This window comes from Trachemys scripta, chromosome 10 (assembly GCF_013100865.1).
Source record: "Trachemys scripta elegans isolate TJP31775 chromosome 10, CAS_Tse_1.0, whole genome shotgun sequence".
In the NCBI taxonomy this organism is placed as follows: domain Eukaryota; kingdom Metazoa; phylum Chordata; order Testudines; family Emydidae; genus Trachemys; species Trachemys scripta.
Genome location: NC_048307.1, coordinates 59582360 through 59870717, shown reverse-complemented (window position 1 = coordinate 59870717; position 288358 = coordinate 59582360). Strand labels below are relative to the sequence as shown.

Sequence of the window (288358 nt, the reverse complement as noted above, 5' to 3'; positions counted from 1 at the left end):
CATTCAGGAAGGGCAACTGGTGGCAAAAACAGCTTTTCAGTCAGCCCTCGATGCCGCCAACACAGCTGCCAGGATCATCTCTAAGGCTGTGGGGATGAGATGGGTGTTGCAGCTCCACCTCTTGGGTTTTCTGAAGGAGGTGCAGATCACAGTGGAGGACCTCCCCTTTGAAGGGGTGAAGCTCTTTGCTGAGAAAACTGATGCCTCTCTCCACTCCTTGAAGGATTCCAGGGCCGAGACACTTTAGCCCTCAATAACAATAGGGGCCTTATTCATCCAAATTCCTATCACAACAGCACTATGGAAATGATGGCACCAGAGGAAAAAGGGAAATTTCAAAAAAAAAAAGCATTCTGGTTCCCAGTCCTCGACCCAACCACCTGCCCCTAAGCATCACTTTTGACGGGGAGGTCGAGGTGCTGTGAGACCACACCCCACTATATTACCTGTGACCACACACCCATTTGGTGGCCACCATTTGACAACGTTCTGCTGTGCCTGGGAGCGCATTACATCAAACAAATGAGTCCTAGAGATCGTGAGATCCGGCTATTCCATCCACTTCACCTCCCTACCCTCTCCACAACACCCTTCCCCCCCCCCCCCTTCAGAGACCCTTCTCACAAGAGTCTACTATGGCAGGAGTAGATCAACTCCTGCAGTTAGGAGCCATAGAACCAGTACCTCAGCATCTGTGAGGCAAGGGGTTCTACTCTCGTTACTTCTTAATATCCAAAAGAAAAGGATGTTGGAGACCCAACCTGGACCTCAGAGCTCTCAACAAGTTTGTCAAAGCTCAGAAGTTCAAGATGGTGACCCTATCAACAATCATTCCATCAATGGAACAGGGAGACTAGTTTCTGGCCCTTGACCTACAAGATGCCTACTTTCACATGTCAGCATTACCATCTCACAGACATTTCCTCAGGTTTACTCTGGAGCACAACCACTACCAATACAGGATCCTCTCCTTTGGACTTTCATCAGCTCCAAGAATATTTTCCAAAGTTCTCTCGATGGTGGCCACCCATCTATGATCTCAAGGGATAATGATCTACCCTTACCTGGACGATTGTCTCCTTAGAGCTCGATCACTTCAGGAGACTCATCAAGCCACCAAAGACCCGATATGCTTGTTTGTGGAGCTGGGCCTGCAGATCAATTCCCAGAAGTCAACCCTTACACCAGTGCAATGCCCAGAATTCATAGGGGCTGACCTAGATACACTACAGGCCAAAGCCTTCCTACCTCAGGACAGGTTTCTATCCCTGGTATCGCTTATAGATACTGCTCAATGCAGCCCTCACGTGCCAGCCAGAATCTGCCTCCAGCTCCTGGGGCATATGGCAGCTTGCTTGGCAGTGATTCCACATGCCAGACTTCGCATGTGATGCCTACAGCCGTGGTTCAGCTCAGTTTACAGAACAGGGACAGTCTGGACAAACCCCTGTCACTACCCACCAGAATCAAGAACTCCCTGGACTGGTGGAAGACACCGGCCAATGCATGCAAAGGGATCCCCTTCTTACAGGTGCCACCTTCAACACTCCTTACCACAGACACATCCCTTATAGGATGGGGGTGCACATTTAAACAGTCTCACAAAGCAAGGCAAATGGGCGCTTGCAGAGCTCTCCGTGCACATCAATCTCCTCAAGCTGAGAGCAGTCAGGAACACATGCACCAGTTTCCTCTTGCTGAAAACAGGGTCTCATATAATGGTCCTGACAAACAAAATAGCATATATTGTATCAACCACCAAGGAGGAGCCAGATCGCCCTCTCTATGCACAGAGGAATCTCTCACAACATCACCTTATCCACGACTCACCTCCCAGGCACTCGGAATGTGGTAGCGGAGAAGCTCAGTTGCACGTTCCTGCACGACCATGGGAGGGAGATGCACCCATCAGTACTTCACAACTTGTTTGCATGGTGGGGAACACCATCCACAGATCTGTTTGCTGCTTACCAGAACAAGAAGTGTCCACATTACTGTTCCAGGGCGGGGATATGACAACACTCTCTGGGCGATGCTCTCCTCCTCTCATGGGACAAGGGACTGTGGCCGAGACAGACCTGGTACCCTTACCAGATGCAGTTCACGATGTGCCCACCGATCTTCCTTCCGTCCACTCCATACCTTCTCTCTCAGGACAAAGGGAGTACCATACATCCAAACTTGGGGATCCTTTGACTCAAAGCATGGCTCCTACCTGGTTCCAGCACCTAGAAAGCTCATGCTTAAAGGAAGTGCAAGAGGTTTTACTAAACTGTAGAAAATCCTGCACGCGATGCACTTATCTGCAGAAATGGTCCAGGTATGAGATTTGGTGTATGGCCTAACAAATCTCTCCAGTGGCAGCAACTCTTCCACGTATTCTGAAATATGCCCTGACACCTACAAAATTGGGGTCCACCTAACAGCTATTACAGCATTTCACCAACCCGTAGAGGGGTCCTCAGTACTTTTGCACCCAACCACTAAAAGGTTTCTTAAGGGAATAACAAATCTCTTCCCTCAACTTCGACTTCCTGCCCCCTTGTGGGATCTAAACCTAGTGTTGAAAGGGCTGACTAGGCCTCCCTTTGAACCTGTGGCTACCTGTTCACTTGCATACCTATAGATGAAACAGATCTTTCTGGTTGCAGTTACCTTCCCTAGAATAGGGAAAATAGCAGCTCTGATGGCTCATCACCTATACACAGTATTCTTCCCTGATAGGGTTACACATTGACTGCATCCAAGGTTCATCCCTGAAGTGATTTCGTTTCACATGAATCAGTCTATTCACCTTGTACCCCAAGCCTCACTGAGACATTAGGGAGGTCATACTGCATACCCTAGATGTTAGGAGAGCCCTTGCATTCTACCTTGATAGGACAAAGGCCTTCAGGAAGTCCCCTGACTATTTCTCTCTATGGCGGAAAGATATAAGGGCTCAGCGATATCAGCCCAAAGACTATCCAAGTGGGTCTCAGATTGCATCAGACAGTGCTACCAAATTCATAACATGATCCCTCTGGACTTGATCCGTACACGTTCGATGAGATCAATCTCTCATCTGTCGCCCTCCTCAAGGACATTCCCATCTCAAAGATCTGCAGAGTGGCAAAGTGGGTGTCAGTCCACACCTTCAAAGAACATTATCCAATCACTGGGGACTCTGCCTCTGATGCCATCTTTGGCTCCACAGTACTATCATCTGTGACTAACCCGACTCCGAAGTCCCAGCCCTCTGGGGGGGGTACTACTCGGGAGTCATCCACGGTGGGGCACCCATAGGGGCACTACTCGAAGAAGAAGAAGTTATTCATCTTGTGCAATAACGATGATTCTTCTGTGTCCCTGTATGGGTGCTCCACTACCCGTTGTCCTCCCTTCTACTTCAGAGTTCTTGCTCTGACTCTGTAGTAGAGAAGGAACTGAGGATGGTTAGCCTTGTGGCGCAACACAAACAGAGACAGCGCATGTGCAGGCCTAACAGACATTACTACTGAAGTTCTCCGATCAGCAGTGCAAGGATGCAGACACACCTATAGTGGAGCACGCATAGGGGGACACATCTCAAAGAACAGTCGTTACTGCACAAGGTGAGTAACTTTTTCTTTTGATATTTTAGAAATAAAACATTTTGACTTCATTTCAAAATGACATTTTGTTTAGTAATTTAGGTAGATTTATTTAAAAAACGAGAGAGGCAAAAAATAAAAATTAAAACAAAAATTGTTTTGAGTAGAACAAAAAATTTAGCTTGACCTGACACAGAAATGTTTTGGGTATTTTTGGTTCAGTTACCAAACTGAAAAATTACTTCTTCACTCAGCTCTACTTTGTAAAAATAACTCTTCATGAAGAATTGCTAAGGAAATACTTGGAAAATTTGGAATTATGCTACTTGGCTTACTTATCGTGACATCATTCTTTGTTTGTTAAGGAAATTAGCTAAACAGTTTTCTGAAACACAGTCAATTTATTTTAAGTCAGGCTGAACTAGAGACGACCAGTGTACTGGAGGAATAATCATTTAGAGGATAACTATGAGAAATAACACAAACTCAAAGAAAACTTGCAATAAAAACTATTTTTCCATAGAAATACAAAATTAGTAGATGAACAGAATGCAGACAATATATAGATTTTTTTAATAAAACGTTAGATACATAGTGTATTTCATGATATATCATCCTCAAACTAGTTCAGGCTGGCTTGGTTTTATACATTGTCATAAAACTAAAAACTATTGAAAAACTGAGGAACAAGAGAACAATGAGAAACAAGAAATACTGTTTCAAACTGAGTTTTTTGTGGGGTTCTCCAGTGATTTATTAAGTCCAGTCTTAGTATTTTTTAAAGAACTGGAAGAAAGAGTAAGCAGTATGTTAATGAAATTTGGAGATAATATGAAAATTGGGAGGTGAGAACACAGAAATGGTTAGAAATATAGCCAGAAAATTCAATGAGATTTACTCACATAAATGGAAAATGCAAGATCATATGTTTGAGAAAACATTATCTGAAACATATATGCTTTATAAGTAGAAGAAATATGAGAAGCAGAAAAGGTGAAAGAGATGCAGGTGATTGTGGACAGCAAGTGAGATCTAATTTTTGCCATGTTGACTAGCAGCAAAGGTGATGCTTAAAATGAACTGAATGATAGGAGGGAAGAAAATTAGCAACACACCTCTGTTTACAATGTGCTTATGGACAATTTTATTGCCCTGATATAATTCAGTCTTCTCTAAACTTGTATGTGAACTTCTGAAAAAGTTGTTGTAGGCTATGTCTATACTACTACTTATGTTGGTATAATTTATGCCACTCAGGGATGCGAATAAGCCACACCTCTGAGTGACGTAAGTTGCATCGACCTAATGGCCACTGTGGACCGTGCTATGTCGGCGAGGGAGCATCTCCCGCCGTCATAGCTGACGCTGTTCATTGTGGGCGGTTTAATTAAGTCAGAGCTCTCTCCTGTCAGCTTAGAGCGACTACACTAGAGAGCTTACAACAGTGCAGCTTCGCCTCCGTAAGCTCTCTAGAGTAGCCATAGCCTTGGTCTGCATATGCACAGACATCATGTAACAGGGCAGAGGGGTTATAATCCTATATGGCTTTGGCACAGCTACACCTGGAATACTTTGTTCATTCTTGAGCAACTCGTTACATTGACATAAGAACTACAGTGCCAGAACACACTAGTGTTTGTCTGATCCAGTATTCTTTGACTAGAGCGGTGGTGGGCAATCTGCGGCCCGTGGCCCATCAAGGTAATCTGCTGACTGGCGGCCAGTTAGTGTGTTTACATTTGCACGGCCGCCCACAGCTCCCAGTGGCCGCGGTTCGCCGTTCACAGCCAATGGGAGCTGCGGGAAGCAGTGGCCAGCATTTCCCTGTGGCCTACGTGTACCTGGCTGACACCCACTAGGCAAGATGCTTCCAGTCTCAATAGCTGGTTGTGAAGGGCCCATTCAGGGAAATGAGCAATCAGGGAAAACAATAGGCCCTTGGAGAAGCTTATCCCCCACTTGGTAAACCTTCCTGTGGATGTTTCGGCCAGCCAGTAAGCAATGGCCGCTATGACTCTGCAAGGCCATGTGACCAGACCACATGTCTCTGGACTCCATTTTGACTACCTGTATTTTTCCACAAACTGGGCTGTGAACTGTTTTTGAATAAAGGTTTCCTGCCATATGGTAAAGCTATATAAGGCAGGGAGTGACATCGTCTGTTGTTCTTAACTCCCCCACAACTAAACACCTAAGAGAAACTCTGAAAGAAAAGGACTTGAAACGGGGGTGGGGAGCCCAAACTGCAAATGCAATGCAGTACAGTGTGCCTGTAAGTGAAATGTCTGGGGAAAAATCTCAGCTTGGTTTAACACAAGCATATTGTGCATATTCCTCTCCACATTGAGGGAGAGGCGAACTGGATAATAAATTCATACTGGTCAGGGCTTCGATCAGGGCAGGATGGTACAGCTCTCGGGTCCTATGTTGGGGGGCTTGGGGTTATTTTGGCTGTAGCCTCTCTATTGTTGGTTCATGCAATGGCTGGTCAGCCTGCATGTAACTGCAGCTGAGTATGTCCCTGCCTGTGTGAATACTGGTGGAAGTGTAGGACCGGAAGCAATCTATAGCTTGTCACTGCAACACAGTGCTGAGAGGGAACCCAGAATGGTGAGTCAGAGGGCTAAGTGGCACCCTGCGGGGAACTCATCACAAGTACCCAGTTTACCTTCTCTATAACATTGATTATTTTATGTACCTCTGTCATGTATTCCTTCTGAATTATTTTCTCTCTATACAGTTCAAAACTTTTCAGTCTCTCCTCATAAGGAATTCTATCCAGTCCTGTAATCCTTTACGTTGCCTGTCTCTGACCTCCTCCAATCTCTGCTGTGTCTTTATTAAGAGAGGTGACCAGAACGTCATTCCGGGTGAAAGGCATCCCATCAGTTCATATGGCATTATAGTATTATCAGAAAGATAAACTGTAATGAGTTGAGAGAAGGGCAACAAAAGCAAATAGTGGAGCTGAAAAGTGACTTAAAAAAGATTAAACCAATGGAAACAAATTTTAGTCAGTGTGCCAAACTGTTCCTTGGTCTTCCGTTTAAGATTAAGCATGCAGAAAATCATATGGAGCATACATTGAACCCGTCTCTGCCTGTTCAAAACAGGTGCTGTTAAGTCAGACAAATGTTGGCACTGTGATTCAGCATGTGCTAACTTAACCTATATGCTCTGGGAATGCTCCTGTACCCAGATACTTTGGGCAGAACTTAATTGCAGACTTAATTTTTTCCTAACAAATATAATTGTGTTACAAGCTAAACATATAATTTTAAACTTAATAGACATTAACTGAAAGCTAAATAAATCTGAAATTTTTTGGCAGAGCACTAATAATTGCTAAAAGACAAGCACTACAAAAATGGAAAACCAAAAAATGACCAACAATTGAAAACTGGCTCATAGACATGGTAAGGTTGGCCACCATGAAGGAATTGTATACTGTAACAGAAATACTCAAGAAAAATTCTCATACTTTGCTGGAAGTATCTGAACAATCCTATTAAATGCATTCTCCCATCTGCCCAGCTTCTATAGCCACTTCCTTCCCTCCCTGTCTCTATCTCCCTCCTCTGAATTTTGTTTCTATTATTTATCTTATTTTAATAATTTTACTTTAACTAGCTAGTTTTTTATAAACAAATTGTTTGTAAACTGTGTAATAAAATATAAATCAATTATTTGTATCCATTCATATTTTATGTAATTAAATATATAAAGTATAACTAAGGTTAAGTAGCAACTGGTTAATATATTCTGAGAAGCTTACGTATTATGAGAATTTTATGTATAGATTTGTGTGTGTGTGTGTGTAAGTAAAGTTACTGGGGGGTGGGAAATGCTACATACGTATAGCCCCTGCATCCTGATCCCACTCTCCGGCAGGAATGCTTGGGGATGGGGGCTGCAGGCGGAAGGGGTGGCCCCACTTGCTCTGTCCCAGGGCCCCACAAAACGGTAATCTGCCTCTGAATAGGGAGGGGTAGGAATTGTGTGAGGTGGTACAAAGGGGCATTCATATGAATACTGGGAAGAAATTAAGAGAAAAAACTCAGCACGTTCATCAGTCTATTAGACTGAATGACCTAAGTCAACCGGTCCTGCACATCTCTAATTTCTTAAGTAAATCCCAATACTAAGACCACCAATAACACAATGGGTTCTCTTAAGTAAAATCTAAATACACAATAAACAAACATGAGAAATATCTGAGATAAATTATAATATACACAGAGCAAAAATGAACAGGTATACACACCCTTTATATTATACACAGAAAATTAAAAAAAAATAGAATATGTACTTTAAAGGCTGCCTGACTTTTTTTTTTTTTTTTTTTTTTTATTTCAATTTTTTCAAGGTGAATTCAGTGCCAGAGAAAGATACTAATCTATGACAGCATTGGACACTGAAGTTCTTTATCCATAGGGAAGGTATTAGATAATCAGCAGTGTGGTCAGTTTCCCCACCCACCCTTGTTTCAGCAGTATGTCTTAACTTTGGATGAACCTCTTCTAAATGTTCCATGTTTTCTTTATTGATGATTTTGCTAACACTACAATCAGTGCTAGTTACAATGTTGTGTGTGTTATGTGGCAATAGGAATTTGACTGAGACCACAATATCGGTTTAAATTCAAGCCAATTTTGAGTAATAAAAGTACCCCCCCAAAAAAAGAACCCCCAAGAGTTGTACATTTGTGCATGTGTTTTTAAAAAAACACTAATATAACTTTAAAAACTGATAAATTTATTTTGTTTTGTAAATTTTTGCTTTTTAATCTTCTCTTGGCTGACACCTTTTATATCAGGTGTCAGGCCAAAGCAGTGTTACAGGTATGCTGTAAATCCCTGAAAAACGGGTTTTATAATGGAAAGTCTGACACAATATTAAGTGAAGCAGTGATTCTGGCTTCTGCCATATGATACTCCTTAATAAAGGTTTATGTATTTTAGGCCCTTCTGAATCTGGAAACCAAGTTTTAGTTTGCTTTATATTATGCACGCTGTAATCTTCTCTTGATTGTGACTTATTAGAGGATAATTCTTCTGCCAATAGCACAAAAATGGCTCTTGTTTTTCAGCTGAGATAAAGAGCCCATGCATAGGCATAACATTTAAGAAAGTAAAGATGTACTTGCTCAGAGGCAAGGCTTTTCTGAAGCAAGAGGTGACCACCTGAAGTTAATCAGGGAAGACATCCCTGAGAGGAGTGGGTAGCAGGTGTTATAAATTAGGCATAGTGGAAGGAGGACTGCTATTTATAAAAGGGGAGCACTTCTGTGAGAAATCATTTTGAATGTCTTAAGGAAAGAGGCAGGCAAAAAATAAATAACTTGTTTCTTTTCTCACCTTTTCTTTAGATGGGGTTGAAGCATTTGAAAGCTTTTCTGAATGCAGTATTGTCATCTTTGAATTTATGGCTGTGCTTAGTTGGAGATTGATTATGAATATTCCATAAGCAAATGTATGCTTGATGGTACGATAGATTACAGAGGGCTGTGTAAGGAAGTAAGAGCCCTGTCTGTTGGTGAGTGTAATAGGGAGAGCAGAACATAACCTTGTCTTGCCAAATAGTGTGAATAACAGTGCTATTTCACAAGCCTCACACAGCGCATCCCAGAACTTCTGGTTCCTGCATCTAGGCTGACCCCAGTTGTTCCCCTTTCACTTGGCTACCAACTGGGACCAGGAAGATCAGAATAATTACCCGGAACTCCCTCCCCTGGAATTCACTGAAGGATGCTTCAGTTACCATGCTTCCAACTTTTCTACCCTGCATAAGCCCCCATTTACCTGCCTCCCACACCCAAAAAATAAGTCTGGTTAAGAGGAGGTGCCACAACTCCACCCCGTATTTCTTTGAGGTGCAATTGGCTGGTTTGCTATTCTGAGATTTTTTTAAAAATTGCAAATAGTCCATTCTGATGACTACTGTTAGAGGATAAAGTTTGTGCAGACAACCCATTTCTTATAAAATGTCAACTCAACTGAGTTAGGGGAGAGTGCATCTCCAGACCAGTATCCTGGAAAAAGCTGAATGGAAGCAAAGGACTAGTTGGGTACTCTGATAATAGCAGTAGGGGAACCAAACCATGCAACTCATACTTGCTTGTGTAACCATCTTGGAAGATCTTTCAAGAGTGTGGGTTGTAGTTTGGGATGGGGAAGGGTGACAGACATTTTACTGAGCTATTCTAGACTGAGATAATGTTTGTACTAGGGAATCTGACCATAACCTGTATATTAGGACTGGGATGCAAATATAATTTTATTATTGGGCTTTTCACCTTTTGTCTAATATTTAGAATAGCCCAACAGCCTGCTGGAACACTATAAGGACTAAAAGGTGGATAGAAAGCTAGCTAGATTGTTGGGCTCAACGGGTAGTGATCAACAGCTCGATGTCTAGTTGGCAGCCGGTATCAAGTGGAGTGCCCCAGGGGTCAGTCCTGGGGCTGGTTTTGTTCAACATCTTAATTAATGATCTGGATGATGGGATTAATTGCACCCTCAGCAAGTTTGCAGATGACACTAAGCTGGGGGGAGAGGTAGATACGCTGGAGGGTAGGGATAGCGTCCAGAGTGACCTAAACAAGTTGGAGGATTAGGTCAAAAGAAATCTGATGAGGTTCATCAAGGACAAGTGAAGAGTTCTGCACTTAGGAAGGAAGAATCCCATGCACCGCTACAGGCTGGGGAATGACTGGCTAAGAAGCAGTTCTGCAGAAAAGGACCTGGGGATTACAGTGGATGAGAAGCTGGATATCAGTCAGCGGTGTGCCCTTGTGGCCAAGAAGATCAATGACCTATTGGGCTGTATTAGTAGGAGCATTGTCAGCAGCTCGAGGGAAGTGATTATTCCCCTCTATTCGGCACTGGTGAGGCCACACCTGGAGTATTGAGTCCAGTTTTGGTCCTCCCACTACAGAAGGGATGTGGACAAATTGGAGAGAGTCCAGCGGAGGGCAGTGAAAATGATTAGGGGGCACATGACTTACAAGGAGAGGCTGAGGGAACTGGGGTTATTTAGTCTACAGAAGAGAAGAGTGAGGGGGGATTTGATAGCAGCCTTCAGTTACCTGAAGGGGGGTTCCAAAGAGGATGGAGCTAGGCTGTTCTCAGTGGTGGCAGATGGCAGAAGAAGCAGCAGTGGTCTCAAGTTGCAGTAGGGGAGGCCTAGGTTGGATATTAGGAAACACTATTTCACTAGGAGGGTGGTGAAGCACTGGAATGGGTTACCTAGGAAGGTGGTAGAATCTCCAGCCTTAGAGGTTTTTAAGGCCTGGCTTGACAGAGCCTTGGCTGGGATGATTTAGTTGCTGTTGGTCCTGCTTTGAGCAGGGGATTGGACTAGATCAGTGGTTTCCAAACCTTTTTGATCGCACATCTATCAGTAAAAAATTTTTGAGCACACACCCTCTGCCGCACCAGCGCTACCATTTTTGCCAAAGGGCAAAAAAAAAACAAAAAAAAACCTGCCACTCGGACTCCCGCCTGACGAAGGAGGGGGGAAAAAAAAAAAAAACGCTCCTCCTGCCGCACACCCCCGAGGATCCTCTTGCGCACCCCACTTTGGAGACCACTGGACTAGATGACCTCCTGAGGTCTCTTCCAACCCTAATATTCTATGATTCTATGATAATACTGAACCTGGCATCAAAACACTTTAGAATAGTTGGTTATTCAGTGATATGTACAGCTTTATAAGTGAAAGCATACATGATTAGGCATTAAAAGGCTAACCGTTATTTGGTCCACTAATCAGATAAATTTCTGCTAATATAGTTACATTGTACCACTAGAGACATTCTTTGTTACATTAATAATGAATTATATGGGCTGGTGGCAAAATCTCTATGGTCTGTGCATGTGTGTGGGTTCTTATTTCATCACATATTGGTGGGGAAACCCAGCAGAGGACAGGAAGATCTAAATGTGACTTGTAAATTAACAGAGCCATTATGTGGACCTATTTTCAACTTGTAAAAAAGCATTTTAATAGATTTTTCTAAAATTAGTTGGTCATGTGTGCACAATAACAACTTTACATAACAGCTTTATCCGCAGAGATCAAAAGTCTTCATTTAATACAGCATTTCAGCATAGATCTCAGTTGCACAAAAATCAGGTAATTCATAGTTAGGGTTCACCTGGTGTGGGGTGTTGGGTTGACAATGGAATTGTAGCTTTAGCTAAGTCATCTTTATAGTTTTGTAACAGAAGACTTTTTAAATTTAGTATTTCACAAATTGGGATGAGCTGTCATTAATTTCAATTTCCTGCTTCTGAAACCTGAAAGACATGTATTTGAAAGACACTGTGCTTAGGAAAGTATATCAAAATAATTCAAACTAGGGCTGTCAAGTTATTAAAACATTTTATCTCAATTAATCTCACTGTTCAACAATAATAGAATACCATTTATTTAAATATTTTTGGATGTTTTCTACATTCTCAAATATATTTATTTAGGGTGACCAGATTTCCCGATTTTATAGGGACAGTCCCGATATTTGGGGCTTTGTCTTATATAGGCACCTATTACCCCCCACCCCTGTCCCGATTTTTCACACCTGCTGTCTGGTCACCCTATATTTATTTCACAAAATATAAAGCGTACAGTGCTCACTTTATATTTATTTTTATTACAAATATTTGCACTGTAAAAAACAAAAGAAATAGTATTTTTCAATTCACCTAATATAAGTACTGTAGTGCAATCGCTTTATCATGAAAGTTGAACTTAAAATGTAGAATTATGTACAAAAAATAACTGCATTCAAAAATAAAACAATGTAAAACTTTAGAGCCTACAAGTCCACTCAGTCCTATTTCTTGTTCAGCCAATCGCTCAGACAAACAAGTTTGTTTACATTTGCAGGAGATAATGCTGCCTGTTTCTTGTTCACAATGTCACCAGAAAGTGAGAACAGGAATTCGCATGGCACTGTTGCAGCCGGCATTGCAAGATATTTATATGCCAGATGTGCTAAGATTTATATGTCCCTTCATGCTTCATCCACCATTCCAGAGGACATGCGCCCATGCTGATGATAGGTTCTGCTCAATAACAATTCAAAGCAGTGCGGACCGATGCATGTTCATGTTCATCATCTGAGTCAGATGCCACCAGCAGAAGGTTGATTTTCTTTTTTGGTGGTTTGGGTTCTGTAGTTTCTGTATCGGAGTGTTGCTCTTTTAAGACTTCTGAAAGCATGGTCCACACCTCATCCCTCTCGGATTTTGGAAGGCACTTCAGATTCTTAAACCTTGGGTCGAGTGCAGTAGCAATCTTTAGAAATCTCACATTGGTACCTTTTTGGGGTTTTGTCAGATCTGCAGTAACCATGTTCTTAAAATTAACAACATGTGCTGATCATCATCCAACACTACTATATCATGAAATATATGGCAGAATGCAGGTAAAACCGAGCAGGAGACGTATAATGCTCCCCCCAAGGAGTTCAGTCACAAATTTAATTAACACATTATTTTTTTAATGAACATCATCAGCATGGAAGCATGTCCCCTGAAATGGTGGCCAGAGCATGAAGGGGCATACGAATGTTTAGCAATGCTGGCTACAAAAGTCCCATGCGAACGTGTGTGCTCACTTTCTGATGACCTTGTAAATAAGAAGATTGTTTAACAGTGCGATTAATCGCGATTAACTCAAAAAAATTAATCATGTGAGTTAACTGCGATTAATCAACAGCCATAGTGCAAACCTTTTTCTTTTCCTCCCTTCATCCCCATGTCTTTCAAAAAAACAGAACATCAATGATGTTAGAATCCACTCCTGGTGTGATTTGAACCATCGCTACTTTGAACCCAGTATGAGTGAACATTTGGAAGAGGTTGGGGATCTTCCTCTTAGTTGTTGTTGGGGAGAAGAAGAAGCACCTCAATTCTAAAAACATACAACATAGTGCAGTGGTCCTGTATTTTAAAATATGATTGTGCTAAAGATACAGAGAATGTAAGTTGATGCAAAGATAGAGCTTGAGATAGTGTCTTGGTATATTTCTACTCCGAGTTTTAAAACACTAAAACTCAGCTGGCAGAATGCTGTATTATAATTACAAAGTGAACTTCTCATGCCCACATCTCATAATCATAAAGAAAAGCAGGCTACCCAAAAATTAAAAAGTAGGATGAAGACCCCTTTAGCTGCTCCTCTCCTGCACTTCTCAGTACCATATAAAGCTGCCTCCTTTGTATAATCATGCAAAGGAAAAAGCTCAAATTATTCCTTTCATAATGTGGCAAAAAGATTCAAAGGGGGGGGGGGGACTGTAATCACAGTATTTAGTAATGAATTCCCAGAATTCAGTATGCAAAGCAAAAATACCTCGCCCTGGGGGATGAGCAAAAGACAAGCTGAGCCAGCAAAACCTCAGGGATCGGACACCAACATCAGCAGGGTTCTGCTTCTAGAAGCCTATAACAGCATTTGTAGTCTTACCACTTAGGGTACCAGTGCGGGAAACCAACCATCACAGTGGCGTGAGGGAGGTAGTTATTTAAAAATAACTCTATTGATTGGATGCTTTCAAGTAATTTAAATGCCGAATAAACACAAAAACATTATGCTTCCCTTCCCATATTTATTCCCCTTCCCCCCCTGAAAAAAGTCTTTTGATTTGGATTCTTCTAAAAGCTACTTACTGTGATATTTCCATCTTTCTTCCCCTTCCCTCCTCCCCCCACCCTTTCTTTGGAATAGAAATATCCACAATAGCATGTTCTGCTTGGGTTTACATATTGAGTAGGCAGCTGATGTAGTACTGAAAAAAGCTTTAGTATAAAGAGAGGAGGAGGAATATGTTGAGATCTCAGTATTTCTCAGTGTTAATGTTAATTAAGGAGAATAGCAAAACTAAATATCTGTTATTTTGTTTATGATGTTGTAGCACTTTAGTATTTAGTACCCTAGGTAGCTTCTTTTTACTCCAGTGAGCTAGATTAGCCTGATTACACTGGCAGGGTGCAATTGATGGATGACTGTCATTAACTTCTCAAACCTGCGTGACACTTTAGGTATAGAAGATGATAATTAAATTTTCAAGAGACTACACTGAGATGATAAGATTTGGGCATTTTTTAAAAAAATGACTGATGTTTTGCAATCCATGCTTTTATTTCAAATTGAGCAAGAAAAACAATATTCAAGACTTCATGTAACACATTTTTTTCTTTTGAGATGCTCTCACTCGCTCCCAATAAATATATATGGTCAAATGTATTGGTAATGACTTGAAACTGTACAGGTTAGCACAATACATTTAATGAAACCTTGTCTGAGACAAAACACTAGAGGATCATAATTAATGTCTCATTTTCTGCCAGTTGCTATTGATTACTCATTCAAGGTTCCTTTGTTCTCAAAATGGAAACAACTGTATTTCACATCACTATCTAATGAGATTCTCAGGATAGGATTCTTTAACAACATGCTGATAATTGCGAACATATCCCTAGAATTTAAATTTAAAAAGAATTTACATTATAATATAATTTCACAAAAGTCAGTGTTTTCCAAATTCAGAGTTTATTGTGGTCTGTTTGTATAAATTTGTCAAAAAACAGAAAACTGAATAGAGTTAAAAATACAACACTACATGTCTTAGTTGTTTACTTGGACTTGACTGTGATGAATGGCATGTGACTCGGGTAAGTTGCTGTCTTGTAGCCAGAAGGTCTATAAAGTAATAAAATCTCCCAAGGAAATTACTTTATTGCATTTTTAACTTTATACGAGCCTTTTCAGTCAAAAAGAAGTGGACATGTGTAACTTACCTAAAGAGGGCAAGCTTGAAAGCTTCTCTCTCTCACCAACAGAAATTGGTCTAATAAAGTATATTACTTCATCCTCCTTATGTCTCCTTGTTTAGTGGAGCTTGACTGTCCCCTTTATCACCACATTTTATTCAATTATACACAAAAATACTAAGGTGACTCAGAGTTAAGATTGCTTACTTAACACAAACCCACCAAAGCAATAAAATGAAAATTTAAAGTATCTAACAGCATGCGTCTTTGCTTCCTCCACCTCAAATGTCCTGCAGGAGGGCAGACAATACACCAAAAACTGAACTCTGCCTCAGTGAAAATCTCCCCCTCTCCTAGCATCACAAACATACCAAACTTCTCCTCTTTACGATCGGTTCTGCATATTTCTGGAAATCATTCACTCATGCTTAGGAAAGTGGATGCTGAACCAGCAACTCTTACTTCATAGAGAGTCCTGGTCTCTGTAAATCTTGTTCTCCATCAGTTAATCAAGGTACATAAGGATTCAGTTAAAACAACATTAACACATTCATTTTCTTTTTGTTAATTTACAAAATAATTATATAACCCCAAAAGTACCCACTGAATGCATATTACATTTTTTGACTTTCTACTTTGACTTTGTAGCTTTTCAGCTAGAGGGGCCTGAAAAGAGAGACTCAAAATGTGAACTGTTTGGGGAGGGGGGTTTTAATTGATTAAATTTCAGAAACTATTTAGCTAACTTTCTTGAAACTCCTCAGAAGATTCAAATAGTTGTGGATTGCATGCTGAAAATTTCAGTCATACTCTGTTTTTTTGTATTGACGGTTGAACTCCTGTTTCATGTGCAAACCAGAATACAACCTTAACTATGGTGTTGCAATGGCTTTGCCATAATGAAATATTTATAACAGGATAAACTCTGTCCTCCTTTTCATATAAGCGCCCCCTTGGTAGTTGGCTAATAGGTACAATTGCGCAAGCTCATTGTATTTGAGGGCAGAATTTTGCCTTATGTAGCCAAGACTAGAAAATTAAATTGTGCTTAAAAACATATTAGCTAACATACAACAATAAAAGGAATACAGTTAGGCAATGGAGGTACATAGCGCCGAGTGTCCATGATCACACTATATGACTTAGTTCCAGGAGTCTAAGAGCTCCATAGAATTATTACTGATCTCGTTTAGCCATGTTAATTGCGGGCAACTGCACGAGTGCCACCAGTCCATGACCGGGCCAAGTGCCCTTTTGACCTCAATTCTGATCTTCAGAGATTGATGTGCGGAGACTGTCTCTGAGGCAAGTAAGCCAGCAGTAGCCAGTGATGACTCTTGAAGCCAATTCCCAGTGATACGTGCCTAATACGGATAGTCAAAACATCTTATATTCAGTAGTGGCTTATGACAACACATATGGAAATGCCTCCAGCCTGCTGATGTCTTGTTTAAGCAACATAAGAGAATTGGCAGTGTGCAGGTTCGATGAATCTGTACTTTTGTATATAGTTTCACACTCTTTTGGTTCCAGACCATGTGCAGGTCCTTTAAAGCTGAGGCTGCTAAACCAGTTTTCCTTAGGATATCAGGTTGGCTGTGCCCATCTGATAATATTTTACAGCCTAGATAGAGGAAGTCATCCACTACTTCCACAGTTTATCCAGAAGCACAGATGGCGCAAAAATTGTGATACAAGACAATGTGGATTTTTGTGTTTGCCCAAGACACACTTAGCCCAAGGGCAGCTCCCTCATGATGGAAGCTCTCTAGTGCATCCTTGAGATCATTTGTGTCCTGACCAAATTGGTCAATGACATCCACATAATCCAGGTCAGTAGAGAGGTTGAACTGACAGTTATACTGATATTAGCATGTATGTATTCAAGGAGCCAATCCATTGCACAGCTGAACGGGACTAAGGCCAGGTCACATCACTTGTAGTGTTTTAGGTCAGAATGGCATCTACGGCTTCTCAAATGCCTGTGTTTATAGCTGTCCAGGCTAATTCTACATCATCCAGGAAAGCACCAAATACATCAGATTTGTTTTTCTTTGTGACAGAGTACTTGTGCTGGATTTTCACAGATGTGTTATGCCTTATGTAGCATACATGCTCACTTTTATGTTGAAATCAGGGAGTAAGTACCACTTCATCAACAAGGAGATGGGCTTCTGCACCTTGGTAAACCTTAATATATTGTGATTCAGGACCAATATACCTTCCTTGTCTGGCCATCGCTGGATATCAAAGCACCTGAATCAACTTTGAGTGATGGTAATGTTGTGAGAAGCGCAAAAGGAGAGTAATCTCTGAGTTGTCATTTACTGTTCCAGAGCAAAATGGCCCAAGAATAGTTTTCAAGCCATTTCTGGGACAACTAGATGTGGTGGTCATATCTCTGAGTAGAACAAGTTCATCATGTGGTGGAACAGACTGCATCACTGGTTCTTAACATGTTGCCTCCTTGGTGGGAGCATAGGCTACAATGATGGACAGCTTCCCATGCAATGCTTCAACTTAGCATACAGCAGTCCATCAGAAATAGTGTGCTACATTGTGAGTGTTTTATTAAATGTTTGTAGGACGAATGCCACCCTGTTTATATGACTGGTTCCTCCAGAGTACAGTAGACTTGTGTCCTCCACAAATTGTTAACCGTTATTGTTGAGTTTCGTTTCGGTTACTCTAGCAACTTGAATGTGATGTCTTTCCATCTCTGGGATTACCAAAAGATGATACCCAACTTTGTTTGGGGTTAGTACATTCCAGGTGGCAAATCTGGTGGATTTTCTCATCAGTCAAGAAAGTCATAGACATTATGGAGTTTGGCCTAAAGCATAGACCAGGTTTCGTAGGTAGTGGGTAGAGCGGCAGTATTTGCTGCACTACTTTTGGATGTGGTCACCTCTGCACCTGCCAATGCAAACCTTGGTTCCATCTGGTTCTGGCTGATAGTACCCGTTAAGGGCCCCTGCTAAGGGTGTTATCAGTGAAGCCCAACACTGGACGCAGGGGAGAAGGGCAAAATATTCTACAAATGACGGTGAAGTGAGATGAGCTATGACCTCAGATTGATCTGTTATGTGCGGAAGGGGGTTGGTGTCCCCAAACACAATCACCACTCTACATCTCCCCCTGTTTCAAGGAGATAAAGTGAATCAAGGGGCATCTGATGAAACATGGTTAGCTAACATATTTTAACTAAAATGTTTTTGAAACTAAGACAAACAGAATAGTACCCTCAAAAATGTATGTGGTGATCATGGTGAGCCCTTAGAGGAAAGCCTTGGGTCAGAGGCAACCAGCGAACCCATTTTTATACTAACATTTAAAGATGTTAATTTAAAAATGTTAGCTAACACATTTTTAAGCATTACCTGATTTCCTAGTCTAGAAATAACCCAAATCTTTGAGAGCCTTTGGAGAATATAATACAGAGAAATTTTAAAACATTTGTTAAACCAGATTTTCATTTTCATAAATTATGCTTTGAAAAATCGAAAAACTCCTTACCAGAGTGTTCGAATTATTTATTTGCATGCTACCAAAAACATCTTTATAGAAAGCAGAATGCTACTTCAGAATCAGATTGTGTCAACAGAATTTTGGAGGTCCATAGAAGTAAGAGAGAATGATCTTTTAAAAAATAGTAGGGGTAACTTTTTCCTTTCTTCCTTCCCAAAACCTGTGAAAGAATCCAGTTTTAAAACTATTTGAAAATACATGTTTGCTTCAAAAAGCAAACAAACAAAATATTTACTATTCACAAAATCATAATGGTTTAATTAGGCATAATCAGTAAATATGCAAGTTGAAGCTAACTAAATATATATATTGCAGTACATGTAAAAACTGTTATACAAATCTAACCTTTTGTATTCTGAAAGTAGACAGATTACACGTGTGTGTGTGTCATTCTTTTATGTATTTATTCCTTGTGTGTGAAGAGGTGATTCTTCTTTATTTCATCCTTCTGTGGCTTATTTTGCTGAATCACCCCTTCCCCTAGAATGCTTTTCCATCAGCTGGTGAGCGCTGTAGCACATTTACCTCTTGGGGCAGGTCACGTTGATTCCACTGAGGCCATCATCAAAGCTGTTTCCTGGATTAAATTGAAGGGTGGGTTCAGAAAAGTAGTGCAGCTGAGTGTACTCTCCCTGCCTCCATAACCAGTCATTTGCCTCTTTGGAATTAGGGCTGTTCTGTCACTTGGTTGACTGAAATAAAAACCTTTTCTTTTTTCTGGTTAGTATCTACTACAAATCATTAGAAAATTCCTTTATATTAATTGTCTTGTTTATTTACAACATGGGTATTTGTTTCATGTAATTCAGAGAGGCAGTTACTTAACAATGATGTCTGTTTATCTGTGATGACACTAATCCAGGCAGTGTTAGCCAGTGTTTCTGGAGGATAACTAGTCATTGATTATTCCTTAGTAATTGGATACATGTTTAGCAGATGAGGTTCTTGGTGACTGAGGGCTTGAACATTCTGTAGTAATGCTAAGAACTAAGCTGTGTATCATCTCAGTAAACTGATGCCTGTGAAGAGACTAGAAGCAGTTAGCCCAGAGTAGCCTTGTACTGATAATACAAAGCTTCCTTGTTAGTCATTGTATCCTCAGAGGTATTTGTGTATTCCTTTCTCCATCAGGTGCCCTTAGGACAGGATCAGTCCTAGTCAATATTGCTTTTCAATTGGTTCAGACAGGCAGAAAAGTCAATAAGATGAGCTAATGAGATCTATTTTTATTTTACTGTGGCAGACAGAGAAAAAACTATATTTAACCAGTTGTACTTACTATACCTCACTCAGTTGCAATAACGTCAGAAGAATATACTTGGAGAATAACTCTATAGCATAGCTTTACAAATTAACATGTGCTGCTATTAGATTTGTACACAATACGCTGTATGTTCTGAGACTTGCTGTATGCAAGTTCTGTGATTATTCCATTGATTGCTGTGTCCGACCAGCTCTAAACTCTGTGGCTAGACTCCTAGTTGCTGTATCATGTCAGTACTGGAGCAACTGACTAACATTTCTGCTTCACTGTAAAATAAATGCAATAACAAACCAAAAGAGTGGATTCTTTTAGTTATTATAATACAGTAATAATGAAGAGTTCTTGAATGTCTCAACACTTATTTCATGTCCTTACAGAAATAATCAGGTTATGGTAAAACTTAGGAGGTAAGCAAAGGAGACAGGGGCTTGTGTGTTTGACAACTCGAAAGATTGAGGGTTGCATTTTTCATAAATGGAGGCTGACAGCTGAGAAGTAGGAGTTGGGAGGGATGTGGGCATCTGTCTTTGGGGAATTACTTGGCAGAAGTGAATTGGTAGAAGAGAGCATTTCCACACTCGTTGTCCTTTCCTTCCTTCAAGTGTTTTCTCCTAAGATATCAGAAACCAAGTACCCACTTCTCCCTGTATAGGTAGAGAATGTCCATGTGGATAATTTCCAGCAGCATCTCCTGATGCCTGTGTGAAAGAGATGACCTTTTGAGGTTCCCCTTTTTAGGTACAGGGAAACCCCCAAAGGTGTCATGAAAGCTACTATCATTACATAAGGTCAGTTGCTGGAATGCTCCAATCTCTCTCTGACTGCTCTTATGACAGACAAGGTGGGTAAGGTAATATCTTTTGTTGGACCAACTTCTATAGGTCAGAAAGAGAAGCTTTTGACCTATGCAGAGTTTCCCAGACTTGAAGAGTTCTACATAGGTCGAAAGCTTGTCTCGCTCAGAAGTTGGTCTAATAAAAGAATATTACCTCACCCACCTTGTCTCACTAATATCCTGAAACCAACAAGGCTACAACAACGCTGCATGCTCTTATGAGTGACATTTTGAGACAGTTGAATACTGACTGGAATCTTTCCCCTGCTATATCTGCCAATCTCAGATGTTTTTACAAAGCAGGAGGGTAGTTTCTTCCAAAGCCACATATTCCTGGGCTGCAGGCAATTCTGCAGCCCTTTGAGCAACCTTGAAATAGGCACATTAATTATTGCTGACTGGTTTTCATTTGTTCCTTTAAATGATGTTAGGTGGAAGCACTGAGTTGCATACCCAAACTAAGTTCTCTGTATGGTGGTCACCTCTTAAAAACTTGCCAAATAGTTTAAGTAGCAGCTTTGATAATTCAGTAGCACTGCAGAACAATGAGGTATCTTTATGTATTTTTTAAAGGCAAAATTTACAGGTTTTTGAAGATGACCTGGGAAAGGAAATGAACTTGCTTCATTCCCTTTTTGCTGCTTTTTATTACGTGTACAGATAGCCTTAAAATTAAGAAAAAATCTTGTATGTGTTTTTAATTAATAATTCAGGCCTTGTCTACTTTGCTTTTCCTGGAAGATTCTCTAGACAGACTAGAGAACTAGTCAGATTATGGCATCATAGATATCAAGAATGTGAAATCTGATTCAGTGAGTAAGCTATTTTAATTCAGGATGCTTTAAAACTTTTTGCGTTTTGCTAACACCTACTTAACTCAAATGCCCTGTACACTGCTGGAAGAGAAGATATGTAAGAAACATCTAACATCTCTGCATCCTCCAACTAAAACAGGGAAATTCAGACTTGTTCTTCCCGAAGTTAATAAGGTTAAAACAAAGCACAGACTTGCCTCCCCTTGTCCCTTTTTATTTTTAAAGTTAAGTTTTCAGGCTTTATTTATTCATCATAAAGAAGCAAAAAAGACGGTACGCGGCAGCTGAGGGCGAGGGGTTGTAAAGGTGGTATGGTATTGAGCCTTGTATGCGCACAAAGTAACACAGAGTTGTTCCTTACACTATGCAATCCCTGGGCCACATTTTATTTTGACAGCTTTTCAGCACCAGAGCTATGCAGAACAAATGGAGAGGGGCTGAGGCACTAGGGAGGGGTAGCTCAGTGGTTTGAGCATTGGCCTGCTAAACCCAGGGTTGTGAGTTCAATCCTGGAGGGGGGGCATTTAGGGGTACAGGGCAAAAAGCTGTTGGATGATTTAGTTGGGGCTTCGTCCTGCTTTAAGCAGGGGGTTAGACTAGATGATCTCCTGAGGGCCCTTCCAACCCTGATAGGATCTCAACAGGACTAATCATAGAATATCAGTGACCTTGAGTAACCAGCAGCCTTGCAGAAGTCAAGACGGAAAAGATGAAGGTGTAGATGATAATGTGAACAGAAAGAAAAGGACAGATCTTGGACATTTTAAGAGGAAGAGATAGCAAGATTTGGATGTGGGACCCCTGAATCTGTGGACTAGTGAGAGGGCCGAGTTGAAGAGAGAACGCACAGGTTACAGGCCTGAGTGATGTAGAGGATTGTGGTGTGACATAGAAAAAGCTACCAATAGAGGGAGATTAGAGAGTGCTTAGTAGGAAAGAAAAGGCATTAATTCAGTCCTGGCACTGATAAATGTAAGTGCTGTACTTGTCATGGGTGCAGCATGGGGACAAAGGTGGCTGCAACTTGTGTGCTAAAGGGCCATTCTGGCTGCTGGGGATCACAAGAGAACAGTGCTGTAGCTACACCGCTTTTCTCCTAGTTATGATGGGATGCAAAGTAAGGTGACATAGACCCATTGTATTGGCACAAAATGACCGACAGCAGTTTCAGTGGAGCGGTGAGAGTAGAAGCCAGATTGGCTAGGGTCAAGGAAGGAATTAGAGGAAAGGAATTCACGGCAGCTGTGCAGTATCTAGCACACCTTTTGGTGAGATACAAATACTAAGCCACTAAATTTAAGTTGAGGATAATTTTGAATGTTAATGCCATCTATATACTGAATTGTTTACGCCATCTGATATGGAGGGTTGCTAAAAATCAAAGCTAACTTTTAGCCCCTGTAAAACACTCTGCTGCTTGGGAAATTCTGTTTGAAGGTGCATTTTTAAAAATGTTTAATAATAAATTATTTTCAACATTTCCTGTCACTTATTGTCCTGCAACTCAATTATCAGGTATTGTTAGCACAGTTTAAGCCTAGGCAAACAATATTAACTTGTCCTAATACCCAGCAGCATGCTTTTAGCAGCTCTTCTTTGTATCTGCATAATTATCTTTGAGGTTGATTTTATCACAAATTAGATTAGTATAATAAAAGTAAGGCTATAAAACATACAGTAAATTGGTTGGATCTGCACCAGGCTTCAGGTGATGATCCAGCATGAAGAAAAAGAGATCAAAGAACTTACATAAGAGATGCTAGTTGGCTCAGAGTTGCCATTAAGGTATATTACTGTAGATGCCAAATTGTTATGTAAGAAATGGCTCATGCATTGTGGACTGTTAGTGTATGAGGGAAAGCTGTGGGAGGTATTCAGTGTTACTGTTATAGAGAAAGGGGCTGCTTCTGTTCAGTAGCCATATATTTACTTTATAGAGAGCACCCTGAGTTTCACTACGAGTTTGGGGTTTGTTTCAACCTGTAACTGCAAAGCTAAGTATGGTTTCCACCTTTAATGGCAAAGGCACTCTGCAGCGACCAAATCTCAGCCCAAGATTTGGGTTAGTGATGAAACCCCAAACCAGGCAGGATCAACATTAAAATGATGCTTTAAACGATGACGCTCTCTCTCTCTCTCTCTCTCTCTCTCTGCATGTGTAAATACAGAATTGCTTATAACATTTTCACCATTATTGAATATTCCACACATTACATGTAATCAATGTATACTTTGTCTTTTGTGTTTTAAATAGCTGTTCAGGATAATTTCTCTGTGTTTATGAATTCACCAGTGTGTGCATACTAAACCTGAATAATATATTCTAATCTCACACTGTAAATATGGTATCTTTTAACAGTTTAATCCATTTTTATATTATATTACAAATTAAGCAAATAAATATCATTTTGTTTATAGTATGGTATGATGTATTAGTAGGTAGACCTTTTAAGTGGAATTAAGTCCTTTTCCCAGACTCTCAGCAAAATTCATTTTGGTCTTTAAAATTGGGCTGCAGGTCTCTCTGCTATTGCAAAGTACATTCTCTGAATAATAATAATAATAAACAATATCAACATTTCTTTAAACTTTAAGACCTTGATTAAAAATTGAATAACTGGCTAAAGCTGTCACAAGCAGCTAGCATAATTAATAATTCATTTACAACATAATTTGAAGTTTAGTAATTACAATAATTTGCTTTTCATTGTTTATTTTACAGTCCAGTCTCCTTCGATCAGATGTGGGACTTGGAAGCCCTGGTCAGTTGTCATCCTCAGGAAAACCTGGAACACCATATTACCCATTTTCTTCTGCAAATCCACGCAGAAGACCACTTCATGACTCATCAGCTCTTGGTCAGTAATGTGGACTATTGTTAGACCTTTAACACTGATGCGCTTTTCACATCCCACCTTATTTTGGATAATATCTTTTTTTATATGTTGCAAATTATCCTTTCAAGGGCAATGTCTGCTACTTAAGATAGCTAAATAAGGGATAATATAAAATTAACTGTAATTTTGTTTAATACATTGATTTGAGTTCAGCCCTGATCAGTATTGCATAAAAAAATTCTCAATTGTGTAAGCAGTAATGACAGATGGATAGCAGTTGATGACCAGCTGAAGTAGCTGAGTGCCCTTAACCCAGGCCATCATTAACTCCTGGAAATGCCTGACCTTGAGGTCATTACCATTATACACTATGAAAATGTAAAGGGAAGAATAATTATCCTTTTTTTTATGCCTGAACTTACTTTGTTCAGGATGATCTAGAGTTGCGTGTAGTTGGTTTAAGGATCCCAGTAATTTATATGTATCAGGTAAAGACAGTAATCAATGGGAAAATGAGACTTCTTATTCAGTGTATACCATCAGATGCATAACAGATTTGTTATGTTAGCAAAATATGCTTCAAGGGAGTTTTTTAAGATTGGTCACAATTAAATAATATTATGTACCTCATATTCTGGAGTTGCTCCGAGATAAGTGGACCTTACTGTACATATTACTGTTAGTCACTAACAGAACATCTGACTACTGCAAGTTGTAAGGTCTTCGTATCAACCATACAATCCAGTGCTTAGTCATTTATATTACTTTGATATAAATGCTCTTTAGTCTGAAACTATCCAAAATAATGTAAAGTCCAGGTTGAAAATATTTCATTTTGTATGCGTGCTCTAGTTTTTTAAATATTTTTTTTTAATCCCCCAATCTGATTTTCCATTTTAGAAAATTATCACAAACTGCAGTTTTCATTTTTAGGTCACTGAAATTGCTGTCGTTGTCTGCTTTATTTCTGCACATTTCTGGCTTCTCTTCCTGTGTGCTACTTTTACCTACATACATCAAATGAAGATTTATTTAGTCTACAAAGTATATGTAACTTGACTGTACTTAACTTTACAATTTAAACCATTGTTTATCCACAACAAAACTTCATGAAATGAGACCTCTTTTCTTGGAGTTTTAGCAGTTAATAGAAATTATCCATTTGTGTGACTATTGAAATAGTTACTGAATATGTCTGAAGTAATGTTTTTTTTTTAAATGTCTTAAATTAGAAATGGCAGACTTTTTAGAATGATCCTTTACAAAAATTATAACTAACTCCTGTTTGTCCATTTCTGACATTCAAACTCATTCACAAAGATAGTTGCCATTTAGTTTTGGGGAGTGCCTTTTTTTACACAGTCCTTTTTAACACATGCTTCTTAACACAGGTGAGAACTGCTAATAAAGAAACCTGAAAAGTTCTCCAGAATGTGGCTGAGAAAAAGAACATTTAAAGAAAATGTAGCCCTACTGGACACTCAGTAAAACACCTTGTGAGGAGGCTGGCCGGGTGCTAGAGCTAGGATGATGGTTATGTAGGAGACCGAGGGCTTGTCTACACTGCCCCACAGTTCAGACCAAAGTGTTGCACTGTAACTCCACCATGTGGACGCTGCAGGTGTGAACTAAAAGTATGCTAGTTCACATTTAATGTAATCCTCTTCAGATTACTACCTTCCCCTGAAAATCAAAGTTAATGTGAACATGGCACGATTTTAGGAAAGGGCACAAATGTGTAGACATAGCCACAATTTCAGTTGCTGGATCTGATCTTTACTCCTGTGCTGATTGAATCAGCTGTGACAGAATGCTGTAGAACATATGTTTGGGTGTTGAGTGGGACTGGTGCCTGGTAACTGCGTGTCTCTTCTGAACAGGTATGGAGCAACACTGAATGTGAAGTGAGACACTAGAGATATGTGAAACCTTCATAGTTGGACCTCCAACCATGTCAAACTAGTCTAGTTTTAGGTACTGTTACAAACCTAACATTTAGGATGAGAATTATGATTTTATGTGGAAACTATATAAAATTGGGTGGTGTCAAAGGTTTTTGATTTAAGATTAGGTCCAATTTGTTGTTTCCAGAGGAATTTCATGCTAGCTTATGGTGCTTGTTAGAAGGCAAAAATCAAGGGCCATAAACCTTTGCGGATCTGTAGTGGAGTCCTTGTTGTCCTTGCTGGAACTGAGTGGCTGGAACTCAAGACCTGAGAATTTGTGGCTGTAAAGTAGGGGTGCTCTCAACCAAAGGCCCACCCCCTTGAAAATGTATGCAATAATTTTAGGAAATAAGTGTAAACACTTCTGAACTGTAGTTTTTCTCTAACATAATATGTGGCACATACCATAGTAGAGGTATCCTGAGGAGAAGTGAGGGATAGAAAATAAACTTGTTGCTTTTATTATCTTTTTCTTCCTGAACCTTCTCACCTTTATTACATTATGGAGGAAGAAGATACTTTTCAGCTTGCTACAACCAAATGTTAAATTCACTATTGTAATTCTAAATCAAGATGAAAGAGTTTGTTTTGTATTATGGTTGAAAACTGGATGACTCCAAAGTACAAATGATGATGTCACCAGATCAATTATTTATTGGGGCAGACCCGTAATGCCAGGAAATCTAATTTGCACGTTGACTATAGTGGTTGAGTTAAACTTTATTTTGTGCCTTTTTTCCAGTTCTTAATGTATGCAGCCATAGACTTCCCTGGTAACATGGAAGTCAATTATTGGTGTAGAGAAGTGGGTGCCATATTTCCAACTTTCCAAATGTTCTGAAAGATGGTTTGGATTCTCTTAGTGACTTGTGAAGAGTGTTGACTAGTTGGTTAATCAGCTTCACTGTTGCTGGTAGCTGAGGTATTACAATAAACCCTGCATTTGAATGTTGTAATCCATTTAGATGAAATTACTGTATTAAAAAGCCACAGTTTACATTAATTTGGATTTTAATGTACCATAGAGGTGTTTGTAATTCTGATTTTACCAAGAACACAAGCAGGGGATTCATTTATGTCCACAGTCAATCCACCTTCCACCTTGTGCACTTTACAGGCCATTGTTTAGTGAATGCATTATGGTATTGATGTACTTAATAGTGTTTTTGTTGTCAGGGGTGACTGCCTTTCCACAAGGAGAATCCCCTGAGATCAAAGGTAATGTGAGCGAGGCAGGATTGTAGAAAAGGGCACAAATGTGTTAGTCATTGTAATCTTCTTGTAATGTGTGTAAGGCACCTTTCATTGGTACAGAGGAAAAGATGCATAAAGCTAGAAAATGGGGACTGTATTGTGGGGAAAATAAATAACCAGTTGTTTAGTGTGGCTGTTCGTTCTTGTTACTCCTTTGTAACACAGCATAGCTGATGAAATGTGTTGTTTTCTGTGTGCAGATCCTTTACAGACAAAGAAAGTAAGAAAGGTGCCCCCTGGTTTGCCTTCTTCTGTAAGTACTGAATTTTTAACTTCTAGTAAACAAATTGGGCTCAAAGCGCACTGTTTACTTGACATACAAATCTTTTAAGTTATCATTAGGAAGGCTTTATCTAGTGACCATAAACAGCCAAGCTATTTTGGATCAGTTCCTAAGGTCTAAATACACATTTGATGTGTAGTTTTTAGATTTCATAGCAATGGTTTGTACCTCACTCATATGCACTTACCCACTTGTCCCTGTCATTTGAATTCCCCTCTTGGGAAGAGAGCTGGGCCAGGAGCTGTCAAAGAAGATCTCCTGTACAGGTCTTTTGATGTTTAATTAGTCATTATGTTGCTGAACAGGAGGACAGACAGAGATTAATAGCTGAGAATCTTAGAAATTTACATTTGTAATAATCCCAATGGAGCTGAAGACATTAAGATTCGGAGGACATATACGGCTCAGCTTGCCTCAGTAGAACTGAGGTTATTAATATGCATAAATCACCAAGTCAGATGTTCATTGTGAAGCCCTGGTGGATTTTAAAGCCTTCATTAAGCTTTTCCTAACTTCAGCCTACCATCAGAAAGGCTTTCAAGCAACTAGTTTGTTGATCCCTCTTTGCTAGAAAATTTATCCTTTGAGAATAAAGGGCTTTGATGAAAAAGGTTGGAAGGGTTTTGGTTGAAAAATCATTAATGGCTGTGATAATCTAATGCTATAGGGGTGTTTTGTGGTATTAAATATACTTTATTCTTTAAAGGAAGAAAATTGTTTATAAATGAATCTGTATTTAAAAATCCACATGAAGTGAAAAATCCCCAGTGAAGTGAAGGAAGGATTTTTCCCCCCTGTTCACAATAAACAAGAGGGGAGGGAAGAGAAGCTCTACTGCCTTGCGGGGTACATCTCTTTGTTGTGTAAATGGATGTCGGGCTTTTATTTGGCAGTACTTAACACACGGGTGCAGGTGCAGTTGGATGAGTCATAACTCAAAGCCATATAGGCTGAATAGAATGCACTGCACAGGCAACAGTAATACAGTAGGAGCAAAAAGGGTCTGATCTTTTTATTTTATTTTATTTTATTTTTGTATTAAATCTGAAACCATAGATGGTGTCTTCTAGTCACTCTCCTTTCCTCCACTTCCCACCTTCACTGTGATATACAAAAACCTGAATCTGAAATCCCATTTTAACCATACTTCCAGATGGAACTGAGATAGTTTAGACAGCCTGGGGCAGCTGTGCTCTGAACCTGCAGCCTACCTGGAAGCCAGGATTGCAGCTGCAGGCACTCTTGAAAGCTTTTGCTTGCATAAGCACTTGGGCCCCACTAGAGGCTGAATAGCTGCTTGATAAACAAAATGAACACAATGCTTCAAATCATTATTCCCGAGGCCAGGAATATTTTTTTTTTCCGGCAGCAGCTAAAAATAGTTTGGCAATTTACATTTTAACAGTTGTGTGTTATGCAGGGGTGCCTTTCCAGTTAACAGATGATTTCTTCTAGATTAACAAAAATATATTAAAAATGACAGAGTAGCTAAAACATGTAACAGTACAATTTTCATTTATTTTATTACTATAATTCTAGGAGAGTCATAAAAGTTAAATTACATATTAATATTTAGTTGCACTGGCCAGGTAACGAGATCATATTAGTGAATGAAAAATTCATCTCATTTCTCTTACCCAACACTAATGTTAAGAAGCAGTATGTTTTTAATGTTTCTTATTTAATTTTTCATCTTCTAAATGAAGAAACAGGATAGCAAAAGACTGATTTTATTAAACACTGAACAAATCTCAGTGATGGAGAGAGAAAGCAGATACTGTGAGTCATCAATATGCTGGTGATATATTTTGTAAAGTCATTGTTTCTGTGTATTTTAATGGGTAGGGTCCTGATTGTAACCTCTAAGCAAGATGACGCGAAATTCAAACAAAACTCTGATTTTTTTTTTTAATGTAAGATGCATTGTCTTTGGTGGAAGATTGAACAAAATTAAATTTTACTGACTATTATAGAAATTTGTGATTTCTTGAAATTCTGAGGTGAGAATTAAGGAAAAGGGACACCCGCATAATTATTTGGAATGTGCTATGCTAACAAATCAGATTGTATTTTGGCGAAGGTAAAGAGTGAATCAGCATATTTAATCTCTGTACTGCTGATGTTCTACTCAGTATATGAAAATCATCATTAGATGGAAAATAACAAAGGGGGGAAAGAGGCTTTAATAATTATTTAAAATATTTTACAAGCCATAGGAAGACATTTCTAATTGAGTTTCTAAAAGATAGATTCTCTTTAATATTTATAATTAATTTAATGTAAACATAGATGCTTCTTCTTAGTACTTTAACTTTCTAGGTAATCTTCATTTAATTGGAAAACTAATGTTGCTCTTTTAGAAAGATAAGGATTTTTAAATAAATAATCTTCCTATGGTTTGTAAAAATACTTTTTCTCTTGACTTTTGCTTTGTGGTGGACATCCCATGTCAGATGTTTTCCAAAACTATTTGTTTTGAGATGAATTTTTCCACTTGTTCTTGATTGTGTCATAGTAGTGAAAAACAAGCTAGCTAGAAAATTACTGGATGAACATCTCCAACATTTTGGTGAGTGACAAATGAAACTTGTATCAGAATGAATCTAGCTTTGCTTGCATCTCTTTTGTGTTCGCTTTCTGCAGACATTAAAGCGTGTGATTTTTATTTGCAAGAATGTTTGCAGAAAGTGAATTTTAAGCTTTCATGCTCCAGAACAACACTGGAACTAGTATATTTTATATGGATGGGACCCAGTTTGATACAGTAGGGAGACAAGTGTTCCCAAAGCACACAGAGTACTTGTGTACGTGCTTTAAATCTATGTTTATCCATGCATACTGTGCAAAGAGGACAAGAAAAAAACAAACAAACTCTACACCTATCCAGGAAATCTTTACAGTAGCCTACTTTTCAAGAGTGTTGCCTCGCACAAGGCCTGTGTCACCTCGAAAGACATACGTTTACACTATTCTATAGTTTCTGCTTATCGGCTACTACCTTTCTCATAGAAATTCAAAAACACCAGCCATTTCTCCGAGTCTTCCTTCTGATTGTAGTGTTACCTTCATCCAGTCAGACTCAGGGAACAGAACTAGTGCCATGTGACTTGAGACCAACTGTAACTAATCAGTGCAGATCAGATTTTGAAGAGCATTTATTGAATGCTTGCAGTGAACTGGTCAGTCTGTAGAGGAAATAATTAAAAAATAAATCAAGTGCATTTGAATACCTGAGGAAAGTGCAAGCTAATTGTGGACATTCCATTAGCAGAGAAAGAGGGTAAATATTCAGTATGAAACATTTATTCAGCTCTAATTACTACCATAATCAGCATTTAATTTAGATTAATAATAGAACTGTATTAAATGTGAAAAATCAGAAGATTAATGCTGGAAATACCTTTAGATCCTTCTTTTGCCATTTCATCATCTTCAACCCAACTAAGATTGTGACCTTCAGTACACAGCTTACATTGATGCATATCTTAGAAAATCAGCTACTGCACAAACACATATGCAGTCATCTAATTTCTTGAGATCTACAACTCTTCTGTGTATGCAAGAGGATAATCAAGTCCTCTGTCTTTTTGCTAAGATAGTTTTCTGTTTACCAAGAGGAGTCTTGATTTTATCTGTGTACTAATTATTTAAGTTTAGCCCCCCCTCCCCCCAGGTTAATGTATTTACTGTCTATTTGCATGTTTTGCTAATCTTATGTACTTTGGTCAACATATTACCTAAATCTTTAGACCGTGCTTTAAAATTCTTATATAAAGTTTAAAATTCCACTTAACAGGAAATTAGCAAAGCCCTGTTTCTAGATTCAAGTCCACTGCAGTTTAGAATTATGTTCAGGGTAAAAGAATTCATAGAATGATTATAGGAGTCTTGACGTGTCACTAGTTGTAGGATGTATACCTCTTACATGTGCCAATTTATCATTTATTGTAAGAATTCCTCCATTAAAAACAGCTATATTGGAGCAGTGTCATAGCAAAAATGAGGAAAATGACCTATATTTGTTTCATGTGGGTGGGCTGGGAAAGAGACACAGAAGTAAGCAGAAAGGATATACCACAAAGGTCCAGTCAAACACATGGTAGTCATTGTGAGTCTGTACATTGACTTTGAGTGTTGGCTTGGATGAGAAATGGAAAAGATGCCTCACATTTGCTCTCAAAAGAATGGCTTTTCACCTCCCCAGCCCCCTAGGTATAAAGCTGGGGTGGTGCTCCATAAAGGCAAGAGACAGGAAGCTGGCCTGAAGGAAGGTAACAGCTCATTGGGCATCTTCCCCCATGAAGGCAACTTGTTACCTGTTTGAGATGGAAATTTGTAGGACTTAATGAGTTTATTCATAGTTTCAGATAAATTTCCAAACTTCTGTCTGCTTATCTGAACTCCAGAGTTTGAGGCTCTGATAATTTAGTCGAATTAAAAATAAAGTAAAATTCACCCTGGTGAGTGAATGTAGCAGCCTTCTAGCAGATGGGGAGTATAGGAGTGCCCTGGCTTTTTAGAGTATTATCCTTGATGCCAGAAAACTCTGAGGTATGCCCACATCTTGAATACTGCGTGCAGATATGGTCACCCCATCTCAAAAAAGATATATTGGAACAGGAAAAGGTACAGAAAAGGGCAACAAAAATGATTAGGGGTATAGAACGGCTTCCATAGGAGGAGAGATTAATAAAACTGGGATTTTTCAGCTCGTAAAAGAGCTGATTAAGGAGGGATATGAGATACCTCTATAAAATCCTGACTGGAGTGAAGAAAATAAATAAGGAAATGTTATTTACTCCTCCTCGTAACGCAAGAACTAGGGGTCACCAAATGAAATTAATAGGCAGCAGGTTTAAAACATACAAAAGGAAGTATTTTTTCACACAACGCACAGTCAACCTATGGAACTCCCGCCAGAGGATGTTGTGAAGGCCAAGACTATAACAGGGTTCAAAAAAGAACAGGATAAGTTCATGGAGGATAGGTCCATCAATGGCTATTAGCCAGGATGGGCGGGGTGGTATCCTTTGTTGGATCACTTGATGATTACCTGTTCTGTTCATTCCCTCTGGGGCACCTGGCATTGGCCACTGTCAGAAGACAGGATACTAGGCTAGATGGACTTCTGGTCTGACCTAGTATGGCCGTTCTTATGTTGAGGTTATTCTGAGGTCAATAGGTGATGTGGCCAGGTCTGATGCAAAATTCCCTGACTGGCAAACTGAGAGCATCCCATTGACTAACTCTACTGTGAGGGTATTTTTACATAGGGTTATTGCTGAGACTGTGCTCCTAGCTATAGTGCAATAAAGCACTTGGAGGACACAGGACCATGCTTATTGGGAATGGGATTAAAGTGACTTTCTGGATGAAAATACATGTTCTTGGAATTATTTTTCATTTGTTTCCTGATCTGATCCTTGGTCTGGACTCCATAATACAGTAACTTATAAATGATAAAACATTAAAACAGAGTCAATAAATTGTGTGGGTTAGAATACACACACTCGTGATTACTTATTGGGGTAACCTCCAGCCCCTGTCCTTCAACACTCCCACCACCACTTTTCATTGTTATGCCTTGTTTGTTATGTCTGAATCAAAGTGTAAGCTCCTCAGGGTAGGAACTTGCCTTTTTTTGGTTTGTAAAGAAGCAAATAAATAGTAAATATTTAAAGTGTCCAGGCCCCAAAATTCTGTAACATACCAAAAAAATTTTACTGTTGAGACCTACTCTTCTTAAGCAGTGAGGCACTGTTCCCTCTAAGCTGTGTGTGTGCGCACGCGCACAGAGATCTGAAACACCACGCACACGGCAAAACACTGTGCGCACAAAAATTTGCACAGAAGCACAAAAATTTGCACAGAAGAAATTTTTTGCGCACATGGCCTGTCAAAAATTAGAGGGAACAAGACTGTTTCCATCTCCATCCCTCCCTTTTTTCTGAGTCATGGATAGGGTGACCAGATGTCCCGATTTTATAGGGATATTTGGGGCTTTGTCTTATATAGGCGCCTATTACCCCCCGCCCTCTGTCCCGATTTTTCATACTTGCTGTTTGGTCAGCCTAGTCATGGACCTCATTAGGCCTTTTATGATTTCACCATCTCCAGGCTAGATTATTGTAATTCACTTCTACTTGAGCCTCCCTTGAAATTGATCTGGAAGCAGCAGTAGTCAGTCACATGTGGCTTCCTCTCTGCTTCTTGATTATGGGAGTGGAGGAAGCAGAGGTGTCCAGCTGTCAGTAAGTAGCAAACTGGGTTGTTGCAAGGTCTTGCTGACAGTCTGTAAAGCTCTCACTGATCTAGGCTGAGGGTTCTTAAGTGATCATCTCTCAACAATGTCCTTCCAAGGCAGTTGAAATCAGATGAATTATCCAGGCTGTCTGTCCTGATCCTCTGACTGCATTGGGCCAAAGCAGAGTCTGCTTTGATCAGGGATCATGTCTGTAGAATTCCCTGCCAGAAGGTCTCCTTAGCTGTCTTCAGGACTTGCTGTAAGGGCCTTCTGTTGACATTAGCTAATCTGTTTAAGTTTTCAGAGCATCCCAGATGCATGTATTTAAGTGCTATTAAATTATAATTGAGATCTGAATAGAAAGGTCTTAAATTTATATGTACCTTTAAAATGTTAATAAAACCCAACATGACTAGACTGCAGCTTGTGTAACTGTACAAAAAGGTTATATGTTATTGCTGTAACTACTGCTTTACATCAGACTATGTGCCAGTTCATCCCCATTATTGATGATGCTCTTTGTTACAACAACAATGGGGGGAGGGAAAGGTTTTATAAGGAAAAGATTATTTCTTATAGTTTGTCACTTGATGATGTTCACTGTGATTGTGGTGGGAAGGCTGTTTGAAAATTTGTGCAGTCTGTTAGAAGAGTAATAGGTGGTAATATCTATAAGACTTTTACCTGTGTCATGCTGTTAAATTGGTTGCTTGATCAATACAAATGCTAGACAGGCTGCTTTGGCTGTGATCTAACCATTAAATTATCAGAAATAGCTAGTAAAAAATGATTACTGTTGGAAAGAATTGCACTGAAATAAAAACTGTCTAAACCCCTGAATAAACTTCAGACGTAAATTTTCTAGACTACTGATTCGCTTGTCATCCTGACACAAAGATGCAGATGTTGGTTCTAGTCTGAGTATAAATTTAAAATTGAATTAAAATTGCCTAACATTTTAGTGCCATTGAGTTTCTTGTGATGTTGAGCTTTGGCACTTCAAGGCTATAAAGAAAACAGGTTGTACAATCCTGGAGATGTAATCACAAGACTTCATGACATTTTCTGTGGTAACTTGGGTAGCCTATTAAAAAAAAATTTTCCTTAAGGGAGTACTAACTAGATCCCTAACTATAGATGACAAAAGGATTGTCATTTGCTTTTGACAGATCATCCAGACAGCTTCGTTTGCTGAAGAATTTTGCCAGACAGCGAACCAGAGAACCAAAAAAAAAAAAAAAGTGGGGGGGGAGAACGTGCCTCTGAGCTTATGTTTCTGTACAGCTAGCTACCTGCACTTTGACATAAAGTTTCCTAAAGCTTTTCTGATGCTAATTTACTAAATAGATTAAAATACTGTTTTTCATATGGAGCAGGGTTTTGATTATAGAACCATCTACTGGAAAATTTTAAAACTGCATCAGAAGCTATGTTACTATATATCACTTTGGGGAGTACATGAGAAATGCTAAACATATTGCACTTGAGCAACAAATAAAGCAAAATGATACTGGAGTTGGACCAGCAGAGGGACCCCTTATCTCCCTTTAATTTCTCAAATACATTTGCTTGGTCATACTAAGTTCATGATGAAGAGATGTGTAACTTAACTTAATCTTTTATATCTTTTAATAACAGAAACGTGGAATCATTTACTTTGGAAGGTTTTTTAAATCTCTTATTTAATTCACATCTGATTTTTATAATGTGCCTGCATTTATTTATCATGTTGTGCAGTGGTGATTGGCCCAATAGGAAGTACTGTTGTTTGGTAACACCCCTTACTCATTTGTCAAGGATAACAAACAAATGTATACATACATTTTGTCATAAATGAAATTGTGTGTAACTAAGTGCTTCTCATAGGGAGCTATACCTGAGGACATTTCAAAGCCATCTATTAAACTGCTTGGGTTTTTTGTTTTTGTTTTTACAAAATATCTAAAATCTTCAGCACAGTTCTGAAGCTTTCCAAAGCTGGGAATAATGGTGCATATTGAATATGTTCCTTGCTTTGATATTTTAATATAAATCCATAAGAAAGTATCACTAATAAGGAATATTTGTACAATACCTGAATATGAGGAATTGATAGAAGTTGCTGCTGTTCATTAGCTCTTAGAATAATGCCCCTAATGAGAAGCATCTTTATTTCTATTTATAAATATATATAATAACTCGCATGCTGACAATGTATAGTACTTGAGAAGGAAAGCCATTCCCATCTGTTGTAACTCAATTTTTCTGACTAGATAATTTCTTATTTTTAAAATATTATTGTTTCCTGTTTTCACATGTAGCCATCATGGAATTGGTTTGGAAATCTGATATCAGTGTATAGTATAAGATTTATTTTCTGGAATGCTGTATACTGGCTTAATATGTAATCTTATTTTTATTTAATATCAGGTAATATTTTTCTTTGCAGAAATACAGATATTAAAATTAAAACCCAACCATTTGAACTGGAAAACAGTAAAACTTTTACTACTTAACTTTGACATAGATTTGAAAGTACACTAGTGTAAATTAATCGGACCCAATTAACTTAATGTTATGACTTTTGTGTCAATTTTGTTTTTATTATAATGGTTTTTATTCTTGGCTGTTTCTTCTTTTTTTAAAAAGCACTATTGTGGAGTTGCAAACTGCTGCATCTTTTCACTATACAGTACATGATTATAAATGGATAATTTCCCCTTGCCTAATAACATGATGGCATGCTTTCAGGATTTTTTAATTTACTAGATATTTAGATGTTTACATGAGTCGAGGTCTGTCTTCTAGACAATGCATATTTTTCTATTTTTCTCCACTAGAAGTAGCTACATGCAATTCTCAGACAGTTTAAAGTCTGAATCTGTTTTAATTGTCTGCTGACGATATAATTTATAGGTATTCATCTCGCCAGGCTTGATCTAGTTAATCATCATAAACGTTTTGTTTAGAAATAAATACATTTGGAGTTTGTTTTTTTTCATTGAGAATCTTAGAAGTGGTTTCTCAATCCTTGGGACAAAGATTTTGTGCATGAATATTGAAGAGCATTTTTCAACTAGTAACAAAGAAGTAAGAAAAAATGAGCTATTGGTATCCTACTTCAGGTTTTCCTTTGTAAGCTGATGTTTAAGTCCTTGGAAAAAACAGACTCTCCATCAGGAAGCTCATTATATTTTATCTGGTATTTGTTTTTGATGGTGGGCAAGTAACTTTTATTGGGGGGGGGAAGAGTACACAATTCAATGTAAAAGTTTTTAGTTCTTATAATATTTGAAATAATAAAACAAGCAATATAATGCAACATTTTATTTTAAACATTGATATGATGTTTGTCATATTTATGGACAGTTCTGAATAGAGGATATGCTCTGTAGTGTGGAGATGAGATCCTCTGCCTATCTCTGGTATATTATAAAGAGTAATTTCCAGTGATCTGTATGTCGTCAACTTAGTGGTAGTTTTAAACTTGTTAAAAAGGTGGATGATTCATTCTTGCTGTGTGTGTTTGGTTGTGTGTCTTTGAATTGGACAAAGATAAGAAAATAGACTAAATTCTACATTTGACAAAACAGCTGGACTTTAAAGAGCAAGTATCTCATTAAAATCAGACTGAAAAATGAATGAATCTTTTGAGAACATTCTTAAACAGGTAGTTTAATTTATTATTAGGTCAGCATTTCACTCTGCGTCAGAGATCATAATCTCTTTATATACTTACAGAAACACACAGGTTATTGTTTTTGACACAGTGCAGAGTCGTGAATGGAAACAGTTCAGGCTACAAAAGTGCATGTCCATTCGGTGCTCCTCTGCTGACGGCATGTCTGTCTGAAATCAAGTTTAAAAAATTGGCCCTGTCTCCAGCTGACTAGTTCTGTCAGACTGAGTCATAAGATTAACCCTTGATTTGTCACCAAGGGAAAATAGAATAAATATCTGTATTCACTATGATATCGTTGATCCAGATAGGATCCATTTCACCGTAACATGCTTTCCTTACGGGGGGGGGAATCAGTGCAGCTGCTGCTGAGAATAAATGTGAAATAAAAAATAAAACCCCGACATACACAAAGAGAACTTTTTTTGGTTGTTGGAACCATGTTGGAGTAGTTACAGTTTGAGCTTTCTATAGGTATATCCAGTGGTGTTTGCTGCAATTATAAAATATGTCCGTTTGTCATCATCTTTGTGCAATGTAAACTCTGAGGCCAGGTCTACACTACCCCCCTAATTCGAACTAAGGTACGCAACTTCAGCTACGTGAATAACGTAGCTGAAGTTCGAAGTACCTTAGTTCGAATTAGTTCGAACTTACCTTGGTCCACACGCGGCAGGCAGGCTCCCCCGTCGACTCCGCGGTACTCCTCTCGGCGAGCTGGAGTACCGCAGTCGACGGCGAGCACTTCCGGGTTCGACTTATCGCGTCCAGACTAGACGCGATAAGTCGAACCCAGAAGTTCGATTTCCAGCTGTCGAACTAGCGGGTAAGTGTAGCCAAGGCCTGAGATTAAAGAAAACTCATAACTATCTGATATGCTTGAAAGCAGAATAATTTGATCCCAAAACACGATACATAGAGTGACAATGTGATTTGAGCATTGGCCTGCTAAACCCAGGGTTGGGAGTTCAATCCTTGAGGGGGGCCATTTAGGGATCTGGGGCAAAAATCTGTGTGGGGATTGGTCCTGCTTTGAGCAGGGGATTGGACTAGATGACCTCCTGAGGTCCCTTCCAACCCTGATATTCTATGATTCTATGATTCTAATGTATTGGGGAAATAGTATTTTGGTGCTATAAACATACAGCACAGTGATAATTTTCAGTGCAGTGCATATAGGTGTACCTGTGCTGCTCCAGTAAAATAGCTAATTCCCCACACAGTCTGATGAAATTGTTACTTCTTTGGTTTGTCAGAGGTAAATCCTTTTAGTCAGAGTGGTATTGTTGGGAGTATTTGTCTTTATTCTATCTTTGCCCAGAGGCAGCATTTTGAATGAGACCTACTCTTTTGTGCTGTTTTTGACACTAGCTTACCTGTATGTTGATGAGCGTCAGCAATTTACTTGTTTAAACAGATGTTATTCAAGTTAGCAAACAATACGAATTAATATTGCCTTCACACTTTTAACTTCTGCTGTTTTTGTTTGCAAGTTTAGAAGATGAGCTGCAAGAAAGATGAAACATGTATGCCACATAGTAAAATACTGAGTTTTTAATCCCCGCAGTGTTTCAACAATAATCAAATTATTGCATGCACGCACCCAGTAGTTGATTTTACAAGATACACATTAATGTCCATCCTTGTTTTGGAGAACTGAATCTAACCACTGCTAAAACATTTTTGACCACTATAAAAGTTTCTTATGTGCTGGAACTATTTGATTAAAGAAGAAAATGCTTTTATTCTACCTCTTTTTTCCAAAATAAAATTGGACTTTTGTTGTATAGCTTTTTGTGTGTGTTTCCTGAATATAAAAAGATACATTGTTCTAAATAATTCATTTTAATCCTGGAGTACTGTGTACTTAGGGAAGCAGTATGTCTAAGAGATCTAAAGATCTTTTAGCATATCACGTCTATAGAAGCCTAAACATAGTGAGGAGGTTTAAGGAATGGCATTGTTAATTGTAAATCAAAGCTTCTTACAGAGTTCTCTGGGGACTGAAATGGGGCTTTGTGATCCCTGGGGGAAAGAGGAAGTTGCAAGTCACTCTGCAGGCTTGGCATTTTAATAGTCTGATGTACAGTGATGTTCTTTTTTGCAGCTGCTGCTTAGTCTTTTATATTGGTGAAGAGTTTGGTTGAAATTTGGTTCATTAGCTTTTAAAACGCTGCATACTTTTCTACCTCCCCCCCCACCGTGTATATATGTATTAAAAGCAACAATCTGATCAACATATAAAGCTAAACAGTAAAAATGCACATGCTTTTCGATTAATTTACATTTCAGGATAACCTCCTAATTCAAAACTGGAATAATCACAGTAGTTTAACTGTCATGCTTATATATCGTTTTGCTGGTGCATGTCACTGACTAAACTTCTATGTCTAATCTGCATATATTCTGTATACTTACAGATATTGCAGTGCTTATTTACTAAGGTGATGGACACTGTACAAAAACCTAATGGAAGTCTCACATGATCATAGTATTTCAGCTTACTGTGCTGTTTTCTTTGCTAAATTTAATTCTGTGGTTAGATGACTTCCCCATCATCAAAGGTGCTTGTTAAAGGTATCCTAATTTCTGCAGCTTGCTTTCTTTCCCTACACATGGATGAATTGAACGTTACCCCTTCTTTTCTTAATCTGCTGTATGTTCTCTGTTCTGGACAGAAGGGAAGCCAGGGCAAACTCACAGATTTGGTATTTGACACAGTTGAAGAGAGTGGGAAAGAGATTTTCTGCTGTCATTTTTTTCTGTCCTTTGACTTTTTTGTTTTTGTTTTTTAGAGGCTCACTGGATCCTGCGCATTCTTTAACAGCCAATTGTATTCATCTATAGAATATAAACATATTTATGTACAAACATATGGAGTTTCCTGATGTACTGAGTAACATACAAAAGGGGATTTGCTTTTAGTATTAATCCCCCACCCCCAACAGTGGCAATTTCATTCCTTGTGTATTGGCTTTCATATTATATGTTTAATTTATCAAGCAAACTGAGGGAATTTCATATCCTTCACCAAGAGGATGCAGTTCAGGGAAGAATAGACTATAAATGTGTGTGTATTGAGGGATTATATGTAATATATGTTCAATATTTTGTGCTATACATTTTTGTCAGATTAACACTAAAATTGTATGTTTCTGTCAATTCTCTTGTCCGTGTGTGTGTGTGTGTGTGTGTGTGTGTGTGTGTGTACATGTATAGAGAGGGGGAACAATGTTTTTTCACAAAAATGTATTTTATAGTCTAAAATGTTTAAAATTTGGCCAAACTTACTCATCTATTTTTCATGCTATGTAATTTGAATATGAAATTCGGATTTTGTAATATTAAAATATTTACCTTTATTTAGTTGTCTGTTTTAAACATATGTAATATATTTAACTAAACATGACATACTGTATTTTCTTTTGTTTGGCAGCTATACAGTACTTGTTTAAGAGGATATATGTTTCCCCCAGTTAGAAACAACCCATGGCCTAGTAGAGATACTTAATTAATTGGGACATAATACTTTTTGGCCCAGGAAGTGATTATGTAGAAGGCTTAACTGTCTAGTCCTTCTTGTTACATATGATTCAGTGTTTCCAGTTCATGATTGCTCTGTGATGTGTTTGTCAAAGTTGGAAGCAACTTTAGACAGAGCCAGATGGTAGTGTCACTGGAGGTGCATCAAGCTATGACTCTACTGCCACAAGTGCTCTAATTGAATTAAAACAAAAAACAGAAGATTAACTAGGATTTTTCCATTTGTTATTTCTTTGTAGTATTTTATTTGTATGTACAAAGCTAATAATTTCCCAGTGTATTGGTAGCTACAAACCTGTGTATCTTAACTGTTGTAAATAAACTGTTTTTGCAAGGGTTTTGCTGGTTGGAATTATGACTAAAAACGGGGGGTTGATACACTGTAATCTCTATAAAATTCTATGTCTCTCTCTCACACCCCCTCTTTCCCATATGAGATGGTTCAGTCCTGTTTTGCATAAGTTCCTTTTGAGTAGATCCATGTGTGTACACATAGTACTGAAGAATTACTCTGTTTGATCGGGTGGATGGATGTCTTGGAGAGAAGCAGTGCACTTTAACTGCAGACTGTAATTTTTAGAATCAGTATGTATTGTGCATACCCTGTACCTGGAATGGGCAGCAATTCTTTGATGTATTACTACAATGGGAAAACGGTAAGGCTGCTTTCTTTTGTTCATATAGTTTCAAAGTGGCTGACGTAGCTGAATAGGCACTTACTGAAACCCATGTGTTTTTAGATTAGTCTAACAAAGTACATTTAGATTGCTGGTGTAATTCACTTGCATATTTTAGAAGACTTGTAAGGCTGGCATTCTGTGATAAGATAGTTAAGTTCATAGTTGGTAATTTTTTAAACATTAACCTAACATTGAACTACATAACATTTCTAATGTATTTTCTTTTTAAAAGACCATCTGTGCAAATGGTGTTTGTAGTGGTAGTGGGGGATTCTGATAGTTAAAAAACAAAAAAACGACATTTAGGTTTATTGGCTGCTTTGTACAACAGGGAGAAAAGATGAAAGCCTTTGTGGTTATTTATAAAAATAACAAGTATGAATCTCTGGGAATGATTAGGGAAGCAGTCAGCCAGTAAGGCTTGCGTTTCCTGTTTGGAGTTTGAGGTTCAGAGACTAACTTTACTGTTATACCATCTGCTTCCAATCAAACTAGCATTTTGACCCTATACAGGAAAGTTAGTCTGATTCACCAACTTTAATCACTATTTACACTAAAACATTTTCAGTAGACGTTGTACATAATAGTGAGGTAGAAGGGGTTTTAATCCATTTTCTTCCAAAAGATTACAAAACATTACATTTTTGCTTATACTCGATAGACTTCTGTTTTAGTGACCGGCTTCATAGTTTTGGATTCTGGTCATTTTGTGCCATGCTGCCGAGAATGGTGGCATTTGAATCAAGTAGTACATCTCAAATTGTAAGCAAGCATTAAGCTCTTGTTCAAGATTTGATTTTTCCAAAATCATTTTAAGTAAAATGAAAAAATGTTACTGGAACTGTTGCAGATTACAAAATAAAATGGACATTCACCAGCTTTTGAAAAAATTAAAACTGAATCTTTGAATGCCTCTATTTTAATTTGCTATGTATTAAATGATATGCTTTTATTTCATAATTGATATTTAAATTTTTAAAATATCATTGTATGGCAGAATACAAAACATAAATCTGGTTTATGTGTTATGGGGTCTTTTATACAGTGTATGCACAATCATTTTGTTTAAACATTTTTATGTTCATATTACTTGTATATGATTTTGGCTTGCCCCTGGTCTTAAAAGGAATATATATATAGATCAGTAACATAGATCAGTTTCATTTGTTTTTCTTGTCCCATAAGCTTACATGAGTTTTGTCTTTATTTAGTAGTAAACTTTTTGCCAAGGTTTTCTGATTAATGATGATCAAACTAATGATTTTTAAACTCATTAAAAACTAGGTGTATGAGCTTCTTGGATGAGAGAAAAGATATTCGGGAGAGAGTGGGGAAATAAGTGAAACTGCATGATCTCTGTTTCATTTCCTTTCGTATCAATGCCAGCTGTCTTTCAAATGTGAAATGATTTTTCTTTCATGTCTGCTCCTAAGTTAAAACAGTCTTTTTGAAGTTTTATGTGAAGATATATATTAGACTTAAGTAAAATTAACTATACAATACCCCTGAAGCAAGAGGAGTGTGATTTGAATGGAGTTCTGATTTTTATTCTTTCTTGAGCACAGATCGCCTTATTACAACATTTCTCTTTGTTCTGTAGCAGGAAAAAAAGCTTTGATCTTATTAAGCATTTCCAGGCTTATAGTAGATGGAAGTGCTGGTGCTGTAGGGGAGCATGGCCTGACAATTGATAGCATGTGCCTGTTATAGGTCAGAGGTGATCTTTATGATCTTGAAGAGTTAGTAAATAGATGGCAAATCATATGACAATCCTATATCATGTTGCCTTAAGTTTTAGTTGTAATTTTTTTTAAAACTTATTACCAGCTTTCAGTATTTTATTTCCCCAAATAATTCTATAAATTAGAATAAAGAATGTAATTACTATTTCATTCAAATATATGTGAGCAGAGTGCGTATGTGTGTGTTGGTTTGGGTTGGTTTTTTTCCCCTTCATATTTTGCTTTCCATTAATGCTTTTAACCTTCAAAGGAAGAGAGAGATATTTTAATTTGATCTTCAGAATTGTGTATGAACTTCTCCACATTTAGAGAAGACTGCAAGACCACAGTTCATATTGAAGTGCTACTACTTTAATTTGTATCATTTGATCACTTAGCAGATAATGGCATCTGGCTCATGTTTTGAGATTTTATTTGAATAGTGATTTTGACTTTAGATATCAGCATATTGCCTGCTATCTACTAAACTGTATGAAATGCTGATTTTTATGCAAAAAATGCAAGTGGAAAATGGCATGCAGAAACCAGTATTAAACTTTCATCTGTAAATTATATTTTTGAAAGATATTTTTAACTTTAAAGTGGGGAAAGAGTTAGCAAAGTAAATAATACATAGGCAAAATAAGATTAAACTGAAAAAGATGCTTCCAAATACTGCTAGATAATACAGAGTGGGTGAACATAAGAGGTTTGAGATACATTTACATGGAAGTAGAGTAAAAGTTTACATATTAAATGTGATTTTTCGTGCTGTGTGAAGGGATTAATTTGGTAATTTAATGCATATTACAGAAGAGAAGTATGTAAGGAAAATTAGAATTTTAGTATAAATCCTCTACTAAGCAATAAAACACTACTAATATGTGGATTATATAATATGAAACAAGGAATGTTTTGAGTAGTGTGTCCCCTAAATTAAAAGCATATTCTCCGTGTTGGTTTATAGTAAACTAGAAAACTGCATGTTTTTTTCTTTTTTCTTCACCTGTTGATATCCAGAAATTATTTTCTTAGTGTCGGGGAAGAACATCCAACTATACATTGGGGGCTGGGAAGAAGGAAGGTTGAATTAAGTCAGAAAGAGTGTTCTTTCAAATTGTGAAAAAGCGTGATTAATTATTAAGCCATTTTGTCTATCAAGTTCCATCTCTCCTTTCATTTCTGCTAACTTAGTATCCTTTGGAAGTTAAAAATCAGATGTTTGAGGCAAAATTAATGTCATGTACTGACAGGCTTTTTTAATGGCAACAGGTAGTTGCTTTCTACCCTTTTTTTTTCCTTTTTTTCTTTTTTTTCTTTTTTAAGGGAACCTATTTTGTTGGTGCTTCTTTGTTCATGCCCTGTAAAGTAGAAAAGGGAACCAATAGAGGTCTAAAAATATAGTTTTTGTTTGTGTTTCCATTGAGATAAAACAAATAAATGTTCTCAGCTTTTTCAGCAATGACGCCTGAAAATTAAAAACATGTAGGATGTTATTTATATGCATTTTTTTTTCTTTTCACTATCTTATATAGTCAAATAAGCAGTGAGTGAGAACTGGTTAAAAACTAGACAGAATAGAGAATAATATGCCAATATTACTGCTTATCAAACAATATCAAATCACTTGAAGAAACATTTTTGCTACATTTGGCTTAATTTTCAAGTATATTGTGTGCAGCTTTTAACGCCACTATTCAATATGATGACATAATTTAGTAGCATGTTATACTCCAGGTACTGTTCACAGTATGAATGAATTTGGTACCTCAGTCCCATGTGGTTATGTTTAGTTACTAAGTAAAATTTCATAGAGAGGGATTTGTTATGAAGGTGTTTCAGCTTCTGCCATAGCAAGTTATTACAATGGTGATAAACAGAGAAGGAAAGAACAAAAATAAATTATAATGTATGTTCCTGAAGATCATTTATGTTTTCCACATTTTCAGTGGAAAATTATAACTAATTCCTGAGTGAGATGAACTAGTTCCTGAGTAAAGTTATTTTTTCCATTTTTCTGAGAGGTGTATAAAATATTATCTAGAAATACGTGGCAGGGGGTGGTGGAGAGGGTTTGCTTGTTAGTGTTATTTCATAGCACATTGAATTAGAATATCAAAATAGTACATATCACTAGAAGTGTTAAAATTTTGCAGATTACCTCAGATGAAATATATCAATCCAATTTTATTTTCCTAAGGTAGCTTCTAAAAGGAATAACAAGTAAAGTCTGTTTTTATACAAATGTAGACATATTCGGTTTGCAAAGTTTACACCAACCAAGTGTTAATAATGTAAATGTTTTCTGCTTTCCAGAGGGATTTTGATTCGGGTTTTATTAGTATTGGACCAGTTAGCACACAGAGAGAAAAGTACAATTAAATCTACCCTATACCATATGCTGCCCATAGCAGCTCAGACAAGGTCAAAGCTAACATTTGTAAGTCAGCACAAACATAGGATCATGCAGGAAATCTCTAGGGGGTAGACTGCTGTGGGCATTGAATAAAGTGAGCTTGTAGCATTGGTCAACTTTATTTTTTTTTCCCCCTCCAAAGAGGTATTATGGGTCGCAATGTGATAGCCCAGGAGAGTTTTATCTGCTCAACTCCAGTGGGCAGAACTGCCAATCTATTGAGGAGCAGTCCCCTGCTAGGAGGGTGTGTTGTCTACAACATGCTTTATTGATGCTTCAGTGTGAAGGTTATGTCCATTTCTATGGGCAAATGAAAGCAGCTAGGGAGGGGATCAGGTGTTATATTGGATGGATCTATATTTCTCAAAATTGTGGGCACCAAACAGTGACATACACTCATTTGTTCAGTGTATTTGCTTTGATAAACACACTTGTGTTGAAGACAGCCTGTAGAAACACATTAGTCTATGCCTATGAGTTGTAGAAACTGAGATCACCAGTGAGATAAGAGAAGTGAACTTAAAAGCAAAAGAAAATGTATCAGTACTCCTCTAGTTTAATGTGGTCAGTATTAATATTATGTAGGAATTGATATCATAGCCATAAAGGTGTTCTGAAATTTGACAAACAAGTACTGGAAATGGGTTGATTTAAGGTGTTCAGTTTCAGTCTTCCTTTGAATTCCTTTAATTAAAACACTGGCATTTTTATGCACTAAATTGTACATATCATTAATCAAAAATGTGGTCTGATTTTTTTTAGGAAGTGGAGGAGAAGGCAACTTGTTTAGAAAATTATTGCAAAAGGAATCTTCAAATATGTTGTGTATTTACTTCTGCTCCCCCCTCCACCTCAGATATTCAATCAGGATTTTTAGCAAGTTAGTCTAGTGCTTAAATTTGTCTACATCCTTGACGTGATACTGCATTTCTTAACAGCTCATGTTAACCCAGGAAGTAAGACGGGTTTGTGTAATGCACCATTATGGTACACCTCTACCTTGATATAACGCTGTCCTCGGGAGCCAAAAAATCTTACCACGTTATAGGTGAAACCGTGTTATATTGAACTTGCTTTGATCCACCGGAGTGCGCAGCCCCGCCCCCCGGAGCACTGCTTTACCGTGTTATATCCAAATTCGTGTTATATCAGGTTGCATTATAGCGAGGTAGAGGTGTATCAATAATTCCACATTTTCAGAACTCCACAAATAGGCATTTATGACATGAGCTTAAAAACTGCATAAACATTTATTTACAAGATGGACTTTAATGGCACTGAAGGAGCCATATCTTCCTACAGCTGTAGTATTTTTCTATAGATTTATGCTATCATTAAAAATTACCGTCAGGTTAATAGTTTAGACTGACATTCTTTTCTCTTTTTTTTTCCATTGTGCATAAGTATTGAGGGAGTCTCAGATCAGTTTGAGATGTCATACCTGGTGTCTGAAGACCTTGGCAGAAAATAGTGTTTAGTACAGAGTTAACTTGAACCTTGCATTGCCTAGCTTTCGTTGTGCTTAAATATTGTTTTTTTTGTGTTCGTTAAAATTTGACCATACATAATATATTTTGTTGCCAGTGTGAGTACTTGTATCTTCTTATAAATACAGGATGGAATAACTATAATTGCCAATCATCATTCTCTCAGTTTTTATGTTCACTATGTTTCTGAAGGAGCTGAGCACTAAAATAAGTTTCCATTTATCACAATATCTTTTCAGCAGCAGAAGCCTTTGCCACCGTACATACAAATAATATATTGTGAAAGTCTGCCACGTCCCCGGATCATTCATCAGTGCATAGTTATATAATACATGACTGGTGCTGATGAAATTTGGAAAGGTCAGTTAGTGAAGTTCATAAGGTGTAGATGTGGGTAATCCATTTTTACTGCCCTAGAAAAGAAATTTGTATGTAACAGTTTGATAAATGTCAGTTTTTGTAACCTATGAAACTTTCTGAATAGCAAGGTTTAAATGAATAATATAATTTATAATTTCACATACAGCATGCATGTTGGGAGATTTGGTCCTGATTTAGTGGAGGCATCTTTAAAATAGGTTTTGATATTTTGCTTCACTGGCATGTTTACATCGTCTGTTTACATCTACATTTAGTATGGATCATGAACATATAAAAATACCAAACCCGTTAATAGGAAGGAAATTAGTTGAAAAGCATGCAAATGAGGTATTTTTGGTGCTTTAATTGATGTTTATAGAGTGAAGATCTAATTTTAGTAACAAAACAAAATCAGTAACTCAGACCTTTTAAGATAAAGTAATGCCTTTATGTTTGGAAATTTTTAAATCAGTAAATCGAAGGACATGTCATATAATCTCCTGATACTTTGTAGATTTAATACACTTTTTAAATGATTTTTATAATAGTATCAATTTAATATGTTAAGAATAACTGCACATTTGAAAGCAGATATGCTGCTTAAACCTGACTCAGTAGGAACAATCCATGCTGTTCTGAGCTAACCAAGCTCTGAAAGGCCAAGCAGGCTGGCTCTACAGCAGTACACCAGGGCTGCCCCGAGGGGGGCAAGTGGGGCAATTTGCCCAGGCCCCACAGGGGCCCCCACGAGAATATAGTATTCTATGGTATTGCAACTTTTTTTATGGATGGAGCCCTCAAAATTGCTTTGCCCCAGGCCCCCTGAATCCTCTGGGCAGCTCTGCAGTACACCCTATTGAGGGATGACATCGACAAACTGAAGAGAGCTTAAAAAAAAACCAACCCAGAATCACTCAAGCATTCAGACTGGAGAAATGTGGAACAGCTCAGGGTGGGGGAAGGAGAGGGAAGTGGAGCTCTTGACCTGTGCTCTGCAACTCCCTTGTCCCGCTTCCTTCCTGCTCAGGCCACACAGCCTGCAGGAATTATTACAACCCTAGGATTGAAGTGTAAAGTCTGCGTACAGCGTCGAGAGAGACAAGACCTCTACTATGTGGACCGTTTAAAAATTGAATCTGGAGTGGGTGTTTTGGAAGAGCTCTCCCACCCCTCATTAGTTTAATATAGGTGCTTTCTTTGAAGTTCTCTCCTGCTCCTGCCTCCGATTCAATCACTTCAGATTGCCATGTGCTTAGGGGAATTTGGGGAAACCTTTAGCAGGATGGATTTTCTTCTACCTGCTTGACAGAGTTGTCTGCCGAGCAGATTTTTTGGGCTGGATGGTCTTTTAGCACTATTCCCTGGCTCCCTAAGAATGTCAGCCAGGAAAGAACTATTTTGGTTCCTCCCAGATGTCATTCCCATCACTTGATATCCCAAAGAGACAATAGTGGGCAGCCAGGTCATACTTAAACCTCATTACACAGCTGCTGCAAAAGAGAACATCTTCGAACTAGGGAGTAAATTCCATCACTGTGTGATGAGAGGTTTGCAGAGCTGTTATGGGCCAAGAGCCACATAGGCTGGATAAGGGCCCTAAGCATTAAATGTGTTTAAAAGGTTTGAGCTACATGATCTAATGCATCTTTTCCTAACTTGAAAGGGTATTTAAATACGTTTCCTTTATTGTCAACTTTTAATTAAAAGTTTGCATTTTGCTTCTTGTAGATGTAGTCTAATCTCAGTAATCTTTTTTTTCCCCTCTACTTTTAAATTCTGTTCGTAATAACACAGAGTAAAACTTATGATTAGGTCATTAACCAGAAAAAAAAAAACTGGCATTCATCTGCAGGTGATCAGATGACATAAGACGCCTGGTTTTAATTTGTGGGTAGGTCTGATTGTAACTAAAAGAGACTTGCTCTTTTTGCGGAATTGGCTGACTATTTCCCCACATCTGGAGTTAATGAAGTCTTTGAGACCACATCAGTTGTGTTTTGCCGCCAGAGTCCTTTGATCTGAAAAATCTAGACTGGCACAAGTGCAGCTTCATAACATTGCAGCTATGTTTTTGCAAGCTATAGTTAGGATACCAAAAACAAATAGAAACTATATAAACTTATGTGCCTGTGCTAGAACTTTCATGTAGCTATTTGAAAGGGCCTCTTTGACATTGGAATATTTCAGAACATTTTTATTATGCTAGTGTCCTGTACATGTGTAACATAAATGATGCATTTGTTGGAGCTGAACTTTTTCAGCTTAATTTCCTTCTGAGGTGCTTGCTTGTTTAGACAGTTTTATAAAATGTCAAAATTATTAGAAGTGATTGAAATTTCAGTCTGTAGCCCACATTACAACTCTTGTTGATAGCATTACTCTGGCAAAGTTGAAAATATGTACAATATGTCATGGTGGATTTTTTCACATTAATCAGTGCACATCTCTGTGTCAGTGCTGCATGTCATTGAGCTTTGTTTCCTCTGCTGTCCTGTGACAGTGATAGATTAGCCATCAGCTATAGCATATGCTGCATTATTTTGCACAACAGACAACTTGTAAATTACACCTAGTTTTGCCTAATATGTTTGTAGCCTTATGATGGTGAGCATTTAAAAATTGACAGTCTTGTCACTTTTGTGTGAGTATGTGTGAAGTGTGTGTATATATACGTATATATATTTATTATATACCATAAATACATATAAACTGTGTTAAGAGTATGTAACATGTTGTCATGCTGTAGCTCAGATTTGGTCAGCACTTTCCATTGTAAAAAATTCTTTATTTCCAGGAATTCAACATTTGGAAGTAACCAAAAAAAAGTAGCCATCAATTTGAACAAAAGCTCTTGGAAACACTAACTTTGTTGACAAAATAACAAAAAAACATACAAACAAAAATGTCATCTTGAGTTTGATTGCAAAATATAAATGCAAAAAACAGAGCGATGCTAAAAGTTGTGAAGTGTTTCCACTATATTCCTCCCTCCCTATTTTCCGTGCTTCAAGATCAAGTTCTTGATAGAGAAGATGCCTAGGGTGGCTTCTGTACTTCCATACCAGAGTTTTATACACTGGTATAGTTTAGCTGATTGCATTGGAGTTACATCGGTGTCAAACTTGTGTAAAGGAATGGTGAATCAGTCACATTGCATACAACAACTCTATCCAAACACATGCCGAACCATTTGATCTGACAACAGAAGGCTGGAAAAGCATTCTGGGTTTTTATATGCAAATAAATACGAGATATGACCCACTTAACTTCCCAAATTCCCATATCAGAACATTCACCCTTGCATACTAGAATAGAGGTTTCCTAGACGTTGGTGGTAGTCATAGACCCATTTTAGTCTGTCTGTCTTCTCTTGCGGGGTACCCAGCCTGTTACAGTGGTAGGGGAGTGACCTAATTGTATGTATGTGTGCGTAGGTGTATGCATGCACACAAAAATATGCACCTTACAATTTTGGCATATCTCTTATGCACTTATTAAGTTTAGACTTTTAAAATTAATACACTTGAAACCTATAAATCAATTAGTTTATTTTGGGGGAAAGAGGAGAAGAAAATTGAGTATTTTTTAAAAAATAACCTTTTTTATTTTAACATATTATGTGGCAAAAATATTTTAGTTTAAGTGTTATATTTTTGTGTACTTAGTAGCCATTTACTACATTCATGTATCTGCACTACAGTTTTTCATCAACTAAAAATAATTTTAAGAGGACATTTTTTATTTTGTTTTTTCACTATGCCTTGGTTCCTGGTCCATGACTGGAGCCTTCTAGATACTACAGTACTATTAATAATAACAATATAAATCATTCATATTGGAATATTTAGAAAAATTATCATTATAAAGATATTGCCTGCCTTGGCACAACCTGCATTATACTATGAGTCATTGATGAATTGTCTATATTGATTTTGTTTATACATACCATACCTGAATACTCTCTGATTTATTTCACTGCTGATTTATAGTTGCTGTAATTAGAATCATTTGATTGTTAGGTTTATTTTGTCCCCTGTATAGTTTTCAATTTGATGAGAAAGTTGTTTATTTACCAATGCAATGTTCATACTGAGCTTATCTGAAGCAAGGGCTTACCAGAAGAAATTGGTAGTCCACTGCCAAATCAAAACAAGATTTTTAAAAGCTGTGCCAGACTTAAAAGGTTATTTGATGTTGAAGTTTTTAGATCACTCAAAATGATATAGATTTGCATTACTTCTCTCCCCACCCCCCCCCCCCCCCCACATCCTACGACCGGTAACTCTAAAAAAGCAGACAGGTTTCTGATTGGATTATGCAGTGCAGTGACACTAAACTCCCAACAGTTTCACTGGATATGAATGTTTTACCTGAGTTGTTGGGATTCCAACTTGTTAAATATGTAAACAAGAATAGAGTTATTTTAAAATCGAAGCTTATTTTGGGACCACTATTTGGTTTCTGTGTGAGATATGTGCTTTGTAAGCAGAATCAGCACTTAAGCTTTTATCAGGCCACCTGGTTGAATTGGCACACCAGAAAGCGTGGTGTTAAGATCACAGTAGTACTTTGGCAACTTGATAAAAACAAAATAATGTCAACAAATGAATTAAATATTGGGGCTTGCTGCACTGTTCCCTTTAATTTAGATCTCTGTACTAGCATGCTGTTTATGTGTGACAGCCAAATATTACATGCATGCTTTTTGTTGCTTTTCAATTTTTAGGTATACGCACCATCCCCAAGCTCTGATGATTTCAATAGAGAATCTCCAAGTTACCCATCTCCTAAACCACCAAGCAGTATGTTTGCTAGCACTTTCTTTATGCAAGGTAAGTAAAGTACCGGTAACTCTAAATACAGGAATGTTTGTAATTTGTTCTTTAGGTGGAGATGTGAGGCTAACCCAGTGTTGCATCAAATAATATAATAAATACATTTCCAGGGAATGTATTGTGGTGGGTCGTAGCATGGAATTTTGTATACTTCTACAAACTGTTAGCTGAAGGGAGCCATCCTTTGATTTAAAGGTTTCTTTGTGACATTAATTGCTGACTGTAATTTAAGGGGATTATCCAGCAGGCCAGATGGACAGAATTCCCCATTCTCTGATTTGTAGGGACTTCAGAACAACACACCAGAATGATAGCAGAAAATGAGGTGAGGGCTTCTTGGTCATTCTGGAGTTTGGCTGTACAATATCTGTTAATAATCTGGGTTCTCAGTGAATGCTTATGTCTCCACCGTGCCAAAAATACAGATGACTTTGAATTGCACAAAAACAGGGACCAGAATTCATGAGATTGAGACCACGTTTCCTCAACTTCATGTCACATAACTAGCTTTTACTTTGGTTAGATGAGGTTTTGAAATATACCGTAAACATCATCTTTGAGTACTAAAGTGTACAATGTCATTGCGGTCTTTATTGCTGAGGAAAAACAGTGCTGACACACTTTGGTTTGAGGCTTATATAATGTAGTAATTATCAGTTATTTAAGTCTGCTATTATGGAACCTTATTTATTTTATAGTATTAGAATGTTTTAGCAAATATAAATTGCCTATTATGGATTGAGAAATCTTTTCCACTGTATATTTATGGTGAGCATTATTTAGCCAAGCATCAAGTTTTTTTGCAGTCTGGAATTTTTATCATCCCTCTTGATATAAATCTGGCCTTACTGAAGGTCTTTGTAATTAGCAGAGTACTTGGTATTTTCTCAGCTGTGGCTGGATTGTATTTCAGCTATAAAGCCTCATTTTTTTTAAATATAGCAACACAGTGTGGTGGCAGGAGAATGGGAGACACCGTATTAGCTATCCCCTATTTCAGTACTGATATTAGGCTAATTGAGTTGGTGAATTATGTATTTTTTTAAATAATGTAAAGGAAAGGAGAACTCAGTACACTTCTTGTATTAGAGAGATCTCTTTCTTTTCTTTTGTTAAAAAAACATAGATGGGACCCACAACTCTTCTGATCTTTGGAATTCATCCAATGGGATGAACCAGCCTGGTTATGGTGGAATGCTGGGAAGCTCCTCTTCTCACATGTCACAGTCCAGCAGTTATGGCAGTCTACACACACATGACCGCTTGGTAAGTTATATAGGCTAATGCAATTGCATATGTAAACATTTCTGGAGACTGATCTGTTTCATTTCCCGTCTGATCTTCTAGTAGTGTCAATTCAAAATTAGATTGTCAGAATTCATAATTGTGGCATATTGATTTTGTTGCATCTTGTTTGTATATAATTTTTAAATGATTTTTGGTAATGTAATGGGTTGTTTGGCTGATGGACAAAGTCCCTTTCTTAGATAATGGTGTCTTAACAAGGTATATAAATGTATTTAAAGATTCTGCTTAATTGGCTCTTATTTGTTTTGCTTCTTTCTAGAGCTATCCCCCACATGCAGTCTCGCCTACAGATATAAATGCCAGTCTTCCTCCAATGTCTAGCTTCCATCGCGGCAGTGCCAGTAGTTCACCTTATGTCGCTGCCTCACATACTCCACCCATCAATGGATCAGATAATATACTGGGTAAGATTCTCTTAGGATTAAAAAAAAATTCTTTGAAGTTATTTAGCCAATAAAGGTTCCTTTTCTGTTGTTTTTTAGTTCTGTAAGATACTAAGAGGTAGGCCTGGTCTGCACACAAATTTGTGCCTGGTTAACTAAAGGGGGGATATTTTTTAAACCAATTTAGTTAAATCAGTGCAACCACCCCATCCCCCCAGTGTGGACCCTCAAACTGATTTGATTGTATTAAATCGGTTTAGTTTAAGTTGGTTTGTAATAGCCTTAAACTGAACTGATTTCAGACACACTTAAAGTGTGCCCCTACTAGGGAATTGCACCCATTTAATAAATGGCCAGTGATCCCACAGGCTTTGTGAAATCAGTGCATAAACAGCATGTAGACAGCTCCTGTTTTGTGATATAGATGCCATCGCTGTTTTAATGGAGTGTTGTGGTGGCTCAAGGCATTTTGTCTTTGGAGTGGATCTGCTACAAAAATTTTCATAGTGTATTATGTGCCCCCTCCCCTCAAGTTTGACCTCAGATCACTGGCCAGTCCCAAAGTAAAAAGGTCAGTGACAGGTTAACAACTTTCTTTAATCCCTTCACCGCATATCCAGAGAGTACAAATGTGGACTCATTTTTTCTCTTTTCATAGATATTTGTGAATAATTATGATGTGTATCATAAAATCACTTATTAATACAGACACGGAAACTCAGTGGTTTCCATTCTCAAGATTGCATGAGTGCCTTTTCAATTTGGGATGGGTTCACGCACAGCTTTACTTTCAGTCTTGGTGTAAGTGAAACTTAGTCTGGTTGATTATATTTGCCCTGATTTGGGGGCATATCCTAGTTAGTTATAAAACATAAAATTAGGTGATGGATGCATGATTTGGATTCCATGGTGAACATTTTGCACAGCTTTGTATGAAAGTGCAATATTTGCTGGCAGAATTTGATGTGCACAGAATTTATCTGTATTCTTAAAGGGACATATTCAGGTTAAAATTCATATTTTGAAATAAAAAATTCCTTACCTGTGTTTCTAATTGGTTGAGCTTTGAAGCCGTATGTTCAACTTGATGGCCTTTGGAATGAGGAGGCACACAGAGCCTTTGGCATGTGGCACAGGTGGAAATGGGGAGACAGAGTCCGTAGCATGCAGGATGGGGTGGCAGGGAGTCCTTGAAATAGAGGGTTTGGAAGGGTGAGACATAGGGAGCTTGTGGGAGGGAATGGAGGAATGCAAAGAGCCGCTGAGAGTCCCATGAGCTTGGCCTGCCTACAGAAGCAATTCAATTTGCAACCCTTTATTGTTACTTTATATTATTAAAATTAATTAAAAAATATTTTTTCACAGTCTGTTTTCCTTTTGCATTTCCTTCAGCCTGGTTAATGAAACTAGGCAAATCTGTTTCACTCTTGTCCCTGACTAGTTTCACTTTCTCATCCTCGTGCTGGAACAATGCTGTTGAATTTGGGCTGCAAATGGTGCAGGGAAATGAGATTACCAAAATCTAAACACAAGACTGTGTTCACTCATTGTTTTAATATAATGAAAACATGTTCTACTGACATGAGGTTAATCGTGACTTCCTGACAGTGTCCCATTAAAACAATGATAGTGTGTTCAACTGCATTTGCTAAAATTTAGATTAATAAAAGAAACTTGGTTCTTTGGCCTTAAAATAAGCATTGTGTTTATTTTTCCATTACAGGAAACAGAGGAAATGGGACTGGAAGCTCACAGACGGGTGATGCACTTGGAAAGGCACTGGCATCTGTAAGTAATGATTATTGACACAGTTTTCAGATTAATTTAAACCACATCTTGTTTAAAATGTTGATCGTGGTTTCCCTTATTCATAGTTATCTTTTTCTTACTTATGCATACCTACAGTTCGCCGTTAAATATGTCCAAAGCACAGTAACCTAAAGTGTTAACTTAACACTCCATGATACATTTGTTTACATTATGTCCATGTCAAGGCAAATGGAAATTATTGCTTTTATTTGTGGGAGGTTCCCATCAGATTTTTTGCTAGGCATTTGCCTATTTTGCGGAAGATCAGGATATCACAGATGAGCAGGGATTGGAAAGTTGTGTACACAAAGAAAAATTTACAAACACTGGCTGTTTAGCCTAATCATAAAGCAAATTCTTTTCTGTGATATTTACATACAACTTCCATTTAAGTCAATTAAATTTATCTGAGGGCAAAATTAGGCACAAGGTTTAAAGTGCATGCTCAGTGGCCATATAACATTGGGATTTGAAAGTACTGTGGGAGAAACAACCTTTTAGACTTAATAAATAAAATATCAAGTGATGTGTGCTCTGTTATAAACCATCCAACTTCAATGTATGGAGCATTTTAAAAAGGGGGATTTGTATTGCATATCTGAAAGGCATAATCAGTGCAAGCCGTTTATGAAGTTAGTTTCAGTCACTGGAAGATGCAATTGCAAAAAATGAAATAATAAATTGAAACATTGCAAGTCCCTAATCTATTAAAAATTATTTAAACTTTTGAAGATAATAATAATAATAATTTTACAATGCAATAAAACGGTGTGTGTTAATAGTATTAAAGGAGCCATTATTTTTAATAGAACAGTCCGCAGTACAGAACAAATTTTGAAACCATTGTTTATATTGAGTGTCTGACTTAATGTTCTGTATAGCAGAAATTCCAAATCTATGGGTGGTGGCTGGGAAAGCTCTGCAAACTTCTGTTGCTTAGCACTCTGGAAGCCTAATCCTGATTCAAGAGATAAAACTGACTCCTTTCCAGCGGCAAAAAGACTATCTCTGGGCTGCTTTTTGTTTTCCCCACCTCAGCCCACTGCACGCAAATATGCACACTCATGCTGATGCTGTTAGTCTTGCTTTCCTCTGATGGTCATATGTTAAAGGATGACCAGCTCTGATAATGTCAGATGGACTTCACTGATGTCCATATCAGGTAGCAGATTTCTCTAAATCTGACTGGCTTTGGAGAGAAAAATATTGCCCCTGTTGTTTCTGCGGATCAGGTACTTAGTTAATGATTCAAGAGTGCAGAGGGCAGACCAGTGTTTGGCTGCATGAACTGTCCATCTAGTAAAGAATTGGGGTCATTTTTGGCTCTGATCAATCTGAAGGAAAAGCTTCTTGGACATAGCAGTGCTTACAAGCATTGTGCTGTTCATTGTTGTACAGTTCTCCTAGGGCATGTATGGTCCACAGCCTGGCCAATCTTTTTGCTAAAATCTTGGCCTTATGGACTAGCCCAGACCCATGTGATTGTGAGATTTTCAGTTGCTCTCCATCTTTTTCCTGTTGAACAGATCCACAGGTAGTTTTCTCTTACTGTGACTAGTTGGGAAAACCAGGGTCATGTTTGGAGAAAATTCCAAATTTACTGTGAGTGGAAGTCAGGGCAGGAATGTTTAATCTAACTGATGGGTGGGCTTTGGTTGTCATAGTAACTTAGTTCTGTCATCCTATGTTGTTGCTTGGCAGGAGCAGCCAGGTCATTCCATAAATCATTTCTGTCATAGCTGATGGTGATGCATTCCATCTGCTCTATCAGTGCATGCCATAGTCTGCACACTTCAAATCCCTTGCTTCATCCATCTGCTCCCTTTACCCCAAATACACACACGGAGCACACTTTTCACAACTGTTCAGTAAGTAATACAGCAACATTACTTTTTGAGAAAGGGAATCATAATGTTTGAAGTGAAAATGGTGCATTTAAGTTTCAGTGGCTAATAAACTTTGTGAAATTGTATCTGTCTTCGCAAAGATTTTTTTTTTAAATGCTTACATCGTCTTGAATTTTTAAAGCCACTATCTGTCTTTTTAGATGTTAAACACCACTACTAGGATTATTAGGAGGAATTTCTAGTTCTAAGATTCTGTTGATGTACATCTTACAAAGGCCTTTCATGTGTGAAACATCAGAGGCTACAACATTTGTTCCTCAGTTTAGGTATTAAAGACCATACAGAATACTGTGTGATTAAACATGTAAGGCCAGATAATGCATTTGCAAAGGTTCTTTTATTTTAGGTTTAAGCCTGGATAATTGTGGTCTTAATCTCAGGGTAGGCAAGAAAGAGAATTGTACATGAAAGTATTTACACAAAGTTCCGAAAGCCCTGTGGATTATGCATTAGTTTGGATAATGAACTAGTGTAGATAGAAAGAAAAGAAAATCTGGGTATTTGTGCCATTTCTAATGTGTTTCCCTGAACATTTGCCAAACAATAACTCTTTAAGATTGTGCCCATGGAGGGTTATATGGAGGGAGAAACATCTGGTTTATTTCAGTGCCTAATGCCAAATCAAAACACTTGGTCTTTAATTTAGAGGAGATCAAACAGGAGGGCTGTTTAACTTTGTTGATTATATCAGACCTCTTTGTGATAACTTATGTTTTGATTCCTACCTCAGTACTATGGTAAAGGCCTTTGTGTGATCTGGATAGTTAAATGGCCAGTGGTCCCCTAACAAAAGAAAAGAAAATGTGGGGAAGTTGACTTTTAAAAGTAATTCATGAATTAAGTTTCTTTGTTGCTTTAGACTCAATAACATTAACATAACAAAGCGTAACTGAAATGTACACTGTAGTGGTTAAAAAATTGGACTAACAGCTCCGAGGTTTGGCGCTGCAGGCTCTCAATTGTGCAGCTTTTGTCTAAGACCCTTTTCATTAGATACTGGCATATTGGCACCCTGCTGCTTGGAATGGACCATGACTGATAGGAGGAGGAGTTTCATTTGTTGCAGTAAAATGAGTCATGTTACCGTTTAAGCCTGGCAGAAGGTGTCAGAGCTGTTCATCATTGGTCATTTAACAATACAGCAGCCATGGGTTGCATGCAGAATGCGTTCTGATTTTGTATTTACCCTGTGGCTTTTAACAGTTTTTTCTTTTAAAAATGATTTTAAAAAAAGATTTCTATGTAGATAGCTGAAAAGAATGGATTTTCTGGCTATGCTGGAAGAAGGCCAGGAGACACTGGGAGCTTTTCTTCACTACCGGGTAAGTCGACCTAAGTTACGCTACTAGCTATGCTACGTAGTTTAGGTCGACTTACCGCGATGTCTTCACTGTGCTGTGTCGATGGGAGATGCTCTCCGGTCAACTTACCTTAATCTTCTCGGGGAGCTGGAGCTCCGGGGTCGACTGGAGAGTGCTTTGCTGTCAATTTAGTGGGTCTTCCTGGATGTAGTTTAATTAGGCTGCAACTTTATTCCTAAATGTCTGGGGTACCCGGCAGATAAAAGTGTGCAGTGCAGGTAATTTCATAATCATTTACATATACCCAGTGGGGTGAGGCTGCTGTCAGCCCTCCCCCTTTACCCATCCTGGTCCCTAGCCAACCCACTGCTGGGATTTCATCATCCTATGCCCCCCCCACCCCTCCTGAATTAGGGTTAAGGGGGGCTATAAAGTCAGATGTTGGATCCTACCATACCAGTCATAGGAGCTCCAACCTTCCCTCCCCGTTTCCACTCTTTTAATACCTCCTTTAAATCCATTTACTAATCCATTTCATCTGATCATTATATCCCTTCCCTATAGAGTACTCGCTCTGGGCATCCTCCCCACGCCCACATAATGAGTTGTGACATCACAGCCTAACCCTCATTTCATGTTCACCCCAGCTCAGCCTCCAATCTGCTCTGGGGAAAGCAAAAAGCCCCCACGTTGCCTTGGCCAATCTGGTGCTGAAGGAAAAAGTCCTTCCCAGCCCCCCAAGAGAGGAGCGACTAGCATAATTCGCACAGCAGATCATGACAAACCCTGGTATTTGACTACTCCCATGGGTGGGAGGATGGGTGCTGCTCCACCTGATCCAGGTAAAAGAGGGCTTTTCCTGCACCAGCATGGACCTAAATAGTTCTTCCTCTTCTGCACTTGTATGGGGGATGGTCAGCGTCCACACGCTGACCTGGTCTGAAGCTGTTGCAGCAAGTCCTCCTCTGGTTCTCTAGCTCTTAAAGGAACACACACCTTTTCCAAGAAACCAGACAACAGCCCCCACCACTTAATGTGCGATAAGATCAAATTTTCTTTTGGCATGACATGTTTTGTTCGGACGTGGAATTTATTTTGTATACCACCCTTTTCTTTGGAATTTTTAAAGTTTACATGGCAAATTTTGCAAGACCGTGTAATCAAGACTTAATCGTAATTTTATACTGATTTGAAGTTTTTTGGAGTGTGGTTTTGGTATTTTTTTTGTTTCTTGGTCTTTCATACTTACATCAGTTAATAAAGTATATGCAGCCCATAAAGTCCTGCTTTTGACAGCTCAGGAAATATTATACTAATCCACCAGCTTCCGGCTTATCATCATTTTACCACTGAAATGTCAGATTGCGTTTGTGCACAGTCACAACTAGTGGGTGTATGGAGGGGCTGTTTCAGACTGCCAAACAGCCATCTGAAGGTTAAAACATTTTCGTCTCTTCTAGCCCTAGAGTGAGAGATTTGAACTCATAACCTAGAAGAAAAATGTTTCATATCCCATTACCAGTACCTAGACCTATCCAGTTCCTTCTCCAGAACAGATTTTCAAGGTGCTTACAAATTTTAGATTTTAATTGGAAACTTAGATTTAATTTGCTGTTTTATCCAAAGTCACCCAACTGTATTATTATATAAAGCATAGAAAGATATTTTTGCCAAGTTAGTAATAACTTTAAAAGTTCAAAACTTTGTATTATGTATATATTTTGGAAGCTATTTATCTAGAAATCAACCAGGGAAAATCTTTATGTGCAAAATAATGTTAGTAATAACAGCACAATTTCAGATGACTATTTTATTTTGTTAGGTGACACCAGTAATTAGAGTTCAGTTCTTTTCACAGTATTCTCTCTTACTAAGGATTAAATTTTTTTAAAAATAACCATAATTTGTCAAGTTTTATAGGTTCTTTTGTCTGTGTAAAGGAGAGTCACAGTTATTCCTCCAAATTTTCCTGAAGAAGTTTTTATACATTATCCTTATTATCTGTAGACTTGTTAACTTGACTTCTACAATTCTTCTTGTAGTTTGTAAAAAGCATATTCGGCACTGCTTGTTTTGACAACTACTTGAAAATGAAAGCTCTGTGGACTCTGTGGCCATTTTAAAACCTTCCAAGTAATAAAACAGAGCTACGATTAATGAGCCAATCTTTTCATCAAATTAACATTAGTGGTGACAACTGAAAGTATAAAAGTGAATCCAAATCAACAGATTTTTATTTTTACTGTTAGCTGTCACATGTTTTGATAGATGTGTACATCCTTTTGTTGTTGTTAGATTTATTCTCCTGACCATACCAGCAGTAGTTTTCCATCAAATCCATCAACACCAGTTGGATCACCATCACCTCTCACAGGTAGGATCTACAGCTTGTCAATATTTTATTTGCTATTTTGAAAACTTCCTTGTTAGTTTGACTTCACAATGAAATCCATGGTAGTTTCCATGCATATCTAATGGCAATATGGCTGTTACAGTAAACTTTCAGTCTATTATTTGTAGAATGTACTAGTATTGTACCTTGATTAAAAATGGTTTTCATTAATGTATTCGCTTGTTTAAATTGTAGCCAAAAAACCCCCAAAACCCTCACACCAAACCCTCTTGTTTGTCTAATTTATGTCTTCTTTAACTAGTCTTGGCAGAATTTGATTTTTAGTTTTTTACAATTTTGATGGCTATATCATGCTTATATTTAACATTTTAAAGATGTTGATCTGTTTACATTTTTAAACTTGCATGAAATTCTGGGGTTGAAGCATTTTTTATTTTATTAATTGAAATTTTCATGGTTATGGGAAATTATAGGGGGAGTCAGAGTAGGGATTCAGACAATAATGATTTAATTACAGTAGACATTGAGATTCAGAAAGTTAAAACTTTATAACTGTTAAAACATGAATTGTCAACAACATGTCAAAATATACAAAATAAATATCCTTAGATCAAATTCTTGTAAGTTCTCAAGCAACATTTTTCTTACTTTGCCGGTCTGTAAATTTTGATGATCATCTCTGGGTGCGTGGGGGTAATGAAATTGATATTTACAAATGTTGACTACTAAAAATCTAATCCTCCCAAGCCTAGATTTAACAGATTTGAGGGGAAGACCTTGATGTATTTCTTTCCTTGTTTGTAACACAAACACTTATTGCTATTAAAGTTATAATAAGTCCAATATCATTTTTGCATAATTATTTTATGCTGCCTTTGGCCAATTATTAAAAGAAATTCTCATTTGCTAGCAATTTGAAGAAATCACATAAGAGTAATCTTATTTGTAAATATAGAATAGTAAAACTTGACATATTGAAAAGTCTGTACTTTGTTAAATGTTTTTCTCTGCCATTTGAGAGAAACAGCACTCGGTGATCTTTTTTTTTTTTTTTTTTTCCAGAACAGCATACAAGATAATAGTGGAGTAGCTTTCACAAACAAGTTGTGTGTTCCCTGTGGTGAAATACAGTAGCCTGTGAAGTCATTCAGTTTTTGGGTGGGGCAGGTTTTCATTCATATTTCTCATGAACATTTTCATAATGTGAGGAACATACTTCTTGCAGTTTTCAAAATACGTACTCCGTGTTGCAGCCATTTCTGTCCCCCATACTTTGTGTGTTAGTAGTGTGAATTTGGTAAGAAGCATTCCAGTGTGGAGATGAACTATGAGCAGCTGCTTAGAGCTATTAGTGAGTATTGCAGCTTTCACAGACACTGTGGCCTCAGCTGTCTAGTAAAAGTTGAACAGCTGTTCTGTACATAGAGAGGATTGTGAAAGCCCCATTGACTTAAATTTGTTGTTTAACAAAGAACTGGAATTATGGGCAGGATGATGTAACTTTAACCCTGTTCATTCCTGTAGTACAATTTTGTTAAATTATTGACATAATTTTTTACATCAGCCTATTTTCCCACTCACTGTTATCTGATGTATTCTCATTAACTCCTCATTGATTTTCCTTTGCCTTGTGGACCAGTTTTCAACAAGGGCTTTTTCTTTTTTTAAATTTGTTGCTAGCAGAAAGTGTGTAGTGTCCTTGACTCCAAGTGTCTTGTAATTTAGAGAAGTAAATCAGTAAATCTCTTTGTATTTAAAAAAAGTGTCAAACAAATAAACTCACCTCATCCAGTCTTTTGGCCATATTTAGTGGATGTTGTGCTAGTTTTCCATGCATTCAGTTGATGAATGAACATCTCCTGGTTGACATGGCATACCTGAACAGCTGCTTTAGGCGTTTTTTCTGTAATAACTGAAAAATGTATGTTGAATTGTGTAATTCCAGGGATTAATGCATTTCTTTGATTCAGTGGTTACAGTTGAAGAAAAATGTCTTGTGTATCCTTGTTCTGCTGAGATGGCGTGTCAGAGCCTATAGGTTTATGCAATATATATTTTTTTTAATCTTTTAACAACGAGGCAAAACTTGAAAGGGGGGTGCTTTGTGGGTAGAGGAGAGTAGGTGCAACATTTCAAAGCTGTTACTGTGAAAAAGATCCAAATTGGGGTTCCTGATTAAGGATTCCACACCACTTAATCTTTGTGAGCACTGTAGACTTTCTCGAATGGCATTCATTGGTGGAATTGACTTTCAGTTTTGAGGAATGGAGACTTGAGTCCCTGCACTTCTGACTCTGCCCCAGCACCACTGCCCTTGTCTCCTAGATTCTGCAGTGATTGGAGAGTCCCCCAGTACTCCCAACCTGATTCCATCCTTATTTCTAGGTTCTAATTGGTAACCTATAGTAGGTTCCACCAAATAGCACTGGGATCCTCTTCAGGGGAGAGACCAGCATCTCTTTTAGAAACACCTCCAGTCTTGATTTTAAATTTGCCTGTGATGGAGAATCCACCACAACCCTTGATAAGTTGTTCCAATGGTTAATTACCCTCACTTGTGAGTTAGGAATGCTGGGTTCTATTCCCAGCTATGCCACTCAGACCCAGTGAGCCAAAATTCAGAGTTATTACTATTCTATTTATCGTTATTGACACTCTTGGCAGCCATCTTCTATCTGGACTAAAAAAAACAAAACACCCACCACCATTACTGACTTGATAAAAGTATTAAAAAGTAAACACACAAAGTATCCTAAAATAAAAAATAATGTTTTCTGAATAGTATATTAAAACACTTCATTTTTCTTATAATCGGTGATTGGAAGAAACCCCAACCAAAAAATAGTTTCAGTAAAATAGGATGAATAGTGATGTTTTTTGCCAAATCTAAAATGGCTGCTGACACATTTAATAGTATTCTTAGAGTTCACCTCTCTTCCCTTTTATATAATTAAAAGGCCTTGTTTATTTATTAGTCTAGTTATTCTAGGCTTGGGTAACTCATAACTCATTCATTCTTTAATTGCGAATTAGGGATCAGGGATCAAGCATTCAGAAATAATGAGATTGCCTTAAAACTCGACAGATCTTTTTAAAATAATAACTTTAGTGTTTTTTATTTGCCTTCTGACTTTTGAGCCTCTAGGTTCACATTCCCAAGCTTTTCAACAACGAGGACTAGAAATGTTCATTCATTTCTTAAAAACGAGAGATGCCATAACAAGAAGACTCCAAGAGCTGGAGCTCTAAGAAAAATATTGTGATCTAACAGTAAAATCATGAGCAGTGGTAACTCCTCTGTCTCACCTTCCCTTGCCTAAATTGAATCCCCATCCTGCAAAAACTTACACGCATAACTTTTCAACATGGCTTCAATGGACCTGTACATGTGTGTAAAGTTACACGTGTACACATTTGCATGATTGGAGCCCTGGCATTTTGAGAATCCCTTCCTATGGGATTGGAGGCATTCACTCAGTGAACTTTGGGGCAGGGGGAAGGGCAACAGCCCATTGCTGGCCCTAACATATGTTTGGAAGGTAAGGAGTTGGGGAAGGCTGGGCTGAGAAGGTGAAAACAACAGCATTGAGATTGTTATGTATGACCCCTGGAAATCTTCACTTCTTTGGCTTATTTGTTTTTTCCTGCTGCTATGTGGGTGCTGCACTAAAAGTTATTAATTGCAGGGCTAGTGGTGCCAGAATGCTTTTTAAAGTAATTGATAGATTTCATGAACAAACTTCTGTAAGAGGGAGTGGGGAGAGGCAAGCAGGAAATTAGTGCCATCTGGCAACCTGCATGGCCATGGAAACAAAATACACCAGTAATATTAAAAAGTCCCCCATTATTACCAGAAGTGTGATTAACTGCAGGTTGCACTCAGATATTTTTGTGAGGGGTCCCAGCCAAATAGTTTTGCTCTGGGTGTAATTATAGTGAACAACACCTCTGTTGTCCAAAATGAAGTAGTACATTGAACGCTAGATGAATATGTGCAGGTTTAGAAGATTCATGTTCTGGTTAGATAAGTAGGCTGCTTTCTTTCATGAGGTTTTCAGTTTACATTCTGCTTTTATTTATTCCTTTCTGACTAATATTTAGAATACCACTTACTTTAGGGAGTGGTGTATGCTCGTTAAAGCTTCAGTTAATGGGTTTCCATAAGAAGTTGCTGTCTCCTAAAATGGCTTTTTGGCATTGGGTTGGTATGATCCTCGAGCTGAGCCTAAAAATTCTGAAAGCTATTTAGACAACATTTTTGTAAGATTTAACTGAGTATTATCCTCAAAAGTAGGAAATGACAGGTAATGCTGAGGAGATTATAGATGCAAGACCAAGAATAGATGAGTGAGGTGAAAATTTGTGGTTACACCCTGGTACTCTGATATTTATTTTGAGAGAAAATCCTAGTACAGTCATGGCAGATTGGTGCTTGTATGAAATCAGAGATCCTCTTTTTAACTTAAACTTTGCAAGGAGATAGCCGAGATGTTTTTGCAGTTGTGCAGGATGCAGTTCTTTTCTTAAATGAAACTCTTGTTTTAAAGGGTAACTGTTTGTGGATCACTGAACAAAGGAACTATAACATTATTAAACTTCTTCCCGGTTTTCCAGGAACAGAGTTCTGGCTGTTATTAAAGGAACGAGCCCACAGGCTCTTCCTTTAATGAGTTGTTTTGGATTGTATGTCCATAATTTATTAATGTAATTGCTTTATTATTACATTTGTATGGCTAAAAGGAAGCTGTCTTTAATGGACATAGAAATACATATAGTCTTTATAAAAGATGCATTATTAGTTGATGAGAAAAATACATGTACTACTTCAGGCTTTGTGTTTAGAAAGTTCTTTTTCAGTCATTGCAGTTCATATCGATTTATTCCTAAATTGTACATGGTCGTGAATATTCTATATGGCAGATTAGAATGTTTATATTTTAAACTTGCAATAAAAATATGGGTAATTTGAATATAATTGCTACTTTGCTGCATAGATAAAGAATTATTTTTCTTCAGCTGAAATGAAATGTGTTCTAATTTACCTTAAATACATCTGAGATAACAGCTGGATCATATTTATCTTTTTTATATAATATATAGCTTCCTAAATGTGACATGCATAATGTATACAGAAAGATTTCAGTTAGAGTAGTTGGAAAAAACTAAGCAAAGTAATGCCTGCAACTTAATGAGAGATGTCATGGAGAAATGACATCCAAAACAATTATCTCCAGTTCCACGCCCCAGTTGATTTTTAGTTATAAATAAACTGGTATATATTCTTAACTGCTTCAAGGGCATAATTGCACATCACTAATTTGAAACAAAATTCAATAACATTTTTATCATAATGATACTGGGAAGAGACGGGAGCTTCACAGGTATAATTCACTGCATTAGTCCGCTGGCTTTTTTGAAAATCAGAAAATATAACTTTGTATATAATGATAAGTAACAGTAGCTGGGATCTTTCATCAACAATAAATATTTAAACCTGCAGGTGCCAGTATGTAAAAATTGTCAGTTACAGAGAAAAATGAAGAAACTTGATCTCCTTTGCCAACCCTTAAATTACCCTGTCTTCTTACAAATTGTGTTATAGTTCACTATGTTAAAATTCGTTTGGTGCATAAATGTGTGTGTTAACCTGTACAATTTTGGCAGGTGCCAGTCAGTGGTCTAGGACTGGAGGACAAGCTCCCTCATCTCCAAACTATGAAAACTCTCTCCACTCTTTGGTAAGAATTGTTTGAAGCTACATATTACTTTCTAGCTAACACTTGAAGGTTCATTTTTGTATAAATCCTGCATATCATTAATGAAAACAGTAGGATATCATTACAAATGAATTCTTTGCTAACAAATGGTCTGGTTCAATTGAACAATATAAGACATGCAGGGTGTGTCTTTCACCATCTGTTCCTTGGGCATCAGGCTTCTATGCTAAGGACAGCTGGTGCTAAAACACTGTTATGAGATTCCAGTACCTTTTCACAAATCCATAGCTAATTCTTATCTAAAGCTCACTTTGTAGAGTAAAGATAAAGTAAAAGATTTAATATCTTTGCATTTATATGTACTTTTTTTTCTTACATGGTAATCCTGTGGGCTTTTTGTCATTACACTATCACTAAGGTATTAAAATTAGGCATGTTTACGTTTAAGTATTAAAAACTTATTGGGGAACATTAATTACTGTATTGTGCTGAAAAGGACAGACTTTCTATACAGAAGAAAACACAGGAAAGAAACTACAATATTGGGGAGATGGGGGGAATTTGTAAGTACCAGGTTTGAAAAATCTCCGAAGGGTTTTAGTTGCTGTCTTTCCTTTGCTGGTACAGTATCGGGAAGGGGAAAAAAGAACTGATAGAATATTGAGCAAGGCTTTGGTTATTTGTTAATAATTCTAGTTTCCAAAAATATAATTCCTTTTTTCTGTGACTAACAGAAACAAATATAAGAGAAATCAATTTCCTTTTCTTCACACATTTTGCAATTATATGTAAACAATATGTGCATCTTAGAATGCTAACATTATAACTGCAGTGTTGAGCATTTAGCCTTTTCATACCTTAATATAATCAGATCTCTGTTGCATTAACTTGACTAACATTTTATGCTGACATGCACATCAGCTGTTTCCTCACCTCTTTTTTGAATTAATCTTAACCTGTGCTTTGCTTCCTGTTCTGTCTTGACTTTGCCAGAAAAATCGAGTTGAGCAGCAACTTCACGAGCATTTGCAAGATGCAATGTCCTTCTTAAAGGATGTCTGTGAGGTACTATTTCTCTTCAGATGGTGCCTTTTTGTGTTTCAGTTAATTCTACTTACATATTCCTATTAAAATCTTAAATTAGCACAGTGTGTGTCCAGTCTTTTGCCTCCAACACTTTGCCATTTTAGTTTCTAGAGCGCTGCAAGACCAGAATAATCTTTGCTTATTTCTCTAAAGAAACAATAAAGATAGACTTAGAGAACTATTTTGTGGCAGTGTACAGAACTTGTGCATTTACGGTGGAAAATATTCCAACATATGTTCATACATTTAATTTCTGAAGTTTATAACAACATTTCAGAATTTGTGTAGAGTTGGATTTGGAAAACAATCACTTAAAACCTTGGGCTAAAGCCTTGTCCAGCCTCTGTAACCATATACCCTCAAAAAAGTCACTACCTTTCTGAATTCTCATTAGGAATTGTTATCTAAAAGGTGATACTGATTTTATATTTTTTCTCATGCACTACAAAGCTTTTTATTTTTGGTACTCGTTCTATTTTTTTTCTGTTCAGGCTGTGTAGTAGAAACTAAATAGCATTATTGATCTTATAGTAAGCTTTGTTTTAAGAAGCAACCATCTCTGTTTCTGAGATGGCATTCATTTCACGTCTCTAGATATCTTATTCTTTTTCCAGTTTATTTATAGTGCTGTAGGTGCTTTGAAGCCTTCCTTTTTGATTTTGCATTTCATTTGCTGTCTTGCATATCTCCCAAAGTAGAAACCATTACAATATAATGAATTAAGCAGATGTATATAATAAATAACCTTTAGTGCTCCTCTTAACTCTCAACAGCAGTCTCGAATGGAGGATCGCTTGGACAGACTTGATGATGCCATCCATGTGCTACGAAACCATGCTGTGGGGCCTTCAACAAGCCTGTCAGGTGGCCATGGAGATATACATAGTTTATTGGGGCCATCCCATAATGGGCCAATTGGAAGCCTAAACTCAAATTATGGAGCATCTAGCCTCGTAACCAATCGACAAGCTTCAATGGTAATATTTTTTTAAAACACATTAATAAATAAGTGTTTTGTCTGTAACTGTTATTTTCTAATCTCTTCAAATCATAGTACAGCCTAAAAAGTTAAAGCTTGACTGGAATTTGTGCAGTGTACACTTTCAGTGAAATTTATCAAGAATACTAAAGATGCACTGATTGTAGAAAAGAAATGGCAGACTGCTGCACCTGCTACTGGTTTCCAATTAGAGGGGATTTTGGGGGTGGGGCACGGGGGGGGGGGAAGGAGGAGAAAAACTTACTTTGGCCTGGTCAGTGGCCCATAAAATCCTGCTGTGACCATATGCAGAAAGCTGAGACTTTCTGCTGAGAGTATTTGAGCTTATACATGCATTTTTTCCAGATGTGTAATAATTGGCAGAACAGTTTTCTCCTTGAAATGGTGAATAGGGAGATTGAGTGGGAAAAGCAGTCAAGAAGGACAGAATTTCAAGTGTTCTGGTCTGGAAAAGCTGTTTAGTGTAAATTGGAACTAGTCTTCAATTGCAGATGCTGGCAGAAGACTGGAAGGAAGCTGTTGGAATGTGGAACCACAGTGTGTACAGGCTCAAAATTTAACTTTTTTCTTTAAATGAAAACGGGTTTTGAGCACAGCTGTAGTGCAAGGAACAATCAAGAGGAAACCAGTTTTAGATTAATTCTTAAGAAGAGTGAAATAATTCAATCTTTTTTAGTTTCTTTTAAACCTGTGAACCATTCTGAGAAAAATGGCATTAAGACTTTTGTAGATCAAAAATATTTGTTGAAAGCATTACACTACATAGCAAATGAAATCTGCTCATAACTTCGCTTTCTTTACCAGCCCCTCCCCAAAAAGAGCTTAAACAAAAAAAGTTTTAAAAAATGTGTTTTATGGTGTGCTGTGTGTTTACATGTTTACAGCATAATTTTAGAGACCAGTTACATGCTGTGAAATTTTCTATTATAAAACAGATTCACAGCTAGGTGCTGTGAGATCAAGGTGAAATTTCACTTACCATCAAAATAATTAGGTACCCCAATTGCTGAAAGGTTTGTATTCTATAAAACAGAATTAGTTCCAGGTTTTCCCATTCACAGGTCAGATATCCATTTATATTAATTTTAGAGCCAGTGCAGTAAACCTCAAAAGAGGCTGGTTACTTTCCTATAAATAGGTTTTTTGTTTTTTTATTTTCAGCAGCATATGCAACTTCAGGTATTCCCATCATTTCACAATAGGCTTTAAGTAATGAAGCCGATTATGTATAAATGCTTTGAAATTAGAATTCTCTCTTCTTTATGTTGCCCATGCAGTTAAGGAATGCTGTAAAAGGGAGAATTTTATGGTATTCCAGTATATAGAGACTGAAGTTGAATATTACGGTGGAAAACTGTAGCTCTTTTAGTTGAAATAATGCGTGTCTCGAAACTGCAGTGACAAGACTGTTTTAGCAAAGGAGATCGCTCAGTCTGAGGTGTGAAGCCTTCTGATCTTCTTTCTCTTCACTCTGAATTCGTTTACGTGGTTAGTATATCCTCCTGTTTCTGTATGAGTTGTGGCTGATTCGTGATTTGTGTTGAGCCATAGCAACATCTGCCCACCCTAAAGACGCTCAAACAATCAGCACATTCTTTGAAATGCCACACACCATCATAAAGCATCTTAGGGTGTATCAGAGTATATAGAATATGACTGCTGTTGTAGAGCAGGAAAATAATTCCCAGCTCTCTTGTGGAGGTATCTTTCAAAAGGGTGGAAGGGTAACAAATTAACCACTTTGAAAAGAAAATGGGGGATTAAAAGAGAGAAATAGGGTTTGAACAAAAGATCTTGAGCAACATATTTCATTGCTGCTTTTGGTCACGGGTATAAATCTAGTGTAACCAACAGCAAACTTCGGCCCCATATATGGGTTAAAAACACATTGAATTTCCCACTAAACTGGGCATAGTCAGTCAAGTATAGATGATGCCAAAGTGTATTGAAATGCTTTTTAAAAAAATTGTGTTCTAGAATAGGCTTTATAAAGTTTTAACAAAATATGTACCAATAGAAAATTGCTGGTCAAACTATATTATATACCAGCTCCTCAGGATTTCGGTTTAAATTGTTTAAGCACAGCAGTGTGATTGTAGACTAGGTCTGTAATACTGTACTTGATTTTTATTTTTGATTGAGAGTTGCTATCCATCCATCTAAAACAAAAAAACAAAGCAGCAAACATAATTTAGAGCAGGAAAACAAGAAAGTGCATGCTTTGCTTTGTATTTCAGGCTGCCTGAGTGCATGAACCAAAGTTCCGTCGAAGCACTCTGTCTTCTCTTTTCAATTGTCTTGAAAAGTGGGTAAACTGAAATGTCATTGAGCTGAAGCTGTTTCTTTGTTACACCAGCGTAACCCTATTGGTTACAACAAAGAGCAGAATATGACCCATTTATGGCTGATCCAACGACCTGCCGCACATCCTCTGATGTCACTTGGAATTGAACAAACTCAGCAGGTCACAGGGTGTAGCCTTTGCACATGTGCATAGCAGAGGTTAGCATCTAGGCTTAGCAGTACACAACTGGCTGTTTTTAACATTAGTACAGTAATGACCAAAATGTACATGGTCCATACATATACATAGGAAGGCCATAGACGCAGTATTCCACAATTTGTTCATTTGGAAAGCTTTATTTATTTTATCATTCTTTTTTTTTTTTTTTAAATGGTATCTACACAAGCAAACGGGAGGAAAAATTCTAATGAGAGAGAGAGAGTTTTATGTGATGTGTGTACTGGGTTTTAAGAGATGGGCCTTTGTTCGCTTGTTTAGTAACTAATTATCTCTTTGTTATGTTTTTGGAGGAACCTTCCATAAAACTTATATTAAGGAAATAATGAGCTTTTATTGGCCAACAAAATGCATATTTAATGGAAGAAATCAACATTGATAAGGTTTTTATGATTTGGACTGTATTTCTCATCTTCTGCAAAATCTGAATACAAGACATTTTAGCTCTTTAATAATAATAATAAATTAAATTTCCCTAGAAGATGATCTTGGCAGAAGAAGCTAGGAAATGAGTAATTTAACTCCTTTTTATGTAATTAGTGTAACCAGACATGGTTTTATTTTAACATTTGCTTAATTTTTGAGCCAGGTTTATTTTAAAACTCCAGTTGGCTTCATTTCCTGCTCTCTGAATGTCCTTGGTTTCTATTTTGCAGGGCTGTCCATTACACTTACTGTGGTCTTTATTCAAGGAAATGTTTTAATAACTGAAAGTCATCAAATATTATATGGCCTTTGCAGTGGATTGTTTTTTATTTCATGTAATATTTCCTTGTAAACAGGAAGAAATACTTCTTCGATTCTTATTCAAACCAGTTAGTGTGTTTTCTGTTTACTGGTCTGTAATATAATGGAAAGGGCACAGCATGAATTGATAAAAGCCAGGAAACTGAGTTAAGGATGAAAATCAATTCTTAGATCACTCTGTTGTTCCCAGGTGCAACAGGAATCTTCGAAGAGTGGGTGATCTTTGCAGGATATACCATATCTGCTGTAATACCTCTTCACCAAAGGGCAGTTTAAGGCCCCAGTCCTGCAAGCTACTCTGTCCAGACCAACCCCTGTCCATGAACAGGTCTCCATTGATGTCAGTGCAACTCTATAGAGACTATATTCACATGGAACAACTTGTGGAATTGGGCCTGAGTGTAGAATTTTGACTCCTGAGCTCCATCAGGTGTCTCTGCTGAGTTTAACAACTGCACTCAGCATGGTTTAAACTTGGTTGTGGCCAAATTGACCAGGTCATGTAGTTCAAAAACCAGTTAGTCCAGATTTATTGGGGCATAAGCTTTCGTGGGTAAAAAACCCATGCACCTGAAGAAATGGGATTTTTACCCATGAAAGCTTATGCTCAAATAAATCTGTTAGTCTTTAAGGTGCCACCGGACTCCTTGTTTTTGTGGATACAGACTAACACGGCTACCCCCTGATACTTTGTCCAGCTCAACTCTTTGGCCTATCTGTGTAGGTGAAGACTAATTCTCAGTTTCCCAGCTTTTGTGAGTTCTGCCTCCTCATGGTTTGAATTTATTATTTAGAGTGAAGCATGTGAAGCAAAACTATACTTAACAAGAGATGGGTTTCTTTCCCTATATATCATTCTAAATCTTCCCCACTTAGGATAAAAAATACAGTTTTTTATGTTTCATCTACTTTTTCATTAATTATATCATCAAAAATACCCTGCAGAAATCTACTTTTCTCCATGGCCCTTTAGGATTACTACAGCCCACCACTTAAATTCATAAATCATATTGGGTTAATCCAAATCAGTTTGCAAACTCGTTTTTTAAAAATTTGACTATAAGAAACTTTAGATTAAATAGTGTTTACATACATGTTATGAATGGATTATCCACGTATGCCTGTATTTAGAAACATTTTAAAATAAATATTATTCACTCAGTAAACAGTAATAATTGCTCTATATCATGTAAATACTTTAAAGAGCATTTTTAAAACCCCCATTTACCCAGTAGATTTCAACGTGTCTTTGGAGCTTTTGTGTTTGCAATGTAGTGAAAATATGTGGTAGATTGTGTGCTTTGTATAGATAACAAAAAAAAGTAATGCATCTACCACACATGGTAAATACCTAAACTATTTTGAAAAATATTAAAATATTTGTATTACATTTTAGGTTGATTGCTTCCCAGATTTTTCTAAAACTGAAACTGTTTTTCAGCTACAGAGTCATAAAGCATGTCTTGGTCAATTGATTTCAATACATAAAAATGGAATATAAAGAGAAATTGAAGTATCTTTAAGATTTACTTAAAAGTAAACATGAAAACTTCTAAGTTAAAGTTCAGAACAATCCTTTTTTGTTTGAAAAATTAAATCCTGCAAATCCATTATAATGGACATACTGGCACCACCTTAATTATAATAGAGCACCTCTTTCAAAAAACTACATTAGGAAAATTGCTTCAGGATGCACAAATAATCAAGATGTGGATTAAAATTACGTACTTGAGATAATCAGTAGTCCATGCACTATTGTTTAAACAGCTAGACTGAATGAGATCTAGAATTAGTTCACCTTTACTCATATGCAGGTTTTTTCATTTTCTGCCATTGTTTTATTCTTCTCACTGTGGAGCAACTCATTAGACTTAACGTTTTTCTGTTATGAGAACTAAACCCATTGGTCTAACTAAATGCAAACAAGTCCCTCCATGAGTGCCATAGTGTAAGTACAGCAATGTAGAAGGAGAATCCACAAGGCAAGATGATGTCATTTTTTGGAGTCTGACTTTTATTCTGAAGAGAAGGTTCACAATTATTGAAATGAGACAAGTATTGCATGAGGATCAACCCTCCTCACTCAAATAGCAGGCTGTCAGCTGTATGCTAATGAGCCGAACAATTAAAATGCCATCCTATCTGGCCTTAGTGAGCAGGCCGCTCTACTGAGACAAAGAACTGTTTGTACACCTGTTGTGCATGTGGACAGTCCCATTCTAATGTGGTATAAAGATTAGAGTAAAAGCTTGAGAAATATGGTGAGCAAGGGTTAAAAGGGACAACAGTGACTGTGAAAGTTAAATTTTCCAGGAAATAGAAGAGAAACATTTGTGAGAGGAATCAAGTTACAAAGAGAGAGTTCTGCTAACTTCATTATGCTGAAATATTCCAGATTGCGTGCTTCAAACAAGTCCCATTCTGCTATAGTGTGATGTAACAGGATGGTGGGGTTTTTTGTTGGTTTTGTTTTTTTGCTTTGTGATACATGTGTAAATACAGGGAAATACTTCCACTGCAATGCAAATGCTTTTGTTTTTCTTATGAAGATACTATTTTAAATGTATTTCTGTAACTGGTGTTTGTAGCTGAAGTGCAAAAAAAATACTGAAACAGTCTTAGGGGAACTGCAGAGTCTTAACAAAGGATCTGTATTTGAAGTGTTTATTTTTAAAAATATACCCAATGTTCGTTTACTAAAAAGAGGGAAAACACACACATACACCAACCAAAGAAAGCATTAAAAGTGCTGATGGGATGAAAAGGTGAAATCATTTGAGTTAGGATTCAATTACAAAATAAAGTTAAGAGGCTGCAAGCTTTTCACATCTCCTTAAGGGGGTCCAAGCCTTTTGATGAACTACGTGCATAGAAGTCAGTGGGAATTGAAGGCATTGGGCACCTTTTAGGAGATTCTGACTGAAACCTTCCCAGGATCAGTCCTTTTAATTAGAATTCCAGTGTTTGGGTGTGTGAGGGTGATTTGTCTGGTTAATATGAAAGCCGTGAGAGAGAGAGAGAGAGAGAGAGAGAGAAGCAGAGTACAATTTATAAAATTAAGCTGTTATATTGGATCTAAAGCATTTCTGCTTGGGGCTCTATCTTTAAATTAAATTAAAGTTAATTAAAGTTCACCTACCTGTACTGTTCTTGATAACTTGTGTTTTAATCAACTATGTATAACTGTCATCTCTCACTGTTAACTTTAATTCAGTTGATTATTCAAGGCCAGAAAGGATCATTGTGCTCATCTTCTCTGACCTCCTTTATAGCACAGGCCATAGAACTTCCCCAAAATAATTCCTAGAGCAGGTCTTTTAGAAGACCATCCAATCTTGATTTAAAATTTGTCCAATACATTCAGTTTACATCACATACTTGAGACCAAAATGAACACATTTTTGATGCGCTGGTCAATTTAATAATGTGAAATACTTGAAGTAAAATTTTTCTACGAAGCTCATTAGCCTCAGTTGTTTGTTTCAGTTTTGTGAGCATACATTACCAGGTACTGGAACGTAGTGTTAGATTCAGCTTTTTTTATTTCCAATCTATTTTCTGAATTTGTCAGAATTGATCTATTGTTCTGTCATTTTTAGATTATGCCTAGATTTTAAAGTTGCCAAGAATCTGGCAGCTGTTATGTTTGTACATTGCTTGAAGATTTTTTTTGTAAATAGGTTTTGGAGCTAACTTGCCCCTGAAGACATCTGATGTCTGTAGCTTGAATAAAAGCACCCTCATGTGTTAGGATTAAGAATAACCAGGAGAATGAAAAAAGCACAAAACCTTCAGGGCAGTATATTGCAAAGTCTTATATTAAAAACTTTTTTTTTAAGAATGAGTTTCACATTCTCTTTTTTTGTGAAGACGGTTGTTTTGTATTGTAGGCTAAATTTTCAGAGCCTGGGGCTGCCAATGCTCCCGCTGAAATCAATCACAGAATTTGCACTGGCTGCAGTGTGAGCAGGACTGAGATGACTGTATCTCCAGTAGAACTTTTCTCATAAATAAACAGTAGTACACACGAAAGACAATGCACCTTCTCAGAAAATACACTGTAAATAGTGCCAAGCTATCTTGCTTTGTGTGATGGATTATTGGATACAAAACAATAGATACAAATAACAGACCAGAATGACCTGGTATTAGCTTGCTTACTTACTTTTTTTAAATTCCTTTCTTGTTCCTGTGTGTTAGCTCATAGAAAATAGTGTATATTAAACAAAGGATAAACTTGCATAAGGGTATTTATCTCTCTCTGGACAAAACCCATACTAAGACATGAAAGGTAAAAGCTGCATTAATTACTCAAGAGGGATTCAAAGCTCAGCAGTTTACTAGGATTGAAGGATTTATTGAAAAACAGTGGTTCTCATGTGTAACTCCAGGCAATAAACCTATTTAATTAAAGGCTTAATCTTCTAGTTGACATGTTTGCTACTGTTGCAATAAAAAGCCTCATCTGTAGCCAGTTTTTGTAAGTATAAAATAATGACAGTATCCTTGGTCTTTTCCTCTTAGTTTTTTTTTTTTTTTTTTTTTTTTTACTGTTAATTGCATTATTTTGGTTTTTGTTTTAAAACTAAATGTTTCCCAAGGCTTGTGTGTCAAGAAATTAGAAGCTTTAATAAACCAGTTTTCCAGATGATTTTAAACTCAGGTTGCATTTCTCAGTATCTCCTCTTTATAATTTTTTTTAAAATGTAAATTTTTAAGGTAAAAGTGTTTAAATGGATAGCAATGAAGAGTTTTCCATACTGGCTAGCAGTTTTCTAATGAATTTGCCTGCTAAATCTAAATGTGTATATCCTTCATTCATGTACATAGGTGTTAAGTATCATTAGTCCAAATTCATGCAAAACTTGAATTAATTTGTTTAAGACTACTCATCTTTAGGCCCCCAGCTGTTAGAAGTAGGGTCAGTTTTTAGTCACCTCATTTTAAGAATGAAAAGGTCCTGAGAGGGACAATGAAGATAGAGACACTGGTGTTCTTTCATGTGATCACATACTGTAATGTGACTGATAGATATGACCATATTTGCCTGGAAAGAAGGAGAATGAGAGTACTTATCGAGGTATATAAAATAAAAGTATTGTGAAAATAGATTGTGTTCTTCTTTAATCTTATTTCATAAAACAAGAACAAGGATTTAGCTGATTTAAAAAAATCCCTGCCACATGAGGTCAAGACCATTAATTCAGGAGGACTTTATTTAAAGAACACAATTTTATGACTGTTAAAATTCACAGCTACGCAAACTAAAGCAGATCCAATGGAAATCAAATCTTATGCCTCAGGGAAAAAAAAAATCCCTGTTCCATGGTATGACTGAAAATTTGCTAGGCTGTTGTATAATTATAGTCGGGTTTTGGTCACTGCCTGGAACAGTTATCTAATCCAGTATGGGGTATTCCAGTGGTTTAGTCCAGTGGTTCTCAAACGTTTGTACTGGTGACCTCTTTCACATAGCAAGCCTCTAAGTGCGACCCCCCCCCCTTATACATTAAAAACACATTTTTATATATTTAACACCATTATAAATGCTGGAGGAAAAGCAGGGTTTGGGGTGGAGGCTGTCAGCTCGGAACCGCCCATGTAATAACCTCACGACCCCCTGAGGGGTTCGGACCCCAGTTTGAGAACCCCTGATTTAGTCCAGTATATAGTCTTTTTCATCTATAGCTTTTCTTTGCTGACCCATAACTCAAGGCCCCAATCCTGCAAACACTTAAGCACGTGCATAATTTTATTCACATGAGTTGATCCATCAGTAGATCTAATCTTGGATATGCGAAGTGTGGCATTTTGGAACACTTTGTATACTATGTAAAGGACTAGGCAACAGTTTACAAATATTTCACCTGAAAGAAAATCTGCCTTATGTAGTAGTATGTCCACATTAATGTCTCATTTCACAATATTTTTAGACTACAATTCTTGATTTTTTAAAAAGCTTTAACACTCTATCAACATACTTACAGGTGTTGTTTTTCTATTGTAGAAACACCCTGTATTTTACATCAACGTTGAGTGTAAATTTACAGTGTGGATTATTTCCTTGGATTAAATTGGTGATGGGAACGGTTTTGCTTTTCTTTGCTTTAGGCTGGAACTCATCGGGAAGAAAGTGTCAGCCTCAACAGCAACCATTCAGTCCTGCCCAGTACAGTGTCTGCTCAGAGCACAGAACTAAATCATAAAACACAAGAAAATTACAGAGGTAACTGTACTGTACTATTCAGTGGTAAATTAGGCTTTTTAATAATCCAGGGACAAGAAGGCTATAGATCTAGGTAAATATGCATAAATACATAGATAAGACGGATGATGCACGTAATTTGTGACATATGACTTAATTTCTATTGATTACCAATTTCACCAAGCTCTGGATTCTTACAGGAATTCAGGTATAACCCTGTTTCATGCCATTCCCTGATCCAAATTCCATGTGAGACCTCACATCACAGCCACCATTCTTCCAGCTGAAGTGAACTGGCTAGAACTCCTTTGCAGCGCTTGGTTGCCATTTGTAAATCAGCCAGACGAGTCTGACACATGTGATTTTTATAATACACAACAAGCCTGTATTTCAACACATGACCAATAAAGACAAAAAGCCTTAAAGTGCTGTGGAGAGGATGCCTCAATTCTTAGCTTGGAAAGTAGGCCATTTAAAGAAGGCAATTCGTGCACCAGCATGCCTGCGCTGTTTGGGGTTTGCATTTCGTACTTAATGTGCAGGATTCGCTTACTGCACTAAATGTATCTGTTTATATTGAACTCAAAAGCATCATGTAGATCCGGTCCTGCCCTCTTTATTCTGTCAGCTCTGCTTGTTAGATTGCAAATAGTTGTGCTGTGACTAGCTCTGATACAAGAGTCTTGATCAATAACTGCTTACATTCTTTTCCACTGTTTTTGCACCATCAGCTCTATCGCTAACCGCTGATGTATACTTCTACCTCTGCAGGAAGCTGCCTTAATCCTAACCCAAGCTTTTGCATGCTGATGTATGCGTTCACCAAACCTCTAAATTGTATGCCAAATAATACTCCTGAAATGCAATCCAGTATTCTCTATCAGATGTCTTGTGTCATTGTATTCCCTAGGAAACATTTTTCACTAAATACTAAATAATCTTCCCAGAGCCACACACTCTGTGTATGGAGCATTAAACCTAGATTTGATGCATAACAGTGGATAGAACTGATTTGTTCAGTACTGTAAATCATTTCCGTTTATAATTAGAGTGCTGATATGTGAAAGCTCTAGGCACTTGCCTGTAGCTTAAATATACAAAACTCAAAGATTAAAGCATGATAGTGAAACCGGATCAACCCCGAATGAACATAAATCTACCACCGTTCCTCTGAATATAGGAAAGTAAAAATTCATCAGCCACCTGCAAGCATCTCAACCCTTCCCAAAGGCCAGAGTAAGTAAATGATCTTGCAACATGCTCTGAAGGTCCACAAGTTTAGGCTACTTTTGAGCAAGAGGTTGGGGAATGAATTCCAAAATCAAGGGTTCTTCAGAGAAAATGATATAGTAACAGTTGAATTTGGTACATCTTACCTTAAGAGTTAAAAACAAACAGTAGTGAATTTGGTCAAATTCAGAGACATAATCACAAACTTATGAAATATTTTTGTCAAACTTTACCAATTATACTATCAAATTAGTTTTGTCTAATAAATTCCAAAGAGTGTATTTATCTGAGGTTAATGGCTCTCTTCCATGAGAGAGCTCATGTGCCTTGTTAGTAAGGTAGATCAAAAGGTTACAGTGTTACTGCCAGATATGCATGACAGCCACTCCTTTTGATTGCTACCTTCTCCCCAACACAATAGTCAAGTACAGTATGTCCCTGAACCCTTCTCATATCCATGCTGCCACTGCTCAGTTCCTCCCACTGACCTAGCCCACCTCCTTCTTCTCCACTCGCCTACAGTCTTCTTCCACCCTCACTCCTTGCCTATCCCTGTCTCACCTTCCTTACCATGCAACCTCACACCCTAACCTCCAGGCCTCTCCAAAGCTTGCCCCACCCCACTTTCTCTGTCTTAATAAACAACAAGGTGGAAACTCGCTTGCGATTCACTTATAAAATATTTTCCAGCATGAAGGGGGGCTGTTCTCCTGACTATAATTTATACTGAGCTGTGTTTGTTTGCAGCATTGTCAGGTGGCTTGCAGAGCCAGTCTGTGGCCATAGGTCCAGCAGAAATCAAGTCAGAACATAAGGAGAAGGATGAAAACATACACGAACCTCCCTCATCTGATGACATGAAATCAGATGATGAATCCTCCCAAAAGGATATTAAAGTTTCATCTAGAGGAAGAACGAGGTATGATCTTGGTATGCCAGCAAAGGACTCTACTCTGCTTCTTTTTAAAGCACAGGCTGTTTTGCATATTGTGTCCTTACCAATAGCAGCGAGAGCTTGTAAACCATTGGTAACTTTAGATTCAGTCTCAAAGCTTCCTTTTTGTCCTATATTAATAAGCTTGTGTTTTAAAATGTTGACTTAATGTGCATATATCAATAGGCAGAACATGGTATTTTTACACATTGGCATTTTAATAATGCACAGAGGAATCAGCAGAAGATTTTGAAATCTTATTTTTACACAGTTTTAAAGTTAATCGTAGTCCTCTCTACAGTGTGCAGCTATATAGTTATCACAGTTTGGAGTGGAGTGATAAAGAAGTCCTTAGCTGCAAAACTTCCACTAGATCTGCAATGGATGATAAAAAAGGGAAAGTTTTTGAAAACTGCACAAATAAATGTTTTAATAGGAAAGAATCATATTTTTCATAAATGTATGAATTTATTAAGTTGAAAATTATTTGTATGATTTTTGAATGCAGTTGAGATGTTGGAAAGCGTCAAAATCTATTACAGATGCTTTATGCATCCCTGAAATGATGGTTGGGAAACTCTGAATTTGGGAAGTCCACCAACCAATGAGTAGGCAGCAAGTTTGTTATATGTACCATTGCTTCGCCAAGGGTGCAGTGTATTCCTACATTATTCTTGGAAATAGTGTGCTATGTATGGGCACTGTACATATGATTTTTACTTAATTCAGTATGAACTAGCTACGTAAAAGCCAATGAGATGCATATTTTCAGGGAAATCTGAAGGTGGCAAGAATGGCAGCAGCAATATATATATTTGTATCAGTTTGCTTGTGTATATGTGCCAATTTGAAATCATCACTTTTCTTTTTCAGATGAGACCATTTATATGCTTTCACAGTTAAATGGATATACGAGCATAAAATGAGTCAAATAGGAATTCTGATCTAACATGGATATTTTAGCCATGACATTTGCCAAACACACTTGTGATGTTTATACCTGTTGTTAAAATGGATCCTGACCTCCAAAATATCTATCAAACTTTTATTTTCCCTGGGTTTTTTTTCAGCAGTACTAATGAAGATGAAGACTTAAACCCAGAACAGAAGATAGAAAGAGAGAAAGAGAGGAGAATGGCAAATAACGCTAGAGAACGCTTGCGTGTACGAGATATTAATGAGGCATTTAAAGAACTTGGCCGTATGTGTCAGCTTCACCTGAAGAGTGAAAAACCACAAACAAAACTGCTTATTCTTCACCAGGCTGTGGCAGTCATCCTCAGTCTAGAGCAACAAGTCAGAGGTTAGTAGGCTACCAGCACTGTGCTGTAACAGCTAGGGGGTTGTTTTACTCATGTAACAGTTTGCAGTCCCCTTTACTGCATGCATCATGTTTTTCATTTGCATTTTTTCTTCTAACATACACAGCAACTAACCAGATGTACGATTTATTAGAAACATATTTGCCTTCATGTAAAAATGTTAACATACTTTGGGAAAAGCAAGGGAATGTTCAGAATAAAATAGGTTTAGGATCCTTTGATCCTGTGTTTGCTCCTTTGCAATTAGCCATCTCTCATTATGCATCCAGAGTAGACTCATTAAGGAAAAGATTGAGGAATGTCCTGCTTTGATTTGCAACATATGCTCATTTAACAGTATGGAAATTTTAGCAAAAAGAAAAGGTCTGTAATTTAAGATTAGTCCTACACATTTCTATAAGAGGCAAGTAAGTTTGATTGGATTTAATTAAGTTTAAATTACAATATATATTACTATGAGTAATGGTGTAGCTACTTATTGCATACTTTATACAAGAAAATATAAAAAAAAAAATTCCATAATTTATTTTTCACATGTCCTCCTTTCCTCTGTCTTTCACAATTCACGTGTTTTTTTAAAAAAAAGGAAATAACATGCACTACAAGGAGGCGAGAAAGTGAGGAGTTCTTTGTAAATTGATGTGACTTTAAGGAAAACAACTAGAGAAACATACTTGGTTTTCTTTTACTTCTGTCTCTGCAATGTACATTTTTCTTAATTCTTATCAACAAATACACATCTGTGGCATCCTTTAGATGCCCCTTCTAGAGGTCATGTTGAAAAATAAACATAGTCCTTGATAACACTTCCATTCTCCTATGTTAATGGAGCTACTGTTGACCTTAATGTCTAAGCTCCTTTTACATTTATGTCAAAGAAATGATGAAACAGACATCTGAGCCACCTGTCTCCCTTGTGAGGTTGATGCCTAAGAGAATTGGGTGAGCGTTCTCATTTTTTCTCCCTTTGGGCTGGCTGAACAACTGTCCTTTATTGTATTTCTCATCGGATGCATTTCCAATCTGAGTGTAAATGTCTTGCAGGTGTGGACGATGTCAACATTCGTGTTTGCTTAGCGTGTCATATCTCTAAATGACACCTAGTGTATTCTGCAGCTTATATTGGCAACTTACACCTCATTTTTACTTTCACCTTCAGTGGTATTTTGCATGGTATATCAAAACAATCACTGAAAGAATATGTGTTAGAAGTGACAGCGTGAATAATGACACTGAGCATAAGTACTTTGTGTCAAACATTTGACATCTTACTTTTAGGCATAGTTTTGTTGATACAGCTTTTAATGGAATTAAGTTCCCTTCAGAGAACACTGGATGAACAGTTATTATGGCGAGGCAATAGTGTCTCTAGAATTAAGGTTGCAGCCAGCTTTCAATATGAAGTCCTGTTTCAGCCCCTTTGCAACTTTGGCTTGGAAAATCATTATATTTTCTTTGAAGGCAACAGAGATTATTTCTATAAAAGAGGAAGAAAATTCATCAAACAATTTTTTTGAGTTATAGGTCAATTTAAAATTAGGGTGACCAGACAGCAAGTGTGAAAAATCAGAATGGGGGTGGAGGGGTAATAGGATCCTGTATAAGAAAAAGACCCAAAAATCAGGACTGTCCCTGTAAAATCGGAACATCTGGTCACCCTGTTTAAAATTAAAACTACACTGTTTTGAAACTCTGAGTTTGGCCTAATATATTTTTGTCTCCCAGCAGCTAAATAATAGTTTGCCATTACCCCTCAAAGCTAACACTTAGGTGAGCCTCCTTGAAACTCACAGACCAGCTATATTTCTAGAAAAAAAAGGGTTGTACTTAAGCAAAGTTGTTAACAAATTTTGCTCTCAACAATTTGGGGCCCAATCCTGCTCATTGTTGCTCTTGGGAGATTTTTGCCAAAGCTGAAGCAGAATAGACACCGTGTGTGCACGCTGACCGCAACTGTCACATTTTTAATTATAAATAACAAGAGGGTATTTCTGTAGCTGATAGACATCAGAGTTCTTCAAGTAGCTCAAGTGGTAGAGTCAGTAAGTATGGAGCAAGGTGATAAGGGTTCCAGTGCTGGGTTTGCAGGTTGGCATATTATTAAATGCTTGTAATTTCTTCAATTGTATCCTTGGTTCTACCAAAAAAAAAAACCTGACTTTTTTTTTTTATTACTCAAGACCCCAAAGAGAGAGAGGGAAATCCTCACATTTCAGATTTTTGGTTAAATTTCATTGACAACTAAAATATTATCTGAAAATGTTAATTAGATTCGGTAGTGGTCTGACATTTAAAATTACTCTTTTTTTTTTTTTTAAGTGACTGCATCTAATAATTCTGTGTCCCTTTGTCTGTCCAATGGTATTGTATTATACCACAAAATTTAAAACATCTAGGTTTTTTTAAATTTTATTTTGGCTCATGGAAGAGGCAGTTTTCAAGAACAGGAAAAGTAACATGTTTAAAAAATAGCCATGATTTAAAAACTAGACCAAGTTCTCTGTCATTGAAGCTTATTCCGAAAAAACACGACAAGCGTGAATATTTTTGCCAGGTACAAACCAGCAAAGGCTGACATTCTAAAGAGAAAGGAAATATAGTAAAATTACTCGTCACCCTAAATGACCATCCAAACATTCTCCTGGCTTAGCAGAAGTGTGCCCAGGCCCATTTTGCAGAGATAGTAAGTAAGGAACTGAGTATGACTTGCCAGAGTTACGTGGGAAGTTTTGTGGGGAGGAATACATTGCTGTCACCTAACAATGCTAACAGGCTTCTGAAAACTGAGTGGCCCACTGTGGGTAGTTTGAGGACTATGCAAAGAGGATGAGGAGCACCACTACAGCCAATTCAACTGCCTTTGCTCTACGTGTTGCTGAGGGCCAGCAAAAAGGCAGTATAACATGGTTATTGTCCAGCAAGTTGAATGATGTCATCCTCACTGCCCTGACTTCAGCACAGGGGCAGAATCTCATTGGTTTGCATTTAAGGAAATTGAAAACTCCAAAGTGCATTTTCTTTGGTTTCCAGTTTAGCAAATTTCTGTGGTAACAAAGGGTCACATTTTCAAAGGTGTTGAGGCACCTCAAAATAGATTGGTGCCCATTGGAATTTTCAAAAGCACGTAGGTGGTTAAGTCCTATTAAAATGAATAGGCACTTTTGAAAATTCAATTTGGCACTTGTCTGAATCTTCAGCAGCCTAAATATCTTCAAAAATCAGAAACAGAAGCTGTGCAAAATGGATAGATTTCTTCAGTACCATGGCCTATTGTGAATATGCTAAATGCCCACTCTTGGTAGCAGTGCATAGGATGTTAAGGGCTGTTTTCTCTCCTGTGACAGAGAGGAACCTAAACCCCAAAGCAGCCTGCCTTAAGAGAAGGGAAGAAGAAAAAGTTTCTGCCGTATCGGCAGAGCCACCAACACCACACCCAGGAAGCCACACTGGGCTTAGTGAAACTACCAACCCTATGGGTCATATGTGAACACCAGCCAGGTACGTCTCTTCTTCATGTTCATCAGTTTGGGGAGAGGGTCCCATCAATGCACTGGGATGACTGTAACTTGATTTACTGACTGAAGTTTGAAAGCCAACAAAAACACAATTTGTGTGATTATTCTGAGTAATTGGAGCTACCAGTGGACATTAGCCTCTTCATTAAAGTGCACTAAGCACTCCTATACATCTGAGCCATGAGTAAGAATATTCAGATGTGGGTTCTTTATAAACTAAAGAACCAGGAATTTTAGGTAGCTTCTTTTTATTTGCCTACAGATATATCCTCCTGGGTCAGGTGGCCTTCATAGTGTGACCTCAGAGGAACTACTCATGACTAGGCTAGATAAGCCAAAAATAATAGAGATTAATTGTGCATACTCAAGAGGTATAAATATCTCACTTGTTTAATTATCAATTCATTATTTCCTGTGTCTGATTCACACAGCAACTCAAATAGTCAGAAGGGGCTTTTCATTTCAAATAGAAGAGGATTGGTATTTGGCTTGAGGCCAGTCATTTAAATCATACCACTTGTCTGACAGGCATTACTTGACTGTTTGTCTTTGCAATCTGCATTAGACATCTTCAATAAAATCCTACTTTATGTGGCTACAATTTCAGCTTTTTGTGAATACACACACGAAAAACCAATGTTTGTATTGTCTCATGTAGCCAGGTGGTTACTATATCATTCATTTGAAAGCTCCAGTTGATGATCCCATACTGGGATAGCAGTCTGTTTTTCAACAGAATTGGTAAAAAATAATGAAAAGCTGCTTTTGACCCTGCAAATTCCTTTTAGAATTCTTTAAAGAAGTATTTTCCTGGCCACTTGGGCTCATCAAAGCTATTATGCCCATGGTCAGGCTCCAGTGCCTTTATTTTCACTTATATTTTACAAAGACAAGAGATGAGATTTTGGATGCATCGTCCATGGATTTAGTATCATAGCTTCTATTAACTTTGGTCAAAGTTGTGTGGCAAATCCTTCTGCAGCATCCTCTGAGAGACCTTCCAAAACATCAAGGTGGCACTGAAATTGAACCTTGTTAGATATTTCTGGTGATATTTTTCCCATTGCCATAGCAATCCCAGTCAGCTCCTTCCTCTGTAAATTAGATTGAAGAAATGTTCTTTTTTCTACCTCAAAGCATAAAAAGCCTACCGAGATCCTCTAATTTTTGTTTCATTTCACACCACTACAATAGGCCCCTTCTAATTTGCCAAAAGACAGTCCTGTCAAATCAACACTGTGGATTTTCATGCCACGATAAGAATTGAATTTCTCTGCATGCTTTTACAAAGAACATGTAGCAAGAAGTACCATGATGTCGTTAAACTTTTAAGTAATTACCCTATTAGGGTAACAAAATCTGAACATTGATGAAAAAGATTGTACTGATTAGTTACATATAACAGCATGCACCTTTAATTATGCGAATTAGAATATGAATAATCATTTGTATAACTTAGGAAAAGATAAGAGCTTCTGCAGAAAATGTCCAATTCTTAGATGAAAATTGTTAAACATGTAGTCTTGGTAAAGACAAATTTAAACAATTGTTTGGTTTTTTTAGACCTGAAAATTGAGTGTTGCAAATATTTACTCCCCCCTCCTACCACCTCCTAAACAATATATAAAATCATGATTTTCCAGACAGAGGGAAATGTTCAGTGCCATTCTGAAAAAGAGTAGGCTATTAACAGTTTTTCCCACATCAGTTTCTTTAGTTGGTTGTAGTTCTTTCATTTTTGCTAGGTTGAGACATTTATTTTTAAAATAACACAAAGCGTATGACAAAGTGGTCATGTACTTCTAAATCATACTGGATTGTTAAGAATTGTTCCATTCCATTCCATTGTAGGGTTTTGTTCTAAAGGTGAAGCTCTCCTTTGAGTTGAGGAAAAAATAAGTTAGTTTTGGTTTCGCTATATAATCAGTAAAAAGAACAGGAGTACTTGTGGCACCTTAGAGACTAACAAATTTAACCTGTCATTATATAATCAGTGGTATCTTGCTGCTGATATCTCAAGTTTTTAATAGCTTTTCAGTTGCTTAGATAAAATGGATTTAGTGGTTTCAGTCCAGTTCCTGGTAGACAGGTTTCCACATTATAAGAATTACCATCCTGACGAACATCGTAGTTGGCAGTCTCAGCTGAGAAGTCCATGCTGGAATGGGCATGGAGACTGAGCTATCTTTTCAACCTCACCAAAAAATGTTTTTCCCAGGCCATCTTCATGGCACATCAGTGGAGTTGGATATTTTTGCACTGTTTGCTGGATGTGCTTGAGGGACACAGAACTGCAGTAATTTGGTACATTTCATTTGCACTAAATTCACTGAAAAAAGACCTGAAGAAGAGTTCTATGTAAACTCGAAAGCTTGTCTCTTTCACCACCAGAAGTTGGTTCAAAAGAAGATTTCACCTCACCGAGGGTCTTTCTCTAATATGCTGGGACCGACATAGCTGCAACAACACTGCACATATGATATAGCTACAGTCTATATAATAGTGTCGTTAATTTTTCATTAATTGTTTTACTAATACAATTTTTCTCCTATTTCCATGCCAGAATTCCAGAATTATCGGTAGGATATATAGAAGGTGACCTTTCTTCACAAGGACACAGACAACTAACATTATATGAAGACACAAATCTGACAGGAGAAAACACTTGAAGCAAGAAACCCAAATGCAATCTTATGATCAAAGCTACTGGTCAACACCTGCATCAGAAGTGAAGATACAAAGATCTTCAGATAGAATTTCAGCCCATGAAATACTCTGAACATATCATTCTGTTGCAAGCAGTGTGTCGCTTCTGCACAATCAGAGACTGTTGTGATCTCTCCACTCATCGTGGAAGTTGCCTTGTGCCTAAACTGAATTGACAAATGCATTGTAACTACAAATTTTATTTATTGTTATGGAACTGTAAAGGTCTACATATAAAGGGAAAAGTTAACATGTTGAAAGCTGATAGAATTTCAGCTGATGCCAGCATTTGTTAAAGCTGTTCACATTCAGAGAACAAAGCCGTGACAACCGTTGACCCTTAGCATTCCCAGCATACCTATTAGTGTCTTAAAAAAGGAAGGGAAAAGTCTTTTGTTGTCCTTTCCACTCCTTTTGCCATATGACTAGTGTTTTCCATGCAATAGGAAAATATTCCTTGGCATAGCTTTTTTTTTTTTGGTCTCTGGTAATCTGAACAGTTATGGTCATCGTCCGCTTCCATACTGAGCTCCATACTTCAACCCATTCGAAGGTACAGTGAAGACCGCAGACAGGAGCACTACTGTGACCATGCCATTTCTTGGATTTAAAAAGTGGTATTTTTTCCCCTCAGACTTTCCTCAAATAAATATTTTTATTTCTAATTATAAACCAAACCTTTTTAGGCTTCTAGGCTTCATAGTAAAGCTTGTAACGTGAAGTGTAAATTGGGTGGGGAGAATCTACTTTGTTAGAATTGCTTTGTTTTCCAAGCAGTAAGTACTACATATAGTACATGTAAAGTGTTAGCTGTACGTAAGCACAAAATGCATTAAAATACAAAGGAGACTTTTCGGGCTGTAATTATGGTGAACAGTAAAATCCTAAATTCACCATGGCAGGTAGTGTGATGAACTAAACACAGCTGTGGTGGGCTAATTACATAATGGGAGATAAGAGCAATGGTCACCAATCTTTTTCCTTATTGTATACATTAATTATCTTGTAATTTTTGTATGGCTTGTCAGTGGAGAAGAATTCAGTGTGATTCAATCAGTTGCAAACAAACTGCCCCCTCCCAAGCCATATTAGCATTAAATCATTAAATGTTGCTCCACCAGAACAGTGTCCATAAGTATTCCTTTGTCACTAATGTGTTGATTGTTAAAATCCCTCTGAACTTCCATGGAAACTGTCTTCCACTGCAATGACCATGGGGGAAAACTATCAAGCCAAGGTTGTCTTAGCTATTGTTTACCACCAGTAAAATGGGCAATACGCAATCAGCTCACACACAAAAAAGGAACAAAACAGTTAATCATTTTAAATAATTTCAATTAATTTAAAAGAACAAAAAAAAAAGACTTAAAACAGACTAATGAATTTAAAATCACGTTTTGGATGATTCCTAACAAACCAGTTGTTTGTGAAATTAGTGATTTCATTCTATTACTTTAATTAATTTGAATATATCATCAGATAATATCTGACTATATCTGTGGCCTTGTTCTTCATTTCAGTGTTTATCAGCTAAACAAATTTGTTGCTTATGACGTGTGAAAGTGATCACGTGCCACTGCCAGGCCTTTTTCCTTCTAAGCTTGTCGTCTTTTTGGCTATATTAGACTTTGCAGTATGCCCAGAAGCTTTCCTTCATAAAATAGAAAGAAAAATACATTTGGCTTATTTTTCACTGTAGCTAGTCTTTTATACAATAATCTTGTAAGAAAATTTCTTGAATTCTAAATATTACTCTTTCTAGATTTTTGAAATCGAAAAAGTTTTCAGTAAAAAGTTTCTTACTTTATTTTACTATATTAGGTAGTAAAAATGTAGGGTTATTTACCATAACATGTTCATTAATATCAGAAATTTACAATAGCATTGTAAGACCATAGTAGGGTTCTAGCATACCGTGTAGTACCTATGGAGTATTGTAAGAGCTAATTGTCCGAGATGAATTGCTTCTCATCTTGTTCTCCAGTTTCCATTGTTGGTTTATTGCAGATTTGTACCCTGTGTCAAATTTCAAGGTATTGCTGATAAAACCTTTTCAACCAGCAGCAAGAAGTTCAAAAATTTTTCTGTCAATGTAACAGAAAACACTATGTATATAACATTTATGTAGCAATAAATGTGCCATCTTTTTTAACATGGTAAATCAGTGAGTTTTTAAAATTTCTCTTTCATCAGAGATTGTGTTGCTTGGAAACCCTGTGGCACAACAGCTTCCCTATTTACTCCAGTAAAAATCAAACAGATTTTCAAGGCATGCAGCTTAAATTGCAGGCACAAAATGGGTATGTGCAGCTCCCATTGAGCTCAATTGCAACCCCACCCCCCATCGATTTTAGTAGGACCAACAGCCAAGCAGTACTGGCAGCCCCCAAAAGGTGTGTGCGCATATGCAAACATCAAGTTGGTAGTTGCAGTTGCTACTGCGTTGCATATAGTTTGCACCCCACACCTTCATTCCTCCTGTTTACAAATTCAGTAGGAAATATTTCACCTGCCCTTCAAAGGTTAGCATGTTATCAAGCTCCAAGCCCTTCCTGTGTGTTGATCAGATTCATGGGTGCCTGAGTTACTTTCAGATTGACTGGCACATCCATTCAAGATCTGTGAAAGAGACGTGCACAGGTGAGGCTTAAAAATTTTCCTAGCTTTTTTCCCATTATTACAAATGAAAAAGGAATCGCGCATCAACTATGCATAAATAAATTATCACAGTGAAGTCTATTTACAGTTTGTAATCTGCAGTTTGTTTAAAACCAAATACTTTAAGTGGTAGCACAATTAAATTTTGGTCTCCTAACACCTTAAATAATGTTTTCTACATTTTATTTGTCTTGTGGCCTAAAATAAGAATAATAGTCCCAGAAAGAAAAGTAGAAGAAAAAGAAAAATTAAGAGATTACAAAATGCCAGGGGATTGGCGGGCTGTCCTACTCATTTTTCATTTAAATGTCAGTGTATTCATTCTCAGTCTTTAGAGCTACTACTTACAATGCAGGTTTCAACTCATCCTGTATCTTTCTCTATATAATGTTAAAGTATCTTGAAAATAATTGTACTAACTAAGGCCTAGTCTGCACCAGAATAGGTTTGCTATTGTAGCAAACCCTCCTATTGTAGATGCTGCGTATGCTTTTGTCAGTATAACTTATACTGCTTCTTAGAGCAAAATAACCTATGGCAAAAGCATTTCTATGCTGGTATTAACTGCATCTACCTGTGGGTTTTTGCCTGTAAAGACACAGTACATCAGTTCTGCTTATTAACAACCCCTCACTTGCTGCAAAAAGTTGCTATTATCTGGCAGTTGCTAATAAGTAGAAGGCAGGTTTGTGAGGCAGCAGCCAGGGAAGGAAGCACTGGGATGTGTCTTCCCTGGCTGCAGCCCTGCAAACCTGTGGGCAGGGCAGCAGCAGGGAGCGGGGCTGCAGTCTAGATGCTGGGGCTTTGGTAGATACAGGGAGTGGTGGTGCTGGGGCCACGATCTACACTGTACCTATGCCTGCACTCTCCAGGGGTTGGGGCTCAGCACATCCCAACGCTTCCTTCGCTGTGCACAGTCCCCCAGGAGAGCACAGGGAGAGGTACTGTGCAGATCCAGCGTATGGACTGCAGCCCCTCTCCCTGCTAGTGCTTGGCCCACAGCACATGTGTGGGCCCTGTGTGCAAGCAGGTGTGCTGGGCTGCAGCCCCCAAAAGAAGTACTGGGACATGGGACATGCCGAGCTGCAGCCTCGCAAACCTGCCTGTAGAGAGTGCTTGGCATGTCCCAGCACTTCCTTCTGCAGACCTGCCTGCAAGTGGGTGGCATCTTTCTTCTAAAAACAAAGTTGCCAATAAGCAGCATGCCATTGCTCAATATCAGGATTGCAACTACGTGGAATCTACTGTATTTTGTAAACATAACACATATATATATATAATCACTCCCCAACTGACATTATTATACTGGCAAACGTTTCTAGTGTAGACCTGGCCTAATACTGTATAGGAGGCTCGATCTACCATGCAGGTAAAACCAGCCTATGCATGTGGGGGGAAATGAATACTTTTGCCATCTATTTTTGCCATCACATAGCATAACATTGCAGTGGTAACCTTTTTTCCTAGCCCTCGAGGACTGTGAGATTGATCTTTCTGATGCTTTCTTCAGCACAGACCACGTTTCTATCCCAATACCTTTTTTCTTACCCTGGTAATAATTCTAAATTCAGCCTTTTAGCTCTACTTTCTCCTCCGACAAACACCTGCCCTGTCCCACCTCTGAATGTCAGAAAATGACAAACTGACAGCTGTGTGAGGAGTTGAAAACAATACATTTCTTTAAACGTCTCTCCCTTTCTTCACCTTCCTTTTCTGTTTCTACCATACCTCTGGCCTGTTTCTACTAACTTTCTCTCGCCCCGATCGTCCTTTCGTCTCTTGTCACTGACACACTCCCTTCTTTCTTGATTTTTCTTTAAAAATGTAATTAGTTTGGATGTTGGTCTGGCCACTGAGGGGAAGAGATGCATGCTGGGCTGTCTCTGTTAAACAAAATCCTATTAGTGATCCCTGAGCATCTGAAACGTTGTGGGTAAGGTTTTCTGTCATTCCAAAATGGGGAAAGGCCAAAAACATAGAAACCTGATTTTGCTCTTCTCCCATCATGAAGCAGAAACTGTTGGACCCTCCTCTTCTCAGACTCTCATAAGAAAAATAGTCTGGCTATCCATGAGGCCATTACAGAGCAGAATAAGAGATGTAACTGAGCCTGCAAAAGAAATTCCAGGTACTGGGTAATATAGTTGGCTCTTGTATCTGTAACATCACCACTTAGCACTTACATAACACATTTCAGCTATAGCTTTTGAAGTGTTTTATGAAGGAGGGAAACAATTTTGTCCCCATTTTACAGCTTGGGAAATTAAGGCAATTGCTACACACACCTTATAGAAAACCTTAGCCATGGTGCTTCCAGTGCTACCAGGGTTGGGGGAGGGTGTTGTACTGCTTTAACTCGACCAGGACAGTTAAAGTAGTACACTGTCCCCCTGTGCGGATGCAGTTACATCCATGGAAAGGTGCTACCTACTGATATAAGCTTATTCCCCTCCCATAAAGGAGTGAGCTATATTGATACAAGGCTCTTTTATACCAATATAACTGCATCCAAGGTAGGGATTGTACTAGTACAACTATTTTGTTTAGCAGGGTCAGGGAGAGGAAACACATGCTTACCCAAAATACGCATACCAGTTTAAGAAAAATAAATAAACCAACTGTTTAGACCAGGCCTTAGGCAGAGATTGTGTGACTTTTTCCAAGTTGTCAGTGAGTTATTGGCAGAGCTGGGAATAAAATTTCTTCTGATTCTGTCTGGTCTCCTATCCACAAGCCCACACTGGTTCCACAGACTTTAAAGTAACAACTGTTGATGATAACTAATGAGAGATGAGTGATATGAAGATGAAATGGGCACAGAAAAAGCTAGACAGAATGGCAGCCAAGATCAAACCAATTGGAAATGCTGAGGGCTATGGCTGGCCAGAGAACAAAACTTCCAGAAAAATCAGGTCAGTGCTAAAGTTCAAATGTTGAGAATTTCGGGTGACAATTCAAAGAACAGAGCTTCTGAAAAGAAGAATTTCAAAATGGCTCGGTCTCGCTTTCAAGGAAGAACCAGTGCATCTTTAATGCTGCTACCTAAATGCCACATAAAGGGAATGAAATGCAAGATACAACAGGCAGAACAGTAACTGCTACATAACAGGAGCGGAAGGAAGATCTCTTTTTTTTATGCAACAAGTCATCACTCATCATTGGTGGACATAAGCTTTTGTTATTTCTGTACTAAGAAGAAAAGTGATACTATACAGATTATATTGCTGGAGAAAGTTCTGCCTCAGTCCTTTTCCTAGCAAAGTTCAGGGTAATGTACTTAGAAAAGATGTATCTGTTTTGAAATGTCTGCTCAGCAATGAAGCTAATAAAGAAAATCCAGAAGTAAAATATTCTTGAAAGCAAAAAGATTTGACAGTGAACTCATGGAAGAAAATTAACACTAAAGAAACTATGATAGCTGGTCCATAAGATGACAAAACAATAACTTTGGCCTTCATTTCTCTTTGTTCATTTGTTTTTTTCATTTCTTTCACTATTTTCTAGTCTGACAGTCCCACTCCCTAGGTCTTATTCAGCAATTAGAGCTAGTAGTTTGCTAAATCATTTATGTACCTTAATAAAATAACACTAGGATACTTTATACTCTTAAAAGTTCTCAAACATTGATAGGTTTCAATGTTTGAGAACTTTTAAGTGTATAAAGTATCCCCCCGTCCCCCTATACACACTTTTTTTTTTTTTTTTTTTTTTAAGAATCCTGGAAGTTTATTCTTTGATACTCAAACATGACTGAGAAACCTAAATGAGACTCTGCAAGTGATTCAAAGGCTTGTGAAAATGCCTTACAGTGAGAGACTTTAAAGAGTTCTATCTGTTTATCTTTATCAAGAAGATTAAGAGGTGAATTGATTATAGTCTCTGGGTAATTTCACAGGGAGAAACTACTGAGTCTAAAGGGCTCTTTAATTTAGCTGAGAAAAGCATAACAAAACCAATGGTGGCTCATAATTGTAGCTTCTCACTCCAGAACCGCAGTCAAGACCTGGTGGTGTCACGTATCTCAAATAGTTCTTCCAAGGTACAGCACGTTGACAAGGGGCACTGCATCAGGCAGTGTTCAAATGCGTGTCTAGGCTCTCCATGTTCCCATTCAGGGTAATTCCTCAGCTTCCATGTGGTCATCGTGTTACCAGTCTTTGCCACTCCAGCTCTTGTTCGTTGGCCACTCAAGCCAGATGAATTCAAATAAATAGTGAAGGTGATTAACAAATGGAACAAGTGACCCAGTGAGGTGGTGGATTCTTCATCTCTTGAGGTCTTCAAATCAAGTCCAGATGCCTTTCTGGAAGATATGCTTTAGTGAAACACAAGTCCTCGTGCTCAATACACAATGAAATGTAGGTGAAATGTAATTTCCTGTGATATACATGCGATCAGACTAGATGATCCAATGATCCCTTCTGGCCTTAAACTATTAATCTAGATCACTGCAAATTAAGTTCTCCAAAGATGGTGTCTATAGATGAAAGGACAAAAGCTGCCGTTTCAGAAATGGTTTTATACATACATTACTAAAACAAACAATACCCCCCTAGGAGAATAAGGCCATTGTTCAGCCTCTTCCTTCCCAGAACTGGCCTCTTAGCAGAGGCCAATCTGCTCTGGAGGCAGGGGTGTCTAAAGTGCCCATTTAACTAAGGAGCTACCTAGAACCCACCACGAGCCCTACTACGTCTGGTTGCTGGAAAGTCAGGGCGTGGCAGGACGACTTGTCAGAAGGTGGTGATTCATCATGCTCCTGAGGGTCCAGGGGCCTTACTCCTCGAGATTCAGTAAATGATCGATTATGTGGATGGACGGCCAAGCTGCTGCTCCTCAAATGGCTTTTGTTTTCCTGGCTAAACCCATTTAATTTAAAATCTCTGTATGCTAGAACAAGCTCTCCTATACAACTCATGTAAACAGAACATTATTATACACTGGATTCAGTAGTGCAAGTAAGCCAGTATGGCCAAGTACGCCATACCATTAAGACATTTATTGCCGGTATGCCATACCGGAAAGACACGTTTTCAAGAATGAATTGTAGAGCCATGCGCAGATACAAACGTCTATCCGCAGATGTGGATATCTGTAGATAGAAAGTGGTATCTGCTGAACCGCAGGGCTCTCCTGGGAACCACAGTGGCAAAAGGAGCAGAACATGGAGCTGACACACTCAGGAGCCAGCGCCCTGTGCCAGCAGCTCCTCTGATGCGGCTGTACCGGTACTGCCCCCAGACAGGAGACACAGCTGTGTGGAAGGGCTGGGGGCAGTACCCCTTCCAAAGTGATAGAAGCTAAACTGAAAAAAAAAAAAAAAAAAACTCTCTTCTGTAATAAATGTAGTCACATGAGGAGTTAGACTGGTATACCTAGCTTGTTTTAAACTCACACCTTAGTTTATACTGGTATAACTACAGTAGTTTAACTATACCAGTATTCTTCAACTGGTAACATTTTCCCTTGTAGGACAAGCCATCCACATAAGACAGACAAGAGACAACTGGTGGATATATGCAGACACAGGAACACAGAGAAATGATACAATGCTGGTCAACATGATACGCTGGGATCCCAGCTCATCAGCTGCCTAAACATCAAGATTTTTGTAGGCATCACATCAAAAGAGAGTTGTCAGAAGGGATCCAAAGGGGGACAATGAAGTTGTGTTGCAGATGTTTGTGGGGATTTCCTCCAAACCACGTGGGCAGCATGGGGGGAAGCATTACAGTACTTGTTTGACAATTTAACAAGTGGGCAATAAGGGCTAGCATTGCTGGCTGAGCAAAGGCAGGAGTCAACAACTCAAGAGTACATGAGAGAGTATGCTGGATGGAGATGGGTCTGTAAAAGGCCTAGAACATATAGACAAGTAGTTTATGTTGGATGTTGTGGCGCCCATGGAGAGATGCAAAGAAAGGGGTGACATGGTCAAAGTGATGGGCTAGGGCAACAATTTTTGCAGCAGCATTTTGAATGGATATAAGCAGGGCCGGGTTGCACTTGTCAAGTCCAAAGAAGATGATGTTGCAGTAGTTGCGATATGAGATGATGAGAGCTGTAGCTGTGTGGATGGAGTGGAAAGGCCATATCTTAGAGAGGTTTTTAGAGCTGTATTTGTACAGCACCTAGCGCAATGGAGCATGGATCCAGATGAGAGCTTCTGGGCTGTACTGCAACATAAATCATAACTTAGTTGTATCATTAAATAACTAAACGACCTGATTTACTCAACACTTTCTGACTAATTGAGATAAATGAACACAATACCAATTTAAAGTGTCTGGACTCTGCTTCCATCTTGAAGTGATAACATAGTTAATTAAATGTCCACTTAATTTGCCTGACTAATTAATAACTGAGAGTGTAATTAAACTCAGTGCTTTTAAGTGTTTATTCCCATCCCAGCATGCAAGGACTTAAAATGACAAGATCATAAAGTGTGAGTACAACAGAGCACAAGACTGCTACAAATAAAGAATCCATAAAAAGTGACAGGCTACAGAATGAAAGGGTATTAACCTGAAATAAATTAGTGTCTGTCCCTCTCTGAAGCCAGATGGTCATATCAGCTCATTTTATAGGACTATAACAAATGTGTCAATAAAGTTTCTATTATAAGGTTTCCAAGAATGTAAATACAGATACTGCATTTACATTATTTAATCAAGGGCTGGCTGAGTCAGGGGAAAGGGCGTGGCTGAAACCAAACCTGACACTGGAATGTTATTTGTGAGCATTGTTGTAGTTCACTATTTTTCTTGCTCAGCTTTTTGGCACATGCAGGATAAACGGGAGGGAATAAAAAACGGTCACCTACCTTTCGTAACTGTTCTTCGAGATGTGGTGTTCATGTCCGTTCCATTAGAGGTGTGTGGGCACCCAAGTGTGCAATCGCTGGAGATTTTTGCTTTAGTGGGTCAGCTGTGGCATCCCCTTGAGTGCCACGCTCATGCATCAGTATATCAGGCACCGCCGACCCTATGCCCTCTCAGTTCCTTCTTGCCGGCGACTCTTACAGAGGGGCAGGAGGGTGGGTAATAGAATGTACATGAACAACATATCTCGAAGAACAAGAGTTACAAAAGGTAGGTAACTGTTTTTTCTTCTTTGAGTGCTTGCTCATGTCAATTCCATTCTAGGTGACTCAGAAGCAGTGCCAATGGAGGTGGGCTTGGAGTTCACAGTTTTGTAGCTAGCAGCACTGCACGGCTGAAGCCAGCATCCTCCCGGGCCTGCTGGGTAAGTGCCTAATGGGATGTAAATGTGTGGACAGACAACCACATAGCAGCTCTACAGATCTCTTGGATCGGCACATGAGCCAAGAAGGCCGCTGATGACACTTGTGCTCCAGCTGAGTACACTTTGACTATCGTCAGTGGAGGCACACTTGCGAGCTCATAGCAGTATCAGATGCAGGCTGTAATCCAGGATGAAATCCTCTGAACAGACACTGGGTGACCTTTTATCCTGTATGCCACAGTAACAAACAGTTGCGTAGATTTACGGAAAGGCTGTGTCCTGTCAATATAAAAGGCCAGCGCCCTCTAAACATCCAGGGCATATAACCTGCGCTCCTCTTTGGAACTATGGGGCTTCGGAAAGAAGACAGGTAAGAAAATGTCCTGGCAGGTACGAAACTGGGAAACTACCTTTGGTAGGAACGCCGGGTGCAGCCGCAACTGGACCTTGTCCTTGTAGAACACCGTATAGGGAGGTTACTACATAAGCACTCTGAGTTCAGACACTCTGCAGGTGGATGTAATTGCCACCAGGAACACCACCTTCCAGGAGAGAAGGAGAAGGGAGTTGGAAGCCAGACGCTGAAATGGAAGTCCGATGAGCCTTGACAGCACAGGGTTCCAATCCTAGGGAGGGACCGGATCCCGGACATGCGGGTAAAGACACTCCAGACCTTTCAGGAATTGGGCCGTCATGTCATAAGTGAAGATCGACCTGCCTTGGAACGGAGAGTGGAAAGCCAAAACAGCAGCCAGGTGGACCCTGACTGACAACAGTGACAAGCCCTGGAGCTTGAGGTGCAGGAGATAGTCTAGGATCACCTGCAGGGAGGCCTGCTTGGCCCGGACACACCAAGCCAAGGCCCAGCACATAAACCTTTTCCACTTTGCCCAATAGGTCACTCTGGTGGAGGGCTTTCTGCTACCCAGCAAGGCCTGTTGCACTTGGGTCAAGCATCCCGCTCGTCCGCATTTAGCCACGCAGCAGCCATGGTATGAAGTGCAGCGCCTCCAGGTTCGGGTGCAGGAGACTGCTGTGATTCTGAGACAGGTACGGCCAGAGAGGGAGTTGCAGTGGCTTGGCTATCGAAAGGTCCAGCTGCGTGCCTAACCAGTGCTGGCGAAGCCACTCGGGAGCTATCAGAATAACCTTCGCCATGTCCCGCTTTATTTTCACTAGGACTCTGTGGATCAATGGCACTGGCGGGAAGGCGAACATCAGGGCCCCTGACCACGGATGTAGGAAAGCATCCGACAGGGAACTCCCATCCATCCCCTGGAGCAAACAGAACACATGGCATTTCCTGTTTTGGCAGGACACGAACAAATCCACTTGGGGAGTCCTCCACTTCCGTAAGATCATACTGGCTGCCTCCAGATGGAGGGACCGCTCGTGGCGAGACAAGAAGGTTCTGCTGAGGCAATCCACTAGCACATTCTTGGTGCCAGGCAGGTCCGCAGCTACCAGATAAATGGCATGCTGCAGAAGTGCCAAAGGTTGAGAGCTTCTTGACAGAGGGCTGACGACCTGGCTCTGCCCTGTCTGTTGATGTAATACATTGTGGCGGTATTGTCCTCAGGTGGCAAGAAGGCCTGGCAGGCCAGGCGAACCGCTCTGAGCTCCCTGACGTTGATGTGGAGGGCCAGATCGTCCCACACCCATCAGCCGTGGGTGCTCAGCTTGCCCAGGTGGGCTCCCCAGCCCAGATCTGAAGCATCGGAGACAAGGGTCAATGATGGGGACGGGATCACGACCCAGCGTCCAACCACCAATCCAGGGACGACAGGATGTGATCCGGCACCCTGACCACTCGGTCTAGATCATGTCTGTTAGTGGTGTAAAGCGACGCCAGCCACGCTTGCAGAGGCCAGACGTGGAGTCAAGTATGACTGATCACATAGGTACAGGCAGCCATGTGGCCCAACAACCGCAGGCAGGTGTGAGACATGGTGAGCAGGTAGCTCCTCACGTGGGAGATCAGATCCGACATGGCCTGAAAACGCACCTCTGGGAGGAAGGCTCTGGCTCGTGTGGAGTCGAGAACCGCTCCAATGAACTCTGCGTTGGACTGGCCTTTAAGGTGGATATTTTCTCATTTATCAACATGCCTAGCTTGTGGCAGGTGAAACGCACCAGATCGAGGCTTCTCTGTACTTGGTTCTGGGACTTGCCCTTGATGAGCCAGTCATCGAGGTATGGGAAGACCTGGACTCCTGGATGTCTGAGATAACCGGCCACCGGACCACATATTGGTAAAAACCCTTGGGGCTGATGAGAGGCCAAAGGGAAGCGCCATGAATTGGAAATGGCGTTTGCCCACTATAAACCAGAGGAAACGCCTGTGACTTTGGACTATAGAGATGTGGAAAAAGGCATCGTTCAAGTCAAGGGTGGCGTACGAGTCTCCTGGATTCAGGGAGGGGATAATGGACTCCAGGGAGACTTGTTGAGGCATCGTGGGTCCAGAATGGCCTGAGGCACCCTTTTGCCTTTGGATTAGGAAGTAGCAGGAGTAGAAGTCCTTTCCCCTCATGTCCCGAGGGACCTCCTCCACCGCCTCCAGGCACAGGAGGTTCTCGACCTTCTGAATGAGGAGTTGCTCATGAGAAGGGTCCCTGAAGAGGGATGAGAAGGAGGGGGGATGGGAGGGAAGGGCAGCCAAAAATTGCAGGCTGTAACCATGAGATGCTATGTCCAGCACCCAACGGTCCGAGGTGACTTGGGACCAGGCCAAACGGAGGGGATGCAGACTGTTGAGGAAAGAGCAGGGTGGATCCTGGACAGTGACTGCCCTCAAATCGAGCGCTTCTGGTCCCCGGAGTGCTTTGCTAGACTGGGTTGCGCAGGTGAGCAGGAGGAAGAAGGGCAACGGTGGCTGCACTAGTATCTCTGTCCCTTCTTCTTGCAGGTCCCTGGCAAGACTGCCAAGGCTTAGGTGGCAGGGGCAGCTGGAACTGCTTCCTCGCAGGCTGCGATGTATGCATTCCCAGTGAGAGAAGAGTGGCCCTGGTGTCCTCCAGTCCATGCAGCCTTGCATCAGTCTGGTCTGAAAAGAGACCATTCCCATCCAACAGGAGATCTTGGATGGAGATCAGCATTTCCAGGGAGAGACCTGCAGTCAGAAGCCATGCCTCATCACCACCGCCAACGCGACCACCCTGGCTGCCGAGTCTGCCACGTCCCATGTCATCTGAAGGGAGCACCTGACAGCCACAGTGCCCTCCTCCATCAGGGTGCCAAATTCTTGGGCCAACCCATGTGGAAGGGACTCCTCGAACTTATGGAGAGTACCATAAGCTAAAGTTGTAACGGCCCAAGAGGGACTGATAGTTTGCAGATCTGGTTGGCAAACCGTCCATCTAATAAAATCTTTCTCCCAAACAGATCCAACTGTTTGGCCTCTTTATATTTAGGACTCAAACTGGTATGCCCCCGTTTGTCTCTTTCATTGGCCGCAGAGACCACCAGCAAGACTGGGGGAGGGAGAATGGGTATAGAGGTACTCGAGCCCCTCAGCTGGGACAAAGTGCTTCTGTTCAGCCCTGTGAGGGGGGAGGGATGGAGGACGGAGTTTGCCAAAGATCCTTGGCAATCTTAAGAACACCATTGTGCACCAGTAGTGCAACATGTTTTGGGGTGGAGGCTGACAGGACATTAAACAAGGTGTCCGTCTGCTCAGCCATTTCCTCTACCTCCAGGCTCAAGTTCTCGGCCATCTGACGCAGCAGGGCCTGATGTTCTTTGAAATCGTCTGGCGGGCTTGCCCTCGAGGGTCCTGCAACCGTCTCATCCGGGGACGAGGATGATGACTGCAGCGCTGGGGGAGGTTCCAGGGCATCTTCCTGCTTAGCGCTGGGCGCTGTTCCCTCTGCTCCAACCACCGGGCGTGCCTTGTGCACCGAGCCCAGTGCCATCGGTGCCACCAGCTGCTGCTCCGAGGTGGCGGCCGATGAGTGGTGAGAAGGGGGCATCGCCACAACCAGCATTCCCCATGCGCCCCAATAAGGTCACTAGTCATGCTGCCAAGTCTGCGACATCGACATTGACGCAGCCTTGGGTGCCCATTCGTGCTGGTGCAGACCAGGCGAGGGGCTGACCTGGGCTTCCTTGCCGGAGGAATCCCCTTCCAGTAACCACGGTGGGGCAGTCAATGCCTGGGTCTGCTTGCTGGCTGTTGCTGTTGGGAACCAGTGCTGGGGGGGACTGAAGACGCGACGGGGAGCACTCCCACTATGTAGGTGACTGGGACCTGTGCCCAGATGATTATCTGCAGGATGGTGAGCGGCGTCGGTAGTACGGCGACCAGCATCTTGCTCTAGGTGATCCGCGTTGAGATGGCAGCGACCAGGAACGTGGTGCTGGTGACCGAGGACAAGCCCCACAGCATCTGGGCTGTGGCTCTGGTGACTTGTGGCACAGAGGTAGAGAGCACTGCTTCGTCTCGGGGGATCGGCAATGCAAGGGAAAGCACTCCGACTAACCACCACGGGCTGTAAGAAGGAACTGAGAGGGCATAGGGTTGATAGTGCCTGATATATCGACGCATGAGCGTGGCACTCAAGGAGGCGCCCCTGCCGACCCTACAGATATTGCTAAGGCAAAAATCTCCAACGACATGAGCAAGCACTTGAAGCAGAACCTAGGTTGCACAGGCAACCTTAATTCTGGCATTTCCTATCATTCGAGTGCTTGACTTTGCAACCTCACATGTTTAGTTTTGGCATCTTTCCTAGGCTTTCCTGAAAAAAATGGAAATTTCATTATGTGGGATAGGAGTACATCCGAAGAAGTGGGCTGTAGTCCACGAAAGCTTATGCTCTAATAAATTTGTTAGTCTCTAAGGTGCCACAAGTACTCCTGTTCTTTTTGCGGATACAGACTAACACGGCTGCTACTCTGAAACCTGTCATTATGTGGGATGATACTGATACCCATATGGCTCATCAGTAGGGTTGGAACTTTTAGATTCACAGTGTAGACTTCTGCCACTTGAGCTAATACAATAACTGGTAGTGGCAGTAGTCTGTTAACCTCTATGTGAACCAGCCTCACTGAAGGGGGATGAGACACGCTTTGTCACTGGCTTTCATGGATCTTTGCTAACAGCAGAGGAATGGTGAGACTCCGCAATCTTGGGTTATTTTCCAATCTCCAGAGGTAAGTGTGCTGTAGTGGTCACAGACACTTATACCCCTATTCCCCCCAGCACTGCCCCTTTTGCCCTTGTCTCTACGTGCTTGTCCCATCTAACCCTTTCAACTGACTTCACATACACCCTGCCAATCCCTGGCTTTCAGTCCTCATATCCTTGCCCAGCCAGTCCAGCCTCCCCTGGCCCTTCAGACTCCCATTCCCACCTGGGGCCTCTCATTTGATCTCTCCATGACTCAGGCCTTCCCCACCAGGCTCTTTGTTTCCAGTAACGCAGCTTCCTCCTGTTCCTCCACTGCTTGGAAGTCAGTAGCGGGAGCCTTGGTAGCAAAGGAGAGACAATCCCCCCGTTCTCAGTTCCTGTGCCTGGCACCACAGCAGCAGCGGTGGCAACCGTGGGGCACCAAACCCCCCAATATTTTTGCACTTGCTCAAAGTCCAATAGGCTGTGGAGCTGGGCGGGGGGAGGAAGGGCTATGACCTAACCACTTGTAAGCAGTAGTCCTGTACTAAATCAGTGTGGCTGCTGTGGGCGAGCCCTGCTGTGTCGCTCCAGCTGCCTGGTCACACCACCACTGAAATTTGACTCATACCAAATTTCAGCGAGTGACATAGTGACCTGGTACACAGGATCACAATACCATTCAAATTTGGTCCAGCCGCCCCCCTGGCCAGATATAGGGGTGTTGTGACCTAAGTTCTCTCTAAGCTGCACAGCTGCCGGTTAAGCCCTGCGCAGGGGCTCAGGACTGTGGCGAGCAGAGGCACCCCTCCTCACCAGCCCCAGTGCGGACCTGCCCCCGGCGCCAACCCCAGCATGGACCTGCCCGGACTTGCCATGGCTTGGGGAAAGAAGCCCCTCCCTTGGCCAGGCCCAGGCCTGCTGGAGCTGCCGGGACAGGCACTTCTCCCCCGGCCCCGAGCTGCTGTGGCGAAAGAGGGAGTCCTCTCTCCCCACTGCAGCCCCTGGGCAGCCTGCGCCCCAAACCCCTCATCCCTGGCCCCACCCCAGAGCCTGCACCCCAACCCTCTGCCTCAGCCCTGAGCCCCCTCCCACACTCCAAACCCCTCAGCCCCACCCCCACCACATGAATTTTGTTAGGTGCACCAATATGAAGGTAATGTGTCACACATCACCTCCATATTGTGCAAATAACAAAATTCATTCCACACATGGATGTAAAAAATTAGAGGGAACACGGGTTGTGATCCGGGCACATGGGGAGTGTTCCTGTGCGGTGGAGCTTCGGGGAATCCACTGACAACTCAACTGCTGGCAGCACTGGCTCAAGCACTGTGTGGTAAGAGGGAGGGGAGACTCCCCAGCCGAGGGAGACCTGGAGTCCTTGTGGGAGGAGGGGGAGGCAAGTGGGGAGCAGAATGGGGCCCTGCTAGTGGGATTTTGTCCTCCCCAAGAAATATCTCAATTGATGCCACTGCAAAGCAGCCCCTGGTTGCTGGAATGAGCAGTTGTAGGGAAAGTCTTGATCATCCCCAGGCTGGTGCACGTTGGATGAATCTTTGGGGAATTTGGCTGCCAAACTCTAAGAAGTTTCTACTGAATACATGAGAACTAAGATTTTTCAGAGGCTTATAACTTGGCCAAATTTGGGGCATTTTTCACAAGAATAGCAAAAAAAAACCCTTGCTCTGACAGAAATGCTGTACTCCTGCCAAATTTCAAGTCCATTCTCTAAAGCTTCTCAACAAAATCGTTGTAAGTAGTTTAACAACACAGGAAAAGCATATTTTACCTTAATCTCTGTCTTGGAAATGACTGAGCCATTTTTACTGAAACTTTCCAAAAAACTTCAGCCTAAGGCAGGAAGATTTCAATTTGCACAATTAAAGTTTGGCAAAGTTATAAGCAACTGAAAACAGAGTCTGATAATGCAAAATGTCAGGCAACTTTAATTATAGGTGGTGCTATCAGCTCCATCTATAATAAGGAGGAGGGCTTGCCAACAAAAAGATGTTTTAAAACAATTATTTGGTACAGTCAAGTTGTGCCTACTGTTAGATTAGGTAAATTCATGACCCTATTGCTACCCTCTTCCTTCCTCCCCTGTTGTTGGTCAATGGTCACACACTTGTGGAGCATTCTGTCCTACGTTAGGTCCTAAGCATTTGGGGCAGAAACTATGCCTTCCTTTTCATTTGTTTTGCACTTAGCATAACTGGGCCCCAATCCCTTAGCTCAACTCGTGCTGCTGCACTACAAGGGAGTAATAATAATCTGTTAATTGGAAACTATTACGATTTTTAACTGAACATTTGTTTTAAGTTTATTTCATTTTTTTCATGTTTTAAATATATTTTAAAATCCATATGGAGTGATGAAAAAGAGGGCTGAAAACATTTTTAGCCCAGATCTGAATTGTTGCGCCATAAACAAATAATTCATTCTTTTCCCCGTCTGTACGTATTTCCTTTACTTTGTCAGAATACCTTCTGTCCTCTGAGGCCCCCAATCCTGCAAAGACATATGTGCAAGCTTCTCTTTAAGCACTTGGATAGCTGAGTTTGATAGAACTGCTCAGCAGCTTAAAGTCGGGCACATGTTACCTCTTTGTGGTTCTGAGCCCTAAAGCTTGTAGGTTTTTTTTAATGTGTTTCCTCTGAGCTGTTAGTGTGGACATGCCCAGCAAAAGAATGGTGATGCTGACTCACTGTTTCCTAGTCCTTAGTGAACTGGAGGAAAAAAACCACTCGTGTCTTGGGGAGACAAGCAGTTGTTTTGGGGAAACTCCTTTCTCTGAGTGGAGTAAGGGCAGCAATTGGGGGGAAAGGGCAGTGAGTTTGAGACCTTCCAGACTGATGTGGAGACATTTATTTTGAAAAATCAGGAAGGAGTTGCATAGGGTGGAGCAGAAGAAAGGGAGTTGTGAAGACCAAATGTTTAACAGTAGTCAACTGTAAACAGACTAACAGTCTGTAAACAGCATCTCTGAATAGATTAATTAACGGGCACATGTGAAGAGGAGATGGATCCTTGCTCATCAGACATCAAAGGGCAAGCCAGACAGTGGAGGAATTAAGCACAGGCAGAGAAGGCCACACAGCTGAATCTACATCAGCTTTGAGGGGCTGTTAAAATATCCAGTAGCCAGGTTCTTTGAATATTATCCTGATCTTGCATAAGTCAAAGTATGTTATCATTTCATTGTAACTTTGGTTTAATAAAAAGTTGCAAACACAATCCAGTGAAGGAGGGGTATACTAGACCAGCAAACCACACAGCATCCTGCACTGCCAGGAAGGGGGGAAGAGATAGCCCCATTATGGATGTGTAGCTGGGGCAGTTCTTCCTGTGGGGTTCGCTATGACCGATCAAAGGTTTGTGGTTTGCAACGTTATAAAGACTGATAAGGTAGGTGCTTAGGTGAGCTGATGTTTTGCCTTGTCTATACCAGCAGAGCCCACTAGCGTAAATGCAATGTATGCCAACAGAAGGCATTTTACTACCACCATCGCTGAATGACATTATCTATGCCGATAGAGACACTCTTCTGTCAGCACAGCTGTGTATACACTGGGGTTTTGCCAGCATAGCTGTATCGGTTAGGGCCCCCACATAGCTATGCCGACAAAATTTTGTAGTGTAGACCCAGCCTTTACTCTGACAGCTCAAAGTAGGATCAGAAAGCAGAGGAGATGCTACTGAGATGGGTGGAGATGCTTCATTTTGATGGGCTGTTTTTCCTGTCCGTGGCTAACTGTGTGAAAAGAGTCCTGTAGTTTGTGCGGGTTGGCCAGTTCAACACGAAACAAATGAACAGGGAAAGGGATAAAAAGACATTTTTGGTATATAAGCGGAGATGCTTCCCAAAGAGCCTGAGGCAAGGAGAGGCTCTTTAAGGCTTGGTCTACCCATAAAACTTAGGTCAACATACCTAAGTTGCTCAGAGGTGTAGGTAAGCTGACCTAAGTCCAAGTATATTCACCACTGGGCCAATGGAAGAATTCTTCCGTCAACCTCACTCCTACCCCTTGATGGGGTGGATTTACTAAAGCAATGAAAAAACCTCTTCCCTGACTGCAGTAAGTGTGTACACTACAGCACAGCAGCTGTGCTGCTGCAGCACCTGCAATGCAAACATACCCTAGAGAGAGAAAAGTTATTTACAAAAGCCAAACCCCACTGAGTCTCCTCTATAAACTGCCATAGCGATTGACTTTTGGCTCTTTTATAACATTTGTTGTTGTATCTATATTTGAATTCAAAATTCTAGCATTTTCCAGCCCATCTACTAAATGTTATGTTGGTCAGATGAGAAGTAAAAGAAAAATCCAAGTCAGGAAGGAAGGAAACAATCTTTCTTTGTATCTCAACCAAGAGTGCATATGAGGCCGAGCAGAACAAACCAGAGAACCTGAGGCCAAGCAACTTGAGATTCCCAGTGTCTTGGGTGGTCTTTGCTGTTAAATTCCATTACTGTCATTTGTGGAGGATGTTTGTCTTCAAAACCTGACTGAAATTGGGGTAAGAGAACATTTCCTAACCAGTCTGTACAGTATATCGTGAGCAGAGCACATTTGTTAACATAATATTTTTTGGCCTAAAACTGCCAATTTAGAATGTGTGCCCCAAACTTAAATGAGCTGATCTTGGAGGCTAGGGACATGGTCAGGCCCTATTTAAGTTTCCTGGCACAGATGGATGTGTGTTTATGCTTTAAAAGCAGCTTTTGCCTGCACTAGCTGTAGCTCCACACTCAATGTTCTTCCGAGGGGCAAGAGAAATCTGAGAGCGGCTGGGGCAGGAAGTGTATGTGATAAAACACACTGACCCTATCCCCTGACACTAGCTCCCACCCCAAAGCCTGCTCTGAGTTCAGGTGTGCAGTGTGTAGCTCTGTGGATTTTAGGGAGAATTGAGCGGGGCTGTTGCCATAGATCCTTTGCCCTGCTTCTCTGCCCCCTTTGGGTGATTTGTACTTCCCAGGGGCACATAGCAATGTCTGTACCTCCCAAGTGCAGGGACTGCAGTTGTAACATGTCCTGGCACGGGGCGCACAAAATGGGGAGGGGCTCTTTGTGTCTTTCCCATCAGCCCTGTGCATAGCCAGTCAGCATTTGACCCTAGTGAGCAAGACAATTGTCCTCTAGTAACCTCTTTACCACCCCTCCCAAAGAGAGAGCAGTCTGAGCTCCCTGCCTAACCACACATTTCACAGCGATTCCATCTACCCCCACTGGAAATCAAAGGTGGATCAGCTCTTATAAATCCAGAATAAATACATTACTCATCTTACCTGGCCTATTTGTCCCACTTCCACTATCAATTTTCCCAGAGACAGACTCAGTGTATGACTAATGGGATTTCTTTTGGGTTAGACGTTCCAAGGTTGTCTATTCGAGGGAAGAAATTTCATGTTTCAGCAACTTAGATGTTGGCTGTAGTTACTGAAAAGAATGGAATTGCATTTAGTCTTTTAAAATCCTTATAGGCCTGGCTGAAAAACAGAAAAATCATTTTAGTGTTGCATGTCTGAGAGGTCAGTGAAGCAGAGTTCTTTGCTGGCACACAATAGACAATGTCTCAGTAATCCCGCTTCCCAGGCTGGCGGAGATAAAGCATATTATACAGTAAATCAGTTTCATCTTTAGCAAAAGGGTCTGCCATTAATGTTCTCTAGAAATCCCTCACTAGCCAGGTGTGTAGCAGCATGAACCTACAGTACACACTCCCACCAGTTAATGTATTTGCACCAGTCCTTCACTTTAGCAAATTCTTATATGAGATTATACTTGTTGCCCAGCATAAGGCAGGAGAATTTTGAGAGGGACAATGGGCCTCAGAAGTTCTGAGTTCAGTTCCTTGTTCTGCCACAGATTTCCTGTGTGACTTGGGCAAATCACTTAATCTCATTGTGCCTCAGTAATTAAATTCTCTGTGCTTCTATCATCTGTAAAATCATCCCTTCATCTGTCTTTTCTATATAAAATAGAAGCTCTTTGGGCAGGGATTGTCTTCTACTATGTGACTGTGCAGTGCCTAGCCCAATGGGGCCTTGAGCTTAGCAGGGAACAATAAGTGCTACTGTAATATGAATAAATAACAAGAAAAGAGGCCAGATGCCTGGCCCCCATCCAGTTCCTTTTCACTTCTAAGAAAAGCAACTGGGAAGCTGCTCAGCAAAGTAGCCTGTCAAGCTGCCCCTAATGGGCAGGCGGCGATACCCTTGGCATGAGGGAATCCTCAGGTGGCACAGAGCTGCCATGCAGGTATTTGGGGGACTTGTCTGCAGTTGCAGAGTTTGCTGCTGGAGGGCAGTGATCCTGATCCAGTGGAATGACCCCTAGGCCAGTGTAAATTAGAGAAGCCCATTATGCCAGGGGTTTAATTGGACCCTGGTTATACCCGGGTTCAGGGGAGTGGAAAGGTGGCATTAGATTCACTTTCCCTCAATCCTCAGGTCCTGCACTGAGCACAGCTTGGCCAGAACCCGGCCTGCAGTCTTTTTGTCCTTACAACTGCGTTGAAAACAGGAGAAATCTTATTGGAAAGTTTGGTCTTCACCAGCTCCTTATTTATTTACCCCCTTGCTGTCTGAATTCTTCTCTCTTTAACCTGCACAGGGATGTCGGCAGTCACTGTCCTCTGAAGGGCACAATGTCAGAACTCTCGGCAACTCACCACACAAGGAATTAGGATACATGGTACAATCTGGACGAAGCATCCTCTGACGCTTGTTTTGTCCTGACTGGGGATGTAGGGGAATGTAACTGTTTTCAAAATGGCTTTTCACCTTGAGCCTGACCCAGCGCCCATTGATGTCAATGGGGGTTTGTCATTGACTTCAGTGGAAGATGGCTTGGGCCCTTTATCAGAAAGTTTACGGCTCGCTGCAAGTTTGATCTCCATGTGATATATCTGGAAGCTTTCAATTATCACTCTGCCTGTTGAAATGGAAAATTGACTAACTGTTATCTCTGTTAGCTTGTCAAATTAAGATTGGTTCCATCAGATCGTGATTAAATTTATGCTGAGCAAGGTTGCTATTGAGTTCTTTATGTCTGATCCTACTTTGGTGGAGACTTTTTTTTTATCTCTTCTGAGGGCAGAGAGATGCAGCCTGTGTATTTGCCTTTTGCAAAGGATGCTAATCTTGTTTGGACCTCCTATTTTACCCCCTCCATGCAGCTGAGGACACAGCCTCTTCCATTGTAGGGACTGAGTAGCAAATAATCCATATTTAGTGGTCCATGAAATGAAGAGCAACTGGTGATTCTCACACCAGCACTTTGACCATTTATCTCCTCCATGTGAGAGCTTGTTAATCCTCAAGAAGCTGTTGGAAAATGACAGATTCCTAACATGGTTTCTTTGCTCTCACATGTTTAGTATGTATTCGGCTAATCTAAGTCAAACAAGAGTTGACTTCAGCATTCATTGCCCACTGTGATGTCCTTATCAAAGTCCTTATCTTTTTCTCTGGGTCCTAGTAACAGAGTCCTTGCCTCCCTTTTCTATTAATCACAGTTACCCTTGGCAGTTCAGAGACATTGAGGGCCATGTTTTCCAAAGAGCAGTCTCCTTCTGCATCCAAGTTCACGCCACATGGAGGGCCCCATTTTGAAGACCGTGCCACTCTACCCCTGCCAGCATGACCTTATGTGCAAGGTCATGCCACCAGGGGGCAAGCAGCGCACTCTTCAAAATGACATCTCCTATCAGATACCGACAAAACCATGTCCAGTTTTGTCTGAATACTGGACGGGACAAACCCTAGAAAAGCAGGACTGTCTGGTTTAGTACAGGATGAGTGGCCAACCTACCTGAATCCTCCTGAGAGATCGCAGTAAAACTTTCATGGAGATATGCTGCAGTCCTCTCCCAAAAGTTTGTAGGGATTATTTCTTCCTCTGTGGTAAGACACCACCCCAGCCAGTCAGCAATAATTTCAGCAGGCATCATTGCAGTACACAGTTGAGCAGCATATGGGTGAGAGCAGCCTTGGGATGCCAGCAGCTGTCCTCTCTCTGCCTTTGTTACCCTCCGGAGTGAGATATCAGTTAAAATCACCGCCACCAGGGACGGTTTTAGGAATCGGGCCCTGCACCTAAGAGGGCTCCATGCCTTAGGCGCCTTTTTAATTTTTTTTACTCACCCGGCCGCGGTCCGCTCCGGGTCTTTGGCAGCACTTCAGCGGTGGGGGGTCTGCTCCAGGTCTTTGGCAGCATTTCAGCAGTGGGGGGTCCTTCGGTGCTGCGGAAGACCTGGAGCTGAGTGAAGGACCCCCCACCGCCGAAGTGCCGTCAAAGACCCGGACCGCCGCCGGGTATTCAAATTGGGCCCCGCAGGTCCTAAAGCCGGCCCTGACCACCACCTGTGGAAAATGGTGCCAGTATTCAGTGTAATTGTCCTATACTCATAGTTTCATGCAACTGAGCAATTCCCCCATTTCCCTCACCCCGGTGGGATATATTCACCATGGCTGGTGCTGTGACTGGCACCATGCACAAGCAATCCCGAGCAGAAGTGTCCATATGAAACTAGTTTAAAACTTTAGGGGAGCCAGGGAAGGGAGTTCTGAATCTTAACGTTCACTTTCCGCTGTGACTATACTGACATTGGTACCTCTGTGTGTTTTATCTGCAGCTGCTGTCATTGAAGCCTTGTGGTAGTCTTCCCCTCCACACCCACGGACCCCTGAGCCAGATAAGGACGAGAAAGAAGATGACTCAGGATGACATGTTCAGTGAGATCCTGCAAGCCAGTGCTGCATCAGACTGTGAGCAAAGGGCCTGGAGGGTGAGTACTGCAGACAGCCTGCGAAGGAAAGAGCAGACAGGACAGTCGTCTCTTTTCCAACCTAAAAAGTCCCACTCTTTTTAATCTCTGCTCAAATAGAAGCTGTTCCATATCCCTAATCATTTTTGTTGCCCTTTTCTGTATCTATTCCAATTCCAATATATCTTTTTGGCGATGGGGTGACCACATCTGCATGCAGTATTCAAGATGTGGGCATACCATGGATTTAAATAGAGGCAATATGATATTTTCTGTCTTATCTATTCCTTTCCTAATGATTCCCAACATTCTGTTAGATTTTTTGATTGCTGCTGCACATTGAGTGGATGTTTTCAGAGAACGGTCCACAATGACTCCAAGATCTCTTTCTTAAGTGGTAACAGCTAATTTAGACCCCCATCATTTTATATGTATAGTTGAGATTATGTATTTCATTGTGCATTACTTTGCATTTATCAACATTGAATTTAATCTGCCATTTTGTTGTCCAGTCACTCAGTTTAGTGAGATCCCTTTGTAACTCTTCACAGTCTGCTTTACTACTTAACTATATTGAGTAGTTTTGTATCATCTGCAAATTTTACCACCTCACTATTTACCCTTTTTCCAGATCATTTATGAATATGTTGAACAGCACTGGTCCCAGTACAAACCCTTGGGGGACACCACTATTTACCTCTCTCCATTCTGAAAACTGACCATTTATTCCTATCCTTTGTTTCCTATCTTTTAACCAGTTACTGATCCATTCCTCTTATCCCATGACAGCTTACTTTGCTTAAGAGCCTTTAATGGTGGACCTTGTCAGAGGCTTTCTGAAAATCTAAGTACAGTATATCAACTGGATCACCCTTATCCACATGCTTGTTGACCCCCTCAAAGAATTCTAGTAGATTGGTGAGGCATGATTTCCCTTTACAAAAACCATGTTGACTCTTCTTGAACAAATCATGTTCATCTATGTGTCTGATAATTCTGTTCTTTTCTATGGTTTCAATCAATTTGCCCAGTACTGACGTTAGGCTTACACACAACTCATAGGATCAGGGACAACCACAGTGTGATAATCATAAATGTTCAGCAAGCACCACTAAATTAATAGGGACATTGATGGTGTAACATTCACAGTTGTGCACCAAGCACCACACAGTTCTTAATGGGCCCCAAAACAGCAGGCCAGGTAGAGCACTGTCCACCACAACGTATTACTGTGGCTCACTGTTAAAGTGCTCTTTCAAAGCCTCCCTGACCTGAATAGCTCCATATTGAGCTCTTCTAACAGCCCTTGTGTCTGGCTGTTCAAACTCAGCACACAGCTGTTCCAACTCCACCCTCTACCCCAGCAGCAATTTTCCCCCTTTGCTAGGGTTACCATATTTAAAAAATAAAAAAGAGGACACTCCATGGGACCCTGGCCCTGCCCCTTTCCCACCCCCGGCCCTGCCCCAACTCCACCCATTCCCCACCCCTTCCCCAAAGTCCCTGCCCTAACTCCCCCTCCTCTCTCCCAGCCACGTGAAAAGGGCTGCCCAAGCACTACCAGCTTCACTGTTTAAGAGCCGAGCGCTCGGGCTTCGGGCAGCCCCCATGCCTCCGGACCCTGCGCCGCCGGCTGGGCACTTCCCCTCCTGGGCTCCAGCTGCTGTGCTCCTCCCCTGACTCTTTGGCTCTGTTTAAGAGCCGAACGCTCCGACTTCAGGCAGCCCCCTTGCCTCCGGACCCCAGCTGCCGGCCGGGCACTTTCCCTCCCGGGCTCCAGCTGCTCTGCTCCGGCTCCTCTTAAACAGAACTGAAGAGTCAGGGGAGGAGCAGAGCAGCCGCGGGAGGGGAAGTGCCCAGCCGGTATTTTCCCGGACATGTTCGGCTTTTTGGCAATTCCCCCCGGTCAGGGGTTTGATTACCAAAAAGCCAGACATGTCTGGGAAAAAAATGGACGTATGGTAACCCTACCCTTTGCTTCACAGATATCATGCAGGACACAACAGACAGCTGTAACCATTGGCATCTTATATTTACTGAGATCCAGTCTTGTGAGTAAACAATGCCAGTGTCCCTTCAATCTACCAAAAGTGCATTCATCTGTCATTCTGAATCTGCTGAGCTGGTATCTGAATCTTTCCTTGGTGGTGTCGAGGTTGCTTTCTTTCCCATCAATGGGAAAGAAAGGCCCTGCTTTAAGCTTTCTTAACATTCCTGTGTTCTTAAAAATGTGAGTGTTATGCACCTTCCCTAACTGGCCAACACTGATATCAGTGAAGCATTCCCGGTGATCCACCAATGCTTGCATAACCATAGAAAAGCAGCCCTTTCTGTTGATGTACTTTGTGGCAAGGTAGTGTGGTGCCAAAATAGGGATATGCATGCTTCAAGAACCCCATTGCTGCAAATCAATCCAGTACCTCCTGCACATTACCATCAGTGACAATACTATGTAGCAACAGGTGATTAATAGCCCTGCAGCTCCCACAGTGGATTTTCCAACTCCAAAATTGTTTCCCACTGACCGGTAGCAATCTGGCATTGCAAGTTACCACAGTGCAATCACCACTTGCTTCTCCACTGTCAGCAGAGCTCTCATGTTGGTGACCCTGTGCTACAGGGTTGGGATGAGCTCAGCATACAGATACAGGAATGTGGCCTTGGGCATTGAAAAGTTCTGCAGCCACTGATCATCATCCTAAATCTGCATTATGATGTGATCCCACCAGTCAGTGTTCATTTTTCCGGCCCAAAGGCAACGCTCCAGCGTCTGCAGCTGCTCTGTGAATGTCAATAACCTTGAAATGGTTCTCACTATGTCCCACAGCAATCTGTCCTCCAAGAAATCGTCATGTTCCCCACTGATTTTGTTCTTAAGGCTTTGCAAATACCGGCGGATCATGTGTCTTGTGCTTGCAACATTTATGACAATAGTGCAGAGCTGTGCAGGCTCCATGCTTCTGTCACAGATGGCGGACTGTAAAGTGGGTCGTGCAGGATCGTACATTTTTAAAAACAGTGCAAAAATTGTGAGAAATAGATAACATTATATGATGGAGACAGGTAAGTTGACCCCTTTCTCGCAATCACCCCTGCATGACTCGTTTCTGCCCCCACCATACATTGGTGGGGACATACATACAAAACCTCCCAAAAGACAATGTGCCGGATGGTGGTGTATTACACACTAGGATACCTCCCCATGGTACACCACACTGTGCATCGACATAAGCACTCCTGGTGAATACATGCAGTGTAGACGCAAGAAGTCAAGCATGCACATGCACCAGCGATATGCTAACTGCGGCAGCTTTATGCTGATGTAATGTCTGTCAGCAAAAGTTCGTAGTGTAGATCTGCCCTATGACCTGATTTGAATCTGATGTCTAAATTCCACAAGGGAGAATTGGATCTGTGAATCATCCCACATACAGCTTAGACTGGATGGTAGCGAGTCAAATGTTTGACTATCTGCCAAAGAGACTTTTGGCAGAGGTTTTAATTTATTGGGAACAGGTTGCTGGACAAACACCAGGACTCTACATCCACTTGCTTCTGAAGAAGGATGAGGGAGGGGCTGGTACATCACATAAGCAGTTTGCTGTTGTACTGGGTCGTATTTTCAATTTCCTTAATATAGAACCAACAAAGTTTGCTAATAAATACTGGATAAAAATCAATAGCAACGTTCCACCAAGCTATCCACTTCTGATGGTGCAACACAAAGGCTCTACCCAATTAATTACTTTTGCTGACAAATGCCATTAATTATGTCATTAAAAAGGACAATGGAATCAAATGGCTTGTTAGACATCAGTAACGGAGATTATATGTGTGGTGATGAAATGTTACTGTAATAAGATGTCTTTATAATGAGTTAGACTATCTTAAGTTTTTATCCAGTTGATAATACTGTGTGTGGAGCATTATACTACATTTTCCTCAATGGGTTATAATAAATAAAACCAGTTTGGAAACTTTGGCAGTGAATAAAGACAAGTGACTCTAATGAGTCTCTCACTGATAATACAACTTGCATTCACAATAAACGTGCCTTTAATCATATGAAGTTTAAATATTTTGCCATGTTTCTTGTCGAAGGACCCTACCTTTATTGAAATCAGTAGCAAAACTCTCATTGACTATAATGGCAGGAGAACAGGGCTATAAGCTAGGGTGACAAAAAGCCTGGCACGTTCTGTAAGCCACCATAATAACCTTTCCTGGGTACAGTTCACAAAGCATAAACAATGAAAACTTAAAAATAAATAGAAAAATTTTAATGGCGAAAGTACGTTTTTCCACAGTAAAATTGACCTCTCCAACACCCTCCTGTTGACCTCTCCAACACCCAACATCTTTTGTTTTCAGTTACTGGAATCTGCAAAAATTATCAGCTGTTTCCATGAATTAAAAACTAGATGTTTTTTATCTGTTGCAACAAACCCTGAGAGTCCAGGGAAGCAATATTCTGTCCTGCACACAAGAGTTTTACAGGTACTGAGGCCAGAATAGAACCAGTTCAGTGATCTAGTCTGACCTCCTGCATAACAAAGGCTATAGAATTTCACCAAGTGGTTTTTGCATCATGCCCATAACTTCTTATTAAGCTAAAGCATATCCTTTAATAACACATACAGTCTTGATCTAAAAATATCATCTTATGAAGACTACACCACCACATCCCTAGGTAAATTGTTCACGTGGTTAATTATTCTCACTGTTAAAAATTTGCACCTTCTATCAGTTTCCAGCTATTGGATCTTGTTGTGCATTTGTCTACTAGAAAGGGGTTCTCACAATAAATTTTTTGGTGGCCTTAGAGTGCGGCCAGCAACTCTTGCTGGTGGCTGCTCTGACAATTTTTCCTAAAATACTTAACTTTAGGAAAAACAAATAAATATGCATATATACAGGTCCAAATCAATGTAATTTATTTATGTAGAGGTTTTTTGCAGACGCAATAATTAAAAATAATGTATAGTTGTCTCTATTCTCTACTGGACCGAAACAGAATAGAAACACAAATAAGGTGCTTTGCACATTCTTGTCTTTTTGTTGTTGTTTTTTCTTTTGCTTTTTGGTTGCTTTTTTAAGAAGACTTGCTAGCTAGTAAGTCTGCTGCTGCGAAAAGTAATATTTGTATATTTGTTAATATCACTTTTCCCAGCAGACTTACTAGCTAGCTGGGAGGCAATGAAAAGTGATATTAACAAACATACAAATATCAATTTTCACAGCAGACTTATTCAGCCCTGGCAAGTCAGGGAACAAATTAAGCCCTGATGGGGAGGTGGATAGGGAGACAGCGGAGGCCAGGGGCAATGGGGGGAATGGATGAGGGGCCAGGGGCAATGTGTGTGTGGGGGTTTTGAACCAAGGGCTGGCAACCGCAGCTGGGATTCAGGGTTGGAGTCTGAAGCCCCACAACTGGGGCCTACCGCCCACCATCCCAGGGCTGAAGCACGAGCCTCACCACCCCTGGGAAGATGGGGAACTCACTGGCTGCCTGCTGCTCTGGAATTTGTGGTTCCAGAGGGGGATAGGGCCAACCCCCTGCTGGTTGTCTTGGGGGACGGGCCACTGCTTTGCACCCCAACCCCCACCCCCAGTCACTGCCCAGGAGTCTGTGGCAACAAGAAAAGCCCCTGGAGGCCGCATGCAGCCACCATGGCTGCATTTGAGAGATGCTAAAATTAAATAATTTTTCCTAGCCTTGAATGATGTAGCTGGGTAGACCTAACTTTTGAGTGTAGAGCAGGCCTTAGTCTTTCACTTTAAGGCAGGTTTTCCAGGCCCTGAATTATTCTTTTAGCTGCTCTTTTCTGAACCCTTTCCAATTTGCCTACATCCTTTTTAAAGTGTGGACACCAGAACTGGCTACAATATTCCAGCAATGGTCTCACTAATGCTGCACACAGTAGCAATACCAACTCCTACTCAATATTCCTCTGTTTATAATCCAAAGTTAATCACTGCATTGCGCTGGGAGCTCATGTTCAGTTGGTTATCCACCATGACCCATAAGTCCCTTTCAGAGTCACTGCTTTACAAAATATAGTGCCCCATCCTCTAAGTGTAACTTACATCTGTTGTTCCTACATGCATGACCTTGCATTTGCCAGTATTAAAACACACGTTACTCAAGTAAGCTTAGCTTACAAAGTGATCAAGATCACTCTGCAGAACTGACCTACACTTATCATTAACACTCCACCAATGTTTGTGTCATCGGCAGACTTTACCCACAATTATTTTACATTTTCTTCCAGGTTATTGATAACGATCTTCGGCTGAGAATAGCTCCCTGTGGAACCCCATTAGAAACAACTCCACTGAATGATGATTCTCCATTTATAACTACTTTTTGAGATCCATCATTTAGTCAGCTTTTATCTATTTAATATGTGCTACATTGATTTTATATACTGCTAATTTTTTAAATCAGTGTTGTATGGTACTAAGTCAAATGTCTTCCAGACGTCTAAGTATATTATGTCATCAAAGTTAACTTTATCAACCAAACATGAAATCTGATCAAAAAGATATCAAGTGTTTGATGAGATGTATTTTCCTTAAAACCATGTTCATTGGCATTAATTATACTATCATCCTTTAATTCTTTACTGATTGCATCCTGCAGGTGCCTTTCCATGATTCTGACTGAGAGCAGTGTCAGGCTAACCAACTTATAGTTTACCCTTTTTAAATGTTGGCATCATATTAGCTTTTTCCAGTCCTCGGGGACTTCCCCAATATTCTAAGATATATTAAATAGCAGCATCATTGGCTCTCAGAACTCACTATTTAAAAAAAAAAAAAAAAACAACCTCTTAGGTGGAAGTTATCTGGACTACAGATGTAAAACTGTTTAATTTTTGAGGTTGCTCTTCAACATCCTGCCTAGTTACTGTTGGAATAGAAAGTATTTCCTTGCCAATGTTAAGACATGAATACATTGTTCAGCTTCTTTCCTAATACAGAACAGAAATATCTGCCTTTTCTGCAGCATTATTGACAATTTTATCATCCCTGTCTAATAACGGATTTATACCATTCCTAGGACTTCTTTTGTTCCTGAGATATTTAAACGATCTATCCTCCTCTAATATATATCGTTATAAGACATTGCATATTACAGCAAATACAGACGTATAAAAGGATTGCTGGGAATGTCCATTTTCAATGTAAGGCAGAGCCTCTTGTCAACTGCATGTACAGAGTGTGTAAGTTTAAAGTACAAGTGTACTGTGATCAACCCCATACAGCAGAGAAGGGAAAACATTTTCCTTGCAAGAAGGGTTCTGTAATACTGTGACCCTTACTCACTCTGAATAGCTGGTCTCATTGAAGTCAATGCCTGGTCTCATTGAAGTCAATAGCACTATTCAATATGAGTAAGAGTTGCAGACTCAGCTTCTAACCTAGCAGCCAATACAGTTCAGATACACAAATAATGGACGACCAGATGGAGGTTAGTATAAGAAGGGGCACTGTTGAGTTCTTTCTTTAATAACTCTTCTGTGGATTATTATTGAGTTACTTCATGAATAATGGTCTTTGTAAGGGTAATGTTAATTAATATGCTAAAAGGCAAAGTCTAGAGCCAATATTCTAAAATATCCTCTTTCAGCATTGCACAAATAAGTACAAAAGTGACTGGAAGAACACATCAAGTGGTACCACATTCACCTTTTAAAATTAACCAGCCATAAAGGACCTGACAGCTCAGACATGGTAAGAGGGCCTTGCAATAAAGCTGATGCTATTATACTTATCGTTCTGACAATGCATGTATCAGAAAATAAGGTATCACAAGACACCTTCCATCTTTAATATACACTTTCAGGGAATAACCCTATTAATCACTGTAGCATATTATAATCTGCCAACATGGAACTACAGAACAACGTTAAATTGTTGTCTCATCAATAGCCTAGAAACTAATCCTACTATTTTTTAAGTGCATAACCTACAATAAAATGGCTTTTTAACTTCTATTTATCTGTATGTGTTTGTATTTCCATTGTACTTCATCAGAGTGATTATAAACAAAAAGTTACATATCCTGCCATTAGGGTGATCTTAGCAAAACTAGGCTCTAGAGTTGGAAAGATATTTGACAAAATCTGTAAACTGATTTTTTTTTTTTTTTTTTTGTATATAACATGCTGTTACAACATTTGTTCTGCTTGTCTTATTCTGTATTTACTGTAGGGGTTTTTACATCTGTCCCTGTCTCTCTTCATCAAATATTTATCTGCAGCAGCTGAAGGAACCTCGTTTGTTTTAATTAAAAATAAGACCACCAAGCTGGGATCACTTCCTAAGCATTTCCATGCCTTGAATAGACAGGCAGTAGATCTTGAGGTTTCCCTAAGGGTGGCCCATTGACAGGCTCTTTTTTCCCTCTCTTTGTATCCTTCCTTTTTGCTCCATGTTTATTTTTGGACAGAGAAAAGTAATCAGAGCTGCATTCTTGATATATGAACTTGTTAGGATTAATATGCACAGAGAAGGACAAAGGAAAAGGATCAGACCATGTCAGGTTTGGAGTTCCGCTATAATGAAAAATTTGCTAAAGCTGTGGTTTGTGGACAACAATCACTGTTATCACAGGAGCATAAAGCAAGCTCTCATCAGTCAGTAGCTGGCCTATGCCCTGTAGGCTTACACCCCTTTTACTTTTTTTTTATTTTATCTGTCTTACCTATTTAAATATTCTCTGTAGCTCTATCAAAAGCTTTCTATTACAGACAGCGTATAAGTAAGAGTCGTACCTTATTTTTTTTTTTTTTAAATAGACAACTTAAATAACCCTCAGTACTAAAGTTACAGTGTTGCAGAGTCACGGTGCACACCAGCACAGCTTATACCAGTGGTCACCAACCCGTCAATCGTGATCGACGGGTTGATCCTGGAGCCTCTGCCAGTCGATCGCGATCTCCTGACCTGCCTTGGCCCCACACCGTTCCTGGAAGAAGCTGACAGCTGGCACATCTCTGCAGCCCCTGGGGGGAAGGGGAGGGACTGAGGCAGCTCCACGTGCTGCCCCCGCCCCAGCACTGTCCCCGCAGCTCCCATGGGCTGGGAACCAGCCGATGGGAGCTGCGGGGGCGGTGCTTGCGGGTGGCCCAGCCGAGAGCCTGCACCCCCTCCCGTACCCCAACCCCCTACCCTAGCCCTGTGAAAGCGAGTAAGGGTGGGGAGAATGGAGTGAGCGGGGTGGAGCCTCGGGGAAGGGGCAGGGTAGATCCTGGGTTGATCTTAAATTCAAAAAGTGATCTTGTGCGTAAAAAGGTTGGAGACCACTGGCTTAGCCTATTGATACTGCAATAGTTTTGGACCCTTTCTCAAGATCACTGGAGTATTTTGTAAGTGCTATTTTCACTTTCACACCCTTTTAGTGTCCCGGGGAGGAGGAATTTTAGGCTACCACTCTCACAGGGCAGAGACAGCATGATGCAAAGCTTCTCCCCCACAGACCAAGGGATGGGAACATGACTGTCTGTTCTCGTATCCCAAGATCCCAATTACCTACATCACATCACATCACACCATTAAGTCTCTGTCCATAGCCATCTTCTTTATTTTGACTCTAATTAATAACATCTTTTTACATTACGTTTTTAAAATATATCTGAGACTGAAGATCCTATAAAGCAATTATCTATGCCTCCCTCCCCCCAACTAAATCATTCTTTCCTACGACTTCTTGCATACGACTTCTTACTTGAAAATTTAAAAACCCACAGTGTATCATCAGGATAAAAACTATCCTACCCTCATTTAATGAAATCACCTTCAAAAAGGCAGCCTGCTCTAGTCTCTCTTATCAATTATTTGCAGTACATTCACATTAATTCATCCTTCACTTATACAGGTATTTATCACAACTGTCTATTAGACATGAAATACTGATAAGCAGTAAAAATGAAAAGCTACTTTCCCTGCTGCACAGGTGTAAATGCAGAAAAAATCACTGGGCAGAATCAGATCTTAGGTTCCAGGAACTGGGGTTTTCCTAAATTAACAGCAGGCTTAGACATGCCAAGTTCAGACCTGCTGCATCATGAAACTAATTCATGCTCATTTAGTTTATACAGTGGTTAGGGGAAAATAAGTAGCAAAGCAGTTTGAGATGGTCTTACCAACAGTCAGAAAATTATCTCACTGTAGAATATACACAGGAAAAGGCTTTGGGGAAATTAAGATCAATACATTATCTTTTTTAATATGCATATTCAATTTTGCTATATGTACACTGTGTACCATATACTCAGTGTTGTTACAGTGTGTGCATAATGTGGATGGGTAAACTTCTGAAAAGCATCTATGTGTCATAGGAGCCTAAGGGTTAAATTTTCAAAAATGACTTGGGTACTTAGGTGCCTCAGTCTTAATGAAAGTCAATAGGCTCATAAATCATGTAGGTATTTTTTTTTTAATTTTATCCCATTTGTTGAAATACAGGTCCGTTTTCTGTTCTATAATTCATATAGACTCATAGAATCACATAAGTGTAGCACTGGAAGGGACCTCAATGGATCATCTAGTCCAGTACCCTGCACTCAAGGCAGGTCTAAGTAACAACCAGACCAGTCCTGACAGGTGTTCGACTAACCTGTTCTTAAAAACCTCCCATGATGGAGAGTCCACAACTTCCCTAGGCAATTTGTTCTAGTGTTTAACTACCCTGACAGTTAGGAAGTTTTTCCTAATGTCCAACCTAAACCTCCCTTGCTGCAATTTAAGCCCATTGCTTCCTGGGCTATCCTCAGAGGTTGAGTACAATTTTTCACCCTCCTCCTTGTAACAACTTTTTATGTACTGTACTTCAAAACTGTTATGTCCCTGTTCAGTGTTCTCATCTCTAGACTAAACAACCCAATTTTTTCAGCCTTTCCTCATAGGTCATGTTTTCTAGACCTTTAATAATTTTTGTTGCTCTTCTCTGCACTTTCTCCAATTTGTCCACAACTTGCCTGAAATGTGACACCCAGAACTGGACCCAATACTCCAGCTGAGGTCTTATCAGCACAGAGTGGAGCAGAAGAATTACTTCTTGTGTTGTAAGCAAGACACTCCTGCTAATACATCCCCAGAATGATTTTTTTTTTTTTTTGCAACAGTGTTACATTGTTGACTCATATTTAGCTTGTGATCCACTACACCAGTGGGTCTCAACCAGGGGTATGCAGTGGTCTTCTATCTGATACATCAACTCATCTAGATATTTGCCTAGTTTTACAACAGGCTACATAAAAAGCACTAGCATAGTCAGTACAAACTAAAATTTCATACAATGACTTCTTTATACTGCTCTATATACTATACACTGAAATGTAGTACAATATTTATATTCCAATTGATTTATTGATATGGTAAAATGGGAAAGTAAGCAATTTTTCAGTAATAGTGTGCTGTGACACTTTTGTATTTTTATGTCTGATTTCATAAGTAAGTAGTTTTCCACATTCCTGAGCAACACGGTTATACTGACATAAGTTTGTAGTATAGACCAGAGTTCAATTATGTCTGAAAATGGAACTTAGGCTACTGAGTCATATAGGTGCTTTTCAGAATTTTATCCTATACTGATCCTTATAGACATTACTTTCATAGATATGAATTCACTATATAGTATAGCTTAACAGTATAATATAACTTTTTCAGTAAGACCTTAATATTAGCATAAAGAAAAACAATAAATTATACTTTAATTGACTTATAATGCACAATTGTTATAGTTGCTTTGAACAGATCACAGGTACTGAGTATTCGTGGGTTACAGTTGCAACTGAAACCAAAGATGACAAATGAGTTTAAGGCCAGTTTTCTTAAACTGGAAAGATTCTGAACTTGTCATAAGATATTAATGGAAGTCTGGGGATTGCTTGCTGATGTCATTCAAATTAATAGCTAGTGGGTTACTGTAAAAGTAGAGTGCAGCTGCATGATGATCATCCACAAAGAAACCCTGTTTTGTTTATCATCCATTTTGATTTTGTTTCGCTGAGGATTTCAGAATGCTATAGAAACCTTTAATTGTTTCTCGAGAGGATAACTTTGATTTACAGTGTAAATGACATGATCCAGGCCACAAACTGCTATAATTTGAACTGAGTTTTTTACTTTTTGAATATATCTGAAAATGATAAATATTAGATCCTTAGCCCCATATGGCACTTTGTGCCATTCTAGTGGTGCAAAGGGGCTATAAAGTCAACTAGGCAACTTAATTGGCTTCCTAGGAACTCCCCTGATGGAGAGGGGGAATGATTGGGTGACAGAACTAGCATAGGGGGCTTTTTCACCCCATTCATAGCCCCCAGAGCATGGAGATGTTCCTTGAACAATGTAGTCTTATGATCCCCAGCTATTACAATGCCTGGTGCATAGGGTTACCATATTTTGAGTGTCCAAAAAGAGGACACTCCACAGGGCCCTGGCCCTGCCCCCAGCCCCGCCCACGCCCCAACTCCACCCCTTCCCCAAAGTCCCTGCCCCAACTCCGCCCCCTACCCTGCTTCCAGCGAACATTTGATTCGCGGGAAGCCTGAAGCAGGCAGAAGGTAAGCTGGGGGTGGGGTGGGGTGGGAGGAGGAGGCGTGGCCCAGTCTGCCCCCTCCCCCCAACCGAGCGGCTCCCTCCGGTGGCCGACCCCGGCCCCAGCGTCTCCAGCCTGGCTCGGCTCGAGCCCTGGGGTGCCGGCCCCGGGCCAGCCCCGGCCGAGCACCCCCAGGCCAGCACCGCCGGCCCCCAGCCCAGCACCCCCAGCCCAGCACCCCCGGCCCAGCACTGCCAGCCCCGGTCCCGGGCCAGCAGCCCCGGCCCAGCACTGCCGGGCCAGCCCCCGGCCGAGCACCCCCAGCCCAGCACCGCCAGCCCCAGCCCGGCCCCCGGCCCAGCACCCAGCGGCGCTGGTCCCTCCCTATTTTCCCGGACATGTTTGGCTTTTTGGGATTTCCCCCCGGACGGGGATTTGAGGCCCAAAAAGTCGGACATGTCCGGGAAAATCCGGACGTATGGTAACCCTACTTTTGCAGCTGGGTGCAAATTAAGTTTTGCTAGGGGATGAACTGACTCGTGGCTGACTTCAGCAGTGGGGGTACAGTTGGGGAAAAGCCACTTTTGTACCTTCCCCCCAAGCTATGGGACCTAGATTTCTGTATACAACTTCTGATTAAATGTTTCACACATAAAAGGTGATACATCCCCCAGTGTACATATGGCAATGCCAACAAAGGGGAAAACTGGATTTTGTCATACTTACACTGGTGTACATGAGGAATATTCTCTAAGTCAGTTCTTTATGCCAATGTATAACTGGAGTGAGAACAGAATCAGGAACAAGGCTGTATTCTCTCAGAAGAGAGGTAGATGTCATGGTGGTAAAAGCCCCTGAGCCCTGTCTTCCACTGTTGCTATCACTGGTAGAAAATTACAAGCCTTTATTTTTTAAGTGTACATTAAGCTTAGTAAAACCAAGGCTGTCAGTGAGTGTCAGTTATGACAGAAGTTTCTGTGAAGTGGATACTTTTGTCCATTAGTACTGGGTTGAGAAGCAGACACCTACAGCAGTAGAGAATGTCTGCATCCCAACACCAATCAGTTACATCACCTAACCAGTTATTTTACGCTAGGTCAGGTAATATAATCCTTTTTAATTGGGTCCCATTTTAAACATCAGTTAACTTCAGTTTATTATTGTGTGAAGTTTCAGGTTAAAGGAAGTTGGACAGTTCAGTGATAAACCATTATGAAATTTGTTTAGTAATGGAAATTTAGTGACAGCACTTCTCTTTAGTAAATCTCTGTGGCCAAACAATTGGGAAACAATTGAAATAACTGTTTTTATTTCTACAGTTTTCCTTTGTAAATAAGTAATCTGTTGCATATAGAATTTGATCAGCTCAAAAATACATTAAATCCAGACAAAATTTACAAACAAACAGCGTGTAAGCCTGGCCTCGTTGAAGTCACTGGCAAAACTCCCATTGACGTCAACGGGACCAGGATTTCACCCTCAACATTTTTTTCCTGGAAAAAAGAAATATTAATTTATGATACAAAAACTCACATTTTCATCCTCCTTTCTAGGAACTTATATGGCCTCGATTGCCATCGTATTTGATCACTTTGATACCCTGGATTTTATGCTGGAACTGATCATTTTTACAGTGCAAATATTTCTGTACAACAAAAAATCCTATGAGAGAATCGTACTTTGGAAAAAAATGCTGACAATTACCCAAAGGATTAGTAGGTTGGGAATGTGGCTAGTACTGTTCCTGCAACATTTCCTGTGTACAGAATTCCTTAGTTTTGTAGAATTATCTGAGGTTTCCTGGAATTTGATGCCAATCTTACTATAATTAGTGACTTGAGATTCTTTCATGTACGTGATTAAAAGGCACCTTCCTTATAATTCTGAAACCAGCCCTGGAGGGAGTAGCATAGTTTCATTATGTTGCAAGGCATCACATCTGAAACATCTAGGCCCTCTGGATCAGCAAATCCCAGCAGGGTCAACTCAGTCCATCCTTCTGAGGCAAATAAATTGAGTTCCATGGAATGAAATGTGTGGGCCTTCCAAGAGGGATGTTAAAAGCTGAGGTCTTTTCTGCTCTCTCTGGACATGTTCAGTCCCATGGTACCTTTAATAAGAATAGGGGTTTGCTCCATTGTTGTGGGCTCAAGCTCCCCTCCCTCACTGTTGTGCATGGGCTGTGCACCATTTGACAACCGGTGTCATGTTCCCCCCAACAAGTGACTGCATATTATTGACTGGTACTTCTGCCAGAGCCACAGAAGGGCGAGTGTGCCAGCAGTGGGTGGAGCCATTCCCCCTGCCCCGGACTTTTCAGGTGTGCAGGGATCATTCTCTCCCAGGGTAGGTGCTAGCTAGATGGTACATGAAAGTGGGGTGGGCCAGAGCCCTGGTCTTACCCAGAGATGGACTCTCCCTTTGGCATGCATAGGGCCCCTGGAGCTTTCTGGCTGGCTTATGCAGAAGAAGCCAAAATATAGCCCATAGTAGTTCAGAGTACTTTGGGTTCCTTGGAATGAAAGTCACTATATGAGCATAAAATGTTATTTACCTGACAATGCAGCATGCATGGTTGTAAATGCAGGAGTACCATAGAAATCAGGGCTGTTCTCATTGCTTGTAATTAAATTAAGTGGTAATCATGCACTCAGAAATGGGCACCATCTAATGTCTGATAAAGGGCTAGATTCCTCTGGTAACATATGGGCAAGGAAGCTTAGTGGTCCATGGACCCACACTTGGAGTAGCTGTAGCAATTACTGACATTTGAAAATCTGTGATTACTTCTTTGGAAGAAAGGTATACATTATCCTTTCAGTTAAGAATACTTTTAGAACTGCCCCCAGAGAAGCTGTAGTTAGCATCTTCTGTACCTGAGAATGAAAATATCTTTTGAACAATTTTATAGTAACTGATACAAACTGCGAGGTTTATAGAGATATTGCACTTTGATTCATGAAAAGTTTTTCTCTAATCCATGCTCAGAATTAAGATTTTCAGGCATCCCATTTAATCTTCTAATCCAAAAGTCCAGCAATTAAAGAATGTTTTGGCAAAGCAACTCGAGGTTCATTCCTCATTATTCTGTGCAGTTTAAGCACTCTTATTCAAATGCATTAGTTTGCGTCATGTGAAATATGCACCACACTTGCATCTCAAAATATTGTATTAATAGAGATTTTTGTAGATTTTGGGTGATGTGTTTGTACAGTGCCAATCACAATGGGGCCCTGGTCTGTCACTTGATCTCCTAAGCACTATGGTAACAAGAACATAAGAATGGCCATATTGGGTCAGCTCAGTGGTGGTCCTAGCCCAGCATCCTGTCCTTTGACTATAGCCAATGCCAGACACTTCAGAGAGAATGAACAGAACAGGGCCATTTATTGAGAGATCCATCCTGTTGTCCAGTCTGACTGCTTCTTGCATCAGAGGTTTAGGGACATCCAGAGCATGGAGTTGCGTCCCTGCCCATCTTAGCTAGTAGACATTGATGGACCTATCTGCCATTAATTTAGTTAATTCTTTTTTGAACCCTGTTATACTTTTTGCCTCACTACCGCCCCTGGCAATGAGCTCCACCAGACTGCGGTGTGAAGAAATACTTCATGATGTTTGTTTTAAACCTGTTGTATATTAATTTCATTGGGTGACCCTTTGTGTTATATGAAGGGATAAATAACATTTCCTTATTTACTTTCTCCACATCATTCATGATTTTATAGACCTTTGTCATATTCCCACTTTGTCTCTTTTCTATGCTGAACAGTGCCAGTCTTTTCAAGCTCGTCTCATATGGAATCTGTTCTATACCCCTAATCATTTTTGTTGCCCTTCTCTGTACTTCTTCCAATATATTTTTTTTGAGATGGGGTGATCAGAACTGCATGCAGTATTCAAGGTGTGGCTGTATTGTGGATTTGTATAGTGGCATTATGATATTTACTGTCTTGTATCTATCCCTTTCCTAATGGATTCTGTTAGCTTTTTTGACTGCCACTGCACACTGAACAGATGTTTTCAGATAACTATTCATAATGACTCTAAAATCTTTCTTGAGTGGCAACAGCAACTTTAGACCTTATCATTTTGTATGTATAGTTGGGACTGTATTTTCCAATGTGCTTTAGTTTGCATTTATCAACATTGAATTTCATTGGCCATTTTCTTCCCCAGTCACCCAGTTTTGTGAGATCCCTTTGTAACTCTTCAGTCAGCTTTGGACTTACTATCTTCAGTAATTTTCTATTGTTTGCAAACATTTTCACTTCCCTGTTTACCCCCTTTTCCAAATCATTTATGACTTATATTAGGGTTACCATATTTAAAAAATAAAAAAAAAGAGGACACTCCACGGGCCCTGGCCCCACCCCTTCCCTGCCCCAACTCCGCCCATTCCCCGCCCCTTCCCCAAAGTCCCCACCCTAACTCCCCCTCCTCCCTCCCAGCCACGCGAAAAGGGCTGCCCGAGCGCTACTGGCTTCACGGTTTGCCGGGCAGCCTCCAGACCCTGTGCCCCCAGCCGGCGCTTCCCCAGCGCAGCTGGAGCCTGGGAGGGGAAGCGCCCAGCCGGGGGAGCAGGGTCTGGAGGCTGCCCGGCAAACCATGAAGCCGATAGCGCTCGGGCTTCGGGCAGCCCCCATGCCTCCGGACCCTGCGCCCTCAGCCGGGCACCTCCCCTCCCGGGCTCCAGCTGCTGTGCTCCTCCCCGGACTCTTCGGCTCTGTTTAAGAGCCAAGAGCCGAGCGCTCCAGCTTCAGGCAGCCCCCTTGCCTCTGGACCCTGCGCCACTGGAGCAGAGCAGCTGGAGCCCGGGAGGGGAAGTGCCCAGCCGGCGGCTCGGGGTCTGGAGGCCAGGGGGCTGCCCGAAGCCGGAGCGCTCGGGCAGCTCGGCTCTTAAACAGAGCCGAAGAGTCAGGGGAAGAGCAGAGCAGTTGGAGCTCGGGAGGGGAAGTGCCCGGCCAGTATTTTTCCCGGACATGTTTGGCTTTTTGGCAATTCCCCCCGGACGGGGGTTTGATTACCAAAAAGCCGGACATGTCCGGGAAAAAACAGACACCTGGTAACCCTACTTATGTTAAACAGCACTGGTCCCAGTACAGATCTTTGGGGGACTGTTATTTACCTCTTTCCACTGTGAAAACTGTCTTTCACGACAGGGAAAGGCTCCAGCAGCAGGGAAAGACTCTGGCAGGAGGGAGATAGCAGAGAATGGCTCTAGCAGCTCCCCGTTCCCGAAGCCTTTCCCCGCTGCCTCCTCTGTCAGTCTTTCACTGACACATGTAGCTACCCCACTGCAGCGTGGACGCAGCTTGCTTTTCACTGTGGTGTGTAGCTACCCATATCCTATATACTACTGCCAGTGATGTGCAGTGTAGATATAGCCTTCATATGAGATACAGGAAAAAGGAGGAGGTGTAGCTTTGTATATTGAAGATGTATACACTTGCACTGAGGTAGAGATAGATGTGGGATGCAGACCTGTTGGAAGTCTTTAGGTCAGGACCAAAAAGGGTAAAAAATAAGGGTGATGTCATGGTAGGTGTCTAATATAGACCACCCAGCTAGGAAGAAGACGTGGATGAGGCTTTTTTTAAACAATTAACAAAATCATCCAAAACACAGTACTTGATGGTGATGGGGGACTTCAGCTACCCAGATGTCTGTTGGGAAAATAATACAGTAAGGCCAGGGCCGGCTCCAGGGTTTTGGCCGCCCCAAGCAGCCAAAAAAAAAAAAAAAAAAAGCCGCGATCGCAATCTGCAGCGGCAATTCGGCAGGAGGTCTTTCACTCGGAGCCGGAGTGAGGAACCATCCGCCAAATTGCTGGACATGCTGCCCCTCTCCGGAGTGGCCGCCCCAAGCACCTGCTTGACAAGCTGGTGCCTGGAGCCGGCCCTGAGTAAGGCACCAATTATCCAACCAGTTCTTGGAATGCACTGAAGACAACTTTTCATTACAAAAGGCGGAGAAAGTGAATAGGGGAGACGCTATTCTAGATTTACTTCTGACAAGTGGGAGGAACTGGTTGAGAATTTGAAGGTGGAAGGCAGCTTGGCTGAAAATAATCATGAAATGATAGATTCCATGATTCTAAGGAATGATAAGAGGGAAAACAGCAGAATAAAGACAATGGACTTCAAGAAGGTAGACAAAAGATATTGTATTTTCAATTCACCTCATACAAGTACTGTAATGCAATCTCTGCATCATGAAAGTGCAACTTACAAATGTTTAGCATATCTGGCACATAAATACTTTGCAATGCCAGCTACAAAAGTGCCATGCAAATTTTTGTTCTCACTTTCAGGTAACATTGTAAACAAGAAGCGGGCAGCATTATCTCCTGCAAATGTAAACAAACTGAGCGATTGGCTAAACAAGAAGTAGGACTGAGTGGACTTGTAAGCTCTGATGTTTTACATTGTTTTGGTTTTGAGTGCAATTATGTAACAAAAAAAATCTACAATTGTAACTTCCACTTTCATGATTAAGAGATTGCACTACAGTAGCTGTATGGGGTGAATTGAAAAATATTTCTTTTGTTTATCATTTTTACATGCAAATATTTGTAATAAAAAATAATATACACTTTGATTTCAATTACAAAACAGAATACAATATATATGAAAATGTAGAAAGACATCCAACATATTTAATACATTTCAATTGGTATTCTATTGTTTAACAGCGTGATTAAAACGGCAATTGCGATTAATTTTTTTAATCACGGTTTTGAGTTAATCGCGTGAGTGAACTGCGATTAATCGACAGCCCTAGTTTTGATTAATTTAACAGTGCTCTAATATAAACAATATTTAAATATATTCTGATGATGGAATTCAATTTTTCAGAAAGAAATCAATTGGAACCTCTCTCCCCAAACAACCTCCCTGCTTCCTTCTGCTTATTGCAGTATGAAAAGCTAATGGAAATCTGATCATTCTCTAGACTCTTCTTCTCTGCACGAGACCCGAGACTTTTTTCCAGGCCTGACCCTCCCTCATGTTGAATGAATCCTGCTGCAACCACAACCTCTCCGCAGTTCCTTCTCTAACTGGGTAGTATGGATATAGAGCAGTGGTTCTCAGGCGGGGGTATATGTACCCCTGCAGGTACGTAGAGGTCTTCCAGGGAGTACATCAACTCATCTAGATATTTGCCTAGTTTTACAACAGGCTACATAAAAAGCACTAGCCAAGTCAGTAAAAACTAAAATTTCATACAGACAATGACTTGTTTATACTGCTCTATATACTATGCACTGAAATGTAAGTACAGTATTTATATTCCAATTGATTTATTTTATAATTCTATGGTAAAAATGAGAAAGTAAGCAATTTTTCAATAATAGTGTGCTGTGACACTTTTGTATTTTTATGTCTGATTATGTAAGCAAGTCATTTTTAAGTGAGGTGTAACTTGAGGGTATGCAAGACAAATCAGACTCCTGAATGGGGTACAGTAGTCTGGGAAGATTGAGAGCCCATTAGACAAGGGGAGGCTCAGTTCAGATCATGTTTTTCCTTGTATCCCATCTCATCCTCTAACTCTCAGTCTGCTTCTCAGCACTGACTTCTTTTGCTCCAATGTCTCCTTCTTTGGTCTACAAAAACAAGGAAGGAGTGGAGCAAGCTTGGAGAGAGGGAGGGAACTGCCAACTTTGACTGCTAGCATGAGTAATGCCTGAAAGAGACTATATCAGGGATCGGCAACCTTTGGCACGCGGCGGGAAGTGGCAGCCAGCACATCCTCCGCCCGCGCTGCTTCCCACAGCCCCCATCGGCCTGGAGCGGCAAACCGCGGCCAGTGGGAGCTGCGATCGGCCAAACCTGCGGACGCGGCAGGTAAACAAACCGGGCTGGCCCGGTGCTCACCTGGCGGGCCACGTGCCAAAGGTTGCTGACCCCGGACTATATAGTTCCTTACTTATGCCAATGGGCATTGGCTGGTGGCCACACTTCAGGCATCAGATCAAAGCGAAAGCGCAGGACAAGCAAACGGGGGCTACACACAAGGGCCCACTTCACTCATCTTCCCTCCCTCTCAAGCCAGAGCATGGGAAGGCTGAGCAGGCTGGTGAATGGTTGGGTTTGGAGCAGGGAATTGGGGATGGGGAGGGGGGCAACTAGAAAAGGGTCCAAGTTCCTTTGCAGGAATGGGGGAGGTAGAGATTTGTTAGATCTGGGGAGAGGAACCAGAGAAAGGTATACTCTGAGCTTTTCTTAAGAAACCCTGGGAGAGACTGGAGAACAACTGGGTTTTGCAGCAGAGGCTGGAAGGACAACCAAAGGAGGGCCAGAGACTCTTGTACAGGAGAAAACAAATGAGACGTATAACAACTGAGGAATACAGAATTGATTGTAATGTCTGTCATAGAGCAGGATGTGAAAACAACTTTCCGGATGCTTAAACTTAGTTCAAAAGAGCACAAAAAACACATTTCCAGCTAGCCCAGAGTTACATTTTCAGAACTGTGAATTGAATTGCAGGTTAAAATTCATGAGGAACATGCTAGAGACAGGGCAGTTTTACCATTACACCCTGTTTATGTGACTCTGGCGAACGACTAGCTTGCTAGCAATACAAATTACAATATTCTCTTCCTGAGCTCTGTTGACCTTCAACCCAGTAAGCAGATAAAATGTAAAAAGGTACAGAAATAGACAAGAGCAGCTTTTATAAATGGAACCACTGTAATATCAAAACTGGGGGGGGAGGAGGGGCAGAAGTTTTGATGAACGAAACAATTGTAAGAGACAAAGACATGCAGCTCTGACATTGTCCTGACAATCCAGGGGAATTGAATCCATCTGAGTGCTTTTGAGTTCATTCCTTTAATCCCTTCATTTACCCTTTCATTCAGTGCACTGGGTACTCCTCCCTGGTGCATGCTGCAGCTCCTTTGAGTCAGTCAATGTTGTGTTCACTTGTCATTTGACTTTGCCTTGGGCCGGAATCCTGCTCTTTTCGTTTTTCTGGCTGTAGCATTCCATTACCAGGTTATCTCCAGCTTGTCTAAGGCCTGGGACATTATTATTAGCGAAGTCAAAACTTAACACGACACTAGAGCAGTGTCTGTAGTGGCTCTTCCTTCCTTTACTGAAGGTCTCATTGGCTCATTCCTAGTTCTTATGTCTTGGTTTCCCTATATGCAGGGCCCTACCAAATTCACGACCATGAAAAACATGTCACGGACTGTGAAATTTGGTCTTTTGTGTGCTTTTACCCTATACGTTACAGATTTCAGAGGAGGAGACCAGTATTTCTCAAATTGGGGGTTCTGACCCAAAAGGCAGTTGCAGGGGGGGGGTTGCAAGGTTATTTTAGGGAGGATTGTGGTATTGCCACCCTTACTTCTGTGCTGCCTTCAGAGCTGGGTGGCTGGAGAGTGGCAGCTGCTGACTGAGGGCCCAGCTCTGCAGGAAACAGCACAGAAGTAAGGGTGGCCATACCATACCATGCCATCCTTACTTCTACATGCTGCTGGCAGCTGGGATCCCCGGCCAGCAGCTGCTGTTCTCCAGCTGCCCAGCTCTGAAGGCAGCGCTACCGCCAGCAGCAGCTCAGAAGTAAGGTAGCTGTACCGCAACCTGCCCCCTACAATAACCTTGCAAACCTCCCCCACTTCCCCCCACGCAACTCCTTTTTGGGTCAAGCCCCTACAATTACAACACTGTGAAGTTTTAAATAGCTGAAATCATGAAATTTATGATTTTTTAAATCTTATGTCCATGAAATTGAAATTTTCCCTTTGTGTTGCGGTGCGACACATGTATGTCCTCACCAAGCCACCATCTCTCCTTCTGGATCAGGCCTGGAAGTGGAAGAGATGGTGGACGCAGCATGAGGAGATGGTGGACCAGGCTTCTGGGAAATGGGGAGCTAGGTCTCAGAGGTTTTGGGAGCCGGAGCCCCAAAAGGAGTTGCTGTCCTCACTTCAGGCTGTGCTGATCAGTGACGGCTTCAATTGCCACTCCCTTCCCATCCTAAGTACTGGTACCGTGTGAGAGAGACTGGCCGGGACCTCTCCCACCAGAGAGACCAGGACTGTGAATTTGTAGTAGTGTCTATGGCCAAGTGTTTGTGTGTGTGTGTGGAGGGGGGTCTGCTCCCCTTGGTTCCCGCCTTTGTTGTGCCCAGACCCCCGTTTTGGGGTTCCCAGATACTGGATCCATATGAACTCAGAACTAGTGCTCACTACTTTGGTCTACTCCAATGTTCCACTTAACACTGACATAGTCAGAGCAGGAGCCTATTTCTCTGGGGTACTGATCACTCTTTATGTCTGCTCGACTCACATGTCCCCACCTACGAGGCACAGGTTTACAGAGCCTGGAATGTTCTCTCTGTCAACAAGAGAATATTGCTTTTTGTTAAATATAAAAGTGAAGAATTTAGAAAGCAAGTCCTAGTGGGCACTTAGTGCCTCTTCAACCCACAACAATCAGAAGTTATTTCCTATGCTCTGTAGACTGCCTGTTATAAGCTGAATGCTGAAAAGCTGCTGCCACCCTACTCTCTGTCCCAGAACATGACACTCCAGTGTATATGACATCAGCTGGCAAAAAGATGACAAAGGAAATATTAGTTATCAATAGACATGTGACAAACGGTTCAAATGCCTTGAAACTTTGTGATAGCAATTCTAAGCCGGTGAGGAAGAGAGCCTGAATATAATAATTTGAACTACCAATAGATGGGGAATTTTTTTGACTAACAACCAAAGAAGACCATTCAAAAGTATAAAAGCATCAACCGAGCCTTGAGATCCAATAGATGTTTAATTGCATTGATAAAAGGAATGAAATATAAGTGTCAAAACTAACATACAAAAGAGCTACACCAGGAGTATATCCATAACTATTTATTGTAGGAACTAAAAATATGGGATCTCTTTAGAAATTCTTTAGAACACAGATGGCCTGAAACTCAGTGAAAACAAAACTATGACACTAAGTCGCTTATTTAACACATTGTATTCATTTATAAATTCTATCAAAAATAGCACTAATATAATACTAAGGTTGAGAAATCAAGCACTCAAAAGTCAGGAAAAGTAGTTAAGTTTGAAAGCTCAGTCATAATTCTCTCCCTTGGGCTTACGCATTAAAATATGGGATGTGATTCTCCACTGACCTGCACCTTGTGTTGTGGTTTACATTCATGCAAAGTGAGTACAATTCTACTTTTCTGATTTGATGTTTCTACAATGATACCCAGTCAGAGTTCAGAGCTACACCAGGGTCCATACTTTGAAGCTCTGGCCCATCTCTGCTTTACATCAAAATGATTGGTGAAGGAATGAAAGCACGTTTGAAAGTCTTGCAATTATTGTAGCACTAAAGAAAAGGAGCCAATGAAACTGCTGAATTCTAAATTTGAACAGATGTGTTTAGAAAAAAAGTCTTCAAAGCCTTGAATATTTATGACTGGAATTCTGAGTGAGATTTTAAACAAACATTTTTATTGGCTTCCTAGATTTTGGCTGAATGGTGTTTTGTTTTGTTTTGCATTTTCTTTATTTTCAAAAAGTTATATCAAGTCCAGTACTCAAAGCTGAGAATTTTTAGTGAAAGGAGGAGTAAATGAGACTGAGGTTATTTATACAGTCACATCAGAGATAAAAATGAGCACTCCATTCTAGTGCTAATTTTCCAACTCTGACATTTTAACAAAAATAAGCCACAAAAGGCAGCAGCATTTTGAAACGAACAAGTTTTCCATACTTCTATATTTAGGTGCTTTTAAATACAGTAGATGAAATCCTGGACCCATTGAAGCCAATGGCAAAACTCCCATTGAGTTCAATGGGGCCAGGATTTCACCCAATAGCTAAAACAGAGGGACCATGCTGCCAAATGAAAATAAATGTTTCCAGATGCAAAAAAAAAAAAAAAGTCAGGAGGTGTCTCCTGGAAAGAATTACAAGGCACGAGAGAAACCAGACTGCCAAAAGGGACACCACTCAAAGATATGGTGTCATGGACAAAATATGTGTCCAGTTTGCACAGCCATGGAAACTTCACATTCTTAAGGGTAAACAATCATTCTTAGCCTGTTCTAGGTTGTTGGTAATACGGCTAGAAAGTAGCAGTCAGTGCCTCTGATATGTGAGAGACTCAGCGAAGAGTCTAGAGATTCTAGCCTGCTATAATGCTTCCTTAACAGCTCCAAAACAAACTTGTGAAACCTTTCAAGGATTGCAAACCTCTGAAGTCCTCAGAAGTGGTATGGGAGCATCAGAGGGCAAAATCTGAGCTCTGAAATTTATTTAAAGGCCAGCGTTGTGGCTTCTAGATGTTAATGGTTTTTTGTGAGCATGTGCATGGGTGCACAGAGAGGTTCATAACACCAGCAGCTCCTTCTAGAGAGTCATGGACAGCAAAGTCAGGCAGAATGCTCCCAGGTGTGCTACAGCAGTGGCTCTCAACCTTTCCGGACTACTATACCGCTGTCAGGAGTCTGATTTGTCTTGCGTACCCCAAGTTTCACCTCACTTAAACTACTTGCTTACTTTCTCATTTTTACCATATTATAAAATAAATCAGAATATAAATATTGTGCTTACATTTCAGTGTATAGTATACAGAGCAGTATAAACAAGTCGCTGTTTGTATGAAATTTTAGATTGTACCGACTTGGCTAGTGCTTTTTATGTAGCCGGTTGTAAAACTAGGCAAATAGCTAGATGAGTTGATGTACCCCCTTGGAAGACCTCTGCATACCCCTGGTTGAGAACCGCTGTACTACAGGAACAATCATTGATACTCCCAATAACTGGACACAGCATGCTCTTCCCACTCAGCCCAGCACTGGCTCTCACCTGCCTGCTGGTGCAGAAGGAGAAACAAGGCCATTGCCCCTTCTGCCCCACTGCCTCTGTTCTAGCACTAGTAACACCTCCCTTCCTCACCTGGGTTAATGGTGCTGGGTTCTCCTTTACAGAACAGGTATTCTAAACCACTGGAGTTTACTATATTTTGATGTCAGTCCCATGAGCAAATCATGTGAGAATGACAGCACACCATCAACCAGCACTTTCCAGTGCTATAGTGTCCTCCTTGGTGGTGGTGGTCTTTAAGCTTGGGATGGCAGAACACAACATAGCCAGTCTCCCTGAGTCCAGAAGCAATTGTACATTTGAAAACATGGTGTATATAAGATGCACATAAGGGTTAATCAGCAGCTTTCTTTCTCTTTTTCTGCAGTTGCTAGGTAGTATGTTTTCAGACAATAACAAGAGCTCTGATGATGTAATGTTTCTATCTTGTGTTACAATGTCTGAGCGTGTTATTTTCTAGTCAGTGGGAATGGTTTTCTGAAGCTTTGAGAAGTTTCCACCTTGAAGTACAGTCTCGCTCCTGTTCATATAATTAAATGAAACCATTTAATAGTTACTTGTTACCCTGATCTTTCAATGTAAAAGCCTTGAAAAACATGTGTACACTTTTGAAGTTTTAGCCTGCAGATAATATAACTCAAAACAACAACATTGCTTGACACTAGTGCCAGATCTCTAAATACCCTTTATGTTGCCTAACTGCTTAGCCTCCTCTTTAGATCCGAGTGTTTCAAAATTAACTGTATTACTCCTGCACCATATGTTCAGATGCCTTGGGGGAAGAGGGGAGTTGTTTTTCAATTGGCTCACTGTTTCTTAATGAGGCTGGGGACTTGTGACCTCAATGTGTTATGGCTGATAAATGTTTGGATGTATCCACATCACTTGCCGAAAACCTGCAAGTACAAATGAGTTGTGGGAAATCTCCAGTATTTATTGGCGAGAGACAGTCCTACGGGCAAATACAGAAACATTAAGCTTACACGTCATAGTTTGTGCATTTAAAGTGTTATCATGCAAGCCTGCCAACATTTATTACCAGGTTCCTTGTTCGTCTTTATTACTTTCCCATCCTACTCATTCGTTAACCATTTAACTGAAAGGTATGAACTACTTGTTGTTTAACAAATGTTTAATGAACTTTCTTCTAGCTCAAAGCCACTTAACAAGCACCTCAAATAGTTAAAGCTGTTTGCATTAATTTTAGTGGAACCCCCATCTTATGACTAGACACTTTCTTTTTGAAATATTGTTATACAACTTGTTCAGGATGTCATATGCTAGCACCATTATGCTAGGATCTGATCAGATAATTGAAAGGTTTGCTTACATTAAAGGATCTAAGCCTGATTACACTCAGGGAGGCTTCAGAATGAAAGCTCTAATAAGGGTTGCTCTCAACTAAAGGATCATTCACACTCTGGTCTGGACATTTTCAAATAATTTGGGATTTTAACTGAGAAATCAAACCCCAAAACAACAGCCTTGTTATTTTTCTCTGTTTCTCAAATCAACTGGCTGAACACGGACATACCGCCTCCTCAACTCCCATTGGGATTTATAAATATCCAAGTCCAAGGCTGTTTTTATTTGTATTCTCCAAGATCTCTTTTCTGGAGATGTGTTTGAGTCATTGGTCTCTGGCTTGTATTGCTACAGAACTGATGAAAGTCCGAGATCTCAATCAAAGGCTTAACAATAATCCTCTATTGCCCTAATTCTTCTCAGAAAACATCTCTCCCTGACAAGCACAATCTTTAAGCTTTTACTTCTTTCACTGCTTAAAATGTATTTCCTAATTAGAAGGAATTGTTTCCTTCTTGCCTCTTTGTGCCTGAAGAAGGATGTATTTATTGGAAGGCATCTCTCTGTCTCTTTACCTTGCCTGACACTCAGGACCAGCTCCAGGCACCAGCGAAGGAAGCAGGTGCTTGGGGCGGCCAATACCAAGGGGCGGCACATCCAGGTCTTTGGCGGCAATTCGGCGGCGGGTCCCTCAGTCCCTCTCTTCCTCTTTGAGCTGCTGCTGAAGTGCCGCCAAAGAGGAAGAGAGGGATTGAAGGACCCGGCGCCGCATTGCCGCCGAAGAATGGAGCAGCACGATTGAGGTGCCGCCGATTGCGGCTTTTTTTCTTCTTTTTTTTTCCTCTTCGCCGCTTGGGGTAGCAAAAAAGCTGGAGCTGGCCCTGCTGACACTGTGACTGTGATGACACTTTTAACAGATACAACGCACCAGCCTAACACTCTTCACAATCAGCCTATTTCCATTCATGGCAAGATGCAGTAATAGCTGGAATAACCATGAATCAGAGTTTGTATCCTTAACATAGGCACTGACTCTTGAGCACAATATTACAATTTAAAATTCATTTTCCTATTCAGATACAGTAACTCCTCACTTAACGTTGTAGTTATGTTCCTGAAAAATGTGACTTTAAGAAAAAACATGTTAAGCGAATCCAATTTCCCCATAAGAATTAATGTAAATGGGGGGGGAGGGTTAGGTTCCATGGAAATTTTTTTCACCAGACAAAAGAAATTATATATGTGTGTGTGTGTGTGTATATATATATATATATATATACACACACACACACACACACATACATACACATATATATACACACACACATACAGACAGTATAAGTTTTAAACAAACAACTTAATACTGAACACAGCAATGATGATTGTGATGCTTGGTAGAGGCGATGAAGTCAGAGGGTGGAAGAGGGTTGGATATTTCCCAGGGAATGCCTTACTGCTAAATGATGAACTAGCACTTGGTTGAGTCCTCCAAGGTTAACACATTGTTAATATAGCCTCACACTCTACAAGGCAGCACAAATGGAGGGAGGGCAGACAGCATGGCAGACAGAGACACACACACTTGTGTGTCTCTGTCTTGTGTGTGTGTGTGTGTGAGAGAGAGAGAGATGTGCATTGCCCCTTTAAGTATGCTGACCCCACTCTAAATACATTGCCTTTTTAAGTAGATCAGCAAGTTGAGACAGCAGCTGCTGCCTGCAACCTCCCTCTGGCCTGAGCTGTGTCATGTCCCTCCCCCACCCCCACCCCGCTCTATGGTGATGGGGTAAGTGGGGGGCAGGAGCAGGGAGGAGGGGGATACCCTGACATTAGTCCCCCTCTTCCCTCCGACCCTCCCCCCAGCTGCACAGCAAGCAGGAGACTCCCGGGAGCAGCTCCAAGGCAGAGGGCAGGAGCAGCACAGCAGTGCGGGGAGGGACAACTGAACTGCCGGCAATTGATAGCCTGCTGGGCGGCTGCTGCACAGGGAACTTAGGGGAGTGGAGAGCTGATAGAGGGGCTGCTGGCCCACCCTGGTTCCAAGCTCCCACCAGCTAGCTGCAACGGGCTGCTCTTCCTGCAAGCAGTGGACAAATCAGGCGGCTGCCAAACAACATTATAAAGGGAGCATTGCACAACTTTAAACGAACATGTTCTCTAATTGATCAGCAATGTTACAACAAAACAACGTTAACTGGGACGACTTTAAGTGAGGAGTTACTGTACAGTAATGCTTCCTCATACTAAACCTGACCAGAATTTTCAGACAAGGCTTTTAACAGGGATTAGAATTAAGGATGTGCTAATATTTTTTATATATATATATAAGCTCTGCAATAGACCCATGCAGTGGAAGAGCATATGAAAGGAAGTTGTATACTATTTTTAATTCATCAATTGCCCATCCCCATGTGAGATGCAAGCTCCAGTTCCTCAAGGTGCTTTAAGCATGTGCCTAACTTTAAGCACATGACTAGTCCCATGATTACGCTCATGTTTCAATTTAGGCACATACTTAAATATTCTGCTGAATCAGGCGTTCCGACAGTACCAATTTACCTGCTGACCCTTTTTATTGTGATAGCAGCCTGGGAAGCATAACTCTCAGAGAAGTGGTTTGTGATAAATTGCAACATAAAATTATGTAGATTAGTCAAGATTAGGAAGACAAGGAGATAGGTGTGGGCACTAGGAGCGTGTGGGGTGCTGCAGCACACCCTGGGTCCTGGCTGCCGCTCCCGGCCTCAGCTCGGCAGAGGGGAGATGGACAGGAGTAAGGGGGCTAGCTTTCAGCACCCCCACTATTAAAAATGTTCCAGCGCCACTGGATGAGGAACTTCAGTAGCAGGATGTAAGAGAAGAAGATAAATAACTGAGCAATGTTAAAGCAGATGAAATTCAGCATTGACAAATGCAAGGTAATCCATATTGAATGGAACTCTATTTTTACCCATGGATTGGGCCTAACACAGGCAGAAAATTTGTGAACACCTAAATAAAGTTGTATGCCCACTGTGTAGCAGGAGTAAAAAAAAAAAAAGTGACAAAGCAATAGGCTGTAAAAGGAAGAGCATAGAGAATAATATGGAAGATATAAGGACATCAATTCATATCCTATTCAGTTTTGATCAGCTCCTCTCAAAAAGGACATAGCAGATCCAGAAATGGTCCAGAGATGGGCAATGTGAATAATTAGAGGCATGTGGAAAGGAGCTTTCACTCTCAGAAAGATCCTCAAGTTACCTAGTTTAGAATGGAAATAAGTAATAAAGATAATAGTAAAATTAATAAAGATGGCAAAGTTACTAAAATGACGAATGTGACAAAAAAGCCAGTTGGACAGTTATATTTGTTTATGCTCTGTCCCATTGAATAAGAAGAGGGCATGCATGCACACACACAAAAGTTAAATGGTAAAGAAAATAAGTTTTTATAAAATATCTAATTAACCTGTGGAACTCACTGCAGCAGGATACTATTAAATTAAATTGTTTAGTGAAGTTAACAAATAGGACTAAGAAGTTTATATGAATAACAATAGCATTTTCTATTATGTCTAAAATTACAAACTCTTCATACTTGAGAATAAAACTTTATTAGCAGCTTTATTATTAAAGACATTTCCTTCACTATATATTATACAATAAGCAAGATGCCTTTTGAAGGGGTTTTGCCTTTCTTTTGAATTATCCTGTATAACCCAATGTCAGAGACACCATACAAAACCTGATTGACCATTAGTTTACTCTGATGCAGCAGTGTGCTTTGGGAATAATACTGTCTCCTCTTATGAACAAGAAAGTCACTCTAGGAAAGAGAAGCTATACTTTGGAAATGGCACCTCCCTAGAATTGATATTGACAATCTTGGTACTTGTAGTTCAATGCTAGGTGTTTGTGCTTGTGTTAGTGAAAGAACCAAGGTGGCAGCTCAAAGGGATAAAGCTCCTTACATCCCTGTTGGTGTCAAGGGGAGAAGGCACAGTGTGCCTCAGCTGGGAGTGCTGAGAGCCTGGGCTGTCAGCTCCATGCCTAACATAGGTTGACTATATGTGTAGTGTTGACAAGGCCTAACTTTCCTTTATCCTATGACTGCGGGGGTGTTAATTCCCACTTTATTTTGAATAGTTTCTTGCAATATGTGTTAATTTCTTATGCTTAATGATCTGATCCACTTCATATTTAGCTGTGATACTCTGAATACTCAGCCTTTCCCAGACCTAAAGCAGAGCTCTGTGGAGCTCAAAAGCTTGTCTCTTTCACCAACAGAAGTTGGTCCAGCAAAAGATATCATCTCACCCACCTTGACTCTCTCATATCCTGGGAGCAACACAACTACAGCACCTCTGTATGACTGGACTGGCATGGGCAGCAGGGCAGAGCTGAACTGGGCCCAACTACATCTGTGAAGCAGACAGGATTCTTCAAAGATGCAAGCTTTAGACAGGCTGCACTGGTGGTGGTGGCAGAAAAGGACCAGCTGGACCAACAGTAGCTGTGGAAATGAGTTGGTCACTGGATCGGCAACAGGGTGGACTCCATAGCCAGGCAGGTAGAGGTGAGCCGAGCTGAGCTGCCTTTTATAGCTGAAACACCAAGCTGAGTCCGCTGGTCTGCACCTCAGGGTGGGACCCTGGCCAAGCAGCTGTAACAGGAGACTCAAGGACCAGTGGAGAGGAGACGCCCCGGAATGCTCTGCACTATCCTGACATGGACTGATATACAGTGATTGGAGTACCAGATAGGGGAGGATTTAGATAAAGTCCCTGAAAGTTACTGTGGATTTTCTTAATCTTTATTTGAATATATCTATGCTGTAAACCAAGTGCCCCGTATTCTGTTGTTTGTGTTCCCTTCGCTTTCAACAGAGGTTCTCTGTTCCAAAAGAGTCAAGAGTGCTTGTGATGGGGAAGAATTGTCCCAAAAGGTTGACCAGGGAGGGTCTTATTTTATTTTATTTCTTTTCCCCCAGAGCAGAGATACAAACGACTCTGGGTGGGAGCTTTCAAAAGGAGATCCTGTAGCCTAGATATTTTGAACCCGGCCTTATTGCTGCCACCAACTCCTGGTAAAAGGATTAAAGTAGTTTAAGTTTATTGCCATTTGGCAACATTTCTTTAAAGGCTCCATCCCAACCTCTAATTTTTAAAGATCAATGTTGTATGCTCTGGTTTTTGGATGCCTGCATTCTGGGGACATAAACCTCATATATGCACATGTAAACATCTCTATGCTCAGATTACGTAGCTAGCCATGTAACTACCCAATGTACATGTCTAAATGCTACTTGCACGTGTACATTATTGCTTCTTGGCAGGGCCGGCTCCAGGAACCAGCTTAACAAGCAGATACTTGGGGCAGCCAAGGGAGAGGGGCGGCACGTGTGGCAATTCGGGGGCGGCAGATCCCTCACTCCCTCTAGGAGCGAAGGACCTGCCACCGAACTGCCGCCGCTGATGGTGGCTTCCCCCCCACAATTGCCGCCACCGATTGCGATCGTGGCTTTTTTTTTTTTTTTTTTTTGCTTGGGGCGGCAGAAATGCTGGAGCCGGCCCTGCTTCTTGGTGCCAAAAAAACTGATTGCCCCAGAACTAACATGCAATTCTGGATGTGAAAAGGCCCAGATTCTTGGGTTCAGTCAAGTTGTGCTCAATGTAAGACTGGGAAAGTGAGGAGTAGAAGTTGATGTCTAAGTTACAACAGTAAGTCCCCTTTAAGATCCTAGAGCCTGCTGGAAGTCTGACTCTGGAAGTCAGAACAGCCTAAAGCCTGCTGTAAATTATGGTTGGCTGCATGTGGCCACCAAGGACTATTCTGGCAGCCAGGATATTGGTGTGTCAGACATGCTTCTTCGTGGGGTGGAATGAGGAGGAAGCATGGAGGATGATGACATAGGAGTTGCTATGGCAGCCCTACTCCCCCAGACAATTTTCCCATGCCACAGGAATCCTCTGGTGGCCAGGTCCACTGGGTTTAAGCCTTCTTAGCACTATGGTACCTGTGAAATGCAGGTTTAGGCCTGGTCTACACTAGGAATTTACATCGATATAGGTATATCTTTCAGGGGTGTGAAAAATCCACACGCCTGAGAGACATAACTATACTGACCTAACCCCCAGAAGAGTTCTTCAGTCAACCTAGCTACTGCCTCTTAGGGAGGTGGCTTGCACTGAAGCGCCGCAGGTCTGTTTTTTAAATGTGGACATATCCTTAGAGTCAAGAATCCGCGCCTTACAGTCTACTCTGGACAATGTGGCCAAAGCTCCTACTTCACCCAGCCTTTGTATTTATAAACTACCGATTAAATTAAAAATGTTTCTGAGTTCAAAACCATTTAACACATATGCTATAATGTACTGGTTAAGAAAAACAAATACATGAGCACTTTTTCTTCTAACTCTTGGCACTGTATCTGTTTTCTGCTAGCCCTGTATTCCTTTTTTCCATGGAAGTGAGAGCCAGACTACTGTTTTATCACTAAAACAACAAGGAGTCCGGTGGCACCTTAAAGACTAACAGATTTATTTGGGCATAAGCTTTTGTGGGTAAAAAACCTCACTTCAAGCTGGTGGAAAGAGTCAGCTCTCTTTCAAAGCCAATTGTACTGTAAGATTAGGAATAAAACATTTGCAAAACTAGATCTTGTTCTCTTCCCCAAAGAATAAGATAGTCTCTCTAGTATCACGAGAAATATAAATGCAAACATCACCAGCTGCCCCTGCCATTCCAATAAACTAGACAAATATTCCCATTGTACTCTGAAACTCCAAAAAAGAAATATAACTTGACTCCCACCACTAGGGCTAGTTTGATCTAGTGCACAATTTTTTATATTACCATTTATATTTAATGCACTCTCCCCTCATAAAGTACTCTCAGATTTAGCAGAGAAAGAAATAAGTGCTTTTATTTCACATATTCCCACGTCCAGCCCCACCCCAGCCTGGGGGAGGGGGTTTAAAGCAATCCTGATCAGTATCTGGAGTGCCTGCTCCTGGGTCCCAAACTGAAGGGAAGTATAAGTAGTTCAGGTATTAATTTAATCAGGTATCTGAGGGGCACAACTGAAAGGGGCGTTCCCCTAGTTTAAATGATTGCATTCATGCTTTGTCTACACCAAAATAAGTTATCCGTCATCTAGATTGTATGTCCTCAATGAAAGACTCCATTAGTCTCTGTCATTCCAACACATGCTTTATTTGCAATTTCCAGTGCATGGAATATATGAATATAGTGCAGGACTTTCCCTCTGAGCTTTTAAGCTTCTATCAGAATTGGAAAATTATTTTAAAAACTGAATCAGTTGAGTCAAACTAAATTTATGGCATGCAGTGACCTAGGGTAACATTTTACAAAGCACCTAAGTAACTTAGGAGTCTGAGTCCCATTTTCAAAAGTAACTCAGGCCCAGTCTACACTACAGACCTATATCAATATAACTACATCACTCAGGGACGTGAAGAAACCACACCCCTGAGTGACGTAGTTATACCGATCTAACCCCCTCCCCCCCCATGTAGAGTGCACTATGTTGGCGGGAGAGCTCCCAGCTACAGTCTCTCAGGGAGGTAGATTACTTGCACTGATGGGAGAAGCCCTCCTGTTGGTGTAGGTAGTATCTACACTGAAGTGGTGTCATAAGTGCCAACAACGTGGGTGCTTCTCGGAAAAAAATTAGTGGGTGGTAAGCATCCACTGGAAGCCAGTTCCCCCTTCCCAACACCTCCTGCCTGCCTGCTGCCCCGTCAATCAGCACCTCCCTCTCCCTCTCCCTCACCCTCCCATTGCCTACCACCTGCCGCAATCAGCTGCGTCACAGCATGCAGGAGGCTCTGGGAGGGAGAAAAGTGGGGATGGGGCACTTTGGGGGGAGGGTACGGAACTGGGCAGGAAGAGGCAGGGCAGAGGTAGGGACTTGGGGGAAGGGGTCGGGTGGGGGCGGGGTCTGGGGCAGAGCAGGAGGTTGAGCACCCCCCGGGCCTAGAGGAAGCCGGCGCCTATGAGTAGTGTAGCTGCACCACTGCAGTGTTTTAAGTGTAGATAAGCCCTATGTTTTTACACCAATTGAACTAAATCAGTTGAAAGAATGGTTTTGTTAAATTGGTATGCTGCCCTCGCCTCAGAGCTATCAATGAATGAAGGCTTGTCTACGCTTAAAATGCTGTAATGCACTGCTGTAGTGCTTCTGTGAGGACACTACCTTCGTGGATGGGAGGGGTTCTCCCATCGGCATAGATAATTCACCTCCCTGAGAGAACAGAATTCTCCCATTGACCTAGCACTGTCTACACAAGGGATTAGGTTGGTTTAACTGCGTTATTAAAGGGGTGTGGGTTTTTCACACCCCTAAATGCCATAGTTTCCTAGTGTATAGGAATATATAGGCGGGAATATTGAGTTAACTCTATGCAAGGAGTACGCAGTTCAGTACGCAAAGGGGCAATTCACAAGACTATGGACCGCACCAGAATCAGAAATTACTCAACAGAGTTCCAGCTAGCTCAGTGTCTGTGTTATCTTTGCTTAACAATTAAATTGTTGGGAGTGTATTAACTCCCCTGTAGGATAATAAGCTCTTATCCAACTCTGCAATGGCCTTGTAACTAAAAATATGTTCTATGTAGTAATTATTTTAACTTGTTAGACAGTACCAAAAGTTTTCTCAGAAGATAGTATCAGTGTTTGGCAGAAACATGCTTCCAAAAACTAAACTAACTCAAGAAGTTTCCAGGGACATATTTACATATATGGATGGAGACTTTTACCCAGTTCCAAAATATAACGGACTAGTCATGCAACAGTTTTCTTTGTTAAGCATAAACATCCTAAAAATACTGGGAAGGTTCACTGACAGAGATCCTGAAGAATGGCCTGATACTGCCATCAGATCTGTATGGGCAGACTTTTGTGACTGTAAAGAGCCACACTGAAGGTACGGGGGCTCTATGCAGGTGCAAGGGGCTACCCACATTGATCCAATTATAGCATTGAAGCCTTAATATTCCAAGATTTGGAACATCTAGAAAGATTCTGGTTGACTCAGTGTCAGGTTTTGATACACCTTTCTTGAAACAACTGACAATTGTGGGGTTTGAAATTGAAAAAGAGGCCTGAAGTGGATGTTCGCAATTTTCATCAGTAAGTCCAGGATGAGATGGGTTCCCTGCAATTCTTCTTATTCCCAGAGTGACGTTATAAATTAGGGCCACTGCATTAGTAAAGCACAAAACTTTGTTAAAATAATATCCTAACCTCTCATCCAGGAAAACAGTGAGTATATACTTAAATCCATCCCTATTCTGGAAAATTGATTTCAATGGGATTTAAGCATGTGCTTGCAGTTAAGCATGTGCTTATGTACATTCCTGAATAGAGCTGCTTTCCTGAATCAGGGCTTTAATGTCTGCCAAAACAATCCATGAAAGCAGAGAATTCCAGCAGGCTAAGACTTAACCCTTAACCTATTTTAGCTTGCTTAGTGGTTGCAGGAAGTTGCAAAGGTTCTGGTGTTCTCTCAGACCTTACCTAAGCTGATAGTTACACACTGCAAAGGAATTAAGACTGTAGCTTTAATTTTTAAGAGACAAATTCTGCTCACCTTACTTGTGTGAGTAGTGCAGTAAGTTTTTCTACTTTGACAAAGAAATTACTGGACTTGTTCCCTTCAGTCTAAGCCAGGACAATCACTCAATTGCTAGTAATGTGGCTTCCTTTTAGTACATTATTATGATATGATTGAGTATGATAGCATTAATAGTGAATTCCTTATCAGAAACTGACAGTGCTTCAAACAGGTCTACCGTAGATAATACAAAGCTGGGATATCACTCTCCACTGGTGAACTTTTCAAACACACATACAGATAACTGAGACTCCTTTAAAAGCGTGAACTTTAAAGCTTCAGTCCTCAAAAGACTTAGGCATATACTTGAAGTCAATAAGGCTACTCACAGCGTGTTTAGACGTGTTTAAGTCTTTGTAGGATCATGGCCTAAATGTGATGACTCTCTACAAATTTTTGGAATTTGGCTCCACAGAGCTGACTATGTTTTTATCATGCTTCCTCAGCTGACTGAGACAAAGTAAACATAGCATGGATGAAAGCTAAAAAAATCTCCAGTATATTAAAAAATTGAATTTAGTGTTTCCATGCTCTTACATTATTGTTGCTGAGATTTGTTCCAGTCTGAGCACCAGTAGAGTTAAAACAAACTTATCCACTAGGTGGTGCCATTGCACAACATCAGCAAAAGCAACTGTACAACATACTCCAAACTTAAGAGTTCGTTTACAGCTAGCATTGTGAAATATTTTGGATGTTTGTTTTTTTTTTTTTTTTTAGATTTTCATACCCTTTCTTTTTAAAATTAGACAAGTGGCAAGAATTAACCTCCAAAGCCATATATAGAAAAAAGAAACAATAAATACAACAACAGGATGTGAATTTATTATCTTTGAAATATGAAGGTGCTTTTATCCAAGAGTTTACAAACTTTGCCTAGCACCTGTTAGAATTTAAAAACAATATTTTTGTCCAGTGAAACTGCTAATTTTTCTGCTAATGAAATGAAATACACATTCAATGACTAAAACTTTGATGCAAACTATAAAACGAACAAACCTCAAATGTTGCCTAGTTCATACCAAGGCACATGCACATTTTTATTATAAAAATTGGCCATAAGGTAAAATTTTCAAAAGTGTCTGTGACTTCAGAGCCTAAGTCCCATTTTTAAAGATTATTCAGGGACAGATTTGCAAACATATTAGGGGCCTAACGATGCAGACAGAATTTTAGGGTGACCATATTTCCCAAAGGGAAAATGGGATACCGCGCACAGCTTGCCTGAACCCTTCCCCACATTCTGCGTGGAGCAGACCTGAGCCCTTCCTCCCTCCGTGTGAGGGTGGGGTCCCTGCTCACCTACACCCCATGTTCCTGTGCACCGCACCCATTTACTCTTGATCAAGTTGGCAAGAGCAGATGGGACAAATGCCCACTTTGCCAAAAAACGTTGGGATGGCCGGGACAGGGCTTAAAAAAGGGAGTGTCCCAGCCAAAATGGGACGTATGGTCACACTAAGACAGGTGTCTCGTGGGAACTGCATGGGAATTAGGTGTGAGACATTTTTGAAAATCCCAGTAGATAGGCATCTAGATAGCTTTAAAATCTGTCCCCTAGGGATTTAGAAACCTAAGGGCAAAATTTTCCAAAGTGACCATATTTTCAAATGGGAATTAGGAACTTTGGGTATGTCTACACAGCATTTTGGAGCCTGTGGGAGCAAGCCTTCCAGCCTGGGTCAGCAGACCCGAGCTACAACTTCAAGGTGCTGTCTGCACAGCTATTTTTAGAGCGCTAGCACGAGCCCTGCTAATCTGAATCTGTTGACTTGGGCTGGGAGTCTCACTCCCGTAGGCTCCAAAATGCTGAGTAGGCATATCCTTAAACACTTTTGAGGATCTAAGCCTTAGGAGCCTGACTCTATGAAAGACAATGGGACTTAGGCTACATCTAAGACATGGGCACTACAGCGGCAGAGCAACGGTGTTGTAGCTATGCCACTGTAGTGTCACAGTTTAGACACTTCCTACAGTAACAGAAGGGGTTGTTTTGTCCACCTTCCTAAGTAGTGGTAGGTTGAGGGAAGCATGCTTCCATTGACCTAACTCTGTCTACCCCAAGGATTAGGTGAGCATAACTACAGTGCCAAGGCGGGGTGAGTGCACCACTGAACAATGTGCTATATCACTCTAAATTAAGTGTAGACTAGGCCTTAGACGTCTACGGATACGTCCAGACCAACCGCCATATCGGTGAGTAGCGATCAATTTATCTGGAATCGATATATGGCGTCTCGTTAAGACGCGATATATCGATCCCCGAACACACTCCCCGTTGATTCTGGAACTCCACCGGAGCGAGTGGCGGTAGCGCAGTCAACGGGGGAACCGTAGCCATCGATCTTGCGCCGTGAGGACGGGAGGTAAGTCGGAATAAGATATGTCAACTTCAGCTACGGTATTCCCGTAGCTGAAGTTGTGTATCTTACATCGACACCCCCTCCAGTGTAGACCAGGCCTTAGTGTCTAAGGGTGTGTTTACATTGTAATTAAAAACCTGCAGCTGGCCCACGTCAGCTGGCTTGGGCTCACTGGGCTCGGGCTAAGGAGCTGTTTAATTGTGGGGCAGATGTTTGGGCTCGGGCTAGAGCCCAGGCTCTGGGGCCCTGCAAGGGGGAGGCACTACCAAAAATCTTACAATTAACCTATCTGCATCTTTAGATACCTAAATACATTTACAATCTGACCCAAAGTCTCTCTGGTTAATCTAGGACAATGTCCATATTGCTCCAAATAGAATAGAAATATACTGGACCAAATTTTGGCACTCTCTGGTTTTCTCCCCAAAAAGGTGATATTATTATTAATTTGTATTATCGTAGTGATTAGGTACACTTATAAGCTGCAAAAACAACATTATTTATGCACCTATGTGAGGGCTACTATTGGTATAATGGATTTAGGTCAAGTTGCATATATATCCTAAAACGTGCAGATCATGTTCCTTGATCACTGATATACAATCTAAGAAACCAAAAGAGGTTTGAATTCAATACCACTGAAATATAAAGAAGACATTTCATTAACTGGACTGCAGTCTTTGCTTGTCGGTCTTGAGGATTTAGGCCCCGAGCCTGCAAATATGTACATATATTTAACTTTAAACCCATGCGTATGTATTTGCAGGATCACTGTCTTTATTGTGAAATTATCCACAGGAGGCCTCTGATAATGTTACCTGAGTGCATTACAAACTTACTGGGGAAAATTATAGATTCTAGTAAAGCAAATTTCATATTACTGCCTCCCTTTGTTTCTCTTGCCTGTTGAAGTCAGGAAGGGACTGTCTGATATTAGATTAACAAAGAGAAGGTTCAGGGTGACTTGATTGCAGTCTATAAATATCTACATGGTGAACAAATATTTAATAATGGTGTCTTCAATCTAGCAGAGAAAGGTATAACATGAGCCAATGACTGGATGTTGAAGCTAAACAAATTCAGATGGAAATAATTCATGAAGTTGTACTCTAGAAATTATTTTGAGGCAGTTCTATGACCTGTGTTATACAGAAGTTCAGACTAGATGATCACAATGGTCCCTTCTGGCCTCGGAATCTATGAATCCGTATTGGTTGGGGCCCCAGTGTGCTAGTGGAATACAAATAGTCAGTCATAGTAATAGCTATTAAAAAGAGCTATACCCATTGCAAAACATTATGTAACTCAGATTTCATTTACTGTGCTTTCCCTCTTTACATAAACTTCTCTCAGTTTACCATGATGACTGAAGCAATACTGTCAATATCATTTCTTCAAACACATAAATTGTTAATTTCATCAAATTGAGTGACAATATATATTTTGGGAAAAACATATTCAACATAGGCTTATCCCTCTGGTAAATCACAAACATTTGGGGAATGTCCAGACTACCCTTTAAAATATTGTTAACTATCTTGTGTCAATAGGCAATTAACACACGACTAAAAGGAATACAAACACAACAAATCTAAGTGCTGTCTTGGACACTTAAAAGTGAGATTTCCAAACATACTGAGCATTGGCCTAATCTGCTCAACAGAGATAGGCTATGTCTACAGTAGAGAGTTCACAGCGGCACAGCTGTACCGATGCAGCTGTGCCCCGGTAAAATCTCTTGTATAGCCGCTCTATGCCAATAGGAGACAGCTCTCCCATCGACATAATTAAACCACCCCCAACGAGTTGGTGTAACTTATATCTCTTAAGGGTGTGTTTTTTTCAGACCCCTGAGCAACATAAGTTATATCAACATAACTGGTAGTGCAGACATAGCCTTAGGAAATTTAAGGAAGTTGTAAAGAAGGGAATTACATCACTTCAGTTGAGCAGAGTCTGCCAATACTTTAGTATGAACGTGCCCGGCAGCCCTGCTGGACCAATACCCTTAATCAAGATTGAGATCCTTCAATCTTTTCTTGGGCAAAACTCCCATTGTTTTCATAGATTTGCCCAAGTAAGATATGCAGGACACTGTCGTAACTTATAGTTAAATTTATACACTGTTATTTTTCATCTGTACTTTAGTGTAGTACTGAGGGGGTGAAAACATTATCTATTACATTCTTTACAGGTACTGGGGGTGGGGGGGAAGATTAGTTGTAATTATATCCTGAAGCCCTTGAACAATATTATATCAGACACACAGTTGCTGCAAATATGTTTACTATATTCACACATAAACCAGTAGGGGCCCCCAGTTATCTAAATAAATACACACAGTAGTTTTATCTCATTAATTTTCTATGAAATGATTTATTTTGGAGGAATGGCAGTATGGAATTGTGTTCCCACTTCTTCTCTGTGTACAGGAACCTTTCTTTGACATGGGAAATACATGCTTTAGTTTTCAAATTTTGCATCTATTGCATGGCAAGTGTAATAACAAATAAAGTCACTTTTTTCACATTCAATCACTATTTTATTGCAGCAGTTTCATCCATTTAGGGGCCCCAGGGTTAAACTGTTGCATTATATTGCTTTTGTAATACAGACTTACATCCAGAGTGTCTAGTTATCCAGTACCATGGGTCTTGAACCCTGGTCCAGAGGGCTCATTGGAGCTAGCAGATTCCAATCTGCAAAGTTTTGACAGAATAGGAGCTGAACTCAGCCAGAGGACCCCAGTCCTGGGAGCTGATCAGCAGAACACTGAGAGCCCTGACTGGTCCACAGCCTACTTAAACCCAGTACAGGAATAGGAAGTTGTCTATGTAAGTGGGATCCATCTTGCTTTGGAATGTGTGCCTTGTGCTTCCTGCTCCCATGGCTTGACTTTCTGGTATCCTGAACTGGCCCGACTCTGGTTATCAATCCATGGTTAATCTCCCAATTTTGTGTCCTGCTTCTGATCTCCTGGTGACTCTCAGTTTTACCCCCTGGCCTGTTTCAGACTCTGACCTCCCAATATCTAACCTGGCCCAACTCCTGCTTTGACCACTAGGTCAGACTGCCCACATTCTCAAGCACAGATTAGAAGTGTGTTAACATAGTGTTTAAATACAATGTAACAGAGTCTGGTGGCACCTTAAAGACTAACAGATTTATTTGGGCATAAGCTTTCGTGAGTAAAAACCTCACTTCTGTTAGTCTTTAAGGTGCCACCAGACTCTGTTGTTTTTGTAGATACAGACTAACACGGCTACCCCCTGATACTTAAATACAATGTAGGCATTCAAACCTAGGGTTCCCTAACACAGGTCAGGTGACTCAAGTCCACTAACCCAGGCCTTACGTTGCAGTGTAGACATGCCCATAGTCTTCAACTTGACCTTCTAACTTGTGTGTAAACTACAAACTGCTAAGATTTTTGCCTCATGCTAGTTACTGTGTGTTAGCTAACATGAGGTAAGAACACACCTTTTTTTCTCGTGAAGGTACACCCAAGATCTTGTATCTCAGCTGTCCTACATTCTCATCCCTCTTTTGAGTCATTTCACTTGCTAAGGCGTAAAGTTGGTCTAAAAGTGAAGCCGACATAGCTATGTTGGTTGGGGGTGTGAAAAAACCAAGCCCCTGACCAACATTGCTATGCCAATCTATCCGCCAGTGTAGACACAGCTATGTTGATGGAAGAATGTTTCTGTTGTTGTAGCTACCATTGTTCAGGTAGGTAGTGTTCCTACAGCGACGGAAAAACCTCTTCTGTCAGCGGCTGTGTCTACACTATGGGGTGATGCCTGCACAGCTACGGTGAGGTAGCTATGCCAGTATAGCGTCCATAGCATGACATACCCTTATGGTCCTGCCAAATTGCCAGAAAGTCCTGCTGTGTGAGAATGCTTCTCAGCCCCTGTACTGCTGGGATCATTCAATTTTCTCAGACTGGTGTGATGTTCTTCTCCTCAGTCTGTGTATGTTATAGCTAGAAGGAGCTCAAGTGTTATGGGTTGTATGAGCAGTGTTCCCATGCAGCTGGGATAAGACAGAATGAGATAGAAGAAGTGCTAAGAGGCAGAAGATACAAAAGAAAGGGGGAGAAGAAAAAGAAATAAGAAGGGAATAACCATTTAGGGAAGCCCTCATTCTTTTATCTGAAGAAGAAGCTGAGTTTGTCCTTTGGCGAAGCATTAGGTAAAAGCAGGAAACAATATTTTTTTAAATATACAAAATGCACTCATCTGCCTTGAAGACTAACTCTATAACAAGTTTGAAGTTTACAAATTGACCATTTCTTGGAGTTATGTGAGCCCAAAAGTGTTTTGACTTTTATAAATGGATGGATTTGTGTTTAATTTTGTTTTTTCACTTGTGTAACTCAAAAATGACTCGAGTTTGTTAAAACATTTCAGAGTAATTCACCCATGGGCAAAATTCTCAGAAATAATTCTGCTTAAAATGAAATGTTTTGAAGAAGTATCGAGTGTGTAAAAAAAGGGGTTTAGATTTTATATTCCTGGAAATCAAAAAGAGCAAATTTCAGTTTCGGATTGTATTAAATAGTGTTAGTTAATTTTTAAACAAAGAAATAGGCTTTTATCCTTTTGTAATCTTATTTAAAAAGTTTTTAATTTTCAGCCAAACCTTTATAGCTCACATTTCAAAGGGACAAGTCAGAAGCAGTGTGGTATCGTGAAATGTACTTTTTTTCCTAGTGTAAAAGTTGTTAGTTCAATATCACTTGAAATACAGAAGCCAGGAAAGGAAATGTAAATGTAAAGCCTCAATTCAGTTTACTAAAGTGAGAGTCTACATTGGTTAGTCAAATGGTGAGTGGTAAAGATGTATCTGCTAGGAGCCAAGTATCCCATGAAGCCTAATTCTGGTTATAAAAGTGCAGTTTTCAAATCAGTGTGATCTCAATGCTGATCAATAAATAGAAATTCGATAGGACAGCTGAATTTGGAGAATACCGAACAGAGTTTGGGGTGTATTAGAGCACCTGACAGCTAGAATTAATCCACAGGACAGGGGTCTAGGGCATTATTGTTTGTTTTGCTTTTGTTGCTTACTCCATTTTGTATTGTATTTTACAACTGCCAGCTAATGAACTGTGCAATCTGTAAAACATTAATTCTGGTGTCAAGTCAGTTTTGTAAATAAGGACCAATGCCTCAGTTTAAAGGGAAAGAAAAATGTGGGGAAGGATATGGTAGCTTACATTGGGAAGCTGAAATATATGCTGTATATAGAACTGAAAATCTACCTTTAGCACAAGACTATATTATCACTGTATTTTTATTCACCCCATTGAGACTGCCTCGTCCAACTGGACAATAGTCTTTTAGGGTATTACAGCTGGACTATGGGTCTTGTTGAATTAGGACTCCCTCTTGCTAGCATTGTTAAATCAAGTATTCCCAAATCTTTACCTCCCAACAGTCCTGGGTTTCAGGGGCTGTCCCACTTTGAATCTCCAAACACCTGTTCCAGTTGAAGAGCAGTTTGCCCTAGGCCCCGGTCTGAGAGGGCCCCCAAACCAAGTGGCATTGTGACCTGGCACACAAGGTCACAACATCACTCAAAGTTTGGCCTGTCTGCCCCGCAGTCTCCACGTATGGAGGGCTGGATGGGTCAAATCTGATGGCGCTGAATCCCGCTTAACACATTTGAAATGGTGAGAAGTATGCTAAATTACTGAGTATGCCAAACTACAATAGAATGAAAAGTGCATGATAGGTAGGGCAACATGAAAAGATTAATTATAAACTCATGCTAATAACTGGTAGTCATGACTGCTGAGTGTTTTAGTAGTAGCTGCCTTTCTTTTATATCTAGTGATGCTAGATTCTTTGCAGCTACTTATAGACCAATATGGCACATTCCTTCTATACACTACAAAAATCCAGTTCTCTTAAAATCATCTCCAGCAGTTTTAATTTTATAAACTATTTTTGATTCCTTCTAGCTTTACTGATTTTTATTTCCAGTAAGTACAGACCCCAGTACTACATGCAGTGATTCAGCAATAAAATTATCAATGTAGTGGTGAGAGAAGAATTATTTTTTCTGGCCAAAATATCTGTTTATACATCTTAATAAAACAGGTCAATTCTGTACAGCTGTATCACATTATGTGCTCCTGTTCATCTTATTGTCTATCACCCCTAAACCTCTTTTTTAGTTCAGTTTTGTAACTGGCAGTCTTCTGTTTTATAGTTACAAATATGGTGAATTCCTCCTCCCCAAAAAAATCATCTTAACCCTAATGTCTAATATTGTCTCTGAAAATTGTCTCATTGTTTCCTTGTATTCTCCTATCTGTTGTTCTTTGTTTTATACTTAGCTTGTAAACTATATGGGACAGGGACTGTCTTTTGTATGTATAACATCTAGCACAACAGGGTCTTTATCCATGACTAGGACTCTTCAGTACTACGATAATACAAATAAATAAATAATAATAGTTACACCAGGCCTACAACATTTCCCTCACTAACAAAATGGTTGAGTTGATATGATCTTGCCATCAGTTTGACCTCTTTCTTATCCCATGATTCCACTACTTACTTTGGAATAGCTGACTGGTTCAGATAACATAACCAACTTGCATCTTTTTTGAGGTTCCAGAAAGTTAGCTTTGGTCCTGATTCTCCTGAAATACTAATCTTTTGGGAGTATTGTGATCAGCCCTCATTTAGCCTGCCTGTGCATGCTACATTCATAGGGTGAACATACATCCCGTTTTAGCCAGGACAGTCCCTTCTTTGAGCCCTCTCTCAGTTGTCCCAACTTTTTTGGCAAAACTGGGCATTTGTCCTTTTTGCTCTTGCCAACTGATCATCATGCACCAAATGCACAGTTTTGCCAAAAAAAAATGGGGTGCGACCTTCAGTAAGGAGCAGAGGAACATGCCGGGAAGAGGAGGGCAAGCAGAACGCCAGCCCTGTACAAGAGGGAGGGCTCTGGAGAGCAGCTTGGGCTGGGCCATCCCCACGTGGGTGGGCAGCAGGGGAGGCTCAGACCAGTCCCACACTTGGGGGGGGAGAGAGGGAGGCCTCGGACCTGCCCAGAGCGGGTGGCAGGGGGGCTCTGACCAGCCCCACATGTGGGTAGGCGGCAGGGGAGTTCAGGAGGGAGAGGTGGCCTCCGGCCGGCCCCATGTAGGTGGCAGAGAGGGCTGCGAGGGGGGGCAGCTTGCGCTAGAGGTTGGGGAGCCTCAGGCTAGCCCTGTGAGATGTCCCATTTTCCCTTTGGGAAAATATGGTCACCCTACATTCAGCAAGGAGCCACTGAAGAAATGCCATAGCGTGTAATGTGTGTCACTTCAGTTCTTTCTAATCAAGCAGGAAACACTGGAAATATTATAGAAGCTTGACCTTGTGAGACTTCTAGTCTAGCTGAAGTGGTTCTGAAAATCTTCCAAATGGTTAAGTGTATCTGTCTTTCCAGGTTTTCCCAAGGGTACTTACTATTTTGTTCTTAAGGGAGAGAGCACCTCATTGTCTTGTTTGCTCTAGGTTACATGGCATCACCACTAGATTAATAATGACAGGTTTCAGAGTAGCAGCTGTGTTAGTCTGTATCCGCAAAAAGAACAGGAGTACTTGTGGCATCTTAGAGACTAACAAATTTGTTAGATTAATAATGTTCTACATGGTAACTACTGTACTTAACGTTTGGTTTGCACTTACCCTTCTCTATCCTTGCGGTGCTTCCCCTGTTCCTCGTGAGCTCTGGTGTGCTTATCCGTGTCTTACATTCCTTGAAATTAATAGAACGGAACCGTGTTTTAAACAGAGATTGACTGGAGCTGCGAAAAGGGAGCTCTGGACTTTTAACCAGCCCAAAGCTGAGTGTGCTGGGGCCTGGGGGGTTGGCTCACGTGGAAGTTGTTCTTTCTGACCACGCTCCTTCCAGATCCCTGCAGCCTGGCCTGACAGGGGGTGAAGCCAGTGAACAAAGCAGGGCTCAGGAGCGAGGGGTTATTCCTCACAAGCCGCACGACACGAGAGGTGCGCACACAGCAGCCAAAGGCTCCGGCCTGAGGCGCTCACAGCCTGGGCACCGCGAGTCAAAGCGCCGCAGCCCCTGCCCGAGCGGGGAGCCCCGCGCTCGGCTCACCTGCCTGACCCCGCGGCGTCCCTGACTCCTCCCTGGCTCGGGGTGGGCGGGGGTGAGGTCTCCTGGCCGGGCTGGCCCCCGCCCCCGTCTGTGGAGGCGGGGAGTCGGGGCTCAGCCCTCAGCGCGATCGTGCCTGGCTCGGGCGGCGAGCGGGGCGAGGAGGGGAGCCGCTGCGGGCAGGTGAGAGCGCGCAGCGCCCGAGCGGAGCCGGGGACGAGGCAGACCGGGGTACGCGAGGGTGGCTGGGGGGCAGCGGGAAGCCTCTGTCACCGACTCCCAGCGGAAAGGGCCGTGCCTGGCCGCAGCCCCTTTCCCCGGGCACCAGCGGCTCCCGTGCCCCGCAGCCCCAGCGCAGGCTGGGCGCGCTGCTGGCCTGGGCACGGCTGCCCGGGGCGGGTGGGAGCTGCCTCGGTGGTCAGGGCACGGGGTGCTGTCTGCTGCCCGGGGTGCGGGGCGCGGCCGTGCTGCCCGGGGCGCTGCTGCCCGGGCGAAGGAAGGGGTTAGGCTGTGGGGCGCCTCAGCTCGTGGCTGTTGCCGGGAAGTTGCTCCCAGCTCCGAGTTGCTGTGCTCACTGGCTTTCTCTCCTTACCTCGGCATCTCCCCAAAGGCCAAGGGCGCGGAGTCCTCATCCCCCCCGCTACTTAGCACAAGACTCCCTATAAAATCATCTGACAAAAATGGGGAGTAGGGTGACCAGACAGGAAATGTGAAAAATCGGGATAGGGGGTGGGGGGGTTAATAGGAGCCTATATAAAAAAAGACCCCAAAATCAGGACTGTCCCTATAAAATCGGGACATCTGGTCACCCTAATGGGGAGGCTCCCCGGAACCGCTGTTAATTGCACCCTTGGTAGTATTGCTTCAGGAGAGCATCAACAGCAGGCTTTTGCCCTGAAGTGTCCCATTAGCATTGCTTCCCTGGGTCAGCTCCACCCGGACTGTAAAGGTGGGATTGCTAGTGTAGCCTGACGCTGGTGTTTCTACCATTGTTGTACATGGTATAGGGGTTAAAGGCTAGTAGCTACCTGGCCCCAGCTGTGCAGGAATGTAAGCTTTTGGGGGCAGAGCCTGCTCTGTGTGTTTGTACAGTCCATAGCACAATGGGACTCTGACAATAGAAATGTTAAATAAGAGTAATCAAGCTCTAATTTCTGCTGCCACTGGTGGAGCTGAATCTGTGATAGCAAGGAAAGCAGGGAGAATTTTAGGGGAAATAAAGTCAGTGCAAACCAGGCCTGTATCTCACTAACTTCCCCTTCTTGTTGTAAAGTCCTCTGGGCAGGAACTGTATTTTCATACCTGCTCTGCAGCTCATTGGTGATATTTATAGTAATAATGTACTGGGAGGTGTTGGCCCTGCCCTTAGATTTCAGATGAGTTCATGTGATCTGGTGCTGCTGGGAACACAGGTGGGGTTATCATGTATCTCAGAGGTGTGTGGGTGTGGAGTTGCATACTAAGCTGCCTGTTGGCTAGGGTTAGTGTGGGCATAATCTTAGCACCCTCGAACCGTGACCCTTTGGTGGAGATGGGGATGTGCCAACTTGTAGACACACATTCTTCAGCAGATTCCAGGGATTCCTGAAGTGGGGGGGACCTCTTGACTTCTTCATCTCCCTTTTATTCTATGAATTAACTTATTTTTGAGAAGGGGATTGTGCCTGCTTTGTGTGTGTTCACTTGCATAGGAAAGTCTTGGAAGACAATTTGCCCATTCATTCCTCTTCCAGTTAACCATGCGAATGATATGTTGTATGTGTTTGTATATGGTGACAGCTTTATAAAGAGGTCAGTGCTGCCTCTGGTGAATATGGACTAGCATCAACAGCTGGCTGAAGAACAATTTGTCACAGCTTTTACCTCTAGCCTATACTCCCCCTCCCCCCAACATGTAATTTTCTTGCTGTATGATCTGAATATTCTACCTTGCACAAAATATTTTTAAATGATCTTCGCTGCAGATAATGGAATAGTATTCAGAGGGAAGTAATGGAAGTCCATACTTGGAGATGCTTTTTTTTTTTTTTTTAACCTCAACACTTCCAGTGTGCTTGACTTGTACAAATATAGACGACATGGTCTCTCTCCCAAGGATTGTACAACATAAGACCTGGATCCTGCAAATGGATCTAGTGGGTCCTTAGGACTCCATATGGATATAAGGGTACACCTGAATGGTCAGTTGCCAGGATTAGTGTTGAAATCATACTCTGACAAATCAGTTCAATTATATGGAATAGCTGTACCATAGTTAAGGTTGTATTACAGAGTTCAGTTTAATAGGAGTGTTAAACCTTTATTTTGTAAAAATCTTATTTAAATGGCTAATGCCAAAACATAGAATATAAACTTTGAGCACAATTTGAATTTTTCAGGGTGGTTTGATTAAAAATGAATTAATAAAGAGAGAATAATATTTTAAAAATCACCCCTTTTAGCAATTTTTCACTGGATCATCTCATGCAAAACCCAGAATAGCTTCCCTAAAGCATGGAATGTGTGACAGCCAGATGTGCTGAATTGTTGATATAATTGATAGACAGGCATATGAGGTCACTATTCAAAAGTTTTGTGATAAACTGCAAATTTGATTACATTGGGTATTTATTGCTTTTCGGTATCTGTTGGAGATGGAAATGAAAGCCTTATAGAGAGTTAGAGTGTGTTATCAGTATTGTTGCAGGCAATGTGAAAGTAGAAAAGAATGCACTATCTTTCCCCTTAGGTTCTTATTTCCGTTCTTTTAGGGTTTTGGGTGGATAGGATGTGTTGTGTTGCAGTCGTTACTGCCACTAAACTTAACTATTGCTTGCTAATTTAGGCTGAAGGGCAGAATTTCAGGAAGTATAGGTTTTTTTTATTTTCACATGTATATTATCCACTTGTAGGTTACTGCTGAAAGGCTTTGTGGGAAAAGTATAGTTTAAGGAGTGATATAAAGTCAGACTGACTGAATACAAAGAGATACTGAGTAAGGCGCAATCTTGCATTAGTTAGTGCAATGGACTAGGTGAGTTAATAATTTTCTTTATCTCTAATTATAATTTTTTATTTACAGTAAACTCTACCATGACAACAAAGCATTCAATGGTGTTTGTTTCTACATTTCCCCCGAAGTTAGGATTAATTGTTTTTCTTAAATCTTTCCCAGATATGGTGTTTTCAGTTTTGTGGTGTTTTGTTTTCCTGGAATCTTGGCTTTTGGTTAAAAAGTCTGCTTTGGAAGAAAACACTTGTAATTGTTTTTCAGTAATGAAAGGTGATATGTTTTTGTTCTGAGAAATGTCAAGATGTCTGCTATCAATGAATGTATATCTTAGAAGGAGTCCTTGTGGCACCTTAGAGACTAACAAATTTATTTGGGCATAAGCTTTCGTGGGCTATAACTCACTTCATCAGATGCATGTACTCCATGCAGCTAATGACGTGGGTTATAGCCCACGAAAGTTTATGCCCAATAAATTTGTTAGTCTCTAAGGTGCCGCAAGGACTCCTTGTTATTTTTGCTGATACAGATTAACACGGCTACCACTCTGAAACCTATCTTAGAAGGAACATTCAGCAAGGTTATAATTACCTGTGCAGTTAAGTATAAGATGTTTAACATTTAGTGTAAAAATAGAATGTAATATTCTCAAAATGTAGTATCTAAGAACCCACAAATAACTTGAAAATATTTAGTGTGCTGCTATGTATGCGTAATGTGAACAAACATATTTTGAACTATCTAGAATTTTATCTCTATAAAGTGGCTTAGAAATGGTTTTTGAAGAGAGTTTATCTTTCAGATTACTTCTTACGTTTGGTGTTTGTGTAGTTCTGCACACACTTCAGTGGTTTCTGATAAAGGAAATGGTAGTATCTTCTTCATGGCTTAATTTTTTTCATATTTCTAAGATTCAGAAAAGTTCTGCAAGAGTTGCTGTGTGTTTGTTTAGTTAAAAAGTTTCTTTCTGGGATACATGCTCAAGGGATCGATCCAAGGGAATATGAAATGTTACTTGAGCGTCAGTGCAATGCAAACTCTATAAAACAGTAATCTAAAATAGATTACAGTAATGTAAAAAGTAACAATGGAAATGGAAGAGTAATGAGTCATCCTCACTAGCACAGCCAGGAAAAATATATTATGCACAAACTTGTGGTGATTACCGATGAGGTGTTCTATCTATGGATGTGCATTGCATTTATCTGCTTACAATAGATGTTCTTATTCTCCATGACAGATTAGCTCCTTTTTTTTTAATACAATACCTATTTTTTGTTAGTCTAATAAATGGTATAATCATTTATACTATCCAAATTAATTCCTAGCAAAGCAGCACATATCATATCTATTATGTGTGTTATTAGATTATCAGACTTGCACTATCATTGTTCCTGACATTGCACTTGTGTGGGTGTGACGGGATCCCCGGGGTGCAGCTTGAGGCCGTGGGACCACTGTATCCCCTGAACTCTCCAGCCTGGGCTGTCTCTCACAATCCTTTGCTAGTGACAAGCAGCAAACCGCTCCAGGTTGTTATCACTCAGCACAACAGCATGTAGACCCCCACATCCAGTTGCTAGATTGCATGAATGTTCCCAGAGCCACTCATGAATCACACAGAGAAAGGCACCAGCCAAATCCCCACAGCTACCAGCCTTGTACCTCAGGAATATACAATCTTGCACTGCTCAAGATGAGCAGTGCAAGCTTATTAATTGGTTCACCACTTCATCGATGGAAAGTGGATATATACAAGCCTTTGTAAACATGAGCAGATTTACAAAACACTTCAGGCAAGCTCACTGGTAAAGATAAACAGTAAAACAAGTTTATTGACTGCAAAAGATGGATTTAAAGTGATTATAAGTGATAGGCAAAAAGTCAGAGTGGTTACCAAAATAAAATAAAATCATGCGGTCTGCACTCTCAACCCTATTAGACTGGGCGACATCTAGATTAAGCAGTTTTCTCATCCCAATATTACAGTTCATAGAACACAGATTTTACCCTTGAAACCTGGGCCAGTCTCCTCTGTTGGAGTCTTCAGTCTCTCAGTGTCCTTGCTGTTTGCAGCAGAGGTGGGGGAAAGGAGAAAAGGCCAAGCATGGGGCCACTGTGTTCTGTTTTATACCCTTAGTCCATGTGCTTTTGGAGAACACAAGTCCAGGCATGTCTGGTGGGCATTGCTGGTGGGCATCACCCGGCAAGGTTGAGCAATTCCCCTTGTGTGACCTTGTGCAAGTGAGTCATTGCATTGTAGCTCTCTTGCTGGACAATAGCTGTTGATAGTTTGACACCTGCCTGGGCGTTGGTTATCCCCCTGGTTATTGTCTTTGGGGAGCTAGTATCTGGGCACTTCCCAAACCCACAGCATATTTTAGTGACAGCCATAAAACACAATTCTCACAATTTCATATGCATTAATGATATATATATATATATATATATATATATATATGGATGGAACTGTGTGTGTCAGCAGATCATAACCTTTCCCATCATACCTTACAAGGCATGCTTAATATGCAATATCACAGTTATATATACAAATGATGAATGTGGGGGGGGTCAGAGCGCTCCACTGGCATGCAGTGTGTCACAGTGGGTTTCCCTTTACAATGGACATATGGAAGAAATGGAACTTAACTCTCTAAGGCAGTGGTGGCCAACCTGTGGCTCCGGAGCCATATGCGGCTCTTCAGAAGTTAATGTGCGGCTCCTTGTATAGGCACCGACTCTGGGGCTGAAGCTACAGGCACCAACTTTCCAATGTGCCAGGGGGTGCTCACTGCTCAACCTCTTGCTCTGCCACAGGCCCTGCCCCACTCCACCACCCCTTCCTGCCCTCTCCCCTGAGCCTGCCATGCCCTCGCTCCTCCCCCTCCCCCCTGGAGCCTCCTGCACGCCACAAAACAGCTGATGGGGAGGGAGGGGGAGGCACTGATCAGCGGTGGGCGGAAGGTGCTGGGAGAGGGGCGGGGGAGCTGATGTGGGGGCTGCTGATGTGTAACTGTGGCTCTTTGGCAATGTACATTGGTAAATTCTGGCTCCTTCTCAGGCTCAGGTTGTCCACCCCTGCTCTAAGGTATGTCTATGGTACGTTTTCAAACCTGTGGCAGCAAGTCTCAGAGCCTGGGTGTACAGATGTGGGGTTGCACTACATCGTTAAAACCAGCAGGTAGACATTATGACTCAGGCTGGTACTTGGGTTCTGAAGTTCACCCTTCTCCTCAGGCCCCAAAACCTCTTTGAGACTTGCTGTTGCAGGTTTAAAAACATAATATAAACATACCCTAATAGGTGGCTTCCTCAAAACTGGGCCATGGATGCAATCAATATCATTTCTGTGCAGTCCTAGAAGTTTACCTCAATAGCAGGATGAAACATAATTTTATGGTGAATAAGAGTATAATGTGTATTCCAATTCCTACCCACACTATATAGCTAAAAGTGGATCTTTTGGGGAACAGGGTTAAAGTTAGTTTGCCTGGAGGCTGCGATGTCATCTGGAATGTAATGGTGAAATGGCATGACCTCTGACTTGAATACTTAACCCTTTGGTCATAGAGCAACATGAGATAAATGTTTTTACAAACTGGTAGCAAGCCAATTAGTTAGCGTAGGCCACAAAGTTAAGCTTCCGTGCCCCTCCTGTTTTCTGTTCTTACTATGGAAACAAGCTGTTTGTATTGTAAACTGATCAAATATGTCAAGGCTAGGAACCTGCAGAAACCTGTAATTTAAAATGGTGTACAACAATTTGAAAACAAGGATTTCATAATTGAAACACTAGCAAAACTTTAATTGTAGTGTCTTTACTATGTAATGTTGTGACAGTAGATGACAAGAAGAATCTTTTCATTACAAAAAGAATAAGTTCCTCTTTAAATAATATTACTATTATTATTTGTATTATTTTAGCACGTAGGAACCCTAGGTTCATATAACATCAAATGATCTGTTCTGTCAACGTTCTAGACTTATTTTTTAAACTAATTTTGTAATTTAATGCTTTCAGTAGGAATTGCACTCCAGCTTCACATAAGACTGTTATATGATATGCAAAAACCTACATGGTATTAATGTTGTGAAGTCAAACTCTCACAGTTAGTAAATGAAAGGATCAGGTTGTGTTAGCAAAGTTAATTTGTCCATAAAAATGTATAATATACACTGGTATATTAGTGAATAGTGAAATATACACTAACAGCCTACTAATTAAAAAAATGCTACATATGTAATATGGCCATGCTAATATAGTTATTGAAACCTTAACATCTGCATTTCCTGACTTTTTGGATGCTTTTTAAAATTCATATACAAACACGAGTCCTACAATTAGACCAGGGGTAAGCAACCTTTCAGAAGTGGTGTGCCGAGTCTTCATTGATTCACTTTAATTTAAGATTTCGCGTGCTGGTAATACATTTTAACGTTTTTTAGACGGTCTCTCTCTATAAGTCTATATTATATAACTAAACTATTGTTGTATGTAAAGTAAATGTTTCAAAATGTTTAAGAAGCTTCATTTAAAATTAAATTAAAATGCTGATCTTACGCCGCCAGCCTGCTCAGCCTGCTGCCAGCCTGGGGTTCTGTTTACCTAGGCCAGCAGTGGGCTGAGCGGGGCCTGTGGCCAGGACACCGGCTGGCAAGGGGCCGGGACCCCAGACCTGGGGGGGTTCAGGGATCAGGGCAGAGGGCTGGGTGTGTGTGTGGGGGTGCAGGACAGAAGGCTGGGTATGTGTGTGGGGGTTCAGGGGTCAGGGCAGAGGACACTGGGGACGTGGGGGGGGTTCAGGGCAGAAGACTGGGTGTGTGGGGGAGTTCAGAGGTCAGGGCAAATGGCAGTGGGTGTGGGGGGGGTTCAGGGGTTAGGGCAGAGGGCTGGGGTGTAGGGCAGGAGGCTGGGTGGGGGGGTTCAGGGGTCAGGGCAGAGGGCTAGGGGTGCAGGGCAGAAGGCTGGGGGGGTTCAAGGGTCAGGGCAGAGGGCTGGGTGTGTGTGTGGAGGTGCGGGGCAGAAGGCTGGGTGTATGTGGGGGTTCAGGGCAGAGGGCTGGGGTGCTCGGCTCGTGGGAGTGCTCCCAGCCTCCTGCCCTGAGCGGCTCGTGGCAGGGGGCTGGAAGGGATATGCCCTGTTCCACCCCCTTCTCCAAGGCCCCGTCCCTACCTCTTCTCTGCCTCCTCTACAGAACAACGAACACGCTGCCACTCGTCCCCCTCCCTCTCGCAAGGGCCATCAGCAAATCGGCGGCAGGGAGGAGGAGGGGCAGGAAAGCACCATGCTGGGGAAAGAAGTGGGGGAGGGGGGAAGCTTGGCTGCTGCAGGACCAAGCTTCTGCCTCCTGCCCCTGCAGGGGAGAGCGGTGGGCAGGGGGGGGGCTGAGTGGGGCTGAGGACCGGGACTGCAGCAGGCAGCAGCATGCCACTCGAAATTGGCTTGCATGCTGTAGGTTGCTGACCCCTGAATTAGACTATTTGCACATGTAAGCCTTTGCAGGATCAGGGTCTTTACCTACAGTATATTACTGCATTTTTTTTCTTCTTAAATATAGGAGAAGAGTTTGGTAGAGAACCCTTCCAGTTGCACTGTGGAGCTGTGCAATGTTTGCGAACTGGCAATAACACAACAAAAACCTAATAGAAATATTTTACTGCACTTGTGCACAAGTGAATGCACTTAAAATGTTACAATATTTTTTTCAAAGTTTCCAGATTATATGTTTCTTATTGAGGACTAACTATAAATCAAGTTTGAACTTCTAAAAGTTAAGGCATGTTGAGGTACTTGTTCATGTAAGTTTATATAGTACTAGAAGGGAGAAAGTAATTTCTCCTCATCCTGTAAATGGAAGTGATTGAAAATATTTTGCTCACAAATTCCAGAAACCTTTGGACTGAAGTCAAGCATTGGAAGCTTCAGCCCAAAAGCGTTTTTCAGAAAGTTATGAGTGGGGTTTACAATGAAAATTGAGGTGTAACTTGTTTGCTAACTGTAAAATGTACAAAAAGTTTATTATAATGTATGTTATGGGTCCATCACATGAGAATTTGGGAAACTGAAAAGGAGAGAATAAAGAGCTAATCTAAAAACATATATGAGAGTCTGTGTTTAGTCTCGGCTCTTTATGAGCTGAGGGGTGAAAACATTATTTACTGATACCTCTTGTACTGTGGTTACCTGACAACTAATATTGATAAATGACACGTTCAGTGTATTGTTAAGTTTTTGTGGTTTATTGATGCAGCCTGGCTTAAAATCAGTTCCGAATTTTTGAACTTTGCCATGAAGTTAAAGTGTAATATTAAGGAAGTACCCTGTGTTCTTTTTCTTAGAAGTTAGCCAAAAGTAGAAATTGGCTTAGTTTCACTCTATACACCATTGTATTTTACCAGTCTGGCTTCTAAATCCATTACCATAGAGATAATGACATAATAGTAATGTCTAGTCCTTCCAGCCAGTATTGTGACAGAAATTTTAAAATAGGCCCCTAATACTAGGCACATTATGAGCCTGAGTCTGAAAAGTGCTGAGTGTTTCAGGATCTTACATGGTGTATGAGAGTGGATTTTCTAGGCCAACAGCATTTGCATTATGTTTTAGATCAGGGGTTCTCAAACAGGGGGTTGGGACCCCTTAGAGGGCACAGGTTATTACATGGGGGGGGGGGGTTTGTGAGCTGTCAGCCTCCATCCCAAACCCCGCTTTGCCGCCAGCATTTATAATGGTGTTAAATATATTAAATTTTTTTTTTTTAATTTATAAGGGGGATTCACACTCAGAGGCTTGCTATGTGAAAGGGGTCACCAGTACAAAAGTTTGAGAATCACTGGTGTAGATGAAGATCTTCAGCAAAGCACTGACTTTTCATGAAGAAAAGTATCCTAATGAAAGCGGAGCTCCTGAGCTGCCTGGACATGTTCACAAAGATCCTATTCTCATGTAACGTAACCACTGTTGTATTGAATAGATTTTCTCAGTCTAAAAAACCTGGAGAATTAATACACAGTAACGTTACGTTATTTGTCAGTTATGTGTGGTCTATAAATAACATAGTGAAGCATAAAAACACAGAAATAAAAAATTATGGCCCTCTACTCCTCCATTCACAGACATACACTTCATTACTAGGACCACCGCCATGCATCTTTGACAGCACACTACACCCTTAACTTTGTCCCAGCAGGGATGCCAGACTCCAAATGTGAGTGAACAGGATTTTCTAGAACTGTGCAGAAAGGATAATGATCTGTTTGGTGGTGGTAGGGAGTTTAGATAAAGGATTAGTGGAAAGCTGGCATCCCTATTAGAGCAGAGTTAAGGTTATGGTGTATTGTCTCTGGTATATGGTGGTTGTCACTGAATGGGATCTTTGGATTTGTGATTACGGAGAACAGTTTGAAACCCTTAACTGACAACTACTAGCCTGAACACTGATCCTACTAGCGTGGGTGAATAGTACCTGTGCTGTAATGTCCAAAGACTATGCCCTTCCTTCCCCAAAGCTATGCATCCTGCAATTTAAAGTGACAGTGTGTACTGTATATAATTGTAACATTTTCAGTCATTTTGTCTATGTAATATATTTGAAAAATTGTAAATACTACAGCAGGTAGTAAAATATTTTAGTACATTCAAAGCACTGCACCAGAATTTGTCCGATAATATTTTCACCAGCTAGTTTGACAAGCGGCAGAGCTCGATGAATACTGTGAAAAAAGCATATGTTGAATTATTATTCTACATCAATGCTGATAAAATTCTTCAGATAATTTGTTGATTACTATTTGATTAACCCAGTTTAATTTATTTCCTTATTTATTGCCCACTGTCTATTAGGGGCTTTCCAGACAGGTGAGAAGGCACAGTGCCTTGGAGCTCGCACCCTAAGGATCTCTCTTGGTCTTATATTCCACATCATTTCTGTCTTTCCTACCATAGATCGTGGTGTATCTTTTCCTATCTTTTGTCTTCAGTGTCCTATTTCTCACTTTCTTCTGACTCCTTCGTCTTCCCCTCCCCAACACATTAATTACATTCTTTACTTCCTCCCCTATTTTTCTTTTCTTCTCCCCCAAATCATACTTTTAATGTCACGCTTTTCTTTTCTAATTTATCCCATCATTTCTCCCTGCCTTTCTTCCACCCACTCACACCCATCCAGGCATAAGGCTTGGAAATCGGGTTAGACACTTACAGCTGGAGGACTAAACGTACTAGCTGCAGACTGGTATTAAAGATGGGGAATATTGTTATCCAGGTGCAACACTCAGGTGGGAAATTAATCCCAGTTGCTGGGGTTCTTGTCAGGGTGCTGATCATGCTCTCTAGATCTGCTCAAGGAAGGGAGGAATGCAGGCAACTGCCATTCCCACCCCCATTCTGAACTCTGCAGAGGTTTCCGCTGGGGGAAGGGATGTGCAGTCCAAGAGGATGAAAATTGTCCCTCCTGAGACCTGTGGAAATTAGTTTGAAAACAATAAGAACAAAAACATACCTCAAGGCTTTAGTAACTTTTCAGAGCTGTCCTGTCCCAGGAGGAAATCTGCCAGGGGCAGAAGCACAGACCTCCTGCAGTCTCCAGACTTGCTCGGTGCTACACACACATGCTGATGTGTGTGGTGATTTCCTCCAATGGAGTTTCCTTCCAGGGGTGTTTCTGTGGGAGGCCAAGGTACTGTCCCTGTATCATTTTTGATGACTTGCATCTTTTTGGCAAGTGGGTGTCTGATAAATTTAAAGTCTGTCCTGCCAGGAAGCATTTTTCTTTCTGGAGAAAGAGCATTCTTTCTCTGTGATTTCTCCCGGCCCCTGCTTTCTGAACATAGTGTGGACTTTAGAGCCGGAGCTCCAACTTGCAACATCCATACTGCTATTTTTGACGCACTAGCTCAAGCTCCACTAGCGTGAGCCTGTCTTCCCAGGCTGGGAGGCTTGCTCCCATCTGCAGTGTAGACATACCCTAGGAGGCTGAGTGGGAAAAGGGGGACTGTGGTACTCTTATCCCAGCTCTTGTGTCTGAATCAATATCCTCAATGAACGGTTCTCTTGCCTACCTTTGCTGCTTATCCTCACACTGCAGAAAAATTAACAAGATTCCTGTCAGGTTCACTGATGCCAACAGATTTTCAGTAACAATAGTGAGAACCAACAGTGGTTGGTTTCCCGTCTGTGGCATGTTGGTAAAGCAATAAGTAGCAGCAGAGACACTGGGGCTGGCTGGCTGGCTGCAGACTCAGGAAGACAACACTTTATTGATTTACTGCTGTTTTAGGTTTCTTTCTTTTTTGAAAGCTTAGATCCTGTAGATGAAAATTTACTGGAAAATGTTTCCTATTCGCCTCAGGTGAAGGGATTTTTCTAACCCCAAAAGAGATTGTCGGGTTACTATTTATGTTGCCATAAGTGGCAAATATTACTTGCCCATGGAATAATTATTTCAGACATGTTCATCTGAGCAGATTAACAAACTTCAGAATATATTGTGACCTCAGCTGTGTGTTAGTGGAGATAAATCTAAATGGCAAAATTTTTCACTGTGGTTGAATATTGCAATAACAGTAGGACTGCCTGTGTAGAAGATTTAGTGAAGTGGTAGTCATGGAGTCCCCAGTGTTTGGGATTAGAGCCCAGTGAATTTGCTCTGACCTTGTACCATCTCTGCCAACAGGGTTGGCTGTCTCATTGAAGGAGTTTATCCAAATGTAGTTCTATTTTAAGTAGAATGGAATGGATGATGAAACCCACAGCCGAACATTTAAAATACACTTTAAATATTTAGTTTTTTCACATGTGCCTCTAACTAAGCATTGAATCCACTGTATTTGAATTGCATTGTTCCATTATTTGTCCTGCTGAGACACACTATTCAATTTAGAATGTAAACCTTAATTTCAGATGTGGTGTAATAAGGGTGCCTTTTTCATGTCCACTTATTTTGTAACATTTCTTGTTGTACTAGAAGGCAAATGTAGCATTCCGTTCTGTCCTGGGGGAAAGTGATGGTGAGACTCTCTGCAAAGTGCTTTCATTTAAAAGACAAAAACTCAATGTGGTTGGTTACACCAGAAGATGTCTGAGTCATTAGCACATTCACTGACTTCTACAGGGTCCCCCATGCTCTGCCATGCAGGAATGCTAAAAGTCATTAATATTCAGATAGCCCCATGACACTCAAAGATCTGGGCATGACAGAGTCCAGAATGCAGGAATTTAGTAATCCTCAATTTTACATTAGACACATTCACCATTCTAATAATGCCTAAACATAGAATTAAAAACTATAAGTACAGATACTATAACAATGAAAATGTGACTAGTTGGTTAAAAATGGCAATGTCCATAAATCCAGTATTAAAACACACACACACCTTTCCCAGAAAATAGTTATCAGCAAGAAGCAACCATTTGGAAAGTTTTAGCACTTTTTGAGCTATCTTAGGACAAGAAGTCTTAAAAATCTGTTTAAAGTAGAAAAGTATACACATGTGAACATACACACTTATTACCCTCATGTTAATACAAACATGGATGAACAGATTTTGCTTAGTTTCAAAGTAAAAAGGCACCATATGCAAAAGTGATAAAGTTTGAGCTTTACTTGGGGGGGGGGGGGAGGCTACTTTCAGTGATGAGAACCTTGTACTAGCTGCATTAAGGGCTCAGCATGGGTATAGCAAATGTGGCTATATGCAGTCATTTTTAGGACTGGGGCATTAGTTAGCAGTGTTACTCACATGGGAAAAATGTTACACCTGTGCTCTCCAGGTTGCTCCAGCAGCAAGAGCCTTTATTTCTGAATACAAATCTGGGGGTTAGTTTAGCACTATCAAGCTTTGTGCAAGACTTGACTAACCTACCTGACACTAATCTGAGGGTTTACAGCCTAGTCTACAATAGAAAAGGTTTGCCGGTTTAACCATACCGGCATAGCGATACCGACAAACTCTGCTACTCTAGACACAGATTATACTAGCATAAAAGCATTTCTGCTGGTATAGTTTATACCAGTTTTGTAAGTGAAATAAGCTATACCAGCAAAAGCACTCTTATGCCAATATAACTGTCTACACAAGGGCTTTTGCTGGTATAGGAATGTTAGGGGGAGAATGACACTCCTAACTGACATTTTTATGGTGGCAAAAGTTTCTAGTGTAAATCTGACCTAAGCCACTAGCCAAGGTGAAAAATACCTATGCAGGCACTGTCCCGTAATTTAAAGAAATAAAACAATGTGTACCATTTACAATAGACTGAATGAAAATGTTACCATTAATGACTATCTATGTAATGCCCTTTTATTGTTTATTATTTGTAATTGGTTACCTGTCTTGCTATATATTCCTTTCTTTCAGGCATCACTCCACTTGCTCTCTTATTTCCTATTATAGATCATGGTGTATCTTTTCCTGAATTTTTTAAATTGTCTATATCCAAAATTTGGACTGCTTTACTTCTACCAGCATAGTTAAAGCAATACAAATCCTGTGGGATGCACACAGTTATACTGGTATAAAGGTAGTTATATGGTTATACCTTATTCTTGTTCAGGAAGGGGAATAAGTTATACTGGTAAAAGGCAGCTTTAAACTAGTAGAACTGCATCGGCACTAGGGGTTATATCAGGGATTGGCAACCTTTGGCACACAGCTCGCCAGGGTAAGCCCCCTGCCGGGCCGGGTCGGTTTGTTTACCTGCCGCATCCGCAGGTTTGGCCGATCGCGACTCCCACTGGCCGCAGTTCACTGCTCCAGGCCAATGGGGGCTTTGGGAAGCGGCACGGGCAAATAAACAAACCGGCCCGGCCCACCAGGGTGCTTACCCTAGCGAGCCATGTGCCAAAGGTTGCCGATCCCTGGGTTATACCAATCCAAAAACTGTGCTAGACCTGTCCCAGAGTCTGTTTCCTTATTTTATTTCTCCCTCCAACCTGGAGAATGCTGCTATTATTTATTATTATTCCTAATTTATAGATTTGATAGTGGGGGAAGAGGAGAGAAAATATAGATGGAGAGGTTAGATCACACTACATATGGAAAGAAAGAGAGAGGAATATATGATGTGGTGGGAGAGACAAATACCAGTACTGAAAACAAGACAGGAAAAGATACACCATGATCTATTAAAAAAAAAAAAAGGGGGGGGGGGCGGGAGTAGATAAGAGAGAGTTCAATATTTTCATTAATGACTTGGATAACAGAGTGGAGAGTATGCTAATAAAATTTATAGATGACATTATGCTGGGAGGATTTGCAGGCACTTTGGAGGGCAGGATTAGAATTTAAAAGGACCTTGATAAATTGGAGAATTGGTCTGGAATGAACAAGATGAAATGCAGTAAAGACAAGTGCAAAGTACTGCACTTAGGAAAGAAAAATCAAATGCACAACTACATCTAGGTGGTAGTTCTGCTGAAAGGGATCCGGGGGTTATAGTGGATCACAAATTTAATATAAGCCAATTATGTGATGCAGTTGTGATAAAGGCTAATATCCTGGGTGTATTGACAGGAGTGTTGTACCTGGTACCTGAGAGGTTCATTCCACTGAGAGGTCTCAGCTTGAGTGCTGTGTCCAGTTTTGGAAGCCAAACTTTCAGAAAGATGTGTACAAATTGGGGGGAGTCCAGAGGAGAACTATAAAAATGTTAAAATGTTTAGAAAACCTGAGCTATGAGGAAAGATTAAAAAAACTGGGCACTGCCTCAGCCTGGAGCCCCCTCCCACACTCTGAACTCCTCATTTCTGGCCCCACCCTGGAGCCTGCACCCCCAGCCGGAGCCCTCACCCTCTCCTGCACCCCAGCCCCCTGAGCCAGCCCGGTGAAAATGAGCCAATGAGCGAGGGTGGGGAGAGTGAGCGACAGAGGGAGCGGTGGATGGAAGGGCCGGGGCGGGATCTCGGAGAACCGGCGGGGCAGGGGTTTCAGTTTTGTGCAAGTAGAAAGTTGGCAACCTTAAGCAGCAGTGCAGAAGTAAGGGTGGCATGGCCAGTAGCAGCTGCCACTCTCACGACCCCCGTACAATAGCCTTGTGAACCCTTTTTGGGTCGGGACCCCCAGTTTGAGAAATGCTGTCCTATGCCTTCTAGTCTGTGTTGTGACATGTCGCCTGAGTGTGATGATGTCCTCTCATTGTCTTATGATCTCGGAGTTTAGGGCCCTGGGCATAGGCCTATTGTGCTTAGTGCCTAATCCAGCCAGGTTTGTGTGTTTAAAATTGCATGGTTGATTTATTTAAAAGAAACTAGATGATATGAAGCCAAGTGTTTAAAGAATAGAATAATTAAGACAGTTTCACCCCAGAGAAATGAGAACAATCCCCAGTTGAAGGAATGAAGGGGTTACAGATGCGTAAAGAGAAGAGAAAGATCTGAAAAACAAATGCAGTAATTTAAATCAAGATTTGATAATGGCAATGAAAAATAAGTTTGATTTCTTCTGTGACGGCACCAGCGTGGTAGACAGTGTTGCCCTGCTTTGGTGAATCAAACTATGAGGAAAAGTTCCCAGTTTTAACGAGGGCAAAGAGTTTGCTGAAGCTTTTTGCTGGGTGTTTCTCTCTTTCCCCTGATGCCTGGGGAACGTCTAAACAAATGGTAATATATTTCAGAACATTCAAGGAAACTGGGATTTATTATTTGTGTCTGTATGACTAATAGGTGAAAGAAATCCACAAGTACTTATGCAAGTTATCTTGCATGAGTACTGAACTGTAATGATTACAGAGGCACACAATGCCATATATGTTTTGTGTGTGTACATAGAAGATTGTGTTCCATTTTGAATTTAAGGATTAAACTTCTGTTATTTATGAAAAATACAGCATATCCTCCCCAAAATTATAGCAAGTACTGATCAAGTATAGAATGAATTTTCTGAGAACAAGTGAATCCATTAATTGAGTTGAGTTAAAATTAATTTAAAAATGGGCCTCTAAGCATCTATCAGTCTTTTTTGTTCCAAATGATCTTAGTAATGGAATAACACAAGCCCTTCAAATTTTCCATATAGTTAATATGCATTACGATCTTGTGCATAGGCTACATGTGAAAAAATGGCTTGTAGTTAAGCCGAATTATTGATGATTGTTGTACCTAATCATTATAAGTGTATAGGCTACGAATAACTCCGTTCAAAAGATATTGTGACCTCAGAGGCAACTGAATGAATCCCATCCTTCCTGTGCATCTAATTTGCATGCCAAACTTCTACTGGTTGTGGTGAGGCAGTGGTATAAGGGAGATGTGCATGTGTCAATAATTCTTACTGGCATATTAATTGGCCCAACTGTCACTGTTTTTTAAGGGTTCCATAGATACATGCTAGCTTGGCCATCAGTGCTTGAAAGGCAGCCGATAGCACTCCTGCCTCAACTTCAGTGTACACAGAGCTAGCACTGCTGAAGAAACAGAGGGAGGTGTGGGTGTGGAGCCCTAAAGCACAAAGACATTGGGACTCAGGGACTAGGCTTCCCCATCCTTTCATATAGTGCTGGCTTCACTACACAGTTCTCTAAATAAGTACACTGGATGCCAATTAAGGGCCAGATTTACTGGTACACTTTGGCGGTTTTGTATTACTTTGATGATGGGCAAAGCAGCTGCAAGCCCATTTCAACTAGAATACCACATGGTAAAAACTATTTTGGGGTTTCTAGGTTTGTGTTTGTGTAAATTTAAAAAGAAGGCAATTCCCAGACAAAAACTACATTCAAATGGAGTTAATGTTGAGAGTCAAGATCAGTAACTTAAAGGTAAAAATCATTACCATGATATTGTAATTACCCCCAAACCAAACCAAGCATTACAAACCCAAGGGAATGCAGAGTTAGTTACAGTCAAAATATATCCAAACATATTAAAGCAGGGAAATGCACAATTAAGACTTCTAAACATATTTGGGTTGCTTTTCATTGAAACCTTAACTGAATTTCCTGAGTTTGTAGTGAAAACTGGGGTAATGGACTCTATCTGTAAAATAAAGGGGGGAAAAAAGTGTAGAATAATGTTTTGAGCTGAAAGCGAATAAGCGTAAACATGAGGAAACAAACAGCATATACTACATTTATTGATTTTTAAAACAATCTATTATGTGCCCATTGCTGGAGCATAGAATCATAGACTATCAGGGTTGGAAGGGACCTCAGGAGGTCATCTAGTCCAACCCCCTGCTCAAAGCATGACCAATCCCCAGACAGATTTTTGCCCCAGATCCCTAAATGGCCCCCCTCAAGGACTGAGCTCACAACCCTGGGTTTAGCAGGCCAATGCTCAAACCACTGAGTTATCCGTCCCCCTCAGTGTGGGATCCTAATGCTGTTTGGGTACTAAAACTACCTATTGGGACAGGTCCCTGGGCTTGTCTTCACTAGACTTTTGTACCTCAAGCTAATTGATTACCCATTAACTCGAGGTGTCAAACGTGTCTGAAAAGTCTAGTGTGGGTACTCCCCATTTGCTTGTTCCAGGCTACAAACATTTGTTCTCTATCCAAAGAATCAGCCTTGTATACTATTTTAGATGAATGGCTATATAAAGCTGTTTTCTTAAAGCCTGGTCTAGACACAGTTGTTGTCCCAGTATAACTATGTCAGTTAGGAGTAGAAAATTTATTTCTTTATTTACTGATAGTTATACCAGTTTATCCCCTAGTGTGAATACAGGTGTACTGATATAAAGGTGCCTTCTACTGATGTAGTTTATTCTTATTTCTGTATGTGAATAAGCTATACTGGTATAACCGTGATTCACATGAGGGATGTTGTACAGCTTTAACTATAACCAGTATTATTAAAGCAGTACAATTATTGTATGTAGACAAGGCCTTAGAGTCTCTTTGAGGGTTATTGGGAAGAGCTCATGATAGCCCCCAAAGTGAAGGAATTTTTTTTTAAATCATCTTTTAAGGAATATAAAGAGGTTTTGTATCCTCGCAGCACTGGCAAAGCATCCCTGAACAGACTGAGAGCAGTCATTGTTTACATTTCTGTAAGAACGATTCTCTGAAAGACTTTCTTTTACGAACTTTAGATTTTTGCCTCTAGGCCTCTAAAAATATGTACAGGATACTCTCTTTATTTACACAATAATGATATCATTGAGCTGTATTAAGATAATTTCTTTTGGAACAAAATAAAAAGCTTTCAAGATTCACAATTGGAGGAAAATGTTGTAAAACAACGAAAAACCTCTTGTGGAGAAAGGGTGGGTCGTATCAGATGTTTGGATACAAACCAGCTATTGTATTTGAAAGCACAAACTTCTTTTAGAATCTATAAGTGTCCCCATATTATTCAGCTGTAGTTGTTTCCATTTTTTTGTTGTACTTTAACAGGATTCTACAAAATCAGTATGTATAGCCAAGGCAAAATTCTACTTAGTAGCATAATTGGGAACACATTTCTCTTCAATTCTTTTATAAGTTTGGCAGAAAATCAAAGGAGAAATTGAATGGAGCATGTATATACAATTAATACTGAGAAGTATTTAGAGTCTGGCTTTGGGTTTTTGGTTTTTTGTTTAGTATTCGAAGATCAGTAGGGCCTTGTACATACAGAGAAGTTGTACTGCTTTACCTATCCGGTCCAGCTAAAGTAGTAGACCCCCACAAGTGTGGGTGCCATTATACTGGAATAAAAATGTTTTATACTTCTATAGCTTATCTTGTTCTAGAAGGGAAATAAATTATATTGATATAAGCACACTGATATTGGTAGAACTGCATCCACGTTGGAGATTGTACTAGTATAACTATTTCCATTTAAAAAAAACCCCAGCCAACGGTATTATATTGATAACAAAATCTGTATGTAGACCTGGGTGAACAGAGACAGAAAGATTACAGATGAATAAATTGTCTTTACAATTACATTTTAGATACATGATGGTTTATAAATTGGTAGAATTTAATTTAATTGCAGATTTGCTTTTGATTAACATTTGGTGTATTTGGAAAGTCCTTTTATCTGGATTAAAATGATGGCTTTTTTATTTAATAACATAAAATTAATATCATGACAGTAATACATCATAATTCAGTGTATTGTAGGAAGAAGTCAGGAGGTTACAATTAAAAAATAAAGGTTTAATTTCTGCAGTAAGCAAGGCCAATAGATAAGTCTCCTGTTCTGTACTGTACTGTTCCTGGTGACAAGTGCACTGAAATTCTGACTAATGGATTGAATATTAATAATTTAAAGAAAATGAGTAATTTAAAGAAATAGTAGTTTAAAGAAAACTCTTTTGAGTCACTTCAATATTGAACTGCATTTTCCCATAGCGGCACATTGCCTTAGGAGAAATGCAATTCAGGAGCCTGATGCTCCCATTCTCCACTATGGGCCAGGCTCCATGGCTGGACTATATCTCCCATAACGAACCTGGAGTCATGTGACTCCCATGATGGTAACACATAGCTTGGTCAAAGGGAAAGCTGCATTGCAATTTTCGGAGAGGTAGTCCCCCATGGACCCTGGCTAGGGTTACCATATTTTAAAAAAACAAAAAGAGGACACTCCACAGGGCTCCGGCCCTGCCCCAACTCCGCCCCTCCCCTGAACGCTCCGCCTCCCTGCTGCTCCCGCTCCCCTGCTTCCCGCAAATCAAATGTTTGCGGAAAGCCTGAAACAGGCAGGCAGCAGGTAAGCTGGGGCTGGGGCGGTGGTGCCCCCCGGGCCGAGCGGCTCTGGCCCCGGTGTGCCCGGCCCGGCTCGGGCCCTGGGGTGCCGGCCCCGGTTCTGGCCGAGCAGCTCCGGCCCGCCCCAGCGACTCCAGCTCGGCTCGGGCCCCGGGGCACTGGCCCCGGCCTAGTGGCGACAGCCGGTGGCCGAGCACCCCCAACCCTGGGCCCAGCGGCTCTGGCCCGGCTCAGCTTGAGCCCCGGCCCAGCGGCTCCGGCCCGGCCCCAGCCCAGCGGCACCGGCCAAGCACCCCCAGTCCCGGTCCCAGCAGCTCCGGCCCGGCTTGGGCCCCAGTTCCGGCCAAGCGGCTCTGGCCCGGCCCTGGCCGAGCGGCGGCGGCCAGCGGCCGAGCACCGCCAGCCCCAGCGGCTCCGGCTCTGGCCCCAGCCACTCCAGCCCGGATCCAAGCCCCACGACCCCTCCCTATTTTCCCGGACATGCCTGGCTTTTTGGAATTTCTTCCTGGACGGGGATTTGAGGACCAAAAAGCCGAACATGTCCGGGAAAATGCGGACGTATGGTAACCCTAAGCCTGGCCCATAGGAGAATATGGGGCCTGAACGACAACTCCTGTATGTGATTGAGCTGATATGGAAATACAGCTTACTGTTTTGTTGAACTGATTTTAAATTAAATGTTTTGGGTAAGTTAAAAAACTAAAATATTCCAATTTGGGTTGAACTGACTTGAAATCAAATATTTCATTTTGATTTTCGAGACTGAAAATTGAAAGATTTTGACAAACCCACCATTTTTTCAATGGAAAATCCCAACTAATTGTAGTGGCTAGACTCATACAGTTTTGTGTGTTTTCTGTTACCTCTTTGCTAATGGACCTGATTCTCTAGCTCTAGTAGTAGAGGCTCATACTTCTAAATCCAGAGGTCCCAGGTTCATTCCCTGCAGATAACTCAAAGGGGGTCATCATTATAATTGGCTATGCTGTCTCTAATCACTAGTGTGACTATATTCTACTCCGGGAGCCAGAAACAGAACCAGAAATCCTGACACCCAACATTCCAGTTTTGTAACCCACCGGCAGAGTATGTGTGTTGTCTCCCACTGTATGCTGGCCTTAATAGAAAATAACAATGTGTCTACCCCCCCCCCCCGTGTTACTCCTATAGTTGAAGTGCAAGAGGTCTGTGCTCTGATCTAAATTTCCTATGTTCAAACCCCTGTAGGGGAAATTCATAAGTGCGAGGACTTCAGAATAGTTACAGTTGATTTCATACTGGAAAATATTGTATTTAGAGGTGAAGTTGGGTATTATGTTAATATTTGCTTTATTGTTATATGTATAGTAATTGTATTTTGGTTAATGAGAGCTGTTCCTTCAGGAACAGGGTGGCGCACTTAATTATAGAGTTTGAGGAAGACTGAAAGCAGGGTGTAGGAGATTTTGGCTGTGTGAGCAGAGAGTGAACCAACCTGTTTGTGCAAGCATCTTAAAAGTCAGAACTTGATTTAATAAATCCATTTTTTTCCAGATAGCTGTCCTCATTTTTGAAGGTGTGATATTAGGATTTACTTGGGGCTTGGATGTCTCAGGGCTTTTCTAAGCCTTTCACCTGTAAGTTGCCAGTAGGGATAGTGTGATTAGTTTGAAGGGTCTCAGTTTCGGCTCCCACATCACAGCTCTTGAGCCTCCCTGGGCTCCCATGGTTCCTGGCTTCTTGGCATTCCACTTTTTGACCTTTCGTCCCAAATCGTGATTAATGTTTTTCAAAAATTTGAATTTTTTCTCAGGAGGGCAAGATTGTTTTCTAACCAGCTTTAGTTTTACACTAACTGGCAGAGGCCAAGAACTGCATGCTGTAGACCATGGAAACTGAATTACTCCTGTTCCTCTAGAAGATATGCTCTTCCATCTCCCCGATCTGGACTGAGGCATGCTTCCAGGGCAGTGTATGTGAGAAGATAGCCCTGCTGAGGCCTGTTGGATAAACAGAGGGCTTAATTCACCAGGGCACCCAGTCCAGTGTCTTTCACCAGCACTGTGTCTTCACAGCTGAAATGTATGGTTATATGCAAATTCTTATTAAATAATCTGCACAAAATGTCACACCTGGGACTCCACCTCATGCAGGGTGGCTCATAGTCATTTGTGAGTGGATAGGGATCAGCTTGTCCAGAGATTCCACATTACCCACCCACAGAACCTAGCAGTCAGGGCACCAGCTCAGGCTCTCCTGTCTGATGCCTGCATGTCGTAGCAGAGAATTAATTCCCAAGTTATGCTTCCCATCTGGAAAATTGGCTTTGGCTCAATCTCCTGGCTTTCTGGTTCTTGCAAGGATGAGGGTCGATAAGGTAGCAGACCCCTTCATAAGGGTACAATGAGGGGTTACAAAAATGCAGCTGGAGTCTGGGACAACATGATTGTGTAGAGATGGGAAACCTGGTCATAGATGAAGGGATTGCTTGCTAGGTGGGGTTACTTTACATAGGTTTCCAGTAAAACCCAGGACTGGCCCTGGTTTAAGTTCAGTGGGAGCTGGGAACTGCAGGTGGTGTTCTTCTAGAAGTTTCAGGATTGTGAGGATAGTTTTATATGTCAAGTTGATGGATGGAAGGGGCATCAATGCTCAGTTTCAAAGTGATCTCATCTCTATAACGTTTTGTACAGACTATAGAACACTAATGCAATTTTGTGTGCAGTTTGTAGAATTAACAGTAGTATGCTTGTATTCTGCATGTCGTCATAAACAGTCCCAGTCTTCAAGGTGGCCTTCAGTCTTGATTTGGTCTCCCATCAGTGTGTGATACCAAGCATAAATCTTTCAGTGAGGTAGTAGTTCTGCTGCTTTCTGAGTTGTGAATAATACATATGGTATGGTCAGGGCTCCTGGCTACCCGTGATTTTGCAAGTATGAAATCTATCTCAGGGTTTTTCATTCCATTTGGGTAGGGAGAGAAGCTGGGATATGAAGCTTTTTTTGGCTGCTCACAAAAGGAAGCAAATATTTTAAAACTCATTGGTCTAATTTCCCGTTCTTCATCAAGTGAAGCATTAGGTAGTTGTTTGATGTCACCATAAGAAAATCTGACCAGTCATATAATAATTCTCAAGTTCACTTCTTTCCACAGTTGTCTGCCAAGAGTCTGCTGTCAGAGGTGCTCTCTTTGAAAGGCCATTAGATGAAATACTGTAGCAGCTTCTCGGTTAAAAGCCTTTTGAAAACTTGGATGTTGGCCCTTGGGGCAGGGAGTGGCAGTTTGCAGAAGCTCTGAAGACATTGGCCTGGCAGGGCCAGAGTTTAGTACGGGGGGCACACAAAGCCTGCTCTGGAAATCTTATTGAAATATTATTGATTTGAATCCATAGTGTGCTATCCTCTCTGATAATTTTGGGGGGTGGATGCTATTTATTATATAATTTCTATAGAGCCAAAAGTATGCTAGGTGCAGAATGAAAAGTTAATTTGAGTCAGGGAAGAGAGAAACACTGGAAAGATAACATAGGGGGTAGCCGTGTTAGTCTGTATCTACAAAAACAACAAGGAGTCTGGTGGCACCTTAAAGACTAACAGATTTATTTGGGCATAAGCTTTCGTGGGTAAAAACCTCACTTCTTCGGATTCACTCTATGTATCCGAAGAAGTGAGGTTTTTACCCACGAAAGCTTATGCCCAAATAAATATGTTAGTCTTTAAGGTGCCACCAGACTCCTTGTTGTTTTTACTGGAAAGATGGTGATTTGATCATTCCAGCTGCCTGCTAGAAATTGCCATGTTTCCTCATGACTTAGCCATATTTCAGCATCACAATAGCCTAATCCCAGATCCACAACCATCAAATCCCACTGTTCTCCCTACCTCCTGGGACTCCCACTCCCAGGAGATTAAATTAAATCACCTGCCTCAGGTCAGTCCCCACTGTAGGCCAACCCAATTCCTGAAAATTATAACTTTCCATCCTAAAGGCCAAAGGGAATACACAACCTACCCAAATGCGTGTTCTCCTTGCAGAGCTCTCACATTGTAGGCGGGATTGAGTAGTAACATATCCACCCGGATATGTTAGCAAGGACTATCTGTAAATTTCACGGTGTTCTTCTTAATGCAGTTTTTGGCCCTTCCACATATTATGTTGACTGTTTCCCTTGCTTTGTACTAAGCTCCAGGAACTCTTCCTTCTCCCAGAATAGTTTTCTTTCTGTTTTTCACTTAGCACCACCATTTTAACATTGACCTAGCACATAGTTTGTTGCTGCATGGCATCACTGATGCCAGCCTATTAGTTTGCTGCATGGAGAATCCCTTGCTTAGTTTTAAAGGGTCAGATCTATTTTGTGTTAAGCTAGTGGGCCAAATTTTCTAATCCTTTTTTGGTTTTTCAGTGTGGGGAAACACTACAGCATACAGTGGTTGTCTGTTTCCCCCCCAGCTTTTCATTACCTAAAGCTTTACAATCTTCAGTTTGCTGTATGATACTTGTTTGACAATTTTTGCATATTTTCTTCTTAGCCTTAGTGTATGAGTTTGGTGCAGTAAAAAATCTATATAATACAAGAAGTCACTCAGTTGAATTAATAGCAGGCAAACATCATTTAGTCAGGTCCAGAGATATGAATACTGTAGCTGAATTTTTAAATAATTTTAACCTCATGCTAAAATAGGATTAGTCAAATCTTATGCCTCAGGGCATCAGATGATGAATGCAAAGGTCATGAAGGAATGTTTTACCCCAACTCAACCTTGCCCATTTGGCTGAGTGCATCAAAGGTTATTTTCCACATTCCTTTGAAGCATCAGATAGAGGCCGCTCTTTGAGGTAGGATGCTAGACTTGATGGGTCAGAAGTCTAACCTGATATAGTAACCTGATATAGTAAATATTGTGTTACTGCAGTGGTTAAATACTATGGGCAGTGAATTATTTTCTCTCTCCCATAAAATAGCACAAAAACTAAAAAGATTAATTGAAAATAACTGCCATGTAACTGAATGTCATTTGCCATACTAGACCCGAACGGCTCAGAATTGTCAGTATTCATGTAAAGATTTAAGGCTAGGGTTGCCAACCTTCTAATCACACAAAACCGAACACCCTTGTCCCTGCCATGCCCCTTCTCCGGGGCCACGCCCCTGCTCACTCCATCCCCCCTCCCTCCATCGCTCGCTCTCCCGCACCCTCACTCAGTTGCTCATTTTCACTGGGCTGGGGCAGGGGTTTGGGGTGCAAGTGGGGGTGAAGGTTCCAGCTGGGGGTATGGGTTCTGAGGTGGGGCTGGAGATAAAGGATTTGGGATGCAGGAGGGGGCTCTGGGCTGGGAAAGTGGGGCTGAGGGGTTTGGAGTGTGGGAGGGGACTCCAGGCTGAGGCAGGAGATTGGCGTGTGGGAGGGGTATGGGCTGAGGGTGCGGGCTCCAGGGTGGGGCCAGAAATGATGTGGGTTTCAGGGTGCGGGAGCGGGCTCCAGGCTGGGGCAGGGGCTCCAGCTGGGGATGTGGACTCTAGGGTGGGGCTGGGGATGATGGGTTTGGGTACAGGAGGGCGCTCTGGGCTGGGGCAAGGGGCAGGCTCCAGGAGGGAGTTTCGGTGTGGGAGGGGGTTCTGAGCAAGGACAGGGTTTGGGGTGCGGGAGGGGTTTGGGGTGCAGGCTACAGGCGGCACTTACCTCAGGTGGCTCCTGGGAAGTGGCTGGCATGTACCTCCGGCTCCCGCCCATAGGCGCCATCATCGTATCTCCCGTTGCCTGCGGTTCCCGGCCAATGGGAACTGCAGAGCCAGTGCTCGGTGCAGGGGCATTGCGCAAAGTCCCCTTGGCCACCCCTACTCCTAGGAGCCAGAGGGACATGCTGGCCACTTCCCGGGAGCTGCACGGAGGCAGGTAGGGAGTCTGAAAGCCCGTACCAACTGGACTTTTAACGGTGGTGCCGCCAAGGTCCCTTTTCGATCAGGTGTTCTGGTCATAAACTGGACACCTGGCAACCCTATTTAGGGCCCCATTCTCCTCTACAGGTGTTGGTTTACTACTGCCCTTCTATTGAAGGGGCATGTTATGTCCTTCCCCCGACTATCCCGTGTAAGCAAATCCTCTGAGATCAATGTGAGTCTTGGAGAATCTGCAGGAGGCAAGGGGCATCTTCACAGATGGCTCCTGCAGAAGCTGTTTCTGTCTCTCTCCATGATGTGGCTAACTCCTGCTATTTATCCCCCTCTCTCCTAGAAAGGGTGTGTGAGGTGGTACAGGGTGGGAAGGGAGCAGCAACACATCTAATATAGTTTGAGGTTGCAGATTTTGGTGCAGGAAAATCTGCAAGAGACCAGCTGGCACAATTACTTGCCCCCTTCAATTCCATGAAGGTTGGAACCCTGCAGACCCTCCATGGAGGATGGGTTTCTGTGGTGTTGCATGGGGGAGAGCTATTGAATGATGGTGCTTCTCTCTTCTGTGTGTAGCCATGGAGGGGAGAATGGGGCTCTGAATTACAGGATTTCAAAAAAGTTATTTCTTGTAAGGCAGCATCTCGTAAAGTCCATGTCATTTGCCTTTAAAAAAAGGTAATAGCAGCTGCTAAGAAACATGTTTTTTAGCACTTTTAAAACGGACTTTTGACCGGTAAACCTTCAGTGTGCCTCTGCCCGGGTTCTTTATGAAGTATCATATCACATCCTAGGAACCATCTGCTGTAGAAGAACATATATTATAAAGAGCAGTATTGAATTTTCAGACATTAGAGCTTATCTGGATAAATTCTTTTTATAAACAAGAAAAAGGTCTGGTTCCTATTATTGCCAAAAAAAAATCAACAATTTCATTTGAAAAATTAAACAATTTCTGAGTAATGAGAATGTTGTGGGGTTGGTTTTTTTTTTTTTTGGTGTTTTGTAAATATTGTCCAGATCTGGTAAGCATTTAAAAATGTGATACAATTATGTAAAAGATTCAAATATTTTTGTTTTAAATAAAGAAAAGATTGAGAGTACCAAGGTTTAACCCCACAGAAATGTTTATAATCCCCTGGAAAATGGGGACTATAATACAAACTGACATAAAATATAGGTTTCAGTTGAACCAAAGTAAGCAGTGGGAAAATGGCACTTTATGAACTACTTAGGTACCTGATCCTGCAGCCATGATCACATAAACAGTCCCATAAATTATGGGCTTGATGCTGCAAACAGAACCATATGCTTGTACACTTCCTCCCACCAAATTTCAGAGGGACTCCAGGTGGGAGGAAGGGACCATATACAAGGTCCTATTTGCAGGATCATGCCCAGTGATGGCTGAATCTGGGATAAATTCACTTTGAAATCCATCTCCTTCATTTCTTCCCCTCCCCCCCGAAAATGTTAATTGAGATGCTTTGATTAAATAGAATCCTTTGGCTGAAATTATAAGTAAAGGCAAGTAACTGTGTAGTGTGACAAATTTTTTGACACAACCTCTGTTTGAAATGGCTTTACTTGGAAGTATCAGTGGAGTTGAACTGGCTTCAGTCTTGTTTGAGTAGGTCCCCTGGATCTTTAATTTAATGCCCCTGTAAAATTTGGACTAACCTGGGCTGATATTTGGATTTAGTAAGCTTGTTGATGGATAAATCCAGCTGCTTAGTCCAATACAATACAACTGCAAAAAGCCAAGCTATTACTTTCTTGGACGGTTTTCAAATTTTCCAGGTGAAAGTATTGCTCAATCAAATCTGGCATAACATGAAGCACTGGAACTCTGTTGCCAGCCAGAAAATATCAAAAATTTTATTGTTCTAAATAGCAGCTAAATTTTTGATCTTCAAAAGATGTTGGAGGTTGTCTATCCTGGGCTATTCATTTTCTATTTAATTGCAGCAAGTAGAACATTTTGAAAAGTAAACAATTTGTTAGAATTAATTACTTCCCATAAACAGCTGAATCAGTACACACCCTTGTGATAATTTTTTCTTCACAAACGAGAGAGGAATTTGTTTTTATTAGGTAATGAAAATAATGTGCTTAAAAATCAGTGTCATGAAAAGTTATGTAAAAACACTGCTCTGATCTTTACTGAAAATCACGTCTCCTATGCATTTGAGAAGCACTTCATGTATTTTCCTTACAGAGAACCACTAAGTTTTACACCTTTGAAACTACATAGCAAGAATGTGATACTCAAACCAAGAGTAGCTAGTATGAGAGAAATCCCAGACCTTGAATTTATGTCGTCCTTGATAAACATAGCTTTTTTTCTTTAACATAGAACTGTAAGAAAACAATAACTGAGCCACTGAAGAAATATTTTTAACCTTCTTTCATAAACCAAATAGCAAATAAAGACTGTTTTGCCATATTGCACCTGATGCACAGACTTGTATGTCAATATAAATAATCCATTATCAGCACTAGAAGTTAGTTTTGTGTCTGAAAGTTTAAATGCAATGAACAGCTGTTTAAAACTCTGTCATGTAAAGTATGAAGGAGTGTATTTTCATAAAGGTTTTATAACAAAACCCCAATATTTGTGATTTCCCTACATTTTTAATGACATTTCAACATGCTTGTATATTTCATGGTTTGGGTTGGTTTTTGTCAGTTGACAGATGCCAATCTACAAAATGAAATTTACTAGCAGAGCCTTTCAGTTATCTGACTGGCAAAGACAGCTTTTATTTCTGGACATACATTAATTTGACACCTTGATTCTGATCTGTATAATCTTGAATTAAAGTACTATTAAAATAAAATATGACTATGACTATACCTCCATGCACCATGATTGGTCCATTCAGTGCTATTGATGTGGCATTTTTCTTTCTCAATAAAAATGCTATAGTAGCTCTTTCTGAGAATAAATTGTAAGAAGTCCATAAAACTTCTGAATATCTTTTAAGTGATGCAAACCTATATGCAGGAGTTGATTCAATAATTTTTCACAGAAAACACCTATGCTCTATAACAAACCATAATTACCAATCTGTATAAAGCTATATTATTGTTCTCTGAGGTACTCTTTTTAAAATTTGTGACTCTATATTTATGAGGTGTTTAACATATACATAATATTCTGGAGACATTCTGAAAGGAAAATATATTCATCCCAAACAGCATTTGAAAATACCTAATGTGTGAAGGAAGATTTTTTTGTAGTTCTCTATGTGTTGTCATTTTTGCCAGTTACAAACGTCTTGTTGCAAATTATTGCAGAAAAACTTGTTATGGTATCAGTGTTTGCATTCCAGAAATAACACTGGTCATTCTTTTGTATATTCTCTACAACAAAGCTAATAATATTGGGTGTATTTTTTTGTTTGTTTCTGATAAGGAGCAATCTAATCAAATCCACGTTCTTCACACACATTTTTGTTCTGAGGACGTACCAAGTACAGGATCTGAATATTTGCTACACGTACAGGAAGGTATTTCACAAGAGTGATAAATACAACCAGAAGAAGATAAATAGTGTCTCTGAATTAGAAGTGTTTGAGACAAATTCTGTTGAGGTCAACAATGTTTTAAAGATGCATGCACATTTAATTTTAAGCACAGTTCTTTCTCTGTGCCTATTTGGGTGTTGTTGTTGTTTTTTTTTTTTTTTGTAAACCATTAAAAGTTTCAAGGTAACAATTTATTTGAAAAATAAGCGAGAGCATCTTCAGTCCATTGGCTTCCAAATGGAGCAATGTTTCAGTTTTAAATTTTTCCATGGAATTTATTGTATCATTTTCCATTTTTACTAACAGTTTATTAAACCTTTGAAACAAATCCTATTATGTGACTCCAAAAAAGCTCAGTCCCTTTATGTTACACAACAGAACTATTCCATTTGAATAGCAGTAGTGTGTGTGAAAGGTGCCAAACTGATAGCGTTGGAGATGGATGTACAGAACTGAAACAGCAGCAATGTAGTCTTCCCCATGTTACCCTCTAAAGTTCCCCATACCTTGACAAGGTGTCTTTGCCTCTAGTGATTACTCCCTATGTCCACTGAGTTAGGACACTAGCCATTTAAAGCGGGGAAAAAGTCCCTTTTTTGCGCAAAAAACATGGGAGCGTCTATTTGCCAATGACTTTTTGTGGTGAAACTCAGAAGTTTCACCGCAAAAAGAAAACCACCTTCACGAGAGGCGTACACCTCTTACCATTGATGCTTTTGCGGTGATGTGCAAGTGAAGAAACATTCTTCCTGTTTACAGAGCTTTTAGCCTCTGTAGGATATCCCACAGTGTCTAGGTGACCACTCTGGCCAGCAGATCTGCTGCTCTGATGTCAGGTAAACAGATATCCACTCCTTCCCCTGTAAAGCCCCGCAAACTTTGAAACTCCCCTTCCTATTTTCTTGGCAAGTGCTCACTTATCTGGCCAGGTGACAATGCCTGCTCCACGAAGCAAATGATCCCCTGCTTGGAGCAATGCTGAGCTACTGGAGCTGATCAGTGTTTGGGGAGAGGAGGCTGTGCAGGGACCCAGGATGCCCCGCGATCACACCTCCCTGCCCCCTTTTCCACAAGACCTATCGTCAAAATGGAGAGAGCTGCACTGTGGGATAGCTGCCCTAAAGCGCTGCTCTCACCGATGGAAGTGCTGCAAATGTAAACACTCTCTGATGCCTGTGGAAGTAAGTGAGTACACAAACCAGCGCTTTTCTTTCACTGGTTCACTATCACCGGTGAAACTGACAGCACAAAAACTCTGCAAGAGTAGACATTGTCTTATTGGTCTTTTTGCTGATACAGCCATTAGTGCCAGTAAATGCCACCTGTCATGCTATAAATCTAGTAGAAACTGAAAGATAACCACCAAAATAATATATGAATGAATGGGGGCAGAGGATTTAAAATAGAAACTCTTAGGAAGTTTAACTAGAGTGGCTGATGCCCTTTCTCCAGAATGCAGATGTTTTCAATAGCCAGACTGCATGCCATTCCTAATGTTTATTTTTAACAAAACTTTTTGAAAAATTGATTGCCATGTGTGTGAAGTTTCCTGGCTCTTTGGGGATCATTGGCGACACCCCAGGATGCATTGTTCTGAGGCACTGCAGATACCAGAGATGAAATCTTGGCCCCACTGGAGTCAATGACAAAATTCCTATTGACTTTCACCCCAGATGTCTTCATGCAACTTCTTGTTCTTCTAGTGTCTGTGATATCCCAGGATGATCAATTCTGGGGTGTGTCCAGTGAATCCAAAAGAGCCTGTGGACTTCACAGAGGAAAGGTATCTTCATTGTTTGAATGCTGTTTTTAGAATACGTAACCATGGCTCTGGATACTCCTTGGTAAACAAATTTTATGGCTAGGCCTCTGAGCTCTGCGGCAGCTTCATGTAAATTACAATGACTTGAATGTAAGGTTACCATCCGTCCGTATTTCCCCGGACATTTCCAGCTTTTTGGTCTTTAAATAGCCACCCGGGAGGAATTGATAATAAGGTAGAAAGGCCTGGGATTCCCCCTCCCCCCCATGCAGAGTGCAGCGTGGCTGATAGGGTGGCTGGGCCTGATTGAGCTGCTCCCATTGGCCTCCAGCAGCCAGAGCCCCTCCCCTGCTTACGCTCGGCAATGCGGCAGTTTGGTTTGGCTTCACGTGGAGCCAGCGGCTCGAGCGGCATGGTGGTAAGGGGAGTCCCGGGGGGGCAGTCAGGGAGCAGGGGGAGGGTTGGATGAGTCGGGCGTTCTGGGGGTGGGGGCTGTCAGGGGCCAGGGGTGTGGAGATGGATTGGAGCAGTCAGGGGACAGGGAGCGGGGGGGTTGGATGGGTCGGGAGTTCGGGGGGGGTGGGTTGTCGGGGTGGGGAGTGGTCGGATGGGGCATGTAAGTCCCGGGGGTCTGTCTGGGGGCGGGGATGTGGATAAGGGTTGGGGCAGCCAGGGGATAGGTAGAGGGTAGGGTCGTAGGGGGGCAGTTAGGGTGGGGGGTCTCTGGAGGGGGCAGTCAGGCGACAAGGAGCGGGGGGGGTTGGGAGTTCTGAGGGGGGAGTCAGGGGGCAGGAAGTGGGAGGGAGTGGATGGGGGCGGCTCTCGGGTGGGGCTCTCCCCCCCCGCCGCAGTCCTCTTTTTTTGATCATTGAACTATGGTAACCCTACTTGAATTAATTAAATTTGAAAATTAGTAATACAATCAGTACAGTAACTCTGGTGGTGGTTACATTTTTCAAGTGTTACTGATTTTTGTATTGATACTGCATAACCATATCATAGTGGAGGGAAAGTTGATAACAGCTGTGTGGGGGCAGTTAGGCCTTTTGCGCTTAGGGAGATATAAGAGGCAGTGTGGGACTATGGGATAAACACATTAGATGGATGTTTTTGTTAAAAGTTCACACCATTCAGAACAGGAGCTGATCAGAAAACTTTGAAATTTTTGAAATTCAGAAAACTGAACAAAACAAAAAAAATGCAAAATTTCTCTATTTTATGAGCCATTTTTTATGAACCATTGTTTCAGGCTGTCTTTAGACTCAGGAAGACATGGCTGCAGCAGTTTACGCTTGGTCCATACTTAGGTTATTGTTGTAACGATAAGAACTAGAAACATCAGTGAGAAATTAAAAAAAAAAATGTGTATATGATTTCTTGGAATCTGGAGCCTGGTTCTGTGGCACCAGGTGGATTCCATAGCATAAGTGGTCCCTGTATGTAACTATTTTTGTGATAACTATATACTTGGTGCGAATAAATAAAAATAGTCTGAAGCAAGTTTTGACTAGTTACTTTTCATACTTTATATGGGTATTGTGAGTATTAATGTTTGCACTCAGCTTCGAGGAATGTATAATGATGGATATTATTTTTAGATTATTATATTTTAGCACTTTTATTTCTACAGGCATTATTCTTGTATAAGAAAGTTTGGGACAAGAAAATGAAGCATTCTACTTGTATAAATCCCCCAAAATTTCATTAAATATGAATACATTTGTTCCATAGAATTTTTCTGTGGGAAACTGAGGAAGTTGCGTCCTGCTTAGTCATATTTACTGAACTCTGATGTGTAATCTAAAAGCTTCCTTTTCTTCTGTGCAATTTTAAGATTATACACTTGCATATTGGGGGATAAGTCTTTCTGCTCATTAAATTTTGTAATCTAGTTTGCAATTTAATTGTAAATTGCAAAGTAATTTATGAATTACCATTTTTTGATAAAAGGTATTTCCACTGAAAACTGCAAAATTGCCCTGAATTTCTTGTTTATATTCTGCTTGAAATGTTATATTCAGAGCACATTAGTTGGTGATGGTCTGAGAATTTTTTAAGCTCTGATTGTTTCTGTTGTTTGGTTTGCATAATCATTTCTTAAGTTATGTCTACACTAATACTTTTGTCAGGAAAACTTTTGTTGGTCAGGGGTGTGAAAAAAAACATGAGTTTCGCTAACAGAAGCGCTGGTTTGAACAGGGCTATGTCAGTAGGAGATGCTCTCCAACTACTGCCGCGTATGGGGGGTGGTTTAATTATGCCAATGGGAGAGCTCTCTCCCATTGGCATAGAGTGGCTACACAGGAGACCCTACAGTGGCTCAATGTAAACATAGCCTTAAAGTTTCATATCTTTTTCTTGTGGAGATTAGTTATTAATCTTAATTTGTCAGTAGTGATAACTTTTCTTTCTCTTCTTGGAGGACTACTAAACACATGTCTTTGTAATATCAAACCACATTTGCTAGTATGGTATTGAAAGCTATCCAGTATTGAGTAGTTTTGTTTGCATTTCTTTTGTTTTGCCATTGGTGACTTTTGCTGTCTAGCAAAGAGCCTGTTTCGTGCATACTAACACTTTGGTCCCTGAACCACATGTACATCCTGCTAATTAAATATTAAGCATGTTTCTCCTGTGTAAATGGTCACATGCAAATATGCCATGGTTGATTTTGAGGTGACTAGTATTGTTACAATGTATTGGTTTCCGCAAACTAGATTTCCTTTTTTAGAGTTAAATATTTTTCTAGATTTGTTTACATTTTCTGAAAACATTAACTAAACCATTTAAAACACCCTTTACTCTCCTTGCAGTTCTTCAGTTTTTGTTCATTTCAAGACCATTCAGAGCAAGGGAGCATGGATTAGAGTTTAAAGCACAGGATTGAGAGCCTGAACATCTGGGTTCTGGTCCTGTTCTTCCAGCAACTTGCTACCGTAGTTAGTGCCATTTGGTTCTTGTCTACTTATTTGCTTTTTGTGAATTTGCTGAGCTGCGTAAATAATCTTTTTTCTTCCATGCTTTGTTAGCCAACAAGTATTCAGAGCTAATGTTACTGTTTAAGGTCCTGATCCAAAGCCCACTGAAAACAGTGGGAGTCTCTCCTTTGTTTTCAGTGTGCTTTGGATCAGCCTCAGTATGATGAGGCAAATGTCTATTGTATTAGATTTGTCATTGTATCTCTGTTATCATAATACCTGGAAGCTGTGTAGCTGTTGCGAGATATTATCATACACTATGACAAAGGAAACTTCAATATTATGTGGAAACGTATGGAATTGGAGACCTGAAAAAATGAAACTTAGGAGAATTTGTCATTTCCTTCCATTGTTCATCCTCTTGCATTTTTTTCCTTTCCCTTGGCCTTCCCTGTTTTGCCCTTTCTTTTGTTCAATGACTCTTGGTATTCCTGGAAGTCTTAAAGGGAATTCAAATTCCATGTTGTTTATTTTATTTCCCTGTATTGAAACTAACAACATCTGGCAGAAATGGTAGCTTGTTTACCAAATGATTTTACAGTCCAGGAAAAATTTGGTCAATGAGGCTGTCTTTGTTTGTGTCGTGTGGACTATCAATTGGCCCCCTGGCATCAGAGCTGGGAGACAGGCTGTATTGAGCAACACTTGCTAAGTAGGACAAGTTCCCAGTGCCCTGGGAGAAGGGGAGCTGTGGCTGGTTTTAGTCCAAGGTGGGAGGGGTGTCCATTGGGAAGAAGTTGAACTGGCTGGTGACTAGCAGACTAGTTGGCTGGTTAATGGTGAGCTGGACTGTCCTTTTAGTCTGAAAAAATGGATCAAATTCTGCATGTTGTCTGAAACCCTCCTGTCAGTCGTAACATCTGAAGAGGCAGTTCTTGCTGGGATACAAGAGGTGAATGAAACTGTTAGTTTTCTATTTTGATGTTTGTATTGTGCGTCCCTTCGGGCCATTTGAATTCTTGGGTTTTCCAAGAGAAGCATCACAAGGTGATTCTTCTCTTGGAAAACCCAAGAATCCCTCTTTCCGTTCACTTCCATAGGTGGTCCCAGTTTCTATTTTCTGTTATTGCCATGGCATCTGTGAGTTGGGTTTCCTGCATACTTCTTTTTAATATTGGTCTGAGGCTTGGTGAGCATTTAGTTACCCAGGGCTTCTTGGCATGCTGTTCTCAGAGATCCACAAAGATTGAAAGTGGCCTGATTAGGATCGTTTTGTGGGCCTTTGGCACAGGACAACTTATGGGATTTGAGCTCTCTATCTTGAGGAATGCCTAGTTGTTCTGAGTACTCCTGTCGATTGTCAGTTTTGAGTAGCATGTGGCATTTAATCAGTCTCCATTCTGGGGCACTTTGGTTCAATATCTTTTGGCTAGTATATCTGTCAACTCAACCCTAGAGCTAGATGAAATGCTGTTTTCAGGAATATTTGCTATAGTCCAAGTGGTATTGTCTCCCCTCAGTAGTGCTACTGATTTCAAACTCTTTGGTGCTTTTATGAGAGTTTTCAAAATTGTCTATATGTTAAGCCTTGTCTACACTTAGGATTTGCCCAAGATATAGCTATCAGTGGCCAGGCACTGGTTCAGGTAAGCCTGCTTGAAACTGGTATAAGCAGCACTGGTGCAAATCATGGTTTTGCATTTCTACACTAGATATGTGCAACTATATCAGTGGCAGGCCACCAATGGCTGAAGTCCTCATTGCAGCTAAGATCTTGGTCTGTGCTGGGTTTGGGATGAAAGGGGAGCAGCAAACACTTGTTCTTCTAATTTTTATGTTGTGATAGTTTTGTACAGAATTCTGTATTAATTGAAATCTACAGCAATTATTTGCTATTCTAGAAGAATTCTTTGGAGAGAGCATCCCTGCCACTAATATGGTATGAACAGCCCTTCACTGATACAAGTAGCAGCAAGAGTGGACCGAGAGAGCTGTGTAATATGCAACACATAAGTTTGGCTAGGGTCTGTGATGTAACTATGGAAATCAATGCCAATACACCATTGTGTTTTGCCAACTTTGTTTATGGATGTCTGTTTGCATCTTCCACTAATACATTGCTTCCTAAAGACAGATACCTAACAGAGGAAAAATGAAGCACCACTCTTGCAGTATAAAAATTTCAATATTTAAATTGATTATTTCACTGGAAAAAATGTCATTTGTAGCAGGGAAAGTGTAATGATTTTACCTGTATGACACTAGTCTATTAGACAATGGCAAATTTTAAATTATTTTGCTATAGTAATTTTGAAGCGGTTCCTCTTCTGCTTTTGTCTTTGACTTAACAGTCATAGGGTCTGTAACAGTCATAGGGGTCTCACTGAACCCAGTGAGGGCTCTGCCTCAGTTTCCCCTTAGTGTTTGTCATTAACCAGCTCCCAGTACTCACAGAGCGGGTCTGCAGTGACTTAGCCCCCTGGCTAAGTCTAAAAGTTCACCTTTTCCAGGGTTTAACTCAAAGCAGAGGTGGATTAAGGTTTCCTGGACCAGAGCAAGTGGGGGACTCCTCCCCACCCCTTCTGCCTGCAGCCCTGCCCCTGTTCTGCCCCATCCACTTGCAGCCCTACCCACAGCCCTATCCCTTTCTGCCCCTTCCCTGGGCCCACTCTTGTTCCACCCAGGTTCCCCCCCACTTAGGGTTGCCAACTCTCCAGCTTTGACCTGGAGTCTCCCAGAATTGATCTTCCAGTGACTATTGAAAGCAATCCAGGAGATTTTAATAGGAGATTTTAAGAAAATGACATTGTCAGGTTGGGAAGAAAAAAAAAAAATCTCCCGGAATAGCTTCAGTCAGAGCTGGCAACCCTGGAGTCCCACAACCCCTTTTGCTCCTTTCTGCCACCCTGCACTCACTGTGACCCCAAGACCAGAGAAGCAGTGTCCCCCGCTATGGCCCTGGGGTGTAGCAGGGAGTGAGAGCTCCTCTAGTCCCAGGGCTGCAGCAGGGATCAGGATGCAGGGGCTTCCCCCGTAACTCCCCCGTGCTTCTGCGGGGGAGCAGGGTCGGGCACAGAAGCTTCCCCTGCCACCCCACGGCTTCTGCTGGGGTCAGGCCGGTGCCGCCCGGGGGGATTCCCACACCCTACCACCCTGGCGCTGCTGCTGGGGAGCAGGGTCGGGGCTCAGGGGCTTCCCCCGCTTGGTGTTGCTGCCTCGGAATGGGGTCGGGGGATTCCAGCGGCCGGGGCTCCAGGGCCCCCCAGTTGGCCAGGGCCCAGGGGCTAATCCACCACTGACTCAAAGTCCAGTATACAGTCAAGATCAAGTCTTCTTTCCCAGACTCTTCCAGTGGGCACAACCTTCTCTGTGAAGATGTGTCCTCTTTCACTTTGTATTCAGCCCTTTTCCTGGATTCTGGCCAGTCTCTTCTTTCCCTTGTCAGCAGGGGACACTACACTCCCAAACAAAATGGTGTATAGGGGGAACACATGCCCACCCAATACGACCATCCCTGGAACAACTAAACACCTGGGCTATATGCCCATAATCCAAAATGGCCATGTCTTCTTCTTATCCTGGAGCCCTCCCAGACTGACCTCCTAACTGGGCCGCCTGCTTTTAATGGAGTGCTAATTCACAGATCTGCTCTTCCTGCTATCTGAGCCACAGGCTACTCTCATCTCCCAGCAGGCCTGATTCAGTCATGTGACCTTTGTGGGACACTTTCTTGGTCACCTTGTTACCTAGGGTTACCATATATCCGGATTTTCCCGGACATGTCCGGATTTTTGGTCCTCAAATCCCCGTCCGGGAGGAATTTCCAAAAAGCCAAACATGTCTGGGAAAATAGGGAGGCATGGTAAGGGGACCCCGAGTGCGAGTGGCTGCAGCAAAACTTACAACTCCCATGATCTGCCGATCTGCCGGGGTACAGAGGCAGCGGGCGGCATCCGAACACGCAGTCGCCTCCTCCCCGGGCTCCAACTTTCCCGGCTCCCGCCACTCTCCATCGCGGCAGGGGCCAAAGCAACTTCCCCAGCACAGCAGCAGCCGGAGCCCGGGGGCGGGAGGGAGAAGGGGGAATGCGGGGTGCTCAGGGGAGAGGGCGGAGTTGGGGAAGGGATTGGAATGGGGGCGGGGCACGGGTGGAGTTGGGATGGGGAAGGGGCGGAGTTGGGGCGGGGCCAGGGCCCCCATGGAGTGTCCTCTTTTTTTTCAGTGTTGAAATATGGTAACCCTATTGTTACCCCTGTGCTCAGTGAGAGAGTAACTTGCTTGTGGTTAACTGGGTGTGGGCTCCCAGCCACCCAGACAATCTCCTCTGAGTGGAGCCCTTACTTTACTTTGCAAGTTAACAATACACGCAACCCAATCAATCTCTGAGACCCTTAGAAGCCTTCCCCTGTAGTGTCCAACCCTTAATCACTGAACACTCTCAGAAGTTACCAGGTTTGCCACCCCAAAGGGTAGTGTACATACAGATGTGTTTGGTTCAACTGAGAATCAGCTCCTATATAATATCACACTGCTGAGATACCATTAGAGTAAAAACAATCATAAGTTTCTTAACAAAAACGAAGATTTAAGCGATAGTGAATAATGATAACAATGGAAACAGAAATGGTTTCACATAAAACAAATAGTATAATGTGCTTTCTAGAGTCTGAAGTTAACGTTAACAGGCTAAACCCTTGTCTAAAGTAGTTTCTCGCCTAAAACAATCTCCCAGTGTCTCCAACCAACATGGCTGGGCTTTCTCTTTCATTAGTGCAAAAAATGCAGTCCTTTTTTGCTTTCCTCAGTGAAGGACAAAGAGGTGTCTTTTGCCGCCTCCTTATATCCCCTAAGTTCGTTGTTTGTCCCCAGAATCAGGCTGACACAACACCCCCTCCCTCCATGTCCCTCCCCTTGGTTTATTCCCTGGTGTGCTGGCTCCATGTTGCCTTCATATACAGTGCCTGTTTTACATGTGAACTGATTCAGACTTGAAAACATGCTTTTGATTCAGACTTGAAAACGTATTTTCCAGTACATATAGACAACTAATATTCATGCATACATCTTGCAACAATTATGAGGATCAGTATGACATAAGCTATTAATAGAGATCTCACTTGATTCTGCCTGGATAAATATTATCAAAGCAATGTGTGTGTGCATTGAGTTTGTCAGGCCTGTCAGGAGTTACTGTTACAGAACAGTGAACTCTTTGCTAGTTGGGACTGAGTGCTTTAGGGTTACACTTTGTCACATAACTATCCTTAATTTCCTTCACCATAGGGAGGCAAATTCTGTCTGGTACAGGTGCAGCTGAGCCCTAACCCCGTTAAAGGGCCAGATAACTCTGACAGGGCCTGACTGTTTATTTTGACTTTAGTAGTGCTGACCTACCCACAATCCTTCTACCCACAATTCATCTTCCTCTGGCAGACTAAAGCATTTGGCACTCTGTCTGTAGTTTGTAATTATTGTCCCCATCCCTCCTGTAGGTGATCTTATTGACATCTTATATTTAAAGAGACAATGCAAGTAAAAACAAAATAAATAGCTCTTGAAAACAGATTTTAATTTTGATGGTTCAGGTTTGTTCTTGTTTGATGTCTCCTTGAAATAAAACAGCTTTGGTGCATGTAATCTGGAGTCAGTAGCATTGGTGCTTCAGCTGGTATAATTGAAATATCAAATTTGGGAATATTCACAGTATATTTTCCATTTCCAGTGCTCAGCAGAGAATCTGTTTGCAATGCCATATGGTGGTGGTGAGTTTTCTGGAGCAAGCCAAAAGCAATGATACAGCAATGGCAGGATTGTTTAGTTAATTTTTGATAGCATAGTTAATCGATATTTGTACCACTATGGGTTCTGCAGATGAGGTGATAAATGTAAACGGAATTTGCTTTCAGAAGCCCTAAGAAACAAACACTATTTTAGATTAAAATGTGATGGAGTGATAGTATCCAGGCCACAGGATAGCAAAGCTGTAGGAAACAGTGACACATTTCCTTTTCTGAAAACAAATGTTGAAAGCCAAACAGATAAAAGCAGAGCTTGGAAGCATGAGGATGTTGGAGCTTCTTCCACTGCTTTACCTATCTAAAAGCCAGTAATAGCTGGTTACATGTTTCCTCTCCTGAGGCATACTACCATCCTCTTATTAGTAGGGCTGATACTAATTATTGGCTTCCGTCTGACCATTTGTGTGGGAGAGGTATGTACTTCCAGTAAAAAAGCTAGAGAAATCCAGAATAAGAGTGATGTTAAATCAAAAGATACTTCTGATGCCCTCTGCTGGACTCTTTCCAATTTTTCCGCATCCTCCTTGTAGTGTGGGGCCCAAAACTGGACACAGTACTCCAGATGAGGCCTCACCAATGCCGAATAGAGGGGAATGATCATGTCCCTCGATCTGCAGGCAAAGCTCCTACTTATACAGCCCAAAATGCCGTTAGCCTTCTTGGTAACAGGGGCATACTGTTGACTCATATTCAGCTGCTTGTCCACTGTAACCCCTAGGTCCTTTTCTGCAGAACTGCTGCCTAGCCATTCGGTCCCTAGTCTGTTTTCATAATGTAATAAAATTAATAATGTAATGATAAATAATAATGTAATAATAAATAGTGTATAATAAGCATGTCATAAAAAAACCAAAGTATTTCCAAGATCACTGCTTCTATCATTTATGCTCAGGTAAGGGAGAAAATCCCTGGAAATATTCATTTTTAGGAGAGGGTTTGCAAGATTTGATATTTTCATGAAAGGGGTTCACAGGTTGTTAAAGTTTGGGAACCACTGCAATACAATCACATCCCCTGAGTCAACACAGTTAGTTGGCAAAATGGCAAACTTTTGCTAAAATATATGTAAGGTTCATCACCCCTGTTGGACACTAGTTCAAGAAATATGAAATCCTCTCTTTTCCTCCTCGCACATCGGAGTGTTCTCAACACTTCTAGGTTATGGTTTGGAGATCTGGAAATTTGGTGAGATGCTGCCATGAAATGCATGATCGATTAAAAAGGGGGCAAAAATATGCAGAAAATAAATACATTGAGTTTGTTTTTTCAGAATTTTCAGTGAGGTCTCTCCAGTGGATCTATCACTGTAAATTATTTGTATTTGTGGAGTGAATGTCAAAGTTTTTAAGTATCTCATTGAAAGTTAAAAGCATTTTACTTTTTAGGTACTTTGGCGGACCATGGGCCAAATCCAAAGCTCCAGATGCTTAAATCTTTTTATTTGCTTATGATGATGATGATGATTGTGGTGTGAAAAAGGTTTCTCTGGAATCTGGACCTTGACTATACCTTGACCAAGAAATTTGGACCTTGACAAATAGTAATTGACTACCCTGGTCCAGAGTATGAAGCAGTGGGCTAGGAGTAAAGGAACATGGGTTCTAGTCCTTATCTGCCATTTATTTGCTTTGAGACCTTGTGTAAACCATTCTATTTTCTGTGCTTCATTTTCTCTGTATTTAAATTGTTCCTTCCACCAGCTCTACAGAGGGAAACGTTATGTAAATGATCGGTGTTCTTATTTCTTATTAGTAAAAATAAGTATTGTGATTTTTGGTCAGCATGTACGTTGTGAAGGGTTGGATCACAGAAACCCCCTAGGGGCTGCCAACTGATGTGCCAAGACTACTTCTGCCCCTGCTTTCCTGCCCTGGCAGCTTGGGACTTCAGTGCCCTGTCTGATTTGAGCCAGACCCGCCAGCCTGCTGCAAACCCAGACCCAGGTCTGAACCACATCCCCTAACAGCTGTAGGCTTAATTGAAAGCAGCTTAAGAAGTGTTCCTGTCTTTAATACTCAGATGCCCAACTCCCAATGGGGTCCAAACCCCAAATAAATCTGTTTTACCCTGTATAAAGCTTATAGAGGGTAAACTCATAAATTGTTTGCCCTCTATAACACTGATAGAGAGACATGCACAGCTGTTTGTCGTCTCACCCCCCTCCCCCAGGTATTAATACATACTCTGGGTTAATTAATAAGTAAAAAGTGATTTTACTAAATACAGAAAGTAGGATTTAAGTGGTTCCAAGTAGTAACAAACAGAACAAAGTGAATTACCAAGCAAAATAAAACAACACGCAAGTCTAACCTAATACAGTAATAAAACTGAATACAGATAAAATGTCACCCTCAGAGATGTTTCAATAAGTTTCTTTCACAGACTGGACACCTTCCTAGCCTGGGCACAATCCTTTCCCCTGGTATAGCCCTTGTTCCAGCTCAGGTGGTAGATAGGGGATTTCTCATGATTGCAGCCTCCTTTGTTCTGTTCCACCCCCTTATATAGCTTTGGCACAAGGCGGGAATCTTTTGTCTCTCTAGGTCCCCCACCCACACTTCTAAATGGAAAAGCACCAGGTTAAAGATGGATTCCAGTTCGGGTGATGTGATCACATGTCACTGTAAGACTTCATTACCCACTTGCCAGCGCACACACATACAGGAAGACTTACAAGTAAAACAGAGCCATCTACAGACAATTGTCCTGGTTAATGGGAGCCATCAAGATTCCAAACCACACTTTGCATAATTACAATCGGCCTCAGAGTTATATTTCGTATTTCTAGTTTCAGATACAAGAATGATACATTCATACAAATAGGATGAACACACTCAGTAGATTATAAGCTTTGTAATGATACTTTACAAGAGACCTTTTGCATGAAGCATATTCCAGTTACATTATATTCTCACTCATTAATATATTTTCATAAAATCATATAGAGTGCAACGTCACATACATTTTCTCTAATTAACCAAACTTGATCAAAATTAAATCTTATCTGTATGTCTTTTTTCATAGCTGAAAACCTGTGTTAATCATGGAGCCATATTGTGCTGGTTTCAAGCATGTGCAACGGGACTGTGGAGTTCATCTCAAGCTTGCAAATGATGAGACACACAAAGCTAGAAATACACAACACTCCAAGCCTGGATCTTATGGTGTCAGTATTAGGGTCCAAGGAATCGATGGTCATCCCTACATAGTGCTAAACAACACAGAGGGGTGTTTGTCAGAAAACCCATCTTTATCTGAAAATGGGCTGCAGGTTGCATCTCAGACAATTAATAGGTCAGCTCCAAACTCCAATACTGCTCTTAAATTGGGGGAGAAAAATAATGAAGAAATAAAGTTTCCTGGAACACAGTCCACACAGCCCAGTATGTTTAAAAGCCTAAAGCAAACCAATATCAATGAAGGAGAGAATGGAGTCTCAGATTCTAAATATGGAACATTAAAACCCTCCAATTTGTTGAACTTTCAAAGGCATCCTGAGCTTTTACAGCCTTATGATCCAGAAAAAAATAACTTGAACTTGGATAGCTACCAATCTTCTGTGTGCAATAAGTCTAAATCTCTTGCAGATGAAGGCAAGATTGAAACAAAGCCTTGGACTTCTTCATCTAAAGTAGTGACCCTACAGAAAACCCCACAGCTTGTGGAGTCAGCCAAATCAAATGTGAAAACAATACATTTGAACAGGTCCATAGCAGTGGAAGACCAAAATAAGCATGTGTCCAAGTGCTCCAGTGTCACTAGCACTCCAAATGAAGTGCATGTATTTGAGTCCCTTTCATCTAGTGGAGGATCCCCACATGTTAGCCCAACTGGCCAACCAGAAACAAGGAAAAGTAGACCAGATGTTCTTTCTTTCAGCAGACAAGATTCAGCTGGATCAGTATTGGATGGGTCACGAAGATCATCGTCTTCAGCAACCACTCCAACTTCTGCAAATTCCTTGTATAAGTTTTTACTTGATGACCAAGAATATGCTATCTATGCAGACAATGTTAATCGACATGAAAACAGAAGGTATATCCCATTTTTGCCTGGAACAGGCCGTGATATTGATACTGGCTCAATTCCTGCAGTTGATCAACTAATTGAAAAGTTTGATAGGAAAATTGGTCCACAGAGAAGAGGTAGATCAGGAAAAAGGAACAGAATTCACCCAGATGATCGTAAAAGATCAAAAAGTGTCGACAGTGTACTGTCTTTAGGCCTGGAGGTGAATTCAGATTACTTAGATGAGTTTAGTAAAAATTTGGGTAAATCAACTGAGCACTTGCTAAGGCCATCAAAAATTTGCCTTCAGAAACAATTATCTCTTGAACAAAAGTTGCCTTCCCCTGATACACAAGTTGCTGCTCAAACTGTCAGCAAACTGCAACCGACTGCTCAAGACATTCAGAACAACCATTACAATTCATTGCAATATCATAAAGAAAATAAAGTTAATGGAGCGAGTTTGATGTTTAGGTCATCCACACTTCCGGTACAGAATAAAAAAGAGGAAGTTAAAACAGTAACTTCTACTCTCTTGTTGCCAAATCGAATTACAATCCCGCCCGACCCAGGAACAAAGAAGATCTTAATAAAAACACATTCTTCTGCCCCAAATACACAGGTAACTTTTCAATATGAAACATGTTGTCTCTTAAGTTACCTGCACTGTGTAAGTCAAAGCTGTCTGGTGTACACTGTATAAAATGCACATTTTCTATGGGTCAAATCCTGCAGTTTATCTTTAGACCAAATTCCCATGGTGTTTAGTGGAAGTTTGACCTCAGGAAGAGCTGCAGGATGGGTTTCAATAACAGTAAATGTAAACAGTTATTCTCTGGGTGAGGCTGTAGAAAGCCAAGTTTAAGGAACAGAGTCACATTCCTGTTTGGCGGAGGGAGAAGGGTGGGAATTAGGAGTGTTATTGTAAAAGAAATGTGTTAGTGATGCCTAAAACATACTCACTGCAGCAAATAATAACATTAAGGAAAAGGTCCAAATGTGCATATTTTTAAACAGGTGTCTCTCCTGTCTGCTGCATTGTAGTACGCTTGTTTCTCTCAATGGCCCCAAAGAAGTACTTGGTAATTTTAAGTAGTAAGATTTATAGTAAGATCAGTGACATTTTTTACGACTGTCAGAGTAAGAACAAGCACACTGTATCTTTCACTTATAAGGACTGATCTGAAACCCACTGAAGTCAATGGGAAAACTCCCATTGACTTCAGTGAGCATTGGCTCATACCCTCAATGAACTTCTTCTCTGGTAAAATTGCTACAGTAGAATATCAGAGTTACAAACTGACCAGTCAGCCACACACATCATTTGGAACTAGAAGTATATAATCAGCAGCAGTGACCCCCCCCCCCCCCCAAAAAAGCAAAAAGCTTCTCAAAGTCGGGCCGCCGCTTGTTCAGGGAAAGCCCCTGGCGGTCCGGGCCAGTTTGTTTACCTGCCGCATCCGCAGGTTCGGCCGATCGCGGCTCCCACTGGCTGCGGTTCGCAGCTCCAGGTCAATGGGGACTGCAGGAAGCGGTGCGGGCCAAGGGATGTGCTGGCCGCCCTTTCCGCAGCCCCCATTGGTCTGGAGCAGCGAACCGCGGCCAGTGGGAGCCGCGATCGGCCAAACCTGCGGACACAGCAGGTAAACAAACCAGCCTGGACCACCAGGGGCTTTCCCTGAACAAGCAGCGGACTGGCTTTGAGAAGCACTGCTGTACAGTACAGTACTGTGTTAGACGTAAACTTCTAAAATATAAAGAAAAAGTAGTTTGTTTTTTTTAAAGGTTTCAGAAGATATGGAAACTGTTTCTGTGCTTGTTTCATTTAAATGAAGATGGTTAAAGGCAGCATTTTTATTCTGCATAGTAAAGTTTCAAAGCTGTTTTAAATCCAGTGTTCAGTTGTAAACTTTTGAAAGAACCATAACGTTTTGTTCAGAGTTACAAACATTTCAGAGTTATGAACAGCTTCTGTTCCTGAGGTGTTGTAACTCTGAGGTTCTACTATATATAGGATGGAGAATTTCAAAGCCCAGAAGCAAAAGTGGGAAGCAAATCATTGAAAGAGTCTGTATTTTGATATCCAGCCTTGTGTTTTTAGGCAACTCCTGATCTGTTAAAGGGCCAACAAGATCTCACGCAACAAACAAATGAGGAGACAGCTAAGCAGATCCTTTACAATTACCTTAAGGAAGGGTTAGTAAACTTCATTAACTTTTATAGTAGAAATTGGAGATTGTACCAGCTTGAGGATCTTCATTTAATTTTTTGGGAGAGGTTGTTTGGTTGTTTGAAGTATGTACCTGTAATCTTCTGGATCTTTTTCAGATTCCTAATCCCCATAGCAGTCTGTTCCTATGTGTTTTATATTCAACATAAAATATCGTGATGCACAGAGAACAATTAAGTAGCAGCATATGGTAGCTGAAAAATTACTGTGGAGACTTCACCCTTAATATGAATATATAAAAAAAAGAAAATTATTTAAAAACAACTTTTAAAATGTCTGTAAATATAGTTCTATACGTATCCAATGCAGACGTCTTTGATTTGTTATGCAGAGTTAGTTGCCACTGAGACCACTGTCTTAAGTAAAACACTACCTTGTATTGGATGGATGGATGATGTAATCCTTCTTTCTTAAAGAAGTTATAAATTAAATACACTGTCGTTAAAATTAGACTGTAAACCAAAATGGATAGATTAATTAAAAATTATACTACTTCACTATTCTGAAGCTCAGCAATGTCCTTGAACGTTACAAAGGATCTGAAAATTCCCATCTAATCAGAACTTGTACGCTGTATATTGTTCAGGATCAGATTAAATATACTTTTTAAAAAATTAAAAATAAATTTGTGGGTTGGTTAATTTAAAAAAAACCAAGTGTATCTCCTGTGGTGTCAAAGTTCAGAAAACATTTAAAAGCACAACACACAAATTGAGCAGCACAGAAACTATTTCTAAATTGGTGTATAAAAGGTGGACTGTACACCTAAAAGTCTGAGGTAAGTTCCCCTTGTCCTTTGCATCAAGTGCCTTCTCCAGGTGAAAGATTGTCACATTTTTTTTGATGTTGTCTATTCTGAAAGTAACCAATTAAAAAAAAGGGCAGGGGGCAGAGAATTTCTAACCCACACAATATACTTAACATTTCTATGCACGCCACCTCTCAAGCCTCTTAGGCTATTGATTTAGCAGAGTTTCTGGTAGCTGTGATATCACAGAATGAGGGTGTTGTGACAATTGGGACATAGCAGGCAGGACTATGAGGGACCTAAACTTTATTGTGTTAAAAGTTTCAGGCAGCTTGTTCAATAACTTATGTGCAGAACACCCATCATTGCTATACTGGCCTTCAGCTCAGAATTGTAATAAAAGAGTCAAGTAATTTTCCAGAAAATATTTGCAATTAAAATTTTTTAATAATTTATTTAAAGTCTTTGTGGAATAGTAGTTTAAAATTTATTTTTAATTTGCTCCTAATTGATTTTATTATAATTTGCATGCTTGAGGTTTATTCCAGCCAGAGCAAAATAGTTGGTGTCCTAAATCATTGCATTGTTTACTTACATTGTGTCCATGTTTCAGAAGCACTGATAATGATGATGCCACAAAGAGGAAGGTCAACTTGGTTTTTGAGAAGATCCAGACTTTAAAGTCAAGAGCTGCTGGAAGTGCACAAGTAAATAATCAAATCACTTTTGTTTGTGTGTTTCATAGCTATAAAATAGTAAAGTACAGAACTGCGTATCATTGTCTAAAACCGTTTACATGGTTTGTAAAAGGAGACTAGGGTGTGCGTAATACACACAGTAGATGAGTTTGAAAAGATGCAAAAAAAGCTACAAGTTGGATTTGTATACTATGGCCCTGATCCAGCAAAGCACTTTAAGCATGTGAATAGCTTCATTGACTTCAGTGGGACTACTTGTGCTTAAGGTTAAGCACGTGCTTAAGTAATTTGCTGGACTGGGGTCTTTGTGAAAGTTTACATACATTTTTAAATGTAAGAGTAGAGGAATCTGCCATGTAGGACATCTCTAAGTACATTTTGCAGTTGTGTGTCGGAGACCCAAATTAAGGAGTAACTAGGGTTGCCGACTGTCTAATCACACAAACCCAAACACCCTTGCCCTGCCCCTTCCCTGAGGCCCTGCCCCACCTCTTCTCTGAGGCCACACCCCACTCACTCCATCTCTTCTCCCCCCCCCCCCGCAATCACTTGCTTTCCCGACCCTCACTCACTTTCACCAGGCTGGGGCAGGGGGTTGGGGTAGAGGAGGGGGTGTGGGCTGGGGGGTGGGGCCAAGGGTTTCAGAGTGTTGGAGGGGGCTCCGGGCTGAGCCTGGGGCAGAGGGTTGGGGTGCAGGAGGGGGTGTGGGGTTCAAGCTCTGAGAGGGAGTTTGAGTGATGGAGGGGGCTCAGGATTTGGGGAGGGGATTGGGGCGTGGGAGAGGGTGAGGAGTGCGGGCTCTGGGAGGGAGTTTGGGTGTGGGGAGGGGGCTCCAGGCTGGAGGTTGGGGTGCGGGAGGGGATGAGGGGTGCAGGCTCGGGCTGGGAGGTGCTTACCTCGGGCAGCGATGCAGCAGGGTTAAGGCGGGCTCCCTGCCTGCCCTGGCCCCACACCACTCTCAGAAGCGGCTGGCACATCACTGCGGCCCCAGGGATGGGGTCAGGCGGCTCCATGTGCTGCCAGCGCCCACAAGCGCTGTCCCCACAGCTCCCATTAGCCGCAGTTCCCGGTCACTGGGAGCTGTAGAGTCGGCACTGGGGGCGGGGGCTGTGTGTGGAGCTGCCTGTTCACTTCCCCCGGGACTGCAGGAACATGCCAGCCACTTTCGGTAGCGGTGCGGAGCCAGGGCATGTAGAGAGCCTGTCTTAGCTCCGTGGTGCCTCTGAATTTTCAGTGCCTAATATCTCCTGGTTTGGCTTCAGTAGCCTCTGGGATATAGGGTGTGATTCCGGGAGACTCCCAGTGAAACCGGGAGGGTTGGCAACCCTAGTAACATTAGGATACCTCACTACTGTCTGAAGGTTATGTTGTCAATACCTCTGTGGGTCAGTGCTGGGTTTACAATGGCGCCAGTGGCCCATGCTCAGAAGGGGCATGCTCCGCTTGCACAGCATCCCGAGACCCCGCCAGCCTGCTGGCTCTCCACTGCCCATCACCTGCTCCTCAGGCCGAGGGCTCCTCTCTGCCCCGTGGCCCCACCCCCTTGTTCCTCTCTGTCCCCTGTCTGGATCCCAGTGCACCTCCGGCTCCGGGCAGTCTCTGCTTCCCACCATCTGTGGGGCCCCACCTGTCTCCCCAGAGCTGAGCCGCCTGGGACTGGTGCAGAAGCCTGGCCAGTCTCAGCCAGGTGGCGGGGAATGACAATGTGGGGCTTGGCTGGGCCCCTCCAGGCAAGTGGGTCCTGAGGGAGCCTGGGCGGGGCAGGTGCCTCGTCCCTCCCCCCGGGCTGTGAGCCCAGGCTGCCGCAGTGTCTGCTGCGTATGAAGCTCAGTGTGTGTTAGCATTGGGTGGGGATTCTTCTGGGGGTCCGCGGGCGGGAGTGGTGGCTGTGCCCCAAGTTGGGCATAGGGGCACCAGTTTAATAATACTGCATAGGGCCCCATAAATCCTAAGGATGGGGCTGGTGGTAGGGCTGTGGGCAGAGGGGCGCTGGGCAAGGGTGTGTTGTGCAGGATGCTGTGCATTTGTGGGGAGGTTGGGGGAGGTATTCGGCATAGTGGATCCAGGGGGGCTCTGGCCATAGGGAATCGGGAGGCGGGGGTGTTCCGGTGCTGGCCGTGGGTGCTGTGTGGCGCAGCATGGGCCTGCCCCCGAGGAGAAGGGGGGCCACTGTGTGTCTGGCAACTGCCGGTTTGTAAATGGTGTCCATGCCATGCCCATTGCCTCTGGCCAGCCCCTCGCTCTGGAACTAACGTCCCCATGCCATGCTCCATTGCCTACCTGGGGGCCCACAAATATGTTTAAAAGGTTAATCCGGCCATGCTGTGGGTGGGTGTTTGTGATATACTGAAGGTATTTTCCAGTGGTTGTGTCTATATGGTGGGAGAGAGAGGAGACTTGTGTGAACTCTTAAAAGTAATTCCTGCTGATGTCTCATATGCATTGAAAGGTGATTGTGTTAAAGGAAAGGTTGTTGTTTATTGCTGTTGAAAAGAATGCTGAATCTCCTCTCATTACAATGGCATGAATTGCTGTTTCTGCTGTGTGTGTTTTAAATATAGAATTTGTCTAGGATGTTGTTTAAAAGCAATAGTGCAATAACATAATTTGACAGTTTGCATATTCAAAAAATAAATGTTACTATTACCTGCCAAGATATCAGTTGTGCTTTTTTAATTCTAAAAGAAACCTGAAAAAAGCCTATTTGTTACCATGTTATTGATCAGAGGACTGAATTTGAAGTACCTTATCAATTTATTTTATTTTAGATTATAGGGAATCAGATTGAAAATATAAAACACAAGTGAATAATTATAAAAAGTATCTGTCCAAAATCTGCCCTCAGAGCCATATACTCAACTCCCATTGATGTCTGTCAAAGGTGCACAAAGTAATCTGAGAGTGGAATTTTGCCTGAAGTATTAGTGGTTTATTCAATTGTTGTTCATTGGGTTTTAGTTTTTTAGAGCTATACAACACACACCTAGTTCTTTTGAGATGTTTTCAATGCTACTGGAAATATGCCTTGAGCAAGCTGCAAGGAGTTGAATAAGAATTACATTTTTCAGAGTAGCAGCCGTGTTAGTCTGTATCCACAAAAAGAACAGGAGTACTTGTGGCACCTTAGAGACTAACAAATATATTAGAGCATAAGCTTTCGTGGGCTACAGCCCACTTCTTCGGATGCATATAGAATGGAACATATATTGAGGAGATATATATACACACATACAGAGAGCATGAACAGGTGGGAGTTGTCTTACCAACTCTGAGAGGCCAATTAAGTAAGTGAAAAAAAACTTTTGAAGTGATAATCAAGCTAGCCCAGTACAGACAGTTTGATAAGAAGTGTGAGAATACTTACAAGGGGAGATAGATTCAATGTTTGTAATGGCCCAGCCATTCCCAGTCCTTATTCAATACTAAATTGATTGTATCTAGTTTGCATATCAATTCCAGCTCAGCAGTCTCTCGTTGGAGTCTGTTTTTGAAGTTTTTCTGTTGTAAGATAGCCACCCGCAGGTCTGTCATTGAATGACCAGACAGGTTAAAGTGTTCTCCCACTGGTTTTTGAGTATTATGATTCCTGATGTCAGATTTGTGTCCATTAATTCTTTTGCGTAGAGACTGTCCGGTTTGGCCAATGTACATGGCAGAGGGGCATTGCTGGCACATGATGGCATATATCACATTGGTGGATGTGCAGGTGAATGCACCCCTGATGGTATGGCTGATGTGATTAGGTCCTATGATGATTATAGGGAATCAGCGCATCATCAAAGATCTACAACCTATCCTGAAAGATGATCCCTCACTCTCACAGATCTTGGGAGACAGACCTGTCCTCGCTTACAGACAACCCCCCAACCTAAAGCAAATACTCACCAGCAACTACACATCACTGAACAAAAACACTGACCCAGGAACCTATCCTTGTAACAAAGCCCGATGCCAACTCTGTCCACATATCTATTCAAGTGACATCATCATAGGACCTAATCACATCAGCCAATTATAAAAAACAAATTATCACTATGTTTTTTATTAGTTCTGTCAGTGGTTTAATTTAAGTTTTAAAAGGAAATAAAAAAAATAATATCTTGGACTTTTAGGATTAAACATCTCTGTTTATTTGTAGGTTTCTAATTCTTCAACTGAAGTCAAAGCATTGCTGGAACAAAAAACAGAGCTAACGAGCAAGGTTGCAGAGCTACAGAAAAAGCTGGATCTAGAAATTAGGGTATTATATTTTGTTACTTACATTATAAAGAATAGAAGTACTATTGCAAATGTGATGTTCTAAACAAGTGACAATCAACCTGATAAAGCTAACATTTTCTTTTATGTAAGATTTATGCTAAACTTCCCAGTAAGCATTCTGTCCCTAAACTAATGACTGTGAATGCTTTGTGTGCTTATGTAATATGGGGCTTTGAATTTTGGAACTTTTATGTGAAGAGAATATTGCTGGGGTTATGAGCTCAAGACTTAGAAGATTCTGTGGGTTTCTCATAATTCCTACATTTTAAAAAAATCATTATTTATATATCAGTAAATATACGGTAAATCATGCTAATATTCTCATATTAGTGAGTGGAATTTGCATAAGTGCTTAATATATCAGACAAGTGTGATCATTTTGCATCATATAGTTACACTTTTGCTTATATGGAAGATTCTTCTTTTTTTAAAGAGTGTGCTTTTCTAAAAATAATCTCTCCCCATTGTTTGCTTCACATAGCCCTTGGATGCCATGATGGAGAATTACATAAGTGAAACTTTCTTAAATAGCTGCAAAACTAAAGCTTTAAAAAAATCTTTGTAACTATGGTGAGACATGTTTGGCATAGGAGATATACTGTATTAATTCATGTAGTTACTGATAAAACAGGTATAGCGTTCGTTTTCAATCTGGAACTTGAAATGGTTAAGTGCTAAAAAGCACTGAAGAGACTATGGAGGCAATTTAGTTGTAATAGATTATAGTGTGCTTTAAGTCTGTGATAGCGATCAGTGTAGTGGAGACTGACTGGCTAATACTGAGATGCCTTTCCTTTTCATATTTCTAATAAGAGTCCAGAAGCCATGCTTATCTTCTCCAATACAGGTCTTGTTATGAGATTTCATAGTCTAAGTAGTTTAATATTGTAATTGAAAAAGAATGAAGTATTGAGAGTGAATCTTTTCATACCTTTAAAAACAAGGCCTTTAATTTTGTTAGCATTTTACCTCAGCTTAATACTTTCAATGTGTACAATTTAGAATCAGCAAAATGCCAAAGAAGAGAGAGACACTACAAGAGCAACTCTGAAAGATCTACAACAACAACTTGACAAAAGTGTACAAGAAAAAGATGCCTTAAAAAAGCGTCTAGGAGAAAGTGAGAAGGAACTCAGGCAAAACTTAGAGGAGTGAGTTTCTTGTAGAAAACCTTTGTGGAGTTTGTTCCTCTATTAAATACTGCAGATTAAATTTATCTATCACTCCCTCCCACCTTCTGCCCCCACCCCCCAAGTTTATGCTTAGAAGACACTAATTCAATACAATAGCAAGTAATGCTATTTTTATTATTACCTGAAGTGTTTAAACTACTACCTCAAAACTGACCATCTGGGGGTATTTGAGGCAAAACTAAGATTTTTTAAAAAAATTTAATATTAGTTTTAATGCGGGTTGTACTTATACTGCATGGTCATCCAGTACAGGTAGGTTTTTTAAAACACAGAAATGCATGAGCACTACAGCCAACAATGTTATCAATGAAAAACATTAAGTCTAAAATAAAGTTCAGTATTCCACATGTGCATATTTGCTGCATAAGAGAATATCCCATTTTTCCATTAGAGTGAAGACAAAGTCTCATTCTCCTCCTTTGTGGGGGGGATGACCAATATGCCCTGCACAGCTTCCACTATTATTGCCTCATTTGATCCCATCCCAGGCTGGGAGAGTGGGAGCAGAGTTTTATGGTACCTGAAAAACAATTTAACACCACTATAAACCTAAACATTTCTTTCCCCCCTTGATGAGACTTTTTCAAGTGAAGATGGAGCGGGAACAACACCAGACTGAAATCAGGGACCTTGAAGACCAGCTCTCTGAAATGCATGATGAATTGGATAATGCAAAGCATGCTGTGGATGGAGAGAAAGAGGTTTTGATAGAGGTTAGTAATAAAAAAAGCTCAAGAATAGTGTGCATGAGGATATCCTGAACAGTTGTATCTATGTCCCATTGAATGGGAGTTGTGGAAACAAGTATCTAATGTTAAAGATTGTCAGCTAGTAGATATTGGCTTCCCCTTTATATAGAGGACTCTGGAATGAGATATGAACTGCTTTGGCATTTATCTTTCAACTTGTGGTCAGTGCTCTCTTTATAGGACATGAAAGTACACTACTGAGACACAGCAGACTAAGAAAACATAGTAACTTCCATGTAAAGTATTTTGTTGCAGTTTTAAAAATCGTCCAAACAAATCTGCTAGAGTTCTCAATAGAAAAGACTCTGATGAGCAGAAAATGGCTTGAGTAAAACTCCTGGGAGCTAAAGATATCCTTCATTTAACTACAAAAAGAAGAACAGGAGTACTTGTGGCACCTTAGAGACTAACAAATTTATTAGAGCATAAGCTTTCGTGGACTACAGCCCACTTCTTTGGATGCATATAGAATGGAACATATATTGAGGAGATATATATACACACATACAGAGAGCATAAACAGGTGTATGTGTGTATATATATCTCCTCAATATATGTTCCATTCTATATGCATCCGAAGAAGTGGGCTGTAGTTCACGAAAGCTTATGCTCTAATAAATTTGTTAGTCTCTAAGGTGCCACAAGTACTCCTGTTCTTCTTTTTGCGGATACAGACTAACACGGCTGCTACTCTGAAACCTTCATTTAACTGATTTGAAAAACACACATGCAATCTGTGGTGTGACAGATACAGCACAGTAATCTTTCAGGCCAATTATGTCCTTCATCATGGCTTTTATTTTCTGAGGATTTTAGCATGCAGCTTATAAGCTAGTTTTACATTGATAGAAAAGAAAACAGAGAAACACCTACAGTCTGGGCTCCCACCTCAGCCCTGTAGTGCAGTGGTCTCCAAACTTTTTTGATCGCTCACCCCTATCAGTAAAAAAAATTTTGAGCACGCACCCTCTGCTGCGCCAGCTCTACCATTTTTGCCAAAGCAAAAAAAAAAAAAAAAAAAAAGGTGCTCGGACAAAGAAAAAAAGCGCTCCTCCTGCCATGCACACCCAAGGATCCTCTTTGGCACCCCACTTTGGAGACCACTGCTGTAGTGAATGAGTGTGGCACCTTCATTGAAGGATCTTAATTCATATTTGTAAAATGGTTCAAGCCTCATATCATCCCTACAATGCAGGTAAGCCTTATCCCAGTTTTACAGACTGGAGTAATGAGGGATACAGAATGGAATAAAAAGGTAAGTGTGACTCATCCAAAGTTACAGTGAATCTGGGGATGATCCAGGAATAGAGTTAAGCTCTATCTACTAGAGCACATTTCTTTTAATACAAGACTATAAAGCAAAGCTGACCACAGCAAAGCAAGTAAGAAGCACATTGTTGCTTAAATATGCATGTAGATTAATAAATGAAAATGTTACTTCGGAGGTGGCTGTAACAAAAATATGTAAGAACAAAAACATGCAGGAGGAGTAGAAAAGAGATCTGGAGAGCAGTACCCAACCACCAACAAACATCTAGGAGATTTACTGTGCTCTGTGTGAACATTAGCAAGGCCTGCAAGAGAAGCAGCAGAGCCAGTTGAGATGACACAACTGAACCAAGGAGAAGATATTTTATATCATATCCTGTAACTGAAACACCATAGTTGTATAGAAACTGATTATGCGCTTTCCAATATCCATTTGCTAGAACCAGATAAAAAAGAGGTATTTTAATTTGAGGGTTTTCTAAATGTTTTTAGGAGCTGATGCAAATGAAGCAGGATCTGCAAGAAATATTCATGACAAAAGAACAACAAGAAGAAATATTGAGAAAAAGAGAACGGGAACTGACTGCTCTAAAAGGAGCGTTGAAAGAAGAAGTATCTAACCATGACCTGGAGATAGATAAACTTAAAGAACAACATGACAAAGAACTTCAGAATCTAAGAGAGGCTCTAGAAGAAGCAAGAAAGGTGAGCTTAATGGTGACAATGCATCTTTGTGAGGAAAAAATTAACTTATGCCAGGCTTTTTGGATTATATGCTTTCAAATCCTGCTCTGACCTCAGCACAATAAATAGTTAAAGTTTTGAGGTAGATCGGGGTGGCCAACCTGTGGCTCCGGAGCCACATGTGGCTCTTCAGAAGTTAATATGCGGCTCTTTGTATAGGCACTGACTCCGGGGCTGGAGGTACAGGCGCCAACTTTCCAATGTGCCGGGGGGTGCTCACTGCTCAACCCCTGGCTCTGCCACAGGCCCTGAAGCTGCCATGCCCTTGCTCCTCCCCCTCCGTCCTGGAGCCTCCTGCGTGCCAGGAAACAGCTGATCCGGAGGTGTGGGGAGGGAGGGGGAGGCGCTGATCGGCGGGCTGCCAGTGGGCGGGAGGTGCTGCCCTATTACTGTGGCTCTTTGGCAATGTACATTGGTAAATTCCGTCTCCTTCTCAGGCTCAGGTTGGCCATCCCTGAGCTGGTGTATATCAGTGTAACTTCACTAATTTCTGTGGAGCTATGTTGATTTACAATAGATGAAATTCTGACCCAAAGTCAAACAATTATTTACCACTTGCTTAATTTTGCTTCTCTGTAGACTGTGAAAGAGAGTGTCTGACAGAAAGATGTGGTAGACCCAATGGCATGACTGAAACACTGAGGGTTACCTTTAGATTGTCAAATGCATCTTGCTCACCAAAGATGATAATAAGGTGGTCTTTCTGGATAGGACCAGGAGCCTTTCTGAGAAGTGTGAATCTGGTGCTGTTCTCCAGAGGGATCCTTCCAGAAGCTTATCAGACTACAAAGCAACTGGGAGACTTTGTACGCTTCTAAATGTTTTCATAAAATTTTAATTTTGTTCTTATGGCAGGAGGCTGGTGGTGTGTCAGATATCCACTTCTTTCATTTTATGTCAAATGTGTCCATTAAGTTTGGGAGTTCCGAAATGAAACATATCATTGACCTTTCCCAAAATGGTACCACCCACCCTGTGCATAGTATTGTGATCATAGTAGACAGGAATCAGTTATGTTTAGGGAGTGGAGGGATTGCAAAATAGTTTTGCAGGCCCAATCAAAAATGCTCAGGTTAGCTCTGAACTACTCATCTGATCCACATACCTGTTGGTACTAGGTGACTTGTGGGTATCTTAATATTACTGGACCAAAATATCCTGAAAAATGAAAATAAAATTAGGCTTTTGAAAGAAGGCTCTGTTTTATGTCTTGTGTGAGGGGAAAAGACATTTATAGAAAACGTGAAAGGCATTGTATATTTGTTATTTGATACAAGTACAATTTATTTCAATGGTTTAAAAACTGAGAATTTTAGATGTTTACACACATCAGTTTATTTATAGAGTGCAGTACCTCTTGTTGAATTTGTCTGGCTGACCAAATTTGTCATTTTCCTTTATCTGCATGCTTATATTGAGATATTTGCTTCACAGTGAGCTGCTTCAAGTAAATTAGTCTTTTTTTTTTTTTTTTAAAGAGAGAGAGAACTGGAATTCTTAAAATCATTTTTTTTATTATACAATAATTGTTGTGACAGCTGAACCCCAATGAACCATCTTTCAAAGGTACTCCATAGTAATTTACTGTATTTCAGTTATGGGGCTGTAATTGCAAATGACAGGAAATGAATGAGTAGTCTGTTCGGTACAACAATAAAGCAGTCTGGGAAACAGCTCTATAACTGGGTTGCTGTGGCTAAGAGGTAGTTTATAAATAGCTATTCTTTACTTGCCTGGCATAGACTCTGATAGTTTAATCTGATGTACAAAAGTGAAACTCAATTCATTTTCATTGCTCTAAGGGCACCTCCTGCTCTGTCTTTTTACTTTCAGTGATTTTCTATTATTTAACTAAAACAGTTTATCACAATGGTTACAAGCATTTTTATTCCTCAAATGATTAGCAAGCAAAAACCAGATGCAAAGAACATTTGACTAAGACCAGTTGTGGTATATTTGACAGATCATCTATCAGGAGACTATAACTTGCCTTTCGAGGGGGATAGACTCTGCTGTAATGGGTTATTTCCATATCTTGACTACTATTATCTTATATATGACTCAATTTATTAGTCTCACAACTATGTGGTGGATACACAACCATCTACTATGAAAAGCATAGTTTATATAAGAGAAATTGTGTTGACCTGTTTAAGTGTTGTTTGCATTATTAGAGCATGGACAGATTTACATTGTAGGATAGGATACAGGAAGTTTACATTAAAGGCTGCTGAAAAGAGTCATTCTATTGTATGTAATGAATCAAGCAGATGTGTAAATACTGTAGGAATAGTTTACACATAGGAGGAAGGAATACTGGTATCTTGTACATGGGGCTACATAGGCATCAGTGTGCATACAGGGTTGTTTGTTTTCGTGTTGCATCCCTGGCCTCACATTCCCTGTACTAAATAATGTTGTTTATAATTTGTCCTAGCCCTAAAAGGAACTGTTTTCCCTGGAAACAGGAAGGGATCTTTGTAGCAATCCTAGATCAACAGAAATGTGTCCACTCTTGGAGATACCAAGTGGATTGGCAGGTAGAGTACTGAGCTTTTACAGTCAGGGGCGGCTCCAGGCACCAGCGCGTGCCTGGGGCGGCAAGCTGCGGGGAGTGGCCTGCCGGTCACCGTGAGGGCGGCAATCAGGCTGCCTTTGGCGGCATACCTGCGGGAGGTCCGCCGGTCCCGCGATTTCGGCGGCAATTCGACAGCAGGTACGCCAAAGGCGCGGGACTGGCGGACCTCCCGCAGGCATGCCGCCGAAAGCCGCCTGACTGCCGTGCTTGGGGCGACAAAATACATAGAGCCGCCCCTGCTTACAGTATGCATGACTAGCACACCACTTGTATGTCTTTCATACCAAGTTAGAACATAGACAGGGTAATCTGATGGGAGTCCAGAGGCAGATGTCTGTCACATGTGCAGCTCTGTACATATGCTTACTGATTTGATGGTTGGTTTTGCCCCAGATCATTGGTAAATCATGGTGTGATGATATTTAAGTATTGAATTAAGGTTTCCTTTCATGGTTTCTATATTAAGATCTTCATTGTCTTTCCTGTAACAACCTTCCTCCCTGACTTTTGTGTCCCATCATTGCTTTAGTTTTCATTTTGGTGTCCCTGATTGACAGTCACACTTGCCACAGAGAACATTATTTCACTTGTTAGTGAAATGCTCCCAGACTCTCAATAAGACAAAGAGAAGACACTGGTTTTCCATTTAATAATACTTCTGCACTTCTATAGTACTTCTCCATCCAAGGGTAAACAGCATTTTACACATACTAATTTAATGGCATCTCTCTAATGACGGTCAGGGATGTAGAAGTAAGGAATAAGAATCCCTTTGCCAGCCACTAAAATGCAGTCCTCTCTGCTGTGGAATGCAGTATAGTGCAAAAGAACACTACACAGCAGTTTAGGGAAGAAGGTGGAGAATTTTGCCCAATAGATAACAATATCAGTGGGAGTTTAGGGAGGCAGCATGTAATTATCTGAGTTGGAACTTGGTCAGCACAAGACAACATTGCTACTCTTATGAAAAGTCCGATGGAAACTTTAATGATCACATGTTGGCAGGTCAAGTAAGTTTTATGACACTTTTCCAAAGACAGCACCTCCAGTGGGTTCCCCTTCCTTGTTATTTTTAACTGTTAAGCACCACCAGTGTGCTCAGTGCAGTAGGAGGCACGGAAGAAGACAATAATCCCTGTTCCAAAGAGTTTACAGTCTTACACAGAAAGAATACAAAAACAGAGTCCTTTTTGGGGTCTTTTTTTAACTGAGTATTCTTTTTGGTAATGGGTGGGTGACAACTATTTTGTGAAATTACGGTAGCATTTTACACTTCATTGGGGGGAAATCAGCTGCATGTGGATTCACAATGCCACAATCACCACTTTCTTGAAAACCTACTGTCCCTTAGAAGAGTCTCTAGTCTAAGCACTGAGCAGGCCAGTTCCTGCCTACCTTGTGAGATCACTGTCTCTATTTAAGTTGAATAATGTAATGCTTGGTTTAAAAAGCAATTCCAGAGGTGCAATCTTCAATTGTAATTGATGCATCCATGTTAACTTGCCTTTGGAGAATGTTTTTCTAAAAATTCTGCACTAATTTATTTTCTGAGTCTTTAAAGCATAAAACATATGACTCTGTAATAGAATTTCATAATCTCCAAAGTGCATCACCATGAAACAAAGTTTTTGCACATGTAAAAATCTACTTAATGATCTTGGCAAGTCATTAGACAAAGTCTACAAGGTCCAGATTATAGGATCAGTCTTTCTGTAAACACCCTGTGAAAATATAGAGTGTAATTTATTTATTTTTTGAGGCTCTCTTAACCTACTGTATGTTTTGTTGCAGGCATATTATCTGAAAGTAAGTCCAGTGCTTGTGTCTTGTATGTCTGTCTGACAATGCCATCAGGTTCTTAAATCTTTATCAGTAGGGTAGCAGTGTCTGCTTACTTATTTTAAGGTGGCTCTTGTCTCAACAAATAGTTATGGCTCATCCTAGTTAAGTTTGGTAAGATGGGGATGGAGAGGAAACTTATTCAACAAGTTACAGTACAAGCTTAGAACATTAGTTAATATTTTACTATATTCTTTGCGTCTACTTATGACCTTGACAAAACTGTTGGCGTAAACCAATCTGAGCATGTCAGGATACGTAGCTAAGAAGATAATATGACACTGAAATAACTTTCTTGAGAGGTTAATTCTTTCTCTGATCTTGCTATTGTAACCATGTTAAATGCTCAGTATTAGGTCCTGTTTACATTACGAAATAAAATTGTTTGTTTAGTGTGTTCTGTGTAACAAAGGTATTACAAACACAGGCACTGAATGTTGGGCTGGAATCTTTTGTTCCTTTTCCCAGATGAAAATCCAAGTAGTTTTGAAAATGATATTGGGTATATAACACAAAACAGTGAAAGTGTTCCTGGCTAGAAAAAATATTCAGCTGCAGACAGGTGGTTTGATTTTATTTAAAACATTTGTTCTTCAGTTGTCCTATTTTGAGGTGGTCACTTACTAGAAAACAATTGGTAAAGAGATTATAGTTGTTAATGGAGGGGAAAATACTGTATGATCTTGTACTTAGATATATGTGCTTACCTCCTGTAATGTAGTGAGGATTCAGGGTAGTTGCAGCACATACCACTCTGGGATCAGAGATAAACATACCTTTAAAACTCTAGTTAATGACTGACTAAGAACCAGTAACCTCCAAAAGCACAGTAATATGTTAAAACAGCCAAGTTTCTTTTTGAAAAGAGGGGAATCCTAAATAAAAACAATAACAGTTAGAACTGTAATAGATTTGTCATGTAGTTATAACTGCCTGCCATCACTACTTCTCTTGGGTTTGGTTCTCTTAGTATTTCAATTTGCTTTCACCCAATCTTTCTGTTCCCCTTTACTGAAGTCTGGATTTTTGTCATCTATCCAATAAAATTTTGCACTTGTTAGCGCTTTTCATCCCAAGATCTAACAGCACTTTATAAAGTAATGTGCAAGTTTAAATGATTTGCACAAAGCTGCAAAGTGGAAAAACAAGAGAATTGGGAATAGAAATAAAGTCACATTATTCCTAGTCATGAGCTTTAATGACTAGATGACACTGCCTCAATAATTAATCCTACTTTAGGGGGACTTGTTTTCACCGTAAATATACAGTGTTATAACTCAAGTGTTGCCCCTAACTTGAGTCCCATCCACACTTATACCTTTAACTTGAGTGTGGCTGTGCTTTTAACTCAATTTAGCTGGCCCTTCAAGGAGTACAGACTATAGCTTGTGTTAGCACAACTTGTCAGTTGCTAATACTTTCACTTTTTGCTGCTAATCCAATCCCTTTGCAGTTCGCATGTTTGTTCACCATGTGGCAACTCTCACTGAAGGTAGGCTAACTTGAGAGCCGTTAACTTTGCAGAACGATTTTCTGTCTGAAAATGCAGTTTCAGCAAAATCCAAAATTTTTCATGGGAAAATATTCTTTTCTCCATTGGGAAAATTGAAATGAAATTTCATTAAGGTGGGCTCACCCCAGATTGAATATTTTTGAACCCACCCATACCATGAAACATTAAACTTAATTTTCCTATCACATTGTCTATGGGAGTTGTAGTTCTGGCCTCCATTCTCTCCTACTGGCCCGACACCTTGGAGGACTATCTCCTATTAGGTAATGTGCTAATTAAATCTGACTGAGTTGTGTGATGCATTATGGGAGATATGGCCCAGCCAGGGAGCCAAGCCTATAGGAGAGAATAAGGGCATCAGACTCTCAAACTACAACTTCCATAAGACAATGTGCCACAATGGGAAAATGCAGCTTAATGACTGATGTGTTTTGAGTCAGCAAACTTAAATGAAACATTTCAATTCTGGGAAGGTCAAAATGTGTGCATATGCATTATGATAGTCTTTAATTACATTATCACATACATTTTTATTCTACTTGACCTCTGCCTTATTCGATGCATAGAATGGATGGTACTCAGTGAACAGCTATTCCATATTTTTGTTTTCTTCTCATTGTTTATCATGTGGTCCTAGGCTTTTTTTACTGCACGCAGTTCAAACCTTGCTCTGAAGACAGAATTATTCATTTCCTCATGGGCTTTTTAATGGTGCTTATCACTACAGTATCTGAGTGTTTTACAAATGTGAATTAATTTATCTTCACAACACCCCTGGGAGGTGAGGGGGTGGTAGATGGGGAACTGAGGCACAGAATTAAGGTCAAGAGTATCCACTAATTTTGGGTGCGCAATTTGGGACATGTAGGACCTGATTTTTCAGAGCACAGCTTCCGGTGAGCCTGGTGCCCACCCCAGTGCCCTGCAGCTCCATGGATTTAAATTTTTTATCCACACAGGGCTTTACTTACAGGAAAGTCTCCGTCCTGTGCCAAGTGAAGTTAGTGGTAAAATTACCAACACCTTCTAGGGAAGTACTATCAAGCCCTGTGTTTGTAACCTGGGTCATCCGGTGGGGCCTACTTGCCTAGGTCCAGGGACCACTCTAAATCTATTTATTATGCAGGACAAAAGAAAAATAAACTATATGTTCTTAACAGTAACCTTTACTCGGGGCTTGTCTACATGCAGAGTTGTACCAATTTACCTCTTAATTAAAACAGGTGGAAATGGCTGGGTGGACATGCTTATTTCAGTTTAAATTAAATGGATTAGGAACACGTTTAAACTAAACCAAAATAAGCCTTAAACTGAAATAAGCACCCACGCAGCCTTTTGTACCAATTTACATATACCAGTGCAAATTTATGTGTAGAAAAGGCCACAGTATTTTATAGTATATGCTTTCAGGGTAGAAGTGGGAGAGGGAATATTTATCTCTCCCTGAACATGTGCTGTGTGTCCAGAGGGAGCACAGCAGAAGCTTACCATGGTGTATGTTCCTGCCCTTTAAATATCTCTCATTTTCTGCAGGATGTTAGTCTTTAATTTATTTTTTTAAAACAGGGATTTTGTGTTCATTTGGATGAACCTTGTAGGCAGGAATTTTCCCACAGGAGAATAGGACTTTTAAAGGGCAGTGCTGTCATCATGGAGTTCTACTTATTGTGGAGCTGAGGTGCTTAAATGTAGCCTTAGGTAGGGTTACCATATTTAAAAAATAAAAAAAGAGGACACTCCACGGGCCCTTTTCCACCCCCTTCCCCGCCCAACTCCATCCCTTCCCCGCCCCTTCCCCAAAGTCCCCGCCCTAATTCCCCCTCCTCCCTCCCAGCCACGCGAAAAGGGCTGCCCGAGCGCTACCGGCTTCACGGTTTGCCGAGCAGCCTCCAGACCCTGCGCCCCTGGCCGGCGCTTCCCCAGCACAGCTGGAGCCCGGGAGGGGAAGTGCCCAGCCGGGGGCTCAGGGTCTGGAGGCTGCCCGGCAAACCGTGAAGCAGGTAGCGCTCGGGCTTCGGGCAGCCCCCATGCCTTCGGACCCTGCGCTCCCGGCCGGGCACTTCCCCTCCCGGGCTCCTCCCCTGACTCTTCGGCTCTGTTTAAGAGCCGAGCTGCCTGAGCGCTACCAGCTTCGGGCAGCCTCCTTGCCTCCGGACCCTGCGCCGCCGGAGCAGAGCAGCTGGAGCCCGGGAGGGGAAGTGCCCAGCCGGTATTTTTCCCGGACATGTTCGGCTTTTTGGCAATTCCCCCCGGATGGGGGTTTGATTACCAAAAAGCTGGACATGTCCGGGAAAAACTGGACGTATGGTAACCCTAACTTAGGTGTAGTTGTTGTTTTTCAATAGGGAAACTTCATCACAATTGCGTACATGCTGTATTCAATGGAATTTTAGAACCGGCTGTTTTTAGCTGAGATACATACTATTGTAGTTCCATTCTAATTACCATGGACAGTCATTTGCAATAAAGATTTGTGCCTTTAAAGCCTCACATTCAAAATTCATATTAAAAACAATGAACTAGGCTCACATCTGCTCTTCACTTTATTTTGGCAGGGATATTTTTCATTTTTCTTTATGTTTAATGTCAAGCCAGCCATTTAAAATCTGTAATTGCCCACAAAGCTGATTGGCTAATCCTCTAAACCATCTGTGGAAGGTTTGCAGTTTGACCTGATATTTCTCCAGAATTAAAGTGCATGGGAACGTTGTAAAGATTCCAGAGTTTTCGGTCTGTGCAAACAGATTATTTTCTTTGGGATGTGACCTTTTCTTGTCCTAAACTGATTTTTCACATTTGACCTTTCCTTTTCGAGTCTGATCACTTGTTCTGTGTATGATGTCTTGAATCCACTTACTCTAAACTACTGCCTTGTTTTGGAGGTTATATAAAATCATTCAGAACAACATACACAGTGTTTCATATTTAAAATAGATTAGTTTATAATTTTTTTCCTATTTGAGACGCAATATGTTAATATAATTGCCATGTTCTTTTGATAACAACATGCTTGTCAATGATTAGTTTGAGTGTACAGTGATCCTCATTAGAGCTTCTGCAGTCATCTTATTATGTGCTATTAGTACTATAGAGTCAGAAAGCTAGATTCAGTCCTGGTGTTAGTGGATGTTTGCACTCAGACTGAATTTAGCTCTAAGGATTTAGAATAGAGGTTCAGTGTATGTGTGAGAGAGAGCGTGCGTGCGTGTGCAGCTGAGTTTATGTAACAGCATTGCTACTGAGTTTGTGAGCTGCTAGTGTAGCTGGGGAAAGAAGCTGCTTGCTTTAATTCTCCTTCCACATGGCAGAATGACAACATCATGAAAGCAGAGGCTATTGTTTCCCCTGTGAAATTTGAGCATCATTTTATACAATATTATTGTGCTTGGAAATATCCCCCTGACGCAGGTCTGTAAGAGTGTCCACATGTGTGATATTGAGTAAGGTGGCTAGAAAGACAAGGTTGCAGATAATACATGGCTCTCACTTCACACAGTGGTACACTTATTAGTTCCCCATTCAAATGGGGATGCAATTCACAACCATATTTTTTTTATATTTATATGAGTGGGGTTTACAAAACCCATTTGCAGATTCAACACAACATTTGGAATAATTGTGGTAAAAGCTGCAAAAATGTATTTGTCCCCAAATCTGTGGAACACTAATGCAGTATCTCATGCTCAGTGTACTCTGTAGATCTGGTTGGGTTCAGGGAATTTCACAGAATAAAATGTCCATGGAAAATTTAAACTTTTAAGTGAAAAAATGAAAAGTGAAAAATTTTGTCTGAATGTCAAATTGAAAATGTCACTGATGTCTCATGGGAGTTGTCGTTTGGGTGCCTCATGTCTACATTCTCTTCTATGAGCCAGGCTAGCTGGTTGGATTACATCGCCCATGATGCACCACAATTTTCCCATTTGCAGAACCGGGCATCATCGTAGTCCCAGGTCATGGTGGATCATGGGAGATGCAGTCCAGCTGGGGAATCCAACTCGTAGAAAAAACTAGAGACACAAGGCCCCAAAACTACAACTCCCATTACTGCCATGGCAGTATGCTCAAACCTAAAATTGTATGTTTTTGGGGTTAGTTTTTTCTATGAAGAGTTGAAATTTTCAATGGAAGCAGATGGTATTTGTGGAAAATTTTGTTTAATTGAAAACCCAATTTTCCTTGGTAAATAAGTTTTGATAGAAAATTTTCAACCAGCCCTAATACTCTGGTATACTTTTATTTTTTTATTTTTTTCAATAAGTTTATGTTGTATTGTGGGTGTGATACTTTGTAGTTAATTTTCAGTGACTCAGGCTCAGCTTTCCTTTTCCTATTTTGGATGACCACACTAAAAAGGGGTGAGCATTTAAATGATCTGAACTCAATTTTGAAGACCCGTTAGATTTAATGGTGGCAGTCACCAATTGTTGATGTTATATTGCTTCTGTCTGAAGAGCAAACAGAATTGCAGTTCCCTCATATGGGATCTCTCCGATGGATGCTGCAAATAGAACATTCTCACCATGTTGTGTTGTTTAATAATTCCTGTTAAGATGCCTGGAGGAAACTGAGTAAATTGTATTTAAACAAACAGCAAATACAAAACAGAAAATAGGAGGTGTATGAAAAGCTGCTAACTTTTAAATAGGGAACAGTGCAAGTCAGTAAAACCAATGAGGCAGCTTGAGAGAGCCACAGATTTCAGTAAAGAAAAAAAATAGTGTAGAATCCCTTGTTCCCTAATACTTTTAAATTAATGGGACACTCCAATTATTACCTTTTTTTTCTTTTTGTTAATTAACTATCACTGGGGAATTTGGATAACCCCAACTCAGCAAAAAGGTACAAATTCCCCAGTGATGATTTAAAAAAAAAAAAAAAGCCCTGAGTAAAGGCAGCGTCTGATGCAATCTTTGTTAATTCTGACTTTTTAATAGTGGACTTGTACTTACTACCATATTTATGAATGCCTCCAAACATTTGGTCCTCTCCTGCCATTCTCTGTAGCTATATTTGGCAATTAAATGATATTTGGTAAAAGAAAGAGCAATCAGCCCAATCTTAATCTGACCTTTTATTTCTCTGAATTCCTTTTCTTAGGGCCGTGTTTCCCAAACTTGGGACACCACTTGTGTAGGAAAAGCCCCTGACGCGACGGGATGGTTTGTTTACCTGCCACGTCTGCAGGTCCAGCTGATCGCAGCTCCCACTGGCCACGGTTCGCTGCTCCAGGCCAATGGGAGCCGCTGGAAGTGGTGCGGGCCGAGGGACATACTGGCTGCCGCTTCCAGCAGCTCCCATTGACCTGGAGCAGCGAACCGCGGCTAGTGGGACCTGCGATCGGCCGAACCTGCGGACGCGGCAGGTAAACAAATGGGCCCGTCCCGTCAGGGGCTTTCCCTACACAAGCGGCGTCCCAAGTTTGGGAAACACTGTCTTAGGGGATATGTGCACCAGTGTAACCACATCAATGTAGATGTAGTTAGTTGGTTATGTGAGGCGTTTGCATGGGTGTGGCAACATCAGTGTAGTTACAGCCATGTAAATTTCCCTACTCTAGACAAGCCCCTTACATTTTGTTACTTTAGTCTTTCCTCCTTAGCATCTTTTTTCCAGATACACTCACTGCCCTCCCTTCCTTTACCTACCCTCTCCCCCAGCAGGTTGTGATTCTTTAACAAATACCTACAACCTGATTTTGCTGATGGGGCCTGTAGACTCTTGGAAACATGAGACTTCCTAATATAGTTTTTCAGAGCAGGAAAGCTGCTTAGTTAGTAGGTATTAAGTGAGAAGAAGAGGCAGGTTAATAGGGAAGGTTTGCAAGGGTAACAGGGAAATAGGTATTAAGAGGAGCAGTTAGGGATGGAGGACGATGTGAGGGTATGTCTACACTACGAAATTACTCCGATTTTACAGAAGTTGATTTTTGGGAACAGATTGTATAAAGTCAAGTGCACGCGTCCACACTAAGCACATTTATTCGGCGGTGTGCGTCCATGGAACCGTGGCACGCGTCGACTTTCGGAGCGGTGCACTGTGGTAGCTATCCCACAGTTCCTGCAGTCCTCACTGCCCATTGGAATTCTGGGTTGAGCTCCCAATGCCTGATGGGGCCAAAAATTTGTCGCAGGTGGTTATGGGTAAATGTCATCAGTCAACCCCCCTCCGTGAAAGCAACGGCAGACAATTATTTCGCGCCCTTTTCCCTGGATTGCCCAAGCAAACGCCATAGCACGGCAAGCATGGAGCCCATTTAACCTTTTTTCACTGTCACCGTATGTCTACTGGATGCTGCTGACAGACGCGGTACTACAGTGCTACACAGCAGCAGCTGCAGTTCCTTGCCTTTGCAAGTTAGCAAAGATGGTTACAAGCCATACTGTACCGTCTGCTGCTTTGCAAGTTGGCAAAGACGGTTACCAGTCATAATGTACCATCTGCTGCTCTCATGGGTGCTCCTGGCCAGCCTCTGTGAGGTCAGTAGGGGGCGCCTAGACAACAGGGGCGGCTCTAGGCACCAGCTAAACAAGCTGGTGCCTAGGGTGGCAAAATGTATGGGGCGGCAAAATGCTGGGGGGGAAGTGGCCGCTGCCCGCAGGAGAGTGGCGCGAACAAGCCGAGGAGCGGCCCGTCCTCTGCAGCCGGGGCAGGACCGCGCTACCGGCGCCTGCCTGAGGGGGGGGCGGCCCGGGCCGCTTCCCGCTGCCTGCGGGAGAGCGGCGTGAGCATGCCGAGGAGCGGCCCGTCCTCTGCAGCCGGGGCAGGGCCGCACTACCGGCTCCACCTGGGGGGTGGGCGCTGACAGCGGCTTCAGAGGACGGGCTGCTCCTCAGCTTATTTGCGCCGCTCTCCCACGGGCAGCGGCCCCCCGCCAGGCGGGAGCCAGTAGCGCGGCCCTGCTCCGGCTGCAGAAGACGGGGGAACATGGCGCCCGGGCGGTCCGCTCCTCCTCGGCTTGTCCCCGCCTCTGCCTCCTTCTCCTCCTCCTCCCTGTGCTGCCTCCTGGCAGGGGAGGAGAGAGGGGAGCGGAGCGGCAGCCCGGGCTGAGCCCAGCTCGTGCCAGAGCCAAGGCGAAGCCCAAGGATGAACAGGGTTGGGATCCAGCAGCAGCCCCAATCCCTGGCCCTGGGAGCGGCGGTGACCAGAGATGACTCCACCTCAGGCCAGATCTGCAGCAAGGTAAGAGTCGGGCCAGATGGGAGGGTCCCCAGGACCTCTGGGGAGCTTCTGCCTGCTGGAGCCCCAGAGGCTGCTGCCTCCCTCCCCAGCCCCTCACAGCACTCCAGTGCCTGGAGTCTCCTTCTGCCTCCCCTCCTGCAGGGGGCGAGTGACCTGGCAGAGAGGAGCAGCATCTGCCCAGCAAGCCCAGCACCTCTTCCTTGGTTCCTCCAGCCCCAGAGCTCTCTCCATTGCATGCTCCTCGGGCTCCCAGCCGGGTGGCCTCAGCGCTGGGAAAACGCCAGCAGGGCTGGGTCCAGTGTGTATCCAAGCTCGTGGGGAGCTGTCTCGCCCCAGTGACTAGCACCTTATCTACAGCAAGTACAGTAGTGCAATAGGAGTGTGACGTGAAAAATATCATGTCATGTTGTGACACGGTCACTCAAATCACGATTACGTGTGTGTACTGTGCTGCCCTATCGGCGCAAATTGGGGTTAATTTCCATTTCGCATTGGTGCCAGTGGTTATAGGGCTAAAATGCCGGGATGAAAACGACTTTCTGGTGCTGCTTACCGGCAACAAAGAGAGAAACGGCAAAAAGAATTAGAAAAACTATCTCGTACTTCAAAAAAGTATTTTAAAAAAGTCGACAATCAAGGAGAAAGCTCTAAGCAATGCACTGAAGGTGATTATTCATCAACTGATGAAGACCGATCCAACCAAAGATTACCTTTATCAACTGATAAAGATGAACAACAATCTGACCAAAGATTATCTTCAATAACTGATAAAGATGAACAATCACAATCCATCCAAAGATTTACTACTTCAGCTGAAGAGTCCAGAAATGAAGAACTGTTATCCAAATCTAAAACTGAAGAACAATTATTGGAAGGTGGAGAGACTGACATAGGATCGGATGCAAGTACATGGCCGACAATAATTACTGATACAATGCGAATTATTATTGTGAAAAAAGGTCCTTCAAAACTAGATCCTACATTTGAATATCCATTTAATGAGTCAAATCGTCGATTTATGCCATACAGTATGAAGAAAAAAATGAAAAATGGGGAACAAATTAATAGATCGTGGTTAGTGTATTCACAGACCAAAGATGTAGTTTTTTGTTTTTGCTGCAAACTGTTCTGTAACTCGGACATTTTTCTGGCAACTGCAGGTTTTAATGACTGGCGAAATTTGCATCAGCATTTGAAAGAACATGAAACATCAAAAAATCATTTACACTCATTGACAAATTGGATTGAGCTGTCAAACAGATTACGTATCAGTACAACAATCGCTGTGGTACAGCAACGTCAACTAAATTCAGGAATTCTACGTTGGCAAGCAGTGTTGGAACATTTACTGGCAATCATTAATTTCCTAGCCGAACGGTGCCTCGCATTCCGTGGAGCCTCGGATATTTTATATGAGAATAACTATGGAAATTTCTTAAAATTGGTTGAGTTATTGGCAAAATTTGATAATGTTATGGCTGAGCATGTACGAAGAGTGAAAGATGGAGAGATTCACACCCATTATTTGGGTAAAAATACACAAAATGAGATAATAAAATTAATTTCTAATGGAGTGCGTAATGAAATTTTATCGAATTTGAAACATGCCAAATATTATTCAGTTATAGTTGATTGTACTCAAGATCTGAGCAAAACCGAGCAAATGTCAATAGTTTTACGATTTCTGAAAATTGATGAAAATGCAGAAGTGAAAATTTGTGAACACTTTCTAGAATTTATACCAGTGAATGAAACTACTGGGAAAGCCCTCACAGATGTAATTCTACAGAGATTGGAACACTATGAAAATATGCGCGGCCAAGGGTATGATAACGGCTCAAACATACGAGGACGACATGCAGGTGTACAGCAAAGAATATTGAATTTAAACAATCGAGCTTTTTTCATTCCTTGCCATGCGCATTCGCTCAATCTGGTTGTCAGTGATGCAGCCAAATCATCTAAAGATGCCGTTTTATATTTTACCACAGTGCAAGCAATTTACAACTTTTTTAGTGCTTCCACACACTGTTGGGCAGTCTTGAAGAAGCATCTTGAACAAAAACTCACACTTAAACCTCTGAGTCAAACTAGATGGGAAAGCAGGATAGAAGCTATTAGATCATTCCGATATTCATCAGGAGAGATTTACGATGCAGTATTCGAAATAAGCCAGGACTTGTCGTCTGATCCTTCATTTCGACATGAAGCTGAAACATTGGCTCAGAAAATGATGCAGTTTCAATTTTCATGTTGCACGGTTATTTGGCACAATATTTGAAATCAAATTAATTTGACCAGCAAAGTTATGCAGAACATAACCATAGACATATCCGAGGCAAAGATGATTTTGAATAAAATGCTGGAATATTTAAAAAAATACCGTTCAGATGAAGGATTTGAAGAAACTGTCGAAGCAACAACAATAGCAGAGGATCTTGATTTTAAACCAACGTTTGCACCTCAAAAATTCATTCGTCCTCGGGAAAAAAATCAGTTTTCCAAAGAAGACCTCATGAAGCAGTGCCAAGACCTACATTTAGCGCTCAGTACTGATAACACTGCTGACATTGATGCAGTAGAATTGTATGATGAATTAATAGCTTTATCTGAGCTAATAAGTCCTAAAACTTCTCCTCTAAAAGTATTAGAATTTATAGCAAGAAATGATTTTTTCACTCCAAACACTGCTATAGCATTACGCATTCTTTTAACATTACCAGTATCAGTGGCTTCTGGTGAGCGCAGTGTCTCAAAACTGAAATTACTAAAAAATTATTTGAGGTCCACCATGTCTCAAAATCGTATGTCAGGACTGGCATTAATTTCAATTGAAAGTACTATTGCAAAAAATTTAGATTTCACTAACTTATTAAGACTACGCAAGTATAAAAACCAGAAAAATTCAGTTCATATAAATTCTTTTAATTTATGAGAAACTGGAAGACACTAAAGTTTTTCATTACAGTGTATAGTTGAACTCGAATTGTTTGTTATTGTGTTTTTGTTAAAATTAAATATTAAAATTACACTAGTAGGAAATTGTTTTATTTCACTAACTACAAATTCTCTGTTTTTTTTTTTTTTTTTTAATTTTAAACAGTCAAAACAAAACTGCAAAGTGCAAACGTGTAAAAGCCAAAAAAAAGCGCGGGGGAGGGGGGCAGCCAAAAATTTTTTTGCTTGGGGCAGCAAAAAACCTAGAGCCGGCCCTGCTAGACAAAAATGGGAATGACTCCCCAGGTCATTCTCTTCTTTAAGTTTGGTCTAATGGAGATTAAGTGCTGCCTAGAATATCAGGGAAGCCTGCTAAAGAACCACAGATGCAAGTGGCTGCTCTGGGTCAGAGCCCCAGACATCCCACAGAAATGATGAGCTGCATGCCATTCTAGGGGGTGCCCGTACAACAATCCCACCCATTGCTTCCCTCCTCCCCCACCCCTCCCGGGCTATCTTGGCAGTTATCCCCCCATTTGTGTGATGAAGTAATAAAGAATGTATGAATTTGAAACAACACTGACTTTATTGCCTCTGCAAGCAAAGATGAAAGGGGGGAGGGGAGGGCGGTTGGCTTACAGGGAAGTAGAGTGACCATTTCAATGTCGATTTCAGTGCTACTCCCCTTGTCGTGGAGGAGTACAGAAATCGATTTTAAGAGCCCTTTATTTGACAAAAATGGCTTCGTTGTGTGGACGGGTGCAGGGTTAATTCGATTTAACGCTGCTAAACTCGTAGTGTAGACCAGGCCTGAGGGTGAAATTGGGAAGGGAGAGGAACTGAATGATATGTAGGGAGCAGGCATGAGGCCAGGCAAATCACCGCCCTGTACTTTAAGTGGGGGGGAGGGGTGGTTGTCTGGCTGGCCTGGAGAGGAGGGCAATGCTTTCTGGCTTGGGGGAGGAGGGGAGACGTAAAACCACTAGAAAAGCAGTCAGCGTGGTGGATGACTCACCACCTAGGAATGAGGGGTTTAAAAAAGTCAGCCTTCCCCATATCACTCAAAACAGGCTGGGCAGCACCCACCCTGCCTCCCTATATAGGTCAGAAATATGTCGGGTGATTAGCTATATCTGCTGTGGGCGTCACGCTAGCCGCCCCGTTAAGGGGGGCTGGGAAGGAAGTTTTCCCTTACCACCATATTGGCCAGGTGCAGTGGAGGGGGGTTTCGCCTTCCTCACAGCAGGTTCAGGTGGACTCTGTTTGTGCATAGCATGACAGGCGGTAGGCCATATGTCACAACTCTTTATTCGTAGTGGATTTTCAGTGTAGGTACTCCATAAATTAAGGCACAAAAGAATGGATAAATGGCTTGGAAAAGGAATTGAGGAGAGGTGCTTGGTAATTGAGCTAGCTGAGGGCAGTTGTGGACTCCTCTGATTGGTACAGCAGGGAGCCAACCCCCCATCATTATAGTCCACCTTAACCCCTCCTACGAGTGGGCGTGGTTGGTAAGGTCCCAGCAAGGGAATTGCTGGAGGGATCTGGATGAAAAGAGGGGGGAGCGGGTGGAAGGCCTCCCACCCCTTCACCCCCCGGAATTGGCTGGAATTGAAGGTACTACTTCCACTGGAAGTGGATCTATTGGAGGGACATGAACGGAAAGGTGGTGGTTGTTGGTTTGGGGTGGGGTGGAGTATGTGCTGGTGCTGAAAAAAGCACCCCCCCCCTTCCCCCAGTGAATTGTGGGGGTTTTCACCTGCACTGCACATTTTATCGCCAGGTTAGTCCCAGACATCTTATAATAAAGTTGCGGCCTGATTAAACCCATATCTAATGTCTCCTGTCATTCTTTCGGCATAGCCAGACAAATGGTCATGGGAAGAAAACAAAGCAAATAGAAATGCAAGCAAACAAACTAAATAACAATACAGGAAACTAAAAATGGCGCCATGTTAGCGTCTTTAATTTAAATAAAAATAATTCCAGCAGTAAATAGCTCTTTGCTTTTACTGAAGAACTTGCTAGCTGATTTGAAGGTACTCTGGATTTCCGTGCTGTAACAGAGAGCAGAATTTGACCCAGTAAATTATTGCTGCCTCCGTGTGTGTCTGTGCATGCTGTTCCAGACATGGATTTTTATCTCCCAGTAAGATAACCCGCTTACTCTGCAGCCAGCATTAAGTCTGTTTTGTAAATTTATCAGCAAGGTCAAAAAGAATGAGAGATGTAGCTGACCCTCTCGACCCACTCCCCCCCTTAACTGGATCAGTCTGCACCACTCTGTTGGGAAATTATCTAAGTCTTCTCTGAACGGAGATATCACTGTGAAAAGGCTGCATCCAGCATTGGTACCATTTAGATTCATATAGTATTAGAAGATACAGGAGTGTAGCAGTAATGCACTTCGTGGTATGAAACATATTTTAAGTAGCAACACTGTCAGGGAATGGATTTGCTACACTGAATAAAGGGACAGACAGAGGTCTATACACCTACATTCATTTACACACACGTATCAGTCTGTTAAAGTACATATTTTTGAAAAGCAAGTTTAGTGCAGGAAGGTAGGGAGAGACTAACTAAAGGGCTGGTATTTTTGTCTGATATGTTGATAAGTAGTCATTTTTGGGATATCAATTAATCGCAGTTAACTCATGCGATTAAAAAAATTAATCATCATTTAAAAAATTGTGATTAATCGCAGTTTTAATCACACTGTTAAACAATAGAATACCAATTGAAATGTATTTAATATTTTGGATGTTTTTCAACATTTTTATATATATATTGTATTCTGCATAGTAATGGAAATAAAAGTGTATATTATTTTTTATTACAAATATTTGCACTGCAAAAAAGATAAACAAAAGAAATAGTAAGAAATCAGGTGGCACCTTAAAGACTAACAAATGCATCTGAAGAAGTGGGTTTTTTACTCACAAAAACTTATGCCCAAATAAATCTGCTAGTCTTTAAAGTGCCACCAGACTCCTCATTGTTTCTGTGGATACAGACTAACACGGCTATCCCTCTGATAAAAGAAATAGTATTTTTCAATTCACCTCATACAAGTACTGTAGTGCAAGCTCTTTGTCATGAAAGTGCAACTTACAAATGTAGTTTTTTATTTTTATTTTTATTTTTTTGGTTACATAACTGCACTCAAAAACAAAACAGTGTAAAACTTCAGAGCCTACAAGTAAACTCAGTCCTACTTCTTGTTCAGCCAATTGCTAAGACAAACAGGATTGTTTACATTTACTGGAGATAATGCTGCCCTCTTCTTATTTACAATGTCACTATAAAGTGAGAACAGGCATTTGCATGGCACTTTTGTAGCTGGCATTACAAGATATTTACGTGCCATATATGTTAAACATTCGTATGCCCCCTGATGCTTCAGCAACCATTCCAGAGGACATGCTTCCATGCTGATGATGCTCGTTTAAAAAAAAAAAAAAAAAAAGCATTAGTTAAATTTGTGACTGAACTCCTTGGGGGAGAATTGTATGTCTCCTGTTCTGTTTTACCAGCATTCTGCCATATATGTTGTAACAGTTATGTTATAGCAGTCATGTTATAGCATCTCAGATGATGACCCAGCACATGTTGTTCATTTTAAGAACACTTTCACTGCAGATTTGACAAAACGCAAAGAAGGTACCAATATGAGATTTCTAAAGATAGCTACAGCGCTCAACCCAAGGTTTAAGAATCTGAAGTGCCTTCCAAAATCTGAGAGGGATGAGGTGTGGAGCATGCTTTCAGAAGTCTTAAAAGAGCAACATTTCAATGCAGAAACTACAGAACCCGAACCCCCAAAAAAGAAAATCAACCTTCTGCTGGTGGCATCTGACTCAGATAATGAAAATGAACATGCATCTGTCCACCTCTTTGGATTGTTATTGAGCAGAACCTATCATCAGCATGGAGACATGGCCCCTGGAATGGTGGTTGAAGCATTCATGGACATATGAATCTTTATCGCTTCTGGCACCTAAACACATTGTGACACCGGCTAAACAACAGTGCCATGAGAATGCCTGTTCTCACTTTCAGGTGACATTGTAAACAAGAAGTGGGCAGCATTATCTCCTGCAAATGTAAACAAACTTGTTTGTCTAAGCGATTGGCTGAACAAGAAATAGGACTGTGAGGACCTTCAGAGTCTGAAGTTCTACATTGTTTCATTTTGGAATGCAGGGTTATTTTTGTACATAATTCTACATTTGTAAATTCAACTTTCGTGATAGAGATTGCACTACAGTACTTGTATTAGATGAATTGAAAAATACTATTTCTTTTGTTTTTTTACAGTGCAAATACTCGTAATCAAAAATAAATAATAATATAAAATGAGCACTGTACACTTTGTATTCTATGTTGTAATTGAAATCAATATGTTTGAAAATGTAGAAAACATCCAAAAATATTTAAATAAATGGTATTCTATTATTGATTAACAGTGCGATTAATCACGCGATTATTATTTTTTAATCGCTTGACAGTCCTGGTTAACAATACTCAAACTAGAGTGTTTCCTAATTTAGGTAAAATCTTCAAATTTTCTGGAAATATATTCCTGTTAATGCTGAAGGTCCAGAAATTTGAAGATTTTATCTAAATTAGGAAACACTCTAATTTGCATATTTGAATATGCATTAATTCATTTATATCAATAACAAGTGTCCTAATGATCTGAACTTCAATCTGACCTGGCTGCAGCATGGAATGAGTTTTAGCAATACAGAAATTGTCAGATTTAATGTCTGATCAGTGGTCAGTCCATCCAATATAGTGTCCCGTTTCTGACAATGACCAGTACCAGATGCTTCAGAAGAAGGTGCAAGACACTCTGTAGAAACAATTATGAAACAACTTGCTGTTTGCCTGGGCTGGGAGGTGACTCTAGCTGCTTCCTGTCATCAGCTGAGGAATACTCTGGCTCGGGGTGACCAACCTGTGGCTCCGGAGCCACATGCGGCTCTTCAGAAGTTAGTATGCGGCTCCTTGTATAGGCACCGACTCCGGGGCTGGAGCAACAGGCGCCAACTTTCCAATGTGCCGGGGGGTGCTCACTGTTCAACCCCTGGCTCTGCCACAGGCCTTGACCCCACTCCACCCCTTCCTGCCCCCTCCCTTGAGCCTGCCATGCCCTCGCTTCCCCTCCGCTCCCCGAATCGCCTGCACACCATAAAACAGCTGATCAGGAGGTGTGGGGAGAGAAGGGGAAGTCTTGATCGACGAGGCTGCCGGTGAGTAGGAGGCGCTGGGAGCAGGCGGGGTGGGGGGGAGAGCTGATGATGGGGCTGCTGACATATTACTGTGGCTGTTTGGCAATGTACATTGGTAAATTCTGTCTCAATTCTCAGGCTCAGGTTGGCCACCCCTGCTCTGGCTGCTCCTTGCCTCATCCTTGATAGTTAGGGGGCTCTGACAGCCCCTTCCTGCCACTTCCAGGCCCCTGGCTCCACCTGCCACTCACTGGCTACTTTTCTCAGGTTCTTGTGGCCAAGATGAGATGGCTAGGGTACTGCCCAGTATTGCATTAGCCATAGCTCTAAGTCTGTGGTGACGGGCGGTATTGCCAACAGCAAATGTTTAAAAATACTGATTTAGACCCCCTAAAAATCATGAGATTGGCTTAAAATTATTAGTTTTTAAAATAAATTTGGGGGTTTTATTTGCCATCTGACTATTGATCCCTCAGGTGCACCCAGGTCACAGTTTCAATTTTTTTCTCAGTGACCACAATGGGTAGGAACTTTTTGTTTTAAACAGATGCTGAGGTTCTAATGTACTCACATACCTACAGAAGCTGGAGCTTAAGTAAAACATCAAATATTGCAAGATTAGCAATGGAAATACAAGAGTTGGCAACGCTGCAGTGGCTTGGGTGACCATGCTCTTTGCTGTGCTTCTGTGGTTAGTGTCCTCCTAGGTGGGACTCAGTAGTTAAACACGCGACGTGAAGTGTCCCTAACCAACGGGAGATGGTAGTTCTTGGTCAGGAGCAGTACAGAAAACAGCTAAAAATGGGGATCTCCCAGCCAATCTGGGAGATGTAAGGGGTGTGGAAATAGATCCTTGCTTCAGTGGTATAAAGCACAACCGCCAAAGCCCTACAATTTATCACCTGGCCCAGTGTGAACAAACTGGTAGATTTTTGCTATTTCCCATCATTTTGTGATAGCTCATGTGCTTTTAAAACACAATGACACAGAAAAGGGGGGGCAGGCAAAGGGTAGAATGTACGTGGCTAGAATATTTAAAGAAAGAAACTACAATCTGGGAATTAAGATATGCTAATTTCAAAACACAGCCATTAGTATAATGTTCCATAAAGGTCACTCTATATACTACATATGGATGCATTCATTCCAGTCTTTGACTTCAGGAATCTCACCCAACTAGCTGTACCTGTTAAATGCCATGCATGTTTTTACATATATAATCACACTTTCATAGTTACTCTTCAAAGGGTTAGACACAGCCTGAGGAGCCCAAAATGGTTATATGGAAAATAAATGATTATTCTCTTTCCAAATTCAACATACAGTTCTAGTTCTGATCCTTTCTGTGACCCTGTCTCTCTGGTTAACTTTTTATACTCGTGAGTAAACTGATATATAGAGCCTTTAATTTTCGGTGCTTTCTGGATGGGAAATATCCTTTTCATTAATTTAATTGTTGTTGTTATTTAGTGCCTTTAATCCTGAAGGACCTTAAAGTGTTTCACAAGCCATATATATATAGCATCATTGAAATGCAGCCACTTCTAGGGAGGAGGGCCACATATCAGTAGACAGTCAATACTCAGCACACTTACCACTAATTTGTTCTGTTTACACAGGGGGAGAAAGTGTGGTTTTGTTTTTGTTTTTTTCAACTGAGTGACCCTCTCTCCCCCCAAATGCCTCTGTGAACAGCACTTAACACCTTTTACATTGTTTGAGCTGATCATGTTGTAGCCTGGGTTCAACTGAAAAAAACGCATCTTTTTGCTCGCATAGACAGGCCTATTGAGACCAGAATGACCTATGGTAGTTTTAAATACAATCTGTTGGGCAGCCCTAAACTTTTTATTATATTTGCCATCCTCAAGTTGTAGAATGTGAAATACAGTAATTACCATTCAAAAAGTCAGTGTTTGTAACCAGATAGCATAGAGATGATTTTAGTCCAGCAGTTCTCAAGCCTTCTCCTGCCTTTTTATTACAGGGATTTCACTTAGGGCTGGTCTACACTGGGTGGGGGATTGATCTAAGATACACAACTTCAGTTACGCGAATAGCGTACTGAAAGTCGAAGCATCTAAGATCGAATTACCTGGGGTCCACACGGCGCGGGATCGACGGCCGCGGCTCCTCTGTCGACTGTGCTACTGCCGCTCACTCCGGTGGAATTCTGGAGTCGACGGTGAGCGCGTTCGGGGATCGATATATCGCATTTTAACGAGACGCGATATATAGATCCTGGATAAATCGATTGCTACCCGCCAATATGGTGGGTAGTGAAGATGTAGCCTTAGGACTAGGTAGGCCGTTGCCTTAATGCCCTCTCTGAAGAGGCAGCAGTGCATGTAACATACTAGCTTTGTGTGTAACGTTGCCCTCTAGTGGCCGGCCTATGGAAGGTCCTGCTTCTTTTGTCCTCTTTCAGAGTCTTGAGTTTTTTGGATTCAAAGGACAAGAGTTCTAGTTCTGTTGGATTCAATAACTGTCTGTCTGCAGCACATGGATTCATTACATGTGGGCTCCCCTAGCGTTCCCTTCCCTTCTCTCAGGATACCATCAGCTGTGCAGGTTGACAGGCCTATATTTCACTGCCCATTCCACTCATATAGCTTCTCTGAAGAAGATGGCAGTGTGAGCTACCCAACCTCTTCCCTGTCTGTCCCCTGCATGTGGCTCCCCTGAAATTAGTGGAGCCAATCAACTTCCACAGTAGAGCAGCAGAAAAAAATTACTCTGGGGTTTTTTGTTTGTTTTTCATTTCATTCAATCAGAAAAGGGTCCTGAGCTGTTCATGAAGGGAGAGGGCAAAAAGGACAAGAGATTTCCAGCCCCCACGGGACTTCTGGGGTGGGCTTGAGGTCTCATGGTATTTGGCAGTGGCACAAGATTTGGAAACATGATTGGTGCCCTGTTCTTAGGACCATGTCCTGTTGCTGGTTTCCAGCAGCCAAAGAGAACCAGAGCACGTAGAGCACATGGATCACAGGCTGCAGTCTGGCAGTGACCAAAACCTGCTTGATTATGCGGGCATGTGACTGTCCGCTTCAGGGCTGGGACCAAAACCTGGTGGGGAGGCAGGATGGGATAACAAACTTGTTGCAGCCACTTGTGTTGCTAGGTGTAATATATTATAGAGAATTTGTTCAGGAACAGTTCATTTATGTGAAAGTATAACCCCTGCAACATAGCCAGGATCATTGGAGACTTGTGGTGAGCTGCTGATTACGTGCTGTCAGACAAGTTTAGGCTGCCTGAGCCAGCTTTTACTTACACATCTATTTTCCCCAGCCTCCCCCTCTCCCCCCAAGATTGTAACTAATGTTGGAGAAGAAAATACTTGGAACTTGTTCAGTGGAGTTGGTTCCTTTTTAAGTTTCCCCTTTTAGACATGCTTGACCTCAACCTTGGCCAGTTTCTGAAGACATGCAGTGGAAGAGAAGGGAGAATACCAATTTGGTTTAATTTGAGTGATACATAATATACATAAAGCAAAAGGCAGGTCAGAATAGATCCGGAGATATGACTGTATTAAGCCTTTGTGACGGTGCTGAACTTTCTTAACTTTTAACTCTGGTGGGTAAAGTTCCTTTTGCCTCACATACAGTGCTTCCTGTTGATGTAGGTACTGTGCTCTAGTCTAAATAAATAATGCTTCTGGGGGGTGGGGGGGGTGTATTGATATGACACGAGAATAGCCCAGACACACAAGATGAGGTGCTGGATACTTCAGGTACAGTATGGGCCTTCTGTTCTGTGTTCTCTAACTCTGGAGCAGTGTGTAGGCGGTTGGATGAGAAAGAACAGACAAATCAACATTCCATTCACTGAACTCCCCAGCATGCCTAAGCTTCTTTCACTCAGCTAGTAAAAGGGGGGGAAATGAAACAAAAAGGAGCCACTGGTAGAGTGCCTGCTAATTAGTAAAACTGCTGCATTACAAAAAGCAAAAATAAATGAATACAGAGGATATACCAAAAAGTATATGTGAAGTTACAGCATCAGCAGAAATACATTTCAAAGCTCTTTAACCAATATGTATGTTCAGAAAAACTGACTGCCTTTTTGAGTACTTGCAAAAAGACTAGAACTTGTCATCCTGCTTGTGTTGCCAGTTTTTGTATAAAGAGTTCATTAACCCAAATGGACAGTCTGAGCAATTTCTGAGTTACAGCTTTATCAGAGTAATTTGCATATTTTTGTTATTGCTTACTAGAAAACAATTAGTGAATGGTCCTTTGTAGAATAAGAGCCTCTTGTATAACTTGAATCAGGTTTGCAGTACTCCTTTTTTTCTTCTTCTTCTTCTTCTTCTGTGTTGATTTTTCTAGTATCATACAGCATGGTGTAGCTTTGTTGCTGATATGTCCTGTTACACCTGGAGAGTAATCTCCATTTAAAAAGCAATTGGCTTTGTTTCAATTTACAAATGAATTACTGCTTACCTCTATTTTTTGCCGGTAAAGCAAAAATATTGTAAAATAGCTATCTATACCCCTCTTTTCACTTTATCTACAAAAGAATTCACTTAGCCTACACTGGGTAATCCATTTTGTATTTCTGAGATGAATGTAAATATAATCCCATACACAATGTCGTGCTTAAATATTTTTGAAGTTACTAATGCAAAAGTCAATGGGATTTTGTATTGGAAATAAGGATCTGTGCTGATGGATTCCTTTGCAAGATTAGGGCCTAAATATCCAGGATCAAGAACCAAACCTTTTATCACAAAGCAGTCTTACGTTCCTGGTGGAAGTTTTGAATGAAACATAAGCAAAGGGCCAAAGATCAGATCAACTTAGGGGGTCACCCCTATGAGTTGAAGTGTTTAAAAATGTGTATGCTGCATACATGGTTAAGCTCACCTGAGTCAACTCTTTTCGGGATTGTTCTGTCACATGATTCTTCCATTCCACAACCTGCCACACCACATATAATGATAACAATGACACCATTCCTCACCATCTCCTCCTTCTCATTGCCATTTCCATGACTCCTCAATACACTAGTTTCTTCTCTCTACCGGTAGGCTTATGTCTCTGACTCTCTGTTCTTTTGTTAACTTGGGTTTCATTTTGAATGTTAATGAACCCCAATTCTTTATCAGTTGCACAAGGTTAGCTTTATTTAATTTACTTTTAAACTCTGTTTATTCATGTTTTCAAAATAGTATTAAAGTAAGCTTTCTGTTTATAGATTTTGAACTGTAACAAATTCATTGCATAGCCATATATAAACAGTAGGACAAATATTATACAAGTCATATGATCTATACAAAGCAAAGATTCAAATGCTGCAACCAAGCTCATTGCCAAAAAATCTATGAATGCACAGTATAATACCATGTCATGTGAGAAAACATTGGATGTAGTTTTATTATAATTTTGTCTTTAATGCATTGGATTTTTTTGTTTCTAAGCAAATATACAAAAAGCATCCTTTTGAAAACTTTAAGCACCCCGACATATGTTAATAAAACAAAACCCCAGCAGCTAAATTCCCAACACCACTGCCCTAACTAGTAAAATATATAACCTACAGCAACTCACTTATAGCTAAACAGATTAAAACTCCTCCTGAATACACAGAAACTTACTCCTCAAGGGCTCACATTGCTCTTGAGATCTATTAGGTTTTTTTATGGTAACTTTAAAAAATATTTAAGCATGAGATTACACTTACCTAGGAGCTTAAAATGGGACATATTGAAGTAAGAATATGAGTTGACAGACAAAAGGCTGCTGAAATATAGTAGATATTATTTGAAAATGTAATAATGCCTTCAAAAAGAGGACTCTCTTACCTACCTACATAGCTGGTAACTTTGGGTATTGTGGTTCATGGCTCTGCGAGTAATACAAATGCACCTTTGTGGCCCACACAAATCTGACCTTTCATAGAATATTCCAGGTTGACACAGCCACAGTTTTGTATGGATGGTATCTTTGGTTTCAGAATTTAGTTGTGGGAGAAGAGTTATTACTCTTTCAGCTCTAGGGATCTGGATGCAAACTGGCTTGTTATAGGTCACAGATGGATGGGAGTTTGGGCTTGCTCAGAATGCTGAGGTTCTCAAAATGGAGTTTATGGTCATAAAACAGGCAACTGTGCTTCTCTGAATCAAAACTTGCTCAAAAGCAAGTTTTCCGAGAGCATAGGTTGCATGTTTATTTTCTGAGGGTACAACTAATTTACTTTTAACTCGAATATGGATTTTGCTCCAAAATGCCAAAAACTTCAGTTGACAGTGTTCCTTTATCTATATGAATCAGAAAATATTTCCATCTTTAAAATTTTCATCCAGGATTACATGGACTGAGACCTGTTTTGGAAACAAATTGCATATTTTTACACTGTCTGTAAAAATGGAGGTTTTGTGTGTCACTGTTTCTGTTCTCCTTTTTACTAGAATGCTGCTGCCCTCGCCAGTGAAAGAAACACTGCAGAACAGATGCAAAGTAGCGCAGAAAATCGAGTGAAGGAGTTGGCTGAGCAAAATGAACAATTGAAGAGAACAATTAAAGAGCTAGAGGACAAAATTAAAGAACTCCATCAACAGATTGATAATATGAAAGGAGAAGAAGATACAATGAAGGAAAAAATAGAGAGATATGAGGTAAGTTACAAAACCAGACATGTAACTAGTGTGGTTTTCTTCCTGTTCATGATTGGATGGGTACAGTGCACAAAAATAAAAGATGAAAGATGAGATGAAGGCAGGCAAAGTCATTGTTGGTGCCGTAAAACCTGTGCAAAATCAGTGGGCTTGAAGGAGAGAGCAGGCTGGAGCTTCTTCTACAGGTACAGGGAGGCTGCTTCAGCTGATGTGACAGTATGAAAAATAACACTGAAGAGTAGGAGATGGGCACATTGGTGATGTGCCTGAGTGAGTTTAAGAGGAAATGGGAGGTTGTAGGCAGGAAGCAGTGCAATGTGGAGTCCTGGAGGTGTGGAAGAGGAGCTTGATGTAGAAGGCAAGAGGAAGCCAGTGAAAATGTTTTTAAGTGTTTGCAGTTTTATGTTTATGCTTGCGGATCTTCTGAAGGCAGATTAGAGAGAAAGCAACATCAGTATTCCTGAATCTATCAAACTTTTGTATTGTAGAAAGAAAAGCAACAATTAGAAGATGTCCTGGCACATGCTGGGGAAGAGGGAAAGGAACTGCTGTTGGTGAAAAAGTCTTTGGAAAGCAAGCTGGAGGATATGCAGGTAAGTACAACAACTTAGTCAGAATATTAAATGTCTTTGTTTGTTTTCTGCAGTGGTGACTTTCTCTGGTCATATTAAAATTCCCATTCTATTAAGTTTGGCCCTCACAGCACCATTCAGATCTTTCCTGTAAGCATAGCTTCATCTAACTAAGTTTGCCTTCTTTAAAAATAAAAATCTTTCTTTTTTTAATTGAACAAAGTTGGAGGGAAATAAATCCTCAGCAAACGTGTCCAGTTTTTGACAAATCTGTTTTGTAATTTTTAATTATAGAATCCTAGAATAGAATCAGAGAATATCAGGGTTGGAAGGGATCTCAGGAAGTCATGTAGTCCAACCCCCTGCTCAAAGCAGGACCAATCCCCAACTAAATCATCCCAGCCAGGGCTTTGTCAAGCCTGACCTTAAAAACCTCTAAGGAAGGAGATTCCACCACGTCCCTAGGTAACTCATTCCAGTGCTTCACCACCCTCCTAGTGAAAAAGTTTGTCCTAATATCCAATCTAAATCTCCCCCACTGCAACTTGAGGCCATTACTCCTTAGTTATCTCTCAGCTTTGGTTGTGTTTCAGCTAGCCTTTCCATGTGTGAGGATAAGAGGCTGTAATCTGGCAGTCATATAAATAAGAAAAATCTAGCTGGAAGAATTAAAGGTCATCGGTGAGTGATGGGGTGGTAGTGGCAGTTCTCCCTCCCATACCAGATCTCAGTTACTGAGCTGAGGAGAGTGGTGGGGACACAGAGAAGAGATGGGGAGAGGAATTGCTATGGAGGAGAAACCTCAAAATTGTGCTCTTTGCGGCAGGAAGACAAATGTTAAGAAACCTGGAGGCTTCTCTGGTGGGCAGATATTTGGGGAGATGGCCTGTGTCCCACTGGAGGGATAGGGACATATCAAAGGGTGACTGCCCCTTTAAGAGGGAATGGGGTCCATTTCACTTGGACTGATTACCTGCTGCCCAGTTGGGCTTAAGGGAAGGCACCTAGGCTGTTCTTTGAGTGCTGTCCCTGTCCATGCTCCACTTCAGGTGTCGATGCATCCCGGCACTACTGATCGGAGATTTTCAGTAGCAGTGGCTAACGATTCACAGTGGGACAAGATCACTTCCAATACAGAGTACTGCCATTCGGACTGTCGACGGTTCCATGAATCTTTGCCAAAACCCTAACGGTGGTAGGTTGAGAAGGAACTGAGGGGTATGGGATGCACAGGCACTAGTTGAATCACCAATGGCACCACGAGACAGCTACTGCACGTGCGCGTCCTGACCAGGCACTGCTACCGAAAATCCCCAATCAGCAGCGCTGGGACCCACCAACACCTGAAGTGGAGCACCCACAGGGACACACATCTCAAAGAATCTCAGTTACTGCACAAGGTGAGTAACCTTCTCTTTTACAAAGGGGGAGACAGCTGCAGGTGGTAGTAGTAGGCAGATGCCTGAGAAACACTGTAGGGAGTTAGAAGACTCCTGGAGGGCTCTGCGTCAGCAGGGGGAGAAATACCAGTGCGGAAGGCCTGTGGAGAAGGTCAAATCCAGGCAAGAGGTGCTGGGAGAGCAGGAAGACAGACCCTCAGGGAGGAAGGGCTGTGCCCAGCTTGGGACTGAGGCAAGATAAATCACTTTTAAGGAGAGGCAGACCCTCAAGAAGGAGGCTGAAACTGGGATGAAAACTGTAGGGTTGAGTTCTATTTTCAAAGACTTTGTGCAGGACTTAATAAATTGCACCCCAGAAAAAGAATGTTTTGAATATCTGGATTCTGTGGATTTTTAAATGGATCCTGCATGAAGGGGAAACAGAGGCAGGGGTCAGCAGAGCCATTCTTGGCAAGCAGGTGGTGAGACAGGGCTGGCACACCTTTTAACAGGATATATCCTAGAGCAGCTAAAAAGGGCACAAGCCCAATTTTTCCTCCTTGCATATCACCTTTATGTGCATTACAAAAGCACTGGTGTTTCTAAAATACTAAATTGTAAAATTCACCTTCAAATCTAGAAGCTAAGGTTAAAGAGATTCTGTCAAGTAAATCATAGCTAAAATATAAGGTTTTTGTGTGTTGTTATAAATGTTTCTCGAACACAAAAAAGTGGTCTTAATTTGAATTTCAACATTCCCCTGTATGGTCTGCAACTCAAACTCTACTCCTCTGGACCACAAACTACAAAGTGAACCTGACTACAGATGGGCTATAGGACAAAGGGAAGCTTTCCTGACAACTGTTTCCATGATTCAGTTAAATCTGAATTCAATGGAAAACATAATAAAACAAGAAACATTTGTGAAAATTAAGTTAGATTTTTAAATTTGTGTCCATTTTAAGAATCTAATTTATTAACAGTACAAGTAAGGAACTTTTCTCCTTAAAAATGTGATTTTTAATCTGACAATCTTTTAAATCAAATTAATAAATCAGCTCCCTTCTTTCAGTTACAGGTTCTCTTTTCACCACTTGATTGGTTCCAAGTTGTTCGGCTAGTGCATTGTCAGTGTTGGTCTGCTGATGCCTGCCAGCTACCTTAGGCCTGATCCATTAGAGCTTGTTATAATGTGGTAAACTATTTTCATAGATTTGTAATGCCCAGCAGAAAGAACATAACTTGGATCTATACTTAATCCAGTTACAACACTTGTTATTATTAGACCCCTGAATACTGTGGAAAAGTATTTGTGAACATTAATTATCCTCTAAGGAAATATACTTTTATTTTAATTACAATTCCATTTACGGTATTTACTTGTTACCAACATTTAAATGAACAATTGGTGTTTGATGTTTGTGTATGGGGGGTGTGGGTTTTTTGCAAAACAATTCACAGAAAGAGGTGTCATAAAAAACCCTACAAATATGTGTTTTCCACAAGTATCTTCAAAGGAGTATTTTTGTAGCCATTTTGAAAGGGCTTGGAATGGGAGTCACCCATTCAGGGAGCAGAAACAGTGCCATCTGTTTAGGTGACCAGTCACACAGCCAGGAGCGCTGCCAGCTTTTCTGCCGCCCTAGGCGGCGGAAGGTCCAGCCCCGAAATGCCGCTCCCCACAGAGGCAGTGGAAGGTCCCGCCGCTGAAATACCGCCGCAGTCGCCGCCCCCCCAAATTGTAGTGCCCTAGGCGACCACCTAGGTCGTCTAATGGGTTGTGCCGGCCCTGCATACAGCACAAACAGGAAATTATGAATAGTGAATACTTAAAGTAGCAAATGGTTTGCGAGCAATCCATAAGTGGGAAGTATGCTCAAAATGCCATTCCGCAAATCTTTTTCAAATAACTAGCAAGGCAAACTCTGTTTGCAGATAATTAGCAAACACAAAGATGGGCTAAATTTGTTGAACTAACATTTTACTGTGAATGGTTTGCTTAGCTCTAGTTTGAGAATCATTTTTAGAACATGTCAATTAATCCTGATTTCAAGGAAGAGAAGTAGACTTGAGTATTTCATCTCACCACTTGGCATAGTGTCCTGTCCGTACTGCAGCACCACTCCAGCAGAACCATGCTTAATAGTTTTTGATTACAGTGGTAGCCAGCATGGTTTGGTGCTCCATTGTGAACAGGTCTTTAATTTACATTCTTTTCTACATCACTTGAGCTGTAGCCTATTGCTAAAGAGAAAATATTAATAATGTGAAATGAGTCTTATAGTAAGCTTTTGGGGGCAGGAACAATCTCTTTTTTTTCTGTGTGTGTATAGTGCCCGGAACAATGGGGTCCTAATTCCTGATTCTGTGCTTTTACAATACAGATAACTAATAATGGAGTAACACATCAAGAACCAATAGAAATCTACTGAATAAAGCTGTAACCATTCCAGTAAACACAGCAAGATGCAATGCTTCTCCTTCCCAGATTCATACTCAAAATGGTTAAAGCTGCAAGACACTTCAAAGTGGTTATTGTGGGTAGTTGGAATAGCTTCATTCAAAGTAGACTCCAGTAGCTAGAATGATGTGAGCTTATTGCAGTTTTCAGCTACGGAAGCTCAGACAAATAGTGATTTTTTTGGTGCTGACCTCTGTAGTATGGCTTTTGTTTCTTAACCACTTTTCTGTATTCCAGCATTTTAGAAGCAAAACACATGCCAAAATTTCCCCAGGGTCTTATGCAGTCCCTGAGAACAGGAACTTCTAGGAGTTTCCTGAGAGCTATCTCAAAGAAAGCTGCTTATTCTTTCCATTACCCACCTTCATCACAGAACTCATAGGCTATTAAAAAAACCAACAGACACTAATTGTTCTAAGTCCTTTGCCAACATTGCAACATATAGCGTCATGCATACAATACTTCAGGCGAACAACTGATCCTGCTCAAGTCATCGGAAGTTGTGCCACTGACTTCTAAGGCCTGGTCTATACTACCCGCCTGAATCGGCGGGTAGAAATCGACCTCTCGGGGATCGATTTATCGCGTCCCGTCGGGACGCGACAATCGATCCCCGAATCGGCGCTCTAACTCCACCAGCGGAGGTGGTAGTAAGCGCCGCCGACAAAAAGCGGCAGAAGTCGATTTTGCCGCCGTCCTCACAACGGGGTAAGTCGGCTGTAATACGTCGAATTCAGCTACGCTATTCACGTAGCTGAATTTGCGTATCTTAAATCGACTCCCCGCTGTAGTGTAGATGTACCCTAAGGGATCAGACTTTGGCCCTTTGGCTGTGGATGGAAAAACATGTAAAGTTCTTGTCACCTCGAGTTAACACTGCAGTGTGTAGATAACTCAGGTTACTTTTCTAGTGTTAGCCTAGCTTGAGTGAGAGCAGCTACAGTGTGAAATATTAATTGAGCTACACAGAGAGATTGTGTTAGCAGCTGATGAGTTATTAACTCGAGCTGTAGCCTATACCCCTGGAGGGCCAGCCAATTTGAGATAAAAGCACCACCACATTTAAATTAAGGGCTTGTGTGTGTGGACAGGACTCTCATTTGGGGTAATAGCTCAAACTGTAACTTGAGCAACTGCAGTGGTGACAAGTCCCTATGTGTACTACAGAACATTCCTAACTGTCAAATACTGAAGTCTTATAAAGTGTACGTGCTAGACTGAGCCTATCTCTACACTGCCACTTTCAGCACTAAAACTTTAGTTGTTCAGGGGTGTGAAAAAACATCCTCCTGAACGACAAAAGTTTTAGTGCTGAAAAGCATCGGTATAGACAGCGCTTTATCGCCAGAAGCTGCATTCCCGGCGATAAAGCTACCACCCCTTGTTCAGGGTGGGTTGTTTTTTTTTATCGCCGGGTGAGCTCTCCCCCGGGGATAAAGTGTGTCTACACTGCCCATGTCACAGCACTGCCGCAACTGCACTGTAACGTGGGCAGTGTAGACATACCCTGAGCTATTATTCATTTGGATGTTCAGTAGTAATTCAGAATGAAACTAAAGTTCAAAATATTCACATCCTCAACGCAAGTAATAGTAGTACTTCTGTTACATATAAAATATATTTGTGTATCTGAAATTGTGTGTTCTTGCTTTGAAGTTTGACCTTTTATAGCTAATAGAACTCAGAGTATTATAAATGTGTTAATCTTTGGAAGCAGTGCTGTAAAATCATGTGTGGTGGACATATTTAGTGAATACTGCATAGTACAAACTGTGTTTATACTCTCCCACTCACAAATAGTTTTTATGACAACCAATGAGAAAACATCTGCTGAAATATTGCTACCAGATCTGTTAAATTTGGGGACACATTATAAGAAAGATAGTTCTCCTTTTTAAAGTGACTATATTTTGTATCAAACTTTATAAGGCAGATTTTCTCCCTAAGAGCTAGTTTGTACCATTTAGTGACAGCCCTGCAGGGGGTCAAGTGTAGAGCCATATTGCTGAAGAGAGAGCACCATTAGAGCAGAGGCTGTATACTCACAGCTAGAACCCATGACTACCTTAGGTACAGTTAGTTCTCTTCAACCTTTCTCCCCATCCACGCAACAGACAGGTAGATGGAAGAGGAGAGTTGCTGTGGTCTTTTCTCCTTCCTTTTCAACCCCTTAGACTTTGTCTGGTCCTAACTTAAGTGGAGAGACTGTTAGTGTAGTTTTTCTATGTTTTGGTAGCTACAGACCAAGAAAACCAAGTCCTAGTAAGACTCCAACATAGGGCAGTTAGCGTGCCCTTTAAAGACTAGGGATTTGGAGTATATGACGTAAAAGCAATCCTGACATGTCATTAGTTCTTCCTGTTTAATGAAGTGTGGACTGAATAGTCTGGAGAGGCATTCCAGAAGTAACTATTCCAGTTTGTTGTTAGTTGAGTGAAAATTGAAATTTTCGCCCTTTGGGAAATTTCAATATTTTGCCATTTGTTTTCATCCTGAATTGGGATACAACATTGAAATAACAAAACTTTTCACAGAACTAAAAGTTCTTTTAAAAAAAATGGAAATTTAGAAACACTTTGTTTTCAGATTTTTGATTGGAACAAAACATTTTGACATTCCCAAATCAAAATGTTTTTAGTTTTTAGTTTGTTGAACTGAATTAAAATGTTTAATTATTAATTTGTGTGTACTAAGGTGCCACAGTACCTCATGAGAGTTGTAGTTTGGGTCCCTTTGGCCCCCATTCTCTCCTATGGGCTGGGCTTCCTGGTTAGACTATATCTCCCATGGTGCACTTGTAGTCATGTGATTCCTGTGACACACCATGTGGATGAGTCAGAGAGAAGACAGGAGTGCATCATGGAAGATGTAATCTGGCAAAAGAGCCCAGTCCATAGGGGAGTATAGGGACATGAAGTACCCAAACTACTACTCCCATGAGGCATTGTGGCAGCACATGAAAATACAATTTAATGTTGAACTGACTCAAAATGAAATATTTTGTCTCTTTTCCCAAAGGAAAATTTCAGCAAAATCTAAGTTTTCCATTGAAAAATTTCACATCCTAACTCCCATTATAGGCTCAGCTAGGTTGATGGAATAATTTTTCCATCACCCTAGCTACTGCCACTCGAAGAGATGGACTTACTACAGTGAGGAAAAACCCGTTCCATCGCTGAAGCAACTGTGCTGCAGTACTACAGTGACATAGCTGCAGCACTGTGTCCTGTAGCACTGCTTGTGTGGACATATCCTCGGTCATGAAGAGCAAAATGTAACATGAGTGAAAAAGAGGAGAGACAGGTATATGGAATTATATTTTTTTCATTTCAGGATGTTAGCATATGGCCCAATACAATAAGTAATAAAAAAAAAAGGCTGTATTTGCTATTACCATTCTCCTAGACTGCCTCATATCTGAACACCAGGCAAAAATTTGTATGACACAATAGTTGACCAAATGTGTTGCAGTCCAATAATGTGACATGTGCCCCTAATCTCCCATAAGCAATAGAATATATTCACATCTAAAATAACTTGTGTTGGTGAAAAGAATTCTGATTTCTGCTGATAATTCTGAAGTTGAGAAACTGACCAGATTTGCTACTATGTTCCCCCCCCCCCCCTCCAGTACACTGCAGGCATAGAACAGCTTCCGTTGGCACTACCATTCTGCCACTGTATAGTTTATTGATCTGTGTCTGTGGGGTCTGTTTCTCAAGCATGTGTAAACAGACTGTAACATAAAATTGTGATGGGTTGGGTCACAGAAAACCCCTTGGGAACTGTCACCTGGTGTGCTGAGACTACCCCTGAGCTCGTTTTCTCTGCCAGCTTGGGACTCCAGAACCTTGCCTGTTTTGAGCCAGACATGCTAGCCTGCTACAAATCCAGACTCAGGTCCGAACAACGTCCCCAAAACGCTGCAGGCTTAACTGAAAACAGTTTAAGAAGTGTTCCTGTCTCCAACACTCAGATGCCCAGCTCCCAATGGGGTTCAAATCCCAAATAAATCCATTTTACCCTATATAAAGCTTATACAGGGTAAACTCATAAATTTTTGCCCTCTATAACACTGATAGAGAGACATGCACAGCTGTTTGTGCCCCCTCCCCCCCCCCCAGGTATTAATACATACTCTGGGTTAATTAATATGTATAAAGTGATTTTATTAAATAAAAAAGGTAGGATTTAAGTTGTTCCAAGTAATAACAGACAGAACAAAGTGAATTACCAAGCAAAATAAAATAAAACACGCAAGTCTAAACCTAATACGGTAAGGAAGTGATTACAGATGAAGTTTCACCCTCAGAGATGTTCCAGTAAACTTCTTTTACAGACTAGCCTCCTTCTAGTCTGGGTCCAGCAATCACTCACATCCCTATGGTTACTGTCCTTTGTTCCAGTTTCTTTCAGGTATCCTTTGGGGGTGGAGCCAGCTGAAGACCAAATGGAGGGGTCTCCCAGGACTTTATATAGACTTTCTCTTGTGGAGACCCCTCCCGCCCCTTGTATAGAATCCCAGCTACAAGATGGAGTTTTTGGAGTCACATGGGCAAGTCACGTGTCCATGTATGACTCATTTCCTTACAGGTGACAACCATTGTTCACATGCTACCTTCAACGTCCTCAGGTAGACTTCTTATGTGGATTGGAGTCTTCCAAGATCCATTGTCCATTAAGTGTTTTTTGATTGGGCACTTAACTTGCAAATTCCTTTCTAAAGAAGCTGACCAAATGCCTTACTAAGGCTATTTAAAATCAAACAAGTACACAGCCAATATTCATAACTTCGAATACAAAAATGATACATCCATACAAATAGGATGAATATATTCAGTAAATCATAACCTTTTTAGAGATCTGTTACATGGCATATGTAGCATAAAACATATTCCAGTTATGTCATATTTACATTCATAAGCATACTTCCATAAAGCGTTATGGGGTGCAACATCACAAAAATGATTTGTGAAAGACTGATAGGGTGGAGGTATCTGAGATTTTGATGGCCTGTTGGAAGATGGCACATTAACAGGGACCCAGTGATTCCCCAGCTTTTAGCACTACAGTGCTAAAATAAACCTTTTCAGGATTCTTTAAATTCTGTGGTGCCAGCTAGACTGGACTGTTGCTGAACAGCATTTAATAGCTCTTAGATGACTATGCTGTATCACTGTGCATTTTGCAGATATTTAATTCTTAGCCCTTTTATAGCACATTTCATCCATAGAGCTCAAAGTTTTACAAAAGGACATCAGTATCATGAGCACAGCACGTTTTTCCCCCAGCTGTGGGAACTGAGGCACAAAAAGGTGAAGTGATGTACCTAAATTCATCCAGAAGGCCAACTGCAGAACTGGGAATAGAACCCAGGTCTTTTGAGCCTAGATTTTAAAAAGTGACTCTTAAAATTTAAATTGCTTTTCACTATTAATGCTGTTTGCTTCATATTTACATTTCTCCCAGTTTGGGCAATTAAGAGAGACAAGTTGGTTTCACTTTTCTGTCTCATCTATTTTTAGTTGATTTCAGTTTCTCATGCATGCACTAGCACATGCTGCAATATTTGTGTTGCACATGCTTCAGGGGATTAATCACTAAATTGTGTCGTTATTGTTGAATTTGTTTTTTTTAATGTAATCGAAACATTTCAGTTAATCTTCATTTTGATAAAAGTAAGCCCTATTTAAACCTGATAGCAACCTTTTAGAAAAGCGAAATGGCATGACAGTAAGGAAAGAAGAGAGAAGGTTATTTACAGTGAGCCACAACGGTTAAAACTGAAAATGCCTCTGATGAAGTAAAGTTTTCAGATGTGTTGAAGTGTCAATGGAAGGACTAAGGAGGGTTCTCTAAGGAAGGCTGGTTCCTTGTCTTGGGGGCCACCATAGCCAAAGCTGCCATGATCCTCTGGTAGAATTCTAAAAAGGGGGACCCCACATGAGACTCATGGTCTCAAAATATAGTTAGGCTCCCCTCACCTCTATTAATGTCTTTAAACCTCAAACAGGAGCAACTTAAAATCAATCCCTTCATCTTATATAGACAGCCAGTGAAAAATGGATGCAAGCTCTTAGCTTTGTGTCACTGATAATTTTGTGCCCAGTGTGGCTTTTTATTAGGCATAGAATATACGTCTGAAGATACTGAACAAGCACTTCTGACTGAAGTGGTGAATTTCTTGTACATCTTCGTTGCTCTTTATGCATATTTGGTGTTTTGGAGCTCTTAGCCCACTATGTGACTATACAGTACAGCTCTGCATCTCATTCAAAACTGGGTGATCCTTAATGCATAAAGAGAGGCCTGGCTTCAACAGTAACTTAAAATGCTTTGATAAAGGGGTTATTTAACCTGGTAAGCTGTTCAGGAGAGGGACCCCTGTCTATTTCTGTTTGTACAGGGCGTAAGACAATGACGTCTATTCCTGATTGGGGCTTTTGGGTGCTATGGAAATATAATTTAAAACATTAATAACTAAGCAGTTCTTTCACTCCTTTTTTGAAGAATACTTTTGTTTTATTAAATCAATTCAAACACATTTCTTGAATGCTGAGGAAAGAAAAGGCAGAGCAAATGAAGGTGAAAGAGTATATTATTTAGAGACTTTGAGATTGAATAAACAAGAACAACAAAGGAAATATGAAACCTGAAATAAAATATTGAATTCTCTGGCAGAAGGTAGAATTTGCTGGGCACTGTGCAACTTCAACTGACTATGGACGTTGCATGTAATAGAGCCAACAAGACAGACAGTCGTAGGTCCTCAGAATTCTGCAGCGTTTCAGGAACTTGTAGACATTTATAAGTAAATATTACATGGCTGTATGTTTTATTTGTCATAGACTGACTGTCAAAGCTTGACTCAGCAACTTTCTTCCTTTTGATTTTGTGTTACAGCGTATTATTATGATTTTTATTGTTGTTGCTTCATGGGACATGTTAGTATATTACATTAAATTCCTTTGACTTCTCAGAGAGTTATGGCTGTCATGTTTTATAGTGTAACTTTTCCATCCAATGCAGAAAAAATTCAATCAGGTTATTCAGGAACAGCAACAGTTAACCGAACAGTTAAAAGATGAAACTAACCAGAAGGAACAATTAAAGAGGATAAAGAATGAAATGGAAAATGAGCGATGGCAACTAGACAAGACTATTGAGAAGTTACACAAGGAGGTAAGGTTGCAGTTAAAAGAGGCTGCAGGAGATAAGATATCTAATGGGAAAAAGCAAATAAACTGCCAAATTACAAAGAAAAGAGCTTAAAAGCAGTGTAAATGAAAGTGAAATGTGAACTTTGCTGTTAGTGTATTTGACCTGGTGACTATCAATAAAAGCTTTCTGGACTGGAACAGTAGTTGGAACGGTGCAATCTGAAAATACCATGGTAAAACACTCCTGTTTTGTTAAAATAAGATGCCATATTTGAGTTCTCTTCCATTATGTACAACAGACTCAGTCCTGGTCTACATTGTGCGTGTGTGTGTGGCGGGGGGGGGAAGTCAACCTAAGATACGCCGACTTCAGCTACACGAATATCTTAGTATCTTAGGTCAACTTACCTGGCCATGAGGACAGCGGCGAGTCGACCGCTGCCGCTCCCCCGTCGACTCCGCTTCCACTTCTTGCGAGCTGGAGTTCCGGAATCGACGGGGAGTGCATTCAGGGATCGATTTATCCGTGTCTAGACGAGACACGATAAATCAATCCCCGATAGATCGATCCCTACCGATCCGGTAGGTAGTGAAGACCTGCACTAAGTCAGTCCTTGCTCAGCACAACCATCAGCTCGACTGCAGTGACTTGCAGCTGATTTCTCCAGCTGCAGCATTGTTGTATTAGTTTTGCCATCTATGTGTGAGCACACAGCTTAGTTTTGGTATGATAAAGTATTCAGTGAGGGCTTCATAGAATAAATTCTAATTTATAAAGGTTTAAATACAAGCCACCTGTAAATGCTGCTGGCAGAAATAGAATGGTCTGGGAAATGTATTGCCACACATTTTAGAAACACAATTTTAGAGTTGCATATTTTCAAACTGGTGCATAGAAATTCAGCTGGACATATACACCATTTTGAAAATGTTCTCTACACAGTGAATTATGTTCCTAATGTAACATAGGAGAGACTGCAGTTAGGAAGAAAAATATTCTTCTGTAGTACTAATGAAGACAGATTCCCTTCTAGCAATGCTTTACTTGTGGGGAATTTTATGTGTTTGTTTGTTTTTTGCCAGATGGCTGAAATTGTAGAAGTGTCCCGGTCATCCACTCTGGAGCTTCAGAACCAGCTTGATGAGTACAAGGAGAAAAATCGCAGGGAACTTGCAGAAATGCAGACACAATTAAAAGACAAAAATCTTGAGTTAGAAAAATCACATCTGACAACCATGAAAATGCAGGATGAGGTACTGGCTCATAAATTGAATGACATGTTTAACCTTTGACCTAGAATCCTCCTCAGACAATTTTCAGGACAAAGAATCTTTGCTATCATGCTCTTGTGCACTTATTCAGCATGCTTTTGTGTTTGATTCTCCAGGACTATCATCAAGGTGGTACTTCTACAAGGGCAATGGGGTTTACTGGATACAATAGATAAATGCAAAGTGTGTTTGATGAATTTATCAAAATGATATGATAAAGTTTCTGCTGAAGTTCTTTGGCTCATTTAATATTGATTGCTGAAGGGAGAGTTGAGAATTTTGAAATAGCCTTGAATCAGAAAAAGATGGGGATCTATTATTTTTTTAAAAAATACAACAACACAGCCTGGCTTTAGCTTTTTAAAGTAATTGTCATGGACGTTTGAGATGTTTCAGATTTAAATGACAAAGCTATTTGTGCAGTCCCGAATCAGCCACAGCCTTGAAGTCTCTGTCTTTTTAGTATGTAAATTTTACCATAAAATCAGTCTGGCCTCTTTAAAGTTCTAAATACAGTTCTTCGTTATTTGGAAAACCTTTGAGAATAAACGGTCTATGGATGTCCTCAGTATATAAAATATATTTTAATAATTTGAGCTTCCAGGCCAGAACTTCTCCTTTGTTTCTCTTTCTTTTTGTTGAACTAGAGCAGGGCAAACTTTTTGGTCTGAGGGCCGCATTGGGTTTCCAAAACTGTATGAAGGGCTTGTTAGCAGAGGCTGTGCCTCCCCAAATAGCCAGGTGTGGCCTGGCCCTGGCCCCTATCCGACCCTTCCTGTTTCTCACCCCCTGACAGCCCCCCCGGGACTCCTGCCCCATCCAACCCCCCCATTCCCTGTCAGCCCCCGGGACCCCCGCCTCTGACTGACTGCCCCCCACCACCCCATCCAACCCCCGCTCCTTCCTGACTGCCCCCTGGGGACTCCTGTCCCCATTCAACCCCCCTGTTCTCCACCCTCTGACTGCCCCGACCCCATCCACACCCACGCCCCCTGACCACCACCCCGAACTCCCTTGCCCTCTATCCAACCCCCGCTGCTCCCTGCCCCCTTACCACACCGCCTGGAGCACCGGTGGCTGGTGGCGCTACAGCTGCGCCGCCCAGAGTGCCAGGACAGGCAGCCGCACCGCCCAGCTGGAGCCAGCCACGCCAGCGCGCAGCACAGAGCACCAGGTCAGGCCGGGCTATGCAGCTGCGCTGCCCCAGGAGCTTGCAGCTCTGCCGCCCAGAGCATTGCGCCGGCAGCGGGGGAAGGGGAACAGCAGGGGAGGGGCCAGGGGCGAGCCTCCCAGGGCAGGAGCTCAGGGGCCGGGCAGGAGAGTCCCGCAGGCCATAGTTTGCCCACCTCTGAACAAGAGTGTAAGTTACTAGAAAAAATATAACACAAAAAGGTTAGTTTGAAGGATTGCTGTACATTCTTCTCTCTTCTTTCCTTCCATATTATTTCCACTCAGTGAAGTGTGGTTTATGTAAAGAACTGAAGAGTCACAATGAAATTTGGAAGATAGAGAGTAGGATAGTGAGATCATCAATGTAACTTGGAATAAATTCTTCAAAGCAATTAGTATCTGTACTGAAAGATACTGTGTTTATTTGTTACTCGCGTGTTGGTTATAACTATTACTGAAACTCTTTTTATAACTGTAAGCAGTCCACACATTCTTATGTTAAAAAAACTCCAGGCCCCCAAACAAAAAACCCAGCCCAATATTATTCTACAAAAAGACACTGGTAATTTTGTTTTAAACTGTGTTGCTATAGACTTTGACTGTAGAGTGCTGCATTATATTTCTATAAGTGAGTGTGTAAATTGTTAGGGCATGAAATGTTTTATTGTATAGCTAGCTGCACAAGATACAGCATAATCCTGAAATTACAGGAGAAGCTCCTCTCAGAAGCATCCATATAATAGGTTTTATATTAAAATAAAACAAACTTCAGAACAATCAAATGTGTTTCTCCCTCTCTCTTTCTCATGTTGAGTGAGAAGTACAAATAAGCCTTCATGATAACCATTTTCATTCAGTGAAATAGGTGTGTTGGCCATTCAGTTCCTTGTAGACAAGAATTCATATAGCACTTGGCATCCTTTTTGAGAGTCTCATCAGAAAGGCTGAGGACTGAATGAGCATGAAAACTAAATTATCCTCTTGCTCGTATTAGTGGTCCTCCAAATCAGTTTTGAGGTATGCGGGTAGGGCAGTATGAGAATTATTCATTACTGTTGCCCATGCTGTAGTTAGAGACATAAGACATTGGATTCTAGGGATGTCAGTCCAGTATAATTTGAAACACTGTCATATTCCGGGGCGCAATCCAGACCAGTGAGAGGTTGTCACTGCCTGCTCCATAATCTTGGGTGCCTCACCATGTTTTGCTGTTGAAGCTCCTAACCTGGGCTGCTCACAAACGGTCTTCCAGCGTGTAGGTCTATGTATAGTTGCAGCCCTGGTCCAGCAGGTCTGATTCCAGCATCCCGTCAGCAACACACCAACCAACACACTCCCTGTCCCGAATTTTCCAAAATTCTGCAATATCCAGCCCGTTCCTGGACAGTTAAGATATTAATGTTCATTTCTCCTGTACGGAGTCAATATTCAACGGTTTGTTACTTTAACTGGAGTTACCAAAAAGTTCAGTTTAAACACAACACTGGATTGATTTAAAAAATAAAACACCATTTATTAACACAAGAAGATTGGATTTTAAATTACTTCAAACATAAGGAGTAGTTAGAAATGGTTACAAGCAAATATAAGTGAAAATGTGCATCTAAAAGTCCAAAACTTAATCTAACAAATTTTGGTTCAAGGCTTTGTTCAAGATGGCTTTTCTCACCACAGTCTCCCAGGATCATGATGACTGACCCTTTCCTTAGTCAGGATATCTCTCAGAGGCTCAAATATGCTGGTGCCTTTGTTGTCTTAGGTGAAAGAGAGAGAAGTTGGGGTTCTCACCCCTTTCTTTTATAGTCCAGTGAACCTTTGAAGTGGATTCTTCTGCAGGTTACCCTTCAAAGTAGTTTATTCAAGCAGTAAAGAAGGCGACAGGTGAAGGAGGCTCCATGCTCTTTCTTCCCCCAGGTGTGTGTACTGAAATCCAAATTGTTCTGTTTCCTGCCATCTCCTCCCCCTGCTCTCTTGCCGGCCCTGTTTACTACGTATATGTAAATTGAGGTGAACACACATTCCTTTGTTTGGGATAAGCCTGTTTGACAACTTTTGCCAAGGCAGGGCCATCTGGTTTTGAACATGTGCTAATAACATCACACAGGGAGATTTCATAACTGTACTTATAATGTTGCTACATACATTTTGCCATGAAATTATTGACCAGCGAGTCATGAGTTTTCAAAGGATACCTAACAAAGCATATTTAGTACAAAAATTACACTGGTCTACAATTTTGGAGAAGTCGTCTGCTTCAGAGATAAAATGTGCTATTTATTATGTATTTTGATGTGCTGAATTCAAATATGACAATTAAAACAACTGATTGGCTACTGTTTCTAAGATATTTAAGTTTTTACATTTTATGTCTATGTATATTGTGTAGATAGTAGAGTTTTAATCATAAATTGTAAACCTAGGTCTTTTCATGTGTTTATTGTTGCTTTACATGATAATATTTCACCTGTCCTGTTTATGTAACACTTTAAAAATCAGCAAAAGGGTTATATAAATAAAATGTATTATGAAACAAAAGGCAAAAACTATTATGTACATAGTTTAGTCCTATTCAGTGTCTACTCGGCACTTCTTGGTTTGTCTCTTGTATTCATGAAATGGAGCATCTCTTGTCACTGTCCAGCAATAGTCTGCAAGCATTGATGGGCTCCATTTGCCCTGATAACGTTTCTCCATTGTTGCAATGTCCTGGTGAAATCGCTCGCCGTTCTCGTCGCTCACTGCTCCACAGTTTGGTGGAAAAAAATCTAGATGAGAGTGCAAAAAATGTATCTTTAGTGACATGTTGCAACCAAGGCTTTTGTATGCCTTGAGAAGGTTTTCCACCAACAACCTGTAGTTGTCTGCCTTATTGTTTCTGAGAAAATTTATTGCCACTAACTGGAAGGCTTTCCATGCTGTCTTTTCCTTGCCACGCAGTGCATGGTCAAATGCATCATCTCGAAGAAGTTCACGAATCTGAGGACCAACAAAGACACCTTCCTTTATCTTAGCTTCACTTAACCTTGGACATTTTCCACGGAGGTACTTGAAAGCTGCTTGTGTTTTGTCAATGGCCTTGACAAAGTTCTTTATCAGACCCAGCTTGATGTGTAAAGGTGGTAACAAAATCTTCCTTGATTCAACAAGTGGTGGATGCTGAACATTTTTCCTCCCTGGCTCTAATGACTGTCGGAGTGGCCAATCTTTCTTGATGTAGTGGGAATCTCTTGTACGACTATCCCATTCGCAGAGAAAACAGCAGTACTTTGTGTATCCAGTCTGCAGACCAAGCAAGAGAGCAACAACCTTCAAATCGCCACAAAGCTGCCACTGATTTGGTCATAGTTTATGCACCTCAAAAGTTGTTTCATGTTGTCATAGGTTTCCTTCATATGGACTGCATGACCAACTGGAATTGATGGCAAAACATTGCCATTATGCAGTAAAACAGCTTTAAGACTCGTCTTCGATGAATCAATGAACAGTCTCCACTCATCTGGATCGTGAACGATGTTGAGGGCTGTCATCACACCATCGTTGTTGTTGCAGGCTACAAGATCACCTTCCATGAAGAAGAATGGGACAAGATCCTTTTGACGGTCACGGAACATGAAAACCCTAACATCACCTGCCAGGAGATTCCACTGCTGTAGTCTGGAGCCCAACAGCTCTCCCTTACTCTTGGGTAGTTCCAAATCCCTGACAAGGTCATTCAGTTCACCTTGTGTTATGAGGTGTGGTTCAGAGGAGGAGGAGGATGGGAGAAAATGTGGGTCCTGTGACATTGATGGTTCAGGACCAGAAGTTTCATCCTCTTCCTCTTCCTCGTCTGACTCAAGTGAGAATGATTCTGGTGCATCAGGAACCGGCAGCCCTTCTCCGTTGGGTACTGGGCATATAGCTGATGGAATGTTTGGATAATGCACAGTCCACTTTTTCTTCTTTGACACACCTTTCCCAACTGGAGGCACCATGCAGAAGTAACAATTGCTGGTATGATCTGTTGGCTCTCTCGAAATCATTGGCACTGCAAAAGGCATAGATTTCCTTTTCCTGTTCAACCACTGGCGAAGATTTGTTGCACAAGTGTTGCAGCATATGTGTGGGGCCCACCTCTTGTCCTGATCTCCAATTTTGCAGCCAAAATAAAGGTGTTAGGCTTTCTTAACCATAGTGGTTATACTGCGCTTTTGAGATGCAAAAGTCACTTCACCACAAACATAGCAGAAGTTATCTGCACTCTTCACACAAGTACAAGGTATCTCTGCTCACTTTGGCTAAACAGAAATGTGTCCCTTTGCAAAATCAAACACTGACAAATAAGAGCGCACGACACTTTATGATTTCTAGAGCTGATATAGGGCGATTTGTTCAGCAGAGTGATGTAAGCTTCGTTATGATTGCATCATCCATGACTTCTAGGAATAACATGATGCAATTCATATCCTGTATGATGCAATACCAGCTTCAGATTGCATCATTCATTGTTTTGCTTAAAAAGCAAGTACTGTCCAAACCCAGTCATAGATTTATTCATAGATCCAGTCAAAGATGTATTTTAGTCATTTTTGGTTTAAATTGAGATCCCTTCCCTTTATAACTCACTTATCCTCCACCATTCCCAAGTCAAGGGTCGTATATACTGACCCAATAGCATATCTTGAAAACTAGAGCCAATCAACAATTTTAAGCATCATTTTCATTCTCAGTGACCCAGAATTAGTAAACTACATTAGTTGACTACATTTATTTCAGAAGCATTTTGGCTGTAGAGCAATGTTATTACACTCGTGTGTTGGGTGTGAATACAGGGGTGCTTAGTGTCACACACTGGCATATAGCACACTGTATATTGAATGCTTCCTATTGGTATGCAGATAACTATCTTAGTAGCACAGTATAATGTATGGCCTGTAATTATCCAGCCTTCTCTCACTTGGCCTTTCCAACAGGAAAATAGCTCTGTAAATAATCTATAACCTGGTAATGCTCCATTACTGAGCTGGGTGGTACTTATATAAGTAATGTGAGGGAGAACTGAAAGTGAAACTCAGATCATGTTATAGAAGTTTGTGCACTCAAAGGTATATAACACCTAACAAATTAATCAGAGCGCCTCATCGCAGCACAAAATCTAAGAGCTTCATGCTAACTATACCTTTTAATGGGACTGTGTAAGCTTGAGTGAGAGAATGTAATGAAACACAGACCACGGTTAGGAGAGAGAACCCGCCTCCTCAAGAGATGTACCTCCTACTACATATGTATGGGGCTATAGTTTAATATATACAATAGCAATTATACCATAAATATAATATCGTCATCAAAGTGCCTTCGTGCCAGAGCAAGGGGCATAAGAAAGCATCAATAAACTGTAGTGATGGTATGAAAAGCAAATAAACCTGATGGAAATAATTACCAAAGCTGTAATCATCCACAAAGCTGTAGGATAATTGGCTAAGAAAAAGATAATTAAGTAAAAAATCCAGTTTGTATTATCACTACAGTGAAACCTGTACGCTGAAGGGTATTTTCATATCTGATGATCCAAAGTTATTTACTTGGTGCCCTCTTGTGGATGACATAAAAATGACTCTAATACGCACATAATACTACCTACTTCCTCTCAGCCTGGTTTTTAATAACTTGTTTTTAAAGTCTTAGCAGAAGTGTAGCCCATTTACTGACATTACTGTTACAAAGAAACGTATTATAAATTGTGCCACCTGCCTTCTTGTTTCAGATGCGTCTTATGGAAGAGGATTTACGGGACCACCAGAGAGCCCAGGATGAGGCAATTACAAAAACTCAGCTGCTAGAACAGACTGTGAAAGGCTTGGAATATGAACTGGAAGCCAAAAATCACTTGAAAAGTGATCGGGCGAGACAAATGAAACTAATGGAGGTAAAAGGAGCTTTTGGATGGGGGGTCCTTTGGATGCTCGGTGCTTATGTATAGTACATTTTTTGCTAGAGATGATTGGAAACACTTAATTATTTTACTGTGGTTGTGCCTTGGAAGCAACAACATAATTTCATCTCATCTGATGGAAAAATCAACGTTAGGGCAGTGGTAATGCAAGAACTATTTTGGCATCTCCCAAAGGTGAGCATTCAGCACATCTAATAGGGCATATTATGTTCTGAATGGTAGTTATTTTGAGAGCTCTTTTAATACTTTCCTTTCTTTTTCTCTTGTGACAAATGGAAGTTCTGACCAGTTACCCCTGTCGTTCTCCTTCAATTCATCAGGCACGAAAATCAGAAAGTTTTAACTCCTAGGCACTTAAAACCTGAACCACTCCCAATGAAATCAGTGGGAGTCTTTGCATTATCTTCAATGGGCACTGAATTAGCCCCTTGTCTTGCTTTTATAAATGGCCTCTTTTTATAGCTGTGAACAAATTAAAATTAATTTCTAAAGAAAACCCTCTGTTGTAGCACCTCTAGAGTATTTCTAGAAATATTGTTGTTAAATTGTTTATTTAATATTGTATATCTGCAATTTTTTATGCTCATAGAATTACTGTAAGTGTCCCTGACCAATGAATATTTAATAATAGGTCATTGGAAATTAAGTCACTTTGTAATAGGCTTGCAAAGTTCCTTCCCGTGGAATTTCTCAGAGACTTTTTTCAGTTTATTCAACTTGTTACTGCAGTGGAAAGGGAAAACAATGTTCAGACTGGAAGCTAGCTGTTGAATTGCACTGAAGAAAGCCATGTTCTGAAGTTACACTGAAGTTTTTTTTTTTTTTTTTTAATAATGAAGTTAATAGCAAACAGGCTATTAAATTCTTGTAGGCTTTTCTAGTACAGTACAGATACTTTTTCCTGAGTTCTCTGCAAATTGTCACAGGGGCTGCACTTTTCAAACATCTTTCTGCCGTGGTGTGTGTGTGTGTGTGTGTGTGTAGACAAATCGAGCCCTTGCAGTCCTAAAGAGAAATGGTCAGTAGCATTGAAAAGAGGATGAAGGACTAATCCATTGAACTACTTTTCTTTTTTCATTTAGGACAAGCTGTCCCAGTTGGAACTGGAGCTTGATGAAGAAAGAAACAATTCAGATTTGCTGTCTGAGAGGATTAGTAGGTGCAGAGAACAGGTACTTGACCAATGAACAAAGTTTACTTTGCCCAACCGTGGTATAGTGATGAGGAAGAAAAGGGTCACAAATAACATTAATACATTAAATATCAGTCTTCAAATTAGATGCTCATTGTATTGCATGCAAGCCAGATAGCAATTATGTTCAACAACAATAGAGCTTTCAGTGCAAGAATATCTTAGTCTCTTATGAATATTAATTAATTTAGTTTCACAACACCCTTGAGGTAAGTAGTAGTATTTCGCGTTTTACACGTGGGAAAACTGAAACGAGAGTTTGAGTTTCCTAGTTCACCTATAAAGTCTGTCAGAACCATGGATAGAACCTTGATCTTCTGACTTCTGTTCATGTGTTCTAACCCCAAAATCATCTTTCCTTCAGCAGTACACACGCTTTGTTACACCTGTCCTGCGGGGCAGATAGTATATTGTGTTAAACTGTCATACACAGCAAACAGAAATTGACTTACACCACAAAATTCTTACATAGTTTTCAAACTTTTCACAAACTTCTGGATTGTTCAGTTTTGGATTTTGGTCAAGCCAGTTATAAAGATATAGCTAGATCATATGTGAAATTCTGATCTGCTTTTCAAAAAACACGCATATCACAGCCATTTGAATGTGGTGTTGTGTTGATTCCGTTTTTAGATGTTAGTTTCAAAATGGTAAGTAGTTAAAGTGGGATAGAGCTTTTTATTTATGGTTTACCCTAAACAAATTACCTATCAATACTGTGCTTTATTCTATTGGAATTAGTTGTGCAATGAATTATGAATGAGACAACTTATTACACAAATGGACAGATTTTCAAAGAAATCCTCTAAAATTCCAGATGCAGTTTGTCTGTCTTTTTTTTGCAGGCATATTTCCTGGTCTGGGTTTTTGTGCATGCAAGAAATTTACCTGTGTGCACAAACTGCATGTATGCACACAGACTAGGTAGACAGACATCATACAGCTTGCACAGAAGTCTGAGTTTTAGTCATGCAAACGCTTGGCTATAAAAAATGTAATTTTACAAAACAATAATTTTTTAAAGCTGGGTTGAAGCCATTCTGAAAATGTCCCCCAAAGTTTAGAAATAACACTAAGGCTGTAAAATCTAAAAAGCAAGAAAAAGTGAAATTTACATATGTCATGCCAATGGCAGCAGCTGTGATAAGAATAAATTGCGTTGCTTTTATTGACTTACCATTATCTTGACAGAGGGCTACATTTGAGGAAGGCAGCATGGCCTAGCACAGAAAGCACAGAACTGAGACTCAGGAGACCTGGGTCTTATTCCCAGCTCTGCCACTGGCCTGCTGGCTAACCTTGGGCAAATCACTTCAACACTCTGTGCCTCAGTTTCTCGATCTGTAAAATGGGGATAATGATACTGCCCTCACTTGTAAAGAACCTGAAATCTACTGATGAAAATTGCTGTATAAGAACTGGGCATTATTAATTATTATTATTATTATTACTACTACTACTACCAGGGCCATACCCAGGGGGGTACAGAGCCCAGGACATCGGCGCCGAGTTTCTATCTGCCAGGGGGTGCTTTCCCCCGCTCCGCCCAGGCCCTGTCCCCACTCCACCCCTGCCCCACCTCTTCCCTGCCCAGTTCTGCCCCCTCCCCTGAGCGTGCTGTGCCCTTGCTCCTCTCCCTTCACCCCTAGCACCTCCAGACGCGGTGAAACAGTTAATCGGCGGTAGGCGCTGGGAGGGAGCGGGAGGCGCTGATTTGCGGGGCCTGCTGGTGGGCAGGAGACGCTGCGGAGGAGGGGAAAGTTGGCAGGGGTGCTCCTCCCCGCCCGCCCGGCCCCCACCTCACCTCCCCACCTCCTCCTCACGAAGTGCGAGGCCCCCCAAAGTGCAGGGCCTGGGGCAATCACCCCGATTTGTCGTACCCTAGGGACAGCTCTGATTATTACTTTAAGTACCTCACTCAGTGAGGAGTTTCCTCGAAATCATGGAGACTACTTGCAGAGTCAGATACTACTCAGTGGAATACATATAATATTTTAATTTCTTTTGATTTCTAACTAAAAGACTTCTTGTGATAGGAGTAGCTTCAATTTCAGTGGGAGAGACAGGCAATAAAATCCTGCTTTCCATCTCTTTTCAGTGAAATAGTATCTCCTATTGAGATAGCTGAAGTGCCTTAAAATGAGTTAAGCCTCAAATTGCTTGTGTGTGTCCTTGAAACTCCACTGATCCTGTTAGTAATTTGTGGGCCTAAGGTTTCTCAGACTCTTATTGGATTTCGGTAGTGCCTTTTTACCATTATTTCACTGAGATTATACAGGCTCGGAATCGGTGTGTATGAGATGCTCTCATTTTCTGCAGGGATTCAGAATGTAAAGGACCCATTATTAATTTGTAGTTGTGTCATTGTTTACTTAGGAAGCTTTGAATGCTGGAGTCCATGCATGTGCTGCAAGTCTGTGCTGAAACAACCTTAGCCAAATCTGCACTAGTGGGCACTTCAGTAATTTAATTTAGTAGCTAAATAGAAACATAAAATACAGATGGGTAACTAGAATGTCACATAACAGGCAAAAGTGTTTGTGTTGAGATTCAGAGTTCTCATTTCACGCATGAGTTACAGAGGTTGTTTTGTTTTGAGTTTGCCATAGTGGCTAAGTTGTCAATACTGAAGAGTATTTCAGGGTCTGCTAAGCATCTATAATGATGTGAGAAATGATAATGGATTCGTTCTGGCTGGTAATATCTGTGGTCTGTAAATGTCCTTTTTATTATGAATGTGTTATCTTAATATACTGATAATGAAGACTAATATTTGAGTGTATAGTAAAAACGCATTAAAATGACTGGTTAACTTTTATCTTAACTTAACATTGTCAAGTTAGACAGGTGAAAAATTTCACTTGCAATTAAAATTTATCCCACCACCCTTTTTATTTCAATACTGCCCTGAATCTGAGATAGGGCTGCAGAAGACACTGATTATTCTCTTTTCCCCCTCCCCGATCTCAACTGAAGATGGCAAGAGAGTGAAATCTCAGTTTCTTAGCTAGGTCACCTACTCATAACAAATATCTAGCTGCCACTTCAGAGGTATATGTGATGCAAGGATGTCACACTGTCTTCTACTCTGCTGTGTGAGCTCTGAAATACACAGGAATTTTGTTTTTTAGTCACAATCTGCCTGCATGTACACAAGATGGGAATGTGCTTGTTAAGTGATCTCTATCCACTTCCCAGTGGGCAAATATCTCGGTCACTAAAACCTCTGCCACGTGTGGCACTAACTTGGCACAATTCTTGTTGGTTTCATGAAAGAGGTCAAAGATTTGAATGAGCATGAGCACTGTACTACCCTGTAGCCCCTCAAGGTGACCCCCTCTGGTTCAGAAATGAGGGATCTCAGCAGGTCAGTGAGGAATGCTTGTACATCTTACTCCTGGGGTAATTCTATGCCTAAAAATTCTGTGCACAATATTTTAAAGTTCTGCATATTTTATTTGTCAAAATAAACACAATATAATCAGGCTGGCTTCAATTATTTTGGTAATTTATTTTAAAATACCTGTCAGCAAGTATGTCTGTAACAATACAGACAACAACAAAAATTTCAGGAAATATGTTTTGACAAATAGATTCCTTACTAGGCATATTAATACAGAACTTTGAGTAATAATTCATTTAAACTACAATACAGAAACGTATTTCCCACACATCTCAGAAGCAGTGCAAAGGCTTGGAGGAGTTCAGGGTAATGGAGGACCTGAAGGGAGGGAAGTAATTGTTGGGAAGAAGCCTGGAAGTGAACTTGGAGGGTTGTTGGGTGTGGATATGAGAAGTATGGAACAGTTTCTTTTTGGGGGGAGTGGGTTGTTAGGGAGTTGGGGAGCCTCCCCTATGCACACCCTGGCATACTCCTAGCCTCTCCTATTTAGGCAGACACATCTGCCCCTGTCCCTGTGTATCCTTGCACCTCCCACCTTCTGTCCCCATGTGTCCCTGCACCCCCACTCAGCCTCCCTCTCCCCTCTGTCCCCTTGTGGCCCTGCATCCTCACTCCCATTCAGTCCCTGGCTCAGTGCTGTCACCCCACTAGCTCCTATGCCCCTGCCCCAGTCTCTCCCCCCGCCCGCAATTCTGATCCCCAGTCTATGTGACTCCCCCAGCAGCCCCATGTGCCCCGCTTTGTCCATCCCCCCATATTGCCTGCCTCCGCACCTGCCTCTGTCCATAATGACCCTGCTGACAGACTTACAGGGTTATGTTTGTGACAGTCAATATGATGTATCCTGTTCCCCCTTCCTTTATCTACCTTTTATCTTCTAGGTTGTAAATTCTTCCAAGTAGGGACTGTCTTTTAGTATGTGTTTCTATAGCACCTGGTGCAGGTGCCTGCCTCTAGTTGAGAGTCTTTGGGAGCACCACAATACAACTAATAAGTGTGATGGGTTGGATCACAGAAACCCCTTTGGGGCTGCCAACTGATGTGCCAAAACTACTTCTGTCCCTGCTTTCCCTGCTAGCTTGGGACTCCAGAGCCCTGCCTGGCTGTGCCAGACATGCTTGCCCGGACACAAACACAGACCCAGGTCTGAACCACATCCCACAAACTGCAAGCTTAACTGAAAGCAGCTTAAGAAGTGTTCCTGTCTTTAACACTCAGATGCCCAAGTCCCAGTGGGGTCCAAACCCCAAATAAATCCGTTTTACCCTGTATAAAGCTTACAGGGTAAAAGTAGGGTTTAAGTGGTTCCAAGTAGTAACAGACAGAACAAAGTAAATTACCAAACAAAATAAAATAAAACATGCAAGTCTATGCCTAATACAGTAAGAAAACTGAATACTGATAAAACCTCACCCTCAGAGGTGTTCCAGTAAGCTTCCTTTTGCAGACTAGTCTCCTTCTAGTCTGGGTCCAGCAGTCACTCACACCCCTTGTAGTTATTGTCTTTTGTCCCAGTTTCTTTCTGATATCCTTTGGGGTGGAGAGGCTATCTCTTGAGCCAGCTGAAGACCAAATGGAGGGGTCTCCCCATGGTTTAAATAGACTTTCTCTTGTGGGTGGACACCCCTCCCTCCCCCTGTGTAGAATCCCAGCTACAAGATGGAAGTCACATGGGCAAGTCATATGTCCAAGCATGACTCAGTTCCTTACAGGTAGCAGCCAAGGTTCACATGCTACCTTGAACAACCTCAAGTAGACTTCTTATGTGGATTGGAGCCTTCCAAGATCCATTGTCCATTAAGTGCTTCTTGTCTGGACACTTAACTTGCATATTCCTTTCTCAAGAAGCTGACCGAATGCTTTACTAAGGCTACGTAGAAATCAAGCAAGTACACAGCCAATATTCATAACTTTAAACACAAAAATGATACATGCATACAAATAGGATGAATAGATTCAGTAGATCATAACCTTTGTAGAGATATGTTACATGGCATATGTAGCATAAAACATATTCCAGTTATGTCATATCTACATTTATAAGCATATTTTCATAAAGCCTTATGGGGTGCAACGTCAGAATAAGTGTGTGTGAAAATTGTTTCTTTAGTTATATGGACTTAATACCAGCCCTCCATAAAAATTTGATTTGGAGTAACTTCAGATTGTTGAAGAGGTTTATTTTTCCTGAACTGGATCAACCACACACCATCAATTTATACTATGAATCCTGTATATAACAAATTGTACCTTCAGAGAAGATCCATTTCCTGTGCAAAATACATGCAGTTACCAGAAATAACTCCAAGGAATACTTGAGCTCAAAGTACTGGATCACTGCAAAATAGAAATCTTATCTTGGTTAGTCCTCTGCATAGACTAGCACTACCTGTATCAGTTTCTCAAAGGATCAAAAGCTAAAATGTTTGTTCATTAATTTGAAAAGCAAATGATAGGCCTGAATCCAAACTCCACTTCCAAAGAGCTCCAAACTTTGGGGAACTTTGCATTCAGACATTACTTTCATGGCTAGGCCTAACTAAAACCTGATATCTGAACAGCTTTGAGTATTGGGAAACATAGGATCAGGATACAAATGTTATGGATCTGGCCCATCTTGCATTTTGCTCTGTGATAAAGTGCTACTAATTATGTTAAAAGTAAAGACTTTAACAAACACAAGAGGGAGGAGGGAGCAGTCCTTCTGCCTTTTGCAGTCAAGGGGCAGGAGGATTGGGCCCAAAGATTTTAGTATACAGCATTTTTGTCTGCAAAGAAAGGAAATTATTTGGGCTACTTTGTTTTTGTAACATAATGGAAACACATTTGACATGGCTTGGCCAATCTGTGTGCACACAAAAAAAATACAAACATGAATCTATTGATATCAGAGTTGTTTCCAGTAACCGTGAGAGTGAGACCAGTTTCCATGGCAATGGCAGAGTAAATCTGGGAGGATAAAGTTGCATTGGCTGTGTTCTTCACTTCCTTTTGGTAGAATAGTCCCAATGGATTACTGTACACCTGCACCCTAGTTGGCACTCGGTGTGCAAAGCTAGTAAATGAAAATGTGGAAATGAAGGGGTTTTTTTCAGTGATGAAGGATGACAATTTTTATTAGCTTTCTTAGTTAGCTGTCTTTGTTGTTGAGTCAGCTGCTTGAGAATTGGACGTGTACAGTAGGTTAATAAACATTTTTTCCACTTTTCCTTGCTCAAGAAATGTAGGCTCTGTACCCTGTGGGAGATGGTAAACAATGGTGATAGCATCTAAAAGGTTATTAGAAATCAAATTACTTTTCACTAACCTCAAACTCCGCAGCTGCTTCTAATCCTAAAACTGGCACTAATTGCTGTTATGTCTAATACAGCTTTGTAGAATCTGATACTATTATTACTTCTTACAATGCTTTGTTTTTAGCGTTCTCTAAATCCAGCTGTGATAACTGTTGCCTTTAGCTGCACAGTTAGTTTATTCTTTTAATGTAATTAGAATATATTATATGTGTTAAAAAGGTAGAATCTAAGCACAAAGCACTGCATGCTACAGACCTACAGTAAATTTTAACTGCTGTGTAATCTTTCAGAGCACATTTTTCAGGGCACTGTTTTTCCTTTGCGTTTAGTGTTGTGCATTTGTTAATGATAAGTACAGGGAGATAGCTGGGAGCTGGTCTCCAACAGGATTTGCATCCTGTTGTTCCTCTTTTTATGGTAATGTGTGTGTAATTCCTGCCTGGGGTCCGCTATAATCAGACTGTATTCTTCTCCTCTCCCTTTCTGTTTTGTGACACTACTTTTACTATGAAACATCCAGCAGCATCAGAAATTATCTTGGCGATATAATAATCATCCTTTAAATACTTCCCTAATTTAAGACCTGGTGATGGTTGTGCACATTTGTCACGGCCTCTGAGCACAGTAAGAGCACAATAGTGCTTTAGTGTGTGGAGCTACATTGTGGCTCATTAAACAAGTTCTAATATCGAACAAAAACCCTTTCTCTAGTTAACAGTTGCGTTTTTAATTAGTCACTTATTTTACTTCAGATCTTGCTTATTTTTCTGTGCCTATTTGCATCACTGAAGCAATTATAGCAGAATGAATAATTTCTTCATGTCCCTGACAACAGAGCTTTTTCTGATATACTATCAAGTGGATAGATGTAAACTTAGGTGCTGAAACTAGGGTTGCTGGGGAGTGTGGCTGCACCCCTGGCTTGAAGTGGTTTCCATCCTATACCAGATTTACAGTTTGGTTCAATCGCTCTCAGCACCCCCACTATACAAGTTGTTCCAGCACCCCTGGATTTAAAGATCAGGAATGCTGATATACCTGATGCTCAGACACAGTTGTGCATCAAAACAAACTTTAAGAAAGATTTGCAAATCACTCTCAGAGCTGTCCCTTGGGTACAGTGAATTGGAGCGACTGCTTTGGGGGACCCTTCCGGGTGGTGCGATTGGCTGGCACAGTCAGTCTCCAAAGTGACGGGTTCGTCACTTCCATCCCGGGCCCCGCACCCTCCTAAGGACAGTCCTGCTTATTCTATTTAGTCATCCTTTTGTGAGGGCATTAAAATTACTCCTACTGTTAGGCAGAGGATGTTTTTGAAATCCGTAGTTCACCTAGATACTCTCATGTCATCTTGAATTTGTTTTTGGCTTATAACTGCCTCCCTAAAAATATCTTCATAAAGCATAAAAGGGCAAAAAGTACTAAACCAACCTTTCATTAGATCTTAACTGAGCAAATGTTTGTTTACCGTATTTAAAGAAGGGGAAAAACCACCTCCGAGATATTATTGCACCTCCAGGCCTATAGGCAACAATTAGTTCCATAAGAACTCTGTTCAGCTGTTGCCAGAATGGAGCCATATGCTAACATTTGTAGTCCAGTAACTAATATGACCTTAGTTTTCAGGAATGTCTTCTGCTGTTGTGAAATGCTACATGGATAAAACACGTACAACTGCATGCAATTACATCACTGTTTGTATTTATATAAAACTTATAGGAACAACTTAAATGACAGCTTTTCAACATGTGATTAGTTAAAGATATGATTTTTAAGGTGATAATTTGGTGGAAGTGACCCAGGATAAACTGTTCAATGTGCGCTGCTTGTTTAACCTTCACATTCTCAACATCGTTTATTTCATTTGTATGTAAGATTCCCTGATGGCTACATAAAGGTTTTTGTAAGAGACTCTGTTACAGATTTATTTGAAGTGAAAGTTAGTTAGTATGTTTACTCAGCCTGAGTTAATACATAACTATAGTAGTGTAGAAAGCAGAGTCGATGTGGGGAGGAGTATGTGGGTCCCGTGCCCCTAGATTTGCTGCTTGGCTTGGACTGAGCATGCTCAGTAACACTGCTGAAGCCGGCTGCCCTCATTCTGCCCTTCCCTCCCCCCCGCCCTCCACTACTGGCAGGCACGGGTTGATTCTGGTAGAAAATAGAGTAGTCACAAGCTTCACAAAAGTCTTCACAAGTACCGTAATTGGTGTTACCATGGTATTCATTGTATCCCCTAGATGATATTCCTTACACTAAGAACTATCTAGGGAATAGCGTAAATACTGTACATACACTAACTACTTGCAAAGGCATTTGTAATGATTTTGATGGCAATCCCAGAAGGAGCAGGGGCAGGAGGGAATTTGGGCATCACTGACTTGTTGCACTGATATGGTTGTAGCTCAGTAACAGCACCCGTATTGGTTTTCTTCTAAGGGTAAAGTTGTGTGATTCCCAGCAGGTGTTATATTTCTTTGGTCTTCACAAGGATTTTCCAGTGAAAACAAGTTCTCAGATAAAACAGAGGAATGGTATAGCCCTATATTAATTCTGTATTGATAGGGGTGTTTTATCAGCTGAGGTATAGAAGGTATCTTTTTGGATGGAGTCAGTCTTTTTTTGTCCAGGGTTATAGTTGTAATATCTATTCAATATGCCATTTATGGAAAGGGGAATTTTATACTTCTGAATAAATATAAATGCTGAATCACTGAACTGAAGTTTCTGGCTTTTCTTTTTATAATAGATTGAACAAATGAGGAATGAACTACTTCAAGAAAGAGCTACAAGACAAGATTTGGAATGTGACAAGATTTCATTGGAAAGACAAGTAAGAGTTGCAGCCATACCACCTCAATGTGTGATCCCTACAAATCTCACAAGCTGAGCAAGGCCGTGCTAGATTAGTGCCTTGATTGGATGCATTCAAGTGGCATCTAAGGGCTGTGGGAAGTAGTGCTGGTGATTCACTAGTTTACGCAACATCAGCTTAGTGAGCTTGAGGTACCTACCATCTTTAGAAGAGACAGACGAAAGTGAGTTTCTGACCACTGGTTGTCAATAAAGATCCCAAGGCATGTTTCATAAGAGTAAAGATATTGTTCCAATTGTCCTGGCTGAATTTCATCTCTGTAATTACATTCTTCATCACTGATTTCCCCTGCAGTTTCAATTAAATACAACATTCGTCACTTTTATTTCCTAACCCATTGTATTGTACAGTGCTATGTAGTTTTATCAGCTCCTATTTTCATCTCGGAGATGGCAGTATTTCAGTGTTAGGGAAGGAATCCCTATACAGTATGTCTATATGTTTTGGGATCAAAGACATTATAAATTGTTTTTGTACAGTTATTAGTTTAAGAAAAATGAGCTACCAATTATATTGACTGGTTTTAAGACTAATGTAGGGAAAACGCAGTAAAATGTCAAAAATACTGTCAGCTACCTAGATCTAAAACCTTCATCAGATTTGGAGGGAGAGATCTTCCAAACTCTAAATACAATTTTAGAGTCCTGCATACCATTACCAAAATAATAATTTTAAGCAGTCACAGTTTGGTCTGATATTTTGCTTCTGCAGAAATAATAATAATACCCAGAAAATAGCATTCTTGTGAAATAAAAAGTACAGAATTAATAGAAGGAGAAATGTTACTTTCTGTTGCTTAAATTTGTATCTTATACAATGGGAAGTGTTTTAAAACTATTTGATAATGTCTGTGAAACAGTTCTCATGCTCTCCCTTGCAAACAGCTAATCTTCCATTTTTATTGTGCCTTTCATCCTGGTGGATTACAAAGCAATTTACAAACAGACATATACTAGGAACTGCTGATGCACAGCCGCCACTGAGGTCGAACATGTCAAGTATTATTTAACAGGACCATGTGGTAGTTTAGGATAAAAGGAAATGAACAATACTTTATCCACTTGCAATAAAAGGGGTATTTAGATAGGTAGACTGTAACTACCAGAATTGGATTGGGGCAGGATTCCAAAATTCATGCCCATAGTCTTACAAAAAGTGCGATGGAACTGTTTCACCCCATTTTAGAGCCTGATCCTGCACTGCTGACTCCTCTGAGTCAGCCATGCCAATGTAATGCTATAGTAGACATCACCTCAGTAATGAGTTTAAAGGAAAGAGAGCCACCTACTGATACACCAGCAGTTGGGTTTTCCCCATAGATCCTCCAGTTACAGCACTGATTAATCCCATTATAGTCCAGTAAATTATAATTTATGAGATTTGAGGACTTCACAGCTTGAGGTAGCATAACTCAAAACTTTTTTTTTTTTCCAATATTGCCCTTCTCTTCATATAAGCTTCTCACTGCTGCTTGATTTTTAACTTTCTTTTGTAATGATTGAGGGGTTCTTTAAGAGAACTCTGACATAAATTTACTAAGTTGAAACTTTGAAAACATTACGCATATGTTGTAAATGAACACTGTACATTTTCATGCAAACAATATACTAGAGTATAACTTCAGTCTCTTGCTGATTGGTGTATTTTGAAACTCATAAAACTATACTGTGTGTCATAGCTTCTAACTGTTGTATGCAGTGTTGCTGTAGTTGTTTCAGTCCCAGGATATTAGAGAGACAAGACAAGGGTGAGGTAATATCCTTTGTTGGACCAACTTCTGTTGGTGAGAGAGACAAGCTTTCAAAAGCTTATAAGAGATTACCTCACCCTACTGTGTTTCTCTGATAGCTTCTAATTGTAAGTTTATTTTGTACTGCTGATGGTAGAGAGTCTGTGTTTTAAGAGATCAGAGATTTCCATATGGCATCATGTGGCGAGTTAATGGATTGTTAAAGTGAGAGAAGATACATAAATCCATGGAGAGTTTCTAGTGACCGCATGAAAACTTAGAATGAAACTTGAGTGACTTATCTCTCACTACTGATTATCTACTTTTTTAAATGTGCGGGTCCTAGGAGGGAAAAGGAAACCTTATTGAAAACCTAGATGGGCTTCTTTTTGGTTAAAAAGTTTTCTGTTTTCCTTAAAGGTAGTTAATATGTATCTGAGTCCGCCTATGGATTGTTCGGAATATGTGGCATATGACTGTAATACAGTGACTTGTCTTTTAGTTTACTGTGCAGTATTTTTCATCATGCATATTATAGTTGAGATGAAAAACTAACAATAGACTGTAGATTGTACCACAAAAATGTGATAAATCACAGCATCATAGAAATGTAGGACTGGAAGGGACCTCAAGAAGTTATCGAGTCTAGCTCCCTGTGCTGAAACAGGACTAAATAAACCCAGACACTCCCTGACAGGTTTGTCCTTCCTATTGTTAAAAACCTCCAGTGACGGGGATTCCACAACCTCCCTTGGAAGCGTATTCCAGAGCTTAACAACCCTTATAGTTAGGAAGTTTTTTCCGAATATCTAACAAAAATCTCCCTTGCTGCAGATTTAAGCCCATTACGTCTTGTCCTACCTTTAGTGGACATGGAGAACAATTCATCAATGTCCTCTTTATAACAGCCATTAATATATTTGAAGACTTATCAGGTCCCCCCTCAGTCTTGTTTTCTCAGGAAAAACAAGGCTAGTTTTTTAACCTTTCCTCATAGATCAGGTTTTCTAAACCTTTTATCATTTTTGTTGCTTTCCTCTGGACTTTCTCCAATTTGTCCACATCTTTCCTAAAGTATGGCTCCCGGAATTGGACACAGTACTCCAGCTGAGGCCTCACCAGTGCCGTGTATAGTGGGACAGTTCCCACGCTCCTAAGTGACAAGGTGGGTGAGGTAATATCTTTTATTGGACCAACTCCTGCTGGTGAAAGAGACAAGCTTTCAAGCTCTGTGTAAATGTGAAAGCTTGTCTCTTTCACCAGCAGAAGTTGATCCAATAGAAGGGTATTATCTCACCCACTCAAACATCCTGGAACCAATACAGCTACAACAACATTGCACTCAAGAATGATATTAGCCAACTGCATCACATTGTTTACTCATGTTCAACTTATCATCCACTATAACCTCCAGATCCCTTTCAACTGTACTACCACCTGGCCAGTTGTTCCCCATTTTGTAGTTGTACATTTGATTTTTCCTTCCCAAGTGAACTACTTTGCACTTGTCTTTTATTGAATTTCATCTTCTTGATTTCTGACAAGTTATCTTGCTTGTTTTTCTTTTCTGTTCAAAACACCAAATGTGATTAGTTTACATTAGGTTCTGCCTGGAATATTTAATTTAAAAAGTAGTTTTCAGTTTTAGGAAAAATATCACCCAAGCCAGGAACCTTCTTTGTTTTGTGCCCCCATAACTTAAACTCCATGTGGATTACCTGCCTGACCCAATCCCACAAGGAAAAAGCTGCAGTGCCTGAGTGATTTACACCTGCAAAGGAATTGCATGGCCAAATCACAGACCTTTTTAAAGTAAGAATGGAAACATTGTCAGATCCTTGCCCACAACAGTGATGCTGGACACAGCTATAATACTGCTCACACGTATGTGACACCTTTTATTATATATGCAGCAGCCGGCCATAGAGGTGTTCAGAATTTTAGACAAAGCAATCTATCATGGAGATGAAAATAATTCCAATGTGATGTAGGAAATATTGACCTATGTACAGAACAGTGAATGGAGGGGGCCAAAAGGTAGAAAATACAGAGTCACTGGCAAACTTTCTGAAGGTTCAGGGGACTCCAAGCCAAGGAATCCAATTCAGGCCTGTTTCTAATTCTTAGTCTTGATTAAATTCTCCAAAACGTAACTTTGAAGCACAAAGATGGGTTTGCTAAGGGTTACAAGCCTCCCCACAAAGATTTCACTGGCTGACTCTTGTCCAAAATAAATAAATAAATAAATAAAAATGTAATGCTCTTTTTGCTTACTCGCTGAATGTAAAAGCACCTTAGCCCCTGTGTTTCTCTGCATGGACTTGTTTTGTATTAAGGCAGTGCTTATGTTTGTTAATATGCCGATGCTGATTTTTTTAAATAAATATTTATATAATAGTCATAATGTATGTTCTAATTCTAGAACAAAGATTTGAAGAGCCGAATCCTTCACCTTGAAGGTTCTTACAGGTCCAATAAAGAAGGACTTGTTGCTCAAATGGAAGCAAGGATCACTGAGCTAGAGGGACGGCTAGAAAATGAAGAGAGTTAAACCAAGCTAAGTTCAGAGCCTGGAAAGTGTGTGTACACATAGGCAGGTGGCATTGTGTTAATTTAGTGTAATTTGGAAGCTTGTGTGGTCTCTAGGCCTATCATTGCAAAACATTTTCACAAGCACTGAATTTGCATGACATTTTGTTTAAAAGCAAGCATTTAATGTGTTCTTTTTGATTGCTACATTGATACAAAATCAATATGGGAATTGTTATATAACTGCTAACACTGGGTTGCCATACTAACTAGTAGCATTAGACAGATTTCTTATTTTATCAATAGCTGCCATCGGTTATAGTCACAGAAATATCAGCTATAATTAAACATTTCTGTTTGCAGATGCATTTCAGCGTCATGATTTTTGGTGAGAAGTGCTTCTTACCTTCTGAACTTTCTCAGTACAGCACTGAGAAAATAAGTATATTTTTCCTTAAGTGTTTCATGCTTTGGATAAAATTTCAATATGTTGCACAGAATCAGTACATCAAAGCAGATGCCATTAGTATTTATTTTGCACTTACAATATCACAAGGGCGTAGGCTCAGAAGAATTTGGAATGATTCCAGCTGCCATTTCTACATGTCTGTGTTTTTTAGGGATCGGGCTAATCTCCAGCTAAGCAATCGCAGACTTGAACGGAAAGTGAAGGAATTAATGTTGCAAGTAGATGATGAACATCTCTCACTGACTGACCAAAAGGACCAGGTAGACGGAAAGATTTATACATAAACAGTCTGTTATTTCTGTAAATATAAATTACCGTGCATTGTATAGACAAGGATACTTAAGGTTTAGAATGCTTGATGATTATTTTTTGTGAACTGATTTTACAAGATTATTTTATTCCCAATGCCATTGTGTTCCTCAGCCTAGTAGCAATAAGTGGGAAATGTGACATTTTAGGCTTCTCCTAAGACTTTAATAAAATGAAGGCATTTCATGTATAGATTACTAGCAGTACAGTAGTTTTTGTTTATTTTTAAAACTTCATTGAACACCAGAAAGTGTCATCAACCAGATGCAAATGCATACATTAGAAAGCAAAATATATATTGTCTCTTACAAAAAAAATCCTTTCTAAAGAAAGAAGCTTTTTAGACTTTTTTAATATAAGCATATTCTGCAATTTGTAGTAGCAATGCGTATTACCATTTCATGTGACTTTTCCTGATTCCTTGCTTACAGCATCGTTTGTTTTAGTAAACTGGGTCAAATAGTCTTTATTCTGCCCAGTGAACAAGCAGATTACACTTTCCAAAATGTTTCCTGTGGCAACAGTCATTCAGTCTTTACTTTTAAAGTAATTTGTATGTATCTAAATATATATTTAAAAAATAAAGTCTGTTAGTGTAGCTTAAACTATGTATGTAGTTGTACCCATGTCACTCCTAGTATATTAGAAAGACAAGGTGGGTGAGGTAATATCTTTTATTGGACCAAGTTTGAAAGTTTGTCTCTCTCACCAACAGAAGTTGGTCCAATAAAAGATATTACCTCACCCACCTTATTTAGCTTTAATTATGACACTCCAGTAACTCCAGGCACAGGTTTTTTTTTTTCCTTTTTGAACACTGGTTGCTACCACTGCACTGGTCTATACAATTATACATCTTCACAGTAGCTAGGAGGTATCTGTTCTGTTCTTTTCAATTTCAAAAACTACATTTACCATTGCTTGATTGGTCTCAAAGACTAATGCTGACTTTCAGCTACTGCCCAGGTACAGTTGTGCAATATCATGACATTGGCAAAGCTGAGACTTCATTCCCCAACTCATAGATGGCAGGGAGAACAGAATTCCTTTATCAAAATATTCTTCTAATCAGCTGCTGTTTAAATATTTCAGTTGAGTTTGCGTTTGAAAGCAATGAAACGTCAGGTTGAAGAAGCCGAAGAAGAAATAGACAGACTGGAAAGTGCCAAAAAGAAACTTCAGAGGGAGTTAGAAGAGCAAATGGACATGAATGATCAATTGCAAGGACAACTTAATGCTGTGAAGAAGGAATTAAGGTGGGATTTCTTATAAAAGCAGATCCCTAGAACAGGCCCACACACCACCAAATGTACACTGCAGTGCAATTCTCACAGAATACTTATGAATGTCTTATAGTAGCATTGAAAATTAGTGCAAAAATTAAAGGCCTGTGTACATTTCCCTTGTAAGCCATCATTTCCCTGACTTTCTTGCATGTTTAACTTGGCTCACATAGTCTTAGCCTGTGAACAATGCTTTTCTTTGTCAAATTTCATTTTAAATTATATTGTAGGAGCATAAAACCAGGGACTCTGTAGTTCCAGATCTTTGTTTATGTATCCGTTACTCAAACCAATAATGTACTTATAAAACAAATGGAAAATGCTAATCTCTTACTGCTCCGGCCCATTAGACTGGGACTGCCCTCTGGCAGTTTAGGATGTTTGCTGCCTCAGATGCAGAGCTGGCAGCAATGCTCCTGCAATACCTTCCTCTGCAAATCTTCTCCTCCCCCCCCCTTCTCCCCCACCCCCGGTAGGTGCTCCAGTTGTCAGTCCAGTTTACCAGGGTCTCTGAGCTGAGCTGGTGAGGCAGGGAACAAGCGCCCATTGTCAGAGAACAGAATAACTGTATTTCATTGCAGAGGTAAACTTACTTATGAAAATTGAGGGGAATAGTTCTTCCATGTTTAATTGTAAAAGTGGTTTTTTATCAGAGCCATTGCTGCAGGGTGCCTGGGTGCAAAGTTTGAAGTTTCTCATGGCTGTGGTACGTTAACTAAAAGGCCCTGAAAAAACATTCTAATCTCAGGAGATTTAGAAAAAGATCCATTTTAGATGTTTCCTCTGCTAAAGTTAGTAAAAAGATATTTACTATATAGGGGAGTGAGTGTGTGTGTGTGTGTGTACACTCATACATACATAGCATGTGGGCATATGTATGTGTATGGGATGTGTTATGGTATATTATAAAGTTTTTATCAACATGAGTTGGGGATGGGTGAAATTCTCAGGAATGGTGTTCAGCCCTCCCCATCCTGTATTCTGTGTAAACTACATATGCTAGTGCAAACATTTCAAAATGATGGATATTTGAAGCTTTTGAGAGGTTTGGAAATGTCTGAATAAGTGCCAGCTGTGGTAAATTAAATAGAGAGGTGAGGTGCTCAAAGATGCATAATAAATTGTGGAGCTATGTGGTAAATGAATTTATTACATGGGTTTCATTCCACAAGTGTATGGAAGATATAGTTATATAGATAGCGGTTTGGGATACTTACATGTTTTTGAAAATCCTACCCTAAGTAATTGAGGAGAATAAGTCCCTGTGGCTTACTTAAAAGTAACATAGGCACTAATCCCAACCAAAATAAATATAATCAGTGCTACTGTGTTAGTTTTCCAGAGTACATGTTACACATACATCCATATGGTATTGCTGTATAGACATGTATATATTTTTGTTGTAGCAGACGGAAGAAGTCACCAAGTAAAGTGTTGACTGATCTTGATGATGACGACGATGATGATTTCAGTACGGATGGAGAGAGTCTCTATGAAGCACCTTCAGGATATAAATCCTCAAAAGACAATGATACAAACAGCTAAAACTGACTCAAACCTGTGATTCTGTGAAACTAATTTAGGCTGATCTATTATCAAGGATATGCAGATTCCAAGAGCCAAAAGACTAGACAGATTCGAGAGCTGAAGATCTTTACATATGTATTGTGCCATTTTTATTTTTAGATCTTCTTTGTGTAACACAGCAAACAGAAAGCAAGATTGCATTGTAAAACATCTAGAAATATGGCATGTACCTGTTACCATTGAGAAAACATTTATAACTGGGATGATGTTTCACATCAGAAATGTGATTTTACTAAAATTCTGTTTAAATTAAGTAAACCGAAATGAGAGCCATCTGAAAGTCATTGAACATTACTTTATTTGAGGTTGTTGCTAAAGAGTTTTTTCCTAGAATTTAGGAAACCAGAGTGCAGAAGATTATTTAATAATTGTAAGTAGGGGAAACTGATGTATAGAATGTAAATATTTTAAACTAGACTTTTTATTAACTACTCTAGTGCCATTTTGTAAAGCTTCAAAAATTTTATAGATCAGTTTCATATGAAAAGTACTTAAATCTATTTTGAACATTATGCATTTTAACTAAAAAAAAATACATTTTACGAATACATGTATTAAGAGAGCAGATTAATGGTTTTCAAGACAAGAAACACAGTTGAATTTTAAATTCAGTATAAATTTTACTATATGTCATCTACAAATTAGAAGTCTGATACTGGCTTTGTGATTAAACCCTAAAATCCAAATCCTGTTTGTTGACTTCAAAGGGACCATTACGTGGGTATGGTTAGCAAAAGGTGGTCCTAGGATTATAGGAATCTTTTGTCTACAAAGCCATCTGCCATTAGTAGGGAACACTGAAAACAAGTTTAGTTATTACTTGCAATGTTTTTTCCCAAAGAGCACTATGGGCCTTATCAGCAAAACACTTTAAGCACCTGGTTTACTTGAAGCCCGTGAGCACTCCCATTGATTTTGGTAAGATTACTCGTGGGCTTCAAGTTAAGCACATTCTTAAGTTCTTTGATTAACTGGTCCCAGAGTGCTCTGTACCTAGCAGGATGGAGCACAAGCTTGAGGAAGAGTTAATATTTAACACATGCCCTGTAATCTGATTTTATATTTCTACATGTTCTTTAGTGCCTGTTCATAACATTTTGCAGTCTCCAGGAATATATGCAGTGTTTCAGTTTATGGCACTTTGGAGATTATCTTGATCAGTCCTGTAAAGAAATTTTGAAAAACATGCATTGGAAATTTGTGGGTTTTATTTTAAACTCTTTACAGTTCATTACTAAATGTATTATCACCTGTATAATTTGTATCATGCCTCCTCCCTGCTTTGCTTTTTTGCAAATTTAGCATCTTTGTAAATCTGTTGCCAAATAATTTTGATAAGCCATAGCTAAATCCTATCTGATTAGCAACTTCTTTCAAATGCTATTTAAGTAAGCACTTCTCTGCTACATGGACCAGATAACCATTTATTTTGATGTAGTTCTAAAATGATTAGAACCTGGAGATGTTAAAATCTTCCTTTTACTCCTGCAGACTTACCTACAGAGGAACTTAAACTTGGCAGTTCTGAAAGTGAAGGAACTGTTTATTTTTGGTGGTGGTGGTGTTTTTTAAAGTAAGTAAACAGCCATCCTGACAAGGAAATATCACATCTCTTCCAATGTGGTTACATAGAAACAAAACAATTAAGGCCCCAATCCTGCCATTCACAGTGTGAGGGTGCAGCAGTCTATTCCCTTGTTGTAAATTGCAGGATCAGAGCCCATATCATCATCATCTTATATATGATTTCAATAGCACCCGACATTTGTAGGAAATAAATTACTACTATCCTCCAGATTACGTTATCTCTGACATTTATATATGCTTTCCAGTTAATTAGTTTTCTGGTTTATATAAATTAATCCCTTTTCAGTGATCTCCTTTGTACTATTACAGTAATGTTAAAAAAAAATCTGGAAAATCTGCGCTATGCTGTATTGACAATCATCCAATAATAACCTGTTGTGATTTATTTTTTGTTTTATTTTACATTTTAGCATGGATTTAACTGTAAACAGCTGATCATTTTACATTCTGTTTCAGCACTCTTATCTTAAAGTTCATAAATTACTATTCTTTCAAGCTATTGAAAAAAGATCAATTAACATTGCAGCTACCTCCAGTTACACTAAACTGTAAAAGAAAAATAATTTAAAATAAACTGTATCAGCCAAACTCATTCATTTCTACTTTTTATGTCGAACTGTGGTTGATCTGGTGTTTGAACTGCATACTGCAGAATGCATACATTTAAAATATATTAAGAAAAAATTGTCCTGGAAATATTAATGTTATAAGCAAGTTTCTATATTTCCTTCCATTTGGAAAGGTAGATTTAATCCAGAACATTTCTGTTTTACAAGAAGATGGAAAATCTTATAAAAAGCTTATAAAAAATAATATAGAAGAAAGAGCCATATTTGTTGTAAACTTTAATAAAGGTATAGATGAAATTAACACTGCCCTTATCCATACTGTTAGGTTTTGTAATAATTAGGCCTACTATTTTATCCTAATTATAATCTGAATTGAAGGAAGTGAGTAAAAGTTCATTAACTGTCACAATAACCTCTAACAATAAATATGGATGGGAAATGATGCAAAAGGGAGTCAGAGTGAATTCGTCCAAACAAAGAGGCCTACTAATATTATTCAAGGACTGTGTTAAGATCATATCTGGTAAACTAATGAAATGTGGGACCAGATATCAATGGACCAAAATTGGTGTGTCAGAAATTAGGCCTAATTGGTGAACAAAATAATGAGGGGAGGAGCAATTCCACCCAGCACTCCCTTTTGGGATCCTAAAAACAAAACAAAAAAAGATTAGAAGCAGCAGAAGAAGCTGTTCGCCAACAACCGTTGCAGCAACCTTTGTCATCATGCCTGCCACCCGCACCATCTCCTGGGACCCAAGGGTCTGCTGTGACATTGTTGGGCCTTCATCATCCGAATTCCAAAACGTGTCCTGACAAGACCAGGACCAAAGACAGGGACCCAGATGATATTGCCAGCTCTGGCTAAATCCTGAATACCATCTGGAATTTGGGATTTTGTTGGCCCTTCCCCTCCCTGCACGTGTCCTTTTCCTTCCCCACCTTATTTGTTCTCTTTTCTTTTGCCTTCTGTTCAGTAAGAGTCTGTCTTACCTGGCCAAGTCTGTATATTTTGCCACACCGCTGTAACCCTATGACCAGAGAAAGACTGATAAAGCAATGCCCTAACCAGCCTGATGCTGGTACAACAGAGTGGCTGATAAGACCATGTGCTCTGCCTTTTTTTTTTTTTTTTTTTTTTTCCAGCAGTGAGGTTGCAAGTGAAAGTCAACGCTAGAGATAGAAGCTGCATTTTCTGTCTTTGCTGTTCTTTTCTTTCCCCTTCTGCATGTGTTTGCCTTGTCTTCTAGGAAATGGGATTGGACTTTAACAGCAGCTTCAGCCCATTTCAACTAACTTATCTTTTGCCCCAAAAGGACAGTTATTACCATCTGTAATACCATCTACAAGACTGTCAGACAAAGGGTTTTTCCTTCTTAAAACTCTCTCCAGCTAAAGGGAAAGGGAACAAGGGATGTTAAAATGAAAGCCATACTTTTCAAATGCTTTAATTATATTTCCTTCTTTTTCTGTATCTTTTTAATAAAAGGTTAAAATAATGTTTAATGGTATGTTTGCCCTGGTACTAAGCAGCCTGAGGTGTCTGTATACCAAGCCCTGATCCTTGTTTAACATTGTTATTGAATGTTAACACTGTTGATTCTTTGGGCTCATCTAAATTAATACAACTCTGCTCACCTGAGAAAGATGGTTTTCCTTTAGATTTCTGCAAATATTGTCTGAAGGTGATAGAAATCCTTAAATGTCCGTGCTGAAGCAACAGACAAGGGCACTTTCCCTCATCACTCATAGAGCAGTTCTGATTATTCTGCTGATATTAGCTGAATATCTATTTAAACTGTCACATTTTGCACGTCATAGATCCTTGGCTAGCAAAAACCAGAATCTATTCACAGTTTACCAGGGTTGGAAGGTCAGCTCCTCAGTGATTAAATTATTTCAGTTTAGCCCTGAAAATATTTTTTAGCTCCAGTCAGGAGCTTCCCATGTTTTAAGATTGAGAACCTCTGATATTCCAACCAAAGCAGCTTTCATAATAAAGAGATTGATTAGGGATGTCCAAATTGATTAGTAAGCAATTCTTTCTCCATCCATCTCATGTAAACCTTGTTCTAGACTCAAATGAAATCCTTTTTCAGATTATGAAAGTTTCCTTGCTTTTTTTCACACTAGTATTTTATGTACCTCTGCACTTCTGAATTTCAGAAGAAACTAGTCTCATGACACTGCTGGCCTAACAAAAAGTGAGTAATTATGGAACGCTAAGAAGGCCTGTTCTTGTGAGATATAAGGTATCTGTACACTTCAAGCTGGATGTGCAACTTCCAGCTTGAGGAGACATACCTATGCTAGCTCTGATCAAGTTCGCATGCTAAAAATAGAAGTGTAGCTGCAGTGACACAAGCAGTAGGAGGTGCCAGCCACCCAGGTATGTACCTAGGGTCTCAGATGAGATCACCCTTGAGGCGGCTGACCCCTTGCACCATGGTGGCTACACTTCTATTTTCAGTGCACTAGTTTAATCAGAGCTAGAGCTGGTATGGCTACCTGAGATCGAAATCACACCTCCCAGCTCAAAGTGTAGACATCCCTACAGACCCACACAAGCATAAGGGAATTTGGTGGTTACACGTGCTCTGAATTTTTCAAACTTTTCCCATCAGCCCTTAGACCTTCTGCTTTGATCCTGGCATATCTTACAGGATAAACAGGGCCAGATCATTTCCAAGATGAGTCCAGGCATTGGTGATATAGTGGGTGTTGCTCTTTCTGTCTAAAGTATCCGTACTTTGTGCCTCTGCATGGGATTAGAGGACACTGAGGTGGTGTTTTTCAGGTTAGATATTCAACTGAGCTTCTGGAAGCTTGTAGTCATTTACAGATGGCATGTGACCTGTCATAAGAATTAAACTGCTAACCATGGTCATTTAAATTACATGCTGCCTAACTAAACTCATGTTGCAGTTGTTATTGTCTTCTGTCTTTAAACAAGTATATACCTTTTCATATTAAATTTTCTGGAAGCTCACAGATCATCTTACTGCAAATTCATGGGTCTGAGAATTAGTAGCTCTGGGCTCTAGTCCTGGCTCATTCTCTAACAGGCCGTGACCCTTTGATTATGCCACTTAGTTTCTTTGTGCCTCAATTTCCTTATGTGTAAAATGAGAATAGTAAAACATGCATATCATAAAGGGATTGAGATGCTTTAATTCATTGATATTTATGAAGTATGTTAAGATTCTTGAATGAGAAGTACTATACAAGTGCAAAGTGTCTATATAATAAGATTCTGGGAATGTCACACTGTCTGTGTGTCACTCTGAAGCCTAGAATGTCTTGAGTCAGTGTGACACAATGGAACCAGCTACAAGCATGGTTAAGAAATGTCTTTGTTTAGTCTATCAGCAGGTGCAGTCATCACTGGGCTTTGCACTCTAGTACCATCCAATTCTTAAGTTCTCAGCCTTTTTGACTTTACAGATTACACCAACGTAGTGTACAGCTACAGTAAGGCACGTATCTAGGCCATGCCAAGAATCCTAGAGCACTGTGATATCAGTGATAGCTCAAGCAATCACCAACTTGACTCCATAACTAATTTGCATGCAA

At 40.8% G+C, this 288358-nt stretch overlaps 2 protein-coding genes and 1 long non-coding RNA gene across 9 annotated transcripts in view; 2 read left to right on the top strand and 1 right to left on the bottom strand.

Annotated features, from left to right (window-relative positions):
• The window catches only part of TCF12 (transcription factor 12), a 167420-nt gene extending 76166 nt beyond the window's left edge, over positions 1–91254 (top strand). Inside the window, exons 3-17 of one of the 3 annotated variants that reach the window (XM_034784435.1) lie at positions 24517–24652; positions 28032–28084; positions 52950–53055; positions 54185–54324; positions 54626–54770; positions 56473–56537; positions 62062–62140; positions 67784–67857; positions 68830–68901; positions 69696–69899; positions 79302–79416; positions 81373–81544; positions 82630–82862; positions 86226–86379; positions 88960–91254. In XM_034784435.1, the coding sequence (XP_034640326.1) occupies positions 24517–24652; positions 28032–28084; positions 52950–53055; positions 54185–54324; positions 54626–54770; positions 56473–56537; positions 62062–62140; positions 67784–67857; positions 68830–68901; positions 69696–69899; positions 79302–79416; positions 81373–81544; positions 82630–82862; positions 86226–86368 (1737 nt within the window). In that variant the 3' untranslated portion in view covers positions 86369–86379; positions 88960–91254. Of the gene's footprint in view, positions 1–24516; positions 24653–28031; positions 28085–42019; positions 42216–52949; positions 53056–54184; positions 54325–54625; positions 54771–56472; positions 56538–62061; positions 62141–67783; positions 67858–68829; positions 68902–69695; positions 69900–79301; positions 79417–81372; positions 81545–82629; positions 82863–86225; positions 86380–88959 lie in introns of those variants that run through there. The other 2 variants (XM_034784436.1, XM_034784437.1) reach the window with 2 other exon arrangements.
• Positions 91255–103547: 12293 nt separating this feature from the next.
• LOC117884219 lies at positions 103548–159665 on the bottom strand. 2 transcript variants are annotated; one of them, XR_004647524.1, is made up of 6 exons: positions 159274–159665; positions 112741–112932; positions 111939–112489; positions 109412–109562; positions 104363–104476; positions 103548–103744 (listed from the first exon to the last, which is right to left on the bottom strand). It is a non-coding gene; the product is annotated as an uncharacterized LOC117884219 (long non-coding RNA). The 2 variants fall into 2 exon arrangements; XR_004647523.1 differs by lacking the exon at positions 104363–104476.
• CGNL1 (cingulin like 1) lies at positions 159577–284244 on the top strand. 4 transcript variants are annotated; one of them, XM_034784431.1, is made up of 19 exons: positions 159577–159594; positions 203232–204837; positions 206317–206411; positions 207807–207900; positions 212030–212131; positions 213154–213302; positions 213922–214057; positions 215855–216067; positions 243805–244011; positions 244500–244604; positions 255453–255605; positions 256667–256837; positions 263769–263930; positions 265040–265129; positions 274598–274681; positions 278875–278999; positions 279602–279710; positions 280852–281015; positions 282449–284244. In XM_034784431.1, the coding sequence occupies exons 2-19, from the start codon at positions 203251–203253 to the stop codon at positions 282585–282587; spliced, it is 3885 nt and encodes a 1294-aa protein (XP_034640322.1). In that variant the 5' UTR covers positions 159577–159594; positions 203232–203250; the 3' UTR covers positions 282588–284244. The 4 variants fall into 4 exon arrangements, with proteins under 4 accessions (XP_034640322.1, XP_034640324.1, XP_034640323.1 ...); XM_034784433.1 differs by lacking the exon at positions 159577–159594 and adding an exon at positions 159755–159883 and having other exon boundaries at positions 207810–207900; XM_034784432.1 differs by lacking the exon at positions 159577–159594 and adding an exon at positions 159755–159883 and having other exon boundaries at positions 282452–284244.
• Positions 284245–288358: the final 4114 nt, after the last annotated feature.

Bases quoted from the DNA above. Each gene is read 5' to 3' on its own strand.
- CGNL1 (XM_034784431.1), top strand. From the start codon at position 203,251: ATGGAGCCATATTGTGCTGGTTTCAAGCATGTGCAACGGGACTGTGGA. The intron at 213,303-213,921 runs GTGAGTTTCTTG...CCCCTTGATGAG, and splicing joins CTCAGGCAAAACTTAGAGGA to ACTTTTTCAAGTGAAGATGG. The intron at 281,016-282,448 runs GTGGGATTTCTT...TTTTTGTTGTAG, and splicing joins GCTGTGAAGAAGGAATTAAG to CAGACGGAAGAAGTCACCAA.